Source organism: Macaca thibetana, chromosome 1, assembly GCF_024542745.1.
Source record: "Macaca thibetana thibetana isolate TM-01 chromosome 1, ASM2454274v1, whole genome shotgun sequence".
Taxonomy (NCBI): Eukaryota; Metazoa; Chordata; class Mammalia; order Primates; family Cercopithecidae; genus Macaca; species Macaca thibetana.
This window is the reverse complement of record NC_065578.1, coordinates 93,691,063-93,932,735: the sequence shown is the minus strand read 5'-3', so window position 1 is coordinate 93,932,735 and position 241,673 is coordinate 93,691,063. Positions and strand designations below refer to the sequence as shown.

The 241,673-nt window shown below is 39.8% G+C and overlaps 3 protein-coding genes and 1 long non-coding RNA gene across 12 annotated transcripts; 2 read left to right on the top strand and 2 right to left on the bottom strand.

Annotated features, from left to right (window-relative positions):
• Positions 1–989: 989 nt before the first annotated feature.
• Positions 990–13,523, top strand: F3 (coagulation factor III, tissue factor). 2 transcript variants are annotated; one of them, XM_050778280.1, is made up of 6 exons: positions 990–1,310; positions 2,478–2,589; positions 6,655–6,854; positions 9,597–9,775; positions 10,383–10,545; positions 12,234–13,523. In XM_050778280.1, exons 1-6 carry the CDS (start codon positions 1,211–1,213, stop codon positions 12,368–12,370), a joined length of 891 nt encoding a protein of 296 aa, XP_050634237.1. In that variant the 5' UTR covers positions 990–1,210; the 3' UTR covers positions 12,371–13,523. The 2 variants fall into 2 exon arrangements, with proteins under 2 accessions (XP_050634237.1, XP_050634245.1); XM_050778288.1 differs by lacking the exon at positions 10,383–10,545 and having other exon boundaries at positions 12,234–12,359.
• Positions 13,524–24,206: 10,683 nt separating this feature from the next.
• ABCD3 (ATP binding cassette subfamily D member 3) lies at positions 24,207–158,408 on the bottom strand. Of its 8 annotated transcripts, XM_050778133.1 has the most exons (25): positions 124,455–124,551; positions 97,998–98,149; positions 91,788–93,768; positions 77,563–77,599; positions 71,314–71,412; positions 67,864–67,952; positions 62,118–62,187; positions 60,711–60,808; positions 60,214–60,337; positions 57,626–57,682; positions 55,372–55,514; positions 52,745–52,814; positions 49,677–49,746; positions 49,496–49,593; positions 49,304–49,395; positions 47,463–47,554; positions 47,304–47,376; positions 46,035–46,098; positions 38,851–38,928; positions 38,680–38,745; positions 38,495–38,584; positions 37,914–38,033; positions 30,679–30,783; positions 27,700–27,756; positions 24,207–25,838 (listed from the first exon to the last, which is right to left on the bottom strand). In XM_050778133.1, the coding sequence occupies exons 3-25, from the start codon at positions 91,859–91,861 to the stop codon at positions 25,761–25,763; spliced, it is 1,944 nt and encodes a 647-aa protein (XP_050634090.1). In that variant the 5' UTR covers positions 91,862–93,768; positions 97,998–98,149; positions 124,455–124,551; the 3' UTR covers positions 24,207–25,760. The 8 variants fall into 8 exon arrangements, with proteins under 8 accessions (XP_050634090.1, XP_050634079.1, XP_050634097.1 ...); XM_050778122.1 differs by lacking the exon at positions 124,455–124,551 and having other exon boundaries at positions 97,998–102,235; XM_050778140.1 differs by lacking the exons at positions 91,788–93,768; positions 97,998–98,149; positions 124,455–124,551 and adding an exon at positions 158,335–158,408.
• On the top strand, positions 33,589–184,785 carry LOC126947599 (protein FAM136A-like). Its single transcript, XM_050778398.1, has 2 exons — positions 33,589–33,592; positions 184,282–184,785. Exon 2 carries the CDS (start codon positions 184,313–184,315, stop codon positions 184,727–184,729), a length of 417 nt encoding a protein of 138 aa, XP_050634355.1. The 5' UTR covers positions 33,589–33,592; positions 184,282–184,312; the 3' UTR covers positions 184,730–184,785.
• Positions 184,786–211,436: 26,651 nt separating this feature from the next.
• LOC126943861 (uncharacterized) lies at positions 211,437–216,255 on the bottom strand. Its single transcript, XR_007721875.1, has 3 exons — positions 216,008–216,255; positions 212,837–212,937; positions 211,437–211,730 (listed from the first exon to the last, which is right to left on the bottom strand). It is a non-coding gene; the product is annotated as an uncharacterized LOC126943861 (long non-coding RNA).
• Positions 216,256–241,673: the final 25,418 nt, after the last annotated feature.

Here is a 241,673-nt window from a genome sequence, read left to right as displayed (position 1 = left end):
TAAAAACGACAGGAGATCCTTTGACAGGATGGCTTAAAATGCCACTCAATAGAATAAGAGTTGTTCTCATGCCTGGCAACTTTACAGCAAAGCCCAGAAGGAGAAGCCAGAAAATAATTTAGAAAAACCAAAGCTTAAAACCAGTGACACACAAGTCTGGTTACATTTTTCAATTTCATTTTTGGTTTCTCTGCATTTGGGTGGAAGTCAGTCCCACAGATGTCTTCTTCAATGTGAGAACCATCCTCTCTGGAACCACAGAGCTGCAGATGTCACGCTGGAATTCTCCCAGAGGCAAACTGCCAGATGTGAGGCTGCTCTTCCTCAGTCACTATCTCTGGTCGTACCGGGCGGTGCCTGGGTCAACTGACGCTCAGACCTGTGAGCCGAGCAGGTCACATCGTGGCTGACTCCGGCATTCGCACCGCCTTTCTCCTGTGCGACCCGCTAAGGGCCCCGCGAGGTGGGCAGGCCAGGTATTCTTGACCCTCGTGGGGTAGAAGAAGCCATCGTGGCTGGGAGAGCGCCCTGCTCACCGCCACACGTTTACTTCGCTGCAGGTCCCAAGCCTCAGCCCCAGGTGGGCAAAGCGCCCGGGAAATGCCCTCCGCTACCCGAGCGGAGCCCAGAGCCCGTGCTTTCTATTAAAGGTTGTAGATGCCGCCGCTCCCACTTTATCACCAAATGGAAGGGAAGAATCCTTCCAAGGCGCCCTCCCTTTCCTGCCATAGACCTGCAGCCCACCTAAGCTGCACGTCGGAGTCGCGGGCCTGGGTGAATCCGGGGGCCTTGGGGGACCCGGGCCCCCGCCGCACCTAGACCCGCCTGCGTCCCCCAGGGCAGCTCCGCGCTCGGCAGTGCGGTTGAATCACTGGGGTGAGTCACCCCTTGCAGGGTCCCGGAGTTTCCTACCGGGAGGAGGCGGGGCAGGGGTGTGGACTCGCCGGGGGCCGCCCACCGCGACGGCGAGTGACCCAGGCCGGGGGCGGGGAGTCAGGAGGAGCGGCGGGGGCGGGCGCCGGGGGCGGGCAGAGGCGCGGGAAAGCTGGCTGCCGGCCCTTTATAGCGCGCGGGGCACCGGCTCGCCAAGACTCCGGGCTCCCGGCACCCCCTCGCACTCCCTCTGGCCGGCCCAGGGCGCCTGCAGCCCAACCTCCCCAGCCTCCGGGACGCCACGGAACCCGCTCGATATCGCGGTCAACTCGTAGACATGGAGACCCCTGCCTGGCCCCGGGTCCCGCGCCCCGAGACCGCAGTCGCTCGGACGCTCCTGCTCGGCTGGGTCTTCGCCCAGGTGGCCGGCGCTTCAGGTGAGTGGCACTGGCCCCTGGAAGCCCGGGGCGCGCCACACGCAGGAGGGAGGAGACAGTCCCGGCTGGCAGCGGGCTCGTCCTGGTTCCCTGGGGCGCCCATGTTGCCCCCCGCGCCTATGGGACTCGGCTGCGTTCACCCTGCCGGGCTTGAATGAACCCAGTCCCTTGGGCGCCGGCGGGAGTTGCAGGGAGGGAGTTGGCGCCCCAGACCCCGCTGCCCCTTCTGCTAGAGAGTTTTGCTCTGGGTGTCCAAGTAATTGGACTGTTGTTGCATAAGCGGACTTTTGGCTCCCGCTTTAACTCTGGGGAAAGGGCTTCCCAGTGATTCGCGACCTTCAATATAATAGAACTTGGGCTTGCGTCTGCACGTGTTGGCGTGCAGAGGTTTGGATATTATCTTTCATTATATGTGCATCTTCCCTTAATAAAGAGCGTCCCTGGTCTTTTCCTGGCCATCTTTGTTCTAGATTTGGGTAGAGGCAATCCAAACGGGCTGGACTGCTGCTTAGATTGGAGCAGGTACAACGTTGTGCATGCCCCGTATTTCTACGCGGTGTTCGGTACGGCGTGCAGACTGGGACCTGCTGCGTACTGGCAAAGCACACCTTCATAATAAATTATCCTGATCCAATATAGCCGACGGTGTGACAGACCACACGAACATGGGTCTCCTTGGAAGTTTCAAGATAGAGACATTTCAGATAAAAATGGAAAAAGTGAAGTTTGACTTTTTTCATTTGTATGCAGTCCTAACTCTTGTCACACGTGTGGGATTTGCCTTTTTTCCATAACTTACTGAAAACCCTTCCTGGCGGGCTGAAGCTGACTCTTCCTGAGCTGAGTCCTGGACGGGCACACTGATGGCTCTGGGCTCTTCCTGGTCAAGTTATAACAAGGCTTTGCCCATGAATAATTTCCAACGAAAATGTCAAGATCCTTGCCGGTGTCCTGGGATTACAAGGTGAATCTTGTCATGAAGAAATTCTAGGTCTAGAAAAAATTTGAAGATTCTTTTTCTCTTGATAATTCACTAATGAAGCTTTTGTTGCTGAAAAATAAAAAGTGAGGTTTATGGTGATGTCAGGTGGGAAGGTGTTTTATACATCAACACAGTCGAATGCTGAGAAATGCATGTAATAACAGCTGTTTCTCTGTTGCTTAAAGGCACTACAAATACTGTGGCAGCATATAATTTAACTTGGAAATCAACTAATTTCAAGACAATTTTGGAGTGGGAACCCAAACCCATCAATCAAGTCTACACTGTTCAAATAAGGTAAGCTAGGTACAAAAAAAGAAAATTAAGCGTTTTGATGTTTCTACTCTCCTATGCTGAACATTCATGTTCTTAAAGCTGATTATTGGAAGAAATTATTTAACAGATGACAAAGAAGAAGGGATTCGTGGCAATTCGCTGGCCGGTGTCATACTCTATTAGGCCTGCAACATTTCCAGACCTTAAACTGATAGAATATTTTAATTGTTTTAATTGTTTCTGGAAATGATGGGAGAGTTCCTAAGTGAAGTATGAACTGTGGAGAGGTGAACCTTCTTGAGTAGGCACTGAAGTGTGCTTTGGGTCATGATAGATTAGTTGATCTCATCTAAACATTGATGTCTTTTTCTGTTGCTGTCTAGACTGTGAACCATGTCTAACACCTTAGGGAAGAGGTGGGGAGGAATACCAATGTATGCATTGCCCTTAAGCAGTGTTTGATTCATTCATCTCTGGACTCCATGAATCGAAATTTGGTAGTATACATGATCTTAGTGGAGGAGGCCAAATGTGTGACTCACGGAGCCTGGCAGAGCAGAAATACTCCGCTGTCTGTACCCTCTGGGTCTGGGGTGGCTCTGCTTCTTGGTGCCTCAACTCTGATTGGCAGCTGTCCCCAGGAGCCGATAATTTAGCATATTCAATCTAAAGGTTATGTCTTCCTTGATGGTTTTCACCATATTCTTGGCAAGTTTTTGGTTTTTGAAATGTTCTAGGAGGCTTGGTAGAGATCTTATGAAATAGAGAATAGCTGTTGTGGAAATTATTTTAATGCTAATTATGTAAAGTACAAAAGTAGCACCAGCTAAAACGAAAGGTATTTTGTTGTTCTGTTTTGTTTTAGCTTGTGCCAGGCTTTTTACAGCATTAGGAATGCAACTTCTAGATACGATGGATATTTTAAGTGAATGTTCTTGTTTTTCAAAATGAACTTCATGACAGCAGTTGCCAAACCAGCAGGGAGAACTTGCCTGCATATGTGCATGCATGTGTGGATATGTGTGGGGGCGCGGAGAGAAAGATGAAGGAATTTCATAACCTGAAATAATGATTACAGTTCTGGTCAAACTTGTCAATTCAGATTTCACCAATTGAGAATTAGTAATTAATTTCTCTGATACAGGCCTGAAGTTTACCTTGGTAAACACTTTCCTTCTACATGGTAAAAATTAGATTTTGAGAGGAATGCTTACCTCCTAAATATATTCAATCTAATATTTGAGGGACATGTGGGAATATATTTATGATTCACCTGCTTTTTAAACATAAGCCTTTGTTAACTGTAAGTTCTTGAACTTTATAAGGCTGCTGTTATTTAAGTGAGCACAGCTCCTGTTCTGCAAACATCAGAGCGCAGGGCTACAGCTTGGGGGATGCCAGCCGACTCAGGGTGGTCCTGTGGACTGGACAATCCCTTGCTGCTGTGCTGGAGGGCCTGGGAGCTTTTCATCAGCCTGCGCCTGAAGTGTGCACTCTTCTTACCCACCCCAGGAATAAATGAGATTCCTGGTTAAAAAGGACCAGAGCAGTCATTTTTACAGATGAGGAAACTGTTGCTCTGGAAAGTGAGGGATTTATTCATGACTACACTGATGGTAAGTGCCCATGTCAGGTCTGGAACCAAGGTCTACCCAGTATCCACACACCCCTTGGGTGGCTCTGCTACAGTCTGATGGGAGGCCGCAAAGCAGGAGGAAGAAGGAAAGCCTTGCCCACTGAATCTCCTCAGTGGGGCTTCCTCCCTGCCTGTTTTCCCTCCCTACAGTTAGCATCTTAAGCAGCTGCCCCTCTTCCCTCCCCACTGCTCTCACTACTGCAGCCTGGCTCCAGCCACCGGACACTACTGCTGTGCAGAAGCCCCTACTTTGAGCTCCAACTGCATTTTTCACCTTTGCTAACAGTTTTCAGTGGTGGTTGGGAAATGTTATTGGCTTAAGCCTTAGCACAAACCATCACCTGTGATATTCATTCCATAGAAATGTTCTGAATTCTAAAGCTGAATTTACAAAGCTTCTGAAAAACAACCTGCAACCAAATTAGTGACTGAATTTTTTAGTCAACTCAGAATTCCAAATCAGAGGGTTTTGCAATGCCTGGAAGAACCTTGGAGGCTTTTAAAGTGTTAATGCTATTAATGGCATTAAGAGGGATTTTCTACAGAACTGTCCCTTCATTACCTGTTTACACAGTTACTACTTACCATGGTACTGTGTAAATCCTTGTGCTAAATTTTGCTGTAGAGTATGTGGTCCCTGCTGTGAGCTGGAAGGAACCAAATACTGTATCTGTATGGTACATAGAAAGCCCTAGGAGACTTTCTCCTGTTATCTGAACAACTATTTGCTGTAGTGATAAAAAGGAAACAGCGTAGTCTCATTTGCTTTTTGAAATGGAAATGATATAATAAAACACATTTTGGTCATTCTGGAACAAAATAGCCTCTCTCCTTTTATCACATAAAATTAAATAAATAGAAACCAAAATATTTCAATATCAATCTTAGTTTGTGCACTTTAGGATAAAGAATGTGTTTACCCAAATCCTTTTGGCCTGGTTACTTAGTTCAGATTTTGAAAGAAAATATATTTATGGCTTTTATGTGTGAATTTAGACAATGGAATTCACATGATGCCTTGTTTTCCTCAAGATTATGTATTAATTCAACCTGTAAATACAAACCATCTAATAGTCAGCGAGACCCTACAGCCCTGTTGCTTGACAGAGCACACAAGGGCACGCACCCCTCGTACCAGGCCGACTGTGTTCATATTAACAGCATCATGGAGGAACTCATGCTGGGGGACAGGGGAGGGAGATGTAAATGCTCAGCAGGGAGATCTGGAGATTCCTGGAGCAGGTGGAGTTGGGACCTGGCCTTGAACGATGGGTCTGCCTCTGGTAGTCAGGAATGCCAAAGGGAAGAGCAGCATAACTGTCACTTTCCATGGGACAGAAGTGTGTGAATCAAGTTGCAGTGACACTTCACCTATTTATTATTTTGGTCATTTAGAAGAATTTCATTTTAGAAGTCCTTTAAATCATTTACCCTTCAATGACGTCTCGCAAAAGAATGATCTGTCTTTAGTTTTTTAGTTTCAGACTTTGTTAGACAGATACTACCTGTACTGTCATTCTGTAATCTTGGTTGGGATGGATTCGCATCTTGCAAAAGCAGGGGAGGCATGTAGTATAATGGGGCAAACAGACCCAGCTCTGCCACTGGTTAGGTATGTGACCTTCTGCAAGTTGCTTAGTGTCTGTGAGCTTCAATGTCCTCACGGATAAGAAAGATCCAATACCTTCTTGGAAGGATTATATCAAATGAAGTAACATGAGTAAACGGTCCAGTAGAGTACCTGGCATATAGTGGAGTCAATGAATGATTAATAATAGCATTAATAGTGGTCATGAGAGAATATATGTATAACATGTTATTATGTAGACTATTTTACATAGAATATAGAATGTGATATAACAAACAATGTAATATGATATAATAAGTAGACTATAGTAAACAACCTCACTTTGTCTCAGTTGCCTCCTCTTGATGGAAAACTGCTCTTTCTGCCCTGTAACCGTGACAGAGCATCTACATTCTAAGAAAGATATTTAACAAAATGGTTAAGAGTACAGATCCACGAGTCAAATAGCTATCTGGTTCAAAGTCCAGCTGTGTGATTTTGAGCTAGTCACCCAATCTCACTTTGTCTCAGTTGCCTCATTTGTAAAAACAGGGCAAATTACAGAGCCATCCCCTGGGTTGCTCTGAGGACTCAAACATGCATCCCAAGTGCTCAGTGTTGCTAGGTATGATGACTCACACCTGTAAATTCAGCACTTTGGGGGGCCAAAACAGAAGGATCAGCCTGGGCAACATAGCAAGACCCCATCTCTACAAAACAATGTTTTAAAAAAAGCAAAGTGCTTGCACAGTAACTGCATCATTAGTGTTGATCGTAGGGCTCCTGATGTTAGCACAGAATGCCACAGCCAGGAAGCAGTCTATCTTATTGAGTGCAAATTGTAATGTTCCATTTATTTTTCTTCCTTCTTTTCTTTCTTTAGTACTAAGTCAGGGGATTGGAAAAGCAAATGCTTTTACACAGCAGACACAGAGTGTGACCTCACTGACGAGATTGTGAAGGATGTGAAGCAGACGTACTTGGCACGGGTCTTCTCCTACCCGGCAGGGCATGTGGAGAGCACAGGTTCTACGGAGGAGCCTCCATATGAGAACTCCCCAGAGTTCACACCTTACCTGGAGAGTAAGTCGCTTGGGCTGTACCACTGTTCATTCTTGTTATAAACGTCTGAATATTCTTGTGATCTGATACCTTTAGGGGCTACTAAATTAAAAATATTTACTATTTTTTTCTCGGAAACTGGTATGTAACACAGCCCTCTTCACACATTCCAGATGTGGCAGGAGGTTCACAGAATAAGAACTTTGGAGCTGATGACAGTGTCATCAAGTAACTTTCTCCCCGAGTCTGTCCCCAGACTCTGTTACTGTCCTCAGTAACCACCTGAATGTGTGTTGGGAGAGGGCAGGCCAGGGAAGGGGGTAGGGATAGGAAATCCACCAAGGCCGGGGTTTTAGCTTTTCCCTATATGTATCATATATCCTGATTTTTCTGTCCCATTATCATACCAAAAATCCCAGTTGAGGATTTTTCCCAAATGGTCATAAATCGATGAGGAAAGTCCATGGCTTCCCTCTGAGCCCATCATTAGCCTAATCATGCTGACCTTTTCCAATCACTTGGCCGTGATTTGAGTTCCATGGTGTGCCAGCACCTGCCCAGCCATCGGCCTGTCACCCTCGTTCTGCTTTTGGGAAGGTGGACTACTTTCCTCCTCAGCCTTTGCCCCTGTAAGCTGGCCCTAGGAGCCAGTAAGAGAATGAAGAGAATTCCTGTCAGGTAGGAGATTTAAATTCTTTTGCCGCAACTGTGGCTCTGATCTAGGCATTTCAGATAAACGCGTGTAGCACATTGAGTAGAGTGACATGAGCTTCTCTTGTAGGGCCAGCTGGTTAGAATGAAGGTGTTGTGTTAGTGTTAGGCCCAGCGAGAGAGAACAGTTTCTCAAGGTAGGAAAGGTGGAGAAGGGGGGGGACAGACAACCAACCAGCCATCCTCCTCTGCTATCTACTTTGAGGGTTGAAATAGAGGGCCTGACCCTAGGTGAATGTGGCTGCCTTCCCAGAGCCCCCATTTGCAAAACCCTCCAGACCCCTGGGTGCTTCTGCCTGTGTCTCTTGTGGCACCAGGCAAGAATGTAGCGGCGTCAGCAGTCCCTCTGGTGACTGCGGCATGGTTGACATTCATTTCCCGCCTAGTTAATGGCATCCTCATGATTCTCTTTTATATTAATAGTTCTTGAGTTTTTTGTAAGCTACTTCAAATCCTTTGTTGGTGCAAGATAGAAAATATTTTATATGTTTGTTTTGCATGTGCACATGCATATTTGGCCTGTGAATTGATGTTTGTTTTCCTGTCATTTAACCAAAGCATATGAGATAATTGAGCCATTGTAGAGACCCAGTGGTTAAATTGGCTTCTCGAGGTACCAAGGACATTTCCTGGGCTTTCTCATAGCCCTACATTTTTTTGGACCTAAAATGTTATAGTTTATGCTACCACCCTGTTCAATATAGTAGCCACTAGCCACATGTGGCTGTTGACCACTTGAAATAATGGCTAATGCTGTAAGTATAAAGTATACACTGGAACTTAAGAAGTATAGAATATCTCAAAAATTTTTAATATTGATTACATGTTAAAATGATTATATTCCAGATATATGCAGTTGACTCAAGCAATGCATGGCTGAGAGGCACCGACTCCCTGTGCAGTTGAAAATCCGAGTATAACTTTTAACTCTCCAAAAACTTAACTACTGATAGCCTGTGTATTAGTTGACCGTTGACTGGAGCCTTACCAATAAGACAAACAGTCAATTAACACATATTTCATATGTTACGTGCATTATATCCTGTATTCTTACAATAAAGTAAGCTAGAGGAAAGAAAATGTTATTAAGAAAATTATAAGGAAGAGAGGCTGGGCATGGTAGCTCACGCCTGTAATCTCAGCACTTTGGGATGCTAAGACGGGTGGATTACTTGAGGTCAGGAGTTCAAGACCAGCCTGGCCAACATGGTAGAACCCCATCTCTACTAAAAATACAAAAATTAGCTGGGCATGGTTGTGGGTGCCTGTAATCCCAGTTACTCGGGAGGCTGAGGCAGGAGAATCATTTCAACCCAGGTGGAGGAGGTTGCAATGAACTGAGATTGTGCCACTGCACTCCAGCCTGGGTGACAGAACGAGACTCTGTCAAAAAAAAAAAAAAAAAAAGGAAGGAAGGAAGAAAGAGAGAGAGAGAGAGAAAGAAAGAAAAAAGAAAGAAAGAAAAGACGATTATAAGGAAGACAAAATATATTCACTATTAATTAAGCAGAAGTGGATCATCATAAAGGTGTTCATCCTCGTCATCTTCATGTTGAGTAGGCTGAGGATGAGGAGGAGGACAAGGAAGAGAAGGAAGAGGAGGAAGAGGAGGAAGAGGAGGGGCCATGGCAGGAGAAGAGGTGGAGGAGGTAGAAGGAGGCAGGCACACTTGGTGTAACTTTTATTGAAAAAAATTTGCGTATAAGTGGATCCACAGAGTTCAAACCCATGTTGTTCAGGGGTCAACTGTCCTTGGTTAACTAAAATGTATTATGAAAATTAATTTCACCTGTTCCTTTTTACTTTTTCTAATGTGACTACCAGAAAATTTAAAATGATATCTGAGGCTCCATTGTCTTCCCCTTGGACAGCACTGCCACAAAATGTCTCAGGATTCAGCTCCGGGCTGCCATGCCTGCTTCTCTCAGGCAGCTGGTTCTATGTAGATGTTTTATATGAGAGATAATTAAGTTGTCAATTATGAAAATGAAACAGGATTTGACTTTGTACATAATTCTTTGGTTCTAACCAAGCTCATTTCCTTTGTGTCAGCAAACCTTGGACAGCCAACAATTCAGAGTTTTGAACAAGTGGGAACAAAAGTGAATGTGACAGTACAAGATGAATGGACTTTAGTTAGAAGGAACGACACTTTCCTAAGCCTCCGGGATGTTTTTGGCAAGGACTTAATTTATACACTCTATTATTGGAAATCTTCAAGTTCGGGAAAGGTGAGCATTTTTTAATTTGTTTTTATGACCTGTTTTAAATTGTGGATACTTGGGTTTTACAGCCCATTTCTTCCCCAATTCAAAAAAAGCAGAACAGGGTTGTTGAGAAGGTGGTGGAGTAGAAGGGGGAGCACCCACTGTGGGGAGGGGTGGACAACAGGCCTGGTCTTACCTGTGACTCTCCATTACCTTGTGACTCTGGGCAGGGCCCCCGCAGAGTCCCAGGTTCCTCAGCCAACCGCTGGATCCGGCCATCTCTAAAGGTCCCCCACACTCACATTTCTCCCTCTATTGAGGATCCCGGGCACAAAATGTGTTTTTGGTTCAATGCATAATACTCCCTTCCTTTTTCTTTTACTGCAGATATCTTCTAAAGGGGCTAAATAGGGCTCAATATACCTAAATTGGATCTTCTCAGTCTTGGAAAAGGCATTATTAGCAGTGATCAAGGGAAACTGATTAGCGAAGTCACTTCTAATCCTTCACGTGTCAGCTATGTTCATGTACACTTTGCTTAGAACCTAGGTTTTTACTTCTGCAGTGACTTAAGGAAGGGGAAAGAATTGACTCTGAGCCCAGATGAATTAAGAACTCTATCTTTTTACAGAAAACAGCCAAAACAAACACTAATGAGTTTTTGATTGATGTGGATAAAGGAGAAAACTACTGTTTCAGTGTTCAAGCAGTGATTCCCTCCCGAAGAACAGCTAACCGGAAGAGTACAGACAGCCCCGTCGAGTGTATGGGCCATGAGAAAGGGGAATCCAGAGGTGAGTGGCTCTGCTTGCGTGGGAGTGTGGGTGCCTTCTGGAGGAGTAGCTCCACCCTCAGGGCTGGGATGTACTTCCTTGGTTAAATATTCAGGAAGACAAACTGCCTGGAGGTTTTTTTGTTGTTGCTTGTTTTGGTTTTGATTTTGCTCTTGGTACTCTTAAGATTTTGGACATTTAGAAATGCTTCTGTGTTGTTTGAGCCCTTGTGTTAGCAAGGGTTTTCTTGAGCACCTACCATGTGCTAAGCCCTCTGCTGAGCCCTGGATACACAAACTATGTTTAGGACTTAGCATCAAGTCACAGATTTCCCTGGGCATTTTTTCATGCTTAAATTCTAATTCTGGGGTGGCTTCTGGACCAGCTGCAGCAGGACCCGGTAGACATTTGTGAGTACCCTCTGTTGCCACAGAGGCTATAGAGTCTAACCCATAAAGGGAAGGGATTGAGTATATCAGATATACCCGCATGCATGTGTGCATATGGCTGACACGTGTGTATCCACGCGTGTGCAGATGTTGGGAGCTCAGGCACATTGTGCGGGGAACGGTCCCTAACCGGAAGTGCTGTGGGCATTCAGACGTACAGGAAGCTGCAAGACTGTGCATCTCGCTCCATGCCTTACGAGGAAAGTATTCTGAGTACTTTCAGTGAAGAAAAGAGTCAGGGGATATAAACGATGGCTTATGCAGGGTGTGGTCGCTCACACCTGTAGTCCCAGCACTTTGGGAGGCCCAGGCTGGCAAATCTCTTGAGGTCAGGAGTTTGGGACCAGCCTGGCCAACATGATAAAACTCCAGCTCTATTAAAAATACATAAAGTAGCTGGGCATGGTTGCACGTGTCTGTAGTTCCAGCTACTCAGGAAGTTGAGGCAGGAGAATTGCTTGAATCTAGGAGGCGGAGGCTGAAGTGAGCTGAGATTGCATCACTGCACTCCAGTCTGGGTGACAGAGCAAGACTCCATCTCAAAAAAAAAAAAAAAGAAAAGAAATGATGGCCTAGCTCCAGGTGAAGATGATATTTGAACATTTTAAAACACTTTAAATAAACTGTTCTCTCCTGTTTATTGCCACTGATGGGAGAGGTTTCTCTTTGCCTCTGGTCCTGCTTCCCTCTGGGCCATCCTACCCACAGCCTTCAGTCATTGTCCTAAAGCCTGGCTCTAATTCCAGTGCCTCTCCTTTTGTGCACACACACACTTGTCTGCTTCCTCGGCCCTTCTCTATCTTGGAGAGGCATTTCAAATGCCCCTTCCAGCAGGAAGCCTTCCTACTGCACCAACTAGTTACTATCTCTTCTTCACCTGAATCCTGGTAGCACTTTGGATATCCCACTTTGCACTTAGGGTTCACCTTCTACTATAATCATTGCCATCAATCTCAGCATCATTTTTAGGCACTTCTTTCCAGCCGTTGTTCTTACCTCCAACTACATATCTTTTCTGGACTGCACATTATTCAATTTATTAAATACCCATTAAATGTGTTTAGCCATTGTCAATTACTCTGAAACGTTCAGGGTTTGACAAATTCTTTCCTAATCTAAGTGTGGTGGAAAGAGTGAAAGAAAGAAATTTCAAATTGCACAAAAATAGGATGGTGTAATTTGGGGTTATGCCCTCAATTTTGCCCACTGATAAATGGGATTTGAGCTCACCAAGTTGACTAGATGCCCTTTATTTTTCAGAAATATTCTATATCATTGGAGCTGTGGTATTTGTGGTCATCATCCTTGTCATCATCCTGGCTATATCTCTACACAAGTGTAAAAAGGCAAGAGTGGGGCGGAGCTGGAAGGAGAACTCCCCACTGAATGTTGCATAAAGGAAGCACCGTTGGAGCTACTGCAAATGCTGTATTGCACTGTGACCGAGAACTTTTAAGAGAATAGAATACATGGAAACACAAATGAGTATTTCGGAGCATGAAGACCCTGGAGTTCAAAAAAAGCTCTTGATATGACCTATTACTACCATTAGCATTCTGGTTTTGACATCAGCATTAGTCACTTTGAAATGTAACGAATGGTACTACAACCAATTCCAAGTTTTAATTTTAACACTATGGCACCTTTTGCACATAACATGCTTTAGATTATATATTCCGCACTCAAGGAGTAACCAGGTCATCCAAGCAAAAACAAATGAGAAAATGCCTTAAAAAATCCTGGGTGGACTTTTGAAAAGCTTTTTTTTTTTTTGCTTTTTTTTTTTTTTTTTTGAGATAGAGTCTCGCTCTGTTGCCCAGGCTGGAGTGCAGTGACATGATCTCGACTCACTGCACCCTCCATCTCTTGGGTTCAAGCAATTCTCTGCCTCAGTCTCCCGAGTAACTGGGATTACAGGCACCCGCCACCACGCCCGGCTAATTTTTGTATTTTTAGTAGAGATGGGGTTTCACCATCTTGACCAGGCTGGTCTTGAATTCCTGACCTCAGGTGATCCACCCACCTCGGCCTCCCAAAGTGCTAGGATTACAGGCGTGAACCACTGTGCCCAGCCAAAAAGCTTTTGAGAGGCTGACTTCAATCCATGTAGGAAAGTAAAATGGAAATTGGGTGAATTTCTAGGACTTTTCTAACATATGTCTGTAATATAGTGTTTAGGTTCTTTTTTTTTTCAGGAATACATTTGGAAATTCAAAACAATTGGCAGACTTTGTATGAATGTGTTAAGTGCGGGAGACGTCGGTATTCTGGGCACCTTCCTATATGCTTTACAGTCTGCACTTTAACTGACTGAAGTGGCGTTAAACATTTGAGAGCTAACTCTATTTTTATAAGACTACTATACAAACTACAGAGTTTATGATTTAAGGTACTCAAAGCTTCTATGGTTGACATTGTATGTATAATTTTTTAAAGGGTTTTCTATATGGGGATTTTTCTATTTATATAGGTAATATTGTTCTATTTGTATATATTGAGATAATTTATTTAATATACTTTTATATAAATAAAGGTGACTGGGAATTGTTACTTATTCGATCTTCCATTTATTATTTATGTATGGCTTGGTGTTTGTATTAGCTCTACTATAGTAAATGACTAAAATTGTCAGTGGCTTATAACAACGTATCTTTTTCACTTACAATACATTTTGGTGACTGTAGGCTGACTGCACCTCTTCTCAATGTCTTCTCATTGTAGGATGCAAACCAATGGAGAAGCCCCTAATTAGGTCAGGGCAGAGGGAAAAACAAAAAACTGGTAGAAACCAGCAACCACAGCTTCAAGCTTTAAGCCCATCTCCTACTCTTCTGCTCTGTACGGGCCCATTGTCACTTCTGTTCACATGCTGCTGCCCCAAGCAAGTGACCAAGCCTGACAATACTTTGCCTACTGGAGTCACCACAAGGCACATGACAGGGGGCAGGGATGTGGTCTTACAGGGAAGGGAAAAGATAATGCTCTCTACTGCAGACTTGGAGAGATTTCTTTCCATTGGCAGTAGTTTGACTAATTGGAGATGAGAAAAAAAGAAACATTCTTGGGATGATTGTAGTGAAAGAAAATTAGGTAAAAGGACAATATAGGATAGAGAGAGATACAAGTGGAATGAGATCTCTAGAGTCAATTAAAAGCAAGCTAGATCGAGAGCTTTTGGAGGGCAGGGACTGGGCCTAGCTCATGGTTTATAGCTTTTGAGGGTGACTGCACAGTGGACTCAGTCAGTCATGGCTGAATTGAGTTGACTTTATTATCTCTAGAATGTAGTTATCCATTCAAATGCAAAACAGCCTTATTCTCTGAACTGTAGTAAAAGAGGATTCTAACTAGAGATGAAAAAGGTTCTTGGCACCTACTGGGCCACAAAACTACTTTTGCTTCCCACTGTGGAAGGGGGCACTGTTACCATCTAGGAAAAACAACCAGATGGCACGCCTACTCAGAAGTGGTTCCGCAAAGAAATTGAACAAGCATTCAGATGAGCAGCCTCAGCTCACTACCTAGCTAGTAATAAATTTTAAGTCCATTTTGTTCCTTTGCACCAAAGAAATTGAACATTGTCCATAAAATTCCAAGCATGAACTGTTTTATGTAACACCACATCCTAAGGAAGAATGCCTGAAACAAACCTTTGATATCCTCATAAAAATGATAGCCATTTTGGAGAAATTATGGAAAACAGACCAGTGGTTGGTTTATTTGGTTGGTTTTGTTTGTTATTACTTTTTTTTTTTTTTTTTTTTTTTTTTTGCCATCAACGCAGATGCTGGATAGGCTGAATCTTGCACTGTTGTAGTGTTTTGTTATACCAGAGAAAAGGGATGTGTTTGCAGCAGAGTCAACAAAAGAGAAACTGGCATGGGGGCACATCCTCAAGGAAGGGTGCTTCAACCATTATCTCGAATTCCTGTTCACATGGGTCTACCTGGAACAAAGAGCTTAGTGCATTACATGAGGAGGCAAAACAAGCTACAGCAGAAGGTGCCTATCCAGATATTTCCCTGCCAGGATTAATTATAGCATTATGTAATTTCTTGGCTTCATTATCTAAGGAATTTGAATTATTCCACTAAGGAAAATACTGGCAGGTTGAAAACAGGTCTGGGTACTAATGAGGAATCTGGCTGATCACAAGGAAGGGATTCATTATAGATGGGAATGAGGCTGAATTGCAATAATCAGAAAGCTTCCACACAGCAAATGTTAACCACTCCCTACTTTGCCACATCCCTCCGCATTGCTGAGACCTACCAGCCGCTACTAAAAATCAGCACTGTGATTGACACTGGAGCAGAAACCATACTACAGACTGTTGGCTGCTATCCAGAAACTGCTGCCCTCCAGTGGACCAAATTATACTTCATTACTTGACCAGTAATGTACCCCATAGAGCTAATTGTTAGTAAACCAAACTATCACCCATTCTTTGTTTTGTTTTGATTTTGTTGTTTTGTTTTGTGAGACAGAGTCTGGCTTTGTCGCCAGGCTGGAGTGCAGTGGTGAGATCTCGGCTCACTGCAGCCTCTCCCTCCCAGGTTCAAGCGATTCTTGTTCCTCAGCCTCCTGAGTTGCTGGGATTACAGGTGTCAGCCACCACGCCTGGCTAATTTTTGTATTTTTAGTAGAGATAGGGTTTTGTCATGTTGGCCAGGTTGGTCTCGAACTCCTGACTTCAAGTGATTCACCCACCTTGGCCTCCCAAAGTGCTGAGATTATAGGCGTGAGCCACCGTGCCCAGCCCTTTCATGCATTCTAAAGATATTTTTCCAATGTTAAATTATTAACTGAATTTGGTTTACATATAAGAAACTAATACTCATGAAATCCAAACACATTTTAGCTTAGTTACAGCTTATGGCTTATAATCTAAGGAACTGTCCCTTAAACAATTATCTCTATTCATCAAATGGTGAATAAACTCATTCCCAAATGCTCTTTTAATCTGTTCTATGATATGTGTATTTAATTGTGTGATTTACCTCCAATAGTTGCTTGGAAGGTTGATTACTGTTATGACATCGTCTGACTTTCGTTCAGATACTTAGAATGAATGCTTATGCTCTCCTTTCCCACAGCCCTTGCTTTTCAACTGTGATCTAGGTGATTTCAGCTTCGCCAGTCAGCACATTCCTTCTTCATGGCTGCAAAAATTGGTTTAGAGGTAGGCATGTGACCTAACCAAGCCTAAGAAGAGTGTATATCAAGGCTTTCTCTGGGAATGGCAGGATGCTCTTTCTTGATGAACATAATGAAGAGACGTAGCCACAAGAGCTGCTGGCAGCCGTCTTGAGACCACAAAGGGAGCCAGCTTTACGTGGAGCTGACATATTGGAGAGCAGTGCAGAGCAATGGTAAAAAGTGAAGTCTTTGCTTTTCATTCATTTGGCAAGACCTTCGAATTTCACATTTGTTTCACATGTGTTTGTAATCACTCTTTGAGACATGTTATAGAGGACTGCTTAAAAAAAAAAAGAAAAAAGAAGTGAAGTCTTTGGTGACAGCACCAAGCTGCTAGATCAAGCCTTGCTCAAAGTCCAACCCATGGACTTCTCACTGGACATCACCTGACTAATTATTTAAGCGAGCTGAGTCAGTTTTTCTGTACCTTGCAGTCAAAAGCACCCTACCATGCTGTATAAGCACTGACCATCGAATATAAACAGAAAGAGAAGGTGCCTAGAATGTGAATTTATAGTGTAAAATAACATTTCATTTTCATGCCTTTTCAGTTATTTAATGACTGCCCCCTAAAATTATCCCTTCATTCCAGCCGTATAAATTCTCCCGTATTATTTGATCATTCCTAGCAGAAGGTAAACATCCTGTATTATTTTCTATCTTATAAAAAACAAATTTCCTTTGATCCCTGGAACCCCTCATCTGGATTTTCTCCTTAACTTCCTATTCCCTCTTGGACACCATCTTCTTTCCAACTTCTAAATATTGGATTATCTTAGTGCTTGAACTAAGATAATTAGTTCTCATTCATGCTCTCATTCTCTATCAATAATCACTCTCTAGGTAATATATTCAAGTCCATGGCTCTATTATCAAGCTCTATCATGCCAGATGCCCATAATATCTAGATGCTGATGACTCCCAAATACATGTCACAGCTCCCAACCTCTTTTCCGAACTCCAGAGCTGCACTGTTGATCCAAATACTTACACAAACTCTCTCCTTGGATAGCTAACAGGCATCTTAATCTCAATACATGCAAAGAGAATCTTTAATTTCTCCCAAACTCAAAACTTGTTTCTCCCCCAGTCCTTCCCATTTTAAGAAACAGCCACCATTGTCTCAGGCCAAAACTTCTTGGTGTTATCGTTGACTTCTCTTTCTTCTCCCATGCCACATTCAATCCATCAGCTAAGCCTGCTATCTCTACCTTTAAAATACACCCCATTTCCAAAGGCCACCTCCTCTGCTCTTTCTCTACTTCAAGCCACTCTCCTCTCTCACTGGATGACCGCAATAGCCTTCCAACTGGTCTCCTGTTCCCACAGTTACTCCCCTACAGTCTATTTTCCTCGCAACATCTAAGTAACCCTTTTACAAATGATAAATTATGTTTTAATGGGTATTGCTGTCAGCTCTCTATGCTCATAGGATTCTATGAGCAATTTTATAATGTGTCAGTTTGGCTAATCTGGAACTACGTTTCCCAGAGTCACGGTCCCTGTATGGTTCTAGATTATAGTTAACCAAAAGAGATATTTTCACAAGATTTGTACAGGAGAAGTGAAGCAGCAGCCATTTGGTCATCATGGTTAGAGGTGGCGAGAGACAAATGCAGGGACCCTTCCAGATTCTAGCTTACCGTGGCTCTCCCTGACTCTGTGACTAGCTGTTTCTAACTCACTTCTCATTCTGCTGACCAGTAGGGATCCCAGGCCCCGCACTGGATCTAGAGCAATCTTCCACCAGCTCTCCTTCACCAGCTCTCTCTCTCTCTCTGGGAGTCCAAGGAGGAAATGACCATATTCTTCTGTGGGGATCCACAAAGGCTTCAAAGAAGAGTTGGATGTGAATGAAGGAATGATCCTTCCTTCTACAGTCCCGCTGGCTTCCAGAGAAGAGCACCCAATGGGAGCATGAGGACCAAAAGGCTGCTCAGCGCCGGCCAGTGCACGCACCAGGAGCCTCCTGTCGAGCCCTTCACCGTTTAGCGCAACTTCCTACTCCAGAGCCACGAGACTTCATGACTTCCCATACACGAGGCCCCATAGTGGTACAAAGAGAAGTACAGAGTCCACGGGCACAGTAGCAGTATTTTTCTTCATTTCTCTAACACGTGATTTTTAAATTTAGGCTTCCTTTCCACCAGATGACAGAAACTATCCAAAGCTATTTGGTGACTCCCTCTGGATTACCTACCTTTCCACTGGAGTTGTGTTCAAGTGCACATCCCGTCACCACTGTAACTGCCCTCTAGATCCCTCCACTTCCCCTCTAACCTCTCCCTTCAGCTTGGGAAGTCTTTTTCAAGTCTGAGAGTGGCAGGCTGGGGCGGGGAAGCCTCTGTCCTACTCGTTGCCATGTTCTCTTTTAAATCTGTGGTCTATGCACTAGTCCTGCTGTTCACACTGTCCTGAACCGCAGGAGACTCCACTTTTCTCTGCTTTCAGCTGCCATATCCCTTCCAGAGACAGTGATCACAGAACTGCTGAGCTAACTAAATTGGAAAAAGGGTCAAGGATCAAGACAGACCTGGGAAAAAAACATAGATGGATTTTTTTTTTTTTTTTTTTTTTTTTTGAGACAGAGTCCCACTCTGTTGCCGAGACAGGAGTGCAGTGGAGGGATCTTGGCTCAGTGCAACCTCCGCCTCCCAGGTTCAAGCGATTCCCTGCCTCAGCCTCCTGAGTAGCTGGGACTACAGGCACATGCCACCGTGCTCGGCTTTTTGGTAAAACAAACAAACAAAAAAAATGGGTTTCACCATGTTGGCCAGGCCGGTCTTGAACTCCTGACCTCAAATGATCCGCCAGCCTCGGCCTCCCAAAGTGCTGGAATTACGGGTGTGAACCACTAAGCATGGCCATAGATGGATATTTCAAAGGACACCATTTCACCATTCCAACTAATGAAAGGATTTAAAAATCATTCACATTAAAGTGTCAATGATTCATAATATTTTATCAACAGTCACATTCTTAAAATGAAAAAAAAAAAAGTAAGAGAGTAAAGGTAGAATTTTACTCATCAGCTGTTGTGAGGGGATTTGGTGGGAAGGTGGAGGAATCTTTTTTCTCCTAAATCCAGACACATGCTGGTTTGCCATTCTGTAGCAGACCCCTGTGCCTTTCTGACATGCCCCTCATCCTGCTACACTTTGCTCCATGCCTGGGAGCCCAATTTTCCATATTTATTTTTAATATTCTTTTTTTAAGCCACACTATTTCCTTTTAAAGAAAAGCTATCTGCATGGTGGCAAAGATTAAATCTTGTGTGCATATCTGATTCTCTGAAGAAATTTTGTTCATTTTCTTGAATGCATCCAAACCATTGCTTTATTCCATTTAGTTTAATCCGATGGTTCTCAAAGCAGCATTTGTGTCACCTGAGAACTTGGTAGCACTGTAAATTATTGACCTTGACTGGAGACTTACCGAATTAGCAATCAATGTTTTAACAAGAAGCCCTTCAAGTGATTCTAATGCCCAATGAAGTTTGAGAACCACTGGCTTGACCTATTAATGACTGCAATCAGCAATATGTGTTTACTGTTTACTGCAGAGAGGCTGGAAATAGCCACAGACCCAAATGGTGCTTCCCAGGCCTTGGAGAAATCAGAATGCAACCTGCTCTGAAGCCAAAACAAATTAAGAATACATAGAGCATAGACAAGATTCTCCATCTGTAGACTGCACACTCCCTATAAAGTTTGTTATATATGAGCCTGTTAGGATTTTTCCAGTTGCAAGGAACAAAAACTCAAGACATTTAAGCAAAAATGGGAGACCTATTTTTTCAGGTGAGCTCATTGGTCTAAGATCTTTAGCCCCTTTTCGCTTAAATCCTATGATTATACATTATTAAAGTATCAACAATTAATACTTTAAAATAACTGCATTTCTGGGTGAAATGAAAATTAATAATCCAGCAATTTTGAAACCGAGAAGCTGAAATTCATCTTGAATATATACAATTTAACAAATCTTAAAAATAGGGATCTAAAGGAGTTTTAAGAAAACATTTTTTGACATGACAATCTTCATCCAGCCTGATTTTCAAAAACCAACCAAAAAACTATGCTCCATTTGCAAAGCAATTTGTCTTCTCCAAGCATATTTCAGGCTGGAGAATAAGAGATGTAACAGACACTCAGAGGGGCAGGAAATGCTTTTTCCCTTGCATATATTAACGTCATTTGGGACGGGAAGCGTCCTTTACAACTACGATTGTGGCGCCATCTTGAGTTCCTGAGAAGGATAGACGACTGAAATGTTCACAGACTGGATTATAAAAGAACTGAAGGAATTGTAAATAAAATCCAAAAGACCCGTAAGTGATTAAGAATGAAGGAACATGAAACGGAATCCTGAATAAATGAACCCAAAAAATACTCTGCAGATTTCTGCAACTCTGTGATGGCCTCTCTAGTTCATAGCCAGAGCTCCCACCCCAGATCCTGCTACTTCAGCTGTGGTCTGGGACAACAGCTTTAGCGTCACTTGAAAACTAGTTAAAAATCGAGATTCTTGGGCCCAATCCCAGAGCTAATGAATGATGATCTGCATTTTCCAGGTAGTTTTTGTGCACACTGAAGTCTAGGAAACTGCTCTCTATGCCTTCCTTCACAAAGAGGGTAGCGGAGGTGGGATGGAAAAGGGAGACAGGCACCCCACCAATGGATAGAACTGCACAGTCTTGAGAAGATGAAATGTATTAAACTTAAATATCAGCAAGTTATGAATCCAAGCCATAAGAAAAGGCAGAGTCGTGATCATATTAAAAATACTACACATTTTTCAAAGACAATACTTTGAGGACCTCTGTCTTAATCCACAGCTTACTAAAGACCAAACGCTTTCTTGCCTTGATTCCACTGATCATGCTCCTTGCTTCTACCAACTCAGCAAGACTGTAATGTTTCCTGGATCTCACCAAGGAGCTTTCCTCTTCCTGGATTCCCACTGCATTCTCCCCACTTCCTTATTATACTCTTCTAACTCTTACTATTGTACAAAACGGTTGTCCACCCATTGTAGCCCCTTTTCTGGATTGTCATTTCCTTGGCAAGAACCATACTTATGCATTTGAATTCACTCGTTTGTTCAGTAATTTATTCTAGTACTAAGCACCTACTACATGCCTGACACTATGGATTTGATTAAAATATGAAACATATAATCCCAACTTTTGTGGAGCTTATGTATTTGTAGAGTTGAAATGTCAATTGCAATAGAACATAAATATTATGTTAGGTAAAGTAGGGTGTTTTGGGGAACTTACCTGGAGCCACCTAACTTCGGTCTGGAAGGGTTACCTACAATCTCAGCTGAAGGACACAGAGTTAACCAGGCAAGGTGGGGGGAAGTACAAAGTGTTCCAGGAAGAGGGCATGCCAGCATCATTAAAACATAATCTTGGTCATAGATAATGCCAAAAATAAATGTGTTTGACAAAATTTGGAGTTTTGTATTGCCTCAAGCATTCCAGTCAGTCACTTGGCAAACTGGCTATTTAGAGTTGCACCAGTTATCTTTTTAAGAGAGAGAGATGGCTTTCAAAGTATTGCCTATAACTATTTTTGTTTAGAATAACTGCTACTTTTGGAAAGCATTTTCAAACCCAGACCCCAGAGCTTGCTATTCCACTCTAAGAACTAGCAAAAAGAGCTTTACCTGAGTTAACAGAAATTTCAAAGAAATTAAACATCATGGAATTAAACTTGGAAGCTGAACCCTCTGTTAAGTCAGGAATGGTAAGTAACACTCTAAAAATTGGGGTTGTCTATTTTCCCTTATTATGTCAGTTTCTATGATTGAGCCTATGCTATTAGGGATATACAAATTAAGAAATGTTACACTGTTTGACTGACCTTTATCATTATGAAGTGTCCCTCTTTATTTCCAGAAATACTCACTGTCCTAAAGTCTAATTTGTCTGATATTAGAATATTTATCTAATAAAAGATTCATATCCAGAATATAGAATATCTGGAATAATAGAATATTATTTGAAAGAGGGCCCAGAGACTAAATAGGCACCTTAAAAAAAAGAGGACATCTAGATAGCCAATAAACATTAAATGAGTTCAACCTCATTAGTCATCAGGGAAATGCAAAATGAAACCACAATGATGGCTGAACATACATTAAGTAAAAATTAAAATTTTTTAAAAAGACTTGGGAATATCAAGTCTTTGCAAGGACTAGGAAGACCAGAATTCTTCCACACTTATGGTGGCAGTGTAAAAACTGAACAACTTTGGCAGTGCCAAAGCTGAACACATTCCATTCCATAAATGCACACACATGTGCACCCAAAGACATGCATAAGAATATTTCTAGGAAGTGTTCCTAACAGGTCCAAACAGAAAACAACACAATGCCCATCAATGGGAAGAGGAAAAAATAGCCTATTCACATACAGATGCTGCTGGTCTTACAATGGAGGTGCATCCCAATAAACTCACAGTAAGTCAAAAATACGTTAAGTCAAAAAATGCATTTGACATCCAGGTAAACCCATTATAAAGCTGAAAACTTCTAAACTGAACCCTCTGTTAAGTCAGGGATGGTCTGCAATTAACCATTACACAGCAATAAAAGTGAAGGAACTATTTTGACACTTACCATGGATCAATCAGCCTCACAATACTGAGGGAAAGAAGTCATACACAAAAGGGTATCTAATATATATAAAGTCCAAAAACAGGCAAAACCAATTTATGTGATAGAAGTCAGGAGCTAATAATTGGAAGAGAACAAGAAGGAGCCTTTAGTGCTATAACAATGTTCTATTTCATTTGGTGTTTGGGTGTGGTTACGAATGTGTACGCTTTCTTAAAAATTCAGAGCCTAAATTTGTCGTTTTTGTACATATACTACAATAATATGTTTACACATTTAAAAAATGATTTAACTATATGAGGGGATGTGGCAGAAAAAAAGGTGGTAGGGAATGTCTAAAATTGATAAACCAAGAAATAGCTATGAAGGCATATTGTTTAAAAAAATGAGATGCAATTACACCAACTAGAAGAGTTTAAAATCATTGTTCCTAAGGTTTGAAGGGGATTGCTTTTCAGTTGTTTTGGCACTTTCTTAAAGTGACATGCATATGCTATGTATATGGAAATGGTCAGAACATTCCAATTCTTCACAAAGGAAAAATCACTAACGTAGGTTTAAAAAAAAAGAGACAGCTTCCTGCAGCTAACAATGTCAAAGTCCATCTGTTAGAAGAAAATTCATCCTGCTTCTCAGCACAAATTATGATTTTAAACACCAAGTTTAAAAGTTAAAACTTTACATAAGGTAATGACAGATGCTATCGTATCACCGGTTTTAAGCCAAATGTTAATCAGTCAGAAAGGGGGGAAAGAGACAAATGCTAGATATATTTTATTCTATTAATGCAAAACAAACTACCATCGCTGTTTCATACTTCTCATTACATAAAAACTTGTTATGAGAACACAGTGATATGTCTTGGTATGCAGCATGGTGCTCATGGATGAAAGTTCTTATTCTTTGCTTTATTCTTCGGATTAAACTACCATTTCCCAGTGTAGTTTCTGGAAGGTGTTCATAGGAATTACGTAGAAAAAGATGTTCCGTGGTCAATCACGTTTTGGAACCAATGGATTTCTTTATTGTGGGTCTTCTAAGAACCACCATTACATAATGTGATTCTCCAGAAGGATCTTCCTCTGTGCCTCAAATGGTAAGGCACTATAATATTTGTTACATAAAAAAGAAAAGAATTAAGAAAAAAAGCCCAAATTGTTGTTTTGATGGCAAGAATCATAACAAAAGCAATTATAAGGCAGCTAGGAGAATACTTCTACGAGTAGGTTTAAGGTAATCCAGAAATCTGAAAATCTGAAACTTCCCCATGCCTTAAAATATTTTCCAAGACGAATAGTATCTTTTAAAGTCTCCTGGATGTTTGGTAGCATTTGTCAGGTACACAGATTTTACTGAACTTTTCTAACAGAGAAATTCATTCAATTAAAAACCACACTTGACAAAACTTTAAAAAAGAGACACTGTGCTAAAAGCATTTTCTGAATTTATTTTTGTGTTTTTCAAGTCAAGACTAAACTATGTATGTTTTCAAGTCAAGAGGCTGAATTATAAATGAACTTCTCAGTATTTAGATACCAGAATAAAAAGAACAAGCAAAAGTTGTATAGGATATCTGAGTTTTGTTTTCTTTTTTTTTTTTTTTAAATCTGTACAGAAAATAAGTATACAAGTTTGCTAAACAGAAGTGGTAAAAACTGAATGTTATGTATTATGGAATTCAGTACATCAGTTTACTTCGGTAGCCAGTGATTGTTATAGTTAATTCTGCAAAAAAACAAAACCAGTTATGCAGAAACAAGAGTATAAAATGCCCCTTTCAGTAGCTCAGTTTGAGAAACTGATTTCATATCTAGCTTATTGATTATACTCAGTTTCAGTTCTCCCTGGGTAAATAATACATAAAGTCATTAATGATGTTTTGATGAACTGAAATCATCTTCTCTTAGGATCGTTCAACATAATAACCCAAATATTAAAAAGTTATTCAAGATTCACAGAGATAAAACAGTGCGTCGGAAACATAATTCACCCATGTATATATAATAATTTTAGAACATACTTTTTAAACATAAAATCACAAAGACAGTGATAGCATTGCACACTCAGTGCATTACTTCATGTAGTGCCTTCCTATGGCTCATCTGGAGTTTAATACCAAATAACCACCACACTTCTAATAAATGGGCTTCTAACACACACAAATTTGTCTAATTCTTTAAAAAATCTAAAATTCCCATAAGACCTTGAGCCTGGCATGTTAAGGACTTTGTGTTTTAATATCCCAAACATTGGGAAGATTAGTGTGATACATGGTAACCCCTCCTTGTAAGCAAGACTGCACATATACTTTAAACAACTCAATACTGCAGACTGAGAGGGGTACATTTATCATTTAGTTAAGGAAAATCAAAATGGCTTTCCTGGAGTTAAATGCACCCAAGACACACACAAGGAATGAGTATTACTGTGGCAGCTAAAGAAATCTGCCACTGTGTAATAAATGCTGTTATGCAATGATGTTATACATTTAAATAATACATTATGATTTGTTTCCAACTACCATGGGGCACAGGAAAATGAAACTGAAGACTACCTGGCTGGAACAGGACAAATGATAACCTGGTTTTAAATAGGGTTCTTCATTGAAGGAAAAGATAGAGCCATAAAAGTCCAATTAGCTGACTTCAAATGGTTTACATCCCAGGATGAATCAGGTTACAGTGATTGAAGCCCAATTTAATTTAGGCAGGTTTTTAACCACAAGAATAAGGACATTCTTAGTACATATTAATAATTAAACCAACATATACACAATTAGCAATATCCTATATAATACTAAATGTTTTAACAACTTGTTCTCCATTATTCTATATCTAGTTAATTTGTTGCTTTGTTTTTTTTTTTAAAAAAAACCAAGCTCAACTTTATTTTACAATGTACTTTGCATTTCTAAGTGTATTCTGTAATTATTTCATTGAAGCAGGTATAGTTCTCCAGATTTCTCTAAGAGCCAAACTCAACTGTATCTTCTGTTATCTGTTTGAATTCATAGTTGCCTCTGCCATCCATATGCAGGTAGTACTATGGGAAAGAAGGGGGAAAAAAGTCAGTAACTAAGTGAATACAGTACTGTCCTTTATGAAAAGTAAAATACAGACTTCCTCATTATTTTAAGGGAGCTAAATCTATAAGCATCCCACAAATTAGAATGCTTCCTTAACTCCATGACCAAGAATCTCAGCTACCAGTAGGTTAAACTGTGCTAAATGCAGGACTGTTCCACATGTCAGTCAGTATTGCTTCCTGTAGCCTGATTTCCTAATCAGCTCGGAATCTCTAGCTTAAGGCTTTTTATTTGTTTTTAATTTAGTAGAGGGGAAAAAGAGCTATAAAAAGTGCCTATATATCCTAACCTCTGAAGACACAACAGCAGTTACAAAGCCTTCTGTTTTTATTTAGTGGCTTATTTGCAGAAAGCTTTCTGAGTTTCCATTTTCTGTACTACTATTTCTTAGCTATCCTGGCCCCTCTCATTCTAGTTGTGTTCCCCTCCTTCACATGATCACTGGCCTGATGATTATTTTGCTACTTGTCTATACCTCCAAAAGAAGAGGAAAGTGAAACCCAGATGCTCTCAATTCCTCTCAATGTCCTATGGCTATAACATTTATGAACTTCTGAGAAAACACAAAGGCTTGGCTATATTTTAAAGCGCTTTCATTTCTAGTTATTCAATTTCTTGTTCAGCTCATGAAAAACTGACAAATTATAATATGCAATAAAATAATAAAAGCTATCTTTAAAAGTCATACAGTTATATACAATTTCATTGAATTTTATTAAGTACTTTCATATAGGCTACCTGTCTAATTTTCATGGTAAGCTAAGAGATAGGCAGGTAAGGATCAATAACTTCATTATACAAAGGAAGTAACTGAGGCTAGAAACACTGGTGCCTGAACCCAGGCTCTCCAACTTCAAATCCTATGCTCTTCATTTTATCACTTGTAGACTATCATCTACATCCTAAAGCTCTTGAAGGTAAAGACTGTAATTAATCTGCATCCCTTATGACACTTAGCTCAGTATCTGGCAAAAAAAAAAAAAGGGTCCTTAATCAGGTTATGTGTTTTGTGTAGCAAGATACCCTTACCATTATTCCAATTTTTCTCAAACCCTTGCTTTTACCTAAAATTTCTATATCATTTAGGAAGAAAAAAAGGAAAAAGGAAGGAAAGAAGAGAAGAAAGGAAAGAGGGAAGGGGGAAAGACAGAAAGGAAAGAAGAAAAGAAAGGAAGAAAGGAAGGGAGGGAGGGAGGAGGAAAGAAAATAAAGAGAATTAAACTGGGTTTACTTCCAGGTTTTGAGCATTTTACATTAAGAGTTGAAAAGAACCGCCATAGTGAGAATGGCACTACTGAAGCAACAGAACAAGTAACACACGTGCACCAATGTAAGCCTCACTTGAATATCTTTGTAAATTATAGTCACTACCTAATGAATCCTATTTACTACAGTGCATTGATAAACATAGCTGACATTACTCAATCTTCCCCCTTGTAGTCCTGACCTCTATTAAAAATGCCCCTAAATTTTTTGCCATCTAATTCTTCTTAAGACTTTTTCTCCTCTGTCACTTCTGGATAAGAAAAGTTTACTTCGCCATATTTGTGATAAGACTATGCAAAGTTTAGTCAGTTACTATTAACAGATAAGAGTCACTTGTAAAACTGGAGAAAAAATGTTACACCATTGCTTTCAAAACCGACAACTACAATATTTAAGAAAATCCTATTTTATAAAACAAATAAAACCGCCTTTTCTCCTTAAGACATATGTTTAAGGGAATACAAACCATAAAATTGAAAACCATATTCACCAGAATTCTTATTTTAAAGAAAATAAAATTTCGCTGTACCATTCAATGAAAGAAATACAAACCTCATGATGTTTCCAAAGAGATTTCCTATGAGACACAGTGAAGAGAGTGATGCCAACCTAATACAAAGAAAATGATTTAGGTCTAATCAATAACAGAGTCACAAATTAAACTAGTCCATGTACTTTAAGCTGTTAAGAGGACTGTCTTCAGTGATTAAAGTTAAAAAGCAGTGTCAATGAGAAAAAAATTACAACTGATGCCAAATGTTTATAGCAATGGAAAACACTGGCCATCAACCACATAATAAAAACTACCAGGTACTGGCATTAAGTGTATTATTCTGTTTTGGGCAAAAAACATATCTCCTAGCATGTCTCCTATTTTATTGTGAAAAATATATGAGAGGAATATGAGAAGGATAAAAATAGCCAAAGGTCAAAATCAGGAAAAATTAAATCAGTATAGCATTGTTGACAGTCAACTTGCTTCTCAAATACAGGGTCATAATCCCCTACCATAAACTATTGTTTTGGAATGTGTCTTGGAATTCAGATTTTGAAAATGTATTATTTAACACCCCCAGAGAGTTCTGAGGCAGAATTTTGTAATTAAACACATAAATGTTTCAGCAGCAACACATATGGACACTGATATTAAGTGAGACAAATAGAGTTTAAATATCTTTTGTTAGCTTAGGCAAAGTTTTACCCAGTGAACTTGCTACAAAATTATGAAAAATGTTTTGAATTTAAGCACTTTCTGGATTTCAGATTGTGAATACGTATTTATAGATCTGTACTTCAGATTTTCAAAAACAAACAAAACAGAACAAAAACATTAATAGATAACAGCTGTAGTTGCTCTAGATCAGTGGTTCTCAACCAAGGCGGGGAGGTTGGTGATATCTGTCCCTTGGGGGGACATTTGGCAATGACTGGAGGCATTTTTATTGTCACAACTGAAAGTACTACTGGCATCTAATGGGTAGAGGCCAAGGATGCTTTCTAAACATCCTCCAGTGCACAGCAACACCCAGCCCTGCCCAACCAGGAATTACCAGTCAAAAGGTCAATAGTGCCAAGACCGAGAAACCCCACTCTGGGTCACTGTTCCTCCAAGTGGATCACTCAAGGCTGGCAAATGCATGCTTAGGGCATCTGGGAAATTTTTACCATGGTTTCTTAATTTCATTTTCATTTTGATGATAATTTTTAAAAGATCATTATAAGTATATTCTGGGTCATTTTTACCATGAGATTGAAGTTCCTAAGTTTGTATTTACACCTCTGATTGCCAAAGTGATAAAACATAAAACTTCAAATGTGTTTGCCTGCACTTTAAAAAGGAACTTAAATTGGTTAGGAATTGCATAATAAAATAAACATATTATCAGTATTAATAAAACATGTATTTCAACCATACCACACTTTTCTGATTTTTCAAAGCTCATTTCAGGTATTATTTCTCTGTTCATGATTCTACAATAGTTGGATTAGATATCTACTTAATGCACACATTCTTTATATGAGGATATAAAAAATATATGGAGTATATGTCAAAATAAAAAGCAAAATGCAAAATAATAAAATTTGAACCTCAGATTCTATCTTTCCTTAGTTAAATCCCAAACCACTGGTTTAGTTTCATCTAAATGGTATCATAGGTCTCTTTAATGTTGCAAGTTTGAAACTGTATTTGTTTTGTCACTTTATATTAATTTTGTAGCTGTAAAAGAGCTCTAGGCTTAAGGAGTTCACACCTCATTTCATGTTTATACATGTTTAAGTGCTATCACAGTAATTTAAATTATCAATGAGGCCCCATATGAATTTTCTTTTAAATGGAACTGATGTTTTATAGAATTTATACAGTCTTCTGTGGGAATTTCAAGCCTATACCTAGGGCATAAGAGGAAATCACATGGTCAAAATTACCAGCAAAGAGCTGCTATATTATTGAATTAAGTGCAGACTACATGGTTTTATGTATATGAGAATACCATAAACATCTCTAATACCTATGAAATTTGAAAACCAACATGAACAAATGTATAATTATATATTACCAAGGCAAATTCAGAATAGAAAATAAATCATTAACAAGATAAAATCAGTAGTTAAAATCTTTCTACAAAGAATACCAAATTTACTCTTTTATCATCACACCAGTGCTTCTTAAAACTTTAATGTGCATTTGAATCATCTTAGAATTTTGTTAAAATGCAGATTCTGGTTTAGCAGGGCTTAATAGTAGGAATTCATACTATATATACTCAATATGACCTTTATTATTTATTGAGAACTCCCAAAGAACGAATACAAAATGTTAAAAATCCTCATCTACCTCATTTACTTATATAGAAACTATAAAATGGCTAGGATATACTACATTTGTTCCAAAATTTAACCACAGTATAGATGTTGGTAACAATTTCTCAAAGAAAGAAAAAAAAAGAAAGAAAATTGATACTACTGAATAATTACTTAAAGAATGGAACCAATAAAGACAGCCTCAGACTTGGCTACTAAAAGCAGCTTTGGTAAAATAGTGCTTAGGCTAGAAAATAAAACGAATAAATTAAAAATTGCCAAATAATTATTGTTGAGTCTTATTCATTTAAAAAAAACCCTAATTTTAGATAAAGTTAATGGAATAAATTAAGAAAAGCGCAATTTATTAACTCTGAGTATAAGTAATGAGGTAAAGGGGAATAGATTTAAATATGTTGTTTTATATCTCATTAATATATTAATACTACTAATGCTAATATATTAATGAGATATAAAACAACATATTTAATATTAATGCGATATAAACATATTTAAATCTATTTCTATATATAAAGAGATTATATACAGAATTGTATTTATAATTATTTTTCTTTTACTCATATGTTTTAAATCTTTATTAAAACAAGAAATCTTTGGGTAGAAATTGTGTTACTTTTTGACTTGGAATCTTCTCTTTGGACAGATTTGGACACAGTTTACACTAGGAAAGAGGCCATGGCTTCTCAAACTGAGCACCTGCACACTTACCTTTCGACAATGACTGTAAATGTAGCCTTCCACGTCGACACTAACTGCACTTGTGCATTCGTCCAAAATGGCAAACTGGGGTTTATGATAAAATAATCTTGCCATCTGAAGCATAAAAAAAAATTTTTTGTGTAAAACACAGGCAGAGACCTAAAATTAATAAGCCGAAACAAACTTAAGTTAAATATGCATTTGCAGTCTTATAAATCAAAAGTATAAAAATTATTCTAATTCAAAATATCTACTTCCCAGAAATAGAAACAATATAAACATAACTGTTTTCACTGTCATCCTGAACAAAGGGAAAAATGTACTTCATGGGAAATATTAATTGCTCAGAGTAAAACACAAAACTTAAGACTGATGAGAGAGGGAGTTTCAAACTAGTATTAAAGAAAGCTCACTAAACAAATAAGATTACAGAATACATATTTTAACCAAATCTCAGAATTCAGACTAGATGACTCTGATGCAAAAAGGTCTCTATTTTAAATATTTTATTGCTTAAGTAATGGTACCAATTACTATTCTCACCAATAATTTTTTATTGTACCTGTTTTATATCCCCATTGTCAGTTCTGGTTGTGCTCATTTTTTTAAGCCTTTGCTAATTTTATAAATGAAAATTAATATCAAAAGTATAGCATACATTTCTTTGACTATCAGGAATGATGAACATTTTCCCACATTTTTGTTCCCATGTATTTTCTGGGGACTGTTTATTCTGATCTTTTGTGTAACAGATATTCCAATTTTTGTCATCTGCCCCCTGAAAAGATCTCCATGTTTAAGACCAGTGGGGCAGTCTTCTATCCTTAATTTATCTTCTCTGCAACATTCTCCTTAGAAGACCACTCCATCCTTCTTGAGAAAGTGATAGTGAAACCATGCACGTAAGTTTCCTCCTACTTCTGAGGATCCTTTTTCAGTTTCTTTTCTAGCACTTTCTCCTCCACTTGACCATTAAATACAGGAGCTCCTTAGGGCTAATTTCTAGATCTCCTTCTCTTTTTCCTGTATTCTATCTCTCAGTGATCTCATCCAATCTTCTGATTTCAAATAGTATTTACATTCTATAAACTTGCAATATGCATCTCTCACTCATACTTCTCTATTTCCAGATATATAAAAATTTCGGCCAGGCACAGTGGCTCATGCCTATAATCCCAGGACTTTGTGAGGCTGTGGCAGGAGCATTGCTAGAGATCAGGAGTTTGAAACCAGTCCAGGCAACACAGGGAAACCACATCTACACTTAAAAAAAAAAAAAAAAAAAAATTAGCCAAGCATGATGGTGTTCACCTGTGGTTCCAACTACTCAGGAGGCTAAGACAGGAGGGCTTGAGCCCAGTAGGTCAAGGCTGTAGTGAGCTATGATCAGGCCACTGCACTCCAGCATGGCTGAAACAGCAAGATGCTATCTCAAAAAACAAAAATTTAAAATTTGACACATTTAAAAAATTAAAAATAAAAATTCCTATTCGAGTTTTTACTTGGGTATCTCACAAGACTCTCAAATGTTAAAAGTCTAAAACTCAAATGTAATTTCTAGATTTTCCCTCTAAAATCCATTCCCTTCCCTAATCTTGAACACTTCAGCAAATAAACTATCAAACAGTTGTTCCAGCTAGAAAGCCAGGAGTCCTCCCTGGTCTGGTCCTTCCCTTTTCCTCTTCCCTTTCACTCTCCCACCACTATTTTTAGAATGAACTAAAAAGTCCATTCAAGTAAGAAATGTGAAGTTTCAAGTTCACTCCCTTTTCCTCATCTCCACAAACATGCCCTTAGCCCAGAGCACACTCATCTCCTGTCTGGATAGACTACAAGTAAGCTCCTACCACTTCTGCTGCTCCTCTCCAGTCCACTCTCCATATAACCAGAGAACATCTTTCACACATGTCAATCAGGGAACTTCACTCTCTGGCTTAAAACCTTTCAACAACTTCCCATTTCACTTAAAATTCAAACTCCTTACCATGGTCTACAAGACCTGCACGATCTTATTCCTATTTACTCTAACCTCAACATTCTAGCCAACACCACCTCCTCTCAACTGCTAGGAACAAGGTGCCTTATGCCTTAGAGGCTTAAGCACACGTCATTCTTTTCGTATGTCTTAAATGCCTTACTCTGCTCCTTAGAGCTTTCAAATTTCTGCTTATAATGTCATATTCTCAGGCAATCCTACCCTCATCCCTAACCACAATCCAAGTGGGTCCTTTCTGTAACACCTCTGAAGCACTTCATATATTGTGAATTGTATATTTGTCTTTGTCTACCTGCCTAAGCTATAAGATTTACAAAAGCTGGGGCAGAACATGGTGGTTCATGCCTATAATCCCAGCACTTTGCGGGGCTGAGGAGGGCAGATCACTTGAGGCTAGGAGTTTGAGACTAGCCTGGCCAACATGGTGAAACCTTGTATCTACTAAAAATACAAAAATTAGCCAGTCATGGTGGCGCATGCCTATAGTCCCAGCTACCTGGAAGGCTGAGGAACAAGAATCGCTTGTACCTGAGAGGTGGAGGTTGCAGTGAGCCAAGCTTGTGCAACTGCACTCCAGCCTGGGTAACACTCAGCCTGGGTGAGACTCTGTCTCAAAAAAAAAAAAAAAAAAAAAATGCAGAAAAGCAGAGACTGTTTTAATCACTACTACATACTGAATACTTATATATGGGTAGCATTCAAATATCTAATAAATGAATGACTAAAATAGCTTTCCACCTATTTGCATGAGGTGAGGAAGGGGAGGCAGCAAGTATAGACTATGAAGAAGTTCAACTGTGCAGAAAATGAAAGGTACAGACCACAGGGAAGCTTTGGCTAAGGCTGAGTTTGCTTTTTAGATCAAAGAGACCTGAAAAATGTCTTTCTGCAAGAGAAGGACTAGAAGAGGTTAAATGTAGGTGGGGGCTGAGGGAGGGGACATAACTGAAGGAAAAGGATGTGATAAAGTCAGAAGACAGAGGGTCTATAAACATAGATGGAGATATTAGCCTTTCTCAAGAAAGATGACATATCTTCCACAGACAGTGGAAGTAGGAAGGTCAGGACAGAGCAGCACACACTTAATTAAGAGGAATGGTTATCTGAGGGCATTCCACCAATGTCTCTCCTCTCTGCTCCCAAAAGACTCTGTGCATACCTCCCTCCTCACACTTAGTGCATGACATGGACATTTTCTCATCACGTGTCTCTCTCTCCCACTATGTTGTCAACTACTTAATGCCACAATACAAGAAAGTTGTAAAGCAGGAGTGTCCAATTTTTTGGTTTCCCTGGGCCACATTAGAAGAATTGTCTTGGGTCACCCATAAAATACACTAACACTAACGATATCTGATGAGCTTAAAAAAAAAAATCACGGCTGGGTGCAGTGGCTCATGAGGTCTGGAGATCGAGACCATCCTGGCTAACACAGTGAAACCCTGTCTCTACTAAAAATACAAAAAATACAAAAAAATTAGCCGGGCGTGGTGGCGGGTGCCTGTAGTCCCAGCTACTCGGGCGGCTGAGGTAGGAGAATGGCGTGAACCCGGGAGGCGGAGCTTGCAGTGAGCCAAGATCACGCCACTGCACTCCAGCCTGGGCAACAGAGCAAGACTCCGCTTCAAAAAAAAAAAAAAAAAAATTCACGCCCACAAAAAATTCTCATAATATTTTAAGAAAGTTTATGAATTTGTGTTAGCCTGCATTCAAAGCTGTCCTGGGCTGCATGCATCCGTGAGCTGCAGGTTGGGCAAGTTTGTTGTAAAGTGAATAAGCATATGCACACTGGAGCCATACTGCTTGCCTTAAGCCTGACAAAGCCCCCACCATCAGCTTTAACATTTACTAGCTGTCTTTGCTTGGCCAGTTACTGAACTGTACAGAAGTGCAATCTCCTCTGTAAAATGGGGCATTTCGGCCAGGCGCAGTGGCTCACACGTAAAATCCCAGCACATTGGGAGGTCGAGGCAGGCGGATCATTTGAAGTCAGGAGCTTGAGACCAGCCTGGCCAACATGGTGAAACCCCGTCTCTACTAAAAAAAAATACAAAAATTAGCCAGGTGTGGTGGTGCTTGCCTGTAATCCCAGCTACTTGGGAGGCTGAGGCAGGAGAATCTCTTGAACCTGGGAGGCGGAGGTTATGGTGAGCTGAGATCGTGCCACTGTACTCCAGCCTGGGTGACAGAATGAGACTCTGTCTCAAAGAAAAAAAACAAAAACAAAACAGGAGGGGTGGCATTCCCAGTTCTTACCTCACAGGACTGCTGTGACGATGAAATGAGATCACCTGTGTAAGGTGCCTGACATACTGTCTGTCATCTATTCAGCACTCAATAAAAATTAGCTGTCATTGAACTGAAATAATAGCCTATCTTCTTTGAGAAGTAGAAGGCAAGTTATTCTGCCAAGTGCGGTGGGTTAAGTAATGGTGTAGAAAACCCAAAATTGGTAGTTTTAAAATGATTGTCATGAAAAATGAGAGGAGGATAAAAATAAGTAAAATGATTGCTAAGCCATGCTGTGAGCCCATCTGATGTTTTTTAGCTGTGCTCAGAAGAGTGGTTAGAGAAGTGCCAAGGCAAAGAACTGCCAAGGCAAATAATTGGGTTGGGATTTAGGTAATAGGATGACACAAAAAGTGGGAAAGGAAGTTAAGGGGAAGGGATGAACTGTTCATTCCTTAAGAAATATATCTTATCTCCTATAGGCCATGCCCTGGATTATGAAGTCTGTACTGGACAGTAAAGAAGGCAGAGACAGAAAAGGACTGATCAGTTGTAAGAAAAGGGAAGGATCAATATTCTAGAGATCTCAGGGAATTTGAGAAAGGGGCATAGTCGCTTATGGTTAAAAAAAAAAGATTTACAAAAATGGATTTAAAAAAACACTGAAAATTTTATAACAGTGGTATCTCTGGTAAAGGGGTTTGGCCCAATTTATACTTAAATAAATATTCCACTTTTCTATCATATATACTTTTTCATAATTCAAAATAAGAAAACTCATTAGAAATTCATAAGAAAACTCATAAGAAAATTCATAAGAAACTCATAAGAAAACTCATAATTCAAAATTAGAAAACTCAAAATAAGAAAACTAAATAGAAGAGCAAGAAAAAATGGAGTGGAAAAGGTAACTTTTGGTCAGAAACACAAGATACCCCAAATTGTGACATTAGCTGGAGCAACCCTGGCTGACTCACTGTTCTAAGTGGCTAGGCCTTTTAGGTCTGTTCTTCCTAAAAATTATAATACCTATATCCCCCCCAACTTTCTACTTTGGTAATTTTCAATCCTACCAAAAAACTGAAAGGACAGTAAAATGAACACACATATACACTCTTGACCTAATTTCACCAATGTTAATATTTGTAGCGTTAGCCTTCTCCTTTCCCCACTCTGAAACAAAACAACAGGCTCTCTTTCACACATCACATTCAATTCTCCAGACATTGGCTTACACAGAACACACCCTGCCAATGGCTTAGCCATGCTCCAATTATATATGCAGCAGTGTCACAGGTGACCTTTCCCCATCTCCCAAACACTTGTGTTGGATCATCTGTTTTTTGTTTTTTTTGTTGTTTTTTTTTTCCTTTTGAGATGGAGTCTTGCTGTGTTGCCCAGGCTAGACTGCAGTGGCGTGATCTCAGCTCACTGCAACCTATGTCTCCTGGGTTGAAGCGATTCTCCTGCCTCAGCCCCCCACTGCTCTGGGCACGCCTTTGAATTCCTAATCTTCAAATAAAAATTATCCCCTCTGTATTTTTATACCACACACACAGAGTTCCTTGGTTTAAGTACATTCATTATTCATTCTCTCAGTTTCCATCGTATTCATTTCTGAACCATATGCTTCCATTTTCTCTGAAGACATAGCACAGAAATTTAAAGTTGTTTTGCAGTTCTTGATTTGCAGTTATTTCTACAGTCATCTTCTAAATTGACTCTAGAAATGCCTAATCATTTCAAATTTTCACTTCTTCAGCCTAATTTCCATTTTGAATATAGCTATTATCTCTCCCATTTATGATTCATTCTTCACACTAGATTCATCTCACATCACAGCACTAGCCAGGCAAATCACACTATTAAGTTAATATTAACCTCATGTAGAGTGGGTATGATTTTGGGAAAAATAAGCTGCAAAATCAGGGACTTGGAGGTAACAAAAAGGTGGAATATAACCTGAATATAATGGGTCAGAAATTCTGCCATAAGCCAATTTCTTTCGCTTTCTTTCCTTAGCTATAGTTTTCTCTAATCTCCACGAGGCTAATACTCTGCAGCGGGAGAGGAGAATCTCTTGCTTGGATCTATTCAAACTATGGAATATATCGTTAAAAAAATGACTCTTCATGAAGTTGCCCCCTTGACAAGGTAGCCAAACTACCGCTTTTAAAATTTTTATTTATTTATTTATTTTTAGAGAGAGGATGTCCCTCTATTGCCCAGCCTGGAGTGCCATGGTGTGTGATCACAGCCCACTGCAGCCTCAAACTCCTGGACTCAAGCAATCTTTCCACATCCCAGTAGCTAGGACTATAGGCATGTGCCACTACACCCAGAAAATTTTAAAATTTTTTTGTAGAGAAAGGGTCTTGCTATGTTGCCCAGGCTGGTCTCATTCTTCTGTGTAGTGTTTAGTGCATATTTTTGGTTTGGGACAAGTTTAGTCATCCTAACAATTAAAGTAGTTTCTTTCAAATGCTTGTTTATATTAGGAAAACTTAAAAATTCTAAGTAACTTTAAGTAGTGGATACCGAACCTTGAAACAAAACACACATATAGTAGAGGAAAAGGGCAAGAACAGAATAAAGAAATCTTATTGGATCATTTCTAATACCTTCAGCTATTTCAGAAAGAAAAGTCTGAGTGAGACAAAAGAGATGTCTATAGGGAAGAGACATGAGAAGAAATTTCATAACCCAGCCAGGATTACCTTATATCCCAGGACTAATGAGTTACAGAGTTTCTCTGAACTTTTAGAAAAATGGATTACTGGTATATAGTTGGATCTGCAGCTTTTCCTTTCATAGGTACTGGCAGGATTATTTATGAATTTTTCAGAATTCCAAATTTACATGCAAGTTAAAGATTTTCAAGCACTTTTATGATAATTTAAACTAATCCATACTGAAACAGCTGCTGAATAAAAAAATATAAGATGAAACTTTGTATCCTGATTAATCAAAATGCTGGAACCAGTTGCATTCTTGTGCAATTTCTTCAGAGTATACTTACTGCCATTCTTTGCTTTTCTCCACCACTCAGTACATCCATCCAATCCTGAACGCTGTCCCAGCCTCCTTCACGTTCAAGGATATGACCCAACTGGACGTTGTCTAAGTATTCCTTCAGTACCTTTCAGCAAAATGATTAAAGGGAAATCAAACTTAATATAAGCCAACATTCTAAATCTTGGTTTATTTTTTAAACTGGAATCACTGTAATTCTATTATCTGTACCACTTAAAAGATACATTTCAAAAAAGAATGTGGCACAAGGTAGCCCTGAATCTTTCAACTCCTATCTACACTAAACTTGACAAAATATGTCTAGTAGCTTAAAAAGAATAACACTATTGTACATAATAAAAGGATGATGGCAATGAGAAAACAAACAATAGTGCAAAGGTTAAGATTAACCTCTTTTTAAGCCAAGGGATTATCATCTTACCTCAGCTTAGAAAATCATAATTAATGGCTTTGGAAGGCATTACAGATTAAGATAAACTACCTGGCATTTAAAATACTTAATTGATTAAAATAAACAATCTGAAATGGAGTATTTTCAGTGGATCTAGGATATAAACGTTTCCTTACTAAGTCAGATATTCCCTTCCTTTTCTGATCTTCTCGTCCATCTGGATATATCACTTGGTCTCGAAGTGTTCCAAGGGTCATGTAAGGTCTCTGACAGTAGTAGAGCAAAAGTCATTAGAAGAAACATTAAAAAATAAATAAACAAAAGGATCTTTAAATCAAAGATAACTCAAGCTAGGTCTTACTTGAGGAACATAAAATAACTTTCCTCTCTCGGGTTTAGTTAGACGTCCTCCAAAAAGAGGCCATAACTATTAAAAAAAGAGAGAAGGGAGAAGAACAATTGTAAAATTTGCAAAGTGGTAGACAGTATGGCAAAATAAGACTGCAAAATTTTGAGGCCAACTTGTACTTACTTCACCAAGAACACGGAAAAGAGAACTCTTTCCGCAGCCATTAGGACCACAAATTAGAACATTAGCCCCAGATTGAACCTGAAAAAAAAATCAGTCTGTGAAGTAATTAAATCAAATTAACATATACTCAGTGAACATTTCCTTAGACTCAAGTATTAATAGCTCCTGGCTAATTATAAGCCTTCTATTTGTCTGTAAATGTAGCATTAGGTAGAGCAGTAAAGAGGTATTGTAAAGGAACCTTTTACTTTGTTTACTTCCAATTCTTACCATTACTTTTTTTTTCACTTAAAAAATTATTATTGCTGGGTACGGTGGCTCACAGGAGGATCGCTTGAAACTGGGAGTTTGAGACTAACCTGGGAGATGAAGTGAGACCCTCATCTCCACAAAAAATAAAAATAAAAAATTAGGCCGGTGTGGTGATGCACACCTGTAGTCCCAGCTACTCGGGAGGCTGAGGTGGGAGGATTGCTTGAGTCCAGCAGTTCAAGGATGCAGTGAGCTATGATGTCACCTAGGCTGACAGAACAAGACCACATCTATATACATGTATGTATAAATAAATAAATAAATTGACTGATATCAACTTAAGATAGAAGAACTAAAGTTTAAAAAACCGAGAATTCTTGAAAACAATAAATACATGTGTATATACAGTCTCTCTTAAAAAAATGAAAACATACTCTATGGACTGTTCTACAACTTGCTTTTACTATTTAACAATATATCACAGACATTCTTCCAGGTCAGCATATTCAGATTCCCCTATTCCTTTCCTTTAATGCCTCAAGCATCTTCCTATAGGGGGAACCCGCCCCTGATAATTCAATGTTATTTCACGTAGGTTCTTTTCTATTTCCCTAAGTGTTGGCCAGTCTGAGAAATAAAGGGAAAGAGTACAAAAGAGAGAAATTTTAAAGCTGGGTATCTGGGGGAGACATCACATGTCGGCAGGTTCCATGATGCCCCCCAAGCCACAAAACCAGCAAGTTTTTATTAGTGATTTTCAAAAGGGGAGGGAGTGTATGACTAGGGTGTGGCTCACAGAGATCACATGCTTCACAAGGTAATAAAGTATCACAAGGCAAATGGAGGCAGGGCGAGATCACAGGAGCTGGGCAAAATTAAAATTGCTAATGAAGTTTCAGCACAAATTGTCATTGATAACATCTTATCAGGAGACAGGGTTTGAGAGCAGATGACCGGTCTGACCAAAATTTATTAGGCAGGAATTTCCTCATCCTAATAAGCCTGGGAGCACTATGGGAGACCAGGGCTTATTTCATCCCTTATCTACAACCGTAAAAGACAGACATTCCCAGAGCAGCCATTTCAGAGACCTCCCCCTAGGAACGCATTCTCTTTCTCAGGGCTGTTCCTTGCTGAGAAAAAGAATTCAGCGACATTTCTCCTACTCGCTTTCGAAAGAAGAGAAATATGACTCTGTTCCGCCCGGCACTCAGGCAGCCTGACCTAATGGTTATCTCCCTTGTTCCCTGAACATCATGGTTATCCCGTTGTTTTTTCAAGGTGCCCAGATTTCATATTGTTTAAACAATTTGTGCAGTTAACGCAATCATTACAGGGTCCTGTGGCGACATATATTCTCAGTTTACAAAGATGATGGGGTTGAGATTAAAGACAGGTATAGGAAATCACAAGAGTATTGATTGGGGAAGTGATAAATGTCCATGAAATCTTCACAATTTATGTTCTTCTGCCATGGCTTTAGCCGATCCCTCCGTTTGAGGTCCCTGACTTCCCACAACATCTTCCATAGTAAGGATATACTATAACTTATTTAAACACTCCCCTTTGGCTAAATATTTAGGTCTGCATTTTGTTTTGCTCCTCTAGATAATACTGCAATGAGTGTACAAGTCAGCAAGTAAACTTATGCAATAGTAAGTAATGTTTCTGTAGATTCCATTCTTAGAAATTATAACTGTTTTATCAAAATATATGTACACTATAAATATTTACAAGTGGCACTAAATTATTCTGCAACAACATAAATGAGAAAATATAGAGTGGTTAAGTTCTAGGCTTATGATCTTATAAGTATCTGATCAACTCTGTAAAGAATCAGAAAATCTTAGCTATAATTCTAGCTTACAACATAAACACCAACGCAACACAACAGGAAAGAAAATATCAGAGAGATATATGAGTTACCCTAGCTGGTAACCTGCCTTTAACAAATCTGTTAAATTGGTGAGCCTTCTGTTCCTATTATTTAATTCAATGAATATTTATTGAATGCTCTCTGTCAGGCTGTGTTCTAGGCAAGTAGGCCACATTCGTGACCAAAAGAGACAAAAAACAAAAACAAAAAACCAAAAACCTCTACCTTTACTGGTTTACATTCTAGTGGCAAGAGACATACAATAAAGAATACACATAACATACAAGTTAAATAGTGTATGAAAAAATAAGTAGTTTGGAGGAAAAAACAGATAAAGGGAACTTGGAAGCGGGTGAGGGAAGTTGCATTTTTAACGTGGTCAGAGTAGACTTTATTGAAAATGACAACTGAGTGAAACTTTGAAAGAAGGGGTGAATTAGGATTTAACTAAAAGAAGACTGTTCTAGTCCCCACCTTTACCCATAAAAAGCTGGTACAGCCTGGCCAACATGGTAAAACCCTGTCTCTACTAAAAATACAAAAATTAGCCGGATGCAGTGGCATGTGCCTGTAATCCCAGCTACTAAGGAGGCTGAGGCATGAGAACTGCTTGAACCTGGGAGGCAGAGGTTGCAGTGAGCCAAGATCACGCCACTGTGCTCCAGCCTGGGTGACAGAGCAAGGCTCCATCTCAAAACAAGACAAAACAAAAAAAATGCTGGTACAAAGGCACTGAAGCAGGAACGTAGCTATCCTATTAAAAAAAAAAAAAAGAAAAAACAAAGCAGAAACAAGACTGATTTTACTGAGGAACGAACAGGAAAGAATACTAGTAGGAAATGAGATCGGAGAGGTATCAGGTAGGAGTAGGGTAGTGGCAGGCATTGAAAGGACATTGGCTTTTACTGTGACAAAACACAGAGCCATCAGCATTGTTCACAACAGCCGAAAGGTGGAAGCAAGGAAGCAACCCAAGGGGATGGATGGATACACAAAATGTGCCCCCGCCCCCCGCCACACACACAATGAAATGGCATTCAACCTTTAAAATGAATGAAACTCTGACACATGCTACAATATAGATGAACTTTGAGAACATTATGCTAAATGAAATAAACCAGCCACAAAAGGGCAAATGCTGTATGACTTCACTTATATGTGATCCCTAGAGCAGTCAAATTCATAGAGACAGAAAGAATGAGAGGTTACCAGGGGTTCAGGAGAGGAAGGAAGGAGAGTTATTGTTTAATGAGTACAGGGTTTCTATTTGGGATGATGGAAAAGTTCTGGAAATGGATAGTGGTGGTGGCTACATAACACTGTAAATGAACTTACTGCCACTGAATCACACACTTAGAAACGGATAAAAAGCCAAATTTTATGTTTATTTTTACATTTTAAAAACTTCTTAAAAAAGAATGAAGCAGCCTGACACATAGTTGATCTAAAAGAAAATAACAATTTACACACATCATTGTTAGAGTTGTTCTAAGTGACTTTTCCAAATGAATAAACATTTTTTCTGATAATTAAAGAATCATTTTGATAGACTTCTTTTTAAATAACATAATTTCCTTATCATATAAAATTGAATATACTGAATGTTCCTCATAAAGCAAGGTTATCATATAAAATAATCATACTCTACTGTTACAGCAATGCCCTTAGAAGGTCCTAAAGTTCAGTGAGCTGTAATTAAATGGTTCCCTGCTACTACGCTTTATTTCAGTAATGTTGGCCATATATACATTCTCCCCTCCCAACTGCTCTTTGTGGTTTACAATGGTATCAATATTCCCGCCTCCAATAATACCCTTCCACATTATTGTTGCAATATGCCAGGAACCCCAAAAGCAGATTTGTAATGATGTATATAAATAATAACCAGACTTACTGAAATCCTGAGTTATTCTTTTATGCTCAAAATCAAGCCTGGCTAGCCTACTCAGCATTCACTTTTCTTTATTCCATGGCTTTTGGCGGTGTTGAACAAAACTTCCAATTATGATGTCAGCCATGATAAGCCAGGGATAATTTGTCTGTATTACAAGTTTATTAAGTACATATTTTTTGTGGGGTTAAATTAAGACTAAAAGCCAACAGTAACATTTACTGAAAATTATGTTCTTGACAGCATTATATTATTGAGACTCTCAGAATGCTTTACTGGATCAACCAATGCTTTGAACCACCATATTTTTACCAATAAAAATATACCCCCAAATAATACTCCTTGATAAATCCTACCTTCTATAAATTTATCATAACAAATCAAAAATTCTACACATAAATTTAAGTAAAAGAAAAATTATATAAAAATATGGTGTTTATGAAGACTGATTAGTTTCTTTAAACACTGTTAAGTACGCCTTACTGAAAAGGTAAAAATCTTAATAAGTTACAAAGTGCTTGTTTTTTGGAGACAGGGTCTCAGTCTGTAGCTCCGACTGGAGTACAGTGGTGCAATCTCTGCTCACTGTGCAACCTCTGCCTCCCTGGCACAAGCGATCCTCCCACCTCAGTCGCCTGCGTAACCAGGACCAAAGGTGTGCACCACCACACCTGGCTATTTTTTTTTGTATTTTTCAGAGACGGGGTTTTGCCATGTTGCCCAGGCTGGTCTCAAACTCCTGAGTTCAAGCAATCCGCCCATCTCAGACAAAGTACTATTTTAATCCCCACATGGTAACCTGCAAGCTGTTACCTCTTAGGTTCTCTCCAGTCTACATACCTCCCAGAATAATATCTAGACAGATAAATATGGCTGTATTGGGGAATTTCTAATGGAAAATGGTATAAAATCTCTTATTCCAAAGAAGTGTTTATTATTTGGTTACAAATGTAACCCAAAAGGCAAATGAATCATAAAGTAGGAAACATTTATTTGAGAGGCCAAGTCTCAGTTTTATTATGCCTCTTTCCAAGAGGGAAAGTAATCTTTATTTTCAAGTAAGCCAGATGAGTAGAAAATAATTAGAGGTTGCAAAGAACTGAAGAATATTTGTTGACTATAGAAAGGCTATGCTAAGAAAAACAATAAAAAGACATAATGAATGTGAGAAACCCAAGTCTACTTTAGAATACTTTAAGTCAGAAAGAGGTAAGAATTCGTAACAGTGAACCAAAAAGAGAGGAGTCAGAGAAACAGTTGCCAAGGGAGGAGAAAACAAGAATCACAGGATAGACACCAGGAAGTATGGAGCATGGTTATGAAGTAAAACACTCCAACAAGTAAGGACATAAGTGAGGACTTGAGACTTTCCAAATGAAATCCAAAAAACAGAAAAAATTAAGGACATTTTTAAGACTATAGAAATGAAATTATAGAAATGACAGAAGTCTATTAAAGCCAAACATAAGGGTTTTAAAAGAAAAGACTTTGAACTAAAAAAGAAAGTGACAGCTTTAGTGTGGTAACATCATGACAAAAGGTTATTATGGACCATAATCATGATCGATCTATTCTGTGTATCCCAACGCCCTTTCTCATTGTGCCTCAGTCATGTGTGTCCCTATATTGTTGGTATATTTTATTTCTGCATAGACAGAAGTGAGAGTAAGTAGGAGAAAGGGCCAAGAGGCATCCTTCAACGAAGTCTCACGTCCTTTTTATCCTTGGACAGTGGCAATAAAGGGGCTACTGGAAATGAAGCCTGGCTACCTACTTTGCCAAAGGAACATTCAAGTGACTGAAGTACCTGGAGCTACGTAAGAAAACACTTCTGCAATATGTGGAGCCAGTCGATATTTATCAACTACATTTACATTTTCTGTACTTCATCATGTATTTCCTGGCTTTGGAATAAATATGATAATAATAGACTACTCTTTGTTGAATAAGTTCAAAGTACTTTGCATAACTAACAATTTTCATTTTTATAATTCATTGAAAAGAAAGTAGACATGTGCTTAATACAAATTACTAAGAGCAGAAAACTGAACACTTCCTTAAGACTGTAACAAATTAAAAACAAGTCCAATAATCATACTCTTTATTTTATAAACTATCAGACAATATTCCTTCAAAGACAGCAGTAGGAAAAAAAATCCCCACATAAAACACAAACTACAGATGGCCATGCACATAAGCATGTGGAGAGGAATTCCAGAGCTGTGTTGTCCAATACCATAGCCACTACTCACATGTGGCTATTTAATTTTAAATCATATTAATTAAATTAAAATTTAAATTCAGTTTTGCAGCTGTACTAGTAACATTTCACATGCTCAGTATCTACACATGGCTATTTTACTGGATAGTGAAAGTATAGAGCATTTCCATCATCGCAGAAAGTTCTACGGGAAAGTGTTGTTCTAGAGAAATGGTGTCTAGAATGGGGAAGATAGCCTATGTGATAGGAATTTGTTACTAATTATGAAGATTTCTGGATCTGAACCAGTCATAAAGCCACAACATAGAGAAAACCTAAATAGTAACCCTTAAATCTGCCAGTCTTACAAAATCATACAAAAACATTCAACTTTTGTCTTTTCTTTTTAATTTGGTCTGCCATATCCCATTTCATTAGCATAGTAGATTGAATCAACATCAGTATTTATTTGGCATGGGATTTTACTTGTTTTAGGTGAGTGTCTATTTGTAGCACTACTGTGCGACTCTTCCCCTGTTTTCATCAGTAATAAAACAGTCTGTATTTTGTTTTTATAGGTACAAATCATCCTGTACAGTCACAATAATACCAACCACATCATAAGTTTCTTTTTAATGTAAAGAGACTAAAATTATATTTGTGTTTAAATATTCATTTTACACTGGAGACTCCAATTTACTATATTTTCTATGGCTTTCTTGACATAAACTTCATTTACAAAAAGTTTTTTGGTAGTAGTATTTGAAATTTTGAAGTCCTGTCAATTAAGAAAAATAGATTTCTAAGTGTTTCAAAGACTTACTTTTTAAAGCAATTCTGTGGATTCAGAGACTAAGTCGAGCCTTAAAGTTAATTTAAATATTCAGGTAACCTTTTTTCAGTTCACATTTTAAAGATGATTTAAGCTTCTCCGTCTCAAAAAATAAATAAATAAATAAACTTACTTCAAAATTAAGGTCACGGATCAAAATATCTCCATTTGGCGTTGCTAAAGGAACATGATCAAACCTATAGAGGAAATTCAAAAAAAGAGAACTACTGTAAAGTATATAAGGAACTAATACAACTCAATACCAAAAATACAAATAATCTGATTAAAAAATGGGCAAAGGGCTTAAACACTTCTTAAAAGAAAAAATTCAGATGGCCAACAGGCATACGAAAAGGTGCTCAACATCTCTAGTCATCAGGAAAATGCAAATCAAAACCACAATGAGATGTCACCTCTCACCTGTTAGGATGACTATTATCAAACAGACAAATGGTAAGTGTTGGCAAAGATATGCAGAAAGGAAACCTTGTATGTTGTTGGTGGGACTACAAATAGTACAGTTATTATGGAAAACAGTATGGATGTTCCTCAAAAAATTAAAAGTAGGACTACTGTATGACCTAGCAATCCCACTTCTGGGTACATTTGCAAAGGAAATAAAATCAGTATCTCAAAAAGAATCTTCCTCCCATGTCCACTCCAGCATTACTCACGATAGTCTGTATATGAAAACTACCTAAATGTCCTTCAGCTGATGAGAGGATAAAGAAAATATAGTGTATATAGTGTGTATATATTCACACACACACAAAATACATACAATAGAATATTACTCCACCTTTAAAAAAGAAGGAAACCGGACCATTTTCAACATAGATGGATCTGGAGGACATTACGTTAAGCAAAATAAGCAAGACACAAAAAGAGAAACACTATATGATCTTACTTGTATGTGGAATTTAAAATAGTCAAACTCATAGAAGTAGAGAGTAGGATGGTGGTTGCCGGGGGGTAGGGAGAGAGGAAATGGGGTTAATATCGGTCAAACGGCACAACATTTCAGTGATGCCAGATGAATAAATCCTGTAGATACACTGTACAGGGACAATAGTAGAAAATACTACATTGTATACCTGAAATTTGCTAAGACACATCTAAATTAAATTCTCACCAAACACACACAAAAATGGTAACTGTAGAGGTGACAGGTAAATTAATTAGCCTAAATGTAATCATTTCACAACGTATACAGATATCAAAGCATCAAGTTGTATACTTTAAATATTAATATACGCAATTTTTATGTCAATGATACCTCAAAGCTGTTTTTCAAAAAAGCAGAAATAATTTTAAACACTAAGCAATTGTAAGCTGAAAAAGAAAGACTACTATGAAGTTTAACAAACATTTATGGTGCTAAAGAACCTTTTTCTGTACGTACTTTATAATGTTATCTGCAATAATGATTTCTCCAGCACCAGGTATCAAGGGAATGACTTGTACTCCTTCAATACCTTAAATGGAAAATAGGTATTAAAGCATCATATTACGTCAGCAAACACTTAAAATTGTGACCTTAAACTGTGACACTCATATTTACCCTTTTCCTGTTGCGAGACCATTGTGCGCTCATATTTGCCATGATTTAAATCCTTCAGTACTTGCATTAATTCTGTAATCCGAGCAGTAAAACTAAAATTTTAGAAAAGGAAACCATAATCAAAACTCCAGACTACTGTCACATCTTTTATTTTACACAAACTTAAGTTCCTAAAATTATAATCTAGTATAAATGAAGTAACCTAACAGTCTCATCAACATAAAGTATTAATGATAGCATGCATGCTTTATTATGTTTCAGTAGGAAAGCAGGAATATAGGGATGAAGAAAGAGGTTTCCATAGGATCCCCAACTCAACAGATACTTCATTAATAGCCAAGTCAAGACAGTTATTTGCTGAGAATTTTCAGGAGGTTTCTCTTGTATACTACAAAAGGACCACTACACTAGTATATTCCTTAGACCCAGGAAGTATGGACTCTGAGCTCTTGTTGAAGCGGCCTATAAAGCCATGTATAAAGTTGGTCTTTCTATCCAAGGAAGGCATTCATTAAATGTATGCTGAATGCATGCTGCCTTCCTGCAAATGGAAGAATCTGAAAGATTCCCTCTTTCTTACTCTCAAGAGGGGAAAGATGAAGAGTTCTTATTATTAGATAGAAATCACTGTGGCAGTAGAGAAAAATCAAAACTAACAACGAAAGGTTGGAGATAATAAAAATGACCATAATCGCCAAAGAGAAAGTATTCTGCATCGAAGAAGAAAACAGGATTTTTCTCTGAATAACAAGCAGAAACCTCCTAAAGCAAACTTTGGGAGGTGATGAATGCTTATGATCTTGATGGTTTCACAGGTGTATAACTTATCCCCATGTTCATCAAATTGTATACATTAAATAGGAACAGTTTCTTATATGTCAATCATACCTCAACAAAGTGGAGAAAAGAGAAAGAAAGGAAGGCAGGGAGAGGGAGGGAGGGAGGGAAGAGAAAAACATACACACCTACAGAGGAAGAGAAAGAGAAAGAGAGAGAGAGAGAGAAAGGAAACATCCTTAAGAAACAGAAAAAGAACCTTATATACCATGAACTGTCAAGCCATAAGAAAAGTTAACAAGTAGGAAGAATGTTAGTATTCTCATGAAAGAGACTCTACTCATAGTAGTTAACAACTTCTATATTGCCATGAAGACCTTAACTGCCACAGGAGCTAAGAAGGAGGAAAAAGAGAAATACGAAGATGGATCACAGGCCTAGGAAAGCTATTAAGTCATCAAACTTCTTCAGGTGACCTAAAATTTATGGTGTTTTTTATACCATACCATGCCCTTTATATTGGAGATTGAAATACTGAAATATTAATATTTTACATTCTATGGTCTAAAGATAATTTCACTACCAGACAATATGACTACATTCACAAGCACACCTACAGATACAAGTTAACTTCTCATATTTTTTTCCCATTAAAGTCAACTTCATTTCTATTCATCGGTTTTTGCTAGGTTGCCGGTATCAAAGATCTACGAAAAAATGGTATGGTAGAGGACAAGAAAATTTAAATGAGAAAATTCTATTCATTAACTTAGTTTTCTGTGAATTAAGACTGCCATGATTCAATATTTCCCAACTTAGCAAATACCAGTGTCCATGGAGCAAACAACTTGACAGCCTCTAATCTACTGTAATGTGCAAACCAGTTGTCTTAAAGAAACATGAAAAGTTCACCATCAGAAAAATTTTCCTTAATTTTCTATCAAAAACCACCTTCTTGGGGTAGGAAATGTTATCCCTTACCTTAACTTCAGCTAGTACAATCATTCAGGATAGCATATTTTTAAAAATTATTTTCTGCAACTGCTCATTATTACTAATCTTACCCAGCCAATCTAGTCATTTCACGCCCAGCCAAAACGATTCGACCCAGAGCTTGAGACATTCGCAAAAGCATTCTTCCACTTTGGTAGTAATCCTTAAATAGAAATAAGTATTAGTTTTTACTTATAGTTCTAGGACTAAAAATTTGGCTTTATTTTTACTGTTACAGTTTCATTGTGTTATCATCACTTTACCTCTAGAAGTTCCGAATGTGTACTCTTGAGATGTCGAGGATGAGACAAATCTAAGAAAGGGCGACTGACAACTAAGTAACCAACCACAGTGGCAAGGTCTGAAACCAAACAGGTTAAGATTTAAAACAGTAACAGTATTTCACCTTTTCCACAAATCTCATCTCTTTCAAAATATACTTACATTTGGCAATAATGTTATCAATGAAGCCCATTGAAAAACGAAACAAAATGAAATTATGTAGGTGCTCCACCTGGCAGAAAACAAAAACAAAAAAACATATTTTTTTCTATGTATAAAAACTTGAATCACTATGAGGATAAAACAAACTGCATTGTTCATTTATTCAACAAATATTTACTGAATGCCCATGATTTCTGTTTATATTGTACATCACACCACCGAGCACAATGGTCATCACAGAGTGGGTGCCAAACAAACACTTCATGAAACCTTTTTTATGCAAACAGCATGGAAATTACATAAACAATTTTAACAACGCTGTTTCTCTTGCATGAAAAAGAACAATGCTATTGTAGTCACCATGCTTTTGGATACATATATCCCAAAAGAGAACAACGACGAAAGCAAAAAGAACAGAGAGATATTAACTAGTTTGAGTGAAACACTAGCTGTCCAGATTGGCACTCAATGCTTTGCTTTCAGTGGAGACACATGGTCTGTGCTTTATCTAAGAATTGTATTACACCCAGTCTGAACTGAGTGTTAATGTAAATCAGTGCCACATAGCCTCAGTTTTAGCTTTAACATAAGCATGCATTGCCTCAAAACTACAAGTCTAAAACTGCTTTTTATTCTGGGGTTGTTGCATTCTCAAACTGTCCATCTACCAGATTACTCAAGGTCCTGCATGATCTGGCACTGAGTTCTATTTTTAAGGTCATATGCTTCTACTTTGCTCCTCCTCACCAAGCTCTAGAAATAATGGTTTCTCAAACATGTACCTTTTTAAGGCTTTCTTCTTGCTCTTCCCACTGCCAGGAATACATTCGTCTAAGATATTTACATTTTGTGACTCCTTCACCTTCATGTAGATTTCTGACTAAATGTCACCTCCTCAAGAAAGACCTTGGCCATTCCAGCTAAAGTAGCTGGGCAATAGCCCCCTTCATATCTATACCTTTATCCTGCTTCATTTTTGGCCACAGAATTCATTACTACCTGAAATTATACAGAACATCTAGTTGTTTATTTACTGTCTCCTCCACTAAAATGTGGCTTCCTGAGTACAGGGTAGCTTGTTAACAACTTGGTATCTTCTGCAACTAGACAATGTCTGGAACATTTATTCAATGGCTACCACGTGTCAGACACTGTACTCAAGCTGGAGATACAATGAATAGAACATAGAATGTCCCTGAATTCATGGAGTTTATATTCTAATGAAAGAGGGTAGCTAGTAAACAAGATAATTAGAGACTGTAATATAGTCATCCCTCGGTATCCAAAGGGGATTGGTTCCAGAACCTTTCTGGATGCCAAAATCCATGGATGCTCAAGTCCCTAAGGAAAAATGGCATAGTATTTGCATATACCTGAGCATGACATCCCGTACACTTTACTTATTTATTTTTTGAGACAGAGTTTCACTCTGTCGCCAAGGCTGGAGTGCAGTGGTGCCATCTCGGCTCACTGCACCCTTCGCCCCCTGGGTTCAAGTGATTCTCCTGCCTCAGCCTCCCAAGTAGCTGGGATTACAGGCGCCTGCCACAACACCTGGCTAATTTTTGTATTTTTAGTAGAGATGGGGTTTTGTCATGTTCGTCAGGCTGGTCTCGAACACCTGACCTCGAGTGATCTGCCCGCCTCAGCTTCCCAAAGTGCTGGGACTACAGGAGTGAGCCACCATGCCTGGCTCATCCCAAACACTTTAAGTCATCTCTAAATTACTTACAATACTTAATACAATATAAACAGCTGTTATACTAATGCCTGTATTGTTCAGAGAATAATGACAAGAAAAAATATGTGTATATAACTACAGACACAATTTCTTTTTCTGAATATTTTCAATCTGCGCGTGGTTGAATCCATGGATTTGGAATCCACAGATGCAGAGGGTTTTATATATATATATATATTTTTTTTTTTTTAAGGAAAGATGATGATTAAAACAGGAAGGAACTTTTGGAGGTTATTTCAAATAGGCTGATCAGAGAAGACAAATCTTCAATAAGGTGTTAACATTTGGGCTGAAAATCTAAAGGATGAGAATAAGCAAGCCAGGTGGAGAGCAAGCTGGTGAACTGCAGGCCCCTGAAAAATTACCTTAAATGTATTCTACCAGTGAGCACTCTAAAAGTTCTGCCATGTTAAATACTGATGAGGCAAAAATTCAATTTCTGAAATAATTTAAAATGACAATTTATTTAACCTCTTTAACTCATCTAAAATATACACTTAATTTCACAAACTTCAGACTTCCACTAAAATGTAAGCTCCTTAAAGGCAAGATTTTATCCATCATGTCCACCACCATCATCCTTAGCACCTGGAGTAAGCACAGGCAACTAGATGGCATTCAATATCTTCTGAATAAATAATGGAATAAAAGTACTTGAATTCAAATTTTCCAAGTGGCAATCAAAAAATGAAGTACAGCTTTCACAAGAAACAATGCTTTAATTCTTTAAAACAAAAAGCCAGCAAACTCCAACCCGCAGTCCAAATCTAGCCTGCTACTTGTTTTTGTAAGTAAAGTTTTATTAGAACATAGCCACACTCACTCATTTATGTATTATATATAGCTACTCTGGAGTAGCGGAGCTGAATAGTTGCAACAGACTGTGTGGTATGAAAAGCCTAAAATATACACATACTATCTTGCCCTTTACGGAAAAAGTTTGCTGACCCCTGCTTTACATAATAATCTTCATTGTATTTTCATGAATGCTACAGGAACAAATTCTTTCCGTGGGAATCACTAAATTTATCACTAAATAAGGCTCCTAAGCAACCTCTGTAAAAATACACTTAATATTATTTTAATAAATCTATGCAATTTTATAAATGGGCACTTGAATATACTGATATGATAGTTTTTAGTCTTGCATTTTTTATTAAAAATGCAGTATAAAATCCTTTATAGCTATTTTTCAAAATATCTTTAAGATACGTATACATACGTGTGTGTGTGCGGGGGGGGGGGGGCGTGTATCGGTCATAGGCAAAAAAACACACACAAAAAAACCATTTCCATAAACACATGAACTTCAAGTGTGTTTCCTTACCAGTTTTCGGAAGACTGAGTGGACTGTCTGTTTTTCTCTTTTATTCCCATTGTAAAAGGCAATTTCTTCACTGTTAAAGAAAATAATTTAGCAATTAATTTTAATGTTACCTATACTTGAAAAATAATTGAAATACAGTATATGATGGCTGAATGTTTGTATTTAAATGGACATTTTGTGACTAAGAGCTTATCTGGTGCATCTCAAACCACAGTCTATACTTGAGATTCTGTTCCTAGCTCAGCTGATCGGAGCACAGGAATACACCCTTGACTGAATCATATGCTGGACTGCAACCTATGCCATAGGTATCCTGGCTACAAAAGACATACTGCACTAATTCTCGGAAATTTGAAATTAGAGAAAGAAGTTGCTGTGATGTACAGAAAGGCAGGGCTGGGACCGACATTGCAGACTTCAAGTTATAGTATAGGCCCAAACAAGGAGATGAAAAAGCGACAGCTAGAAAAAGATGGATAGTGATGCCTTGACATACAGCCTTTTAAAGACAGAAAAGCAGGCTAAGTCCCACCGGCTTCAAAGTGCCAGCTCCCAGGAGGAAACCCTGGAAAAACCCCATCATATCCTCACAACAATTCCACTTTTCCTGAGCAACTGTGCATGGGTCCACAAGGGCCACAGGGATCATGACTAGAAAAAAAGGGTATTTTATAGATGAAGAAAAGTTCAGTGTAGTTAAGTAAATTTGTAAAGGTCGCAGAGCCAGCAGGTCAGGGAGTTGAAATTGTAACTTCTATCTGACCCTAACATTTATAGTCTTTCTACTACACAGGCAAGATGTAAGCTTTCCCAGCAAAGTACCTCTTATGGCAGAGGTAAATATTCATAGAGAAGTCTAGAAGGCAAGGTTGAAATATTTCTTTAAAGTCTCTTTTTTCCCCTAAACAATTTATGTTTTATATTTCTATTTTGAAATGGACCTGTGTTTTTCATAAAAACAAGGTACCACCTACCTCAACCTCTTCAAGTAAAATTAATTTCCCATAAAATATGACACATTTGTCATGTGTTTCATGGTTTCCTTGACAAAATGACACAGAGCCTCAGAGTATAAGAAGCCTACAGTTCTATACCTCTAATTACTTTTTAAAAAAACTTCCTTCTACCTCCTCTCTACACCTAAGCCTATGGAAGAAGATGAGGTGAGGATTCTCCTCCTGAACTGAGTCATTTTAGCCTTAATGAAAAATCTGAAAGGATAAAACATCCTGGAATATTGATGGCTGCCCATCCAACATCTATTCTCTTCATTGTCCTTCTTCCTAAAATAATCCCAACTTTCTTAAAGTTATCTATTATTTTCCATGTACCCTAATGCTTTAGGAATGCCTCAACCCCATTTATAGGGTCCCACTGGTCTAAGCCAATCACTTTGCTGTGATTGCTTTAGGCATGGTCAAGTGATAATTCCAGCCAATCAGATATGAGGGAAAGTCAGCTGTGGGACTCTTGGGAAAGGTTTCTTTGCTCTCATAAAGATACACCAGGAGAGATGGCCCCTTTTTGTTTCTGGAGCTTTCTGCAGGGGAGAGAAGCTAGTGAAATCTGTAACTGCTATCGCCATCTTGTGGTCACAAGAAGAACTAGCCCGAGGAATGGGGCAGCATACAAAGCAGGGCAGAGCCAGGAGACACCAGAGAGCCAGAGCCCTGATAATGCCAGCCTGGAACTGCCCTGTCTTAAGCGTTCTCATGTGAAGCAGTGAGTGTTCTTATTACTGGAGACATGAGTCATGCTTTCTGTTTCTTTCAGTAAAAGGTATCTTTCATTTACTTGGCAAATCACCTCTTAACTCTATTCCACTGCCTCCCTAGAGCAAAAAACCCTATTTAAAACTTGTACTATTTTAGCAATCCAAGGAAATAAAGGAAGAGGGAACTGTCATTTGTAAATGCCTACAGAGTAGAATATTAAATACATATTAAAACTCTCAAAATGACTTAACATTGACAGATCAATATATGAGAACATTTATTAAGCATTTGCTCCATATAGAAAACTGAGCTGGAACCTTTATATATATTACCAAATTTAATCCTCATTGCAACCCTATATTATCTACCTATTATAAACAAAAGTGAAACTATGAATAATTCACTAAAATCAAATACATGTAATTGATAAGCGGAAGAAGTAGATTTTGAAACTAGTATGGCTAGCTCCGAAGTCCACACTTTCTCTTCCTTACATTTAAAAAACTGTAGAAAATAGGTAGAGGCACATGCAGTGACAGTGAATCATTGAGCATTATGAAAAGTCAAAATAAAAATATTTGTGGAAAAACAGACAAAATTTTCTTGGAACAGGTATTGTGAGTTGAAATTTTAATTGTAAACTGATTATGTCTAAAGTAAAATTAACAGAAAATTCATCAACAGACGGTATGAACATGTGAATCAAGAATACTACATAGTTAATAAGAAAGAGAGTTCAAAATATTCATGATCACTACTTTATAAAACTAGTCTCTTTCATAATGTATATTTTCAATACAATATGCACATTATTACAGTAACAGTGTTACTAGACATTTTGGAGTCAATTTAAATGACATCAATATCCATGGAAATGAATTTTTAGCAAGTCTTTAATGCATTTGTCTTTACCTGTTTGTGATGAGCCGAGAATTAACGTATCTATATTCTCCTTCATACTTTTGCTCAGTTATTGTCATCCTACCAATGGGTCTTCTAAGTCGAGTTAGGAATAGCCCAGAAACAACCAAGTAGGCCATCATGCTTGCTGGGCCCTATTATTATCGGGAGAGAAAGATACAGAAAGTTCTGGGATATAATAATAAATTCACTTAGATACAAACGTACAATTTTTATAATTAACCTCAATGACTGAAAGAAATTGCTCTACTGGGTAATTTTTTCCCCTTGTTTTTTTTCTGAAAAAGTACACAGTAGCCTCTACACTTTTACCACTCATGAGCTTTTCCTCTCACCACTGTAGCTTATCCCTCAGCTCTCCTACATTTTGCTTACCTAAAAACTCCTAATTGCAGTTCTCACTTTTCCTGTTATCTAACACTCTTCTGTTGGAATTCTTCTTGATAATCTCTTAAGATTCCACAATAATTCTTGGACCTCTTTTTCTTGCCTTCTCTTTTAATATTAATATTCCCTCAAATTCCTTCCTTAGTTCTCTTCTCATCTCAAATCTATACCCCTGGACCTATAACTCTTATGAACCCAAGATATAAGTACTACACATCTTTACCTTAATACTGTGCAGATGCCTCAAGTTCAGCTCCCCCCTGAACGAGCTCTGTCTTTCCCTGCTTGTACATCTTGCTTCCAGCTGCTGTACTATGTATTAATAACTTTGTAGGTGACCTTATCACCCATTGACCATCCCAAGAGAAAAGCTTCAAGCATACATTTCCAAGTTCATCATAGGCACTTCCCTCATTCTCCTATATACACTATACTCTGCCATACTAAAATAAATGTTTCCTGAACTGTTTCCATTTAGTGAGATTGTTCTTATGTTTAGCAAGCATGACATAATCTAATGGATGTCTACTTACCTCCCCAAAGCAGCTCAGATACCACCTCCAGTTCTTCCTGGCACTAAATACTTTATTGAAACTTCTATTACTAAACTTTATCATGCTGCATTATAACTGTTTGACTATCTACCTGTTTTACCACATTGTAATTCCTCTTCAGCAGGAACTGTGTCTTACTTATTTTTTTATTCCTACTATCTAGCACAATATATGTGCTAGTATGTATTCAAGATTAAAAAAAAAATTAAATCTGATCAATTCAATGCATTTCAACAACTACTACAAATGTGAACCAAAAAGATAACTAAAACAGTTTCTGCCTTTAAGAAATGCAGAATCAGATAACAGGTAGACATGGAGACATATTTAAGTATCACAAAAATGTAGCTAAGTACCATAAAAATATGACTGCAAGGAGACAAGAAGGATTTGGCCTATTCACTTGCTTACAGTAAAACAAAATATAAGAATAATAAAACCTGGATCACACGATAGCAAAGAATTAGGAAGATAAACAGAAAAATTCAAAAAACCAAACAAAGCAAAACCAAAACCCTGCTTTCCCAGTGTTTTGGAAAGCAACAAAAACCAGTACGGAAATAATTTATTAATCAACTGAAATGCATATACACACACACACACACATATATAAAACAACCATATTATTATATGGTTGCATTATAAACATATAACAATAACGTTACATATTAAATGACTAAAGTTACATTTCAATAAGATAACTCAAAGAAAACTTAAAAGTGATTCTTGCCATCACAAATATCAGACTTGGATAATAAGGCTCATGGGATAGCCAACCATTTATATTATAAAATAGTCTTGGAACTGTTATACCCACTCTAAATGTATCGTTACTTTAACATTAGAATTTCATATTAATATGGACGTCTCCATATCTCTTTTTAGACATCACTTTGAAACAATAAGTATAAGTATATTCATGGTTTAAATACTTCTGTTTTATCATTTTTTTTTTAAAGAAGCAGGTCTCGCTTTTTGTCCAGGCTTGTCTCGAACTCCTGGATTCAAGCGATCCTCCCATCTCAGCCTCCCAAAGTGCTGGGATTACAGACGTGAGCCACCACCCCTGGCCAATATATTTGTCTGGTTTTTAATGCCACAAAATTGAAAATTAAGAAGAAAAATTAGTACTTCTAAAATCTCGAGTAAAGTATTATTTTATAACTGGACTTTGTTAGGTAAATCATGTGAAAATACATTCTTTGAGATATACAAAAATTCTTACAGGCCATCAAGCTATTCACAATATGTATTTCAAATATTGTATTGTATCAATTTAAAAGGTGAAATAAAAGAAGACTCACCTGAGCTCCAATTGCACTCGTTAACTTAAAGATATACAAAACTATGTCTAAAAATGGCTGTAAAATAAATATTAGAATACACAAATTAAAACTAAAGCACTAGAATGATAGCTAATACAACATGTTAACTACAAAATGTTATTAAACATTTAATACATAATTATCAACATGTAGAGTTCCCACTATGTATAATGTATTGTGATAGTAACTAGATCAAAGAATACATGAAAGATAACAGTTTTCCTCTCAAGAAACTTAAAATGGGAACAGCTTACACAATGTCTACTGACCATCAAGTAGGAAAAACATTTATCACTTTCCATCAACTAAGATACCTCTACTGTGATAATTAACCACCAGTAACTCAGTAATGTGTCAATATAATGTAAAGATACTAAATGACCTGAGATGTAACCCCAAATCTGCTACCAGCTTGTTTCTACATATCTTCACCTGTAAAGTGAGAAGCTTTTCCTGTTCCAATATTGTTTGATTCTATTACATTATCACTTCTATGGCAAAATAATCAAGTAAGTCATTGAATCTAATTTTGAAATATAAAAGTCAAGTCTTTAGAACCAAAATAATACATTAATGTACTGCTCTTCACACACAGAGACAACTCAACTAATGCACCATCAGTTGCATTAGTTAGAAATGTTTTTCAAGAAACCCAAATTGTGTTCATTCACTTTAAGTCAACAGCCACTGCTCGTGCCTCCACTTTTTTTTTTTAAGACAGGGTCTGGCTCTGTCACCCAGCCTGAAGATCTTGGCTCACTGCAGCCTCTGAAGTCGCTGGGAGTAAAGGCGCACAGTACCATGCCTGGCTAATTTTTGTATTTTTTGTAGATGGGGTTTCACCCTGTTGCCCAGGATAGTCTTGAACTCCTGAGCTGAAGCAATCTGCCCACCCTGGCCTCCCAAAGTATTGTGATTACAGGGATGAGCCACTGTGCTGGGCCAACAGCCAGCACTTTCTAATCCACATTATTAGGACAGATGGCTTGGTTTGTTAACTGGCTTGTTTCAACATTCAACATCTACCTTTCCCTTTCCTTTTTTTTTTTTTTTTTTTTTTTTTTTGCCTTATAAATTATCAAGAAGCTAGAGATACTTATAAAATTCAAGAATTGTTAAAACTTATAACAAAAATAATGACTCATAATTTAAGTTGGAGGTCAATTAGATGTTTAAAACATCTAATTTACACAGTGGTGCACAGCCCTACTACAATTAATTTAACATTCTTCTCTATTCCAGATGTGACAAAACCTGAGAGTTGCTCAAGTACCAAGATTTAAAGAATACATAATAATGTCTATAAAATTATATGGAAAGTTGAAATATATACACCCCCCATTCCCACCATGCATGCGTACACACACATACACACACACATACAGAGAGAGAGAGAGAGAGAGAGAGAGAAAGAGAGAGAGAGAGAGAGAACAAACTTTCAAATATTGTAATGGGAACAGAAGAGAAAGCTGAATTACTGAACTATTTGTAATTGTCAGAGTTCCTGAGTTTGGGATCAGTTAGCAAAGGCTTCTGGAGAGCTAAATAAATAACAAAGTTGGGCTGGAAGTGAAAAGCACTGGGCCTGGGCATGAGGAGAGCAGCTCTTGTGGATATATCTCTCTAAGAATTGCCTTCCCTCCATCAACCTGGTTGAAGCTAGGACATTCCTATTCTTACAATGTGACCCAGTCCTTTTTATAGTTTTGGTTTTCTTTTGTCTCAAAACTGTGTATCTAGGTCAACTGTGACCAGAGGCAAAGATACTATCATTGGTCCAGTATGGGACAAGCTCCTACCCAACACCAAGGGAAGTCACATGAGTTAGAGTGGGAACTGAAGCATCTCAGATGAAGAGGGGAGGGGATGCTGGGCAGACTATTTTATAGGTGCCTACTACATATCATAGTCAATGCAAGAGGTAATGGCATAGAGAGTTTAATAAGAAGACTACAGCGAAAGCTGTAAGGGTGGTGAGATAACATGACTAAGACAAGAACTGGAGAAATCAGCGAGAAGAAAGAAAACTGGTTAAGGCCTATCAGAGTCAGGAGCTTTGGCAATATTCTGAGGAGAATGGGAAAAACAGTAATTAGAAAACTGAAATATACTTGCATCTTGTGAAATGTTTTGACTACTACTTACTAATGATCTATTAGAATTAAAGATACTGAAGCAGAGAAATGGGCAGAAAGGAAGTCCTAGTCTAGTGTTCTAAGTGTGGAATTAGAAACATAAATTGACAGCCAATCTCTAACAATGGCCAGACACACGCAGGTCAAAAGATAAGAATTCAAATTTCTGCTGTTTTAATGGAATCAACTTGCAAAATTCTTAGAAAATCCTTATAAGACAGTAAATTATCAGTTCTTTGCCAAAGTACCTCACAAAAATAATAGAAAAAATTAAAATAATTAAAACTATTACAACAACTCCAATTTTCTTACAAAAGCATTAAATATTTACATGCTGCTGTTCTGTCCATAAAATCAATTCTATATAAATTTGCTTAGATTCAAAATTCAACAAATTAAACAAATAATCTTTTAAAAAGTAGAGAAACTTACCTTACTAAGATTTGAATACAGATCGACTACACTGTTACAAAATTTTTCTACATCTTGTGTAAGCAGCTGGTCTGGATTAGCTATTCTGTTGTCCAGATTTCCCATTTTATAATATGTGAAAGATCTAAAATAGCAAGAAGAAAAGTAATTTTAAAACAAGTGACTTTAAAGATAAAACGACAACCAAAAAAAATCACATTACACCGCCTAGCTCAAATACATAGAAACAAAAAAGTTTGGAGCCAGAAGAGATCCTATCGATTGCCCTGATTTTAGAGAGGAGGACACAAGTCCAGAAAATGATGACTTGTCAATTAATGGAAAAGCCAGGACTAGATTCCAAATAACTGAGAGGTTGTTCCCAATATGCTTCTGTAGCTAAGAGCGGTTTTCTTAGAAAACATACAACAAATAAGAAAAACCGCTATATTGATCAGCTTCACAAATAGTACTCTTGTATTTAAATATTTTTAATATAAAAATAGGTTATCACTTACTGAAGATACTCCTCATAGAGGTATTTAGTGAGCCTTACTCGGAAGCACAGTTTAAGCTCATTTAACCCGTACTTCAAGAAGTTATTAACCAGAGAGATCTAAAACAAACAAACAAATATTATTGGTTTTGCTTTTCATTTCTGCTTACTAAACTATAATTTATTTCTCCATTATTTCCTGTGTCCCAAATCCTATAATTTTTATAATTGAATCCAAATTATATAATTCAGTTCTGTTTTACTTTACTGCATTTAGCTAAATCAAATGTACCTGGTTTGAATTATTCTATGTTAAACTTTACATGGAATATGTTAATATCACTAATTATGAGACGTATCTTGCCTTTTTTTTTTTTTTTTGGTAAATGGGCAAAACGTCAAATCTATCCCCTTTCTAGCCAATGTAAAGACTTGCTTTTAGGAGTTCAGACATTTATGTTTATATTTTCTGTTTCCTACTATCAGCACCACAACCCTAGACAATGGAAATCTATATACACTGTATTTGCATTTGTTTAAAAAAAAAAAAAAAACTACAGGTTTTACACCAACTGATGCTATTTTCCAGATTATATCTAGAGCCATCTTTACTAACATTTTCTATTGTTACATTAAAAATTTTCTCAAGTGGTCTTTGCTGAATCTTAATCTTTCATATCTGTGTTGCTTATTCCAATTGTTTATTTTAAAAAGTCTAAAAGCTATGTATCCCCATCTTCCAGCTTTATTAAACAAGAATTTCTGGCAATTTCAACGTAACTGGATTTTACAGCCAAGCTTCTCATTTTTACCCACAAATTTAGAACATTAAGTTCTTAGTGCCAAGAAAATTAAAATGAGAAACAAACTAAGAAAATCACTTATATTTTAGAATAAACAATTTATCTGTAAAAAATTCAGACCATAAATTCCAATTTAACTTGAAGGAGATTAGTAGTACAAGTTACGATACTAGTTTATGGCCTAAAGTAACCAGGATGATTTGCACTCCCCTCTCTAAATGCCCCCCAACTCCCCAAGTTGCCCCCCGCCCACATCCGTTTTGCAATGACTGGAAACATTTCTGGTTGTTACAACTAAGGGTGCTGCTGCTATCTAATGGGATGCTGCTAAACACCGAAGAAAACCTGGACTGAAGGTTAAAAAAATGCCAAAAAACCCCTCACCCACATACATATGTATATGAATATATATACACATTATAAATGAAGTTAAACCAAACATAATCCCCTTTTTATCTAGTATGAAGGTTTACATTGAAAATTATACTATAAATTACAAACCTAAACTGAAAATAGGAATACAGTATCATAAATCTTTAAAGAATTTAATAAGTAAAACCCTTAAAGATTTTTAAAAGATGCAAATTTCCCCTGTGTTAAAAAGATTTTTAATGAATTAAACTTACAAGAGGCATGGCAGCGATGAAGTTCAATAAGTATCTCTTGAAATCTTTCCTGCTACGACCAATGATACCACTGCAAACCACCACATGCAATGCATTAGTTGCAAAAGAAGCAAAATCTAACACTAGGAAAACTTCTGTAAAGCTCTAAAATTACTCTAGGAAACTTCTATTAAATCAAAACAATCAATAAAAAAGACGCTAAAAAACACTTTTTTGCAAAAACATGTTTGCAACTTTAAAACGTCATCATTTTGAACTTGCTGGAACCTCATCCTGCAAAAGGTGAAATTAAACAGAATGATAACTAATTATTTCTTAGTAAAAATGGCTGCTTTAAAAAAAGGCCTAAGTGGCTACAAAACAAATTTAGCGAGCAAAACAATTAACAACTTTATAGTCCCAGGAATGTATTATGAATAAACAAAGTACTATTTGTTTGTTTTAAAATATTTAACAATCGGATTCTCATTTGTGTGAACTAATGGCAGGGAGACAGACTAATGGGGATCAGCAAAGGGTCAAGAGTAAATATTTTAGGCTTTGTGCACCCTAAGGGCTCTGCTGCAACTACTCAATTCTGCCACAGTAAAAAAAAAAAAAAAAAAAAAGCAGTCAAGAAGAAGTGTGGCTGTATTCTAATAAAACTTTACCAAAGCATATGGCAGGTAGTGAGATTTGACCTGTGGGTCCTAGTTTGCCAAGACTGGCACTAACGCATAGATCAGAGCCCAGAATGGATCTATAGAAGCTTCATGTTCCTCAACACACTTCAACTAGACTAGCTCCTCTTTTGCCTATTGTTAATCTGTTTTACGTATTTTTCTGCTTTTAAAATATACATTAAAAATTTTTTAAAAGGGTTTTAATTAAAAATTTGAACAGAGCATTATTATATAAGTAAAGGATCTTTGAGTAAGATATGTGTATGACCTAATACAAAGATAGAATCTATTTGATCACAGAACTCTTAGTTCAAATAATACTTAGTAATATTCCCAAATTTCATAAAATATATTTGTATAAAACATTTGAGAAACACTAGACTAATCGGTTTAAACCTAGCTGCCCATGTACACACAAAAGTAACTAGTATATGACTAGAGACCTTCTCAAAGCTTTTAATGTATAGTATGTGCATTTTAACTCTCTGTGAGGGGTTTGTAGCATGAAGCATTTCCTCTATCATAGCCAAGATTCCACAGAACATACTTTGGGAAATGTTCCTTTAGACTGATTGAAAGAAATTAATACTCCAATTTTTATGTAGCCCCTAAAAAGCAAAACAGTTAAAAAAAAAAAGGCTAACTACAAGAAAGTTAAATAGAACCACACAAAAATGTTGTTTATAGCAATAAGAATATTAGAGACATTAAGCAATCAAGACAGTACAAAAGGTTCAGAGAATTTATGTTAAAATTGTTTGAACCAAACCTTACATAAAACCAAAGTGCTTTAGTGCTGCCCAAGCTGTGAAACATACAAGAACATGCCATCATTCAGCAATGGTTTACCATTGGAGTAGCAGCTATAAATTTAAAAAGTGGTTTCTTGAATAAAGTCTTATTTCTGCTTATTATTCCACTGCAAAAAAAATAATTAACAAAAACAATTTTACAACAGCCCTAATCACTGCAACTTCCAAATGTTTAAGAAACTTTATAAAAGAGAGTTTGGTAATTTTTAAATTCTGCTTGTAGCCAAATGGGTGAAAATAAAACATATTTTTATGATTAGATAAAGCAGCAACAGGGTACAAAGAATTTTCCTCCATGTCACGGAATTAGTATAGTTTCTACCCTAAAGAGGGTGTCTTTCCTATTAAGATTTTCCATACTCCAAAGTCACCATCAACAAGTAAGTTTAAAATATGAAAAGAATATTAAATGAAGTACATTAAGGACCATAATAAGTCTCCTTAAGGCTGTCTTTAGCAGAAATACATGAATCTAGACTTACTTTAGAAAAGGCAAAAAGGGAAAATAAATAAATAAATTTGCACTGTAGCTTAAATACTGAGATGGAGATATATGTTAACTTTTCAAACAAAATTATCCTGTACGAATGTACAATATTTTAAAACTTCTTTTTTTGAGATAAGGTCCAAATGTTAAAGAATTTCATACACAGCAGAGGCTCAAAACTATTTAGGAGAAAGTTAACAACTTTAAAATGAGTGTTTTACAATTGGTGAGTGTGGGTTAAGAATATAAGGAAGTTCCTTATGCTAATCCTTTTTTTTTTTTTTTTTTTTTTTTTCAGAGAGGATATTCCTAAGCTGAGGCGATCCTTCTGCTAAGCCTCCTGTGTAGTTGTGCCTGTGTAGTAGTAAGTATGTGCCATCACAGTCAGCTAACTTTTTTATTTTTTGTAAAGACGAAGTCTCACTGTGTGGCCCAGGCTGGTCTTGAACTCTTGGTCTCAAGTGATCCTCTTGACTCAGCTTCCCAAAGTGTTGGGATTACAGGCATGAGCCACTATACCCAGCCCCTTATTCTATTTTTACAACTTTTCCGTAAGTGTAAAGTATACCAAAATAATGGTTTTTAAAAACTTGTTCAGAAACTCATAAAAAAAACGAAAAGCAATTTTTAAAAATCTCATAATTAAATTTTAAAACTGAGTACTACACACACGTGCACATGATTAGGCTCCCCTACAAACACCCTTCAAGGGAGACCAATTAAGCTCTCAACTCCAGCTTCTAGTAAGTGTTTAAGGCACTTCATTTTAAATATGAATTCATAGCCAAGAGTCATAGAATGCTTGAGGAAAGCCTCTAATGTGAATGACAACAGAATAACAAACAAAGGCACCATGAAAGAAACAAAAAATGCAGGGAGCTAAAAACACATTAAAAATTAAATGGCTTCAGAGGTGAAAAAATATTGCATCCTTAAAAGAATGACTGCTATAAAAATGAACATCCATATAAAAGATAACTCTTGGAAATAAAATTATAACAAATAAAAATTCACTGGATAATAAAGAAATTTCCTAGAAAATAAAATAAAATGGCAGAGATAAAAATAGAAGAGAAATTATAAGATAATCAGATCATCAGTCCAGAGGCTCCAACACTCAGCTAATAAGAATTCCAGAAAAATTGGAGAGGAATAATTTCTTTTTAAACACAAGAAAATTTCTCAAATGAAGAATGAGTTTCTAGATGGAAAAAGAGTTCACCTAGTGCCCAGCACAAAAAATTCATACCAATGTTCAGTGAAATTTTCAAACATCCAGTAACACAACATCAACAATTTTTTTAAAAAGACCAAGGGGGAGATTGAGGGAGAAACAAATCTCCAGCTACAGCTAAGCAATCAGAATGGCAAGAGGCCTCAATACCCACCCTGGAGCTGCACAACAGAATCTACCAGATACTTCAAAAAGGTTTGATTAATTGAATCAGAATATCTAGTGGTAGGGCCCAGACATTCATAGTTCTTAAAATTCTCCAGATGATTCCAATCATTCTGTAGCCAAGGTTGAGACCCCGAACATAGTGATGCTCTCAAAATTCTGAAGAAAAGTGAATTCCAACTTGGAAGGCACCAACATAGCTAAATTATCAATCAAGTATGAGACTAGAAGAAATTTTCAGATCTACAAGGTCTCAAAAATTTATCTCCCTTCACCTTTACTCAGAAAAAGAGTGCATCTGCCAAACCGAGAAAGTATACTGAGGAAGAGAAAAAAAAAAAAAATCCAGAAACAGGTTATTTAATTCAGGATACAAAGATGAAAGAAATTCCCAGAATAATGATAAAAGCAAGTTCAAACATGATTGCTATTCGGTGCACCTAATATGCAACCAATCCTGATTAAAGCAAGAAGACCCGGCACTTTGGGAGGGTGAGGTGGGCGGATCACGAGGTCAGGAGATTGAGACCATCCTGGCTAACACTGTGAAACCCTGTCTCTACTAAAAATACAAAAAATTAGCCAGGCATGGTGGTGGGCACCTGTAGTCCCAGCTACTCTGAAGGCTGAGGCAGAAGAATGGCATGAACCCAGGAGGCAGAGGTTGCAGTGAGCTGAGAGTGTGCCACTGCACTCCAGCCTGGACAACAGAGCGAGATTCCATCTCAAAAAAAAAAAAAAAAGGCAAAACACAGGAAACTACAAAACATATAGGGCAGGGGTGGAAATAGAAAGATGAAGTTGATAGATTAGTTGGTGTCTGACCATATTACAATACTGAGAAGATTTCACAGTATTGTCAAAAAGCTCAAGCTGAATTAGGGGGAAGTAGGTTTAAAAATAATAATAATGTGCACAAATAACTGTCAATTTGTAAACACCAGGAAAAACAAAAATTTGTATGGAAAAGCAACTACCAAAGTATGCCATGTGGTTCAGCTGTAAGCAATAGTCAAAATTATGTAAACAATAAATTGTGATTTAATAAAAAATTATATAATTTTTATTATATATATAAAACATTGAGAAGATGAGCATGGAGGGAGTGTAAAAGGGCTAATTCTCACCTTCCAAAGTAGGAGATGAACACTTACACTTTTGAAACTAAGAAATCTATAAACAGTAATACAAGTATGCAATATGGAAACGCAGACACAAAATAAATGAAACAGTGAAAAGAATAGAAGATGACTGGCTCCAGGTAATGACAGTTAGGAGTGAGAGGAACCAAGGAACTGATGTGTTTTGTCATTAAGTCCTGCAGGACATTTGACATTAAGCTATGTTCATGTATTACTTTTAAAGCTATGTTCATATATTACTTTGATTAAAATTAAAAGGCACAGGACTGACCACAGTTTTCAGGGAGACTTGGGTGGAATGTGAGGGCCTACATAATTTACCCCTATTCAGAGGTATGTACTTTAAGGGCTTTAATCCTGTACATACAAGATTCTTTACTGTCCTAGAGAAATGAGTCAGAGAGCATGGTCATAAAGCATTCTTCCTCTTCCTACAAATCTTTAGGAAGCAGATCGATAATCTAACAGAAAAAAACCTTTATTCCAAAATGTTGGGGCATTTAACAATTTTAAGTACTGTCATTCAAAAAGTTATTTTAGATTAAATACTTTTAAGGAATTCTCTGACAAAATATTGCATATCAGGAAATAAAATTCCTAGTAAAATTTTTTACTCTGACATTCTAATTGGTATTATGAAAAATAAATTATTTATTAATGGATAAATGGTAAATTGTTATAACCCAAGATATCCCAACTGACATTTTTTATGTTTTTACATTCAAAATCAGCAATTTGCAGTGATTAATAATATGTAGAAACACTATAATGAAAAAATATAAAAACCACTAACACCAGATGCGGAAAGAAATGTCTAAGAACTGTTTTCCCTTCTAATAAACACAATCAATGTGATTCTTTGAAATGCTTTGAAATTTTCCTCCAAATTATCTAATTAATTTCAGAAATCCAACTTGGTGGATTTTTAGAATTCCCATTACAGCACTTATTATACTGCATTTTAATTTTCTGTCTACCTGTCTCTAACTCTTGATAAACTGTCAGCTCAGCAAGGCTTGGTACAGTTTCTCCTAGTAGCTGGCATATAGACCCTTATCACAGTACAGCACATTGCCTGGCACATGGGAAACACTAAGTATTTTTTAAGTAAATGAACAAACACATAATTTGACTTGAGTGTCTTTTACCTAATTTAGAATCTATTTCTTGCTTATAAAGATAATGCTTAAATATGAGACAATTAGCATTGCATACATATAGGAGGAAGGTGAATGAAAAAGTACCTTTCAATTAGTGTTCCATTTTGAATCATCCAAACATCGCAATACGTTCGAGACACCAGCATAACAGCAATAAGTACCAAGTAACCTGTCTAAAATAAACCAGGTATAGTAAATTAACTAAATGCATTTTAGAAAGTTCAAAGAAATATTACCTTGGTAACAATTTTTGGTTTCCAAATCTAAAGCTTTATGTAAGGTTTAATACAGTTGGCTGACATTTTTTCTATGAGCAATTTTAAATATAGTTAAAAGAGAACTCAAGAATATTACGTAAATGAAAAAGGCCTCATAGATTCATTTAATCTTTCTCATTCAGAATTCAAAAGTGATTTCAAGGCAGGTCAAAGGACTTGCCTTCATATACCTAGTCAAGGACAGAAGCTAGGAATATAACTTAGATTACCCAGATTATAGTGTACTGTTATTTTCTTATATTTTTAACATACAATTTTAACAAAGAAAAAAGACAGTAACTGTAAATATACAGCTAACTAACCAAAACTGAAGCCTACAATTTTGCCTAGGTAGAATAAATTTGGTTTAATTTGTTAGAAAAACTTATAATAGTGTCCATGCCCTCATAGGGCTTTCAATTTAGTTATGAAGGGAAGAATTATACTTTAAAAGTAGCAGACAAATTTAGGCAAACATATTTGTATCACTTCATGTCCTAAGCTGTGGGATGGGAAGGTTTGGGGTGCCAAAAGACAGTTATGGCATTAGAAATACGATAAATAGTAAAACAAAAAAGAGAATGAGGATTAAGGGTAAAAAAGATGAAGGATTTAATGGGAGAAAAAAGGGATTAAAATCACATGAACTATGGTACTGTACTGAGTTTATACACATAAAATTATTGCAAGCTTCTCAGTAGAACAAAAAGTGATGTTAAAAAGTGACGTTTAAAGAATATTACTTAAGCAATGCTGTGCAAGACAGATTACAAAGCAGGGAAAGTCAAGACACTGGGTAGGAATCAGTTATCTTTCTGTGAGATGAGAATCCTGCCACCCCAACCCCAAGTACATACATTTAAAGCTGATCTTAAATTTTCTAAATTGGAAGAATAAGACAGTGACATAGAAGCCAAAGTAAGGGAAGAAGGCCTGCAGAGGGTGGGAGGCTGGCCAAATTAGCCCCTTCTACCTCCCTTACTAATTCCCAGGGATTCATCCAATATCTCCAATTTGTTTTACATTCATTGAACTCCTGCAATAGTTGAAATGAACATTAAGCTGTTAACTGATTGGAAGGTAATATACGAATCTTTCCAGAAAAGCTTGTATTTTAAATAAGGATTCTTCAAAGGCAGGAGAGTTGTAGAAATGAGAGAAAACAATTAGTTATGCCTGAAGAGTCATTGGAAATATTCACAAAAAAGATAATAAGCATTAATCAATTTTTTAAAACATATTTATTTCTGTTGTGGGGACGGACAGAATGTCACAGACATGATGTTGTAAACAAATGAAAGGTTGAGGACATAGGGCCAGATCATAAAACAATAATCTCCTAAGCAGATGATATTAAAAGGAAGGCCAAAGTCAGGTTGTAATTTACCCTATAAGAAAAAGGAAGTCACGGCCGGGCGCGGTGGTTCAAGCCTGTAATCCTAGCACTTTGGGAGGCTGAGATGGGCGGATCACGAGGTTAGGAGATCGAGACCATCCTGGCTAACATGGTGAAACCCCGTCTCTACTAAAAATACAAAAACTTAGCCGGGCACGGTGGCGGGTGCCTCTAGTCCCAGCTACTCGGGAGGCTGAGGCAGGAGAATGGTGTGAACCCAGGAGGCGGAGCTTGCAGTGAGCCGAGATCCAGTCACTCCACTCCAGCCTGGGCGACAGAGCAAGACTCCGTCTCAAAAAAAAAAAAAAAGAAAGAAAGAAAAAAGAAGTCACATGTTTTAATCAGGATTTTAAGAAAGAATACAAATTGGAAAAGGAAAAGAAGCAAAAAGACTAATTAAGATATAATAATCCAGGTAAGATATAGTGAGAACGATAAGAATGTAAAGGGAGAGAATAATTTATGAGAAACTTTAAGATACTTAGAAAGAACATTTATAATATAAGGGAAGGAGCAGATCTTAAAAGTGTGTGATCTCATTTTTAAGTTAAAATATATGCTTGCACACAAGATGACTATATATCAAAATGAGTAAGAGGCTGATAGGTGCCAAAAAAAAAAATCTAGCTGCATTTTCTAATTTTCTTCAAGCACCATGTATTACCTCTGTCTAATTAGGAAAAAACAAGTGCCATTACTTTTTTAAAAAAGAATTTCTCAAGGGCAGAACGGACATGATGCCAAGGTTAAGGGAAGAGCAAATCCAGCATGATGAAGAAATGGACGTTGTCTTTGGGAACTACAATGCTTTTTTAACAGTTAAGTATAGGAAAAATTAGCAGATCCCAGTGGTCAAAAAGGGTGACAAGGGGAAGAGGAAGAGTTGAAGGTAATGATATTTCTAGTTACAGAATGAGAGAATGCTGAGGAAGATGGAGAACACAGCATTATTTTAATAATCATTAAAAATGTTTATCAAATAATGAAGATAATCTTGATAAAAGAGCAAAGGAACGAATTATAAAACTAATCATACAATCAGCTCACTTCCTGAAATACCTGATGAATCCAGGTATCATTTTGGTTATCTTAAAAATATTTAATCAAATACATTCCACACTAATGTGACTTGTTAACATCTCAATGTAATAAAAAGGTTTGTCTTTTGACATTTAATCCAGTTTTTATTGACAGTATTTAATTATAACAAAGCAATACCATTTGAGGTAGCTGCACGGCAATACCCTAGTATTTCACATAAAATGAAATAATATTTCATAAACAAGAGAAAACTACTTAAAAACTGGCACTGAACAAGGGTTTTTGTATGGCAGGGATGATTTAAAGACAAAAATTTAGTAGTCTTCTTTACCTACAGAGAAAACATTTGACCTATAGTATAACCAAAGAGTTATGATTTTATTGCTCTAATCTTATGTAACCTTGAAAGTTGAACACCTAATAATATAATTTGGGTATCTGTCTCCACCCAAATCTCATGTTGAAATGTAATCCCTAGTGTTGGAGGTGGGGCCTGGTAGGAGGTGTTTGGGTCATGGAGGCAGATCCCTCATGGCATGGCACTGTCCTCCAGATAGTGAGTGAGTTCTCATGTATCTGGTTGTTTAAAAGTACGTGGCACCTCCTCGGCCCTTTGCTCCCTCTCTCGCCATGTGAGACACTGGCTTCCCCATTCAGCTTCAGCTGTGATCACCAGCTTCCCAAGGCCTCCCCGGAAGTGGAGGAGATGCTGCGCCATGCTTGTACAGCCAGCAGAAGCATAAGCCAATTAAATCTCTTTTCTTTACAAATTACCCAGACTCAGGTATTTTATTCAAGAATGGTCCAATATACTTAAGATTATAATTTCATAAGACTTACCTCTTTACAAAATGTTCTAGGGACCATGATTTTCAGAATCTGTGCGAGCCTTGAGAAAAACACCTTGTCCACCACAGCTCGCTCCTTTTTCCCCTCTTTCTGCATTAAAAACAAGAAGCCCTTTTAAGATCGCTACAACAAATGTATCATAAAATTAAAGAACCATGTTTCATCTAAGTCAATATAAACAGTTATCAAGATAAATACTGAATTTACAAGGCCCAGACTTGCATACTTACACTGCTCCTCATATTCAAACATGTTTTTGAGAAAATAATGTTATCTAAAAACTGAATAAGGAAGTGAGTTCTGGAACCACATAATTATCTGGATGAAGAAAACTGCAAGCAGAAGAAATAGCAACTGCAAAATACCAAGGTGAATGCCTGCAACGTGCTTGAGGAAGAACAAAATGGCCAACCTGGCTGCAGCTGTGAGGAAGGTACCATCACAGAGGATGAGGTCAGAGAGACAGCTGAAAAAAAGGCCAAGGGCTTACTGAGTTTTGTATTAGCCACTTCCTGATTAACACCATATTTAAAAAAAAAAAAAAAAAAAATCCTGAACAGAATTTTCCCTGATACCAAATATAGGAAATTTTTGGATTCCTAGATTTACCATTTAACATTTCCAATATACAGTCTGTCAATTCACTCTCTCTTCCTCATAAAATTCAAAGACAGACAAGGTTCTTTCACTCATGCAGCTCACATTCTAGCGGGAGAAACACAGACAAAAAATAAACCAATAAATAAATTATCACGGATGGACCAGGCAGGGTCATGAGGAAAAAAAAAAGAACAGTTTACACAGGATGGTCTGAAAAGCCTCTTGACATTTAAGCTTAGACACAAAGAAAGAAAAGCCATGTGATTATTTAAAGTGGGTACGAGGGTGGAGGGAGTGAAGCACAAGGAACACCAAGCACAAAAATACGTGTTGGAAATAAAATAGGTGTGCACATTTCACAGCAAGATGGCGGTATTGCTACAGCAAAGGGAACAAGAATGAGAGAAGTTTAAAAGGTAGGCAGGGCTTATAAAGGACAGAGGCTTGAAGCCACAGTAAGGACTGAGAGCTTACTGTTAGTGTAGAGGGATTTAAAAGAAGATAATCTTACCTCTCTCAAGAGTTTTTTCATTTTCACTAGCTCCATGAAAATGGAAGTACTAAACCATTTGCAAAGATAAGGAAACAAGTGACGAGACATTACTCTTGAACTGTTCGGGAGAATAGACAGGGGAAACTTCTTGGAAAAGGCAAGATACTCCAGAAAAACCCCAATTCCCTGACTGTTTCCCCACCTCCATAATCACAGCTCACTTATCTGGCTAACTCCTGAAAACAAATACCTGTTTCTATTTGTAGAGTACCTCTATTAGCTAGATATAATGTAAATGTGCTTTGATTAAATAAATATCTCACTAGATGAGCCTTAAGTGAACTGTTTGGGTACCGAATTAGAATAATAATAACTACCAACTATATGTCAGACACTGTGCTAAGGCTTTATAGACATTATCCTAATAAACAGGCACTGAGTGCAGTGTAGAACTATAGGCCACAAAAGGAAGTCTGAAGGCATTGTGTTCATAGGATTAGACTAGAAAGACTACAATAGGAGGAACTGGAGAAGAATCAGCCTAACCTGCAACTGCTGGAACAGAGACTCAGCATTTCAAGTCTTTCAGATAAAGTTGAAAACTTCATCCTACTGACTTGCAGGCTCAGTCTGCTTAATTCATACATGCATGCATTCATTCACTCAACAAACAACTACTTGATCCAAACCCTATTCCAAATGATATGGACACAACAGCAAACAAAACAGAGAAATAAGCCCTACTCACAGTCCATTTAGTTGAACTAGCGTATTCTCCTCAAGCTAAACCTTACACATTCAACCTAATCTCTGTTTGTGTTTTCCCCAAACCCGGAAAACATAGGAAGAAACGAGTAAAGAGAAGGCCATACATATTAACTACCTTCAAAAAAAAAGAAGTTAAACTATTTGTTCTTCCTCCTGTCACCATCACCTCTCCCTCCTCACTTCAGCTTGCCTTACCTGTAGCCAACACTCTTCTCCATTCCTAGCTCGAACTTTTAAGTGGCACAATCCTGAGGTGAAACGGACATCTGAGTTAAACAGAAGACCACCTGTTTCTAGCTACTCTAAAGAAATGATCTAGGACAAACAATGACGAAGGTTAGAAAAAAAGAGTTACAAGAGAGTAAAGTTGAAACACTTTAAAATATTAGTTGCTAACTGGTATAAAATTCCTCATTTTCTTCCATTCCTGTTGTCACTTTCCCTATCCTTAAACTGACTGAAAGCTGAGGGATTTTCATTACATTTCAATCCATGAAGGGAACTAACTATATTCTCCCAAATTATCACTGTTTTCTGCAAAGGACCACCTGGACGGGGAGGTTGGCTCAGAAGGGCTGAATTCAAAGAGATGTCAGGAATAGGAGAGTATCCTGATCACAGCAAAACTCTACCTGAAACCAATCTAAATAAGAGTAACTATAGAGGCAGTATATTTCATAACATTACTAGCCTTTCCTAAGATTCCATTTTAAATTCACAATGAACTTTTCCCACTTCTAAACTTTCCAGTAATTTTTTTAAATACAAAAAGAGACCACTTTTCCCACTTCTAAACTTCCCAATAATTTTTTTAAATACAAAAAAAAGACCACTGTGGTGATATAAGTTTAACATGAACATTATAGAAAAAGCAAACAAATCATTAAAAGCTATTTGAGAAGTCAAAGTAATAACGTAACAAAGGAAAAAAGAAAACCTAAAATTCAAAAGGTAACAAGGTCAAAGTACAATGAGAAGTTCCTATTGATATGTCAATCACCTTAGGTGAGACTGACTGAAAAAGAAGTTTGAAATAGCAGTAAAATAAGAGGCCATGTAGTGCTGACACAGTATAAGTATTCCTGTATATTGTAGGGAAAAATGAAAACTGGTACAACTATTATATATCATTTATCAAAATGTAAAATGTACACTGACTGTAAAATGTAAAATAACCTAGTAAATTTACTTTCAGGAATTTACCCTACAAACATACCTGCACATATGCTTAGCCACACAAATGAAAACATCATACTCTGTTTATAATACCATAAAATGAAAAATAACCTAAATGTATACCAATATTACATAAATCATAGAAAAATTATTCAATGAAAACTCTATAACAACTGTAAAAAAGAAAGCAGCTCACATACATAGAAACAGAATATGCAAGAGCAGGTCTACAGCTTTAAACATGGAGTGATCTAAAAAACAGTATGCTGGAAAAAATTAGAATGATGCATGCAATTCATTTTACACATGAATTTATGAAACTTTTAAATATGTAAAGTAATTCTCCCTATATTGTTTATGGATACACACACATGCCAAAATACAAAAATATGCATGGGAATGCTAAATACTGAACCCAGCACAGTACTTATCTTTATACATTTTGAATTTCATTATACTGTTCTCTTTCTAATTAAATCCTTTTGTCTCCTTAAAATTTATGTCTTATGAAAATTGCCTCTCCCCACCCTATCCCCATCACAAAGGATATACAAAATTTCTATGAAGAAAATAGGTTAAATTGCTTTCCTCAAAAGTAACATATTCACTGTAGAAAAATTAGAAAATTCTGATAAGCAAAAATAAGAAAACTAAACCTACTGTCTTTGTTACATATCCTACTAGATTTCATTTTAGCACACGTGTGCACTTCCTATAAATTTAACAAATGTGGTATCAGTGTGCATCTTGTGTCCTTTTTATTGCCAATCACTTAATATAACCTAAATTTATCTTGCTCACACTATGCAACCAGCAAATAAGTATATGCTAAAACAGTATTGTACAGAAAAATAAGAAAAAAATGAGTAAAATGAATCAAGCTGTCCTAGAACTTGCAGATCTCCGATATGCAAATAACACATATGACTAAGTTCAGATAACTAAGATTTGATTGCTCAGATATAACTTAGATATGAGAGATCGTGGAGCTGCAGATATCAGAGAAGTGAACATAAGCACATCTTACCACATTTTTCAAAGACTGGGAAGGAAATATTATGGAAACTAAAGAATGACAATCTTGATGTCAATCACCAGGATATTCAGAGAACAGACACTGACATGGAGAGTTGGGGAAGACTTAAGAGACACTAATCACTAGAAGCCAGCATGAGTTTACTAAAAGTACATCATGTTAAACTGTTCCAATTTTCTTCTTTGTTAAGGATACCATACTAGCATACTAGCTGATATGTAGAATGTAAGCTCCATGAGGATGGAAACTTATTTTTATAACTGTCATATACCCAGAGCCAAGAACAATGCCAGGCATATATGAGGAGCTCAATAAATATTTACTGAAAGATTGACTTACTAAGTGAATTAATAAATTAATAAAGGAATTAGATGTTTCTTATAAAATTATTGTAGCCTTAATGGAGAAATAAGAACCAGATTTTGCTATAACTGGACGTAGTCACAGCTGAATAACCAGAAACAAAGATTAAGAGATATCACAGAGCAATCTCCTTGGTCCTTACATAGTCCATACTATCAGCAATTCTGTGAAAGGAAGGAAAGGCAAATTAAATTTGTAGATAATTCTTCTACTTAACATGCCAGATGTGAGAATTGCACTAAAAATTAGACTAATGGTATAGATAGTAGGTTAAACCCAATCAGCTGACATTTACAGCAATAAATTAATGTTTATCTAAAACAAATCAACTGAGTTAACATATGACCCAGCAATTCCACTCCTAGATATAGAAATAAAAACACATCTCTACATAAAAACTTGTGCACAAATTTTCATAGCAGCATTATTATTATTCATAATAGCCAAAAAATAGAAACAATCTAAATGTCCACCAACTGATGAACTGATAAACATAATGTGGTATATGCATACAAAGAACACTATTCAGCAATAAAAAGGAATGCAATACTGATACAGCAACAATATGATGAACCTTGAAAACATTGTGCTAAGTGAAAGAAGCTAGGTATAAAAAGCCACATATTATATGATTTCATTTATTTGAAATGTCCAGACAGGTAAGTCAACAGAGACAGAAACAGATTTGTGGTTGCCAGGGATTGGGGGAAGAGGGTAATAAGGAATGACTGCTAATGGGTATAGGATTTTTTTTGGAGAGATGAAAATTTCCTAAAATTAGGTAATGGTGATAGCCACACAACTCTGTGACTATACTAACTACTCATTTATACACTTAAATGGATAAATTTTATGGTATATAATTATAACTCAATAAAGCTATCATGAATATAACATGTAGAGATGTAGAGCTGTTTGTCAGAAATACACCTGAAGTTTATAATTTACCATAAAAAGTTCACTTAGTGTAAAAAATAGTAATAGTTAAAGAAATAAAAGCAATTTTAGGATGAAATTTAGCAATACTGTATTCATATCAAGAAATGTAATCATGCTGATATATTCCACGCTAGTCAGGCCACAACTGGAAAACTACATTCCATTCTAAGCACAATGCCTAAGGAAACTCTTATAGGTTCAGAGGAATGTATACAGAACTGAAAAAGGATCAGAACCCATGTCACATTAGACATATTAGAAGGAATCAAGATTGCTTAGCACAGGGAAAGAAAGACTCATAAGATACAACTATCTTCAAATATATGTGGGTCTACTAGAGAAAACAGAGCCAGACAAGGTGGCTCACACCTACAGTCCTAGCTACTTCGGAGGCTGAGGTAGGAGGATCCTTAGAGCTCAGGAGGTCAAGGTTACAGTGAACTATAATCATGACACTGCACTCCAGCCTGGATGACAGAATGAGACCTGGTTGGTAAAAAGAAAATTTTAAAGAAAAGAGAAGAAAAAGAAAAAAGAGGGACGGGGAAGGGAGGGGGGAGGGAAAGAGTGGGGGGACAAGATATATCTCGATACAAAAGATATAACAGAGTCACTGCTAAGAAGCTAGAAGGGGGGAAATTAATATCATCATGGGCTAGAACTAATGCAGTTATGGCTGCCTCCTAAGGTAACACTTTCCTGTCAGGAGTCCTATTTCAGACAGCATTCCTGTAATGTGTAGAAGACTGGAGGGATTTTTAAGTTCCCTACTAATTATAAAATTTTATCCTAAATCAGAGCCATATAACAAAATAAATGAAATAAATACATGAAATCCCAAAAAGAAGATGATTTAAAATGTTACCTCATTGTTCTGTAATGGTGGTTTTCCACTTTTCTTACTGCAGAGGAAAAAAAGAGAGAGCTTTACTTTATGTGAAAAGCGTTATCATTAAAATGATTTTAAGATGTCAAATATACCAAATTATTTAAAAGCGTTTCTTCTTTTTCATATCATAGTGAGATAGAACATATTAAATAATAATAGTCCGGCTGACTCTTACTAAGCATTATTTACAAAAAGTGCTTAATACATTTTAACTATCACTATTATATAACATTCTGTTTGGTAATTTTTAGGCGCGTGTGTGTGTAAATACAAACATAAATGCAAGTCTACTTCTTCATCCTCGAATCACAGCTTGGCCATGTAAACCGCTATGGCCAATGGGACATCAACAAACTGACAGAAACAGAGGCTTGGAAGATGTGCATTGCTCCCTCTTACTGCTGGGAATCTTTCCCCAACCACGTGAGCAATCCCAGGCTAGTCTTATAAAGGATGATAGAATATGTGTCATTCCCATATTACAAATGAGGAAAGTGGCCTGGAGAGAGTAAGCAGTATACCCAAGGTTCATATTCTGACTACTAGTCTAGCCTACCTCTCAAAACAATATGATTAGCTGGGCATTGGTCCTTTCCATAACGCACTACCATGGCACCCTATGCTTCTACATAACATTGATAACATTTTAAATTTCTTGTTTGATGTATATTCCCTTCCACTAAACTAGCTCCATGCTATCAGGAGCTACTGCAGGCTGGTTTCTCTGAAGCTGAGGTAATATGGTGTCTGAGGTACAAATGTTCACTAGGGATAAACACCTGTGAATGGAAGGCAGAGAAACCAGGTTTGGACAGAACTCAAACTGATGCAAGCCCAACATAACTTCAGCCAACCATATAGGAAGTTCTAAAGCAAGCACTGTCCATCAGAGTACTCTGTGACGGGCTGAAACAGTCAGGCCTTTTTTACCTCTGCCTTGCTCAGTCTGCAAATGCATGCTGCCCCAGGAAGTCTGTGACATGAGGAGAGGGGAGTGTCTCTAGACCTGAGCCAGACTCTAAGGTGGGGGACAAGGGTGGGGAAAGAGGGGGCTGTCAGGATCTCACATTTCTCACAGCTGGGCAGTAAACCCTTCTTTAAAGGGGAATCTGAGTCTACTACAGGGGTCATACATTATTCAACCCTCTATGTTCAACATCCTATTTGAACCCTGATGATCTGCAGAATGCACATCTTCAGTAATAAGATACCAGGTCACCAAACAAGACTAGAAAGCCAAACTTAACTACAGTAGATGTTTTATTTTAAAAAGCACTTAAGTTATTATTATTTCTAACTTCAGTTGTATTATAGGATTACTTACCTGTTTAAAATCTTTTATGAATTGTAAAACAGTTATACAAAATGCATTTTAGCACGACAAAAGAAACAATGCAGTGAAGAGATACACTATGGGAGAAAATATTTGCAACCATACACCTGATTAGGGGTTAATATCCAAAACATATAAGGAACTCAAACAACTCAACAGCAAGACAACAATCCAATTTTAAAAAACGAGGAAAGAACCTGAATAGACATTTCTCAAAAGACATATAAATGGCCAGCTAGTATGTGAAAAATGCTCAACATCACTATCATCAGAAAAATGCAAATCAAAACCACAATGAGCTAACACTCATACTTCTTAGGATGACTACTATCAAAAAGATAAAAGATAACTGTTGGCAAGGACGTGGAGAAAAGAGAACACTTGTACATTGTTGGTTGAGAAGAATATAAATTAGTACAACCATTATGGAAAACAGTATGGAGGTTCCTCAAAAAAATTAAACATAACTACCATATGATCCAGCAATCTCACTTCTGGGTATAGATCCTAAGGAAATGAAATCAGTATCTCAAAGAGGTATCTGCACTCTCATGTTCCCTGCAGCATCATTCATAACAGTAAAAGATATGGAATCAACCCAAGTGTCCATCAAGAGAGGAATGGATAAAGAATTTGTGGTATATAAATACAATGGAATAAATTCAGCCTTTAAAAAAAAGGAGCTGAGTGCGGCAGCTCAGGCCTGTAATCCTAGCACTTTGGGAGCCCGAGGCAGGAAGACTGCCTGAGCTCAGGAGTTCAAGATCAGCCTGGGCAACACGGTGAAACCCTGTCTCTACTAAAATGCAAAAAAATAGCTGGGTGTGGAGGCATGCACCTGTAGTCCCAGCTACTTGGGAGGCTGAGGCAGGAGAACTGGCTTGAACCGGAAGGCGAAGGTTGCAGTGAGCCGAGATTGCGCCACTGCACTCCAGCCTAGGTGACAGAGCAAGACTCTGTCTCTAAAAAAAAGAGGAAATTCTGTCATTTGCTACAACATGGATGAACCTGGGGGACATTAAACTAAATAAGCCAGGCCCAAAAAGACAAATTCTGCATGATCTCACTTACATGTGGAATCTAAAAAAGTCAAACTCATAGAAGCAGAGAGTAGAATGGTGGTTGCCAGGGGCTCAGGGGTTGGGGGAAATGGGGAAAAGTTGGTCAAAAGGCACAAAGTTCAGTCACGCAAGATGAGTAAGTTCTGGAGATCTAATGTACAGGATGGTAAATATAGCTTGATAATAGTAATCAATTCACAATGTATATGTATGTATATCAACATAAAAATAAAAAAAAATTCAATAAAAATGCCACACTGCTTACCACTAATAAATGTTATAAGTTGATATTTAGAGATAAGTGGAGATTCATGCAGTGCGATGCTCACAAAAATACATATACACATGTACACACACACCTACCAGTGAGTCACATGGTCAGTCAGCTCTCCCATCACTTCATCACTTTTGTCTCTCCAAGTTTCCATGAAACACTTTGTTCAGAGGGAACCATGACATCTTATAAAGCTTCAATTGGCCTGAACACATAATCTACATATAAGTCCCATTTTCTTTAATCAGTCTGTGACAATTAAAATATCTTGGCCAGGTGCAGTGGCTCACACCTGTAATCCCAGCACTTTGGGAGGCTGAGGCAGGAGGATCACTTGTCGGGAGTTTGAAACCAGCCTGACCAACATGGTGAAACCCCGTCTCTAATAAAAATACAAAATTAGCCGGGTGTGGTGGTGCATGCCTGTAATCCCAGCTACTCGGGAGGCTGAGGCAGAAGAATCACTTGAACCCAGGAGGCGGAGGTTGCGGTAAGCCAAGATCGTGCCATTGCACTCCAGCCTGGGCAACAAGAGCAAAACTCGGTCTCAGAAAAAAAGAAAAAAAAAAATGCCTTTATAAGTTTCTTAAAAGCTTCTTTATGAGATTTGTTTCTCAGGAAGTTCTATGAAAATACCTTTCACCTGTAATTATCACTATAAAAGAAATTTTTAATGGCAAAATAATTCAGCATGAGTACAGAAGTTGAAGTTGATTTTCTTGATTTTACATTAATACACATTAGCCTGATCTACATTCCAATACAGCAGGTTTATCAGACATGCGGGCTCCAGATGATCACTTAGCAAGTGTTTAAACACAATACTGGCACCAAAATCCATGTAGCATGATAGTCATTCAGACAACCCAGAATACGCTTATATTAATTTATTTTTAATTTATCATCAAAATGAAAACAAAATTGGTTCTATAAAGAAAGTTCTAGGCCGGGTGTAGTGGCTCACACCTGTAATCCCAGCACTTTTGGGAGGCCGAGGCTAGCGGATCACTTGAGGTCAGGAGTTCGAGACCAGCCTGGCCAACATGGCAAAACCCTGTCTCTACTAAAAATAAAAAAATTAGCCGGGCATGGTGGTGTACATCTGCAATCCCAGTTACTCGGAAGGCTGAGGAAGAAGAATGGCTTGAACCCTGGAGGCGGAGGTTGCAGTGGGCCAAGATCACGCCACTGCACTCCAGCTAGGGTGACAGACCAAGACTTCATCTTAAAAAAAAAAAGGAAGAAAGTTCTATAAGGATTTAGACCCTGAAGAACTCATCTTTAGACCTATTATCTCTAGATCATAGAGATACTATTCTAGACCACCTCAAACCACAAAATCAACTATCTACCCTTTCTCTGACCCCCTCCCTCAAAATCTCTAGCTTCCTCCTCTTTCTTGAGCTCCTGACTTGAATATCTGATTTTTAATAAGGTATCTGTACCTGGATTTAATGCAAACATGTCTATATCTGAACTCACCTTTCCACCCCAAATCTATTCTTCCATTATTCCATACTGAACATACGCCCTAAATCAGTGAACACACCTTTATCTACCAGCTACCCAAACTACAAAGCTGTGAGTTATTCTCAGATATTTATTTTCCCTTTCTCATACACTTCATTTCCAATCTCTCTCTATGCTCTTCTTTCCATTTCTACTGCTATGATTTCAATTCGGGCCATCAAAATTTCTCATGTGAACTATTACAATATTCTCACTTGTTTTCTGAGTTCCTTATCATTCGTTTCTGTCCTCTTTCAATTTATTTCCATAACCACATCAAATATGTGCATATGTATATACATACTGAATATATATACACAAGTACATATACATATGCGCAGCCATACATATATGTATAGACCACATACATCTATATAAAATATATATCCTGTGGCATTCACCTAGAGCAATGTTCAGAACCTTATTTATTTCAATAAAAAATGAAAAAAAAAAGTTAATAACATAAGCATCCAACCAAAAGTTTACAAAGAACAAAAAAAAGCAGAAGAAATTTAAAACCACCCAAGCAGAATCTAATGAGTTAGAAAACAAAATACTAATACATTAAAATTCAAGAGTTAATTCTTTGGAAAATAAATCATGAGACAATCTAATTTTAAAAGGAGTACAAAAACACAAAAAATAAAAAAAAATGAGCATGAACATAGATAAAATTTGAAGGAAAAAAAAGGTAAAAGACTTCTTATCTCAACCCTATGTAAAGAATTTTGAAAGCCTGAATGAAATGGGTAGTTTTCTAGAAAAATATAATTTTCCAGACCTAGCAGAAAGAAAACTAAACAGACTGAAAAACTGAAATTATAAAGTTGTCTGAGAGCTGCCTACCTCCTACCCTTCCATTCCCCCAAAAAAGAACCAAACCCAAACAATTTACTGGGGAATGCTAACAAAACCCCCAGTGGACGGATAATTCCAGTGCTTTAATTGTTTTAGGACACAGATAAAAGAAGTTTCCACATTATTTTTGCTGCAAGTAAAACACTGACAATCAAACTTGAGCAGGTTCACACCTGCACTTTGGAAGGCTGAGCACTTTGGAAGTCCAGGCGGGTGGATCCCAGCGCTTTGGAAGGCCGAGGCAGGTGGATCACTTGAGGGCAGGAGTTCAAGAACAGCCTGGCCAACATGGTGAAACCCTGTCTCTATTAAAAATACAAAACTTAGCTGGGCGTGCTGGCGCATGCCTGTAGTCCCAGCTACTTGGGAGGCTGAGGCATGAGAATCACTTGAACCTGGGAAGTGGAGGTTGCAGTGAGCTGAGATTCTGCCACTGCACTCCAGCTAGGGCAACACAGCAAGGCTCTGTCTCCAAAAACAAACAAACAAACAAAAAAAACCACTGACACCAAAATCTAACAAAAATTAAATGAAGAAAACTACAAACTATTCCCACTTAAACCAACAGATTTTTTTTTTTAAATTTCAGACCATGAGAATGTATTGCCTATTCAAAAACTAAATAAATACCTTATAATTAAAATTTAAACATAAACATGCACATAATGACTTTCAGAATAAAATCCAAATTCCATAAAATAGTACTCAAAGAACTTCACAATCTGGCTCCTGCCTTCTTTTCAGGTTCATCTCCTGCCACTAGGCACAAACACTCTGTGCTCAAGTTACCTTCATCTATCAGCTTAAACTACGAGAACCTGCAATTATTTGACCATTTCTCACTTACAAAATGGCAACTGCACATGCTTCAACCTAATACTGTGCTCACTCTTACCCCACTATTTCCTCACATACTATTTCTTCTGCTTTAAAGGACTCTTCATCAATCAACCTATTTGATTACTACTTCTCTTTACAATTCAGCACATATCTTCTTGGAATGGAGTGGCCATGTATATTAAGTTTGCCCAGAATGGTCCGTGTTTACACCTGTTGTCCTGATATAATAATTAATTACACTCTTTCAGTCTCAAAACTGTACCAGTTAGGATAATAAATTACATGGTGACCTTGTCTAAGAAACCTTCCTGTCCATTCTCTACTCTCACACAGTGTGTATTAGGTACACCCTCTGTGTTCCCTAGGCAATCTGTACATCATACCTCTCCCCTCATCAGCTTCTTGAGAGCAGAGGCCATGTCTTCCTCATCTCTACTCAGGCCTAAGACTATGTCTGATACACGGTAGGTACTTCTATCTTGTTTTGCCTTCTAAACTTTGTTTCACTTAGTATGTTAGTAAATTTCCTTTCACAAATATTTTTTAAAGGAAGATTTTTAGTTGAGTCAGGCCAAGACTTCTGGATTTTATCAACAAAGCAAAAAGATCTAAGTGACCAGATATGAAACTGGGAAACCTGCCAGGGCCAAGGCAGTAAACCAACCGGACCAAGTTAACCACAGAGCAGCTGCCTATGACAAGCAATCTTAGGAGTAGAAGGATACACATCCTCACAACACCCGCTGGGTAAGACAATTGTTTTAAGGTACCATTTCAAAATAAATGCTCAGATGTTCAGCTACATTTGAATCCACTTCTTTTAAAAAACAACAAAAAAGGTAATTGCCATATCTCTATTACTTCTAGTACATAGAATATTTCTAAATAACTTGATTATTTTATCTAATTTTGAATATAATCACAACTTCACACTAAAAGACCCCTAGTTGGGCACATATTACTTTCACTGACAGCTTAAGTGTTTAAAAAGACACCACACGTTGATTCAGTACTGAAAATGCTCAAAAGTAGTTAAAGCCATGTCATAGGCTGATTATGTTAAATGTTGATGTTTTTGATCTACTAGAATTACAGACTAAGAAGCACTATCACAGTGAAAAAAAGGGAAACAGAAGATAGGAAGCCAATGAATATGCAGAATATAGAGTGAAGATAAGAAAGGTTAGAAATGGGCAGAAGTAGGCAGGAATGAATTATACAGGGCCTTTACTCTAACTTAAGATTTAGCCGAATATAAAGAAAATTGCCTTTTACTTTAAGAAACACTAATTTAGAATAATTAAGGAAATAGAATTGCAAAATGAAAATATGAAAGTGGAAACTCTACAAACTTATCAACACCCTACTACAAACCACAAGCTCTCCAGGTATACCATAAGTGACTTAAAGATTAACAGGTAAAGTATTTGCCCTCAAGGATTTCATAATCCAGCTAGAGAAAAATACAGATAAGCAACTATCATATCAGACAAAGTTAAGTATTATGGTCTAAACAAGGTGCTATGAAAGGCAAGAGCAACTAATGTTAACCCAAGGGGGAGAAAAAGTGAAAATTTTACTCCAGAAATGATGTGGAATCTAAACTTAGACTTAAAAAATAGATAGGATATAGGGTGAGATGATTAAAAGAATGATATTATGTTCTACCATAAGGGAACCCGATAAGCAAAAGAACTGATTTCTTAAGAGAGCAGGGTATATTAGAAGAAAGGAAAACAGTCTTTTCTAGTATGATATACAAAGAACGTACACGTTTCAGAAAGAGACGAAATCTCTTCAAATCCTGGTAATAGTTCAAAGTATACCTCCTAGAGAGAGTTCCTGGACTAGAATCCCAATTTGACTGTGTGCTAGCTGTGTGACTTTTGGCAAATTATGTAATCTCTCTGTACCTTAGTTCTCTCATTTGAAAAATGGAGGTAACAACACCATTAGCAAAAACATGTAAAGTCCTTATAATACAGCCTGGCATAAAGATTCAAAAAATCTTAGTGATTAATATTACACCATTTACCGGCTGTGTGACTGAAGAAAGATGTATCCTCATCTGTAATGGTGAGGACAATAATATTTACCTGTTAACTTTTGCCCTCAGTGATTAGAATGTATTAGGCACCCAAGGATTATCCCAAGATCAGAGATGATGAATGCCTGAACAAAGGCAGTGGGTATGAGAGTGGAAGAAAGAAGCATGAAAATTACTAGAAATGACAAGAAAGGGAATAAATAAGAGTTGGGAACTAACTGCATATGGAAATGAGAGAGAGAGAAGACCACAAACTTAAAGTCAGAGGAAGTATTAGCAGCCATCAACTCCAAACTGGTATCTCAAAAGGCAAAGTATTTTTCTCCAAGTCTCAAACGCAGTTTGCACCCTGGATGACTGGAGGACAGTGATTTCACTGACTACAATAAATAACAGTAAAATAAGCATTCAGAGAAACAGTAATTGGATTCATTGTAAACATGTTGATTTCACATCCCAGTAAGCTAAGTATATGGAAATGTTCAGAAGACAATTTTTAAAAATGCTTAGATTTGAAGTTCATGAGCAGAGATGTTGATTTGCAAGACATTAACATGACAATGATTTGGAAATACAGTGCTATAAATCCTTTGGGAAACCAATATAAAATCTGAAACATTGAGTGTTGTTTTTGTTTATTAAGATGCTATACTAAAAAATTTAGACTGTGTTCTCAAGAAACTTGGTTTAAGTCGTTCCCTGACTGACAATGCTCCTAGGTAAAGAAGCAGACTTTGCTCTTAAAAGGAAAGTATGTTTATTACAAACCTCAAAATTATTCTGACAAGTAATTTTAAATAAAATGTCCAGACCGTAATAAAAAATAATCCAAGCACTAAGGAAATTAGACTCCATAACCAAGGACTAGCAGAAATTGTAGAAAACAAAAACAAACCCAAAATTTCAGTTGGCATTTCCAGACTCATCCTAAAAAACAACGTAGACTGTATTTTTGTAAATACACACAGAAAAAATTTTAAGGTAACTACCAAGAAGTAGGTACCAAGAAGTAGATATCTACCAAGAAGATACCTACCAAAAAGTAACACTGATCTGAGAAAACCAAATGGAATTTCAAAAAATAAAATATACAATTGAAATTAAATATATAATCAATAGGTTTAAGAGATTTCACACAGCTAAGAAAAAGTTACACTACAACAAATGCACATAAATTGGGAGAAAAGTCAATGAAGGCAGTGTTCTAAAGCATTTTTACTATCTGGGAGGATGATAAAGTATTACTGATTAGGGGGGCGGAGCAAGATGGCCGAATACGAACAGCTCCAGTCTCGAGCTCCCAGCGCGAGCGACACAGAAGACAGGTGATTTCTGCATTATCAACTGAGGAACGCAGCTCATCGCCAGCAACGGATCAAAGCTGGACGGAGAATGACTTTGACGAGATGAGAGAAGAAGGCTTCAGTCCATCAAACTTCTCAGAGCTAAAGGAGGAATTACGTACCCAGCGCAAAGAAACTAAAAATCTTGAAAAAAGAGTGGAAGAATTGATAACCAGAATAATTAATGCAGAGAAGGCCATAAACGAACGGACAGAGATGAAAACCATGACACGAGAAATACGTGACAAATGCACAAGCTTCAGTAACCGACTCGATCAACTGGAAGAAAGAGTATCAGCAATTGAGGATCAAATGAATGAAATGAAGCGAGAAGAGAAACCAAAAGAAAAAAGAAGAAAAAGAAATGAACAAAGCCTGCAAGAAGTATGGGATTATGTAAAAAGACCAAATCTACGTCTGATTGGGGTGCCTGAAAGTGAGGGGGAAAATGGAACCAAGTTGGAAAACACTCTTCAGGATATCATCCAGGAGAACTTCCCCAACCTAGTAGGCCAGGCCAACATTCAAATCCAGGAAATACAGAGAACGCCACAAAGATACTCCTCGAGAAGAGCAACTCCAAGACACATAATTGCCAGATTCACCAAAGTTGAAATGAAGGAAAAAATCTTAAGGGCAGCCAGAGAGAAAGGTCGGGTTACCCACAAAGGGAAGCCCATCAGACTAACAGTGGATCTCTCAGCAGAAACTCTACAAGCCAGAAGAGAGTGGGGGCCAATATTCAACATTCTTAAAGAAAAGAATTTTAAACCCAGAATTTCATATCCAGCCAAACTAAGTTTCATAAGTGAAGGAGAAATAAAATCCTTTACAGATAAGCAAATGCTTAGAGATTTTGTCACCACTAGGCCTGCCTTACAAGAGACCCTGAAGGAAGCACTAAACATGGAAAGGAACAACCGGTACCAGCCATTGCAAAAACATGCCAAAATGTAAAGACCATCGAGGCTAGGAAGAAACTGCATCAACTAACGAGCAAAATAACCAGTTAATATCATAATGGCAGGATCAAGTTCACACATAACAATATTAACCTTAAATGTAAATGGACTAAATGCTCCAATTAAAAGACACAGACTGGCAAACTGGATAAAGAGTCAAGACCCATCAGTCTGCTGTATTCAGAAGACCCATCTCACATGCAGAGACACACATAGGCTCAAAATAAAGGGATGGAGGAAGATCTACCAAGCAAATGGAGAACAAAAAAAAGCAGGGGTTGCAATACTAGTCTCTGATAAAACAGACTTTAAACCATCAAAGATCAAAAGAGACAAAGAAGGCCATTACATAATGGTAAAGGGATCAATTCAACAGGAAGAGCTAACTATCCTAAATATATATGCACCCAATACAGGAGCACCCAGATTCATAAAGCAAGTCCTTAGACACTTACAAAGAGACTTAGACTCCCATACAATAATAATAGGAGACTTCAACACCCCACTGTCAACATTAGACAGATCAACGAGATAGAAAGTTAACAAGGATATCCAGGAATTGAACTCATCTCTGCAGCAAGCAGACCTAATAGACATCTACAGAACTCTCCACCCCAAATCAACAGAATATACATTCTTCTCAGCAGCACATCACACTTATTCCAAAATTGACCACATAATTGGAAGTAAAGCACTCCTCAGCAAATGTACAAGAACAGAAATTATAACAAACAGTCTCTCAGACCACAGTGCAATCAAACTAGAACTCAGGACTAAGAAACTCAATCAAAACCGCTCAACTACATGGAAACTGAATAACCTGCTCCTGAATGACTACTGGGAACACAACGAAATGAAGGCAGAAATAAAGATGTTCTTTGAACCCAATGAGAACAAAGATACAACATACCAGAATCTCTGGGACACATTTAAAGCAGTGTGTAGAGGGAAATTTATAGCACTAAATGCCCACAAGAGAAAGCAGGAAAGATCTAAAATTGACACTCTAACATCACAATTAAAAGAACTAGAGAAGCAAGAGCAAACACATTCAAAAGCTAGCAGAAGGCAAGAAATAACTAAGATCACAGCAGAACTGAAGGAGATAGAGACACAAAAAACCCTCCAAAAAATCAATGAATCCAGGAGTTGGTTTTTTGAAAAGATCAACAAAATTGATAGACCGCTAGCAAGACTAATAAAGAAGAAAAGAGAGAAGAATCAAATAGACACAATAAAAAATGATAAAGGGGATATCACCACCGACCTCACAGAAATACAAACTACCATCAGAGAATACTATAAACACCTCTACGCAAATAAACTAGAAAATCTAGAAGAAATGGATAATTTCCTGGACACTTACACTCTCCCAAGACTAAACCAGGAAGAAGCTGAATCCCTGAATAGACCAATAGCAGGCTCTGACATTGAGGCAATAATTAATAGCCTATCAACCAAAAAAAGTCCAGGACCAGACGGATTCACAGCTGAATTCTACCAGAGGTACAAGGAGGAGCTGGTACCATTCCTTCTGAAACTATTCCAATCAACAGAAAAAGAGGGAATCCTCCCTAACTCATTTTATGAGGCCAACATCATCCTGATACCAAAGCCTGGCAGACACACAACAAAAAAAGAGAATTTTAGACCAATATCCCTGATGAACATCGATGCAAAAATCCTCAATAAAATACTGGCAAACCGCATCCAGCAGCATATCAAAAAGCTTATCCACCATGATCAAGTTGGCTTCATCCCTGGGATGCAAGGCTGGTTCAACATACGCAAATCAATAAACATAATCCAGCATATAAACAGAACCAAAGACAAAAACCACATGAGTATCTCAATAGATGCTGAAAAGGCCTTTGACAAAATTCAACAGCCCTTCATGCTAAAAACTCTCAATAAATTCGGTATTGATGGAATGTATCTCAAAATCATAAGAGCTATTTATGACAAACCCACAGCCAATATCATACTGAATGGGCAAAAACTGGAAGCATTCCCTCTGAAAACTGGCACAAGACAGGGATGCCTTCTCTCACCACTCCTATTCAACATAGTGTTGGAAGTTCTGGCTAGGGCAATCAAGCAAGAGAAAGAAATCAAGGGTATTCAGTTAGGAAAAGAAGAAGTCAAATTGTCCCTGTTTGCAGATGACATGATTGTATATTTAGAAAACCCCATTGTCTCAGCCCAAAATCTCCTTAAGCTGATAAGCAACTTCAGCAAAGTCTCAGGATACAAAATTAATGTGCAAAAATCACAAGCATTCTTATACACCAGTAACAGACAAACAGAGAGCCAAATCAGGAATGAACTTCCATTCACAATTGCTACAAAGAGAATAAAATACCTAGGAATCCAACTTACAAGGGATGTAAAGGACCTCTTCAAGGAGAACTACAAACCACTGCTCAGTGAAATAAAAGAGGACATAAACAAATGGAAGAACATACCATGCTCATGGATAGGAAGAATCAATATCGTGAAAATGGCCATACTACCCAAGGTAATTTATAGATTCAATGACATCCCCATCAAGCTACCAATGAGTTTCTTCACAGAATTGGAAAAAACTGCTTTAAAGTTCATATGGAACCAAAAAAGAGCCCACATCTCCAAGACAATCCTAAGTCAAAAGAACAAAGCTGGAGGCATCACACTACCTGACTTCAAACTATACTACAAGGCTACAGTAACCAAAATAGCATGGTACTGGTACCAAAACAGAGATATAGACCAATGGAACAGAACAGAGTCCTCAGAAATAATACCACACATCTACAGCCATCTGATCTTTGATAAACCTGAGAAAAACAAGAAATGGGGAAAGGATTCCCTATTTAATAAATGGTGCTGGGATAATTGGCTAGCCATAAGTAGAAAGCTGAAACTGGATCCTTTCCTTACTCCTTATACGAAAATTAATTCAAGATGGATTAGAGACTTAATTAGACCTAATACCATAGAAATCCTAGAAGAAAACCTAGGTAATATCATTCAGGACATAGGCATGGGCAAGGACTTCATGTCTAAAACACCAAAAGCAACGGCAACAAAAGCCAAAATTGACAAATGGGATCTAATTAAATTAAAGAGCTTCTGCACAGCAAAAGAAACTACCATCAGAGTGAACAGGCAACCTACAGAATGGGAGAAAATTTTTGCAATCTATTCATCAAAGGGCTAATATCCAGAACCTACAAAGAACTCAAACAAATTTACAAGAAAAAAACAAACAACCCCATCAAAAAGTGGGCAAAGGATATGAATAGACATTTCTCAAAAGAGGACATTCATACAGCCAACAGACACATGAAAAAATGCTGATCATCACTGGCCATCAGAGAAATGCAAATCAAAACCACAATGAGATACCATCTCACACCAGTTAGAATGGCAATCATTAAAAAGTCAGGAAACAACAGGTGCTGGAGAGGATGTGGAGAAATAGGAACACTTTTACACAGTTGGTGAGATTGTAAACTAGTTCAACCATTATGGAAAACAGTATGGCGATTCCTCAAGGATCTAGAACCAGAAGTACCATATGACCCAGCCATCCCATTACTGGGTATATACCCAAAGGATTATAAATTATGCTGCTATAAAGACACATGCACACGTATGTTTATTGCGGCACTATTCACAATAGCAAAGACTTGGAATCAACCCAAATGTCCATCAGTGACAGACTGGATTAAGAAAATGTGGCACATATACACCATGGAATACTATGCAGCCATAAAAAAGGATGAGTTTGTGTCTTTGTAGGGACATGGATGTAGCTGGAAACCATCATTCTCAGCAAACTATCGCAAGAACTGAAAACCAAACACCACATGTTCTCACTCATAGGTGGGAACTGAACAATGAGATCACTTGGACTCGGGAAGGGGAACATCACACACCAGGGCCTATCATGGGGAGGTGGGAGGGGGGAGGGATTGCATTGGGAGTTATACCTGATGTAAATGACGAGTTGATGGGTGCTGACGAGTTGATGGGTGCAGCACACCAACATGGCACAAGTATACATATGTAACAAACCTGCACGTTATGCACATGTACCCTAAAACTTAAAGTATAATTTAAAAAAAGAAGAAGAAAAAAAAAAAGTATTACTGATTAATGTTCAGACTTGAAAAAAAGTGAAACCCATGTTAAAAATTCTAGGGTAAGTTGTAAAAGAAAAAAGAGAGAGAACAACTAATAGGAAACTACTAGAAGGGGTAAAAATTGCTGAGATTAGCTCAGTCGTGGAGACCCTAACCCAGTGGCGCTAGAGGAATTAAAGACACACACACAGAAATACAGAGTGTGGAATGGGAAATCAGGGGTCTCACAGCCTTCAGAGCTGACAGCCCCAAACAGAGATTTACCCACATATTTATTGACAGCAAGCCAGTGATAAGCATTTTTCCACAGATTATAAATTAACTAAAAGCATTTCTTACAGGAAATAAAGGGACGGGCCAAAACAAAGAGATGGGCTCTGGCTAGTTATCTGCAGCAGGAGCATGTTCTTAAGGCACAGATTGCTCATGCTATTGTTTGTGGTTTAAGAATGCCTTAAGCGGTTTTCCGCCCTGGGTGGGCCAGGTGTTCCTTGCCCTCATTCTGGTAAACCCACAACCTTCAGCATGGGCATCATGGCCATCACGAACATGTTACAGTGCTGCAGAGATTTTGTTTATGGCCAGTTTTGGGGCCAGTTTATGGCCAGATATCGGCAGGGGCGGGGGGAGGAGGCTGTTCCCAACATGTCCCCCTTATTTGTTTTGCAAAGTGATAAAAGCAAAGGCAGCTTTGTCATGGTGAGCTACTCCTTGCAGGAGTCCAGATCAGCATCTGCAGACTATACAAAGACAAACAACACAGATTAAAAGCACAGTCATGGTTGAAATCACAGAGCTTCCAAGTGTTTTTATCCATTTTAATGGGTTACTAGCTGCTAATCTGCCTGCAGCTCCTTCAAGCACTCCAGTTCCTAGCATTAAGGTCAGGTGTGCCTGGGATGCTTTAAATATTTGTTCTTTTAATTTTGCAATATCCAAAGACAAGTTTGTAGAGTGTCCTTCTAGATGCTTTTTTATTCCTTGCCAAATTTTCATCTTATTCAGAGCCATTAATAGTTTCCACAAATCCTTATGTTTAGCTCCTACAGTGGGCCATATCATTTGAGGTTGAGGTGCCACTATACTGCCATGTTTCCAGATAATAGGAACCCTTGCCGTACTTCTTACAATTTCTACCATCTGACCGTTTTGTTCAGACCAGCTGAACATAGTGTGGCTGTGGCACACAGACTGAGAGGTGCAATTTAAGCTAAACATCCCCTTAGGGGACCAATCAATAATGATTCCATAGGAATCACTGCACAGCACCTCTGCCTGTTCTGCAATGCAATCTTCCTAAACAAGTACGTTCATTTTTTCTGGCCAGGTTCAATTTTGTTCACAAATAGGTTTTTGAGGGTGGTATGCCTCAATTATAGGAGCAGATTCATTATGGTAAATACTGAGATCAGAAAGTATGTGTAACTGTGCCATAGAGCGATTACCTCCTGGCATTACTGCCAGCCAAGATTGATAAATATGCCCAATAAGTATAATTGTTCTCTGTGTCAGCCCTTGTTGAAGGAATACTCACAGCAATGGTGATCACCACTATCATAGCTACCATTAAATAACTCATTGTGACTGGTTGTCCTGCTTTCCTCAGGTTTTCTTCTGCCATCTGTGACAGCTTCTTGATCTGTCCCCAAGTAGATGGCCATGTTTGACGGGTGCTGCTCATGACAGTTGGGGTCCTCCTCAGCATCAGTCTCAACATGGCTGCAACTGGGGGGTCCTTGGGATCCTCCCGGAACCTCTTCCTCAGCATCTGGCTCATGATAAGGTTTCAAGTGTCTTGATGGTATCTGAATTGGCTGTTCATTCGGTCCTGGAGAAACACAAGCATAACCTCTACCCCAAGTTATTATTTTACCTATTTCCCAACTTTTTGTTATCAGATCTCTCCACCAAACCAGTTGTTCTGCTTCTGTCTTTGCAGTTGATTTCTGCAGCTGCTGTTCAGCTGCTCATAGCACCTAGCCTTTAGGCAGACTAAAAAAATTTAAAGTTAATAATGCTAGATTCAATTTTATATGGGTTGTCCCACAGTCCCTGTTTACCGCCTCCTCTGCTTTTGCAACTGCTGTTTCTGGGAGAGATTCATTCTTTTCACTATGGCTTGTCCTTGAGAATTATATGGGATACCAGTGATGTGTTTAATATTCCATATAGAGAAAAATGTAGCTAGAGCTTGGCTAGTATAGCCTGGTGCATTATCTGTTTTAATAGAAGCTGGAATGCCCATCACCGCAAAACACTGCAAAAGGTGACGTTTAACATGGGCAGAAAAAATCGTAACTGAGCATTTTCAATTAATGGTGTGGAATGAACCACATATGAAGAATCAAAAATCCCATTAATAGGCATATTAAAAGCAGTCAATATCTCAATTACAGCTATAAGCTCCGCTTTCTGAGCTGAAGTATAAGGCATCTGGAAAACTTTGCCTTTTGATCCAGAATAAGAAGCTTTACCATTACTAGACCCATCTGTAAAAACATTCTCAGCACCTTCAATTGGTTTAAATTTAGTTATTCTGGGGAGGATCCAATTAGTTCATTTCAAAAATTGAAATGGTTTCATTTTAGGAAAATGATCATCAAGAATACACACACAGTCAGCTAAATGGGTTTGCCAAGTAAGACTATTTATAAAAGCTTGCTGTATTTGTGCCTTCGTGAGAGGGATGATAATTTTTCCAGGATCATATCCATGTAATTTAACAATCCAAGTTCTCCCATTTCCTATCATAGTAGTGATTTGATCCAAATAAGGAGTTCGAGTCCATGAATTAGCATGTGGAAGAAAAAGCCACTCTACTAAGTCCTGCTCTTGGACAGTAACACCAGTAGGTGAATGCTGAGTTGGAAATACTAGCAAATCTAGAGTCTTCTCTGGATCTATTCTATTTATTTGAGTTTTATGGACTTGCTTTTCGATTAGCTGCAGCTCTGCCTCAGCCTCTTTTGTTAATTGCCGAGGGCTAGTGAGACTAGGATCTCCTCTAAGGATAGAAAATAGATTACTCACGGCATAGGTAGGAATGCCTAGAGCAGGTCGTATCCAATTAACGTCCCCTAGTAATTTTTGCAAGTCATTTAATGTTTTCAATTGATCCCTACATATGGCTACTTTCTGTGGCACAATGGCAATGTCATTTACTAAGGTTCCCAAGTAGGAGTAAGGAGTAGTAGTCTGAATTTTGTCAGGAGCATAATGAAACCAGCGCCAGAAACTGAATTTTGCAAGTGATCATAACATTGGAGTAATACTTCTCAAGTAGGGGCGGCACAAAGTATATTGTCCATATAATGACTGTCACACTGTGAAAATTTTTTACCAGTAGGTTCAATTGCTTGCCCTACATAAGTCTGGCAAATTGTTGGACTGTTTAACATGTCTTGTGGCAACACTTTCCAACGAAAACGCTTAGCAGGCTGCAGGTTGTTTATTGCAGGAATTGTAAATGCAAACCGTTCACAGTCCTGCTCAGCTAAGGGGAGAGTAAAGAAACAGTCTTTTAAATCTATGACTATTAAAGCTCAATTTTTTGGAATCATAGCAGGAGAAGGCAATCCTGGCTGCAATGCTCCCCTAGGTTATATAACTGAATTAATGGCTCTTAAATCAGTCAACATTCTCCATTTACCTGATTTTTTTCCTTAATTATGAAAACTGGAGAATTCCAAGGGGAAAATGTTGGAGTTATGTGTCCTTTTTCTAACTGTTCATTAATGAAGTCCTCTAAAGCTTCCAGTTTCTTTTGACTTAGTTGCCATTGTTCTATCCAAATTGGCTTATCTATTAACCATTTTAAAGGTATACATTCTGGAGACTTAACAATGGCTGCCATCAAAAATGATATCCTAAACCTTCATAGGAACTTTGTCTTTCCACTTAAAGAGGTTCCTTCAAATCTTGCAAATTTTTCCTAGTCCCATACCAGGGACATACTTGATTTCATCCATCAGACATTGACTGTGAGGGCTGTATAACTGCTCTGGAATTAGAACTTGTGCTCCCCATTGTTGTAATAAATCTCTTCCCCATAGATTTACAGGTACAGAAGTTATAATTGGTTGAATAGTCCCAGGTTGTCCATCGGGCCCTTCACAATGCAAAATATCACTACTTTGATATACTCCAAGGGCTTCACCAACTCCAACTATGTTAAATTGAGCGGGCTGAATTGGCCACACAGACGGCCAGTGCTGTAGAGAAATGATTGAAATGTCTGCTCCTATACCTACCAAACCTTTAAATTTCTTTCCCTGAATAGCTATTTCACAGGTAGGACATTTATTAGTAATTGTTTCACTCAATAAGCTGCTTTGCCTTGTTTATTTGTGCTTCCAAATCCTCCTGTTCGTTTAATTTCACTTGTCCCCATTTCCACATATGGCACAATCAGGAGCTGTGCTACACGTTCTCCTGGCTCTGCTTTCCAGGAAACAGAAGTAGATATAACAATTTGAATTTCCCCATTGTAATCTGAATCAATGACTCCTGTATGTATTTGTACTCCTTTTAAATTTAAACTAGACCTTCCTAGAAGTAATCCTATCGTCCATGCTGACAAGGGTCCACAGACTCCTGTTGGGACCTTTTGCGGGGGTTCCCGAGGCAGAAGGCTCACAGCTTTTGTGCAGCATAAATCTACTGCGGCACTACCGGCTGTGGCAAGGGACAGACATTGTACAAGGGTGAGGGAATGGTTGAGCCAGAAATGCCCCCATTTGGAATGGGGCCCGCGACGGGCCCTCATGGCATTTCCCAAAATCGTGTTCCCATCTTTATCAAACTTAGAGTGACACTGATTAGCCCAATGTTTTCCTTTTTTACATTTTGTACATATTTCAGGCTTAGCAATTTTCTTTTCTCCCCTATCTGGTGGCCTGACTCGCTGGTTTTTTCTACATTCTTTTTTAGTCTGACCATGCTTCCCACAGTTAAAACAAGCTCCAGGAAACAGAGTATTTCCTTTACCCACTCTCAGTCCTGCCATTTCCCGGGCTAGCAGAGTAGCCTTATGCAGATTACCTCCAATACCGTCACAGGCCTTGATATAATCAACTAAATGTGATTTCCCTCTAATAGGTCGCAGAGCAGACTGGCACTCGGGATTAGCATTGCCGAAAGCTAAAAATCACAACACTATATCCTGAGCAGCTGAATCTGCAATCACCTTTTTGAGACTCCTGTAACCGAGCTATAAAATCCATGTATGGTTCTTTTGGTCTCTGTTTTACAGCACTAAAGGGTATTGTTCTCCACCTGAAGTGATTTTTTTCCCAATAAGCTGCTCTATGGCATCATTCTGCATAACCACTTGTGCATCTAAACCAGACCAGCCGCCGACCCCCAGAAGTTGGTCTACAGTTATATTAATTTGAGGTTGGGCCTGGGTGTTGCGAGCAGCCTGAATGGAAGCTTCATTTGCCCACCAAGTTTTAAATTGTAATAAATGAGCAGGAGTTAGACAAGCTCGAGTAAGAGCGTCCCAGTCAGTAGGAATCATCCAACTGGAAACAGCAACATTCTTTAACAGTCCCATTACAAAAGGAGAACCTGGTCCATATAGATTACTAGCTTGTTTAAATTCTTTGAGTAATTTAAAAGGAAAAAGCTCAAATGTAGCTAGAATATTTCCCTGTTGATCTGAGGCGTGTATTCTAACAGGCAACTGCCAAGCCTCTAAATCACCCTCTCCTCTAGCTTGCTGAATTCCTGCCTGAATGGAACCGAGAGCAGTCGGCTCGAGGCGCTGCTCGAACAGTCACTGGGGCAACTACTTTTCGCACAGTGTCCTCTGGAAAAGAAAGATCTGGAGGGTAAGGCCACTCTTTTTCTTCAAAATAAGGAGGGGGTGCAGAAAGGTAGGAATGAACCTCTTCCTCCTTTGCCGCTTTAGCTTTAGCTGGCAAACAGACCTGCTCTGTTACTTCGTTATACTCTCCTTCCTCCTCCTCATCAGTGTGAAAAGGTTCCAAGGTGGAACAAACCAGAGCCCACACTTGTCCCAATGTTACCCTGATGCTTCTGAGCTCCCATTCTTACCACGGGATTGCTTAAGAGTACTCGGATGTCCTCCAGCTTAGTTCCACGTTCTCTAACTGTTGCTCAGTGACCCTTCAACCTGGGTTCGAGCCCCATGTATGGGCGCCACTTGCCGAGATCAGCTCAGTCGTGGAGACCCAAACCCAGCAGCACTAGAGGAATTAAAGACACACACAGAGAAATATAGGGTGTGGAGTGGGAAATCAGGGGTCTCACAGCCTTCAGAGCTGAGCCCCAATAAGAGATTTACTCACACATTTATTGACAGCAAGCCAGTGATAAGCATTGTTTCTATAGATTATAGATTAACTAAAAGCATTTTTTACAGGAAATAAAGGGATGGGCCAAAAAAAGGGATGGGTCTGGCTAGTTATCTGCAGCAGGAACATGTCCTTAAGGCACAGATGGCTCATGCTATTGTTTGGGGTTTAAGAATGCCTTAAGCAGTTTTCTGCCCTGGGTGGGCCAGGTATTCCTTGCCCTCATTCCGGTAAACCCACAACCTTCAACATGGGCATCATGGCCATCACGAACATGTCATAGTACTGCAGAGATTTTGTTTATGGCCAGTTTTGGGACCGGTTTATGGCCAGATTTGGGGGCCTGTTCCCAACAAAAAATGAAATAATGGAAAAAAGAAATCAATAGTCTTACAAGTGAACCTAGACAAAACCAGCAGAGGAACTGCCCAGCCACCCACAGAATTGAAGGTAAAAGATAATCGTTGAGAACACTGAACTTTGGGGTGGTAAAAAGTCCTGGGTCAAAGAAATCAGAAAATATTTAGAAATGAATAATATATGTAACAACAGACTTACCAAATTTAAAGGTTTATATAACGAAAAACCTGCAGACTCCAACTAAAGCAGTGTTCACAAAGAACTTTATAACCTTAAATGCATATATTAAAAAAGAAGGTTCAGCATGTTATCCAGTGTCTAAAATAATTTAAAATAAATGAAAATGGTCAGGTGCAGTGGCTTACACCTGTAATCACAGCACTTTAGAAGGCCAAGGCAGGAGAACTGCTTGAGTCCAGTAGTTTGAGACCAGTCTGGGTAACATAGTGGACTCCTTTTTTTTTTCTTTTTTTTTTTTTGAGATGGAGTCTCACTCTGCCACCCAGGCTGGAGCACAGTGGCATGATCTTGGCTCACTGCAACCTCCGCCTCCCAGGTTCAAGCAATTCTCCTGCCTCAGCCTCCCAAGTAGCTCAGACTACAGGTGCGCACCACCACGCCCAGCTAATTTTTGTATTTTTAGTAGAGACAAGGTTTCACCACGTTGGCCAGAATAGTTTTGATTTCTTGAGCTCACGGTCTGCCCGCCTTGGCCTCCCAAAGTGCTGGGATTACAGGTGTGAGCCTCCGCGCCCAGCCGAAAAATATAAAAATACAGATAGAAGCAAAAAATAATGAAATAAAAAGAAAGAAAGAAGTGTAGTATAGAGAGAAAACTACACTAAAAGTTTGATTTTTGGAAAAATTAACACATTTTATAAGCTCAAGGCAAGACTGATCCAAAAAAAAGAGGGCAATATAACCAATATTAGAAAGTGATCTATATATCAGAAGCAATCTCCACCAAAATCCCAACATGCTAATTCTCAAATTTCTATACAAATAGAATACAGAACCCAGAAATAAAGCCACATACCTACAACCAACTGATCTTCTACAAAGTCGACAAAAATATGCACTGGGGAAAGGACACCCCATTCAATAAACAGTGCTGGGAAAATTAGATAGCCATATGCAGAAGAACGAAACTGGACCCCTACCTCTCACCACATACAAAAATTAACGCAAGATGGATTAATGACCTTACCATAAGACCTAAAACTTCACAAATACCAGAAGCTGATAAGCACATTTCATAACTTGTTTATAAAACAAGAGAAAACTCTTCTAGACATTGGCCTAGGCAAAGAATTTAAAACCAAGTCTCAAAACCAAGCACAACAAAAACAAAAACAGACAAATGAGACTTAAACTAAAAAGCTGCTACATAGCAAAAGACAATCTACAGAATGGCAAAAAAATATTTGCAAACTATGCATCCAATAAAAGGCTAATATCCAGAATATACAAGGAACTCAGCTCAACAAGAAAATACAAGTAACCCTATTAAACAGTGAGTAAAGAACATGAACAGACATTTTTCAAAAGAAGACATACAAGGAGCCAAAAACATGAAAAAATGTTCAACATCACTAATCATCAGAGAAATGCAAACTAAAACCACAATGAGATACCATCTTATATGGACAGAACTGGAGGCCATTATCCCATGAAATAACTTCAAGAAAGTCAAATATCAAATGTTCTCACTTATAAGTGGGAGCTTAACGATGTGTACACATAGACATACAGAGTGGAATAACAAACACTGCAGATTACAAAAGGTGGGAGGATGGCGGGGTGAGGGTTGAAAAATTACCTATTGGATAGAAACGTTCACTATTCTGGTGATGGGTACACCAAAAGGCCAGACTTCACTACTATGTAATATATGCATATAAGAAATCTGCACTTAGACCTCCTAAATACATGTAAACCTTTTTTAATGTAAAGACCATTTTAAAAATTATATACAATACCAATGCAAGAGTTGATAACTAAAGCATATTTCGTAACTTGTTTATAAGATTCACTACACTCATAAAATTGGTGCCTCCACAACAACTAGAAAATAGTGTTCCATAAGAATATGGAAGTTCTTTAGAAAAAAGGCCGAAGAGCCACATAAGTCATCTTACAGAGGGAATTCTGGGAAAATGGCTTATAGCAATTGCACAGTATTTTTAAAATAAACTTTTAATTCTGATATGATCGCAAACATACCAAAAATCTGCTAGAATAATACACAGAATTCTCTAAGCCTTCCATCTAGATTTCCCAATTAATGTTCTACCAAATCTGCTTTATTCTTCTTTTCTCTATATATACACACACATGCATTTTTTCCTGAGCCATCTGAGATTAAGTTACTTCTAAATACTTCAGTGTTTATATTCTAAAAAGACTTTCTCTTACATAACTACAGTACAATTATCAAAATCATGAAATTAACATGGATAGAATACTAAAACCAATCAGACCTTATTCCAATTTCTCTGATTATCCCAAAAATATCCTCTTACCCTGTTCAATCACCCCTTCCTTTTGACCTTGTTCTTATTCATACCCTCTAAGTGACCAGTTTCATAATTTCCTTATTTATCCATCTTGTTTCTTTTTGTACAAAATGAGCAAATCACATCTTTATTTCATTTTCCCTTCTTTCTTACATAAAAGATAGCATACATAGTCTTTTGTACTTTTCACTTAATGTTTCCTAGAAATCACTTTCTATCAGTCCGTAGAAAACATCTTTATTTTTCTTCACAGCTCTATAACACTCCATTGTGTGTAAGTACCATAGTTTACTCAACCACCTCTTATGTATGGGCATTTAGGTTGTCTCCAATAGTTTGTAACAACAAGCAATGCTCCAATAAATAATCTCACACATCTGTATTTGCACACTTTCAGAGCTGTATCCTCAGTGGGACTGCTGAATCAATACACAAATGCATACGCAGTTTTGTTAGCTATAGTCAAACTCCCCTCCACAAAGGCTGTACCTCTGCATTACCACCAGGATTGTAAGAGAGTTCCAGTTTCTTTACAGCCCCACCAATAAAGTATATTGTTACATTTTAAGTTTTTGCCAATGTAATATGTGAAACAGTATCTTAGTATAGATTAAATTTGCATTTCTCTTATTTTAAGTGAGGTAATCACATGTTTAAGAATCATTTATATATTTATTAGCCCTTTATCTGTGATATATATTACAGACATGTTCTATAAGTTTGTCATTTGTCTTTTGTTATGGTGGGTTTTTACCACACAGAAGCTTTTTAATTTTATATAGTCAAATGTGTCAATATTTTCTTTTGTTGCACCTGGATTTTTGAGTCACACAAAAGCTTTCCCTACACCCAGGTTACAGAGGAATCTACCCATGTTTTTCTTCGGCGCTTGTATACTTTAATGGATTTATCCTTACATATGGTATGAGATGCAGATCTCATTTTATCGCGTTTCCAATGGCTAACCAATTATCCTACTGGCATTTATTTAAAATTCTATCTTCATTCTAGTGATTTGAGATGAATGGGATTATTTTGAAGTTCCCTGAACCCATCCTCCAACTCCCAAGAAAAAAACCTGACTGAGCAACTAGGATAGTGAAACCCAAAACCCATGGACAATACATACAGAAAACTAGAAAATTAGACGACAAAGTATTTCTACAAATTCCAAAATATGAATAGGAGGTAACAACCTACCAACAGCTACAAGACCTGAAAGGTAGCAGAGTGAAGTAATAGGGTATCTTATGCACCTGGGGAAGATCCCTACATCACTACAAGAACTCACTGGAAAGCTTAAAGCACCAATGTGAGAGCAGCAGCTGAAACTGGGAGGTGTTCCACACAGTCCAACAAACAGCACTATAAGCAAGCGCAAGGAGTTCAAGGTAAGGTCTATTGGGGGTGGAGCAGCCTGGACCCTTGAAGACTCAACATTAACCAGTTAAAGCTCCCTTTCAGAACAGAGCCTCCTGTGAAGAGAAACTGCAGGGAATAGACCATAATGTGAGACCACAGGAACAAAGTGAAAGAAAGAAACAGCCTAGAGATCTCCGATAGTAAACAGTATTTTCAAACACTTCATGAAAACAAGGGAAGAGGGTGCTGTAGAGCATAAATTAGAAAAGTTATCCTAACTCAAACTTGCTCTTCTAAAAGCTGAAAAAACTAATTTCAGACAACAAAAGAAAAGCAAACAATGGAATAGTGTCAAAGTTAAATCTTTTACAACATTGTAAGAAAAAATACAAGAATAAAAATAACATTCCTACAGACAATGAAAGCATGTGAGAAACACATTCCTACAAGATATAAAAACTGTAAACTATGATATCAAAATAATCCAGAAGAAATTAAGAAGCAATGCTAGCCAGGCACAGTGGTGTGTGCCTGTAATCCCAGCTATTTGGGAGGCTTGAGGCTAGAGAATCACTTGAGGCCAGGACTTCAAGGCTGCAGGGAGCTATGATTGCCCCTGTGAATAGCCACTGCATTCCAACCGGGAGAACACAGTGAGAGCTTGTCTCTAAAAGAAGTACAAGAAGCCAATGCTAGACACACACTCACAGCATAAAACAATATTTTTTAAACTTACAAATGTAGTAACAAAATAATTAGAAATTTAGAAAGAAAAATAATTTCAAAATTGAATATGAAACCATAAAAAATACAAGAGCAAATAAACACAACAGATAAAACATGAAAATATACAAATTATATACAAATATAAAATTTCATACATTCAAACAAAACAGAATTTTTTTTTTTTTTTTTTTTTGAGACGAGTCTCGCTCTGTCGCCCAGACTGGAGTGCAGTGGCACAACCTCAGCTCACTGCAAGCTCCACCTCCTGGGTTCTCACTCTGTTGCCCAGGCTGGAGTGCAGTGGTGCAATCAGTTCACTGCAACCTCTGCCTCCCACATTCTCCTGTATCAGCCTCCTGAGCAGCTGAGATCACGTGCACATGCCACCACACCTGGCTAATTTTTGTATTTTTAGTAGAGACAGGGTTTCACCATGTTGGCCAGGCTGGTCCCAAACTCCTGACTTCAACTGATCTGCCCACCTCAGCCTCCCAAAGTGATGGGATTGCAGGTATGAGCCACTGTGCCCAACCTAGAATTTTTTTTAAATGTGGGGGAAAAAAAAAATCCTTTGGATACCCAAAAGACCAAGTCATTTAAAAGGGAAAGCAAATGAATGAGATTAGCTACAGACTTTGTTAACAACCTTCAATGTCAGAAAACGATAGAGTAACACATTTAAGATATTCAAGAAGAGAAAACGTGAACCTAGGATTTTACATCCAGACAAAACTTCAAGTACAAAGGTCACAGACAAACTGTTTGCAACATGAAAGAATTCGGGGAGCTCTTCCTGAGGAATTTACTATAGAACAAGCTCCGGACAAGGAGAATGACTATAAAGCCAGTGACCTAACAAGAGGTAGTGAGCATTCAGTATGTATTTACTTGCAGAAGTAGGACTAAATGAGAGTTAAAAGGGAAAGAATACATAGTACTGTACCCTCAGAGACACTCTGCATTCAGTTCCAGACCACTGCAATAAAGCTACTATGGCAATAAAGTGGGTCACGTGTACATTTTGGTTTCCCAGTGCACATAAAAGTTATGTTTACACCATACTGTAGTCTATCAAGTATCCAATGGCATTATGTCTAAAAAACAATCAATGGACATATCTTGGTTTTTAAAATACTTTATTGCTAAAAAATGTTCATCCTTTTGCTGGTTGAGGGTCTTGCCTCCATGTTAACGGCTGCTGAACGAACAGGGCGGTGGTTGCTGAAGGCTAGGGTGGCTGTGGCAACGTATAAGACAGCATTGATGTTTGCCATAGTGACTGACTCCTCCTTTCACAAAGAGTTCTCTGTGCCATACTATGCTGTTTGATGGCATTTTACACAACAGAACTTTCGAAATTGGAGTCAATCAATCCCCTCAAATCTTGTCACATCAACCAAGTTTACGTAATATTGTAAATCCTTTGTTGTCATTTAACAATGTTCGCATCATCTTCACCAAGAGTAGATTCTATCTGAAGAAATCACTTTCTTTGCTCATGAACAAGAGGCAACTCTTCATCCTTTCAAGTTTGCTTTTTTTTTGAGACAGAGTCTTGCTCTGTTGCCATGCTACAGTGCAATGGTGTGATCTCGGCTCACTGCAACCTCCACCTCCCAGGTTCAAGGGATTCCCCAGTCTCAGCCTCCTGAGTAGCTGGGACTACAGGCGCACGCCACCACGCCCAGCTAATTTTCTGTATTTTAGTAGAGATGGGGCTTCACCATGTTGGCCAGGATCGTTTCGATCTCCTGACCTCATGATCTGCCCACCTCGGCCTCCCAAAGTGCTGGGATTACAGGCGTGAGCCACCGCACCCGGCCATCCTTTCAAGTTTTATTATGAGATTGAAGCAATTCTGTTGTATCTTCAGATTCCACTTCTAGTTCTCTTGCTATTTCTATCACATCAGTTACTTCCTCCACTGAAATCCTGAACCCCAATCCCATTAATGTGGATATTTTGACCTTCTTCTATGAATCACAAATGTTCTTAATGGCACCTAGAATACTGAATCCTTTCCAGAAGGTTTTCTATTTATTTAACCCAGATCCATCACAGGGATAACTATCTATGGAAACTACAGCCTTCCAAAATGTATTTCTTAAATAATAGGCTTTGAAAGTCAAAATTACTCCTTAATCCATGGGCTACAGAAAGGATGCTGTATTAGCAGTCATGAAAACAACACTAATCTCCTTGTACATCTCCACTAGAGCTCTTGGGTGACCAGGTGCACTGACAATGAGCAGTAACATTTTGAAAGGAATCTTTTTTCAGAGCAGTAGGTCCCAACAGTGGTATTAAAATATTCAATAAACGATGCTGCAAACAGATGTGCTGCTATCCAGGTTTTGTTGTTCCATTTACATGTGGGCAGAGTAAATTTAGAATTCCTAAGGGCCCTAGGATCTTCACTATGGTAAATGAGTATTGGCTTCAACTTAAAACTGCTTGCTGCTTTATCCCCTAACAAAAGAGTCAGACTGTTCTTTGAAGCAAGGCATTGACTTCTCTTCTCTAGCTATGAAAGTCCTAGGTGGCATCTTCTTCTGATAGATAGCTGTTTTGTCTACACTGAAAACCTGTTGTTTAGTGTAGCCCACCTTTATCAATTATCTTAGCTAGATCTTCTGGATAACTTGTTGCAGCTTCTACATCAGTACTTGCTGTTTCACCTTGCAATTTTATATTACAGAGATGGCTGCTTTCCTTAAACCTCATGAACCAACCTCTGCTAATCTCAAACTTTTCTTCTACAGCTTCCTCACCTTTCTCAGTCTTCACAGAACTGAAAAGAGTTAGGGTCTTGCTCTGGATTAGGTTTTAGCTTAAGGGAATGTTGCAGCTAGTTTGATCTTCTATCCAGACCACTCAAACTTTCTCCCTATCAGCAATAAGGCTGTTTCTTAGCATTCTTGTGTTTACTGAAGGAGCAGTTTTCCTTCAAGAACTTTTCCTTTGCATTCACAACTTGGCTAACTGGCACAAGAAACCTAGCTTTTGAATTTCATGGCACCACAAAACAATTACAATAGTAACAACAAAGATGCCCAATCACAGATCACCATAACAGATACGGTAATAAAAAAGTTCGAAATATCACGAGAATTACCATAATATGATACAGAGATATGAAGTGAGCACATGCTGTTGGAAAAATGGCTTCAATAGACTTGCTCAATGCAGGGTTGCCACAAACTTTCAATTTGTAAAAAACACATTACCTCCAAAGCACAAAAAAGTAAAGCACAATAAAATGAAGCATGCCTGTGTCAATATGCTCTGACAACACAGACACAGTACAACCCAAAAATAAAGAAGAATGTAAAGAGCATATGTGAAAAAAAATTAACTATTTTCACTAATCATATTAACAGTAGAAATATTTGTATTACTATTTGGAGAACACTGAGTTTGTAAAGTGGGACAATGCAACTGAATATTTCCATGATACTCTAATCTGACCATCAACTATGTCTTTGAGAATCAGGATTATCAGTATGGGATACAAGGAGATACAGATGTAAATAGAAGATGATAATTTTAAAAATCGTGAAACCTTGTGTATGGATTGGAAGTGTCAGTATGCATATCCTGGCTCTGTCCGTAAGAAAAGCCTAGAAACGGCCGGGCGCGGTGGCTCAAGCCTGTAATCCCAGCACTTTGGGAGGCCGAGACGGGCGGATCACGAGGCCAGGAGATCGAGAGACGATCCCGGCTAACATGGTGAAACCCCGTCTCTACTAAAAAATACAAAAAAACTAGCCGAGCGAGGTGGCGGGCGCCTGTAGTCCCAGCTACTCGGGAGGCTGAGGCAGGAGAACGGCGTAAACCCGGGAGGCGGAGCTTGCAGTGAGCTGAGATCCGGCCACTGCACTCCAGGCTGGGTGACAGAGCAAGACTCCGTCTCAAAAAAAAAAAAAAAAAAAAAAAAGAAAAGCCTAGAAACAATGGCCAACCTAGTAGCAATAAGTATCCCTAAATTCCAGTTGTGATCTTGAAATACCACTTCCCAACAAAAGGAAGCAACCTCTTCTTATGAAAAAAATTTGATTCTAGATTTGGGTCAGGAAATGTCTAAGAGGAATCCAGAACTTCTTAATACAGACAGCATGGAAGCTATCAAAGATCACTAAAGCCATGTCAAAAGCACTAAGGAGCCAGCTTAAAGAGGCTCCCATTGGTCCAAGATGGGACAATTGAGCAAAAATAAGGACAACAGCTGTAATGAAAGCACAAATAATTAAATCAAAAGGTTCATAATGACAAGAAGAATTCACTGGTCACTTTCAGAAAATAACAAGAAATTAACATATTATTTTGAAAATTGGTAAATAAAGAAGCTAATATCCAACTTTTCCTAATTGAACTGCACCACTAGGTACAACTACTAACCAGATAGCAGAAAAGAAAAGGTTTCTTTCTGTGGAAGCATTCTACCTTATAAGTGAAGAAATAACAGAATTCACATATCACCATATTGCAAGCTTTAATAAATTCACTGATCTAGGTGTCGAGCATCAGTGGCTGCTAAAAATCACAAAAAGAGAGAAAATTAGACACTATAACTCTCTTTTTTTCAAGACAGGATCTTGTTCTATTGCCCAGACTAGAGTGCATGGTGCCATCGCGGTTCACTGCAGCCTCAATCCCACCTTAGTCGCTGGAACTGCAGGCATGTGCCACCACACCTGCCTAATTTTTTTTACTTTTTATAGAGACAGGGTCTTGCTATGTTGCCCAGACTGGTCTCAAACTCCTGGGCTCAAGTTATCCTCCTGCCTTGGCCTCCCGAAGTGCTGGGATTACAGGTAAGAGCCATCATGCCTGGCGTTATATATCTCCTGATGGTGAATATACCACACTAACTCCTAGGAGGTGGAAAAAAAACAAAAACACAAAGCAAAACCTAAATTTGATCAAGGTTTTAGATTCAACTACCAATTTACGGGAAATACAAAGGATGAAGAAAAATTATGCAATCAGCATAATCCAGACTACGGAATCTGTACAGGTCAAAATAACTGGCTGCTTCAGGGAATAAACTGTAAGAAAGAAAGGGAAAAGGAAGGTGGCAGGGGGATATGTAGGTTAAGAGACTTAGATTAAAAAAAAACACAAACACAACTAAATTGTAGTTTTCAGGAATGCACATTTGGGTGATGAAATTATAGGAAACACAAAGATGTGATTATACAGAAGTCAGGATAGCAATTACTTTTGTTATATGGAGCTGAAAAATTCCTATCACCTAGTGACACCATAACTGACATCATACCACAGTACAACACATTACTCACATATATGTGGTGATGAAACTACTGCTGCACTGCCAGTCACATAAAACAATTAGGTACAGTACATAATGCTTCATAATAATAATAAATGACTATGTTACTAGTTTATGTATTTACTATACTATACTTTTATCGTTAGAGTGTACTCCTACTTAAGTAAAAAAAAAAAGTTAACTGTAAAACAGCCTCAAGTAGATCCTTCAAAAGATATTCCAGAAGAAGGTACTGCTATCATATGAATGACAGCGCCACACATTTTATTGTCCCTGAAGACCTTCCAGTGGGACAATATGTGGAAGGGGGAGACAGTGATTTTTTTTTAATTAAGATTTTTTAAAATAAATTGCATGTAGCCTAAGTGTACAGTGTTTACAAAGTCTACAGTCGTGTGCAATAATACACTAGGCCTTCACATTCACTCATAACTCACTCAATGATTCACCCAGAGCAACTTCCAGTCCTGCAAGCTCCATTCATGGTAAGTACACCTTATACAGGTATACTGTTTTTGATCTTTTATACCATATTTTTACTGTACCTTTTCTATGTTAAGACACGTTTAAAGGCTGGGAGTAGTGGCTCATACCCGTAATCCCAGCACTTTGGGAGGCCAAAGTGGGTGGATCATTTGAGGCCAGGAGTTTGAGGCCAGCCTGGCCAACATTGCAAAACCCCATTTTCAACTAGAAAAAAAAAAAAATTATCAGGATGTGGTGGCCCACGCCTGTAGTCCCAGCTACAGGGGAGGCTCAGGCAGGAGAAACACTTGCGCCTGGCAGGCGGAGGCTGCAGTGAGCCAAGACTGTGCCATTGCACTAAAGCCTAGGCAACACAGCCAGACCCTGTCTAAAAAAAAGACATGTTTAGAAAAAAAAAAAAAAAAAAAAAGACCATTGTGTTACAACTGCCTATAGTATTCAATACAGTAACATGCTGTACAGGTTTGTAGCCTAGGAGCAATACGCTGTACCATATACCATACAGCTTGGGTGTGTATATAGCATCTAGGTTTGTATTAAGTGCACTCTGTGATATTCATACAACAATAAAATTGCCTAACTGGGCTGGGCGTGGTGGCTCACGCCTGTAATCCCAGCATTTTGGGAGGCCAAGGCAGGTGGATCACCTGAGGTCAGGAATTTGAGACCCACCTGACCAAAATGGAGAAATCCTGTCTCTACTAAAAATACAAAATTAGCCAGGCATGGTGGCGCATGCCTATAATCCCAGCTACTCGGGAGGCTGAGGCAGGAGAATCGCTTGAACCCGCGAGGTGGAGGATGCAGTGAGCTGAGATTGCACCACTGCATTCCAGGCTGGCCAACAAGAGTGAAACTCTGTCTAGAAAAAAAAAAAAAGAAAAAAAAATTGCCTAACAATGCATTTCTCAGAACATATCTCCATTGTTAAGCAATGCATGACTTAATATAGTAAACAGAATTTTAATAATGAACTTCACTTTGTAATTTAATATAAAACCTTTCTTAACTCCTGAATGATTCTTGAGTTCTTTGAATCTAAATTCATTTGAAAGACTTTGATTTAAATGTTTTATTCTGCCTTTTACCTTCCACATGGTTAATTCGAACTTAAGGCCTCTCATAAGTAGATACCATTTTTACTTTTCTGATTCCTCACCTGTAAAATGAAGACAATAGAAAGAATTATTTCAAAAGATTGTTGTTAGGAATAAATGTAAAACACTTAGAACAATGTCTAAAATATGGTAAGTGTTCAATAAATACTTTATTTATAGTAATATCTCCAGCTTCGTGTCCTTGCAGTTCCTTCTCAAATGTAATTCCATTAACTCCATGTCTTTGTGCAAGCTGTTTTCCCTACCTGGAATGCCTTTGATCCCTTAGCAAAACACTATATATTTCTTAAGATCAGGCTCAAATGTGAAACCCTCCCAGGTAACAACCAGAAGAATGAAACTGTATTCCTACCACAGGTCTAGTCATAGTTGTACAAATTTTCTATGCATTTGTAGTAATAGTGCCACAAGACTGGAGTTAGAAATAACGTTTATTTAATTTGGTATCTCAAAGCCTAGCCTACTGACATAGAGCACTCAACAGAATATACTGGATAAATGGTATTATTTCCTCATTCGTGTTTCCTCTAGTGGGGGAAGAGAGAATAGATATTTTCTTGAACCAGTCATAAAATACATACAGAAATGTATTCATCCAGCAACAGTTAAATTAGAAATTATATGATACTGAAGAAATGGATCACCTCATTTATTCTGTCCTATGCTTGCTTCCTCCACCCCACTTCTTTACTAAACAACGTATCTTGGGCATTGTTGATGGGGGGGAAAAGTCACATGAGTCCTGCAGTTGATAATACCTTAAATCTAATTTCCTGATGCAACATAACTGTATTCATAGGTAAATAAAGAACTATATTTTAGTCCAGGCATGGTGGTTCGCGCCTATAACTTCCTAACACTTTGGGATCCTATCTCTATAAAAAATTAAAATATTAGCCAGGCACGGTGGCGCACACCTATAGTTCCAGCTACTCAGGAGGCTGAGGTGGGAGGATCACTTGAGCCCAGGAGGTCAAGGCTGCAGTGAGGCATGATGGCACCATGTACTCCACCATGGGCCACAGAGCGAGCCTGTCTCAAAAAGCAACAACAAACCATATTTTAAATAAAATATTACCAGGGATGAACTAGAAATTTGGTGTAAAATGTTAAGATACGACATTCTCTCTTTCAATAGTCTACGAGTTTCTCAACAGCAAAACTCTTGTCTAATTTACTTTTTAGCTTAACATCTGAAAACCCAGCATCTGGTACATAGCAAGCACTTGACTTTGACTTGGTGGCATGATCTTTGGGTTGTTCTTTTTTTGAGTAGTTCATTGATTTCCACCTGCCTATCTCAGGCCAAGCTACTTTCTCCAGCCCTCATTCTGGAAAGAGGAAAAAAATCTGATTTTATCTCAAATTCTTCTTTTTTGCATTTTTCTTAGCCACACCTCCAAGATAAACTGAAGAATGGCAACAACAATGAATTTTTAGTCAGAAGTTTGAGTTTCATGCAACCTGATATGCAGTATTTTTATAGGCAAGATAAAAGTATGCACAGTAAAAAGGAAATACACATTCAAATTTCAGAGAAGTTAAAATGTGAAAAGAGATGCTAAAATGTAAAAAAAGTGCATCTTAGATTCAATAAAATATGACACTAATGATAAACACTAGAAAAAGTGTTTTCTCCCTGCCTTCTTCTAGTTATTCAAATTTCCATAGTGTATATTTAACTTTGATAATGCAAAAAATGTTTAATTTTTAAAATTAAAGTTGCATTTAATTTTAAAACAGCTTTTTAGGTGTAGGCCTACCCACTATTAACAAACATTTACAGAATTGTTGTTCTTATCCTCTGAGACACTATGTGTTAGTCTGTTTTCACCCTGCTGATAAAGACATACCCGAGCCTGGGCAATTTAAAAAAGAGGTTTAATTAGACTCACAGTTCCACGTGGCTGGGGAGGCTTCACAATCACAGCAGAAGGCAAGGCAAGTCATACTTTATGTGGATGGTGGCAGACAAAAAGAGCTTGCGCAGGGGAACTCCTCTTTATAAAACCATCAGGTCGCACGGAACTTATTCACTATCACTAGAATAGCACAGGAAAGACCTGCCCCCATGATTCAAATACCTCCCACCTACCCCTCCTACAACACTGGGAATTCAAGATGAGATTTAGGTGGGGACACAGCCAAACCATATCATTCCAACCTGGCCCCTCCCAAGTCTCATGTCCTCACATTTCAAAACCAATCATGCCTTCCCAACAGTCCCCCAAAGTCTTAATTCATTTCAGCATTAACTCAAAAGTCCACAGTCCAAAGTCTCATCCGAGACCTGCCCATTAGCCTGCAAAATCAAAAGCAAGTTAGTTGCTTCCTACATATAATGGGGGTACAGGCATTGGGTAAATACAGCCATTCCAAATGGAAGAAATTGGCCAAAACAAAGGGGCTATAAGTTCAGAATCTGGCAGGGCCGTCAAATCTTAAAGTACTAAAATGATCTCCTTTGACTCCATGTCTCACATACAGGTCACACTGATGCAAGAGCTAGGTTCCCATAGTCTTGGACAGCTCTGCCCCTATGGCTTTGCTGGGTACAGCCTCCCTCCTGGCTGCTTTCACAGGTTGGCGTTGAATGTTTAGTTTTCCCAGGCACAGTGCAAGCCGCTGGTGGAGCTACCCTTTTGGAGTCTGGAAGACAGAGGCCCTCTTCTCATGGCTCCACTAGGTGGTGCCCCAGCAGGGATTCTGTGTGGGGGCTCCAACCTCACTTTCCCTTCCACACTGCCCCAGCAGAGGTTCTCCATGCGGGCCCCACCCCTGCAGCAAACTTCTGCATGGGCATCCAGCCATTTTCACACATCCTCTGAAATCTAGGCAGAGGTTCCCAAACCCAATTCTTGACTTCTGTGCACTTGCAGGCTCAACACCACGTGGAAGCTGCCAAGGCTTGGGGCTTACACCCTCTGAAGCCATGGCCTGAGCTGTACCTTGGCCCCTTTTAGTCACAGCTGGAGGAGCTGGGATGCAGGGGACCAAGTCCCTAGACTGCACACAGCAGAGGGACCCTGGGACCAGCCCACGAAACCAATTTTTCCTCCTAAACATCCAGGTCTGTGATGGGAGGGGCTGCCACAAAGGTTCTCTGACATGCCCTGGAGACATTTTCCCCATTGTCTTGGTGATTAACATTTGGCTCCTCATTACTTATGCAAATTTCTGCAGCTGGCTTGAATTTCCTCTCAGAAAATGGGTTATTCTTTTCTATCCTATTGTCAGGCTGCAAATTTTCTGAACTTACATGCTCTGCTTCCCTTATAAAACTGAATGCCTTTAACAGCACCCAAGCCACCTCTTGAATGCTTTGCTGCTTAGAAATTTCTTCCGCCAGACACCCTAAATCATCTCTCTCAAGTTCAAATTCCACAAATCTCTAAGACAGGGGCAAAATGCTGACAGTCTCTTTGCTAAAACATAACAAGAGTCACCTTTGCTCCAGTTCCCAACAAGTTTCTCATCTCCATCTGAGATTACCTCAGCCTGGACCTTATTGTTCATATCACTATCAGCATTTTTGTCAAAGCCATTCAGCAAGTCTCTAGGGAGTTCCAAATTTTCCCATATTTTCCTGTCTTCTGAGCCCTCCAAACTGTTCCAACCTCTGCCTATTACCCAGTTCCAAAGTCGCTTCCACATTTTCAGGCATCTTTTCAGCAACGCCCCACTCTACTTGTACCAATTTTCCATATTAGTCTGTTTTCATGCTGCTGATAAAGACATACCCAAGACTGGGCAATTTACAAAAGAAAGAGGTTTAACTGGACTCACAGTTCCATGTGGCTGGGGAGGTCTCACAATGCTGGTGAAAGGCAAAGAGAAGCAAGTCACATCTTATGTGGATGGCGGCAGGCAAAAAGAGCTTGTACAGGAGAACTCCTCTTTATAAAACCATTAGCTCTCATAAGACTGATTCACTATCACGAGAACAGCATGGGAAAGACCTGCCCCCATGATTCAGTTACCTCCCACCAGTCCCTTCCACAAGGGACCATATCATACTACGTCTCATGTTGCTTACTTCATACATTTAAGAAACTGTATAAATATTTTTAAAATAGTGACATGCAATGATACATTACATATATATATCACATATATGATATCAACATAACATGCTGACTACATTATTATTTACCTAGAGCAGTTGCCTCATTCTACATAGTGCTTTTTAATGCCAATAGATGTATTAATAAAGTATTAAAGTCAAAATAATTTCTGCATAGAGTAAATCATACAATCCACTTTTATGTCATAATAGTACCATTATAGTGGTGAGATGGCTACATCTATTTACAAATATCAAACTAGCTGACTATGCTTTGATGAGCTTTATTTTCAATTTTATACTTTATTAACTTAACTGCATTCACTCAGGCCTGCTAATCTAGCAAACCGATAAGAAAGGTGTGTTTAAAAACGAAAACACTTTTCCATTTCTCAATCTTGTGGCAAAAAAAAAAAAAACACAAAAAATAAACAAAACACCTTTCAGCATACTCCTTCTATTTTACCTAAGAAGGCTTCAAACCATCTTAATATTTATAATAGTTCCCATTGCATCACATAAATAGCAGTTATCCAAAGAATTTTATTCTTAAGTTTATAGAAGGCTATATTCTTGACAGAGATGCCTAAAACAAAAGTGACTTACCCTTAAAAAGAATATGATGAAAGCCATGTTTTAAGCAAGGGCCTGATGCCTAATTTTATGTAGAAATAATACAAATGCCATTTCAAACAACAGTTACATAAAAATCTTTCGAAAAGAAATAACAGGGCCAAGCACAGTGGCTCATGCCTGTAATCCTGAAACTTTTGAGAGAACAAGGCGGCAGATCGCTTGGAGGCTAGAAACTTGAGACTAGCCTGGTCAACACAGTGAAATACCATTTCCCATAAAATTGTATTTCATTTAGCATATATAATTCCAAAGAAAATGCAGGAAGATCCTATCTTTTTCCTTCATAATTCAAGTTCATATTACATTGAAACAGATTAGAAGGTGATGATATTCATCAGGTCATGGATGAGTGTGATGCTGATCCTGGGAAAAAAATGACAACTTACTTATCTAAATGGGCAGTATGGCATGGGTACTTAGAAAGAAGTGGTAAATTTTAGGAGCAAATATGAATTCACCAAAAAATTATGTCAGACTAAGGTCATTCTTTTCTTTGAAAGGGATCATGAACTTTTTGTAAATTTTGTTCACTATGCTACAAGGCATTTGATGATAAACAAAATCAGAGTTTCTGCCCTTTCCATGTAAGAGACCAAGGCCACATACAGTTCTAACGTCTATCTTCACACCTCTATGACCAGGAAAGAAAGCCCCTTCCCCACACCAGCTCCAGCAGAAATATCCCAAAAGAGGATTCTGGCCCAGTATGGATCAGGTTATGGATATTGTCAGAAAGCCAGGTCTACTATCAGAAGGAAATGTGTGAAAAGGTGCTGGTAAGTTAAAGATGAGAGCCAATACAATAACCAAAGGGTATTAATTAATAGAAAGATTATAGTGGTGTAAACATACTGTTCTATACTCAGTCCTGCCCAATCAGTTTTTTAAGTTTCTTAGGAAAACATACAGCAGGAATAGTAATTAATTGTGCTGATCAAAAAGTTTCAGAGGGAAGAAGTAATGTGTCCAACCAAAAATAAGTATAAAGACCTGCACCCAGGTTTAAAAAAAAAAAAAATCAGGCTGGCCGCGGTGGCTCACACCTGTAATCCCAGCACTTTGGGAGGTCAAGGCGGGCAGATCACCTGAGGTCAGGAGTTCAAGACCAGCCAACATGGTAAAACCCCATTTCTACTAAAAATACAATAAAATTAGCTGGGTGTGGTAGCAGTTGCCTGTAATCCCAGCTACTCGGGAGGCTGAGGCAAGAGAATCACTTGAACCCGGGAGTCAGAGGTTGCAGTAAGCCAAATTTGCACCACTGCACTCCAGCCTGGGTGACAGAGAGGGACTCCATCTCAAAAAAAAAAATCAAACACATCAAGATGAGGAGGGGGAAAGAAACATTGTGTAAGCTAAATACAAGTGAAAAATATCTGAGTCATAAAAATGAACGTAACTTCATGCTATTTTAATGAAAGCTTAACATCTTAGGATCTTTAATGAAAGCTTAGGACAAGGCAGGTCACAGTTCTTTTCTAGTGTGTCAGTGAGAAGACACTTTGAATGCTGGATTCCATTTAGCACTGCCTCTTTAAAAGGTGGAGAAATAAAGACTGTCATATTCAGGAAGCAGTAACTGAAAAAATAGAGAAACCTAAAAACCATGTCACATAAAACTAACTTGAGATACTTTCCAACTCTGAAAGTAAATGATTCTATCAATTGAAAAAGGCTTCTTTCGGGAGATTGTCATGGGTATATCTGAGGAAATTAGGAAGGCTCGGGAGGTTTTAAGAAGCTAACAATGGTATGTTTTGTTGTCCTTTTAGTTTTCTCTTAGCAAGCATAGGAATGAGAGCTACCTTTTATTTACTGAACACTGGGTAAGATATTTTCTCCATTAATCCTCACTTAACTGCTGAGTGAGTGAGTAAATACTACTATCTCTGTTCTACTGAGGTTCAGAAAGGTTAAGTAAATTGACCAAGGTCACAGATCTGGCAAATGGCTAACTGAAAAATTGAACCCGTATCTGACTCTAAAGACTATTCTTTAACACTATGCCAAACTGCCTCCATAATAAACATCAAGTTGCTGCATATAAAAATGTTCATTTTTGCAAATTATAAAATACATGCAAATTAAAATAATCTTTCAAGACTATTTTGCATCTGTAAAGTAGAAAAAAATTTAAATATCCCCTAATCATGAGTAGGTAATTAAGTTAGCATTCATTCATAGTATTGCAAATTGGCACAACTCATGAAAAGTAATACATCAACCTGTGTAGTTTAAGAATACCCATGGTTTCCACAAACACTAAGGAAATTCATAAGCCTCCATTCATTAATCCTATTTCTGGCAACTTATTCCCAGGAAGTTATTCGGCAGAGATGAATATGTTCACTTGCAAAAATACACAGTATAATCCATAAAAATTCCAGAGGCAGTCTAGATGCTCAAGAGCTAACAGTAAAATACACTAAGATATAGCCACACAGAGGAATATTTATATATTTCTTTAAAAGTATAGTTATGAAGGTCATGTATAGGGAAATATAGGAAAGAGGTATGCTTTAAATGAAAATAGCAAAACATGTACATTATAACTATGTAAAAAATGCACATACAGAATAAAAGGAAATAAAAATAAAACAATTATGTGTATTATGGTTATAACATTATGAATGATTTTTAATTTTCTTAAATTGTCTTTAATGTTTACACTCTATTAACTGTCAAAAGCAGGTGATGATAATGATAGCATTTTTTTAAGTTTCTGAGACTTGCTTTACCTGTACATATAGGGGGTATAAGTGGTCCAGCTCCTAAAGAGCTCATAAATACACTAAAGATAACATTTACATTTGTAGCAAAAAGAATTTGTTATTTAAAACGATAGTAACCACAGCCCCCAAGAAATGAGCATCTCATTTGTTGTTGTACAGTCAAACAAGTATGAGTGTCTACTATATATGTCAGTCACGGTTCTAGTCACTGGGGCTATAACTGTGAACAAAACAGACAAAAATTCTTGCCCTTGTGGAACTTACATGCTAGCAGTATGTATATACTGCAAACATATACAAAAGACAAGATAAATATGTAAAATATATAGCATATTTTATAGTGATAAGTACTAAGGAGAAAAGTAAAGCCAGGAAGGTAGACAGGATGTTATTTTAAATTGAGTGGCAGGGGCCAGGCACAGTGGCTCCTGCCTGTAAGCCCAGCACTTTAGGAGGCTGAGGTGGGAGAATCACTTGAGCCCAGGAATTCTAGACCAGCCTGGGCAACAAAATGTGACCTTGTCTCTACAAAAAATAATATTAGCCAGGTGTGGTGGCGTGGGGCTGTAGTCCTAGCTACTTGGGAGGCTGAGGTAGGAGGACTGTTTGAGCCTAGGAGGCAAAGGCTGCAATGAGCCAAGATCGTGCCATTGCACTCCAGCATGGGTGACGGAGTGAGACCCCGTCTCTAAATAAATAAATAAATAAAAATAAATTGAATGGCAATAGAAGGTCTCACTAAAAAGATGTCTGAGAAAAGACTGAAAGAGCACAGAGAGTAAGCAATGTAAGTATCTGAGGAAAGAGCACTTCAGGCAGGGGAAACAGCAAGTACAAAAGCCTTGAAATAGAATGCCTACCCAAGGATGCCAATGTGCCAATAACAGGTACACACAATTAATTAAACAACCTGTACTCAGTTCCCCCTAGCAGACCACAGATAGCTCCACAGTCCTCAGAACATTGCTCTGGGCCTGATCTGCCTCAGTTGGGTTCAGTACACAGCTACTTTGGCTGGCAAATTCTTCAGTGCTTTTTGTTTCCATCCAAGGTTGCTTAAGCATCTCTTTTCTATTTTGAGGATCCAAACCGGGCCAGCCCATATAACATCTACTCATGGGTCACTGTAAGGGTCTCAAGCAGCCCTAACCCCTCACATGACTCATGCTTGTACTGTGCAAAACACCCAGTGCGCCTGTGAAACTGAGAAAAGTGAAGCCAGCCCCTTCTAGAGCTTGATTGGAATGGGGGCAGATTTAGGGAAGGAAAGCTGAATTTTGAAGTTTGCAGGAAAGTTGTAGAGGAGTTAGCAGTAAGGTAGTGCAGGGAGTAAGAAGCTACAGATATAAGGACACCCAATGGGTAAAGAAAGGCCCAGCAGCAGGCCACAGGGCTGAGACTCAGGACAAAAAAAAGTCAAGAAATTTCCAGTGTGGGAATGTCCAAGAAACTTCTAAATAAAAGCATTTAAGTTGTTCACTATTCTGGGATATAATCCCTACCACTCCTCCCAAATTTTCAATAAAGCCCTATTATAAATATCTGCTTTGTGACTGATTCTTTAGAGAAATCAAGGCAGACACCAAAGAGACAGGCTCAAGAGACAAGATATAAGTACCTTCTCAAATAGAGCAGAAAATGCTCCAAAGGAAGTGAAGTAAGGTGTCACTAAGAGAAACACAAGTTCCCTGAAATTCCTCAGAAATATTTAGGAGAGGAAACTGTGTTCCCACCATTTACAGATGGGGGCTTTTAAAAGCAGGAAAATCACCCCATAAGCAGGTGGATTTTGGTATACCTAGCTAGATTATACCCAGTCAAGCAATGAATAGGTAAAATAATAAAGGGATTTAAATGCATGCTTCAGAAATTTTAAAAGAGGTGATCATCATTTAGATCATCTAGAGTAGCTAAATAACACTTCATGGATGCCTTCAAGGATGACAAGAGTAGGAGAACAGGGATATCACAGAAAGATATTCCAGGTATGAGTAACAGCATGAATAAAGCTCCAAAGCCAAAAATGAGTGTGGCCTGTTCAAAGAACAGTGTAGAAACTGGCCTATTTGGAACAGAGAGTACCCGTTGGCAGGCAATGGCATATAAGATTAGCCAGGTAAAATGAGACCAGATTGAGGGAGGCTCTGAAATCCAAGATGAGAAATCTGAACTTTATTTGACAAGCACTGATAAGCAGCGAAAGAAACTGCTTTGTTCTGTTCTGCTTTTTGAAGATAATAAAATACTGTGGCTATACAGACAGGTAGCATTCCCTGTCTTCTAAAATTGGCCCACTGATTTCCCACTCCCCAGGTCAGGTTATATATGCTCAGGTACACATTACTTCTGAAAAAAGAATGTTTCTGTTCATGTTGGTACTAGGCATCTCCAACTGCCTGTCAATTACCCTTAAAAGTTCAACTATCTTATGTCATTTATCCTCTCCATAAACACTGTTTAACCCATGACATAGCCAAACTAGGGAATTAAAGATGACTCAGTTCATGCCCTTAAGAAACTTAGGATCTGATGTAGGCAAAAGCCAAGAAAACAAACTAATACAATACAGAGTGGTAAGTGCCAAAGTAAGGGATTCCTAGAGCAGTAGTCTCCAACCTTTTTGGCACCAGGGACCAGTTTTGCAGAAGACAATTTTTCCACAAATTGGAGTTGGGGTGGGGGATGGTTTCAGAATGAAACTGTTCCACCTCAGATCATCAGGCATTAGATTCTCATAAGAAGTGTGCAACCTAGATCCCTCACCATGTGCAGTTCAAAACAGGTTCACGCTCCTAAGAGAATCTAACCCCGCTGCTGATCTGACAGGAGGCGGAGCTCAGGTGGTAATGCTCGCTTGCACAGGCAGTGTGGCTGGGTCCTAACAGGCCACCAACCTGTACCAGTCCACAGCCCGGGCGTTAGGGACCCATGGCCTACAGTATCATAAAAGCAGAGGACACTTACATCAGTTTGGAGATCAGAAAAAGATAGAAAACACCTAAGACAAAGTGTTGACTGAGTCTTGAAGAAAAAGAAGTATCAGCTGGGCAAGGTGGCTCACGCCTGTAATCTGCCCACCACTGAGGTGGGCAGACTGCTTGAACTCAGGAGTTCCAGACTAGCCCAGGAAACATGGTGAAAATCTGTCTCTACAAAAAATACAAAAAAATTAGCCAGGCGTGGTGGCAGGCACCTGTGGTCCCAGCTATTATACTTTGGAGGCTGAGATGGGAGGACTGCTTCAGCCCAGCAGGCAGAGATCGCAGTGGGCAGTGACCACTCCAGCCAGAGCGAAAGAGACAGACCCTGTCTCAAATATATAAATAAATAAATATCAGAACACGAGGAGACATAGTGGGGATGACAGTGATTGCAATCGGACTGCAAAGGCTAGGCAGAGACTGTCATACTTAGAGACTACAAGTTAATTCCTTATGGCTGGATGAGTGGGAAAAGTAGGCAAGGACCATACCATGAATACAGAAAGTTTGTATTTTAGAGTAGATGAATGATTTTAATGAAGGAATATTACGATCATATCTGAGCTTCTTAAAAAGAGCTCCAGTGCCAGTGGAAGATGGATTGAAAGGGCACCACAAAGTTTCTTCCTATCATAAATGCAACAAAAATCTGATAAAGGATGCTGTAACAGTCACTTTATTCCAGTTATCCACTCCTACCCTCTTTCTAGGCTTAACGCACATCCTTCATGAAGCCTTCCCCAACCCTTTCCAAACACATTAATCTTGTCTTTCTCAGAACTTCTAACACACGTCTACTTGTACATTTCTTTCTCCTATCAGTGTTTAAGTTTCTCTTCCCTAACAAGAAGGTAAGCTCCCTGAGAAAACAAGTCATATATTTCTGTAATACACACACACACACACACACACACACACACATACACACACATCTTACAGCTCCCAGCATAGTAATATAACATTCTGAAATAGACACTTCCTTTAAATAGCCCTCTTTATCCATGAGTAAAAAGATTCTGCTTTCCCCATAAATAATAAAATAAAATGTAAGATTAGGCAAACGAAGGTGAAAAGTTAGCAGAGCAGTGGTGGGATCAGGAGTGAATACCAGGTGATCAGGAATGAATACAAGGGAACTTTCTGGGGAGAAGGAAATGTTCTAATTTGTCATAGGGATGTGTTACAGTGTATTCATTTGTCTAAAAAAATGTATAACTAAGATTTGTACATTTCAATGTATATAAATTTTATCTAAAAAAATATAAAAATAAGGGGTCAGAGGCAGGTTGATATAGATGAAACAGGAATATAGAATGTTGCTGGTACCCCTTGGGTAAAGTGTATTGGGCAATCCTTGTATTATCCTATTTACTTTTTATACGTGTGAAATTTTCCACAATAAAAGGTCAGAAACACACACACATATGAGATTTAACTAAGTGAAAAAAATTACATCAACGAAAATTAAAAATAATGCAGAACATTTAATTACTCATTCTCCTAATGTTTGGAACAATGTTACACTGTAACTTTTAAAGTGATTTTTACTAGCTCTATTATCTGTCCAATTTTAAGGAAATACATATTCTAAAACCAACCTACTATTAACAACATAGACAAAAGAAGGCCAAGTAGCCACAGTTTCCTTAATTAAGCATCAGATATTAAAATTAATTAGTTCTGTTGCCAAAGGTATTCAAAAGGCCAGTCAAATATAAAGTTAGAATCCTCTAATCTTCAAACTGTGATACCAAAGGTGGTGCCTGAAAGATATTCATAAGATTCTGGAAGTATAATATCTACAAAAATACACTCAATACCATTTTTAATGGTTTCAAAATAGTTCAATCATTTCATCTCAACAATTTAAACTTCACAATTCTCTGCTCAGAATCTGCAATCTCCTCCAACAAAATAATGTGTAAAATAGAGGTTTTCCCCACTCATCCCAATGCAAAAGACTAATAATAATCTTTTGTTCAGTACATCTCCTGCTAAATAATTTAATCCCCACAAAAGCTCATAACATTTCTCAAAAAAAAAAAAAAAAAGGTTTTTTTAGGCATTTTACAATGGCAAATGAGCAGCTAAAATTATTTAATAAGACAAATTCTATTATATTATTTTACTTCTATCACTACTGTTTCCCATTAGATTATGTTCAAAATTTCCCTTACCAATTATCTACGGTCTTATAAACTGGTTTGTAGTTAGGTGGACTGTGACTGGATGGGGGATGAGAATTTCTGGGGCGCTAATAATGTTCTGTTTCTTGATCTGGGTGCTGATTACACGGGTGTGTTCTACTTGTAAAAATTCTTCAAGCTCTACACTTATGTGTACTATATGTATGTGACATGTATGTGATACTATATCACATATACATATAAATGCGATACTTCAGTAAAGAAGTTTCTTTTTAAAAAATTATAAAAGTAATCCAGAACTGGCAGGGCCGTCCTCGAGTCCCCTCCTACATAGTAAAACACTTGTTCTATGCCCTGAAACACTTCTTTGCAAAAACAGAATTCAACTTAAAGGACCTAACATCTTCTTTCTACCGGCATGTTCCCAGGTAACAGGTAACTTCTATTTGCAACTGGGAGTTTATACAAACCAACAGAAAAACTTGCTTTATATTTTCCCAAATTAATCCTTTTAAAATCAAACTGAATAGAAGAAAAATGAGTAAGCGCTGTATTGCCCAGCCTATGCTGCAAATCATTTTCAACTCTGTTAAATGGATTTAGGAAGGAAAAGAAAGATCATCACTTCAGACTCTAGTAAGATAAAAACAGAAGGCGGCTAGAAAGAACTTAATGGAAAGGGTACTATAAACTAGAAGTCTACTTGTCAGTGTTTTAGTGCAAATTTTACTACTAATTAGATATTGTAGGCAAATCAAACCTGGGAGGAAACAGTACCTGCTCAGAGGAATGAATAAAATTAAATTCATGAAAGTAGTATGTCAAGATTTAATACGAAATATTCAATGACTGGCAAGAACGCTTGGGAAGTAGCCTTTTCTCATTCACTTGTCCAGCAAATAAAAATTGTATGTATGTGACATACATACCTGTATGTCACAACCATAATTCAGCTCTCTTTTTTCCTTTCTCTGATCTGATAGCCTCCCAAAGTTAAATCTACGTAATGAAATTCTCTCGCGGTGGAAGCAGTGGAGTGTCATTAAAAAGGAGCTTGATCCTCACCTAAAGCACACTCTCACCTTTCACCTACAGAGCCCTCTAAGTCCGACAGACCCGATCCAGCCTTTCCGGGATGAAATGCCAGGGCGTTCACCGACCAAAGGGTTCACCGACTCCAAGGGGTCACCACTTTAGATGGCAATCTTGCCAAGTGGACCGGGAATAGTTTCACAGGAGCCACCCTCGCGACTTTCAACAGCAGTTACTCTGGAATCGAGCCAAACCTCGTCCAAGTGACTTAAACACCAGCCTCCAGCCTGGCGAATCCAATCCCCATCCTCAATCACACATCCACGTCCCCAAAACAAATCCTTCACGGTCTGTCTGGAGATGAGATGGCAAAACCAGAACACACCCAGAAAGTTGACACAGAAGGGGGTGATGTCGGGAATGGGGTGGGGGACACACCGTGTCCCCCTCCCACCCCCAACTGGAGGCTGCTGTCTGGGGGCTGGTTGGACGCCGGTTCGCCCGCGGGCGCAGAATTCGCACTCCCGGGGTGGAGCGAGGTCGCCGGACAGGCCGGCTGGGATCGATGCTGTCGCGGCGGGGACTCGCGGACACCCTGACATTGGAGCCCCATGGCAGTCGCGGTCGGCCCTCTCTCCGCCTCACCCCGTCGGGCAAAGGGACCGGTCCGCCGGGCGGGGAGAGAGACCGCGCGGGGAGCGACCGCTCGGGCCCGGGAAGGCGGCTCGGCTACGGGCCTTCTTACCCGTGCAGGCCGAGGGCGCGGCGCCGCTTGTGGAGCAGGCAGAGTAGCAGGAACGCGGCACCAGCTAGCGAGGAGTTTCGCGCCGTCAAGTACTTGCTGAAGGCCGCCATGGCACTGCCGGTACGAGACAGCCGGCGGAGGGGACGCGGCGGCGGATACCTTAGCGCAGGAAGCGCGGGGGAGACTGGGAGGAGAGCAGAGGGCGGGGCCGGCCGCGCAGGACCGCCCCCTGGCGCGCGCCGCCGCGCCGCCCGCGCTCTGGAGCCCACTTTGTACTTCGGCTCGGCGGGAGCGCGCCTGGCAGCCTCCGAGGGCGGAACAATTCCCGGGACGCGCTCTGCGCACGCGCGGACCCCCTCAGGGTCTCCGGAAACGCGGCGCGGAGGCGCTGTTGCTACTCAGCCCTGCGAGGCGTCAGTGCTGCCCCTCCCTCACCCCTACTCTCCCACCCTTCGCGCGCACACCCCGGCTTTCACAAGAACTGGATGAGCGGGCCCGGCCTGCACCGAGGACCTAGTGGGCCCTGCCTCTCCACTCCCGCGGTGATGGACCGTTACCACCCTCTTAAAGGAGCCCAGGAAGGAGGCGGGCGGCCCCGTCACACAGCGTGTAGGGAAAACACAGCACAGCGATTTTTAGGACGAAGCCAAACAATCGGAACTCCGCAGTGTAGGAGATGTGAGGAGAATGAAACAGATCAAAGAGCTTTTTCCAAGCCAGTGTTTTCCAAACCGCGGGTTATAATCTCTAGTGCATTGTGAAATCGGTTTGGTAGATCGGGATCATCACCCTAAAATTGAGAATAGAGCAAAATAGAAAAGTTTCACAGTACATCACGTAGTAAAGGATTTGTTTGGAGAAATTTTGATTTCAGTGTTTTACACGTATGTATTGCCAGCGGCGATGTAAAATGTATTTATGCAGATCCGGTAAGAAAAAAAGTTTGAGAAACACTGTTCTTTGCAAAGGGACATTCAGAAGTAACAATCGTGCGTTGTATTAATGCTGGCCTCACTCCCAGAATCAGAAGGGCTTTGCAGATTACAACATTCTTCTCCTGTCTGGCCCAATGATACAGGAATTGTTATCCCCAGCATTGAGCCTAGCATATATACAGTAACAGTGAATCGCTGTTTTCAGCCGAGGAAACTGGAGGAAAAAAAGCAAGTGTGTCCGAAAATAAGCTCATAAAACCTCGCGTAATGCACATACATATTAAAGTAGCCTACAAAGTGGTGGTGCTGTGCCCTAGGTGTTTTCTCAATGTAAATGAGCCGTTGCCTAATACAGGTTAAAAGGATCACAAAGACGAGGTACAATAATGGCAGGCGTGTAGAGGTGCTCAACAGTGAATTCTAAACTATGCAAAAGTGAAGCTCCTACTAATTCACTATTTGTCAGGTGAACATTTTCATTACCTGGAGGGGCCAAGGGTCTTGGCCCTCTGAAAGTTCACTGAAAATCACTGACATGAGGCAGATTAATAGAAGAAAACGTGTATACATGGGAGCGTTCAGAATGGAGACCCAAAGATACGTGGAAAATTGTCCATTTTTGTGTTTAGATTCAACAAAGTATGAACAGCTATGTAGAAATGTGATTGGACAAAAACGGTATAATCCAATGCTAATAGACTGAGTGGGGACACCCAGCAAGGCCGGTCCAGATTCTTCTTGCCCTTCTGAGCACCATTCCTTCCTTCTTGGTATGGGGCAGGAATGGAATGGAGCTCTTACGGCCTACAGTCAAACAAGGCAGGTCAGATCATTTCTTTATGGCCAGATGTTACAGAAAAAGGTGGAGGGAAAATTAGCAAAATATGTTTAGACTTTTATGGCAGGCTTTAGGGGATAGAGGTTCCGGTTTCTACGTCTTGCCTTGAGGAATAGGGATCCTAATATTTATGGCTAGCCTGGGGAAATAGGGGACTGAGAGACAGGAGTGCCCCCGTAGGGCAGAGAAGAACTTTTGCTACTGAGGCCTTCTTTTTGGAGTATTGTGTTGTGAGTCCCAACGACCTCACATAATTTACGTAATTGGGTACGCCTGGCACAGATAACACAAAGATGAACAGATCATGGAGATCATATTCTCCAGAGGCTGTTAGAGAAGAAAAACATGTAAAAAAAAATCAAGTATAAATGTGGTAAGTACTATATTAGAGATATGAACAAGGTGCTATGGGAACACAAACACAAAAATATTTAGTTTTGTCTAAAGCTTTCAATTAAGGCTCAAGGCTTGACAAAGATGATTCTGTAGCTAAATTCTAAAGGACCAAAGGAGTCACTCAGGAGGACAAAAGAGGAAATTACTAATTCAGTAATAAATTGCAAAGTGCTAGAAAAGAGTTGGGAACCTTATGAGAAAGTAACGGTATCATCTTAGAGTTGGTAACAATGAAGGAAGTATAAGCAAGATTAGTCTAAAACAGTCTAGAAAATAGATTTCAAAACATTCAGAGGAAAGATAGAAATGACCCATTGACAAAACATTCTAAAATGTGCCCTTGTTCAAGAAGCATGGGAGATGGTAAAAAATTACATGAGTTATTTGAGCTCAAATAATTTTAGCTATTGATAAAGCCCAACTGACAAAAATCACCAGGACCAAATCTGTAACCCAATAAGTTTATTAATTTGCTACAGCAAAAGACAGTATACAGCAGAGGAATTGTGGCCATGTCTCAAAAGAAAAAAAAAAAAGGAAGAAATAAGGAGTCATTATAGTATTTAGAGAAGAGAGGAGTTTAGGTAAAATCTAAATAAAGCAGTGCTTGATAGGCTTAAAGCAGATCAGATCTGTGTGTAATATCAAAACTGGACTGAGAAGCAGATTCAAGATTCTGGTTCTTAGAAACATACATTTAAGGTTAATGTAGAATATTGTTTCTGAAAATCTCTTGTCTGAACGTCTGCACTGGAAATTGAGACTGCTTCTGTAAGCCAAAGTGACTCAAAGAGTTCAAATCTGCCAAGCAAAAAAGGGATGTTCTGTTCTCACTGGTAGAATCTCAGAACAACAAACTTTCTAACAGGATTTCAAAGAACAAAATTCCTCGGCACTATGTCCTTTGATAATTAACAATGCAATTTTGCAAGTTCACACTTCATAATATTAAATAAGAAAAACAGAAAATGTGATTTTATGGGCTCTGATTTCTAAAGAAGTTGAGCTATTGAGAACAGGGAGGCAGGGCATAGGAAGTTAGTGAATCTAGAAAGCCTCTGGAAGAAATGTTGCGTTAGCCAGCCTCCAAGATTGTCCCTGGTGATCATGGTGTCCTAATATTGATGCCCTCGTGGAATTTCCCTCACATCAGAGCTGAGTTTTGTGATCAAAAGAGTATAATGAAGGTGATGCTATGTGACTTCAAAGGCCAGATTATAAAAGGCACTGTGGCTTCTGCGTTGGTCTCTTGGATTGGTTGCTCTTGGAGAAGCCAGCTGTCACAGAGAGCACTCAAAGTGCCCTGGAGAGGAATTGAGGCCTCCCACCAGGAGCCAGACCAGCTTGCCAGCCATGGAAGTGGGCCATCTTAGAAGCAGATCCTTCATCCTCAGTCAAGCCTTCAGATGACTGTAACCTCATGAGTAATCTCAAGCCAGATAGCTCAGCCAAGATGCTGCTATATTCCTGACTCATAGAAACTGTGGAAGGTAATGTGTTTATTGTATTAAGTCACTAAATTTGGGGGTAATTTATTATGCAGCCAGTGTGATTTGAACCAAACCTTGAAAAACGGATGGAAAAAAGAGGGTTCAGAAGAAGATACAAGAGGAGCAAAGATGCAGAGACCAAAGCAGATTGAGGAATGTGATTAAGTCTGATGCGGATGGAGGCTGAGGGAGGCACGTGAAATGAGAGAAAAGTTTGAAACGTTTAACTGAAGTCAATTTATGAAGGGTCTGAAACACCAAGCTAACCAGGTAGGATTTTTATTCTGCAGATAGAAAGGAGTATTGCAGGTTTGGGGAGAGGGTAGTGACTTCAGAATTTATTTAAGAAAGATCATGCTAGTGGCAGTGTGTAGAGTGGGTTGAAGGAGGAACCATCAAGCCGAGGGACCAGTTTGGACACATGAAATAGTCTAGGTAAAAGGTAATGATCACCTGAGTCAGGGCAGCACAGATCACATAGGAAGAAAAGGACTTTGTGAATTCACATAAAATGGGAATAGGTGAAATAATTAATTCATGGGAAGAAAACGTTTACATTGATTCTGATATTGCCTGACTGAGTGTCTAAGAGGATGATACTATTTACCCAAGATCAGAGACACGAAAATGGTACATGCTTATCAGGAAAGGTAATGAGATGCAAACAAATTCCTTACTAGTTTCTCATCACCAAGATAAACTGCAATAGCCTTAGCATCTCACACAAACCCAGTGATGATACAAGCTCTGCCTACCTCTCTAACTCCTATCTTGGCACTCCTCCCCTCCTACAGATATATTCTACCCCTACCCCAGGAGATAGATGCCTGCTATTCACTTCTGTAGTCTTCTCTTGAATATCCTATTCCTTCTACCTGAATCCCTTCCTACCCTAACATCCTCACGTTCAACTCAGTTTATCCTTTAAAACGAAGCGTTCATGGTCTCCTACTCTGAACAGTCATCTCTGAACAGTCCCCCCTAACCCCTTCACCCCATTGCCAAGTTAATTATTATCTTCTTTGTACTACTACTGTTTCATATATAATTCTATTAATATGTAGTAGGGTGTCTTGGGAGGCAGATCTTAAATTTTTTTAGAGAACTGCCAATCATTTCTCTGGGAAGGTAAATACTTCAAGTAACTGAGAACAAATCATCTTTGCTTAGAAAATAGTCACTTGAAAAGCCCCTTTTACTGGTTAGAAATGGAAGGAGAATAGGTACCCAACTGTACCAAGGAAAGGACATCCTGACAAGGCTGTTTCTTCAAATAGCCCTAGTTAGCCCAAGCTGGCATTGGGGAAGTTTGCACAAGAGAGCCTCCTGGGAGGAAAGAGATTGAGATCTCAACCTCTTCCTTTTTGAGGTTCACCATTGCTAGACTTTCTGATAGACTCAGATAGTCCTGTCTTAGTAGCTCAGGGTCCCAAAGAGGAACTCTTCAGAAGGAATGGAAAATCTAGGCCTGATGGCCACAGGGAGAGCTGGTTCTTGCACAGTACATGGCTAAGCCTTGAAGGCCATCCCAATTCAGTTACCTAGGAACTACCCATGTTTTTTGAGAACGATGTCCAAGCATAGGGAAAGCTTGGGAGTCGAAGCTTTCAGCTGCTCTGCAACTTATGCAGCCAGGATATCAAGGTGTGGGGCCAAAAGTGACTTTACTTTAAAAGTTAATCCACCATGTAACTTCTGACTAATCCCGAGTCCAGGAATGCCTTCAAAATGTCTAGTTGACATACCACTCTTTATGTAAGAACAACTATTCATTATAAGTTTCCCCCAAAACAAATACTGATACTGTTGCAAAAATCACAGACCACGACACCCATGGCCATTTACATATTCCTTCCAGAGCACATATACTTTCCCCAAGATATTAAGCCCTGGATCTGGAAAGTTGCAATGCAGAGATCTACCTGTACTATCGACCTGTGGCCGCCAGACCACACTTCTCTTTGTAAACTCCCCCAAATAAATCACCTTATGCTGATAAACTGGATTTGTCTGCCTCCTTCTTCAGTTTGTTGGCTCCTTTGACATGTGGGGGTCACTTTGCCTATACCGCCCTTTCCCAGAACAGCAGGGGAGCAAAAAGACTTGGGACTGAGGAGAGCCAACTTGCAATGCCAACACCGGCTAATGGCTAAAGGTTTTTGGTAGCCTCAAACCTCCTCGACAGACTACTTGGAAGCTTCAGTTCACTCTTTTGTCTGGAAACAAGTCTAACTTCTTTGGGCTGGATAGCTCCAACAGTTTTTAGTAAATTAAGTGAGAGAGGCAACCTCAAAATTTCCTAATAAAGATCTCCTAATAAGGACCCAAACTGGACAACTAATTGGAAAAATAAATACCATGTGATTTTTACCCCAAACTGTTGAATTAGGTCATAACAATTAAAAATACATATGCCACACAATTGTACTTTTTGTTTCTTTGGGGTAGGTATATCCCTGGGCCCTGATACAGTGTGGGTACATAGCAAGTGTTCGGAAAATATGTGTTGGCCTGAAGAAATTGATGTTGAGGTGCTAAGAGGAATGCCCGTGGATGCCTCAAAGGTAACCAGAAAATTAAATTCTAGTGCTGAGGAGAAAGATCACTGCTAAATATTTATTCAACGGAAAATATTAATTAACAGCTTACCACGTGCCAGGAACTAGGGCCAGTGATAAGGAAAACAGAATAGTCCTTGCCTGGAACAACCTAAAAGGGAAACAGACATTAATCAAATAAATAAATTCCAAATATGATGAGTTTCAAATAAAGATTTAAAATATATATATGTAGATATAGAGGTCTTCCATATACAAAATAGATGGAGTCTTAGAAATGAATAAAAATTTTAAAAAGAATAATGGGCAGGTGAGAAGTGGGATATAATCCTCCAAAACGTCTACATTGGAGGAATGCAGGAAGGAAAAGAAGCTAGAAGAAGAGTGAGAACAATAAAAGAGATAACATGGCATCTGGGCGCAGTGGCTCAGGCCTGTAATCCCAGCACTTTGGGAGGCCGAGGCAGGTGGATCACTTGAGGCCAGGAGTTCAAGACCAGCTTGGTCAACATAGCAAAACCCTGTCTCCGGTAAAACTACAAAAATTATCTGGGCGTGGTGACCTGCACCTGTAATCCCAGCTACTTGGGAGGCAAGGCAGGAGAAGCTTGATGAACCAAGACTGCGCCACCGTGCGCCAGCCTGGGTGACAGAGCAAGACTCCATCTCAAATAATAATAATAATAATAATAATAATAATACTGGGACCCAGAGGCATGTGGATCACAGACTCAGGATAAAAGGAGTTTTCAGGAGGGTATAGGAATGTTAATTGAGACTGCCAGTATTAGAGATGAATTCCTTAGTGAAGCCTCTTCTGTGCTCCCTTTTCCTCCCAGCTGTGTCCGCATCGCATCCTGCTGAGGCTTCTGCCAGAGCTCCCATAGTGTTCATTTAAACTGCAGTAACCATCATAAGGGAAAGAGGCAAATCTTATTTTTCTTTAATCCTACATAATCTGAAAAAAAAAATTGAACACACACCTTGTACTCCAAATAAAATAAAAAGGATAAATTCAAAATTGCTCAAAGAATGAATTTTTTAAAAGGAAAAAAAGATACCATAAAAATACTAGAAGAGAAGATAGAAGAATTTTTTATGATATATTTATCTTATAATCTTGGCATGGGGAAGACCTTTCTAGGTATTAAAATCCAGAGGCCATAGAAAAAATAAATAAATAAATTTCACGACTTAAATACATTTTTTTCATGGTTACAAACAACCTATAAACAGGGTAGAAAGAAAACTGTAAGGGAAAACTGCACTTATTTTTATAGATAAGTGGTTAACTTTTCTAAAAGTACCTTAAAATTAGTAGGAAAAAGGCCAAAAGCTAAATTTTAAAAATGAGCAGAGAATATGATACAGCTTACACAATAAAAAAATTAAAATGGCTCTTAAGCATATGAAAAGATTATTCTCATCATAGAGATATAAAATAAAACTACACTAAAAATCAATTTTTATCTGCCAGATTGGCAAAGACCCCAAAGTTTGGTACCACTGTAATTTTTGATTACTAGTTCTGAGACGCAGGTAAATAAATATGAACTCCAGAAGAACAACTGGGCAATAGCTTTAAAATAGTTACAAATGCATGTACCTTCTGGCCTAGAATTCCACTTCAGGGAATTGACTCTGCAGATGTATTCTCACATAAGTGAAATGTCATAGTATAATGCATCTTTGTAAGAGCAAAGAATTGGGAACTTTTCTAAATGTCCATCAGTGGAGGTCTGGATAAACAAATATAATGGAATATTATACACTCATTAAAAGAATGAAGCAATTTTATATGAACTGATATGATTTTCAAATATAATATTAAGCAGAAAAAAGCCAGTTGCAGAAGAATATGCAAAGTTTATCACCATTTGTAAAAGGAGCTAGTGGGGGAAAGTAATATATACTTATTTGCTTATAGATGCATAAAATATCTTTGGAAAAATACTCATGACATGGATAATGTTACTTGACTGCAAGAAGGATAACTAAGTGAGTAGCGGTAAGGGGTGGGAAGACTTCACTGAATAAATTTGTACCTTTTAAGTGTTTAACCATGTTAATATATTACCTGTTACATCAAAAAACTTTTTTTAATGAGGTGACATTCACATAACTAAATGAGCTATTTTAAAGTGAACAGTTTGGCAGTATTCAGTACATTTACAATGTGGGGCAACTCCCACTCCTACCTAGTTTTAAAACACTTTCATCATGAACAAGAAAACCCTGTACCCATTAAGCAGTCACTCCCCTTCTTACTCTCCCCGTAGTCCCTGGCAGCCATCAATCAGCTTTCATCTCTATGGATTTACCTATTCTGGATATTTCACATAAGTAGAATTATACAATATGTGTCCTTTTGTGTCTGGCTTCTTTCATTTAGCGTAAAGTTTTCGAGGTTAATCTATGTTATAGCGTTTATTAGTACTATACTTCATTCCTTTGTATGGATGAATAATTTCATTGTATGGAAACATCACATTTTATATCTGTTCATCAGTTGATGCACATTTAGGTTGTTTCTACCTTTTGGTTATTTGAATAATTCTACAATGAACATGAAGGTACATGTATTGGGGGGTATATAACTAGGAGCAGAATTGCTAGGTCATATGGTAATTCTGTGTTTAACTTTTTAGTTTAAACTTTAAAAATTTTATGTTTAACTTTTTGAGGAACTGCCAAACTCTTCCACAGCAGCTCAACCATTTTACCTTCTACCAGCAATGAATAAAGGTTCTAATATCTCCACATCCTTGCCAACACTTGTTATTTTTCATTTATTACTATTATTATAGGCATCCTAATTGGTGTAAAGTGAAGTGGTGTCTCATTGTGGTTTTGCTTTTCACTTCCCTAATGACTAATTATTTTGAGCATTTTTTTCATGTGCTTATTGACCATTTGTATATCTTTGGAGAAATGTCTATTCAATTCTTTTGCCCTTTTATAGAGTTGATTTTTTGTTGTTGAGTTGTAAAAATTCTGTATATATTCTAGATACTAAACCCTTATCAGATATATAATTTGCAAGTATTTTCTCCCATTCCGTAGTTTGTCTTTTTGCTGTCTTAATAGTGTCCTTTAATATTAAAAAGTTTTACGTTTTGATAGAGTCCAGTTTATCTATTTGTTTCTTATGCTTTTGGTGTCATACCTGGAAATCTATTGCCAAATCCAGGATCATGAAGATGTATCCCCTAGGTTTTCTTCTTAGAGTTTTGTAGTTTTACCTCTTTCATTTAAGTCTTTGATCCCTTTTGTATCAATTTTTGCATATGGTGTGAGGTAAGTGCCCAATGTCACTCTTTGGCATGTGGATATCCAGCTGTCCCAACAACGTTTGTTGAACCAATTACATTTGAAAATGAAATTTAAATATGAAACAAAAAACCCAGTCTTCTCAGGCTTTTCCACTTTAAGAATTATGTCAAAGTTCTGGGGTCTCATACGTCTCTAGGGCATTATGGAGACCGTTCCATTTATTAATCATCTGTCTCCACTAGCTGTGACCGAAGTGTCATTGCCCCAGCCTTCATGGTTCCTTCTACGTCATGAAAGGGGTATGAAGTTTTGGGGTGAGGCTGAGATCTTCAGACTTATGCATTCAGCTGACCTGTGCACCATTCAGCTAAAGAACCCCTCTCTCCTCCAGCCTCTGTCAGGCTCTTTTTAGTTTTCGTGAACCTCAGTTTCAGTTTAAGCTTTGATAATCAAAAGTCAGGAAGCCACCTACCAACCCCAATGAAGGCGAAAAGAAGCACAGGCCTTTCTCTGAATGGGAAAAGACAAGGGGAGAATTTTAGAGAGAAAATATAAAACCGATATTTCAAGAAATTATCCTGCTACTTGCAGATTGAGAGCCAACCTAAAAGGAATTCAAAAGTAAATAAAACAGTCCTACTCTCTTGAAATGAATAATCTACATACCAAAATAATAATAACCAAACGGGTCACTGTAATAAAAATTGTGCTGGATATATAATCAAAGTACTAAGGAAATCTGTAAGAGAGTGAAACTTCCGAGCTAGGGAGTTGCAAGGAGGCAAGTTTCTGGTAACACGCATTTACTTTTATATTTATATTAATTTTGGTTCTCTTGTCCACTGTGTGCCACACTTGCATGCTCAGTTCCATTCATTTGTAAAATTTTGCAGTTATAAAGCAAATTGTAGCCACTATACAGTGTTGTCCTATTCAGCAACTCAGTGCTCAGCCATCCATCTGTATATGGAGTCCATCTGTATATCCAATCAACCAGACACAGCTTCTAGAGCTTGATAAAGCTTAGTTTGACTGGTTATTAATTGCAGTAGCACCGTTCCCATTTTAGGACCAAAGTATTGCCTTGAACCCAGCTGTGACTGGATACTTTGCTGAGCCTTATCAAGTCTCCTTCTCAGAAATAGAACTTTGCATAATACCATGCCCAGGCTGAGATGCTGCTCCCCACTGTCCTCGTGTCTTAACTGGCCACTATCTGATTCTGGATTCTGTACCACTATGTGCTACCCACCAGAGTGGAAAATTGCCAAAATCTGATGTGTCAGAAACACCACAATGATGCCAGAAAGTTCTAAAATAAAAAGCTATGAAAAACCAATGGAGTCTTTATTATTTCTGTTTGTATAATTTTTAAAAGTTGTAGTAAGTAAAGTTTCACCAATATAACTATATGGTAATGATACATTTCAGGATCAGAAAAATGTAAATTGGGTTATAATACAATGTGGGTCTAAATTAATTCATACTATATTGTCTCAATTGCCTATGTTATAAAATGTATCAATGATCTATCAGTGATCAATCTTATTAGGGAGAAAAGACTGAAAAAAAACCAGTTAAAAAAAAAGATGACTTTTTATTTTAATTTTTAACTTTTTGGGTATATAGTAGGTGTATATATTTATGGGTTACGTGAGATGTTTTGATATAAGCATGTAATTCATAATAATCACTTCAGGGTAAATGTGGTATTCATCATCGCAAGCATTTATCCTTTGTGTTACAAACAATCCAGTTGTACCCTTTTAGTTATTTTCAAATGCACAATTAAATTATTTTTGACTATAATCACCCTGTTGTGCTAGCAAATACTAGATCTTGTTCATTCTTTCTATTTTTTTATACTCATTAACCTTTTCCACTTCCTCCCCTCCTACCACCCCCCAGATGATATACGATTCAGTGTAAAAAGGACCATAGGCAAAAATGCCTTAGAAGTTATAAAAAGGAACAGATTGATAAGGGTAGAATTAGTATAAGGAAAAGAAATAGCATTGGAGTGTATAACAACATGAATGTGGTAGCCTACTTTATCAGGGTCTTGTTGCAGTTTAACATAGGAGAAAATCTTGTGTTCTCTGCCTGATTCCAGGCTTAAGTTCCTCCATCCTTGTCTTTCATTGCAATCAAAACTCCTTTTATAATACACAAATATGATCATGTCAGTCTCTCATCTAAAATTCTTCAGCTACTCTCCATCACATTAAGAATAAAATCCAAACTTCTTAGCATGAGAGTATGCTTTTCTTGGTGTGGTCCTAGCCTAGCTCTTCTGCTTATCCAGCCATATGGATAATTTATCATCTCCATATGTCAGGCTCTGCCCATTCTTTGCATTCTGATTTTTTTGTTTGTTTGTTTTTTGAGATGGAGTCTTGCTCTGTCACCCAGGCTGGAGTGCAGTGGCGCAATCTTGGCTTACTGCAACCTCTGCCTCCCAAGTTCAAGCAATTCTCCTGCCTCAGCCTCCCTAGTAGCTGGGATTACAGGCACCTGCCACTATGCCCAGCTAATTTTTTTTTTTTTTTGTATTTTTTTTAGTAGAGATGGGGTTTCACCATGTTGGCCAAGCTGGTCTCAAACTCCTGACCTCAAGTGATCCCCCCACCTTGGCCTCCCAAAGTGCTGGAATGACAGGCATGAGCCACCGCAGCAGCCTTGCATTCTGATTCTAATAACCTAATCTCTGACTCTGATCCTGGTGTATATTGTCTTTCAAGACTTGGCTCAGTGAATGCTTTCTGTTATGTTTTCTCTAACTTTCTCTACCCTCAAGTCAAAATAAAATCTTCTTTGCTCATCTATAATAGAAATGACAGCTCTGTATTGTACTGGTTTATTTACTTAACTTCTGCATCTCTTAGAGAGTGAGTTCCTTCAGGAAAAGGTCTGTAAGTTTTTTCTGCAAAGGGCCAAGTAATAAATATTTCAGGCTTCATGGGCCAGAGAACCTCAGCCACCACTATTTGGTTCTGCCATTGTATCATGAAAACAACCAAAGATGACAGTGTAAATGAATTGGCATTGCTGTTTTCCAATAACACTTTATTTATGGACTCTGAAATTCAAATTCCCAATAGTTTTCATATGTCATGAAATATTATTTTTTTGTTTGTTGTTTTATTGACCATTTAAAAATGTAAAAGCCATTCTTAGCTTACAGGCCACACAAAAACAGAAGGTAGGCCAGATTTGGTCCACAGGCTATAGTTAGCTGACCATCATCGCTTTAGGAGCAGGAATGAAATGATTGTAAATTGACTACCAAAAACAAACTCAGGATCCAGAGTTCCTCAGTTTTCAGTCTAGCCTGGTGTTCCTGATGAGCTGGATAATATTCACATACACAAATCACAACCAGTTATAAGATATAATGGTTGAGAAAGCCCCATTTATAATAGAAACAAAAATATAAAATGTTTATAAAAACATAAAATAAACTTACAAAAAATGTTCAAAATCTATATGAAGAAAATTATAAAACATTCCTGAAACACAGAAAAGTAGACTTGAGCAAATAGAAAGACACCCCGTGTACTTGGTAATCCCAGTACTTTGGGAGGCCGAGGCGGGCGGATCACCTGAGGTCAGGAGTTCGAGACCAGCCTGACCAACATGGAGTAACCCCGTCTCTACTAAAAATACAAAATTAGCCGGGAGTGGTGGTGTGATTCCAGCTACTCGGGAGGCTGAGGCAGGAGAAACCCTTGAACCTGAGAGGCGGAGGTTTCAGTGAGCTGAGATCAGGCCATTGCACTCTAACCTGGGCAACGAGAACAAAACTCCATCTCAAAAACAAAAACAAAAACAAAACGATGTTAAAATATCATCAGTATGTCAGTTCTCCCTAAGCTAATTTATAAGCTTAATGCAATTTTAGGGGAAAAAAATCCTATGAGGGTTTTGTTTTGTTTTTTTTGTTTTATGAAGGCAGACAAGTTCATCCTAAAGTTTATAGGTGAAAATAAACATCAAAGAGCAACCGAAAAGGAAGGGTATAGCCCCACTGGATAGTGAAACATACTATAACCTTTTGCCTGGAATCACCATCTTCCAGTCATTCACCAAGATGATGAACACAAAGGGAAAGAGGAGAGGCACCCAATACATGTTCTTCAGGCTTTTTAGAAAACACAGCATTGCTCCTTTGGCTACACACATGCAAATGCAAATCTATCAGAAAAGTGATAGCATAAACATCAATGAAATGGGCACTTGTTCAAAAAGGAATGTGGCACAAATGTTACCATGCCATAACCGGAAATCTACGATGTTCTCAGGAAGTTGTTGACATTGTTGTAAACCAACAAGTTAAGGGCAAGATTCTTATCAAGAGAATCAGTGTGCATACTGAGCACATTATGTACTCTAAGAGCTGAGATAGCTTGCTGAAACGCAAGAAGGAAAATGATCAGAAAAAGAAGGAAGCCAAAGAGAAAGGTATCTGGATTCAACTGAAGCACCAGTCTGTTCCACCCGGAGAAACTTTGTGAGAAAAACTGGAAAAGAACCTGAGCTGCTGGAACCTATTCCCTATGAATTCATGGCACAGTAAGTGTAAAACAACAACAACCACCACAACAAAAACCCACTGGACTGTAAAAAACAAAACAAAACAAAATACTATAAAGACTTCATCATTAAAACAGTGTGGAACTAGTACATGAATAGACAGATCAACAGAATGGAAAATCTAGAAATGAAGTCAAGTGCATATAAAAATTTACTATATAATAAAGGTAATATCCCTTCTCACTCAGGCAAATATAATTGCTTATTTGTTTTTTTTTTTTAAAGAAATGGTGTTGAGATCGCTGCATAACCATTAGAAAAAAAGTTAAATTCCTTCCTCAGACCATACACAGGAATAAACTCCACCTGGATCAGAGATATAAATGTGGAAAATAAAATTACACAAGTACAACAAGAAAGCATGGGTAAATACCTCTGCAACCTAGATATCAGAAAAGCTTTTCTATTACTAAAAATTCAAATGCACTAAAAGAAAAAATGGATAAACATAATTATTAAAGATGTCTAAACTTTGGCGTGCCAAAAAGCATAAGCAAAGTCAAAAGGCAAATGACAAACTAGAAGAAAACATTTGCAGCCTACACTGCAAATTTAAAAATCAGCATCTCTAACTTATAAAGAACTTATAAAACTTAAGGAAAAAGATCAAAACTCCTACAGAAAAATAGGCAAGTGACAAGAACAGAAAATTTACAAAAAGAGATACAAAAGCTGGTCTTTAAACACGTTGGAAGATGTTCAACTTCGCTCCTAATAAAGAAATGCAAAATAAACTATACTAAAGTCAGTTTCCTACCCACAACATTAGCAAAAAAATTCAAAAGCTTAATAATGGCTGGGCGCAGTGGCTCACACCTATAATCCAAGCACTTTGGGAGGCCAAGGCAGGCGGATCACCTGAGGTGGGGCGTTCAAAACCAGCCTGACCAACATGGAGAAACCCCATCTCTACTAAAAATACAAAATTAGCCAGGCATGCATGCCTGTAATCCCGGCTCTGGAGGATGAGGCAGGAGAATTGCTTCAACCCAGGAGGCAGAGGTTGTAATGAGCCAAGACTGGGCCATTGCACTCCAGCCTGGGCGACAAGAGCAAAACTCTGTCTCAAAAAAAAAAAAAAAAAAAAAAAAAAAAAAAAAAAAAAAAAAAGCTTGATAATGTTACTATGTGGCAAGGTATGGAGAAAACAAATACCCTCATGCATTGCTGGTAGGAATGAAAAGCAATTGAGGGGAATTTGGCAACACAGATTCAAATATAAAACTATACAGGCAATTACCCTAGAGTGCTACCTTTTGGAATTTACATATACTAGGAAGTAGATACACACCCAAAACTACAAAAATGCAATATGCACAAGACTATTTTGAAATAGCATAACATTGAGCACAAACCAACTCTTCAAGTATAGTACACTGATTAATCTTTGGTATATACACACAATGAGTTCTATGCAGCTACACAAAATATAATAGGGAAGGTTTCTTTTCTTTTCTTTTTGTTTGTTTTTTTCTTTCTTTCTGTCTTTTTTTTTTTTTTTTTTTTTTTTTTTGAGACAGGTCTCGCTCTGTCACCCAGGCTGCAGTGCAGTGGTGCAATATCGGCTCATTGCAACCTCCACCTCATAATAGGGAAGATTTCTAGGAACTGAAATGAAATAATTTCCAGGAGGTACAATTAAGTTTTTTTAAAAAAGCAAAAGAGCTTATGAAGGATGCTAACTTTAACATATGAAAGAAGGGAAAATAAAGATATATACATATATTTATTTAACTTTGTGAAAAGAAACACTAGATGAAAAATCAGGTAACGGTGAAATTTGTGACCTACAAGGGGTTGAGGAAATAGAGTGGAAGGGACATAAAAGAGTAACATTTCTCTGAGACTATCATTTTACATAAGCTTGACTCTTGGAAGCATGTTTACATTCTACATATTCAGAAATTAAATTCAATGGATAAGAATAAGAAGAAAAAAATGAAAAACTGAAAGCAAACCACAACAAATGAAACTGATTTTATTTCAAATTAATACCATAGCCACACTGGAGAGAAAAAAGAAAAGAAGAGAGCCAAAGATGGAAGAGAGGAAATAAGGAAGGAATCCATGTAGCTTATGGACATAATATTTGACTGTACATCCTCAGTTTTGTGCAAGGTTGTGGATAAGGAAGAATTACACATGAATCCTGAACTCATTATAGTAGACTTGTTTATCCAAGTATTATGGGCAAAGTAATTCTTAAACTGTTTTAGAATTTTATTTTGGATTGATCAAATGAGCAAATGTATTGATGTTGTTGGGATCTAGAGTTATCACTGAAGAAGAAGGGACAAAAAAAATATGGAGTAGGAGAAGACCTAAAAGAACCCTGAGGGGGGTCGATTGCACCTGGAAACCTCAGATGTGATTGTATAATTTGTAAAATATGTATGTGGTATGTGTATGTGTGTGTATGTGATAAGTATGCATGTATATGTACTTACAGGTATACATTTGTATACATGTGTATATACATTTACTTATTTCTCTGTTCTGTCCATTGAAAAGACCAAGAAACAAAGAAAGTCTGGTAACAATGATCATACCTCATACCTAGATCTTGGTCTTTTAACACCACTTACCACTAAAAGGAACCAGGGTTCCTCAAAGAAATGGCTAATTCCAGGGATGCAGCAGGGTAGGTATAAGACGAATATTCAGTTACATCAGAAAATAAAAAAGTTGATTAAAAAATCATGAGGGCATGTCACAGGAACACAGGAGTCATCTTGAAAGGGCTCCCTCCTGACCAAACCTGAGATAATTTGTACACCAAAATAAGTCCAGCAACAAATTATAAGCCATTGAAGAAATAGAAATTAATGAGTTCATATCTACAATAAACAAACAGACAAATAAGTAATAGTGGAGAAAAGAGGTCTCTTGATTACAGGTGAATGCAAGGTCCAACTGGTAAGGAAGGAGTGCAAGTTGGAAAATTATTATTTTGTGACAATCATAGTGGAAATTGAATCAGGCACGACTCATCAATGGGTGATAAAGCTAGGAGGAAATTTTGATGAGGAACAGGTTATTTTCATAATCTTAAATGATCTGCTGACAGACAACTGCTTATTAGTTACAATAAAGAAAACATGGTCATTTTACAATGAATAAATTGGACAAAATCTTGACTGGTCAATGCAAATTAACATCACCAATGTAGGAAAGATGGATATCTCATGACTCTCGACATCTATGCAAGATTCCAGCCTAGAATGCATAATATGAATCTCATCACGAGGAAACATCACAACAACCTAAGATGAGGATCATTTTGTTTAGAAAGGGAGGAAGTACTATATTCTTAAAAAAAATCAATGTCATGAAAGGCAAAGAAAGGATATGGAAATGTTCCAGATTAAAGGAGGCTAAAGAAGTGACAATTAAAAGTAATAGCAGACCCTAAACGGGGTTTTATTTTTCCCTCAACGAGCATGAAGGGAGTAGAGGACATTGTTGAGGACATTATTGGGTCAATAACCAACAAAATTGGAATACTATTGGTAGGTTAGAGTTTTATACCAATGTTACATTTGCTGAAATTGCTAACTATACTGTGATTATATTAGAGAACATTCATATTCTAAGGATATATACACTCAACTTCTTAGGATTAAAGAGGCTTCAAATGGCCCTGAGGAAAAACACACACATATATAAAAAGAGCACACACATAAATGATAAAGCAAAGGTTAAATATTTATAATTGGCAAATCTGAATAAAGGGCACATGAGTGTTTGTACCATTGTAAGCTTTGTAACTTTTGATAAATTAGAAATTATTTCAAAACAAAAATATTTCTTTAAAAAATAGAAAATTTAAAGACGTATTAAAGAATACCCATAACAGCCTTATTCATAACATCCTAAAACTGGAAACACAGTCAGTATCCATCAACAAAAGCATGGGTAAACAGGTTGTGGTATATCCAGACAATGAAACCTTACTCAGCAAGTAAGTGAGTTGCTGAAAAGTACAGCAACATGAATGAATCTTACAAAAACTGAGTGAAAGAAGACAGATAAGCAGACACACACTACTTGATTGAATGAATACAAAGTGCAAGAATAGGCAGAATCAATGTATGATAAAAGAAAGTGGTTGCATGTGGGAGTGGGGTAAAATCCCCTAGAAGGTGGCAGGAAGGAAATTCCTTGGGTGACAAAAATGTTCTATATTTTCTTTGGGGTGGTGGTTTTATGGGTGTTTACAAATGTCAAAACTCATCAAACTGAATACTTAAGACCTGTGCCTTTTATAGCATGTAAATCATAACCCCAATGAAATGAATGAATGAATAAATGAATGAGCAAACAAGCTAATCATTTTTAAAAAGGAAAGATCTTAAAGATAAATTCAGATGGATAGAGTTGCATCTACTTAAATATCGTTGGAATTTGTTCCAGTGTTAAGATCATTTACTTGTAAACTTACGTCCTGAGAAGGACCGGAAGTATCTAAAAATATGAAAGAAAAAATATCTTAAGAAGACCTAAGGTATCTGAAAAATGGAAGGAAAATAATTTATCTCAAATGTCTCTCAAGCAACCTTTAGAATAGTTAAGAATGCCCTGTGGGATTTGCAGTTAATTTCAAAACACAACTAACCAGTATGTAACTCAGAAAGATGCCTATGTTGTTATACTTGAAAGATTTCTAGATTTTGCTGATTGGAGATTTTGCTTCATATATATAAGAAGTGGCACATTCCTGTAGGATTGGGGCATGTTTGGGCACCATTCCGTATTGGGAATGTTGTCCTGGTCTGCCCACACTGGGCACCAGGGCTACGACTATACATGCTAGCAGGTTCAACCAGGCTTGGGTATCTCTCTTAAACAGTATATGAAATAATTCATTTTACTCAAGCAATAAAATGATTAGTTCATGTCCTTAATCCGTTTTCTGCTGCTTATAACAGTATACCTGAAACTGGGTAATTTATAAGAAACATAATTTATTTCTTACATTCTGGAGGCTGGGAATTCTAAAGTCAAAGGAAGACATCTAGTGAGAGCTTTCTCGCTGGTGGGGACTCCGAAGAGTCCCGAGGTAGCACAGGGTATCACATAGCAAGAGGACTGAGCATACTCATGTGCTAGCTCAGGTCTCTCTTCCTCTTCTTATAAAGCCACCAGTTCCCTTCCCCTGATAACCCATTAACACATTAATCCATGAATCCATGAACAGATTAATCATTCAAGAGAGCAGTGCCCTCATGATCGATCCAATCACCTTTAAAGGCTCTACTTCTCAATACTACCACACTAGGAATTAAGTTTCAACCTGAGTTTTGGAAGGGACATTCAAATCATAGCAGCTCAGAAACATGAAACTGCACAGTGGTAATAATGTAAGTTTAAATATCTGTGCCGTATTTCAAGGATTCTCAGCTACCATCACACTATAGTTTGACAGTGAGCTGCAGCTCCTCTTTCTCTAGGTGCTGGTGAATCCTTCAGCGGGGAGGCACGAGGGTGGTGTCATCCCCCAATCCTGTGGCAGCTCCACCTCTTATGTCAGGCTGATACTGTTGTTCTCCTGTTCTCTTTTGCCTCAGAGTGCCACACTGGTCTAGAGAGGAGGGTGCTTCCTGTCACCACAGCTAATATACAAATTCCAGAGGTTCTCATTCTCTTCAGTTCCTCAAAGTTCAATTTCAAAGACACATATTTTACTGATGACTTTTCTTTTTTTTTTCTTTTTTTTTTTGAGACAGAGTCTCACTCTTGCTTAGGTTGGAGTGCAGTGGCGTGATCTCGGCTCACTACAACCTCCGCTTCCTGGATTCAAGCAATTCTCCTGCCTCAGCCTCCCGAGTAGCTGAGGTTGCAGGCACCTGCCACCACACTGGACTCATTTTTGCGTTGTTAGTAGAGACGGGGTTTCTACTATGTTGGCCAGGCTGGTCTTGAACTCCTGACCTCAGGTGATCTGCCCGCCTTGTCCTCTCAAAGTTCTGTGGTTACAGGCATCAGCCACCACGCCCAGCCTCAGTGACTTTTTTATTGTTCTGGATGTTGTGCGTCTATTTACAACTGATGAAATCTTTGCAAAACAAGAACTTCCATGAGAAAATCTTTGAGACAGGGTCTTGCTCTGTAGCCAAAGCTGGAGTGTAGTGGCACCCAGGAAACTCCCACTCCTGGGCTCAAGTGATCCAACCACCTCAGCCTCCAGATGCTATGACCTTCTGTCTGCAAGTTTCTCTACAAATCCTTACTAAATCACTGCTGCAGCCAGAGTGGGAAGGTTTTATTTCACAGCTCTCCATGTCATAACGTGGAAAGTAAGTATTATCTGGGTGGAGTCCTCCCCTAGATATACAAATGCCTTTCCCCTCTAACTCAGCACTGCAGCATCTGAAGTCAAAAGTGATATGTGTTTGTTTTTTGTTTTGTTTTGTTTTTACACATTATCCATGCCACACCCAGCCATAGTTGGGTTGCAGATTGATCTGAGCACGCGCTCTTGAACAAAAACACCAGGAAGTAGAAAGAACAATGGGCTTGGAGTCATGAGTCTGAGTTCCACCTCAAGCTTTCTCATAAATGACTGTGTAATTTTAATCTTTGGCTCTCAACTTCCTCATGTGTGAAATAAAAGGGTCAATACTGGTTACCTCTGGGAATGGGGATTGGAATCATTGGCTACTGAGAGATTTCCAATTTAGAGGTTCAAGACTGGGCTGGACAAGGACTTACAATGGAGATAGTAGACAAAGCCCTTACATACTCACACATGCAAACACCACTGAGGGAGAGTCGTTTTTCAGATTACACAGTTCTCTACCGTTAACCAAAAATGTGGGTGCATTACTTTTATACATTTAAAAAATTCTAAAGAGTTATAAAATATAACACTTTTGAACAAGTTGACTGCTAATCTCCTTTCTGGTTTGAAAATGTTATTGTAAGGTGTTGGGCAGGGTGAAGGAATTCACTCCAAGGGGCTGTAGAAGGGAGTTTTAGGGTGATGGTACTGTTCTGCATGATACCATGGTGGTGAGCACATGACTTTGTGCATTTTGTAAAACCTATCGAACTGCGTGCTACTACATATAAGTACAACTACATACTACCAACGAGTGAAATTTACTATATCCAGGATTTTTTTTTTTTTTTTTTTTTTTTGAGACAGAGTCTCACTCTGTCACTCTGTCGCCAGGCTGGAGTGCAGTGGCGCGATCTCGGCTCACTGCAACCTTGGCCTCCCGGGTTCAAACAATTCTCCTGCCTCAGCCTCCTGAGGAGCTGGAATAACAGGTGCCCGCCACTACGCCCAGCTAATTTTTTTGCATTTTTAGTAGAGACAGGGTTTTACCATATTGGCCAGGCTGGTCTCCAACTCCTGACCTCATGATTTGACCTCCTCAGCCTCCCAAAGGGATGGGATTACATGTGTGAGCCACTGCGCCCGGCCTATATCTAAGTTTTAAAAAATATATCAGGCTACCAGGAATCCCAAGATAGAATGCGGACTATGACAAATAAATGTAACTATATACCACAACCGCATGGGGTGGGGGTGGAGCTGACCTAAGTAATTTTGGAGAACAGTGTTTTTACTGAAAACTGTTAGACTACAGTCGAAAAGAACTGAATAAAATCAGTGTATTCTCCTTACGTTTCAGACAAGAATACAGGTTAGCAATTCTGATTCTGGTTCAGAATCACAGGTTCATGATTCTGATATTATTTTATAGGTATAGTAGGGTTGAACACAGAAGTAAATAAATTGTAGATAATGGAAGTCATGTTTCCCACTGTCAGAAAAAAGAAGTTACAAATCAGCAGAAGAAGAATGGCTAGAATGAACCCTGTGGTGCTAGAATAGGGTCAAAGATAGCAGTAGGAACTCATGTTGATTGATTGATAGATGATGTAGAAATAAAAAGAACTTTCATTTACCATACCTGGAACAATTTTGAAACAAACTTAGTAATGATAGTATTGGATTATAACCCAAAGAATAAAATAAAAATTCACTAGTCTACACTGATAAAAAATTATGATTGAATAAATAAATAGGGCAAAGAAAAAAACTCTTTCTCACAGAAAAATTCCAGCATTCCAAAGAATAAATGTAGATGGAATGAGTGCAATAATAAAAAAAAAATTTGAACATTTCAGTAATAATTATTGTGGTTAAGACTCAGGGATGAATGCTAAAATTACTGGGCGAAATTTTAAAGAGAAACAGAATAGTAGCATAGCCTCAAAGTATCTTCCCCAAAATATATATCAAATGCTGTGGTAATTTTGATGTCCAAAAATTCTTTGATATTCCTCCCTCCATGCAGTGTAATTTATTTACCGAGCCCTTGAGTGTTAATTGAAGTTAGTAACTTGTTTCTAATGAATAGAATATGGAAGGAAAAAATAGTAATTTTATAGTAGAGAAACCTGGCATGCACCACCTTAGCCAAGTGATCAAGGTTAAAAACACCAGGAATAAATTGATGAGCACATGTTGATATCATGTGTCCTTGATATGATGCAATGAGACCAGTACTTCATCTCCATGGCATTCCCCACAAAAGTCCATAACTCCAGTCTAATCATCAAGAAACATCAGATCTCAAATCAAGGGATATTCTACAAAATACCTGACCAGTACTCTTCAAAAGTGTCAAGTTCATGAACAACAAGGAAAGACTGAGAAACCATCACAGATTGGAGGAGGCTGAGGAGTCACAGTGGCTGAGTGCAATGTGGGATCCCACTGGATCCTGGAGCAGAAAAAGAGCATACGTGGAAAAGCTGGGGAAATTGAAATGAAGTCTGTGGCTAGTTAGTAGTGCTGTACCAATGTTGATTTCTTGGGTTTGATAAACGTGCCATACTTAGATACAATGGTAACATTAGGGGAAGCTGGATGAAAGGTATACAAGGATTCTCTTTACTATCTGCAACTTGTCTATATATTAATAGCTAAAATTGTTTCAAAATAGCAAGTTTATAAAAAGGTTATGATAAAATGTCTTCAGTGCCACAATAAAAAAAAAAGTGTCTAATCAAGAGCTTTATTTTTGCATCCTGAAATAGGTAAGAAACTAGCATAAGTAGACAAATCCTAAAAAAAAAATTTAAATATAAAGAAATATAGATGAATACACACTTTTTTCTTGAAATACAACATCACAGGCCTATCAGCAAAACCTGGGAAAATAGCCTGCAAATCACATGAGACTAGAACTAATTACTTTGCCATTTAGCTTGCTTTTCATATCTTTAAATGAACCTCCAGAGATCATGTGGTTCCAGGCCAGGGAACCATTTCATTCCCATCCAGGCCCATGGGCTCAAAGGAAAACATTAACATTAGTACAAAGTAACTCAATATGATTTCAGGTATTTTTCAGAGGTAGAAATGTTTAATGTTATATTTATGTGACTATAAAATTAAGAAGAATTTATGTAAAATTGTTCTATAAACACACACACACACACGCGCGCGCACACACACACACACACACACTTCCATTCACATTAGGAACAGTTTGTGGAACGAGAGGCAGACGAGAGGAAAGGAGATGAAGAGGAGCTTCCTATATCACTGCGTGGGCACTGACTTGATGGTGACCCCTGCAGGGGGTCCTAGAAAATAAGGTTGGATGAAGTGTTTGCTGGAAGCTCCTGAGAGTAACGGTAGTCTGAGTCCTAGTGAATGATGAATGCTAAAGTTCAGTAAGTGAGGTTTTGTTGTCAGGTCCAAGAGGCAAAAGGGGAAAAATGAATGATAATCCCAGCTTCTGTTTATAGTGATGTATCTCACTTTGTTCTCACAATAGCCCTATGAGATAGACACTATTCTTATCCCCTTTAATAACTGGGGAAACTGAAGCTAAGAGACATTAAGGAACTTGCCCAAGCTCACACAGCTAGTAATTGAGGAAACAGGATTGGAATCTAGGGTTCTATTGGAATCTATTGCTTGAGTTCTTAACCACAGTACAGAGTCTAAAGTTGAGCAGACACAACAACCAAGAAGGAAAGGATAGACAGAAATAATGTGAGAGAGTTTAGCATTTGCTTCAAAAACCTGAGATCCATTTTCAATGCTGCTAGGACTGGTTTCCAGGTTTAAAGATTGGAGGAAACAAAGAAAGAGCCATGGAGACAAAAACATGAAAGTGTTTCTCTCTGTCTGTCTCTCTGTCTCTCTGTCTGTGTGTGTGTCTCTCTCTCTCTTTCTGTCTCTCTGTCTGTGTGTCTCTTTGTCTCTCTCTCACACACACACGCGCACACACACACACACTCACACTGTAGTCTCATAGAGGAAATGGAAATGGAATCACTACAGGTAACCACTTACACCTGCAGAATTAATTTTAATGGCAAAAACAGCAATTACTTTTGCACCAACTATTTTTATTTGCTCTTTCAGATCCATTTGCCATCTCTTTGGCCCTCTGCACTGTGTCCCAAGATCCTGACCTTTATCAATAGCATTAACCAAGTCTGCAGTTGGGTTCGGCCAATGGGAAGCACTGGTAAGAGACTGGAAAATTGGAGGACAGAAACAAGCTGATGGACTTATTCCCCTGATTGTCTCCTCGACTGGTGATAATTTATGCATTCCTATGCCAAAGGCCACGGTTCCTGCTGGGAAGTCCTCTTCCACTACTACAGCTCTCACTGGTCTCAGTAATCTCTCCCTCTCCTGGCTTTTCCAGTTTAGAAATGGTAATGGCCTCCTGCTGTTGCTAGCCCCGTGGAATTCCACCATCTCTTCTAGTTTTGCTATATCTTGTCACATGTCTGTGAACAGCACTTTCATTAATTGCCTCCTTTCATGGTTCTCTTTCCTGCCAGGCTCTTGACTGATAAAGCAATTAAAAAGGGAGTAGGATGGCTCTAGGAAACAGAACATATGGATAACCCTCTTGCTAGGGGGAATATTGAGACAAACATTAACCAGACTATGGAATGGAATGCCGAAGAAAAGCAAGGTTCAGGGGGATACCCAAGGCATTTAGTGGCTAAGGTAATAGTAAGCACAAAGATTGCATGGCCTGGGATGTCTCATCACACTGGAGAGCATACAGACACAAGGCATTGGTGGGAAATCAGAAAGTGTCTATCGCATTTTTAAAAGAGTCTCTTAGGTCCTATAGATACAAGACAGACATGCTTGAAAATTAAACACAGAGCCTGATTGGAAACACTGCAGAGTTGAAGGGTCCTTTTGATCTTCAGTCTAACACTCTCCGAATGGAACTATTTTGGCTGGAATGCAGTGTCGATAAAACGCACAACAGTTTAGGTCTCTTGTAGTAAGTTACAACATCGATAGGAAAGGAGTAGGAACCTAAGACACGTGGTGGAGACATTTGAGCAAAAGAGGTGGGGCTGAGAACTTTGAATCCTCATGTCCCCTGAACATTCCTTGTCAGCACAAGCATTTTCTTCTCTGCTCTCTGAGGGAACCAGACTCCCCCTTAATAAAAATCTGCCAATGGCTACATTTTCCCATTTAACTTGTCCATTGGGCTGGTGGCAAAAGCCAAACTGGCCTTGGAATATGAATGTGGATTTTTTCAAGCTTAAGTAGGTGATGATGTCATTTGCAGTCTGGCACCTGGTGTGCAGATACTGACATGGAAAATGCTTTTTCTCCATTTCTATTAGCAAAGGTAATCAGAAACAGTTTACTTTTACAAGGCACACCATCATTGTTTTATTTCAAGGCTATGTCAACTATCTATTCTGTCATAATAGAATCCAGAGGATGATAATATTACTGTCTCACAGATTATCATACCGGTCCATTACGTTGGTGACATTACGCTAATGGTGCCTGGTGAGCAGTAAGAAACAAGCACTCTAAGTTGCCTTTGTCAATTACATGTATGCTAAAGAATAGATGAAAAATTCTGACAGAGTTTAAAGGTCTGAAACACCAGTGAAGTTTCTGTGGGTCCAGTGGTAGAGGCATATTAAAATAACTGCTCCAAAAGTTAAAAACAAGTTGTTATACCTGGCATCTTCCACCACAAAGAAAACTCTTTGCATTTCAGAGGCCACCTACACCATATTTGAGCATCCTTCTCTGACCCTGTAAGCAAGTGACACACAAGTCATTCAGTTTTGAGTGGTGTCCAGAGCAAGAAAAGGCTCTGCATCAGGTTCAGGCTGCAGGGCTAATTGCCCTGCCACATTGGCCTTATAACTTTATAGGATCAATTGTATTGGAAAGATCTCTGTCAGATATAAATGCTATAATAGGTCTCCTGGTTGATTAAAATAATGCCAACCTGGATATACCCTTCTTTCTGAAACTTAAACTATTTTTACTGAATATATATATTCAACTGAATTTGACTTTGTGTGTGTGTGTCTTCAATTGCAATCTTCTTTCTTTCTTCTCTGCTCTTTCTTTTTTTGAGATGGAGTCTCACTCTGTTGCCCGGGCTGGAGTGCAGTGGCGTGATCTCAGCTCACTGCAACCTCCACCTCTCAGCAGGTTCAAGTGATTCTCAGGTTCAAGTGAGTCTTCTGCCTCAGCCTCCCAGGTAGCTGAGATTACAGGCATGCACCACCACACCTAGCTAATTTTTGTATTTTTAGTAGAGACAGGGTTTCACCATGTTGACCAGGCTGGTCTTGAACTTCTGACTTCAGGTGATTCACTTGCCTCAGCCTCCCAAAGTGCTGGGATTACAGGGGTGAGCTACCATGCCCAGCCCACAGTCTTCTTTCAATCTCTTTTGGATCTTCCTCCTTCTCCCTCTCTCTGTCTTTCCCCCTTTCTCCTCCTCTTTCTCTTCCACTTTACTCTTTCTCTTTCTGAATAAGTATGTATTGAATATATATTATGTGTCAGAGATTGTGCTAAGCATGCTATTCTTTGAGTTCTTTAGTCGAGGACTTACAACCATCTACAATAAGACTTTTCTTTCTTTCTTTTGTTTTTTGTTTTTGTTTTTGTTTTTGTTTTGTTTTGTTTTGTTTTGTTTTAGATGGAGTCTCGCTTTGTCACCAGGCTGGAGTACAGTGGTGTGATCTTGAGTCACTGCAATCTCTGCCTCCCGGGTTCAAATGATTCTCCTGCCTCAGCCTCCCAAGTAGCTGGGATTACAGATGCGCACCACCACAACCAGCTAAGTTTTATATTTTGAGTAGAGATGGGGTTTTACCATGTTAACCAGGATAGTCTCCATCTCTTGACCTCATGATCTGCCCATCTCAGCCTCCCAAAGTGTTGGGATTACAGGCATGAGCCACCATGCCCAGCCTACAATAAGACTTTTCTAGACAGACTCTTTTCTTTAAAAAAAAGGTCACAAATCTCTCTATAAAGACCCATATTTTCTCTGTTTTCAGATTTTAGGAGAAGGCACAGTTGTTTTCATCACTTTGATTTAAAAAATGGTCCTCTTCTGAGAGAACTACCCTCTTCCATTGAACTCTCATCACTGGGAAAGATGTATTTATGGAACAGGAACAGAGGGAAAGTACAATGACATGCCCTCCGGTGACCAATGGGATGGCAGATGTCAACATCAGATTCCCCTTATCACAAGCACTCATTTTAAGGTAAGATGGATAGAATGCTTCAAAAAGTAAAGCAAAATGTCTAACAGGATAGACTAGGGCTGTGCTGCAGTAATAAACAACTTCAAAATCTCACCGATCTAACACAACACACATAATTTCTTGCTCTTGTCATATGTTTTTTGTTGACCTACTGTGGGCACCATTCTGCATGATCCTCACACAAGGACTCAGGCTGATGGAGCTTCATCTACAGCTTTTCAGGTCACTGTGGCAGAAGGGAAATCCATGGCGGATAGTGCCTTGGCTTTTAAAGGCTTCCATGGGAACGAAAACATGTCATTTCCACATGCATCCTATTGGTTAAAGCCATGTTGAGTTTAAGAGGGAGAACAAGAATTCTATTATATGCTTCAGAGGAGAAACAGAAATGTTGTTAAATAGCACTAATTACCACTGAGGCAGGAGAATAGGGTCTGAAGGCAAAGAACCTAAGGCCAAGTCACACTGACTTCCTAGAACTAAATCTAAAGAAAAAACCCCAACTTCCCATGCTCAAGTAACAAAAGGACCAAAGGCCACTTTGCAACCCCTCCTTCCCCCACCGTTTTCTGTGTGGCAGATGAAAAATTGAAAGTACTTCTGATTGGTCCCCTCCCACAACCAATCAGGCTGGTTGTGAGCCAAGTCTTCATTTGCATAGCACTATAACTTTGTAACTTCACTTCAACCTCTGATTGGTCTCTTTCTGCAACCAATCAGATGTTTGCACAGGACGTAAATTTGTAACTTTTTTTGAGGAAAGGGTCCAAAGATTCAAGGAGGTAAAAATATTAGAGTGAATGTATTATGTGTGATCAGAGAAACTGGTACTTGACAATGTTTCCTAGGGGGACCCAGAGGACACCTCTTTCATGAAAGCAATGAGGAGTGCAGTGCTAAGGAACACTTATTATTTGAGAAGTTTTATGATAACTGTCTTACATAGGCTGGGGTTGACAGGAGAAGATATTGCTGTGGAATTGAGATTCCTAGTATCAAAGGGATGACAGGACCTGGAATGGAAGAGGCCAAACGACAGCCCTGTTAGAGTGATGTGGACTTAGCTGTTATGACAGCTACTACAAGGCTAGGGTAGGATTCAGTATGCCTTGACCCTGAAGAATCTGCAGCAATGCTTGACAAGTCAGAGCATTCTGACGAGGGCGACAGAGAGTCAACCAAAGTGTTACTTACTTTTACTAAGTTGGTGCAAAAGTGATTGCATTAAAAATAATGGCCAAAAAACAGCAATCACTTTTGCACCAACCTACTATAATAGAAGGAATACATCAAGAGCTGGTGAACAGAAACGTTTACCAGTTTTCACTTCAGAAAAGCAGAGTTCCTCACCCAGTTTCCAGATAAGTTATTTCACAGACCTGGAGCCCACTCATTGAACAAGAGATGGGTCCCCTTAGGAAGGATTTTGCAATACTACTGCAAGGATATATGATAAACATTCCCCGAAAGGATCTAAGACTATTTATCAGCATCACTGTGAACCTGCAAAAAGAAAATCCTCAGACTTTCCAAGAACTGTTGTATATGAGGAACATGGCTCTGTGTTGATTCTGAATCAAAGGACCTGAAATATCTTTATTATCCTCCAGTTAGAATGGGGGCATAGAGAAGCCAAGTGATAAATGCAGCTTTAGCTAAAGTATTTCTCATAATGGGTTTAGTGGATCTGTTAGATCTAACCCTTGGCTATTTCTCTGGTTTCTGAATATGCTGTTGGGGTATGGATAGTTACTAACTGGCAGAACCTTCATATTTTTCTCCAACCTACAGAGTAAGAGCCATCATGGTAAGACACTTGCAACTGTCTTTCTCCTGAGCCAAGTTAATATGTCTGAGTTATCATACATATGGGAGGACTTGCAGAGATTAGCAACACCATTCAACACTTCAAAAGTGCAGGAGTGGACTGGGTACCATGGCTCATGCCTGTAATCCCAGCACTTTGCGATGCCAGGCCGAGTGGATCACCTGAGGCCAGGAGTTCAAGACCAGCCTGTCCAACATGGTGAAACCCTGTCTCTACTAAAAGTACAAAAATTAGCTGGACGTGGCAGCGTGCGCCTATAATCCCAGATACTCAAGAGGCCAAGGCAGGAGAATTGCTTGAACCCAGGGGTGGAGGTTGCAGTGAGCCCAGCTCATGCCACCGTACTCCAGCCTGAGTGACAGAGCGAGAGTCTGTCTCACAAAATAAATAAATAAATAAATAAATAAATAAATATAAAAAAGTGCAGGAGCATTGATATACATTATATTCTCAACCAATTACCCATGTGACCCCTACAGGAACTCTATGGACCATGGTAATGAGGGTGAATTTAACCAAGTGGTGGCTTAAATCAGGTCTGCCACATCAGATATGGTGTCTTCTAGAAGAGAACAAGACTGCTTTTGGCACTTGGTATGCGGCTATTGATCTGGTGAGTTTGTTCTTTCTTAATTTCCATCAGTAAGGACCAAAGGAGTTCATTTATACATAGAAAGAATGGCAGTACGTATTCGCCATTTTACCCCAGGTTTTCATTAACACTCTTGTTCTCTGTCACAATATAGTCTGCAGAGATCTTGGCTATCTTGACATTCTACAGACTATAACTGTGATCTATCATATTAATAATATCATGCTAATTGGACCTGATGCACAGGAAGTAGCAAATATTCTAGAGGCTTTAGAAAGACATATGCATGAAATCTAAAATGGCTGGTCTAGGAGGAAGATGATATCAGTGATGGCCTCCAGACTAGCTGCAGCCATAAGGACTTTAGCAGTGAAGGGAGTGGAATTTATTAGAACACCTTTTATGCATTGCTGAGACCAGCTCAGTCACAGAGACCATAACCCAGCGGTGCTACAAGAATTAAAGACACTCACAGAAATATAGTGTGTGGAGTGGCAAATCAGGGGACTCACAGCCTTCAGAGCTGAGAGACCCGAACAGAGATTTACCCACATATTTACTGACAGCAAGCCAGTGATAAACATTGTTTCTATAGATTACAGAGTAACTAAAAGTATTCTTTATGGGAAACAAAGGGATGGGCTGAAACAAAGGGATGGGTCTGGCTAGTTATCTGCAGCAGGAACATATCCTTAAGGCACCGATCACTCATGCTATTGTTTGTGGTTCAGGAACACCTTTAAGTGGTTTTCTGCCCCGGGGGGGCCAGGTGTTCCTTACCCTCACTCCGGTACACCCACAACCTTCAGCGTGGGCATCATGGCCATCATGAACATGTCACAGAGCTGCAGAGATTTTGTTTATGGCTAGTTTGGGTGCCAGTTTATGGCCAGATGTGGGGGCCTGTTCCCAACAATGCATGACTTTATATCCTCTCCAGCCTCTTAGGCATCACTGCAGTAACCAGTTTTGGACAGGCTTCAAATAGTTTTGCACAGAAATAATCTGATAGTATTTTACCTCAGCCTACCACGTTCTATAACTGTTGCTTCCTGCCCTGGAGATTCTTTAATAATGAAGTGTGTGATACCGGTAGGAAGTCACTTGCCACCACGAGCCAAATGGAAATGCAAGGTAGTTACACTAATGGTGTAAAGCCTGCCCAATATGATTGGAAGCCAGTGGAGAAATGCTTTTCTCTCTCTTCACTCAGATGGGCAATTTTAAGATGCATCTCATAAGCTAGATCCTCAGAAGGTCTTGGCAGGATTGAGCAACAGTTGTCCATAAAGGCTGCCAAATCAATAATGCATCATGAAATTGTTTTTTGTTTTCCCTTCCATATTTTACTCCTCCAGACTTTCACTCCTCCTTCTTAGAATACTTCTTAAATAAACTACCTGAATGCAAGACTGGCTTTTGGAAGACTCAGGCTAAGATGATTCTTCATTGTCATTGTCTGTGTCACTCCACTTGTTCGGGGGAATTCTATCTTCTATGGCCATGTGATCTGAATGGGAACTGCTATATTCTTAGACACCTTTATCTCCTTGGCCACAGTAGTTGGTCAAGGGATGAATATGGGACACAAGATGGGGCAAGTAGGGGGCTTCTCCAGATTTTCTCTATTTGGAGCTACTGGGAAAAATAGCCTTCCTTTCTAGTTACAGAATTGTAAGCATGTAGGTTTTTAGCCACTTGTAGCATATTGTCCACAACTTGAAGAAATTAGTCTGAGAGAATAGAGCTGACATCAGAAAAAATTGGAGGGAAGGTACAAAGTGATAATCCAGAATGGCCTGCATCAATCATTCATTATCTAGCTACATATACCCTTTACGGTCATACAGCAATATATCTGTGTGTAGGTGGCAATAAGTTTCTCTTCTTGTAGACGTTAGTTTAACTGAATTTCTTTCACTTGTAATTCAAAGGTGTTCATAGGTAAGAATTCCTTCATGGGAATTATGTTTTATTTGTAAATAAATTTCGTGCCTGTCCCTTGCTTCCATGAAATAATTTTACTTGTACTTGGTAACTATAAGTAAATTTTACTTGAAAAGTATAGCCATGTCTGAAAAACATAAATAAGAAACATACAGAGTTGAAAAGCAGTGTGGGCTTTGATATCAAACAGACCTACCCCTTCTAAATTATGTGACCCTTGAGCAACTGACTTAACCTACCTGAGCCTTCACTCCCTCATTTTTATCGTAAGTGCTCAGGGCAGGACAATAGAAAGCATCTTGGGTATTTCAAGCAGGAAGAGATTTAGTACAAAGAATCAGATTCTTTAAAAATTATTTGCCCAGGAGGAATAAAAGTCTGGGAGGCCATCATTCACCATCACATTATAATGCTGCTGCTGTTATTCAAATATCAGAAAACTTCAGAGACCCTTGTCAAACTCAGAGCGGAAGATTGCGTAACATTGACAATGTTTACTTAACATCTTTCACCCATGCAGAATAAAAGTTGCTATTTTCCTCACACAACTATGTTTTATGAATGCCTGATCCTATATTTGAATTTTTTTCTTCTGTTAAGTACCACAATGGGTTTGGTTTTACTAAGGTAAACCCAAAAGTGAGTTTGTGAAACAGTTCAAGAAATGGAATTGTTCTTCATAATAGAAGAGTTTGGAGTTCTTCAGACCATCAAGAAGGGAAGGGGTAAGGATGAGGAGGAAAATGGGAGAAATATGGAGAGAGGAGAGAGCAAGGTTGTTAGTAGCCTGGTGCCATGTGGGATGCAGCAGGGAGCTCCAAGAGCTTATAGAAATAGAAATGGTTACCTGTTAGTGTCTTTTAAAAAAATGCCACATGGTACATCTAGTTCTAGATCCTTGAGGAATCGCCATACTGTTTTCCATAATGGTTGAACTAGTTTACAATCCCACCAACAGTGTAAAAGTGTTCCTATTTCTCCACATCCTCTCTAGCACCTGTTGTTTCCTGACTTTTTAATGATTGCCATTCTAACTGGTGTGAGATGGTATCTCATTGTGGTTTTGATTTGCATTTATCTGATGACCAGTGATGATGAGCATTTTTTCATGTGTCTATTGGCTGTATGAATGTCTTCTTTTGAGAAATGTCTGTTCATATCCTTTGCCCACTTTTTGATGGGGTTGTTTGTTTTTTTCTTGTAAATTTGTTTGAGTTCTTTGTAGGTTCTGGATATTAGCCCTTTGTCTGATGAATAGATTGCAAAAATTTTCTCCCATTCTGTAGGTTGCCTGTTCACTCTTATGGTAGTTTCTTTTGCTGTGCAGAAGCTCTTTAGTTTAATGAGATCCCATTTGTCAATTTTGGCTTTTGTTGCCGTTGCTTTTGGTGTTTTAGACATGAAGTCTTTGCCCATGCCTATGTCCTGAATGGTACTACCTAGGTTTTCTTCTAGGGTTTTTATGGTATTAGGTCTAAACCCATTACTAGGTATATACCCAAAGGATTATAAATCATGCTGCTATAAAGACACATGCACACGTATGTTTTTTGCGGCACTATTCACAATAGCAAAGACTTGGAATCAACCCAAATGTCCATCAGTGACAGACTGGATTAAGAAAATGTGGCACATATACACCATGGAATACTATGCAGCCATAAAAAAGGATGAGTTTGTGTCCTTTGTAGGGACATGGATGCAGCTGGAAACCATCATTCTTAGCAAACTATCACAAGAACAGAAAACCAAACACCGCATGTTCTCACTCATAGGTGGGAACTGAACAATGAGATCACTTGGACTCGGGAAGGGGAACATCACACACCGGGGCCTATCATGGGGAGGGGGGAGGGGGGAGGGATTGCATTGGGAGTTATACCTGATGTAAATGACGAGTTGATGGGTGCTGACGAGTTGATGGGTGCAGCACACCAACATGGCACAAGTATACATATGTAACAAACCTGCATGTTATGCACATGTACCCTAGAACTTAAAGTATAATAATAATAATAAATAAATTTTTTTAAAAAAAGAATAAAGTGTTGGGAAAATAAAAAACAAACAATCAAACAACAAACAACAACAACAAAAAAATTGCCACAGTTAAGGCACCATCACTGCTTCTAGTTTCCACCAAACCAACAGTAAGTAATGATGGTATGGACTATTTCAAACTACTCAAGTCCTGTTGTTAAATACAGGCTCAGAAAAGTGAAGTGGCCCACTCGAGGTGTCAGAGTGGCAAATGGCAGAGTCAGAACACACACCCAGGCACTTGGCAATAACGCTAGGGAAGGTGTCCGACTTTCCATAAATTGTGAAATAAAGGTTCAAGCATATTTAGCAGGAAAAGCTTCACATAGAAAAGATGTTCCAAAATACAGAACCAAAGCTAAATAATTTCTGTGAGCACATCTACTGAAAAGAAAATGTTAACAAATCAAGGAGCAGTTAAACTTCTTATAGCAGCTCAAAATAATCATCATAGTCTCTCATAGATACAATTCTAAAAATTAAATAGAATAAAAGAAATGCTACTCATTGAAAATCTTAATAGAACCAGTAAATTTTTATTTTATTTTATCATTATTTTCTTTTGAGATGGAGTCTTACTCTGTCACCCAGGCTGGAGTGCAGTAGCTCAATCTAAGCTCACTGCAACCTCCGCCTCTTCAGTTCAAGCAATCTTCCTGCCTCAGCCTTCTGACCAGGGAGCTTTTTAGTCGTCAAATACTCGATTGACTGCTTAGAAAGTTCAAATTGTTATATTTATAATTCTCATATTGACTGCAAAGGATTCAGAAAGTATAAAAAGTTATTACACTAATCCTATAGCATTTTGACTGCCTTTTGCCAAATTTATTGTATATATTGACTTGTGATATTGTTATGTATGTACCTGTATTTTTTTTTTTTTTTTTTTTTTTGAGACGAAGTCTCGCTCTGTCGCCCAGGCCGGAGTGTGGTGGCGCGATCTCAGCTCACTGCAAGGTCCGCCTCCCGGGTTTACACCCTTCTCCTGCCTCAGCTTCCCGAGTAGCTGGGACTACAGGTGCCCGCCACCTCGCCCGGCTAGTTTTTTGTATTTTTTTAGTAGAGATGGGGTTTCACCGTGTTAGTCAGGATGGTCTCGATCTCCTGACCTCGTGATCCACCCATCTCGGCCTCCCAAAGTGCTGGGATTACAGGCTTGAGCCACCACGCCCGGCCTATGTACTTGTATTTTCCCTTCCACTGGATTAAAGTTCAGCTTTGCATTTCTGCAAACTGCCTTGTAAATAATAAGAAGTAAATATATGCCAAATTAAATTGATAGTCTAGCGGTACTAATAATGTGTAATGGAAGAGATTAAAACCCAAGTTATCTTAGTAATTTGACACTTGCTTTGAAAAGTGTAGGAATGTGTATTATTTCTATTATGAAATTAAAATATAATTTAGGAAGCCCTGAATTGATATCACACCTTTCTTCCAAGGAGTCTGTTGCTCATCATGGCCTTGGAGGGCCATGATAGTTTAAGAAATAGATGGTCATTGCCAAGCCCACCACCCTTCTACCCACCCATGGCCCAGAGAGAGGAGTTCTCAGTTCTTCATCTTGCTTTGAAGGGAAATGTGGCTTTTGCAGCTCTGTGGAATTTCTTTTTTTCTTTAAAACTTACATATAAAACATATTTAGAGAGAGAGAGAAGAAAGAAAGAAAGAAAGAAAGAAAGAAAGAAAGAAAGAAAGAAAGAAAGAAAGAAAGAAGAAAGAAAGAAAGAAGGAAGGAAGGAAGGAAGGAAGGAAGGAAGGAAGGAAGGAAGGAAGGAAGGAAGGAAGGAAGAAAGAAAGAAAGAAAGAAAGAAAGAAAGAAAGAAAGAAAGAAAGAAAGAAAGAAAAGAGAGAGAGAAAGAAAGAAAGAAAGAAAGAGAGAAATAGATTCTAAAAGTAATCTGTTCACTTCCAAAAATTTGGAAACTATAGTATGTATCAGGTATGAAGAAGGAAGTGAATATAACCTCTATAAACTAACTTTCTAGTCTTTTTTTCTTGAGCATTTTTTTCATGGTTAAGATTACACACTGAACATTCTACTTGGTAACCTGCTATATATAGACATATATCTATATGCATTTCCCCACCATGTATAAGAATTGAAGGCAGTCCTTAGTGACACAGATAAACATCTAAAGTTGGGTTAGGGTGACAGTTCCCAAACTATGGGTAATGATTAAGCTCAGATTCATAAGTTAGACATAGGAGCTTTTAAACGTAAAGTTCTTTGGAAGATTAGCTACACATATTTTCCGTGGACAGGAAAATGGAACTCATCTGTGTTTGAGGCCATGGCTGACACATGCAGAGTACTTCTGTACCACCAGGTGCATGACAGCCAGAGAAATGGCAACAGGTGGCAGGGAGTGGGTGTCAGTGGCTCCTGGTCAGGTGGTAAGTGCTTTGTGCAACAGCATGGGTACAGTCCTCTGGCCTCTTTCTTCTTAACTGCTCCACAGCAATTATGTTCTCTTGACACGTTTGCTCTTCCTCTTTTTTTTCTCACCTTGCTCTCTCTCTCTCTTTGCTTTGTATTCTGGAGTTGCCTCACATGCTGTGAAATCAAAGGTCTCCTTCCAGGCCACAAGTGTGTTTTATTTGCTGAGGACACTTTCTAGACTTCCTGGAATGCCAGTTCCAAGAGAATCTCATTTGTTCCCCAACACTCACCTCTCGGGATGGCCACTTGCCCCTTCCGTCGGCTAAGTGAATGCGCCATTCTTCACTCTGGAACAAGTCTGCCTGAGATGTTTCAGAGAGAGCAAGATTTAATCTGCCCAGATCTGGTTCCTGCTACAGGAAAAACTCAGTTCTCAGGGATTCATCTGTGCAGCTGCCACTCTACTTCCTGTTCCTGGCTGCTATCAAAGTCATTCACAACAGACATTGTTTTTTTAAAAAAACTGGTTTAGCCTTTGAGCAATGTATCTGCTCCTCATGTGTGTGCTTTAGGGCTGGGTAGGCCAGTAATTCTTCTTCTCTCCATCTCTTAGGGACTTTGGAGAAAGGCCCGGCCTTTTTGCTCTAACTATACTTAGCATTGCCCCCGCTGCAGGCTCTGAGCCGCCATTCACACCTAAGAGTAGTTGTCCGCATTGAGTGGAAACTCCCTCTGAGTTAAGAAAGCTTCTTCTCTCCCTCTGCGACGGCTTTTAGAATGTTCCTGGTACATCTGACACGGCTGGGTCTAGGAAGCACATTAAGTCCCACATCCACCCGAGTAGTTAGGGTCTCAAGACATTATCCTTTGTTGCAGAAACATCCACAGTAGTGCAGAGATTAGCATCCACTACAAGCGAAAGGCTGGTTTCAGAAACTGTCTCTCTGAGTGATGAAGTTAAGGTGGTAGTGTTGCTTAGGATAAAAAATGGTTATATTAACTACCCTTTATTGAGCCTCTAGGATGAGTCTAATTATTTCATTTTAATCATTACAGTAACTATGTGAAAATAGGTATTATTGATCCTAGTCAGAACTGAATAGAAGCTAAGATAGACTGAGTGACTTCTCCAAAGGTACACAGCTAGTAAACGGCAAAACTGGAATTTAAACTCAGGTCTGCTTGACTTCAGATCCTAGCTCAGAGGCACCATGCTAACAGCCTCCCACAGAGTAAACACCGAGATAAACTCCACTGGAGTAACAGCATGGGTCACATCGTTATGAAACAGGCCATTTGGAATTTGCTCTAAGCAGTCAATGATTTACAGAGTCCAACTACATGCAAAGTACACTGTCAGGTCAGTGAAGGACAAGGCAAATTATGATGAGATCCTTGCCCTGACATTAAAGAGATGACATCAGACTGAATGCCGAGTGAAAATGCAAGTGTTAAAGAGCAACATCAGTAAGCAAGAGATACCACAGGTAACTCATACAGACAACTTACTATGTATCAGATGCTGTTTGAAGCACTTTTTTTAACTCTATTTTTCGATGTAGTAAAAAATACTAGATAACTTATCATCGTTTAAGTGTACATTTCAGCAGAATTAAATACATTCGCATCGTTTTGTAATCATGACCACTATTCATCTCCTGAACTTTTTTGATCATCCCACACTGAAACTCTGTACCCATTAAACCATGACTCCCAATGTCCCCTTTCCCTGAACCTCTCCTGACCACTATTCTGCTTTCTGTTGCTATGTATTTGACTATTCCAGACTCATCACGTAAGTAGAATCACACAATATTTGTCCTTTTGTGTCTGGCTTATTTCACATAGCATAGTGTCTTCAAGTTTCATACACGTTGTAGCACGAATCCAAATTTCATTCTTTTTTAGGAAGGAATTTCCTTTTAAAGAAGGAATTCATCAATGGATAAGGAGATAAATAAAATGTCAAAAATTATATAAACATATGTAAACAAAATGTCATATATGCATTCAACTTTTTAATCATTTATCCTTTGATGGACCTTTGAGTTGTTCTAAACATCTTTATAAGAATTAACTTAGGCCAGGCACAGTGCCTCACACCTCTGATGCCAGCACTTTGGGAGGCCAAGGGGGGCAGATCACGAGGTCAAGAGATCAAGACCATCCTGGCCAACACGGTGAAACTCCGTCTCTCCTAAAAATACAAAAATTAGCTGGGCGTGGGTGGCACGTGCCTGTAGTCCCAGCTACTCAGGAGGCTGAGGCAGGAGAATCGCTTGAACCCAGGAGGCGGAAGTCGAAGTGAGCCGAGATCGCACCACTGCACTCCAGCCTGAGCAACAGAGTGAGACTCTGTCTCAAAAAAAAAAAAAAAAAAAAAAAGGAATTAACTTAACCTGTGAGATGACTGTCATCATTTTCAGATGAAGGAACTGAGGCTGAGCTATACCAAAGAACTGGTCTAATAAGTGGTGAGTTTGAATCCAGAGGCCTCCATAAAGAGCCTGAAGTCTTAACCATTATGCTCTGCTCTCCATATATATACATACATATATATATATATATATATATGGAGAGAGAGAGAGAGATGGAGTCTCACTCTGTCGCTAAGGCTGGAGTGCAATGGCGCAATCTCAGCTCACTGGAATCTCCGACTCCCGGGTTCCAGCAATTCTCCTGCCTCAGCCTCCCAAGTAGTTGGGATTACAGGCACCTACCACCACGCCCGGTTAATTTTTGTATTTTTACTAGAGACAGGGTTTCTTCATGTTGGCCAGGCTGGTCTTGAACTCCTGACCTCATGATCCGCCTGCCTCGGCCTCCAAAAATGCTGGGATTACAGGCGTGAGCCACCGTGCCTGGCCCATCCCTATATTTTTTAAGTGACAGGTATAGATTACTAAACCTGTATGTTGTAAGGATGAGGAAATCCCAGCAGGTCGAATTGAGATAGGAGCTCTTCATGGAGGCTGTGGCCCTGCATCTTAAGAGACATCAAAGATTTAAACAGACAATGGGCTGCAAGAGCCATGGCGTGAAGGGTGGGGCAGGACTTGTCTGAGAGGAAGGTTATGTAAGGGCCTGCAGGACCAGCCATTTCCCAAAGAGAGACCACATGCCAAGCAAAACACCTACTTAAAAAGGAAAGCAAGCAGCTGCCCAACCACCTCCCTACAGACTGCTTGGCAGGAAACAACCTTGTCAAGACTGCTTCCTCAAAATTAGCCACCAGGTACAGTGGATTAAAAGGGTTTTGAAAACTCAATACATATTTTCCCTGAGACCTGTCTATATATTGAACTTTATAATCAAATGACATTTTAAGTGCACTAGAAGGACTGGGAAACATGTCATTTATTTTTAAGTAGCACAGCCTACAGACAGTCCCTGTTTCCTTACTTTATATTTCACTGAATTATGCATCAACATCATATAATCACAATCCATCTTTTCACTCTTTTATCTCCTCAGTAATTCTTTCTGCTGAGGTCGGAGTGGGTGAAGACAACAAGAGCAGTTAAGAATTTGCCTAGAACCACTAGTATTCAAATGGTAGCACTTTGAGGCTTTAGGACTGTCAACTGCTTAAAAGCAAAACCTCTGCCTCCTTTATCTCTGTCTCCCTCTGAGCCTAGCAGAAAGTAGCTGCCCAGTGCTTTGAAAAATATGGTCTCCTGAATGGCATGTGCAAACCAAAAAATATCTGAGACAGGTCTCAATCAATTTTTTTTTTTTTTTTTTTTTTTTGAGATGAAGTCTGACTCTGTTGCCCAAGCTGGAATGCAATGGCACGATCTCGGCTCACTGAAACCTCTGCCTCCCATGTTCAAGCAATTCTCCCTGCCTCAGCCTCCTGAGTAGCTGGGATTATAGGTGCACACCACCATGCCTGGCTAATTTTTGTATTTTTAGTAGAGACAGGGTTTCGCCATGTTGGCCAGGCTGGTCTCAAACTCCTGACCTCAGGTGATCTGCCCGCCTTGGCCTCGCAAACTGCTTGGATTACAGGCGTGAGCCACTGCACCCAGCCAGGTCTCAATCAGTTTAGAGTTTATTTTGCCAAGGTTAAGGACACACACCTGGTAGACAGGTCTGTGTCTTTCTCCAAAGATGATTTTGAGGGCTTCAATATTTAAAGGAGAAAGAGCAGATATTGCAGAAAGAGGAATACATTTTTAAAAGGTGTGGGTAGATAAGAGACAAACGGTTACATTCTTGTGAGTCTTTGATCAGGTCTTCACATGTGAGGGAGTAGAGGAATAGTCACTTATGCATTCATTGAGCTCAGTGAATCTGCATTTTTACATAAGATAAAATAAGCATAGGGCAAGAGGGAGCAATCAGACATGCATTTGTCCCAGGTGAGCAGAGGGATGATCTTGAGTTCTGTCCTTTGACCTTACCTGTGAAGATAAACTATCAATCTACATCATCAGGGTGAAATTTGACAGAACTGTTTTAGAGTAAAGATCTTGGGGTCCACAAGGAATTTCCTAGTAGGGGCAAACTGTGAGGGAGGTATGTAGCTTTTATCGTTGAATGAGAAGCAGATTTGTGTGAAGCAGTTCCCATCTTGACTTTTCCCTTTGGCTTAGTGATTTTGGGGTCCCCAGATTTATTTTCCATTCACACATGAAATCAAAAGACAAGGACTTCTTGGAATGAAGAAGCAGCAAGTCCCTAGTTTGGACTTGGCCACCTGATCGTGTGGTAACAAGCAAAGGCCCTTAATTCCACTATCCAGAACTTTCTTCTTCAATACAAATATTGTCTAGTTTAAACTCATTTCCTAAAGAATATTACATAAATAAGAAAGCGAAAAAGTCATGAGGAGGCCAGGCACGGTGGCTCACACGTGTAATCCTAGCACTTTGGGGTGGTGAGGCAGGTGGATCACCTGAGGCCAGGAGCTAGAGACCAGCCTGGCCAACATGGTGAAACCTCATATCTACTAAAATTACCAAATTAGCTGGGCTTGGTGGCACATGCCTATCATCCCAGCTACCTGGGAGGCTGAGGCACAAGAATCATTTGAACCTGGAAGACAGAGGTTTCTATAAGTCAATATTGTGCCACTGCACTCCAGGCTGGGTGACAGAGCAAGACTGTCTCAAAAAACAACAAAAAAAGTCATGAGGATAGCACATGGTATTAATACATACATGTTTGTATTAAAACCATTTATTGTGTTATCATAAAAAGGAAGTAAAGCTAACCCTTCAAAAAATGGTCACATCTTTAGGATTACACCTTTTTCAATGTGGGTGAAAATATTCTTACGAGGAAGTAGGGAAGTTAATATGGAAAAGGCTATCTATAACATTTAATAATGACAATACATGACAGATTTTTAAATTAGTTTTTGTTTTTTAAATTATGAGTTAAGTAAATCAATTCACATTTAATAACTCAATTTTTAATAGCCCTATAAAGAACATTGGAGTTGACTTCATTTCAAGGTAGTCATGATGGTAAGTGACACTGGAGAACTTGGAGACTTCTACCAGAAGACATGCATTTCAGGGACTTCGGCCAGACTGAGAGGTGTCCGGTGAGTGACGATTTGCCCAGAGATGCAAGCGCTTGCCCTTTATACTTGCAGTGCCTTTCCTTCCCAGTACCTGACACAGTGTCGGCTGGTCAACCCACAGAACAAAGTTCATGCCTTTATTTTAGCTAAACCTCTCTTTACATTCGGTACACTAAAACAGACACATGCACAAACATAAAAGCTACAAAATAAAGGAAGCAAAAACTGATAGAATCGAAAGGAGAAATAGAAAAATCTATTGGAGTGGAGAAATGAACACCATTCTCTCAACAAATTGACAGAACAAATAGAAAGTCATCAAGGATATAGAATTCAACACCATCCACCAGCCAGAACTAATAGACATTTTAACACTCCATTTAACAGAAGAATACATATTTTTTTTCCAAGTATCCATGGCACATTTACTGAGATAGTCTATATCCTGACCCATAAAACAAACCTAAACAAATTAAAAACAATTGAAAACACATAAAGTATGTTCTCCAAAAACAATGGAGTAAAGCTAGAAATGAAAAACATAAAATTAAGAAGAAAATCTCCAAACACTTAGAAACTAAACAACATACGTCTGTGTAATTCATGAGTCAAAGAAGAAATCACATGCACAAACATAAAAACTACAAAATATGGAAAACAAAAACTGACAGAACTGAATGGAGAAACAGACAAATGTATTACAGTGGAAACATTAACACCATAAATAAATAAACACGTTCATAGAACTGAATAAAAATGAGAGTACAACATATCAAAATTTGTAGTACAGAGGTAAGTAAGTACTCAGAAGAAAAAGTTTGTTTTTCCTAATACATGTATCAAATGCATATATTAGAAAAAGGGAGAAGTCTCAAATCAATAATCTAAACTTCTACCTCGAGAACCTAGAAAGAAAATAGAAAAATAAATCCGAAGCAAACAGAAGAAAAGAAATAATAAAGGGCAGAAATCAATAAAATTGAAAACAGAAAAGCAATAGAGAAAAATCAATGAAACAAAAATACTGTTTCTTTTTTTTTTTTTTTTTTTTTGAGACGGAGTCTTGCTCTGTCACCCAGGCTGGAGTGCAGTGGCCGGATCTCAGCTCACTGCAAGCTCCGCCTCCCGGGTTTACGCCGTTCTCCTGCCTCAGCCTCCCGAGTAGCTGGGACTACAGGCGCCCGCCACCTCGCCTGGCTAGTTTTTTTGTATTTTTTAGTAGAGACGGGGTTTCACCGTGTTAGCCGGGATCGTCTCTCAATCTCCTGGCCTCGTGATCCGCCCATCTCGGCCTCCCAAAGTGCTGGGATTACAGGCTTGAGCCACCGCGCCCGGCCAAAAATACTGTTTCTTTAAGAAGATCAATAAAATAGGCAATTCTCTAGCAAGACTGATGAGAAAAGGCACAAATTACAACCCATATTAAGAATGAAACAGGAGATCCGTTACATATTCTACAGACATCAAAGGTAGTGAGAGGTGAAGCCAGCTGGACTTCCCGGGTGGAGTGGGGACTTGGAGAATTTTTCTGTCTAGTTGGTGGATTGTAAACACACCAATCAGTGCTGTGTGTCTAGCTAAAGGATTGTAAATGCACCAATCAGCACTCTATAAAATGGGTCAATCAGCACTCTGTAAAATGGACCAATCAGTGCTCTGTAAAATGGACCAATCCGCATGACGTGGGTGGAGACAAATAAAGGAATAAAAACTGGCCACCCCAGCCAGCAGCGGCAACCCGCTTGGGTCCCCTTCCATGCTGTGGAAGCTTTGTTCTTTCACTCTTCACAATAAATCTTGCTGCTGCTCGCTCTTTGGGTCCATGCCACCTTTAAGAGCTGTAACACTCACTGCAAAGGCCCGCAGCTTCATTCTTGAAGTCAGTGAGATCAAGAACCCAGAAGGAACCAACTCCGGACACATCTTGGTGACCCAAATGGTACTATTGCCAAGTGGTGAGTAGCATCGGACCTCTTTCGCTTGCTATTCTGTCCTGTTTTTCCCTAGAATTTGGGGGCTAAACACCGGCACTTGTCAGCCAGTTAAAAGTGACTAGTGCGGCCACTGGACTAAAGATACGGGTGTCAGGCTTTCTGGGAAAGGGCTTTCTTGACTCTTGGGAGTGTTGGTTTGCCTGGAACCAGCTTCTGCTTTTCCTGTACTTCTAGGCTGAACTGAGGGTCGACAGAGGAAAGCCATTCAACTCCGGGGTCCCGACAAAAAGTTGGTTGACCCTGTAACCATAAGCGGAACTCTCAAAGTCAGGTCACCCCAGTGAGACTTGCCCATCTATCCTATCTATCCTGACCCTTGCCTCCTGGGTCCTAATGCCTGTCAGACAAACTTCCTCTCGCCTCTCTTCTCCAAGGCTAGTCCCACTTCTGAAAACCACTCCCTGTCTCTGGTGCTTTTCTAGTTTCTCCTATAAGAACGATTTCTAGTATAAATTTCAGGAATCTGCTCCCTTCGTTAGGCACCCAGGCTCACCAGTCAGAAAGACATAATATTTGCCCAAAACCCTGTCTGGGGGGTTTCTATCTGGAATTTTAGGATCCCTCCTCAGACTAGCAGGCCTAACAAAAGCTATTCCTGAAGGTAGGATATGGGGAGGCTCAGAAATTATATCCTTCCTATTCATGTGAGAAGTGAGGACAAAAGGCGTCACTCTTCCAACCCTGGAGATTCCTTCCCTCCCTCAGGGTGTGGCCCTCCACTTCATTTTTGGGGCATAACATCTTTATAGGACAGGAGTAAGGTCTCAGTACTAACAGGAGAACACTTAGGACTCTAACAGGTTTTCGAGAATGTGTTGGTAAGGGTCACTAAATCCGACCTTCCTCAGTCCTCTTTGGGGTCTAAGAGGAAAAGTAATGCTTCTGCTGCTGCGTCGGTGAGCGCAACTATTCCGATCGGCAGGGTCCAGGGACTGTTGTGGGTTCTTGGGCAAGAGGGGGATCTGCTGCTGCGTCGCTGAGCACAACTATCCCCTCAGCAGGGTCTAAGGACCGTTCGGGTTCTTGGGCAGGAGGAGTTTCTGCTGCTGCGTGGGTGACCGCAACTATTCCGATCAGCAGGGTCCAGGGACCATTGCAGTTTCTTGGGTGGGGTGAGGGAAAACAAACAAACCAAAACTGTGCGTGGTTTTTTCTTTCAGATGGGAAACACTCAAGCATCAACAGGCTCACCCTTGAAATGCATCCTAAGCCATTGGGACAAATTTGATCCCCAAACCCTGAAAAAGAAGCAACTTTTTTTTTTCTGCACTACAGCCTGCCCCGATATTCTCTCTATTCTAGGGGAAAATGGCCACCTGAGGGAAGTATAAATTACAATACTGTCCTGAAGCTTGACCTTTTCTGTAAGAGGGAAGGCAAATGGAGTGAAACACCTTATGTCCAAGCTTTCTTTTCAATGAAGGAGAATCCATAACTATGCAAAGCTTTCGATTTACATCCCATAGGAGGACCTCTCAGCTTACCCCCATATCCTAGCCACCCTATAGCTCCCCTTGCTACTATTGATAAGCCTCCTCTAATCTCCCCCACCCAGAAAGAAACAAGCAAAGAAATCTCTAAAGGACCACAAAAACCCCCAGGCTATCAGTTATGTCCCCTTCAAGCTGTAGGGGGAGGGGAATTTGGCCCAACCTGGTTACATGTCCCCTTCTCCCTCTCTGTTTTAAAGGCAGATCAAGGCAGACCTGGGGAGGTTTTCGGATGATCCTGATAGGTATACAGATGTCCTACAGAGTCTAGGGCAAACCTTCGATCTCACTTGGAGAGATGTCATGCTATTGTTAGATCAAACCCTGGCCTTTAATGAAAAGAATGTGGATTTAGCTGTAGCCAGAGAGTTTGGAGATACCTGGTGTCTTAGTCAAGTAAATGATAGAATGACAGTCGAAGAAAGGGGCGAATTCCCTACCGGTCAGCAAGCTGTCCCCAGTATGGATCCCCACTGGGACCTCGACTCTGATCATGGGGACTAGAGTCACGAACATCTATTGACCATGTTCTAGAAGGACTAAGGAGAATTAGGAAAAAGCCCATGAATTATTCAATGATGTCCACCATAAGTCAGGGAAAGGAAGAAAATTCTTCTGCCTTCCTTGAGCGGCTACAGGAGGCCTTAAGAAAATATACTCCCCTGTTACCTGACTCACTCGAGGGTCAATTGATCCTAAAAGATAAGTTTATTACCCAATCAGCCACAGATATCAGGAGAAACCTCCAAAAGTGAGCCCTGGGCCCTGAACAAAATCTGGAGGCATTATTATACCTGGCAACCTCGGTGTTCTATAACAGGGACCAAGAGGAACAGGCCGAAAAGGAAAAACGAGATCAGAGAAAGGCTGCAGCCTTAGTCATGGCCCTCAGACAAACAAACCTTGGTGGTTCAAAGAGGACAGAAAATGGAGCAGGCCAATCACCTGGTAGGGCTTGTTATCACTGTGGTTTGCAAGGACACTTTAAAAAAGATTGTCCAACAAGAAACAAGCTGCCCACTTGCCCATGTCCACTATGCCGAGGTAATCACTGTAAGGCACACTGCCCCAGAGGGCAAAGGTTCTCTGGGCCAGAAGCCCCCAACCAGATAATCCAGCAATAGGACTGAGGGTGCCCAGGGCAAGCGCCAGCTCATGTCATCACCCTCACTGAGCTCTGGGTACATTTAACCATTGAGGGTCAGGAAATTGACTTCCTCCTGAACACTGGCACGGCTTTCTCAATGTTAATCTCCTGTCCCGGACAGCTGTCCTCAAGGTCTGTTACCATCAGAGGAATTCTGGGACAGCCTCCTCAGTTGTAATTGGGAGACTTTGCTCTTTTCACATGCCTTTCTTGTTATGCCTGAAAGTCCCACACCCTTATTAGGAAGGGATATATTAACCAAAGCTGGAGCTGTTATCTACATGAATATGGGGGAACAAGTTACCCATTTGTTGTCCCTTGCTTAAGGAGGGAATCAACCCTGAAGTCTGGGCATTGGAAGGACAATTCAGAAGGGCAAAAAATGTCCACCCGGTCCAAATCAGGCTAAAAGACCCCACCACTTTTCATTACCAAAGGCAATATCCCTTAAAGCCTGAAGCTCATAAAGGATTGCAGGATATTGTTAGACATTTAAAAGCTCAAGGCTTAGTAAGAAAATGCAGTAGTCCCTGCAACACCCCAATTCTAGGAGTATAAAAACTGAACGGTCAGTGGAGACTAGTGCAAGATCTTAGACTCATCAATGAGGCAGTACTTCCTCTGTACTCAGCTCTACCCAACCCCTATACCCTGCTCTCTTAAGTACCAGAGGAAGCAGAATGGTTCACTGTTCTGGACCTTAAGGATGCCTTCTTCTGTATTCCCCTGCACTCTGACTCCCAGTTTCTCTTTGCCTTTGAGGATCCCACAGACCACACATCCCAACTTACATGGATGGTCTTGCCCCAAGGGTTTAGGGATATCCCTCATCTGTTTGGTCAGGCACTGGCCCAAGATGTAGACTACTTCTCAAGTCCAGGCACTCTAGTCCTTCAGTATGTGTATGATTTACTTTTGGCTACCAGTTTGGGCGCCTCATGCCAGCAGGCTACTCTAGATGTCTTGAACTTTCTAGCTAATCAAGGGTACAAGGCATCTAAATTGAAGGCCCAACTCTGCCTACAACAAGTCAAATATCTAGGCCTAATCTTAGCCAGAGGAACCAGGGCCCTCGGCAAGGAAGGAATACAGCCTATACTGGTTTATCCTCGCCCTAAGACATTAAAACAGTTGCAGGGATCCCTTGGAATCATCGGCTTTTGCCGAGTATGAATCCCTGGATACAGCGAGATAGCCAGGCCCCGCTATACTCTAATCAAGGAGACCCAGAGGGCAAGTACTCATCTAGTAGAATGGGAACCAGAGGCAGAAACAGCCTTCAAAACCTTAAAGCAGGCCCTAGTACAAGCTCTAGCCTTAAGCCTTCCCACAGGACAAAACTTCTCTTTATACATCACAGAGAGAGCAGGAATAGCTCTTGGAGTCCTTACTCAGACTTGTGGGATACCCCCACAACCAGTGGCATACCTAAGTAAGGAAATTGATATAATAGCAAAAGGCTGGCCTCACTGTTTATGAGTAGTTGTGGTGGTGGCTGTATTAGTATCAGAGGCTATCAAAATAATACAAGGAAAAGATTTCACTGTCTGGACTACTCATGATGTAAATGGCATACTAAGTGCCAAAGGAAGTTTATGGCTATCAGACAACTGCCTGCTCAGATACCAGGCACTACTTCTTGATGGACCAGTGCTTCAAATATGCACGTGTGTGGCCCTCAACCCTGCCACTTTTCTCCCAGATGATGGAGAACTAGTCGAGCATGACTGCCAACAAATTTTAGTCCAGACTTATGCCACCTGAGAGGCTCTCTTAGAAGTCCCCTTAGCTAATCCTGACCTTAACCTATATACTGATGGAAGTTCATTTGTGGAGAATGAGATATGAAAGGCAGGTTATGCCATAGTTAGTGATGTAACAGTACTTGAAAGTAAGCCTCTTCCCCCAGGGACCAGCGCCCAGTTAGCAGAACTAGTGGCACTTACCCAAGCCTTAGAACTGGGAAAGGGAAAAAGAATAAATATGTATACAGAGAGCAGATATGCTTATCTACTCCTACATGCCCATGTTGCAATATGGAAAGAAAGGCAATTCCTAACCTCTGGGGGAACCCCCATTAAATATCACAAGGACACCATGGAGTTACTGTGTGCAGTGCAAAAACCCAAGGAGGTGGTAGTCTTACACTGCTGAAGCCATCAAAAGGGGAAGGAGAGGGGAGAACAACAGCATAAGTGGCTGGCAGAGGCAGAGAAAGACAAATAGAAAGAAAGAGAGAGAAAGAGGAAGAGACAATGATGGAGCCAGAGGGAAAGTCAGAGAGAGAGAAAGAGAGAGACAGAGAAGGAAAGACAGAAAAAGAGAGAGATAGAAGTAGTAAAGAAAAAACAGTGTACCCTATTCCTTTAAAAGCCAGGGTAAATTTCTGTCTACCCAGCCAAAGCATAGTCTTCTTATGTGGAACTTCAACCTATATCTGCCTCCCCACCAACTGGACAGGCACCTGCACCTTAGTTTTCCTAAGTCCCAACATTAATATTGCCCCAGGAAATCAGACCCTATCAGTGCCCCTCAAAGCTCTAGTGCATCAGTGCAGGGCCATACAACTAATACCCCTACTTATAGGTTAGGAATGGCCACTGCTACAGGAACCAGAATAGCAGGTTTGTCCACTTCAGTATCCTACTACCACACACTCTCAAAGGATTTCTCAGACAGTTTGCAAGAAATAACGAAATCTATCCTCACCCTACAATCCCAAATAGACTCTTTGGCAGCAGAGACTCTCCAAAACTGCCAAGGCCTAGGCCTCCTCATTGCTGAAAAATGAGGACTCTGTACCTTCTTAGGGGAAGAATGTTGTTTTTACACTAAGCAGGCAGAGATAGTACGAGATGCCCCCCGGCATTTACAGGAAAAGGCTTCTGAAATCAGACAACGCCTTTGAAACTCTTATACCAGCCTCTGAAGTTGGGTGACGTGGCTTCTCCCCTTTCTAGGTCCCGTGACAGACATCTTGCTATTACTCGCCTTTGGGCCCTGTATTTTTAACCTCCTTGTCAAACTTGTTTCCTCTAGGATCGAGACCATCAAACTACAGATGGTCTTACAAATGGAACCCCAAATGAGCTCAACTAACAACTTATACTGAGGACCCCTGTACTGACCTGCTGTCCCTTTGACTGGCCTAAAAAGTTCCCCTCTGGAGGACACTACAACTGCAGAGCCCTTTCTTTGCCCCTATCCAGCAGGAAGTAGCTAGAGCAGTCATCGCTCAATTCCCAACAGCAGTTGGGGTGTCCTGTTTAGAGGGGGGATTGAGAGGTGAAGCCAGCTGAACTTCCTGGGTTGAGTGAGGACTTGGACAACTTTTCTGTCTAGCTAGAGGACTGTAAATGCACCAATCAGCACTCTGAGTCTAGCTAAAGGATTGTAAATGTACCAATCAGCACTCTGTAAAAACACATCAATCAGTGCTCTGTGTCTAGCTAAAGGATTGTAAATGCACCAGTCGGCACTCTGTAAAATGGACCAATCAGCACTCTGTAAAATGGACCAATCAGCAGGACGTGGGTAGGGACAAATAAGGGAATAAAAGGTGGCCACCTTAGCCAGCAGCAGCAACCTGCTCAGGTCCCCTTCCATGCTGGGAAGCTTTGTTCTTTTGCTCTTCACAATAAATCTTGCTGCTGCTCACTCTTCGTGTCCATGCCACCTTTAAGAGCTATAACACTCACCATGAAGGTCTGCGGCTTTATTCTTGAAGTCAGCGAGACCAAGCACCCACCAGAAGGAACCAACTCTGGATGCAGTAGTATTCTCTGATTATTTAAAAGTCTATACGCATATTAACAAGTCTACATATGTAAATTTGACAAATTAGATGAAATGGACCAATTCCTCAGAAAATACAAACTACCACAAATTACTTATATGAAATCGATAATTCAGATTTGTAACTATGAAGGAAATTGAATTTGTAATCTTAAAACTCCTAAAAATGAAATCTCCACATCCAGATGGTTTCACTGGAGAACTTTACCAAACATTTAAAAAAAGAATTAACACCAATTCTATACAATCTTTTCCAGAAAATAGAAGAGGCATGAATATTTCCCAATTCATTTTAGGAGGTTAGTATTGTCTTACTACCAAAACCAGGTGAAGACGGTGCAAAAAGAAAACTAAAGATCAATATCCCTCATGATATAAACACAAAAATCCTTAACAAAGTATTAGCAAATTGAATTCAGCATATAATTATATTCTCTGACCAAGAGAGATTTATACCAGGGTTGCAAGGCTGATGCAGTTTTTGAAAATCAATCAGTGTAATTCATCCCATTAACAGGCTAAAAATGAAGAGCCACATGCATATCAATCGATGCAGAAAAAACATTTGACAAAATCAGCAGCCATTCATCATAAAAACTCAGAAAAATAAGACTAGAAGATAATTTCCCTAGCATGACAAAGAGCATCTACAAAAAAAAAAACCCTACAGCTAACGTTATACTTGGTAAAACATGAAGCTTTTCTCCTAAGATCAGAAATAAGGCAAATATGCCCACCTTCACCAATCTTACTCAAAATAGTGGCAAAAGTTAATAAGAAATAAGGCAAGGAAAGAAAATTTAAAAGCATTCAAATAAGGAAGACATAAATAAAACTATTTCTGTTTTTAAATTACATGATTGTCTACATAGAAAGTGAAAAGTAATCAACAAAAATACTCCAAGAAATAAACGAGTTCAGCAAGTTTGCAGGATACAAAATAAATACACAAAAATCAACTGTATTTTTATATACTAGCAATAAACACAGGGACACAGAAATGAAAAATACTTGTACTATTTATAAATTGCTCAATAAAAATGAACTACTTAAGGTATAAATTTAACAAAACATAAACAAGATCCTTTATGTTCCCAAAACTAAACAATGTTAATAAAAAATATCAAAGAAGATCTAAAGAAATGGCAAAACAGATCTGTTTCAGCCCCTCTGAGCCAGAGGGCTCTTGCACAGTTCCTGGACTTCACCAGGCCTGAGTGCATGCCCTTGGCTTTGTTTATAAACATTTGGAGGTATTTTTGAGGCAATTTGATGTAGTTCCATGGTTTTCAACTCACAAGTCCCTGAAGTCCCTGTTAAAAATGCACATTCTTCCAAGATTGCTGAATAGGAACAGCTCCAGTCTTCAGGTCCCAGGGTGATCAACATAGAAGACAGGTGATTTCTGCATTGCCAACTGAGGTACCAGGTTCATCTCACTGCGACTGGTTGGACAGTGGGCAAGCCAAAGCAGAGCAGCGCATCGCCTCACCCGGGATGTGCAAGGGGTCAGGGGATTTCCTTTTCCTATCCAAGGGAAGCCGTGATGACAGATGGTACCTGGAAAATTGGACACTTCCGCCCAAATACTGAGCTTTTCCAAGGGTCTTAGCAAACGGCACACCAGGAGATTATATCCTGTGCCTGGCTTCGTGGGTCGCATGCCCACCGAGCCTTGCTCACTGCTACTGCAGCAGTCTGAGATCAACCTGTGAGGCAGCAGCCTGGCAGGGGGAGGGGCGTCCATCATTGCTGAGACTTGAGTAGGTAAACAAAGCAGCCCAGGAAGCTCAAACTGGGTGGAATCCACTGCAGCTCAACCAGGCCTGCTGCCTCTGTAGGCTCCACCTCTGGGGCAGGGCATAGCTGAATAAAAGGCAGTAGAAACTTCTGCAGACTTAAACATCCCTGTCTGACAGCTCTGAAGAGAGCAGTGGTTCTCCCACCGCAGTGTTTGAGCTTGGAGAATGGACAGACAGCCTCCTCAAGTGGGTCCCTGACCCCATGTAGCCTAACTGGGAGCCAACTCCCAGTAGGGGCCGACTGACACCTCATACAGGTGGGTGCCCCTCTGGGATGAAGCTTCCAGAGGAAAGATCTGGCAGCAATATTTGCTGTTCTGCAATATTTGCTGTTCTGCAGTCTCTCCTGGTGATACCCAGGAAAACAGGGTCTGCGGTGGACCTCCAGCAAACTCCAACAGACCTGCAGCTGAGGGACCTGACTGTTAGAAGAAAAACTAACAAGCAGAAAGGAATAGCATCAACATCAACCAAAAGGACATCCACATCAAAACCCGATCTGTAGGTCACCAACATCAAACACCAAAAGTAGATAAAACCACAAAGATGGGGAGAAACCAGAGCAGGAAAGCTGAAAATTCTAAAAACCAGAGCGCCTCTTCTCCTCCAAAGGATTGCAGCTCCTCTCCAGCAACAGAACAAAGCTGCATGGAGAAAGACTTTGGTGAGCTGACAGAAGAAGGCTTCAGAAGGTCAGTAATAACAAACTCCTCCGAGCTAAAGGAGGATGTTCAAACCCATTGAAAGGAAGCTAAAAATCTTGAAAAAAGATTAGATGAATGGCTAACTAGAATTAGCAATGTAGAGAAGACCTTAAATGACCTGATGGAGCTGAAAACTATGGCACAAGAACTGCACGACAGATGCACAAGTTTCAATAGCCAATTCGATCAAGTGGAAGAAAGGGTATCAATGATTGAAGATCAAATCAATGAAATAAAGCAAGAAGAGAAGTTTAGAGAAAAACGAGTAAAAAGAAATGAACAAAACCTCCAAGAAATATGGGACTATGTGAAAAGACCAAATCCACGTTTGACTGGTGTACCTGAAAGTGACGGGGAGAATGTAACCAAGCTGGAAAACACTCTTCAGGATATTATCCAGGAGAACTTCCCCAACCTAGCAAGGCAAGCCAATATTCAAATTCAGGAAGTACAGAGAACACCACAAAGATACTCCTCAAGAAGAGCAACCCCAAAACACGTAATTGTCAGATTCAACAAGGTTGAAATGAAGGAAAAAATGTTAAGGGCAGCCAGAGAGAAAGGTCGGGTTACCCACAAAGGGAAGCCCATCAGACTAACAGTGGATCTCTCTGCAGAAACTCTACAAGCCAGAAGAAGTGGGGGCCAATATTCAACATTCTTACAGAGAAGAATTTTAAACCCAGAATTTCATATCCAGCCAAACTAAGTTTCATAAGTGAAGGAGAAAAAAAATCCTTTACAGACAAGCAAATGCTGAGAGATTTTATGACCACCAGGCCTGCCTTACAAGAGCTCCTGAAAGAAGCACTAAACATGGAAAGGAACAACCAGTACCAGCTATTGAAAAAACATGCCAACTTGTAAAGACCATCGATGCTAGGAAGAAACTGCACCAACTAACAGGCAAAATAACCAGCTAACATCATAATGACAGGATCAAATTCACACATAACAATATTAACCTTAAATGTAAATGGGCTATATGCCCCAATTAAAACACACAGACTGGTAAATTGGATGAAGAGTCAAGACCTATCAGTGTGTTGTATTCAGGAAAACCATCTCACGTGCAGAGATACACATAGGCTCAAAATAAAGGGATGGAGGAAGATCTACCAAGCAAGTGGAAAGCCCAAAAAAAGCAGGGGTTACAATCCTATTCTCTGATAAAACAGACCTTAAACCAACAAAGTTCAAAAGAGACAAAGAAGGCCATTACATAATGGTAAAGGGATCAATTCAGCAAGAAGAGCTAACTATCCTAAATATACATGCACCCAATACAGGAGCACCGAGATTCATAAAGCAAGTCCTTAGAGACCTAAAAAGAGACTTAGACTCCCACACAATAATTATGGGAGACTTTAACACTCCACTGTAAACATTAGACAGATCAACGAGACAGAAGGTTAACAAGTATATCCAGGACTTGAACTCAGCTCTGCACCAAGCAGACCTAATAGACATCTACAGAACTCTCTGCCCCAAATCAACAGAATATACATTCTGTTGTACAGAATATACATACTCAGGATTAAGAAAGTCACTCAAAACCGCACAACTACATGGAAACTGAACAACCTGCTCCTGAATGACTACTGGGCAAATAACAGAATGAAGGCAAAAATAAAGATGGTCTTTGAAACCAATGAGAACAAAGACACAACGTACCAGAATCTCCAGGACACATTTAAAGCAACGTGTAGAGGGAAATTTATAGCACTAAATGCCCCAAGAGAAAGCAGGAAAGATCTAAAATTGACACCTAACATCACAATTAAAACAACTAGAGAAGCAAGAGCAAACAAATTCAAAAGCTAGGAGAAGGCAAGAAATAACCAAGATCAGAGCAGAACTGAAGAAGACAGAGACACAAAAAAACCCTTAAAAAAATCAATGAATCTGGGAGCTGGTTTTTTGAAAAGCTCAACAAAATTGATAGACCACTAGCAAGACTAATAAAGAAGAAAAGAGAGAAGAATCAAATAGACACAATAAGAAATGATAAAGGGGATAGGGCCGGGCGCGGTAGCTCAAGCCTGTAATCCCAGCACTTTGGGAGGCCGAGACGGGCGGATCACGAAGTCAGGAGATCGAGACCATCCTGGCTAACACAGTGAAACCCCGTCTCTACTAAAAAATACAAAAAAAAAACTAGCCGGGCGAGGTGGCGGGCGCCTGTAGTCCCGGCTACTCGGGAGGCTGAGGCAGAAGAATGGCGGGAACCCGGGAGGCGGAGCTTGCAGTGAGCTGAGATCCGGCCACAGCACTCCAGCCTGGGTGACAGAGCGAGACTCCGTCTCAAAAAAAAAAAAAAAAAAAAAAAAAAAAAATGATAAAGGGGATATCATCACCGATCCCACGTAAATACAAATTACCATCAGATAATACTACAAACATCTCTATGCAAATAAACTAGAAAATCTAGAAGAAATGGATAAATTCCTGGACACATACACCCTCCCAAGACTAAACCAGGAAAAAGGTGAATCCTTGAATAGATCAATAATAGGCTCTGAAATTGAGGCAATAATTAATAGCCTACCAACCAAAAAATGTTCAGGACCAGATGGATTCATAGCCAAATTCTACCAGACGTACAAAGAGGAGCTGATACCATTCCTTCTAAAACTATTGCAATCAATAGAAAAAGAGGGAATCCTCTCTGACTCATTTTATGAGGCCAACATCATCCTGATACCAAAGTCTGGCAGAGACACAACAAAAAAAGAGAACTTTGGACCAATATCCTAGATGAACATTGATGCGAAAATCCTCAGTAAAATAGTGGCAAACCAAATCCAGCAACACATCAAAAAGCTTATCCAGCACTATTAAGTTGGCTTTATCCGTGAGATGCAAGGCTGGTTCAACATACCACAAATCAGTAAACATAATCCATCACATAAACAGAACCAATGACAAAAACCATATGATTATCTCAATAGGTGCATAAAAGGCCTTCAACAAAATTCAACAGCCCTTCATGCTAAAAACTCTCAATTAATTCGGTATTGATGGAACATATCTCAAAATAATAAGAGCTACTTATGTCAAACCCACAGCCAATATCATACTGAATGGGCAAAAACTGGAAGCATTCCCTTTGAAAACTGGCACAAGACAGGGATGCCCTCTCTCACCAATCCTATTCAACATAGTGTTGGAAGTTCTGGCCAGGGCAATCAGGCAGGAAAAAGAAATAAAGGGCATTCAATTAGGAAAAGAAGAAGTCAAAATGTCCCTGTTTGCAGATGACATGATTGTATATTTAGAAAACCCCGTCGTCTCAGCCCAAAATCTCCTTAAGCTGATAAGCAACTTCAGCAAAGTCTCAGGATAGAAAATCAATGTGCAAAAATCACAAGCATTCTTACACACCAATAACAAACAGAAAGCTAAATCATGAGTGAACTCCCATTCACAGTGGCTACAAAGAAAATAAAATACCTAGGAATCCAACTTACGAGGGATGTGAAGGACCTCTTCAAGGAGGACTACAAACCACTGCTCAACGAAATAAAAGAGGACATAAACAAGTGGAAGAACATTCCATGCTCATGGATAGGAAGAATCAATATAGTGAAAATGGCCACACGGCCCAAGGTAATTTATAGATTCAATGCCATCCCCATCAAGCAATCAATGACTTTCTTCACAAAGTTGGAAATAACTACTTTAAAGTTCATATGGAACCAGAAAAGAACCTGCATTGCCAAGACAATCCTAAGCAAAAAGAACAAAGCTGGAGGCATCACGCTACCTGATTTCAAACTATACTACAAGTCTACAGTAACCAAAACAGCATGGTACTGGTACAAAAACAGAGATATAGACCAATGGAACAGAACAGAGGACTCAGAAATAACACCACACATCTACAACCATCTGATCTTTGACAAACGTGACAAAAACAAGAAATGGGGAAAGCATTCCCTATTTAATAAATGGTGCTGGGAAAACTGGCTAGCCATACGTAGAAAGCTGAAACTCGATCCCTTCCTTACACTTTATACAAAAATTAATTCAAGATGGGTTAAAGACTTAAATGTTAGACCTAAAACCATAAAAACCCTAGAAGAAAACCTAGGCAATATCATTCAGGACATAGGTATAGACAAGGACTTCATGACTAAAACACCAAAAGCAATGGCAATAAAAGTCAAAATAGACAAATGGGATCTAATTAAACTAAAGAGCTTCTGCATAGCAAAAGAAATGACCATCAGAGTTAACAGGCAACCTACAGAATGGGAGAAAATTTTTGCAATCTACCCATCCGACAAAAGGCTAATATCTGGAATCTACAAAGAACTTAAACAAATTTACAAGAAGCAAATAAACAAGCCCATCAAAAAGTGGGCAAAGGATATGAACAGACACTTCTCAAAAGAAGACATTTATGCAGCCAACAAATACATGAAAAAATGCTCATCATCACTGGTCATCAAAGAAATGCAAATCAAAACCACAATGAGATACCATCTCACACCAGTTAGAATGGCGATCATTAAAAAGTCAGGAAACAACAGGTGCTGGAGAGGATATGGAGAAATAGGAACGCTTTTACACTGTTGGTGGGACTGTAAACTAGTTCAACCATTGTGGAAGACAGTGTGGTGATTCCTCAAGGATCTGGAACTAGAAATACCATTTGACCCAGCCATCCCATTACTGGGTATATACCCAAAGGATTATAAATCATGCTACTCTAAAGACACGTGCACACGTATGTTTACTGCAGCACTATTCACAATAGCAAAGCCTTGGAACCAGCCCAAATGTCTATCAATGATAGACTGGATAAAGAAAATGTGGCACATACATACCATGGAATACTATGCAGCCATAAAAAAGGATGAATTCAAGTTCTTTGCAGGGACATGGATGCAGTTGGAAACCATCATTCTGAGCAAACTATCACAAGGACAGAAAACCAAACACCACATGTTCTCATTAATATGTGGGAATTGAACAATGAGAACACTTGGACACAGGGCAGGGAACATTACACCCCGGGGCCTGTCATGGGGTGAGGGGCTGGGGGAAGGATAGCATTAGGAGTAATACCTAATGTAAATGACAAGTTAATGGGTGCAGCAAAACAACATGGTACATGTATACCTATGTAACAAACTTGCGCGTTGTTCACATGTACCCTGGAACTTAAAGTATTTTAAAAAGAAGAGCAATGGCAAAACATAGTGTGTTCATGGATTGGTAGACAACTTAATAAAGATATTGATTTTCCCTATATTAATATACAAGTGTAATGTAATTCCTATCATGGTAAGATGTTTTTGTTGATAGATGTTTTGTTGATAGAGGCAAGGTTATCCTAAAATGTGTATAGAAAGGTAAAGAAAGTTGCATAGCTAAAATTACTTTGAAAAAGAAAAATAAAGTGAAAGGGCTGGGCGCAGTGGCTCATGCCTATAAACCCAACACTTTGGGAGGCCAAGGTGGGTGGATCACAAGGTCAGGCGTTCAAGACCAGCCTGGCCAACATAGTGAAACCCTGTCTCTACTAAAAATACAAAAAATTAGTCACACATGGTGGTGGGTGCCTGTAATCCCAGCTACTCGGGAGGCTGAGGCAGCTTGAACCAGGAAGGCGAAGGTTGCAGTGAGCCGAGATCGGGCCACTGCACTCCAGCCTAGGCAACAGTGAGAGACTCTGTCTCAAAACCTAACTAAATAAATAAATAAATAAAGTGAAAAGATTCAGTTTACCTGATTTCAAGACTTAGTATAGAGCTAGAGTAATCAAACCTGTATTGTATTGGTAGAGAGACAGACACATAGATTAAGGAAACAGGATAGAGAACTCAGAAATACCCCCACAAAATAAGCCCAACTGGTTTTTGACAGATGTACAAAAGCAATTCAATGGAGGAAAGATAGCCTTTCAATAAATGGGGCTGGAGCAACTGGATAGACATACATAGGCAGGAAAAACAAAACCACACCTTGTCCTACATACCACATTGTATACAAAAATTAACTCAAAATGGATCATTAACTTACCATGTATAAAATTATACAACTTATAGAAAAAAAGCAAGAGGAAAATTTTGGAGTTTAGAGCCGGGCAAAGAGTTCTCAGACTTGACACTAAAAAGACAATCATAAAAGAAAAAACTGATACGTTGGACTTTATCAAAATTATAAACTTTTGATCTGCAAAAATATCACATTAAGAGGAAAGACAAGCTACATAGTGAGAGAAAGTATATGCAAATCAGATATCTGAAAAAGCACTAATATATAGAATATGTAAAGAAAAAACTCAACAGTGAAAAAAAAACCAATTCAATTAGAAGATGGGAAAAATACATGAAAAGACATTTCACCAAAGAAGATACACAGATGGAAATAAACACATGAAAATATTTTCAACATTATTAGCCATTAGGAAAATGTAAATTTAGACAACAATGAGGTACTACTACATACCTATCAAAATGGCTAATATAAAAAATAGTGACAAGACCAAGTGCTAGCAAGGATGCAGAGAAACTTAATTACTCATACATTGCTGGTGGTGATGTAAAATGGTACAGTCACTTCGGAAAACAGTTTGGCAATGTTTTAAAATATGAATCATGCAATTATCATACAACCCACCAGTTGCACTACTGGGCATTTATCCAAGAAAAATAAAAACTTACATTCCCATAAAAGCCTATTCAAAAATATTAGTAGCAGCTATATTTGCAGTAACCTCAAACTAAAAGCAATCCAGATATCTTTCAAAGGGTGAATGTTGAACAAATTGTGGTACATCAATACCATGAAACACTACTCAGCCATGAAAAAGATTGAACTATTTATACACTCAACAACCTGGATGAATCTCTAGAGAATTATGCTGAGTGAAAAAATATAATCCTAAAAGGGGGGGCGGGCCCGTACGCCGATTCTATATGGGCGCCGGCGCGGAGCGCCGCGGGGCAGCGCAGGGTAGCCATGGCGGAGCTGCAGCAGCTGCGGGTGCAGGAGGCGGTGGACTCCATGGTGAAGAGTCTGGAAAGAGAGAACATCCGGAAGATGCAGGGTCTCATGTTCCGATGCAGCGCCAGCTGTTGTGAGGACAGCCAGGCCTCCATGAAGCAGGTGCACCAGTGCATCGAGCGCTGCCATGTGCCTCTGGCTCAAGCCCAGGCTTTGGTCACCAGTGAGTTGGAGAAGTTCCAGGACCGCCTGGCCCGGTGCACCATGCATTGCAACGACAAAGCCAAAGATTCAGTAGATGCTGGGAGTAAGGAGCTTCAGGTGAAGCAGCAGCTGGACAGTTGTGTGACCAAGTGTGTGGATGACCACATGCACCTCATCCCAACTATGACCAAGAAGATGAAGGAGGCTCTCTTATCCATTGGGAAATAAAAGTCTTTGCCAGTGGCCATCGGGGCTGAGGGCAATAATATATTTTTTATAAGGAATTGGGATTTTAGTCTTTTAAGCAAGGTTTACAAATGAAGAAATGAAGGATGGCCACAAGTGTAAGGCATATGTCACTTGCCTCTGGACACTGGTTATTTTATGTTTCAGTCCTAAAAAAAATGAAATGGAAAAAAGTGGTGCTAAATCGGGTCAGAGATTACAAGAGTTTTAGAGCTTATTATTTCCTGTGGCCAGCGCTTGTCCTGGCAATAAGGCTCTCCCCTGTAACAAGCCAGAGCCTTCCAAGGTACCAGACTCTTCTTACTGCACAGGTAGTAACAGGCTGGCAGGTTAGAGTTGGTGGAGTCTGAGAAGAAATATTTTCTCTTTTTGCCAACATCCTGTTTACCAGAAGTGTCACCATACCATTTTCCATAACTGAAACAAAATCAATGAGTCACTAACTTAGAAGGGAAAGAAAGTTTTCTGGGTCTTTGTTTTGTAGGTTTTGGGTAATTTATACAAGGACATACAAGTTGATCTTAAGATGTGGAATTGGGAGGGAGACTAGTTTGGATAAGAACTTTGAAAGGTTCCTTGTGGATCCCCATTTCTGGTCATCAAGATGTGGATGTATGTTTCTTAAAGTTATTACATGCTGCATCTTTCAGCCATGGAGACACCATGCAGAAACATGCAAAGACAGGACAATGATGACACACTAATTATGGGAAGCAGAATTACTGGCTGATGGCCCCTGAGGCTGTGTATAGCAAAATGACAGGACAATCCTGCAGTAACACTTTTCCCTTGAAGAGAAGGGGGTTTTGATTGTGATATATACTAGTATCTAGGAATGAACAGTAAAAGAGGAGCAGTTGGCTACTTTTTATTATAACAGAGTAATGAAGTACTGGATTTGGAAAAACCTGGTTTTATTAGAACAGATGGAATGAAAGCCTAAACCTAACATTGCCTACTTAGCCCCCTGAATTAACAGAGCCCAATTGAGACAAACCCCTGACAATAGGAATTCAAGGGAGAAAAAGTAAGCCACTTGGGCTAGGATGAGCTGACTCCCTTAGAGCAAAGGAGAGGCAGCCCCCATTACCAAATACCATTTTTGTCTGGGGCTTGTGCAGCTGGCAGTGTTCCTGCCCTGGCGTGGCAACTTACTGTTTTGATAGCAATCGTTGTATTTTCACCAACTTATTACTTGAAATTATAGCCTGTCCATTTGCTGTTTCTAGCTGTGACATATTTTCTTAGTGGTTTGGTTTTAAAAATAAATAAGGTTTAATTTTCTCCCCAAAAAAAAAAAAAAAAAAAAAATATATATAATCCTAAAAGGTTACATTCTTTATAATTCCATTTGTATAAATTATTGAAATAGCAAAATTATAAAAATGGAGATTGGTGTTTGCTAGAGACTGGAAAGAAGAGGGTGTGGTGATAATAGAATATGAAGGATCCTTATGATGATGGAACTATCCTGTATTTTGACTCTAGTGATGGATACAGGAAACTACATGTCGGATAAAATTGCACAGAACAAAACTTGTATACATGCACACACACAAATGAATACAAGTCAAATTGGGGACCTCAATAATATTGGTGCACTGTATCACTGTAAATATCCAGGTTGATACTGTATTACAGTTTTGAAAGATGTCAACATTGGGGGAACTGCATAAAGGATACAGGATCTCTTTGTATTATTTCTTACAACTCTGTCGTCTAAAATTATCTCAAAGTAAACAATTTAATCAAGAAAGTAATAACTTATGATGGGGATGTCAACCAAAGCACCATGCTGCATGCTTACTGAAACTGCTTATTGTTCAAACACGTGCCTTTAGGAAGGGAAACAGACTTAGGCAGTCCACCTACTATTATCATAATTTGTTGTATTTTTTAATTAAATTTTTATTTTAGGATAAATAACAATCTTATGGGACCACTGTTGCATATGTGGTTCATCACTGACCAAAACGTCATTATACAGCTGAGATGGTCTGGCTGTGTTCCCACCCAAGTCTCACTTGCATTGTAGTTCCCATAATCCCCATATTTGTTGCGAGGGACCCAGTGGGAGGTAACTGAATCATGGGGGTGGTTACCTGCTGTTCTCCTGATAGTGAGTTCTCATGAGATCTAATGGTTTTATAAGGGGCTTTTCCTCCTCTTCGCTCTGCACTTCTTCTTGCTGCCACCATGTGAGAAGGACGTGTTTGCTTCCCCTTCCGCCATGATTGTAAGTTTCCTGAGGCCTCCCCAGCCCTGCAGAACTGTGAGTTTATTAAACCTTTTTCATTTAGAAACTACCCAGTTTTGGCTGGGTGCGGTGGCTCACACCTGTAATCCCAGCACTTTGGGAGGCCAAGGCGGGTGGATTACCTGAGGTCAGGAGTTTGAGACCAGCCTGGCCAACATGGTGAAACCCTGTCTCTACTAAAAATACAAAAAATAGTCAGGCGTGGTGGCACACTCCTGTAATCCCAGCAAGTCGGGAGGCTGAGGCAGGAGAATTGCTTGAGCTCGGGAGATGGAGGTTGCAGTGAGCCAAGATCACGCCACTGCACTCCAGCCTGGCCAACAGAGCAAGACTCTGTCTCAAAAAAACAAAAACAAAAGCAACAAAAAAACTACCCAGTTTTGGGTATGTCCTTATAGCAGAGTGAGAACAAACTCATACAGAAGTGAATGACTGTATTAAAAGTAGTACAGCACAAAACCCGCATACTTTCTAATGAAAAGTATATTTATAAATTGGGCTTTTTCATAATATATTATTTTCACCTTAAATATATGTATCATGGTGCTCAATAACAATTTCTCCTACTTTTGCATTTCAGAATATAAGTGTTTCTAAGCTTTTAAACTATTGGAGATCATGAGAAGAACCTTATAAAATCCTACTTAACATTTACCAAAACTGTTCTAGGTGGATCCATAGGAAGGCAAGAGCATCAGGGTTCAGGCCTGACTCTGCTCTTCTCGGGCTGGTGATGTCCTAGAATGTGGATTTGCCTGTAATTCGAAAATGTTGCACTCTTAACGCCACAACACTCAGAGCACTGGAGAGGTGAATACTGATTGCCCTTGGCTCTGAGGGCATGGGATCATGCTCTCCGAAAGAACTAAGAAAACTGCGTGGTAACCTGTGTCAGCAAGGCCTCAGGTCAACAGTGGATAAACATCTGCTGTGGGATCATGCAGGTCTCACTCCGTGTTGAGGGTATAGTGGGACAACTGTGTGAAGCCTCAGGTGGAAATCAGCCTGATCCACCCTTTACAACCTTGAAAGCGCCTGGATTCTCAGACTTTTCAACAAGAGAGATAATCCTTGGAGGAAAATACTGAGCTTCCTGCTTATTCAGCGGATGAGTGCTTAGGCAATTTCTTGGAAAAAATAAAATGATGTGAGCGTATTTTCACTTTGAGTTTATGAGGCTAGTTATACTCAGGAAATGTTCAAGATACAGTTCTATCTATCTATACCTATCTGTCTATTTACATCTATCTATCTATCTATCTATCTATCTATCTATCTATCTATCTATCCATCCATCCATCCATCCCTCTATCCATCCATCCCTCTATCTATCTGTCTATCTATTTATCTATCTATCTATCTATCTATCTATCTATCTATCTATCTATCTGTCTATCTATCTATCTATCTTCCTACCTACTGTATCTATCTATTTTCCTACCTACTGTTTGCCTATTTACTAAGAAAAATTTAACAATGAACTCTAAGTACTGGCATTACAGGCAATTTTCACATGGTTATAAGAACGGATGCTCAATAAATATCTGTTGAATGAATAAGTGAATGACATTTCTTCTGTGTGCTTTATGTTTGATTCTAAACTCCATGAAAACAGAGACTATGTCTATTTTTGTTTGATACTGCATTCCTAGAGGCTACTTATAACAGGATCTCAAAAATATGTATTGTTTGAATGAAGAATATTTTTTAAATTTTTTAACAGTAAATGTATTAGTTTTAAAATCAGAAAAAATACTATTATACAGCCATCCCTTGGTATCTGTGGCGGCTTGGTTCCAGGGCCCCCTGCAGAAACCAAAAATCTAAGAATGTTCTTTATATAAAATGATGTTGTATTTGCATATGACCTACACACATCCTCCCATATACTTTAAATGATTTCCGGATTATTTGTAGGACCTAATACAATGCCTACATATCACTTTACTCTCATGGTTTCAACCCAATGCTCAGCATGCTGCAGATTCAAGTTTAGCCTTTTGGAACTTTCTGGACATTTTTTTCAGAATATTTTTAATCCTCGGTTGGTTGAATCTATGGATGTGGAAATCACCACTATAAAGGCTGTACTGCACTATAGTATATCAGATACTACACCATACAAAAAATAATTGTAAGAATAACTAAAAATGTTTATCTATAAATTGAGGATTGGTATTTCCAAAAGATAAATACATCACCCTGACCATCTCCTTAGTATTGAACTATTCCATCAAGAAACCAAGAGGACTGTCAGGGAGCAGAGCATTCTACCAGAACACATAAGCCATTCATAATTGGAGCTCCTCCAGCAATCTTCCCATCCCTATTATCACTTTTCTCTATCTTTTATTTTTGTCTGGAGAAAATAATATTTAAATTTTAAAAATATAAAATAAAACATTTATTCTAGAGTGCACACGAAGAAAAATCCCAATCCTCTGAGCATTCTCTTCTTTACCTATTCACATAAAAACAAGACGTCTCAAGCCTCTGACCTTTATCTTCAAAGCCCAGTGTGAGTTGAAAAAGAGACATTATACTTTTTTGCACTCTAGATTCAAATGTTTGAACTGTCTGCTTCATTTTAGTTGTTTAAAAGGAAGCTTCAGGTGTTTATAATACAAAAGATTTGAGGAGAAAAAACCCAAGTCCTCCATGTTTAGACGTAAGGAGATCCTATCACACTTTAGATCCTTTACCACGTTAGAGTTTCTCAAATGTGAAGTCTTCCTCTCTCCCCGTCATTCAAGACAACACACCTTCTTGTTCAGATAAATCTAGAAATGCGTTATTTAACATTATTTCTCTTCTTGAGCCTTATGAAGTGACTTCAAACAGATTACTGTCAAAAGAATGCTGCCTCAGGATTAAGCAACAGTACCTGCCTGACTTAATCAAATAGAGCTACCCACTGATAACCTCTGCCTCAGATTTAGAATCCCTTTCACCTGTCCCCTAGATTATTTGATTATTTGTTAAATCATTCTGAAAATTTGCCTAATAGTTCATTGGGAATAGTGGTAGGTGTGGAAGATGGGAGGGCTGGCAGGGAAGGTGAGTTGCTAAAGTGTTCCTATACAAAGTCCAGATCCTCTTTGAATCACAGACTAGGAAGAATGTGATCAACAGCCTAAAACTCTCAATGAGGAGGGGAGAACGGACTTCTCAGGACAAAGGGCAGGAGGAGCAGAGGTGAACTGATTGATCTTGTCTGGTAATTATGTTCCTTCCAACTCCCATGTTATACAACGAAGGGGGAAACAGTGCTGATTATCAAGGGAAGAATATATACAGCTGTGCTAGGTTCAGGAGTTTCCTATGACAACATAAGCTTTGATAAATGTATGTGTGGGGGGGTGTGTCTATCTATTTGTCTATTATTGATCTTCCTATCTACCGTCTGCCTACTTATCAAAATGTAGCAATGAACTCTAAGTTTTACATATATATATAATATATACATATATATCACATAGTTCCCGAGACAGGCTTGAGGAGCACTTGTCTATTTCCTCAATGGCAACAGGACTAATATAAAAGCTCCTAGTTGCTGCCAGTCAGTTCTTAGGGTCTCTCCTGAAAGGCAGGATTTGGCTCACACAATAGATGTCATTTGAATAGGGTGACCATGTCAAGGTGCTTAAAGTACACAGAATATGAAATAAGAACTCACGTTTAACTTTTGGCTGCCTTTCTAGGTATTCAAATGGGAAATGAAATTAGATATTAATGTCTGGACTCCTGGTCCCTGCAGGTGGGCATGGGAGAGTGAAGCTTGCCTGAAGCAATAGATTTGGAGGCTAAGGAGGTCCAAAGCCTAAGTCTTGGTTGAGGCAGCCTTGAGAAGCAACGTGTAGTTAGTACCAGCTGCAATGCTTTAGGTTGCAAGTGTCAGCCCGGTGCAAAGTGATAGAGGAGTGGTTAAGTCTGTGGGTTTTGAGCCAGCTCTAGATTCAATCCTAGCTTTATCACTTAAACTAGCTGTGTGACCTGGCAAAATATTTAAACTCTTTGTATCTTAGTTTTCTTATGTGCAAAGTGAGGAAAATAGTGAACTTGATAGGTTTGTTATAAGCTGTAAATACATGGATTTATTTAAGGTCCTAGAAGAGTGCCCAAAACTTAGCTCAGTGTATGTAAACAAGTAATAGAATTCTCTACCCAAACTGACCCGAACATTTAGAAAATGTATTACATATTTCTCTTAACAGGAAGCCCAGAGGCAGAGTGGGCACCACGGTTGATTGACTGAGCAGGATGACATTGTCGCCACCTCTCCATTCTGCCATCCTAATGGGGGTTCGTTTTCAAGCTGATAGCAAGATGGCTACAGAAGCTCCTAACATCACATCATGAGATAGGATGTGTTTCCTTCTGTGGCTTTCTTTTAAAAGAAAAAGGTAAGTCTGGGCACAGTGTCTCATGCCTGTAATCACTCATGCCTGTAATCAGCACTCATGCCTGTAATCAGCACTTTGGGAGGCTGAGGCAAGAGGATCACTTGAGCCCAGTAGTTCGAGACCAACCTGGGCAACAGAGGGAGACCTCATCTCTACAAAAAGATTAAAAAATTAGCCAGGCATGGTAATGCATACCTGTGGCCCCAGCTACTTGGGAGGCTGACGCTGGAGGGTCACTTGAGCCTGGGAGGTAGAGGCTGCAGTGAGTCATGATGGCACCACTGTACTCCAGCCTGGGTTTCCTCCTTAGACTTTTAAATCTTTATTGGCCAGAATTAGTCTTTTGGCAAAGGGAGTGAGTTTCCCTTAGACCGATCAATTTCACCTCTGAAGCTGGGGGTGGGATCAGCTTCCTCTCACTGCTTGGAAATAAGCGAATGTCTGAATGATGTTGCAGTTCCATCAACAACCATCCTGAAAGGGGTGGGAAAATGGTAGAGAATGAATACTGAGTAGCCAACCAATAATGACCACTACAACTATTGTAGACAAAGACTAAGAACTGAGAGAGGATGACACAAGACAGTACAAGAGGCAGAGCCTGGAAAGACCCATTGAGGTAATTTCCTGTTTAAAGAGCCTATCCATGGCCATCATGCTTGCAATTCCAGCACTTTGGAAAGCCAAGATGGGAGAATCCCTTGAGTCCACAAGTTTGAGGCTGCACTGAGCTATGATTGCACCACTGCATTCCAGCCTGGGCAACAGAGGGGGAGACCGTGTCTCAAAAACAAAAATCATAATGAGCCTGGCCAAGCCCACTGATGGGGAGAGAGTTGTGGAGGACAGCAAATACCACCCTAGTCCCTCATTAATCTTTCTTTTGTGGTTGGAAAGGAATACGATTATGCTAAATTCACTTGGTGGAAAACTTTAACCCACTAGGAGCATTATGAATAAGATGGAATGATGTCAAGAGCTGTGAAGTGTCTGAGATTTTACCCTACTTGCAATCTAACGAGTTAGCTTGTCATAGCTTCACAGATACTGGCAGAAGACTCGAGACTCCTGGGTCAGAGTCAAAGGCCTTATTACTCACAGTAATAACAGTAGCCAAAGTATGAGGATTTGTGCTGGTTTGCCAAGCCCCAATTCCCACAGGGTAATGCAAAAAGAGCCAGGTGTTATATGATGGATTACATCACAGAGGAGAAACCCTAAGCTCCAAGAATCCAGATATTTTTACAATGGGGGCCGGGCTCAGTGGCTCATGCCTATAATGCCAGCATTTTGGGAGGTCAAGGCAGGTGGATCCCTTGAGGCCAGGAGTTCTAGACCAGTCTGGGCAATATGGCAAAACCCTGTCTCTGCTAAAATACAAAAATTAGCCAGGTGTAGTGGCAGGTGTCTGTAATCCCAGCTGCTCAGAAGGTTGAGGTATGAGAATCGCTTGAACCCAGGAGTCAGAGGTTACAGTGAGCCAAGATCGTGCCACCGCACTCCAGCCTGGGCAACAGAGCGAGACCCTGTCTCAAAAACAAACAGACAAACAAAAAAAACCCAAATATTTTACAATGAAATATAAGCCTGTCTACTCTTTTTCCCAGAAGCAAACATTATCTTTATTACACTGAACTGATTATTAAACTTGTCTATCTATACTCCCTGGGTTCTGTCAAAATTTCCCATGAATATGCCACTCCATTGGCCACTCTGATTAATCTGAACAATAGAGGCTAAGAGCAAATCTGTTCCATTTGTCTCATATAGCATTTAATTAAGCTATTATCAAGAGGACTCAAATCAGCAGAATGAGGCCAACCTACAAGATTGACCTTCACCATGCTGCCCAGGGTGCCAGACCGAGGCAGCTGGACAAATCCAATGAATCATCAGGGTCTGCTTTAGAGAGTCACGTGGCTTTCTCCGTAAGTTTTTGTACTAGTCTTTCCACTTGGCCTGAGACATTAATCTAGGAACATCAATATGTATCAGTGACTGCATAGGCTCTGTCTTGGACCTCAAAATGGAAATCTAGGGCAATTATATTCATAACAACCCTGGCTACTTGAGGTCAACCCAAATGCCTTCCAGGAAGGAGGCAGTAGTGTTGATCACTTAAACTAAAGTCAGGCACTAATTTATACCATGTTTTTAAACTGACTCCTGACATATGGATAATTATATACTGGGAACACATACATAACAAGGGATACAGTTATCCCTCTGGGAATCTCTCCCACATAGCCAAAAGTAGCCCTTTTTTGGGAGAGATATGTGTAGTTCAGAGGGCTATGTGATCTACTGGTGGTGCTTCTTTAAACATTTGAAGATTTCTTATGACCATTGCTAAGTTGTAAGTCAATGTGTTTTCAGAAGGCAGAGAGGTTAATGCCTGAGTTCTATTCAAAAAAGTGCAGTCCCAAGGGTATACATCATGTCCATGAAAAAAAAAGTGTTGTTTATAATTGTTGGGGGGTCTCTAGTGGAACCTACATCATCTAGGTGAGAGGCTGACATGCCTCCAACATGACTTTTTGGCCAGTTGGTAAACTTTAAAATTTCCAGTTTAGTTTAAATGAATGAGTTTAGTCTTTGTTTTTAGAAAGACTGCCTGAGGGCAACCGGTCCAACCTGTCCTGTTTTTCCGTACCACCACCTGGGTGGCCTTTTTCCACCAGAGAAAATGACGGAGTGACAATTATGAGAAGGGGCTAGGAAAGACATCTGGAGGTGTTAGCAGATGTTTTTGTGGGAGGTACGGGAGCTGGGGCCATCCGCTGTTGTTTCTGATAGACTTCTCAGTAAGTTTAGAGGAAGTGGCAGTCAAATCACGATCGGAACCATCTGGCAGAGGATTGCAGACCCAGCAGGCAGTTCCATTCAAGGACCTTCCGACAGTTTGGAAAAGCCTCGTCAGAGTTTTCCTTCATGAGGAAGGCTCCAGAGGTGGTTCTGGAAAACAAACATCATCCGAATCCCCCTCTCTTTTGTGTCTCTCAGGGTCTGAGGCACTCCTGTCTCAGGTGCTGTTGATCGTTTTGCCCTGCTTCCAAACTGGTGCATCCAATTCTAGTAGGTGCAATTCACCGTTTCTCAATTGTCCCCTAATCACACCCAGACCTTTGTTCAGAAGGTTGGACATTTTTATAGAAGTTATAGAGGCCCATTATAGCCCCCACATTGGCCTGTGTGAGCCACTCACTGTAGGGGGATTTGGTGAGCATGTGCTCATCCAAGTGGCAATTATCATTGTAATCCAAGTCAATCCAAATAGAGAATACAGACAGCTGAACCAGAACTAAGCTGAACTCTCCCGGCCACCAGACTGGCGTGGGGTTGCTGTTCGGGAAAAGAACGATGCATCATGGCCAGGAATGGTCAGGGAAAAATCTCACATTTTCAAAATACATCTACACAGCCGTCCACTCCTTTTGTCCTGGTTATTATCCAAAAAGCCACCAAGAGGAGATGATCTCTCTCTGGGGACAGCTGCCTTCATTAACCAAACTGCCTAACTAAAGTGAACCAAGAGAAGGTGAGGGAAGTAGAGTCAGATATCTTTCTGATTCCTCAATTTTTGAAGAGGCCATTCCACTGCTAAACAATACCGAATACCTGTGGATGGTAAGGGGTTTGGAAGGTCCATTGAATATCTGTACCGTCAGTAGCAGAGGCCAGGGTAGAGAGGGAGGGAGGGACCAGAGGGCAAAAGGGGAAAGAGACTCTCCAGCAGTGAGGCTTTTCATTTACTTTCAGTTTAGATAACATGGTGGCTGCTCATGGCTCAACCAAATGAAGTCACAATGCTTTTGGCCAGGCCAGTGCCTTCTATTGGGCAGCAAGGTCCTCATGTCTAACACCTTCTATTTCAGCCTGGGGACCTTTTGACTTAGAGTCACAGCCACACTGTTATCTGCCTAGTGTCACCAAGTTTATGTCACTTTGCACTCTTGGGCTTGACTCACACAGGGAGCCTGCAACTCTTCAATTCCAACTCATAACTGGCAAAAAAAAATAGAGAACCATTTCATGCCTACCTGATCATAACATTTGGTCAACATGTTCACTACTGATTACCAGAGACTCCCCACAAAAAGGTTTTATTGACCTCTGAGGCCCTCATCATTCCTCTTTCACTTATCAGTCTACATCCTATAGTAGTCACTAACACTGTCAAGAACTGTGAACATTTTGCTGTACTTATAATCTAAGTTATCCTGCCACAGTTTCACAGATGCTGGCAGAAGACACAAGACTCCTAGGTCATAGACAAACAACGTTATTGCTCACAGCAATAGCAGTAGTTAGATACTGGCATTTGTACCAGTGCCCTAAGCCCTAATTGGCACAGATCAATGCAAGCAGAGCCAGATGATACCTGCACATGTAGTGGATTGTGTTGTAAGAGAGAAACCCCGAGCTTAGGAAACCATAAACCTTTTATAATGGACAGCAGGTAAACACGCACCTTTGTTCCAGGGGAAGACACTCTCTATCTTCCAAAGTAGTTTGCTATACAAATATCCTTAAAAAGATAGTTCATAACAAAAGTGTCAGTCATCGTGCTTGTAAGATGTGCAGAAATATAAGAGACCCAAGGAGATTAGTCTTTTAATAATGAATTTTAGCAACTACTTCTCTGAGTCACACCATTCCTCATAAGTCTCTTGTGAATCACAGTCTACTTTCCATTCTTGTTCTTCATAGATGGAAGATGCAATATTGGTAGAGGAAACAAAGCCAGCAATAGGGGTAATTGATAGGGGACTTTAACAGAGAGAGGCAGCAGGTATTAGAAGATTTATTAGTTAAAAGGTTTTTTTGGTTGCAAATGGCAGAGATCTACTGTGGTTAAAGTAAATAACAATAAAATTTATCACAGAACTATAGAATAGCACAGAGAAATAAAGAAAAAGTTGGACAATTTGGTCTTTAGGAGAACAGGAACCAGAGCAGATCCAGAAATCTAGATTGAGGAACTAATAAACAGTCTCTGGGTAACCCTGTTAAGATGATCCTAATGTCATTTACTCTTGTGTCACACTGCTCAAGATTCAAATTCTCACAGGACAGCATCTGATTGGCCACACTTGGGCCACATGCCCAGTGACAGATGAGAAAGAATCAAAGAGAATGCCTCTGAAAGACCAGGCTAGGTCACATGCTCTGTGTGTAGGGGTTAGGGGTTGGAGCAAGATACTGGAGTTTTTTCCTATTTCAGAACCATAAGGTAAAATAAGGAAGGAGCATATAATAGCCATTAATAATAATAATGGCTATTATTTTTTAGTTACAGCCATTAATGGCTCTAAAGAATGCCATTAATGGCTATTACTAAAAAGTCAAGCCAGGCACGGTGGCTCACGCCTGTAATCCCAGCACTTTGGGAGACTGAGGCGGGTGGATCACCTGAGGTCGGGAGTTCAAGACCATCCTGACCAACATGGAGAAACCCTGTCTCTACTAAAAATACACAATTAGCTGGGTGTGGTGGTGCCTGCCTGTAATCCCAGCTACTCAGGAGGCTGATGCAGGAGAATCACTTGAACCCGGAGGCAGAGGTTGCAGTGAGCCGAGATTGCACCATTGCACTGTAGCCTGGGCAACGGGAGCACAACCCTATCTCAAAAACAAACAAACAAAAAAAAGTCAAGAAGTAACAGATGCTGGCAAGGTTGCAGAGAAAAAGGAATGCTCACATACACTGCTGGTAGGAATATAAATTACTATAACCATTGTTGAAAGCAGTTTGGTGATTTCTCAAAGAACTTAAAACAGAACTACCATTTGACCTAGAAATCCCATTATTAAATATATACCCAAATATGTTAGGCCATTCTTGCATTGCTAGAAAGAAATAGCTGAGACTGGGTAATTTATAAAGAAAAGAGCTTAATTGGCTTACTGTTCTGAAGGCTTTACAGGAAGCATGATGCTGGCATCTGCCCAGCCTCTGGTGAGGCCTTGGGAACTTTCAGTCATGGTGGAAGGTGAAGTGGGAGCAGGCACTTCACATAGCAGAAGCAGGAGCAAGAGAGAAACAGCGGGGGGTGGAAGGTACCACACACTTTTAAATGACCACATTTTGTGAGAACTCAACTATCACAGAGATAGCACCCAGCCATGAGGGACCTGCCGCTGTGATCCGAACATCTCTCACCAGGCCCTGCCTCCAGCACTGGGGATTACAATTCAACATGAGATTTGGGTGGGGACAAATATACAAACTATACCATCAAAGAAATGTAGATCTTTCTGCCATAAAGACACATGTACATGTATGTTCATCACAGCACTATCTATAGTAGCAAAGACATGAAATTAACCTAAATGCTCATCAAAAGTAGACTAGATTTTAAAAACCTGTGGTCCATATACAGTACTCCATGGAGTACTATGCAGGCATAAAAAGAATGAGATGATATCCTTTAAAGAAACATGGATGGAGCTAGAGGCTATTATCCTAAGCAAACTAATGCAGGAACAGAAAACTAAATATCACATTTTCTTATAAGAGGAAGCTAAACATTGACTACATATGAACTGAAAGCAGTGAACAATAGACTCTAGGGCCTACATGAAGGTGGAACATGGGAGGAGGGTGAGGATCAAAAACCTCCTATCGGGTATTCTGCTTATTACTTGGATGATGAAATAATCTGTACACTAAACCCCACAACACGCAACTTACCTATACAACAAACCTGCACATGTGCCTCCTGAACCTAAAATAAAAGTTAAAAAGAAAAGAATGCCATTAACAGTAGAAGGGGGTGAGAGTGGTATTGGGCAGAGAAAAACAACAGATGTCCTCTGTGGTCACCACTCCTACACTATCCTTCCTCCCAGTCTGGGATTTCGTATCTTGATTTGAGCACATCTGTAGGAGAAAGGAAACTAAAGGCATTGTTAGTGAACATTTATGGGAACAACAGCCCAGACCAGAGTGAGTAGTGTCCTCTGGCCACCAGAGGACAGGGAATGCAGGGAGACAGAAAATGGCTGGGCAGAGTCCTTGGACATTAATCACTGGGTGCTCAAGGCCACCTGGGGCCACTGGAAGGTACAACTGAAGCCTGAGGCTGAGAAGTCTCATTAAATACCACCAGCCTCTCACCAGAGACCATGGAGAAAATCTGCAAGGTGACCAGGTTTGCCATTTGGGGCCTGTGGCCCATGCGTCAGGAATAGGCAAGAAGCTAACTGTCCTTCCTCTCACCCAGGGCCACTCAGGGGAAACAAGCACGGTCTAGAATATCAAGCTCACAGCACAGGTTGGGAGACGGGATTAAGAGTGAGGTGTGTCAACAAAATTCTGAAACCAGATACCAGCCAAGGACTCCTAAAGGCAAGCTGCCTGTAGTAGAGTCTGAAGATCTATTCTGAGGCACCAAAACCAGAGAAGGGAGTCCTTTGTAGAGGAAGGAAAAGAAAAAAGTTGATTTTGAATACATGATAACTCCAAACATATAATGATTTTTTTTTTCTTACTTTGTCACCAGGCTAGAGTGCAGTGGTGTGATCTTGGCTCACTGCAACCTCCATCTCCCGGGTTCAAGTGATTCTCCTGCCTTAGCCTCCCAAGTAGCTGGGATTACAGGCGCCTGCCACCACCCCAGGCTGATTTTTGTGTATTTTTAGTAGAGACGGGGTTTCACCATATTGGCCAGGCTGGCCTCGAACTCCTGACCTCATGATCCACCCGCCTCAGCCTCCCAAAGTGCTGGGATTAGAAGCGTGAGCCACCATACCTGGCCATGATCTTTTTTTCCTGTGCAAGAATAAGAGCATCAGGTATGCAGGCAAGTGATATGACTATATATTTTATATTGAATTATATGACACTATATATAATAAATTATATTATGTTAAATATAATACGGTATGTTATATGAAACTCCTGTTGGCCCACCTTGGATCTCCATGCAACTGCCATGGAAGTTATGTAGAAAGTAAGGCACAAAAGGAGAACATCTTTGCTGTTCCACGGTGTTCACGGAGCCTGTCAACATAGGTTCTCAGTCACAGTGCTCCCCACATAGGGCGTGGCTCACAGAATAAAATCTGAGAACTGTGAACAGGAAAATCTGAGATCTGGAAATCATCTGCAGACCATGGTTCAAGACATTAAGCTGTCATAAGAAAACACGTAGGGCTGGTCTGTAGGCCCTTATTCATAACTGTATGTAGCCAGCGTTTGTACCTCATCCTTGTGTAAGAGTGAGATCTACCTTCTTGACAACCTGGCATTTAATCCAGGCTGGTTTAAAAAAAAAAAAAAAAAAACTTAGTAACCAAATCAAATGTCCATTTTCTGGGAAATGGGTAAACAAACTATGGTCCATCCGTACAATGAAATACCACTTAGCGATTAAAAAAAACAAACTACGGATTCACACAACAGCATGGATGAATTATGTTCAGTGAAATAGGCCAGACAGAAAGAACTACACACTTTATGATTACATTTATATGAAATTCTAGAAAAAGCAGAATTACAGTGACAAAAGGTAGATTGGTGTTTGCCAGGGATGGAGAAAGTGTTAACTGCTAAGTGGCACAGGGCAACTTTTGAGCGTAATGAATATTTTCTATGTTTTGATTATTTGGTGACTTTTTATTGTGGTAAAATATATATGTAGCATAAAATTTGCCATTTTAACCATGAAGTGTACAGTTCAGTTACATTAATGACATTTATAATGTTGTGCAACCGCTATTTCCATAACTCTTTCATCACCCCAAACAGCAGCTCTGTGCCCATTAAGTAATAACTCCCCATTCCCTCTTCCCCCACGTGATTTTTATTGGATGTAAATTAAACCTTAATAAAGCTGATTCTACAAAGTGTACTGTCTCTCTCCAGTCCCTGTGATAAATGTCCTCCTCCTAGGTGAGGTCATTTTTTTTTTTTTTTTTTTTTTTTTTTTTGAGACGGAGTCTTGCTCTTTCACCCAGGCTGGAGTGCAGTGGCCGGATCTCAGCTCACTGCAAGCTCCTCCCCTCGGGTTCACGCCATTCTCCTGCCTCAGCCTCCCGAGTAGCTGGGACTACAGGCACCCGCCACTTTGCCCGGCTAGTTTTTTTTTTGTATTTTTTAGTAGAGACGGGGTTTCACCGTGTTAGCCATGATGGTCTCGATCTCCTGACCTCGTGATCCGCCCGTCTCGGCCTCCCAAAGTGCTGGGATTACAGGCTTGAGCCACCACGCCCGGCCAAGTGAGGTCATTTTTATAGCCTTTTATGCAGCAACACCCTCTGGACTTTCCTCTGTTCTCTGGACCTGAGTGCCCACGTCGCTGGCAGTCCCGCCCTTCCCAGAGCGTCCACAGATTCTACACACTCGCGGTGTCCCCAGCTTGTTTGAGGACTTATTCTTTGGCCCTTGCTCTGACAGCAAGCATCCTTTCCTGCTCTCCAGCTAATCATCTCTCAGTCTTTTCACCCAGCCCCACCTACCAACGTCTGTCTTTGGCAACATATACCCAACACACACACACACACACACACACACACACACACACACACACACACACACACACCACACCCCATATCTCTTCAGTTAGTCTTTTTACCCAGGTAGACTTTTTACCCAGCCCCACCTACCAACGTCTGTCTTTGGCAACATATACACAACACACACACACACACACACACATACCATAATGACAGCTTCTCCCTTCAACAGTGTGACATGGCCTGTTTCGTGTCTTTTCCACTTCCAGGCCCCTAATCCTCTTACCTTTAGCATTTTTCCCTCCCTCACAAGTCAGCTAAGTCCAACCTGGATTTCTTACTTGTATTCTTAAACAGTACAGACTGACTTCAAGGCCAGGTAAAGAGAAAGACATTGAGTTTTCTTTTAAAAGACAGGAATCCTCCTTATGTCAACCTTTCTATGACACTCTACTAATCATGGACTTCCAAGGACATGGAGCTGGCATCTTCCCAGTGTCCTGTCCGACTGATGTCCAGCAGTGGCCTCAGAGCTGACTTGTTGGTCCTGTTGTCCTTTCGGGTGAGAAAGTAAAATGCACCTCTTCCTTTTGGCTCCCCTTCTCCTCCTTCTCCAAAAGATACGTAACCAATCCTTTCTCTCTCATTTCTCCCCACACTAAGGGCAAGGGTGGTCCTAAGTTAAAAACGGCATCCCGGCCTGGCGTGGTGGCTCACACCTGTAATCCCAGCACTTTGGGAGGCCAAGGTGGGCGGATCACCTGAGGTCAGGTATTTGAGACCAGCCTGGTCAACATGGCAAAACCTCATCTCTACTAAAAATACAAAAATTAGCCAGGCGAGGTGGCGTGCACTTGTAATCCCAGCTATCGGGAGTCTGAGGCAGGAGAATCGCTTGAACCTGGGAGATAGAGGCTGCAGTGAGCCAAGATAGAGCCATTGTGCTCCAGCCTGGGCAACAGAACGAGACCCCAACTCAAAACAAAACAAAACAAAACAAAAAAATGGCATCCCATCTTTTCACAGGAGGTGCTAGAAAGCTGCTGCAGGGTAGCTCAGACAGTGGTCATGTGGGTTGGGTCCATTTCTCATTTTGTGAGGCCTGAGGGGACACAGTCTGAAAGCATGAGGTTAGGGAAAGATATTAACACACTCAGTAATAGAAACACGAAGCTGGAGGTCTGCAGCTTATGTGGGTCAGGATACTTCAAAGGGGGCTGGACCAAGGCTGCCCACTCTGGCCTCCTCCATAGTGTTTGAAGTATTGAACCCTCTCCCCACACAGCTCCGGGGAACTTGCAAAGGCAACTGTTAACTCCATCAGCGTGTGCAGGAAGAGCTCCTCTTCCCCTTCAATATCCCAAGGAAGAGGTACTGCTGCGGTTAGGGAAGTAATCTTGGAATAAGACTGACCCTTGTGGACAAGTAGCAGAGTTTCCTTGAGAGTTGGGTTAGAGGAAGGTTGGAAGAAAGATCTAAGGACAGAGAGTCATGTTAGTGACCATGGCACACCCATGAAGAACTTCTTATGAAGTAATTTAACTTCCTGAGTGCCTTCTGGAAAAATCACATTTAACCCTCAGTTTTAGTCCTCTTCCCCCACCATCCTATGTTATAATTCCCTTCAATTCAATGGCAATTCACCCTCTCCCTACTCCCTCAAAATGAGTGATGGTATTACGGAAAATGAAGGGAGCATATAATAAACAAAGTGTGGTTTCCTCCAGACTCAGCTCAACTGCCTGGTTGAAGGGCCCTCTGCAGGGAGGGGATTACACCTAGGAACTGCAGGTAGGTAGCAGCCATGAGGTAACCAGAGCTCCACAGCAGAGGGGATAGAGGGAAGACGCACATGAAATTGAAGAGCAGCTCCCAGTAGGCATCTCTGGAACACAAGATGAATCTTTCCAAATGCTTAGAGAGAAATGTAAACTTTTATGGAGGGGAAGCTGATATTTGGGCCATGAGTGGATCAGATCTCGAATTTCACTCCTCTCCAAAGAGAAGGGAGCGAGGAGTTGCCATGTATTTTTCAAACTCTAGGTCACATTTGAGTGACCTTGAGTCTTGAGGTCTGTTCACTCAAGACTCCATTCTTGAGTCTTGAGTGAACAGACCTCACTCAAGTAAGCCTATACAAAAGCCACATTAAAACAAAACTAGAAAGCAACAAGCTGAGGGAGATGTTCCCATGATGAACAAAGGGTGGTGCCCTAATGTGGAGAGGAGAGTATCTACAATTCAGTTAGAAAAGCCAACATAACAAAAAAGTAAAAATGATAGTATATGCCCAAGGATAAACCAAAGAGAGTTTATTTACAAAAAAACTATTTATCTAATTGTGATTTTGTGAAACTACGTAAGATAGTGCAGTTACCTGACAGCTCCAGCTAGCAGCCCCAGTTATCACTTCTTGATCTGAAAAGATAAGAGGAGGGAAAGGTTACAGGAGCTCAGAGGGAGAGCAGGTCTGGTCAGAAGATCATTGAGCTTTGTTCTAAAGATACAGCCTGTCAGAGGCAACCTCACAGGGAGGCACCTAATGAAATAAATACTTTGAACTGAATCCCTTCCTACCTCCAATCTCCTGCCAGGCTTTCCACTGGCTAAGCCCAGCTGGGAGCCCAAGGGCACAGGTGCCATGCTGATGAATCCCAGACAGGTCCCACTTGTAGGGCAAGAGCAAGATGGAAAATGGAGAGAGTGGGCCGGGCGCGGTGGCTCAAGCCTGTAATCCCAGCACTTTGGGAGGCCGAGACGGGCGGATCACGAGGTCGGGAGATCGAGACCATCCTGGCTAACACGGTGAAACCCCGTCTCTACTAAAAAAAATACAAAAAACTAGCCGGGCGAGGTGGCGGGCGCCTGTAGTCCCAGCTACTCGGGAGGCTGAGGCAGGAGAATGGCGTGAACCCGGGAGGCGGAGCTTGCAGTGAGCTGAGATCCGGCCACTGCACTCCAGCCTGGGCGACAGAGCGAGACTCTGTCTCAAAAAAAAAAAAAAAAAAAAAAAAAAAGAAAATGGAGAGAGTGAATGTGAAGTGGCAAACAGGATATTCAGCACAGGAGGAAAGAATTTGAGTATGCAATTCACAGAGGAAAAGATACCCTTGGGCTTACTGGTCACTTGAGACTAGCTCAATCTCACCAGTCAGGAAAGCTCAGATTCTGAAGTCAGACTGCCTGAGTCTGTCTGTTCTACTCTTAGTTATCATGTAATCTTATCAAGTCTTGTTTTCATCCGTTGTAAAATGGGAGTAATGATAGTATCTACATCATAGGGTTATTGCAATGATCAAGCGGAGAAAGGCATGTAAAGCCCTGGGGCAGTGCTTGGCATGGAGCAAGCAATCAATACATGATATCTATTTTTTTTTATTTCAAATTGGTAAATGATAAAGATCTGTAGTACTTGTTATGGGCAAGGTTATAGGGCATGAGGCAGTCTCAGAAACTTTTAATGGGAGTGTAACAGGTATGTAGTCTTTCGGTGGGGGGGGGAATAATTTGACTGTACTTGGTTATAATTCAAAATAGGAGTAAACAATTCCATGTCTAATAATTTATCTTACACAATTACCTTCAGGAATACACAAAAAATACATGCACAAAGATGTTTAATGCTAGATTACAATTTGGAAATAACCTACATTGACATAATGAAACTCTGTATACCAATTTGTGTTGGCTATCTGTTGCTGTGTACAAATTATCCCTGAAACTTGATGGCTTAAAAACGGCAAAAATTTATTATCTCACAGTTTATGTGGGTCAGGAATCCCTGCACGACTTCGCTAGGTACCTCTGGCTCAAGGTCTCTCATGAGGTTGCGGTTCTACTGTTGATCAGGGCTTTGATCTCCTCTGAAAACTTGATGGGGGAGTGGAAGGGGAAGATACAGACACACATATGTGTATTTTATTCCTGCATTGTTCTCCCCATATGGTTTGGGTGGGCATGGGCATCCTCTCTTCCCATTGGAGTGGTAAGGTCTATGTTAAGTGTTTGGACTTTGGAACAGAAGGGACCAGAAGAGGCCCTCTGTCTTGCCTTGATCCTAGCCCATTCAGGCTAGTCTAACTTAGGTAAGGAGCTCTTCTTTTTTTTGAAAGGAAATGTAGTATTTGAAGCTGATGCTTGAGCCAATTGCATGATTTGCCTTGCCTTGCTTCGTTCTCTGTGAATATATTTCCCCCTGGTACCTTAGGAGAAGGGGTTGGCAGCCAAAATAGAGTTAAGACAATCAAGTATTCCAGCAGTTCCCAGCTAAATCTGTATCTCTACCTGTCACACCCTGCAAACACATGAAACTACATTTGTCATGAAGACGTTATCATGGCCCTTTTGAGTCTTCTCTCCTTGAGGTCAAACACTCCCCATTTCTTATCATTTTCCCTCAAATAAGGTAGGTTTGCTATCCCTAATGATTTTGCTCACTCTCTAAAGTATGCGTATGATGAGTGAATTCATTCATTCAATAATGAATGAATATTCTAACTTGTGAATGTCCTTCTTCAAACATTACCAGGGCCTGGTGGCACTTTAAGAGCAGTGTACCAGTTAGCATGCTTGAAACGACACAAAAAAGAAAAACTAACCTCAAGCTGATTTAAACAATATAGGAATCATTCGTTCACAAAACACGGAGCCCAGAAGCTGTAGAGATCCAGCAGAATTTGGAGAGTTTGACACTGTGGTAAAGGTTCTGGATCTCTATTTCTATGATACTGTTGGCTCAGTTTTGACCTAATTTTCAAGCTGGGGTTTTTCCTCTTAGCAAAGTACCTGCAGCTATACTATTCTTACCAGGCTCACTTATGCCCACCCAGAGACCAGAAAGCTTCCCATTCCCACAACCACCAAGCCAAAGGAGCTTTAGCTGGACTGGACTGACATAGGCCACCTTCCCAGTCCTGAACCAACCACCCCCTGTGCTGTTCAACTTGGGCTTGGGGAGGTGCATATCCTGGAGCCAGGACTGCTACTAAGAGGATAGGACTTCCAGGCCTTCACATTCCCCCTGTCCCACTCTTTCCCAGCACCCAGAAGTGGGAAAACCTCACCCAAACCTCCTAGCTGGGAATATCAATTCTGTTAGGGGGAGCAGAAAGGGGACTTGATTCTTCCGCCATTTATTCAGCCAGTGTTCAGTGAGGACTGAGTGCATGCCAGACACTCTCCGGTGCCCTGGAAAGACAGCAGAGAACAAAATGGACAAAGGCCCTGCTCTCATGGAGGAGAGACAGAAAGAAAACAGACAGAAATGAATCAGGTAGGGTAAGAACTACCGGGAACCATGAGGGTGCTATTCTATGAGGGTTGACGAGGAGACTTCTCAGGAAAGGTGACATTTGAGAAATGCTTTGGAGAAAATAGAGAGGGAACCATGCAGGTGAGAGGACGAAGAATGAGGGCTGGGGGACTAGGTAAGCACAAAGAGCCTGAGATGGGAGTGTCCTTGCAGTATCTAAGGAACAACAAGGTGTGGGGTGAAGGGAGGGTGAGAAAGGGGTGAGGGCTGGGCGTTTGGGGCCGGGCAGGCCATGGCAAGAATGGTGAGAATGAGAGCAAGGGAGGAAATCAACCTGGTCTTCCATGGACAGGGGCCTGGCTTTTCAGCTGTGGCTACACTTGGCGGCTATGCCACTGCCACCCCCACCCCACTGCTTCCTTGCCACAGAGCTTACATCCCATGCAAGGCTGAAAATACCACTTAGTTGCCCTGCAGTTGGGCATGAGGAAGTGACTTGCAATCCATGTCACATAGCTTCTCTTCAGGCAGTTTGCAAAGAGGACAGACGGTGGCCAAGAGCAGTCAGGAGGCCCTTGCCAGATTCTAGGACAGATGCCGGTTGTGTCTGATTAGTGATAATAGCCATAGGACAAGAGATGAGGGTGGGCTGAGACAGAGAGGACAGAGATGAAGCAGAAATGAGAGAGGGATGAGGAAGGGCAGAGCCTGGAGCAAAAGCCATGGCGTGGTTACAAAAATGAGTTTCCTGATGTGGTGGCCCTGCCTGTCATAGCGAGAGGGAGAGAGCTCCTGTTTTGGGGGAACACCAGAAGGCAAGAATGGAAAGGAACCAGACCCAATCACAGCTCTGGTCGTGGCATACACTATTTGTTCTGCCGAGGGTACCCTTTGCCTGGTAAACACCTGTTTTTCCCTGGACTCCTCTCTGTACTGGACTGCAGGTGGGCTCCTTAGGGACCAGCTTAATGCTTTTTGTATCCCTGGCTCTTAACATAAATATGTATATAAATATTAGTTTATATTAATATAAATAGGTGACTATCAAATGAGTGCTGAATGAAATACTGATAATGAAAAAAAGGAACAGGTAAAAAATGGTAACGAAAAGGGGTGAAATTGTGAAATATTTAAATTAGGATATTGAGACATTCGTAAGTATTGGTGGAAGAGATGAGGCTGTACTTGGAAACTCTTAGAAGATTCTGTATGTGGAAGGAGGATATTTAAATCTTTGAGCTAATACCAAATATGAGGAGGAATTGTAACTATTAACCAAGAAGAGCCCATGAAGAAGGGTTCAGAGAAAACTAAGTGAGATTATATATTAAGTTCAAAGTCTGAGCCCACAGATAACCTGAAGGTCAAGAAATCATGAGAGTAAGTCTGTCAAATGTTCTGAAAACATAGCACATTCTGTGATGTGATCATACAATGCAATCGTGAAAATCTTAAACACTCAAAATCTGTTTTTCCAGAGGAATCAACATAAGGGCTGCATGCTTAGCCTGCATGACGTATAACATGGTAGTTTCATGGTACTTTTCTAGGAAATGATCTTTCAGCTAGGCCAACGGCAATGTTTCATGGTTCTAATTCTTCTTTCTCTGCCTTAGGACAACTTGGGGAAATTAACATTACACCATATAATGCTACTTTAATTTTTACCTTTTCTCAACTATCTCATAGTGTGTTCCATCTCAACCTAGGAGAATCTGGGGCCTCTCCTTTGCCCCGTCCCCAGCCATCTGGCAATGTCTGGAGACATTTTTGTTTGTGATGACTGGAGGGGTGCTACCGGCATTGACTGGATAGACACCAGGGGTGCTGCTGAACACCCTGCAATGCACAGGACAACCGCCCACAACACAGAACTCTCAAGGCCAAAATGTCAATAGTGCCAATGTTGAGAAAGCCTGCAGTTTCTCCTAAATGCACAGCACAGATATTGTGGCAACTGCCTGGCTGGCCAGCTTTAAGATTTTGTGGTTTTAACAAATGTAAAAAAATGGAAAAGATTTTCTTTTTTTTCTTTTCTTTTCTTTTTTTTTTTTTTTCTGAGATGGAGTCTCGCTCTGTTACAAGACTGGAGTGCAGTGGTATGATCTTGCCTCACTGCAACCTCTGCCTCCTGGGTTCAAGCAATTCTCCTGCCTCAGCCTCCCAAGTAGCTAGGACTACAGGTGCATGCCACCACGCCTGGCTGATTTTTGTATTTTTAGTAGAGATGAGGTTTCACCATGTTGGCCAGGGTGGTCTTGATCTCTTGACCTTGTGATCTGCCCACCTTGGCCTTCCAAAGTGCTAGGATTACAAGTGTGAGCCAATGCGCCCAGCCAAAAAATGGGAAGGATTTTCTCTGTTTCCATTTTAGAGGTTAAAATGAGATGTTATCAATATCTCTTACATTGTACTTCAAATTGTATCACACCTAAAGTCCACTTCCAATGAGAGGTTTTTCAGGTGCTTTTTTCAGGACTCACACCACTGTTTACCAAGTGCTTAGATGACATTGCTAAAGGGCTATGAGAATAGTGAAGGTTAAAAGCAGGTGGCAATAGACACTAAAATCCTGCCCAAAGTCACAGTCGTGGGTAGCATGAAGCAGGGGTGTGTTGGGGCTCAGAAATCAATACCTCAAAATGAAGGCCTCGGAAGCACCGTAGAAGCAAAACCTTTTCCTGCCCTTCCGCCCTGTCAGTGCGAGCCCCTGCGCGAGCCATAGAAACTAGGATCCCTCTGCCCCCAAGGCAGGCCATAGAAACCAGAACCTTTTCTCCCCAAAGCTAGTCATAAAACTGAAAACTACTACTTTAATTTTCCCTCCACTTTTCTGTATAAAAACAGGCTATGAATAAACTATCTGACCCACCTTGTTTGACTATGGGTCATGTGACCCCCCATTCCAGACAGGGTCCTGCCCCATACCCGGAAGGAAGGAATGCTGCCCAAGAGGCCAAGAAGAATCCAGACAGACAGGCTTTGCTGGGCATCCCCGTTCAGTCTATTAGCATTGGATCACACTCTTTTCGTCTCCATGGCTGTCCATACTGTGCTGTGCCTAAGCACAAAAGCGGACAGTTTCCCTGCATCTCTGAGTCTTCATTCCGAAGGCGCCCGTGTAGACATGTTACATAGATGTGTACGCCTTTTCTCCAGTTAACCTGCTTTTTGCCAGTTGGCTTTTTCGGAGAACCTTCAGGGAAACGAGGGGAAAGCTCTCCCTCCGCTCCTGCAGTGGCTGGCCATCAGTCCCAGCTTCACCTGCCCGCTCTGCCACTGGCCAAGTCACTGGCCCTTGGCAGTTCCCTCTCCGTGCTTCAGTTTTCTCTTCGGGAAATGAGGATTGTGGTAGAGGGCTCACCTCTTTGTGGTGCGAATGCACATGTGACAAAATTAGAGCAGCACCTAGTGTGTAGAGAGCTTAGTTACCAAGAGCGTGGGCATTTTCATGTACGAACCAAGGTGCTGCTGCTGTGAGGAAATAGCATAAACATAATTTATGTTTTCTTTGGCTGGCCAGCTTTAACTTTTTGTGGGTTTTTGTTTCGTTTTGTTTCGTTTTTGAGACAGAGTCTTGCCCTGTTGCCCAGGCTGGAGTGCAGTGGCACCACAATCTCGGCTCACAGCAACCTCTGCCTCCCAGGTTCAAGCGATTCTCCTGCCTCAGCCTCCTAAGTAACAGGTGCGTGCCAAGGAGCCTGGCTAATATTTTGTATCTTTAGTAGAGACGGGGTTTCACCATGTTGGCCAGACTGGTCTCGAACCCCTGACCTCGTGATCCACCCGCCTCAGCCTCCCACCTTGATTTCCATTTTTGATGCTACAATGAGACTTTATTGTTATTTCTCATATTACACTTTATATTTGTAAACTAATAAAGCAAATTACATATATTTGCTTTGTAATTTGCTTTATTAACTTACAAGCAAAATTACTGAAAGTTATTTTTATTAATAGCCGTGATTTTTCAAGGAATCACTAATAGCTATGACAGCAGGAAGAGCAATTCCTGGGACCAGAGGCATTATTACGTATTTGTTGTTTCTCCCAGTTCTGTAACATACCACAAGAGGGCACCAAAAGATTCCTTTTGAACACAAGCGCCAGGCTGAAAGTTTTGTTCTGTAAGCGGTACCAAAATAGTCACAAGATGGTGCTAATAGATTCCTTTTGAAAACCTAAGTGGGCAGTCTCGGTTTGGTTATTTAAATTATATAAAAACTAATACTGCAGTTATCACTTTAATTAGAACAATACAATTCATGAGGTCAAGGGCAAACTTTTCGATTCAAACGTAGACCAAATAGTCTGCTCTAGATCTAATCATAGGAAAGGTCTTGAAGTGAAAGTTTCTGTCTCTATTAATCAAAGTTTTAACAAAAAATGTATTTTTAACAATCATACTTAACAGGTGGCGAGTTAGCAGCCCTATTTCACAGGAAGGATGGGGCTCTTGGAATCTGCTCTAAAGAACCTCTACCTTGAGGACTGTCTCAGCGGGGAGCTGCCTTGGGGAGTTCCGGGTTCTTTTCATTACAAGTTTACTCCTCAGCAAATTAGAGACTTGCTGGAAGAAAAGTAACAGGGCATCTCTAGAGTCCTGGATTTTGTTCAAAGAAGAGCACGAAACATGATTTTAGACAACAAAAATAAAAGAGCAGGACTCTGTCGTGACTTTCCCTCTGAGCCTGAACTTACCTTCCCATGGGGTGGGATGGCCCCCAGCAAGTGGAGAAGAATGAGGCTGAAGGACACATTCAAAGCAGAATGTGTACATAACTTTTAAGAATATGATACAACGGCCTCAAGAACAGGAACTTGGGGTCATACAGATGTCCTAACAGGAGGAATCAAATAGTGGCAGCTCCTTCAAATCTGTTGGTTCCTCTACTATTTCACTTTCTCCTTTTTGTATTTATGTAAAGAATGAGAATGAAAGACTTGAGAATGATCATGCAATAATGAAGTAAGGAAAAGCCCTGAAGTCAGGAATGAAGGAATCCCACTTTTGTTATGTCAAAATTGCCAGAAGCCTAGACTAGAAGCATGAGGGAGAGGAGAAAAGAAGCTAAGAGGGAGAAGGAGGTGATCAGGATTGAAAAACCACTCTAATCAGCAAGGTCTTAGCGCCCTCCCACTCGAAACTCATAGATTCTCAAAATAACCCTACCAATTTGGTGCTTTCACCTTCACTTGACAGAAAGGGAAACTGAGAAGGTAAGTCACGCAACTAGTAAGGGGTGGAACCAGGAGTCAACCCAGATAGCTAAGAAACGCCAAGTATGTGGAATTTTAATAAAAGCTGACAACGAATCATCCAGAACCTTTCATATTTACTCTGTGTCAGTTGTTGTCGGAGGAACATACAGAAAACAGGTAATTTGCTCTTCATTGCTGTGACTGAGGGACAATGACAGCAGAGGATACAGATAGGACTGTAGTCTCTTCCCAGGGGAGGGAGTCTGGCTCCTCTCTGGAGGGCCCAGGATGCTGGGTGGTTTCCAGTGGAGGATGGAAGAAGCGACTTCCATGCTCCCGGCTGCGGCCTGCCCAGCAGACACTGCCTGGCTCCCTCAAGGTGGTAGTTTGCCTCTGTTGCTTATCGATGTGCTATAAAAAGAAAAGTGCTTGTAAACAACTCGAGTGCATGAACAACTTAATTAAAATCATTAAAGTAATAGCTTGTGAAAAAAAGTAGTAAAACTAATTATTATAAAGTAGCTGTGTGGGAGGATGAAAATTGCTGACATTCTTTAGTTCTAAACTGCTCTATCTGGCACAGAAAACACAAGACAGTTTAACCATATCCTCAGAAGGGATCTGAGGTTCCCCTCTCCCAGCTTAGATTTTAATTCTCCTGTTTCTCAGTTTTTAATTTCCTCCTTGGCAACAACCACATGCGAATGACCCTCCAGTGGTTCTCATTATGACTTGTCCCTTCTAGTCAAACATCTGACTTTTTTTTTTTTTAGAGGGAGTCTTGCTCTGTCACCCAGGCTGGAGTGCAGTGGGATGATCTCAACTCACTGCAACCTCCGCCTCCCGGGTTCAAGCAATTCTCCTGTCTCAGCCTCCCAAGTAGCTGGGATTATAGGTGCACCCCACCAAGTCCAGCTAATTTTTGTATTTTTAGTAGAGACAAGGTTTCACCATATTGATTAAGCTGGTCTCGAACTCCTGACCTCAGGTGATCCGCCCACCTTGGCCTCCCAAAGTCCTGGAATTGCAGGCATGAGGCACTGCGCTCAGCTGCATCTGACTTTTTTTTTTTAACTCAAATAATTACAAAAGTTTGGAATCTGAGAAGCTCAGTGCTGAAGGAACCTGAAAACCTGCTGGTAAAATTACCTGTAGGATGCATGGCTCCCTTTGCAAATGTTCCCAGAGTGTTCCCACTTGATGGTTATCCAGCCTTTGCTGGAGGGAGCCCTTTCAGTGAGGAGGAAGTGACCGCTGTGGTAGCTCCGGCTGCTGTCGAGTGCCTTTTTGTTTTAAGTTACACTCAGTCCTTTTAGTGCCCCAGTATTCCTCGTTCTCTGCTTCAAGGCCATAGAGAATAGGAAAACTGCCCCTTCCAAATATTTGAAGGAAGAGCGACGTCAGCTTATGCCTTCCCAGTGTCTAATTCAAGCGCCAAACCAGCCAGGTGTTCCACGCACAGGAGCACAGCTCCAGCTGAAAGGCCCCACAGTTTGCCTAGGCCCAGCCATGTTTACCTGAGATGGGCAGATGCAGCCCGGCTGAGAGCAGGATCAGAGTCTGCTGAGAAGAGCCACAGTCGGAGCTAAGGGAAAATCAGTGAACATCAAGCCCAGACCTAGAATAGGGAACAGAAGGACATCAGACTTGCTAGCTCAGAGCGTCAAAAGTAGAGAGAAACAGAAAGAAGCGTCCAGAAAGGCAGTTCAGAACTAAGACCGTGAACGGTCAATTTGTACAGGAGCTCGCCTCTCCGGAGTGAGTCACGCACATCTCATGGCCATGCAGGGTGATAGCCGCAGTCAGACAGACACCTGGTAGTTCTCCAAGCATTCATTGTGTGACAGGCTTTTGCTACTCCCCTTATTAGCCATTCTATCATCTTTCAGATCATCTCATAGAATAACTGGTCATTAGTAGGTGGAACCCATCTGACACTTTTGGGTGATGGACTGAGAGGTGCTTAAAAATGTATGTCAGAACACACAGCAGACTTTCTTTGCTCAGGAAAAATCACTTTAGTGAACCGTCTTAATTATGTAAACATAATTTGATATAGGATGGGAGTTAGATCAAATTACAACACTGCACAGCCAATAACTTAAAACCAAATACGGGACATCCCTGTGTTTAAAAGTCAACTGGTCACTCTTAACCACTTGTCAGCTCTCTTTGCAGAGTTCCCTGACAACATTTCCACTTCATTTCACCGCCCTGAGCTCCTCTTTCTCACTTCCCTTCTGGCTTTCAGCCTTCAATTCTTTTTTTTTTTTTTTTTTTTTTTTTTTTTAGGTTCAGAGGTACGAGTGCAGGCTTGTTATACAGGTAAACTCATGTCATGGGGGTTTGGTGTACGGATTATTTTGTCACCCAGGTACTAAGCCTAGTACCCAATAATAATTTTTTTTTTTTTTTTGAAACGGAGTCTCGCTCTGTCGCCAGGCTGGAGTGCAGTGACATGATCTTGGCTCACTGCAACTTCTGCCTCCCAGGTTTAAGTGATTCTCCTGCCTCAGCCTCCTGAATAGCTGAGACTACAGGCGCGTGCTGCCATGCTCAGCTAATTTTTGTATTTTTAGTAGAGACAGGGTTTCACCATGTTGGCCAGGATGGTCTCAATCTCTCGACCTCGTGATCCGCCCACCTTGGCCTCCCAAAGGTGCTGGGATTACAGGCGTGAGCCACAGCACCCAGCCAGCTTTCAATTCTTGATACTTTTCATGTACAAATTAAGTTAGCTTTGGAGATTTCATCTTTCATATCCAAGTTCTTTTGCTAAACAAAAGGATAGTCCTCTCTATGAACAATTCTATTTCCATCTTTAAAATTAATGTTTTTAGGCCTATTACATAAATTTTCTGTACTACTTGTGTAGAATTTTAGAATCTTAGTGCTAAAAGTAAAATTAGTGCGAGAGATACTAATTGATAACTGAGTCTATTTGTGTTTTTGCCAAAGAGTGAAAAGACGCGTGTCCTCTAAGATCCTTCTCATAACTATCACTTCATGTATGATTTCAGCTCAATATAATTCGACAGTATTTATGGAGTCCCATTTAGTCCTAGACACGATACTAAGTCACTTTGGGAGATTGCAAAGAGCAATAAAATTAGCTTCTGCTGCTAAGAAAAGGATATCATTTACCCAGAGAAAAGACAGGACAAAATGCAGATGAGAGTGGAGATGGAGAGAGATGATTAGATAGTTTTAAACATGTTTCAGTAGCACTCAATACATATTTTTGAATGGAAGAATAAATGAATGAAAAGGCAATGGTGTGAGAATTTCAAAAGGCAATTGGAAATTCCAACCTCAGAAGGATAGTCAAGGAATGACCTGCAGAGATATGATAAATAATGGCCAGGTGTGCTGGCTTTTGCCTGTAATTCTAACACTTTGAAAGTCAAAGGCAGGAGGGTCAGTTGAGGCTAGGAGTTCAGGACCAGCCTGGGCAACATAGTGAAACCCTGTCTCTACAGAAAAATAAATAAACTAGCCAGTCATGGTGGTGTGTGTTTGTAGTTCCAGCTACTTGGGATGCTGAGGGTAGAGAATCATTTGAACCCAGGAGGTCAAGTCTGCAGTGAACCTTGATCAGGCCACTGCACTGTAGCCTGGGCAAAAATGATAAATCATGGGCTTGAAGGTTTACATGAGGTTGTTCAGTACAGTGTGAGAAACTGAACCAGCCAAGTCTAGAATCCCTGGAGATACTTACAGGAACAGCCTGAGCAAAGAAAAAGACTACACAGGAACCATCAGGAAAGAGAAAACAATCCATCAATAGAGGTAAACACAGAATCACAAGAAACTAGAATAGAATAAGATGGAGAAAAACTTTCTTCTTTGGTGGCCATCAAACCAGCTGCTTCAGCAGAGGAAGGGGGAGTAGAAATCAGAGACAGGGTAGTTTTATTTATGCAGGGAAGGAAAGAAGTGGGTGGTGTTGGCTCTGCACATTGGAGGAAGAAATGCACAGAGCCAGAGAAGACTTGAGCAGGGCTAGAGGCTGACAGGAAGGAGTTACTGCAGCTGGGAGAGAGGAATGGGCTTACTGATGGAGCACCAACCTGCTGGAGATCAACCGTCAACTGCTGAATCCATAACAGTTGGGTTCTCTGTTGCCGGAGAGGTTTTAGCCTTGGAAAGGAATGGGGCATTGTGTTCTCAGAAACAGTAGAGGGGGCTAAGAAGAGTGTGTTTTGAGGGGAGAACAGGGAAATTGAGAGTGAAACTGTCCTTCCCACCATCTGTTAGAGTGAGAGAGAGCCAGGTAGGGCTGTTGTCCTTGGAGAGTGTAAAAGTTTTGAAAAGGCAGCAGAAAGTCAAAAGAGATGACCCCAAGGAAGTGAGGAAGGCAGGTGTTCTCACCTAGACTGACTACCATTCATTCACAGCAATAGCTAATATTGGAGTTCTTATTTTTTCTAGGTGCTTGAACACAGAACATCTCACCTAACTCTTAGCACAATCCTTAAGTTAAGTTTATTAAAATTCCAGTTTTGAGATGAAGAGACCAAAGTACAGAGAGGTTGAGGTGGGAGTGGGGTTGGAGATTATACCACTATGGAGCTGGGCTTCAAAGCAGGTTGTCTCACTCCAAAGCCCATGCTCAAATCCGTCTCCTACTCTAGGCTACCTAATCTTCCCCATCACTTCTTATTATATTATGCTCTTATTATACTTACTGTATTATGCTCGCTCAGCCCTGTTCATGATTCCTCAACCCTATTTCCCACTCCTGGCTATGGGCCTTCTCAGGGGCTCTTCTTGTATCAGAAACATCCTGCCTGCCCAGCAAACCATTCACTCCAAAACCTCTTCTAGGATTTCTCCATAGGTACTATTTCTGTGATGACTTATTTGTTTAAATAAATCTGAGATCGAGATTCTCTTGCTCATGCATACAATGCATTGCAATCATACAATGCTTGTGTGACAGATGCCACTAGCTTTCTGGTCATTGGATGCCTACGCTTATGGATACTTTTGCATCTACACTGATGTCAGCACCTCCGGGGGAAAAGGATTGTTTAATCCAACTCTTCCTTATCGGTCTGTATTCTATGATGTTAGTTAATAAATGCCGTTGGCAGACTATGATGCTGTTGCTAACAGATGTCCATTTATTCATCTTCTCTATAAACTCTAGTATAGTGGCCAAATTCAAAAGCCTAAAAACTTCTATAAGAATTTTATTCAAGAGGTCACTTTTCCTAAAATTTGACTGTTTTGTCTGCTGAACTCATATATTTCTAGGTATTTGGTAATTCCACCTTGGTTGCTTTATCTATACTTTATATACTTCAATTGCTCCTGAGTTGCAAAGCTAGCATTTCTCTGCTTCCTCCCTAGTCCATTTTTTTTTGAAAGGTACTAGATTTACTTGGCTCTGATTTCCCCAGGTATCTTTATGATTCCTAGGAGCCATCCAAATGCTGCATGAAGGCAGTATTAATCACTGCAGCTTTTTCTTCCCACGCAGGAGTTGTCTTTTCTTGAGTTATCTTAATTTATTGGAAGGGAATTCCTCATTGCTCTTAATTTATCACTCTCTGACACTGTTTCCATTTCTGGTACATTTTACTGGCGTCATGAAGGCAAGACCAAAAAATTAAACTAAATTAAAATAAACCCGAGTTTAATGTTTCAAGTTCCTAGATGTTCCTCCTTACCCACAATCACTTTAAGATATTTAAAGAATCTTGTATCATTGAGGTGTTTTCTAAGGCTGTCCTTCCATCACTGTTTACTTTACTTTTTTTTTTTTTCAGTTCACTGGTAAAGCCTCTTAGTATTGTTTCAAATGCCCCCACCCTTCTCTTCTTTTTAAGTGTGCTGGTTTTATAAACCAGGAACCTTCTGTTTTCCCATGGTGACATTCAATCATCGTCTTCTGTGTGATGCTTCTTCATTTATTAGTCTGAGCAGTTAATTCATTTCCTGGACACAGGATTTATAACACTCTTTAATTTGCCTCATTATCCATTTTGTTCGCTCAATCAACCCTTTGTAATAGTATCATGTTTTTCTAATCCTACTTAGCATCTTCATTCCACTTCATTCTACGTAATCAACTCTCACTCTTCTTTTGAATGACTTAGCTGCTGTGGTCTTGTTTGCCTTTCTCTCCATGATTTTAGCATCTTGGTTGATTAAAGAAGAACCTCCTCTTAGCTTTCCGCCTATTGATTTTTAGGACTGAAGTAAAAGACAATTTAATTCTGGGCTCACAGCACATCATCTCTTGTGCCCATAATCATGCATGACAAACTCATCGACTTAAAATAAGCAGATTCTTGTTTTCATAAAACAATCATACGTTTTTTCTATCCTTTCCTACTAGTTATAGGGCATTTCATCCCCTTAGGTCATCTCGATAGTCATCAAAATTATTTTTAAACACCTTTTCATGTTTTCCTTTAAAACATTTCATTTTCATGAACACTTTCTTCTTGGTCTTAAAACATCTGCATTTGCTGATTATTTGTGTTTTATGTGTTTCTTCTTATGTTTCTGATGGAAATATTTTGCTAATCTATAGAAGCTTAAACTTCTTCTTTTTTTCTTTTGGATGGGGGTATCTTTTTCTAAACTAATGATGCAGTCATTCTTATCTGGAATTCATCATATTCGTGGCATAATCTCAAAGACCTTCATGAATAAAGAGAGCTGCCTTGGAGTTAGACACTCCGAGGCATGAAGGGGTTAAATTATGAGCACAGCGACGGCGACCTAACAATAAGGCGGTGATGGAACCCGGAGAAGCCAGCGTTCTTAAGTCACTTCTCCCTTCCCTCTCGCCCCGCCCCCGCCAGTTCATCTCTTTTGTTGCCGGCTAGCTTCCTCTGATTGTAATTCATTCTGTATTCCTTCCTGCCCCTCTGTCTTGGCTAATTGTTCTTTCCCACACTACGGGGTTTTAATTTCCTCAAGTTATCGCCTTATCACCGGAGTTTACACTTCCTCAGCTCTTTGGGGCCTGTCTGCCGCTCACTACTGACTGGCCCCACCGCTCAGTTTCCACTGTACCTTAGTTTGCCGATCGCTGAAGTGGGACTGTTATTTCTCCCACTTCTCCCAAGGCGGCTGGATCAGAGTCCAGTCATTTTAGGACGGTTTTGCCAGTTAAGAACTATGTCTGAGCTCTGTGGTGATTTTCATGGACTTTCCAATGAGTTCCACTAGCAAAGCTGGAAGCTCCAACGATATGCCATCATTCTCTTCCCCAGATCACTACATTCCCCCAAACAGCCTTTTGGTTCTGTTTACCCTTATTTTTAACTTTGAAAGGAAATCTAGCAATAAAAATTCTATTTTGCTCTGAGTGGTACATTCACTGACAAGCAATTTTCTCCATGCTTTAAAAATTGGAGTGACATTTTGAGCAAACTCACTGTCTCAGAAAATGTCTTCACGACATGGTGCTGACTTAGGAATCCCATCAAATGCACAGACTCATCAATTTTCTTTACATTAGTTTCAGAGGAGAATCTTAATTTTCTAAAACTACAATCCATGCCTTCTAAAAATCTCTTGTCATTATCACATTGTGAGGTGAGGGAATTCGATATTAAATATATACCACTTTGCATTAATTCCAGGGTGTAAAGAGTTAAAGGGAACACACAAACCCAGGGTTACTGTTTTGTTTCATTTTGCTCTTACAGGATGGATCCTTCCTTTTCCTCTTAGTGCCTGGGGCTGGGGAATGAAGTGTCCTCTGCCTGAGGAGGTGGAGTGGAGGCCTTGGTTTTAAGACCAGGGTTCTGATTACACCTGACAGGGCCGAAACTTGATGCCTGCAGAGCTTACGCGTATCTTATCTTCTTCCACCAGCCAGGATCACAGCAGGAATGTAACAGAAGTTGTCACCGATTCAGTTTGTATACGCTTAGTATGTAAACAAAAAAGCAAAAACAAAATTCTTTTTTGTTCTCCTCGAAATTAGCTCCAGGGTGAGTTCTTTCCATCTGTTAAAAAATATTGGTCAACCCCGAGAGTTTTGTTCTCAAGGCTAAATCTTAATGCTCCTGCAGAGAGTCTCATAGTTGAAGAATAATCACATTTAATAAAAAGTCTGCCTCAGAGAAAGATTCACAGGACCTGAGCCATGGCAGTGATTTTGTGGTATTTGGATTCGTGTCTATAAAAATATTTGTACACCAGATGGTGGATTGTTCAACGCATTCATCCCAAACCAAAAGATTTTTTTTTTTAACTCACACACACCAAACACTGTGGAGGTTGTGGGGGGTCATTAATTTTTGTCCCAGTCATGCTGCATGAGTAATGGTAAAGGCAACAGCTAAAACAATAAGATTACTGTGTTGAATTCTTAATGCATTGTCAGGTATAAAGACTTCAAGTAGTGCTAAAAGTATTTTCTCCCTCTGAACAACACATACCTTACGTACAACTCACTTTGACAGTTTACCAAGTGTACATATTTTCTAAAGCAAAATCATCCTGCTGATGGAGGAGGCTATATGGGGTGACCTACACAAGACTGGATTGGGAAGCATCCAAATCAAACATGAAGCCAACAGCCTAGGGCCCCAGTGATTCATCCAACATGACTTTTTCTCTGCAGGTTGATTTCATTTTTAACAGTCAATTCTCAACTAACTACTCTAATGGGTGGGGAGGTATACATGACAAAATCAAAACAGGATAACAGAAAACTAACTATGCAGTGTCTAATGTTGGTGGGAGGGTTGTCATCTATGCCCCACACCATGGCCACTCCATGGATCTTGGGTGTTCATTTGTTGTTATGTTACAGCAAACGTGGACTATTTCCTGAAGGAAATCTGGTCCCTCCCCGTGGGTACACTGTAGTCTGCCTCCTTGAGGACGTAGGTCTATACAAGTACCTGGCTGGTTAGGAACCTTCACTTTCACAAGTGGATGCCAAGTTCTTAGGTGGAGATCCGCATCTAATCAGAAGTATAGAGTTTCAGCTTTTGGGTACCTGCCAGACAATTTATCCTTGACTTCTCTGCTGCTTAATTCATATGGAAGTTTGATTGGAGAAAACAACATTTAGGGAGAGATGCAGGCCATCTTTTCTTTTCTTTTCTTTTTTCTTTTCTTTTCTTTTCCTTCCTTCCTTCCTTCTTTCTTTTCTTTCTTCTTTCTCCCTTCCCTTCCCTTCCTTTTCCTTTCCTTTTTCTTTTCTTTCTTTCTTTCTTTTTTTTTTTTGAGATGGAATCTCGCTCTGTCTCCCAGGCTAGAGTGCAGTGGCGGTGATCACAGGTCACTGCAGCCTTGACCTCTTGGGTTCAAGCAATCCTCCCGCCTCAGCCTCCTGAGTAGTTGAGACTGCAGGCATAAGCCACCACGCCCAGCTAATTTTTACATTTTTTATAGAGAGAGGGTCTCCCTATGTTGCCCAGGCGGGTTTTAAATTCCCAAGTTCAAGCAAGCCTCCCACCTTGGCCTCCCAAAGTGCTAGCATTACAAATGTAAGCCACCACACTTGGTCTTCTTTTAGGTAGTTTAGATATTTTAAACTTTATCTGTGGATCAAGTCAGATAATAAGAGAACTTCATTTCTGAACTGCATTATGTCATTACCTCGGATAACTGAATTTTAAAGGACTTCACTTTGTCGTTAGGCCCTAAGTTGAAGGCTCCTTCAGTGATACCATAAGAAACGGCTATTGGAAACTCATCTGCTTTAAGTGTCATTCATGACATCAGTGTCCCTTTTGAGGCCATATGTAAGAAACATCTTCAGGTCTTAAGGCTCCTGAGCCCCTGATATGTATGCTATAAAACATCATGAATTCTGTAACTGGTCTGTTTTCTTCATTGCTCAGAGCCAAATTTGTGATCCCCCTCCAGAAACTACCCGAGTCTTTATGGTTGGAATTTCTCTGTCTTGAGTGGTTTTATTTCTTGTTTCACTTTACTGCGCTGCTTGCATTTTCCTCTTTGCTCTAATTAATTTATTTTGTTTCAATCATATTGCATGATTTTTATGTTACCTAAAATGCATGTCAAATGAGGTGGCAATTTGAAATCGTTAAATCATCCTTATGGCATTTCCTGAGCAAATAGCAATAAAAATATACCTTTGGAGTGTCAGGGAGGAAAAATTTCTCACCCATCTCTAGGTTCATGGCTGAGGCATTTGTAACAAAAGACAGATTAACAGAAGAAAAGCATATAAATTTATTTTGTATGTAAGTTTTATATGGCATAGCTTCAAAAATGAAGATCCAAAGAGACAGAGAAACCTGTGGGTTTTATGCTAAGTTTGATGAATAAGTGGAGGATTGTGGAGATGATTAGACAAAAGCTGTATGATCTAATGCTAATAAACTGGGGGGAACTTAGCAAGGCTTGTTTGTTCAGATTCTTCTCTATGTCTCTGTGTCTTCAAAGATGGGGTGTTTCTTCTCCCTGGCTACAGGGTGGGCACCTCTGGAAAGAACGTTTTATGACCAGCTTCTAAGAGAAGGGCAAGGGGAAGGTGAGAGCCACCTTCCTGCCTCTAGGGTTTTCTGAAGTGCCAGCGTGCCATATTTTGGGGTAGTGTGTCCTAAGCCTTCCCTACAAGGGGATACTCCCAAAAGTATAAATAATTTGGGGAAAACTTTAGGATGTTTTAATTATCCCAGGTAATTGGGAATTTGATATACAATAACACCTTAATGAACAAACCCTCAGGACAAATCTAGTTTTAATTAATTTGACTGAGTTGCAGAATAAATTGAAGGACATGCTGATCTCAGACAGGAAGGCACCGTCACTGCTGGAAAATGTTCCTTGAAAAGGGCCCGTCTGGGCCAAGGACTGAAACCAAGGCCTGCTTCATCTGAAAAAGTGAAGGAGGGAGGGAATTCATTCCCCCTAACACAATTTAATGCTTCACCCCACCTTTAAAAAATCTTGTTTATAGTATTATGATGCTTAAATTTAAGTAAGCCGTAACATAATCCTTCTATCCATCCTTGATGATGGAGCTTATTTATGAAGATAAAGTCTACCAAATACATTCAACAATGTGCCCAGCACTGGGGATAAATCAATGAGTCAGAATCCCTGTCCTCAACACCTGCTTTGAGCCCTTTTCTTTGTTCATTCATTCAAACAGTATTTGTTAAGTATCTGAAGGGAGGGCTATAACTGTGGGAGGGCATCTAAGTTACAATGGATGAGGGGCAGCAAAAAAAAAAAAGCCCACCTGAGGAGGTGGCATTTAGATTGAAGTCATAAGGATGAGGAGTTGGCCAAGAGACAGGGAAGGAAAATACAGTCCTGAGGAAGAAACAATGTGTGTGAAGCCCGGAGGTGGGGAGGAGACCCTGGGGGCGGCTGGAGATCCTTGTGGGAGGGTCATGGGGTGAGAGGGTGCTGGGTGAGGTCATGATACCAAAGGCATTTCCTCTTCTCCCACATGGTCTCATGGCCACACCTTTCACCTCCTCTAAGCCTTTGCTCCACCCACCTTCTCAAAGAGGCCCTGTCCCTCCCATCTCAATTGCAACACCCCTTGCTCCAATTAGTTTCCATTGCATCTATCACCTTCTAACACAGAAATAGTATGTTATTGATTCATTATGTTTCTTGTTCGTCTCCCCCACCTCACTCCTACCTCCCTCTAGGCTTCGTGGAGGCAGAAAGTTTTGTCTGCTTTGTTTACTGACCTATCCCCAACATCTAGAACAGGGCCTGGCATTCCGTAGGTCTTCAATCAATAGCTGTTGAATGGAATTGAATTGAAAGTTGATGAATGTTTTAAGCAAGGATGTGGCCTTATCTTATTTAAATTTTTTGAAGGTAACTCGAGATCCTGAGCGAAGACAATGTTTTAAATCCAAAAGACACTTTTCTGAATTGCTCTGTATCAACTCTGGAATCTAAAACCAAGGTTTGGCTAGCCAGATGTTAAGCTTCTGCCCAACCTTTCCTTCCAAGTTACCGAGTAGAGAGAGGGAAAGGCACAATATGGTTATTGTGGAGGCTTTAGGCACAGGGGTGAGAGCCCCAGAGAGAATGCCCCCCCACCCTATGCAGTCAGGTCAAGCCAGAAGCGCGGACTGTGTGCATGCCTACCAGCAAAGCCCAAAACAACTAGGATCAATTAAATGGCAGGTGCAGAAGTGTGTTTGTGTCTGGATTCTCCTCCTTGTTGGGGCTTGCTACTGCCTTGAGGAAAAAACTGTTGACTCTTCATATCAGGTTTAAACAATTTTTATTTTTAGGCTTCACTCAAACGTAAAGCAATTTGTACTGGATAACTCATTTTAAAGAAGTCTGTTGAGAGAAATTGCCTCAGGATGGGGCGCTCAGATCCCATTAAGAGGAGATTTACTGGTTAGCACAGGCTTAGAAAAGGTTGATTCATTCATTCAACAAATATTTATTGAACATTTTCTATGTGCTTGCTGGAGAGTTAAGCATGCAGTCCTTTTATAGATTCCTTATAAAGCTTACCTTCCAGTTGAAGAAATAACATATGTGCACAGGAAGTTAAATAGAGAGGCAACAATGCAAAATGTACCCCAGGGCAGCAAGTGATTAAATGCGAAACAGGTGGTGGAGACCAGAAGCACTGTAGACTCTCTCCCAAATGCCAGTCTGAATAGTTTTCAGTACCTCCGACAGTCATACAATTTTTTTAAAATGATTTTTTTCCTAAATCTAAGTGAATTACATTTAAAGAACTAACTGTTATCCTGATATTATGCCTTTCATGCTTTTTGATTAGTAAATGTCTTTTCTAAAATAAGATATTGTGATGGTGGTAGTTGTTTTTTAAGTTCTTATTTGGCAGAGTAAAAAATTGACAATCAGATGTTGTATTTTATTATTATTTTTATTTTTTATTTATTTATTTTTTTGAGACAGAGTTTTGCTCTTGTTGCCCAGGCTGGAGTGCAATGGCAAAATCTCAGCTCACTGCAACCTCCGTCTCCCGGGATCAAGTGATTCTCCTGCCTCAGCCTCCTGAGTAGCTGGGATTACAGGTGCCCGCCACCACACCCAGCTAATTTTGTATTTTTTGTAGAGACAAGGTTTCTCCATGGCGGTCAGGCTGGTCTCGAACTCCCGACCTCAGGTGATTTGCCCGCCTCGGCCTCCCTGTACTTTATTATTTGTTTTACTCGTCCATTTCAACCCCCCTCAAGCTACAAACTGCTGCTCTTGAGGCAAACAGGATTGCAGCCAGGAGGGACTCGTGGACTGGCATGGTAAACCGGGTGGGTTTTTCATGCTCAGAATGGAGGCAGATAGACATCCTAGATTAAGTAAGTCACAGCACATTTTTGTGGAGTTGAATTTAATCAGATTTTATGTGTAGCAAAGCCACGGATGTGACAATGGGGACAGTGGGTGGGAGTTGGTGAAGAGCACCCCCTGCAAAGGGCATGCACAGATGATTCCTGAGAAATCAGGTTGAAATTTGGGGAAGATCGTGGAAAGCCTTGAATATCCAAGTAAGGACATAGACTTTGGAGATATGGACAGAATTTTATTTTATTTTTTCAGTTTTTTCCTTGAATTCTGAAATATTCCCTGATGGTCAGCATTTTAATGAACAGTTTTAAAGCAGACCAGTGATATGAAAAAATAGTATTTTTTTTTTTTGAAACAGAATCTCGCTCTGTTGCCCAGGCTGGAGCGCAATGGCACAATCTTGGCTCACTGCAACCTCTGCCTCCCAGGCTCAAGCGATACTCCTGCCTCAGCCTCCCGAGTAGCAGGGATTACAGGCACCCACCACCACACCCTGCTAACTTTTGTATTTTTAGTAGAGATGGGGTTTCACCATGTTGATCAGGCTGGTCTCGAACTCCTGACCTCAGATAATCCACCCACCTTGGCCTCCCAAAGTACTGGGATTAGAGGCGTGAGCCACCATGCCCAGTCGAAAGAATAGTATTTTTAAAAGATTAAATTCAATGTAAACTACGGACTCTGGAGATAATGATGTGTCAATGTAGGTTCATTGACTGAAACAAATGTACTGATGTAGGATGCTGATAATCGGAGAGGCTGTGTGTGTGTCTAGGGACAGGAGACACACGGGAACTCTTTGTACTTTCTGCTCAATATTGCTGTGAACCTAAAACTCTCAAAAAATAAAACCTATTGTAAAAAGGATTAATCTGGCAGCTGAGTGCAAAATGGATGGGGGGTGGGGCAGATCGAGAATACAAAGTCGCAAGATACAAAATTAGGTACAAGCATCTGTCCTGGAGCTTGAGATTTATTAGCTACATGACAAATCCACCTTTAGCAGGGAGCGACTCTAAAGGCAGGGCACCCAGCCAGGAAGCAATTGTAATGTCCCAGACCCAAAATAAGCAGGGCCTCGACAAAGTATCCGCAAAGAAAATGGAAAACAGAGAATGAGTTTGGACATGAATAGGAAGGAAAACCCATGGTACTTGGTGATTAATGAGGTCTGAGGAAAGCGAAGGGTAGGCAGAGTGACCCCGGGGTTTGACCAGCTGGGTGATAACTGTGCTGCAGTAGAAATAGGGAAATCAAGACAGAAAACTCTGGGCAGTGGGGGAGAGGGACACGAAACTGGGGAGGAGTTGTCATTGGGTTAATGGCAGCGCGTCTCTGAGGAGGTGGGAGTCAGTGAGCAGCATTTCCTAAGTGCCAGGCACAGTGCGTATCCCCAGCATCTGTATGGAAGTCTGGGGTGGGAATGACTTTTTAAAAGGGAGAACCTGAATCTAAAGAAAGCAGCATCCTCAATAGGAAGATATTTTCAGTGCTATGACGTTTTCAGTTCTGTTCTCCTATTGGCCCCAAGAAATCTTAGAGGAATAGAAAACTGTATTATTTGCTCCAAGAGTCAGAATAAAGACAGGAAGCGGTGGTTGCTGGTCACCTTTTCCGGGAGTGGCCCAGAGGATGTTTACAGGAAAGATTCCTTTCTGCCCTTTGACTTGTAGGACTGTCAGACTAGAAATAGGGACTCTAGAGTAGAAGTTGAGCAGATTCAGAGAATAGGTGAAACCAGGGTGGAACTCCCCAAGACACAAAGCACCCTTGCACATCCTTCAAAAAGAAAGAGAAAGAAACTGTGGCAGGGGCGAGGAGAATCTTCCTTAACATAGGAAGACATCTCTGCTCCTTTCTCCTCTTTGGCCTCGCGCTTTTCATTTTCCCCTTTCCCAGACTTCCTTCTATCTCACCAAACAAAAATATGAAGTGAGCATAGGGACAGAATAAAACCTGTAAAATAAATGTTTTCCCCAAATCACAGGTTATTTTTAAAAACCAGCCAATCATGTAATTGTTGCTATTACAGTTACATCAGGTGAAATTATAGTATTTACCAAGACCACACCTAATTTTTTTTTTCTAAGACAGAATCTTGCTCCATTGCCCAGGCTGGAATACAGTGGTGCAATTATAGCTCACTGCAGCCTCAAATTCCTGCACTCAAGAGATCCTCCCACCTCAGCCTCACAACTAGCTGGGTCTCCAGAGATGCACCACCACATCTGGCTAATATTTAACTCTTTCCTAGGAATGAGGTCTTGCCGTATTGCCCAGGCTGGTCTCAAACTACTGGGGTCAAGAGATCCTCCCATCTCGGCCTTCCAAAGTGTTGGGATTACAGGCATGCACCACCACTCCTGGCTACATGCCTAATTTAACATGAGCTAGAGTTAGGTTTGGCCATCCCTAGTGTTCAGGGGAGTTGTAGAGTTAGCCTCAAATGCCAGAGTGCAAGTCCTTGCCCATCACTCCCTCATGGGGTAACCATGGTGGAGCTGCCCAATTTCCTCATCTCAGAAGTGAAGATAATAGCACCTACCTCATAGGGTTGTTGTAAGGATTGCATGAGGAAACCATGGAAAGGAATTTGTAGAGTACATAGGCAGTAAGTACAGGGACAGTTTTGGGTTTCATGGGACTTGAAGACTATACAACTTTGGAAGCCCTCTTTAATAAAAAGAAGATAAATCTTACTTTTACAAGTTTTATATGAATATGTGACTATGTGAGCACATTGCTCAGGTCCTCCCGTCGCCAGCACAGAAGGTCTAGAAAAGGCTTATTAAAGTGAGATGTCCTGAAGCTTAAGCGTCACCAGCTTCAAGTTCAACCCACCTCTGAATAAACACTTCCAATAAATATTAGCCCTTGCTGTTATTTATTTATTTAAAAAATGTTTATGGAGCACTTACTATGTGTCAGGCTGTGAGCTTGCAGCTAGAAGCTGGGAGTGTTGTACATCTGGAAATTCTATGCCCTAGCTAAGGGAAGGTCACTAAATATCAAAGCAAACCAAACTCCTTATCTAAAGAATGTGGTTTGATTTGACAAAACATCTCAAAGCTAATAAATGGCTGCAAAGCACTTCGCAGATCTGTTTAACAGAAACATTGCACCAATGGAATAGATGAGCTATTTGTGGTTATTATTTTATTTTTTCATTTAAAAAACTGTGACAAAATAGATCTAATGTAAAATGTACTGTCAACCATTTTTAAGTGTACAGTTCAATGTTATTAAGTACATTCATATTGTTCTGCAACCATCATTACATTCGTCTCCAGAACTCTTTCTTTTTTTTTTTTTTTTTTTTTGAGACAGGATCTTGCTCTGTCACCTGGGCTGGGAGTGCAGTGGCATGATCTTAGCTCACTGCAGCCTCAAACTCTAGGGCTCAAGCAATCCTCCCAATTTAGCCTCCCTAATAACAGGGACTACAAGCACGTATCAGCACGCCTGGCTAATTTTTGCATTTTTTTTTGGTGCAGATGAGGTCTTGCCATGTTGCCCAGACTGGTCTTAAACTCCTGGGCTAAAACAGTCCGCCCACCTCGGTCTCCCAAAGTGCTGGGATTACAGGCCTGAGTCACCATGCCTGGCCAGAACTCTCTTTATCTGACAAAGCTGAAATTCTGTTCCTGTTAAACAATAACTTCCATTCCTCCCTCCTCCAAGCTCACAGCAAACCACCATTCTGCTTTCTGGCTCTGTGATTTTGACTACTTAGAGTAGACAAATACTCTAAGAATAGTATTTATATCTTAGATCTATAAGTATCCACTCATAGAGTACCTCGTATAAGTGGACTCATACAGAATTTGCCTTTTTGTGATTGGCTTATTTCACTTAGTATAATGTCCCAGAATTCATTTTTGTTGAAGCAAATGTCAGAATTTCCTTCCTTTTTAAGACTGAATCATAGTTCATTGTATGTATATATCACACTTGGCTTATCCATTCATCCACCCGTGAACATTTGGGTTGCTTCCACATTCTAGCTATTGTGAGTAATGCTGTTATGAACATGGGTGTTCAGTAGATGTTATTTTTATGTTGCTTTAGAACACCTATGTCTTTATGATCACTGATTAGAATGTACTTGGATTATCGCTTTCCTCTGCTCACATATAAATTAAATAAAGCAGTCAAATACCCACAAACCAATCATCAAACTTAAGTTTGGAGAAGTCCAATGGGTTCAGGGACCTTTGAACTAAGATTTAGAAGATGTGGCTCCTGGTTATGGTGGCAAGTTATTTCATCTGCTGGGCCTCAGTTTCTTCACCTGTCCTGTGAGTGATTTGGACTAGGGTTTCCTTTCTAGGATGATCAGCTCAACTTGGCTTCCCAAATCAAAGAAAATCCTGTGTCCTTGGAAACCCCTCAATCCCAAGAAAACTAGGATGATTGGTCACCCTACCTTTCAGCAAATACGCAAATCTGACACCAGATTTCAAAGACATGTACTACATTTAAATGAAATCAGGCTGTTTATCTCTTCCCCACCCCCCAGGAAACATCAAAAGGAAATTCAGCAGCCTAGTCAGACTAGGACAAAATTCCAAATGTGTAATTTTTAACAGCCTTTTTGGGAAAGTGCTGATTTTAGATCCTGTTAAGAAGTCATCCCCCACAAATATTCTGGTTAGGGAGGTTTGTATGTTAACGATTAGACAAGAGCTGTTAACATTTCAGCTGAGCAACTTAAAAGATTTCTTACTTTTAATCACTAGTTTGACTTCTCGTGGAACTAACTGTAAAACAGGTAGGATTTTTTTTTCCCCTCAAAGTGCACACTTCTATGTCACAGAGGGAAACCAACAACAATAAACCAACTAAATAAAACTAAGTTTGGCTCTGTCTAATCTACAATTGAAAGGAAAGGTCAGCCTGGAATATGCTGAAACTCCCCTAGTCTTATACAAGAATGTGCTGTTATGCCTGCCTGAAACCCCAAATAAGCCCCCCTTTTCTGGAAAGATGATGATCCAGCCAGATTCCAGCAACCTTCAGCAAACAGGCAGGGCTGGTGTGAATGAAGTCAATGAAGATTCAGGCGGCTGGGTGCGGTGGCTCACGCCTGTAATCCCACAGAGTCAGTGTGGGAGGGTTGATTGAGTCCAGGATTTCAAGATCAACCTGGGCAACATAGTGAGACCTTGTCTCTACAAAAAAAATTAAAAATTAACTGGGTGTGGTGATGTGCGCCTGTAGTCCCAGCTACTTGGGAGGCTGAGTTGAGAAGACAGCTTGAGCCCAGGAGGTCAATGCTGCAGAGAGCTGTGATTGTACCACTAGATCCCAGTCTGGGCAACAGAGCAAGAACCTGTCTCAAAAAAAAAAAAAAAAAAAGACTCAGGAACTGTTAATTTCTAGAAATGAAAAAGTGGCCTGATTTATTTGGACAAAAGCAGCACTTCAGCTTAATTCTTTTGGTTGCATATTTGTAGATTATTTGAGGCTATAAGCCTAGGTCTGTGGGCAGTTACAGTGCATTGCTGATTTGACCGGATCTTGACAGAGGGCCTAAAAACAATCACAGGCCTACGAGTACGACTTTCTCCTTATAAACACAGACATGAAAAGACAATTTCCTATACCAAGTATTATTATTATTATTATTATTATTATTATTTGAGACAGGGCCTTACTCTGTTGCCTAGGTTGAAGTGGAGTGGTGCGATCTCAGTTCACTGCAACCTCCACCTCCTGGGTTCAAGAGATTCTTGTGCCTCAGCCTCCCAAGTAGCTGGGATTACAGGCACGTGCCACCACACCTGGCTAATTTTTGTATTTTCAGTAGAGACAGAGTTTTGCCATGTTGGCCGGGCTGGTCTTGAACTCCTAACCTCAAGGGATCCACCCACCTTGGCCTCCCAAATCACTGGGATTACAGTTGTAAGCCACCATGCCCAGCCCTGTATCAATTATTATCTTCTATAGGCAATGGTTTAGTGACCCCTTTTTATGGTCTATCATAATACAATCTCTATTTATAGATCAGAGTATATTTTATAAAACCTATTTACACGTATATCACCCAAACCTCATACATTAAGATAATGCATGTAAGCTGAGATATTATTCTCCTTGTTTTATAAATGCAGAAATAGAACCCTAGAGAATTTAAGAGTCTTGTCCCCAGACACACAATGGGTAAGTGGCTCAAACCTAGGTCTTCTGAATCAAAATCAGGAGTCTTCACCAAAATGCAAAGCAAAATGCATTGTGCTTTTTAAATATTACTCCTAGCATTTTTGCAATCTTTCTTATGCTATCATCTAAGATAATGATTAAGAGGCATTTAGAGAGAATGTTAAAGTAAAAAACTATTTGGCAACACCCAGGTTTAAAGGACTAGCAAGAGAAAGAGGAGCCAGCAAAGGGGTCTGAGTGGTGGTCAGGGAATGGGTGGAGGACTGGCCAACTCAGTGCTGCCTCTTAAGCGGAGGGAAAGGAGAGAGAAAACTTCATCTGTAAGTGTCATAAATGAGAAAGACCTGTGGGTTCTGTGTTCGGGGAGCTACTGATGACTTCAGGGAGCACGATCCCCCAGAATCATGGAGTCTTGGGTTCCGTTAACCCCAGTACTTATTCGTGGCCTCCCAGATGGTCACTGCTTGCCTAATGCAATGACTCTGAGAGGCGGCTTTCTGAAGCAGCCTTGTGCTTTTGAACATCTTTGACTCCCTGGAAGTTCATTCTTAAACCAAGTGGCTGCTGTGTTTTAAGTGATACTGTTGTAAGTGTTAGGCATCAGAGTAGTAAACAAAGTGTTCAAACTTACTGCCCTCAGACACTTACCTTCCAGTGGGGAGATACATTTTATTTGATTTATTTTATTTTATTATACTTTAAGTTCTAGGGTACATGTGCACAATGTGCAGGTTTGTTACATATGTATACATGTGGCATGTTGGTGTGCTGCACCCATTAACTCATCATTTACATTAGGTATTTCTCCTAATGCCCCCCACCCCACGACAGGCCCCAGTGTGTGATGTTCCCCGCCCTGTATCCAAGTGTTCCCATTGTTCAATCCCCACCTATGAGTGAGAACATGCAGTGTTTGGTTTTCTGTCTTTGTGATAGTTTGCTGAGAATGATGGTTTCCAGCTTTGTCCATGTCCCTGTAAAGGACACGAACTCATCTTTTTTATGGCTGCATAGTATTCCATGGTGTATATGTGCCACATTTTCTTAATCCAGTCTGTCTTGATGGACATTTGGGTTGGTTCCAAGTCTTTGCTATTGTGAATAGTGCTGCAATAAACACCCGTGTACATGTGTCTTTATAGTAGCATGATTTATAATCCTTTGGGTATATACCCAGTGATGGGATGGCTGGGTCAAATGATATTTCTAGTTCTAGATCCTTGAGGAATCGCCACACTGTCTTCCACAATGGTTGAACTAATTTACACTCCCACCAACAGTGTAAAAGCATTCCTATTTCTCCACATCCTTTCCAGCATCTGTTGTTTCCTGACTTTTTAATGATCGCCATTCTAATTGGTGTGAGATGAGGGGAGATACACTTTAAACAATAAGAAGAGTAATATCAAATAGGAACAAGTATTTTGAAGAAAAACAAAGCAGGGGTGATTGTAGGGAGACAGAGGGTCTTGTTTCTTAGTCAGGGAAGTTTTCTCTGAGATGATGCCATTATGGAAGATACCCTAATGAGAGGAAGAAGCAAGCCATGTGGATGGATAACTAGGGGGAAGAGCATCTCGGGTAGAGAGTACAAAGACCTTAGGGCAAGGAGAAGCAGGAGGAGGAGAAAAGGAAGTGAGATTTTCCAGAGCAACTAGAAAAGTGAAGTTGTCATTTACTGAGATGGGAAAGTCTATAGGTTTAGGGGCAAAGCTCAGGAGCTCAAGTTTTGACACATGGGTTTCACACACTCATTAGACATCCAGGAGGATGTGTTGAGAAGGGGATTGAGGTCTGTCTGGGGTTCATGGAGGGGGCCCATACTGGAATTTTAATGTTTATGACTTAGCACATAGCTGGTACATAAAGCCGCAGACCAAATGAGATATGGCTGAAGAAAGAATGAGGTCTGAGGCTGGAGCCCTAGGCACTCTCCCATTCAGAATTCAGGAAGCTGCAGCACCCAGCAAAGGAGATTGAGAAGGGGTAGTCACTGAGGTTGAAGTACCTACAGGGAAGGATGACTCAGAAACTAATGAAGCAAACTTTAAAGAAGAAGGCAGGGCCAGGCAGGACCACGGTGTGGTGGCTCACACCTGTAATCCCAGCACTTTGGGAGGCCGAGGTGGATGGATCCCTCAAGGCCAGGAGTTCGAGAGCAGCCTGGCCAACATGGTGAACCCTGTCTGTACTAAAAATACAAACATTAGCCGAGTGTGGTGGCGCACACGTGTAATCCCAGCTACTTGAGAGGCTGAGGCAGGAGAATCACTTGAACCTGGGAGGCAGAGGTTGCAGTGAGCCGAGATCACATCACTGCACTCCAGCCTGGGCAACAGAGTGAGACTCTGTCTTAAAAAAAAAAAAAAAAAAGAAGGAGGGGGGACATCTCTGCTCTTTTGTCTTAAGTTTGTTGTGAACCTAAAACCACTCAAAAAAAAATAATAATAAATAAATAAATAAATAAATAAATACGAAGAAGAAGGAGGAAGGCAGGACCAGATTTGTATGATGCTACTAGGTCAAGTAAAATGAGAACCAAGAGCTGGTCACTGGATTTGGCAATGTGGAGTTCACTGGTTATTCTGATGATGGAGTTGGGGGATGTGGAAGGAGGGGGAGGAAACCCTGACTGGAATATAGTCCAGAGAAAATGAAGGAAGAGGTGGTGAAGACAGCAAATATAACAACTTTTTCAAGGAATTTTGTCACAATGAGAATCAGAAAAACGAAGCGGCAACTGGAAGAGGATATGTGAGAGAAAGGTGTTGTTTGTTAAGGGTGGGAGATATCACAGTACATTTGCATGTTTATCTGAATATTCCAGTAGAAAGAGAGAAATTGATGCAGAAGAGGGGATGATTGCAAGAGGAAGGTCATTGCATGGGGGAAGAAGAGACACAGGGCCCAGGTGAGGGCTGGCCTTGGAGAAGAGCATAATTACAGAAGGAGCCCTGCATTGTAATAGGAGGGCAGACAGCATATAAGGATACAGATGTGGACATTTAATGGACTTAGTGGTGCATATGTGAAGCTCTCTTATTATGCTTTTATTTTTTTCAGGAAAATAAGAAGCAAGCCCAAGAGTTAAAAGCAAGAGGGCTTGAAAAGAAAGAAGAATCAGTGAAATAATCTCTTGGATGGAAAGAGTGAGTTGACTGAGGAAATCAGCTGGAATTGCCAGGCAGCATGAAGGGTTTGAGATCACTTAAAATTTGATGTTATTGTTGGGTCTTCAAGATTAAACACCAAACTCCAGACACCACTTTGCTCTTACCCCTCAAATGTAGTCTTCTTTAAGACATAATAGCATCACTATTTTATTTGATCTGACAAGCATTTGTGTTGCACCTATCCAAGCCTCTGGTGCAGAGGTGCAGTCAAGGGCACGTTCTCTCCAGGGACAGACTGGTCGGTGGGTAGAGACAAGAGAGAAAGAGAGAGATAGGGAGAGAAGAAAAGGTTGATTGCATTGGGAGTTTTGCCTTCATCCTCCATGAACAGAGGGAAATCAATACTCACTGAAGGCAGCAAGCTCCCTTGAGAAGGAAAGACATTAATAACTGGGAAATGTGGCTTAGATTTGACCTTTCACTTATTGAACAGCAGAATTAGACAGACTTACCCATTCAGACCCAAGCCTTAGTGAACCCTCCCAGACCTCTCCAAAGGAGGCTTCTCTGAAACTAACAGCATGGAGGACATAGGTCAGGAAATGAGTGGCTCCTTGTAGGCGCTTGCTGCCAAGAGGAGAGAGGCAAGGAAGGTGTCCCCATCTGGTGCAGGCTCAGTTCTCCTTCCAAAGCCACCAATCAGGTATGTTATTCCGTCTGGTGAGAGTGCAGTAGAAAAGGGCAAGTGGGAGAGTAGAAGGAAACCAGGAATGTGACACTAGTTCATGTCCCCACATGGAAGAAAACAGCAGGCATGAGGAAGAAAAGTTCCCTCTCATGAATTGAAAGTGAGGTCTTGGACCCTGGAAAGCTGCCCTGTCCCATGCCTGGGCCTTTGAGTCCCCCTCCCCTGCCCCCCTTTATCACTGAAGCAAGCACCAAATAGGTGAGAGAGTGAGAAATTTGAGGGTATAAACATAACATTGATTACTATGTTGGCCTTTGAAATCTGAGCTAACCAACGAGGAAAGTGAGAGAGCAAAAAGGAAGTAGGATTAATCAATTGGAGGCTCAACTGGGGTCAAAGAATGGTTGACTCAGAGGTATTAAAGGTATGGTGCTGGAAAGATCACAGCCTTTCACATATTTGAAAATTACTATGGTGGTCCTCTTGAGTCCTTTTTCTCGGATTAAACATACTCAGTTGCTTTAGTGGTCCTCATAGGGAAATGTTTCCAGTATATTTGTAAAGAGCATGTTTGCTTTCTATTGCGCATGCTCCAGCATGTGCCTTTGAAAGGGTGCACCTGGACACTACTACATGGCTTCATCCAGCTGGGGGTAGGCATGGAGTGCCCATCTTCCCGGGCCATAGACGCCCTCCTTCACCTGGGACAGGAAGCTGAGGATCTCCTTCCTCTTCACTGTTTCCCCGCCCCACGAACTCAGCTTGAGCTCTTTGTCTACTGCAACCCCTGTGTCTGTTTTGCCTGGGTATTGCTGCCAGATGAGGACTCCACCACCCCATAATTAGGCAGTTGTGGCAGTTTTCTGGGGACCTCATAAACACCTATATTAAATAGCAAGGATTGGAGGAGTGATTTATCTGTGGGTCATTTGAACTCTTACTAAAATTCTTAATGACATTTTTATTCATTTCTTGATCATTTAGTGTTAGTCTCAGAAGTTTTTGGTGGTAAAGGGAATGTATCTTTACTCATATCTATTTATTCAGCAACCACAAATGTTTACTGAGAGCCTTCTAAAATGTCAGTACTGGGCTACAGACATGGCCCCTGTGTTCATGAAGTGTGCAGCATAGGATCCAAAAACATCCCTTTGTTTTGTATTTTTGAATAAGGGAGATCTCCATTTACATAGAGATCTAAACTTATCTATAGGAGTTTCTTCTTCTGCCCTCTGGTTGTAACAGAGGAATTGACTCTCATGTCTTCGAAAGCCAGGCTCTTTATTTCTACTTTGGGACCTATTGCCTCTCATTCACTCTTTCTCTCCTGCATCATCCATCCCTCCTTCTCATCTAGATGATTCTCTTTAACGTGTACCTCTGCTCATATTTCTCACCTTTAAAATCCCCTTTCCTTGTCCCACATTCTCCCCTCTAGCTACTGATCTATTCCTTTGTACTTGTTCACCAAAAAAAAAAAAAAAAAAAATCATCTATGCATAATGTGTCTGCAGCTAGAAAAAGCGGGGACATGTTTGGAACAGCTGTGAGTGTTACAGCCGAGGGCTGATAAGCGAAGAAGAGCACTTTCCAGAGTGCAAGGCACTGACATCAAAGCACTCTGCAAATATTTTGATAGGAGGCAGCTGTGTCATAGCAAAGAGGGCCCTGACCTCCCCTTTCAGAGGGCCTCTGCTGAGTCCCTCTCGCTGTTGTGATCCTGATCAAGTTACTTAACTTCTTTGAGCCTCAGTTTCCTCATCTGTCAAATGGAAATAGTTGTGGCTCTCTCATAAGTTTGTTGTGACTATGAAATAGGGATGCTTGAAAGTATGAAACAAATGTTAGGAAGTATTGTACAGCAATAGTCTCCTTTAAAAGAAAATGGTTAACCCCAGTCTGTCTGGGTGCCCCTGCAACAAGAGCCTGAGTCAATGGCTCTCCTGTTGTACACTTGGGAATGTGATCCCAGGGAGCAGGACAGAGGAGGAGGAGGAGGGGAAGGAGGCAGTCCAGTGCAAATTCGGGTCACTAAGTTGCTCAGGGCTGCAGGCAACCTTGACCCACACAACCTCCTGAAGAAACTTATGAAATGTGTCTCAGAACTGTCCACCCTGGGAACAGAAAGGGGCAGCATTTACCGGAAGGTTCCCATTACCATCTATCACGGGTGGTCCACGAGCACTGACTCCCCTCTCTTCAGGGTTACACACACATAAATGCCAAGTGGACACCAGAGAGCCTCAGGGGAGGAAGTGAAAGGTAGAAGGTGCAGAAGGAGATAAGGCCATGTCAGGTTGTACCTTTGAAACGGGCTCCAAATGGGATCCTGCGCAGTGGCTGGACTAAGAAGTGAGACCAGGAGGATTTGAAATGGTGCACAAGATACAACCCCATCCCACAGAAGCAAAAACCAAAAAAATGATGACATGACTTGGCTTGGGTATTTTTAGCAGGGATTATGTGCCATCTCTGTAGAAAAAGAGGGTAGGCCTTACATATTAGTTTTTAACCTGTTTTTCTAGACACTATGTGTTTCTGCAGAATTAAGGAATGGAATCTCAAATGCCTCACCTGTCTTTTTGCATCAAATTGTAATCAGAGCCTGCATGACCTCACTGAAAGAGACCCAGACCAAGATTTTGGGGAAAAACTGCTCAAAGTCTCTGAAGCACGGGGTGGGGAAGGGGGGTAAATTGAGGACCTCACTACTACCATCTTTCCTGCCTACTTTCTAGTGTTTTGGGGGCTTTTGTGGGGAAGGGGAGAGGAGGTTCATAAAATAACATATGAAAAAAATTTTTATAAATGAGGAAGGATTATTATCATTTGGGTATTATTAAGTATTGATGATTAAAGTCTATTTCTCCCCAGGATTGTACCACAATCAAAGTAATTTGAGTTCAGTTGAGTGAAATCAATAAGCCTAGAGCACATACTTTGTGCCAGGCCCTGTGCAATCCATTAAAGATAAAAAGATGCATAAAGAGGAGGGACAGAGAGTAATGTTAATTCTTGGGTACTAGGCATGACTGCTATTACAGGAAGAAAAAGAAGGAGCATCAGTGCTTTGCTAGGCAGAACTGTACAGAAACAAAATTTTGCTTTTTCTTGCATTAAGTCTTGCTTTATAAGGCCTTTCCCATTATGAAGATTATAAATACCCCCTTATATGTCCATTTAGTACTTTTGAAATTTTGTTTTATATTTAATGTATAGCTTTTAAAATCTAACTTTTAAAATTAATGAGTTGTGGACATATAACTTTATTTTTTCAAATGGATAGCCAACTTTTCAACACCATTTGTTAAATATCTTATCCTTTCTCATCCTTTTGAAATGCTACCTTTATCTTATTTTACCCTTACACGTGGTCTTTGGTCTGTGCCATTGATGTATTGTCTCTTCCAGAAGGAATTTAACATTATTTAATTACGGTAGCTCTATAATTTGTTTGATAACTGGTAGGTAAACGTTACTCCCATTTTTCTTTTCTCATTTTATTGATTATTCTCATGTATTTACTTCTCTGGGCAGTGTTTATAATTGCTTTATATTCCATTGTAAAATCCCATTGGAGTTTTGGTCATGATTTGCCCATATTTTCTAGAGGAAATATTATTCAAAGTCACATATTTAGAATAAGATAAAAAGGAAGTGATCAGATGTTTGAAGAGAATGACAATATGAAACCATTGTGGAGAGTGGAAGAGCTAGTCCATCAGATTGTCCTGTAGATGAGGAGGCAACCAAGTATTTACAGTGGCATCAATCTGCAGTTTAGGTGATTTTCATCAATGTTCAGCTACTCAGGAGCAGGCCTAAAGAATGATTTCGTTGGTCTTACACTGGGATTGGGTTTGGCAAGACAAGCATAGCAGAAGGAGAAAGGGGCACACACAAAAAATGAAGGTACTTTTATTTCTTTGTCTTCCTTTCAGTAAAGACAGAATAAAAATAATTGTGTTTTTCTTTCACCAAATAATAATATATATGAATAAATAAAGAGAGGTGTAACATTTTTGTTTTGTTGGGTTTTTTTTGTTTTTTTTTTTTTGGTTGTTGTCATTTTGTTTTGAGACGGAGTCTCGCTCTGTCGCCTTGGCTGGAGTGCAGTGGCTTGATCTCGGCTCACTGCAAGCTCCGCCTCCCGGGTTCACACTATTCTCCTGCCTCAGCCTCCCGAGAAGCTGGGACTACAGGTGCCCACCACCACGCCTGGCTAATTTTTTTGTATTTTTAGTAGAGACGGGGTTTGTTGTTGTTTTAAACATCTTTATATAATGCAAGTGTTAACTAGTGGACAAGAAAGCTAAATTACAACTGAACTTCATATTGTATAAATAATTTATCTTGTGTATATATATATATATATATTTTTTTTTTACCATGTGACACTTGAGATATATTCTTTTGACAGGAGAGCACTTTTGGTGTAAACCCCTATTTTTTGAGTGTGGATATTTTCCCCTAACATTTTCTTTCTTTGGAACTAAGCATTCTCAAATGTGTTCCCAGGGGAATCTGGAAATGTTGGTGCATATCCATTTGGCAGTTTGGAGGTTTGTTAGAGTGTGGGAAAATTCAGAGGTTATTTTCAGGTTATGACATCTGAATATTTCTTTGCAGGTCCAAAATACAGTTTATTTTTAATACTGTAAAGATACCATAGTCTTGATCCTCATTTTGAGAAGAAAATGCTGCCATCTTTAAAGAAATATAGCTTGAAATAAAATCCTGAGTTGCAAAATGAAGACCTAAAATTCAGGTGAAACGTAACAGTCTATTAATGTTTAAAATTGCCTATTGGTTTATTATGTTTTCCCTTACTTAGGCAAGTAAAGTTAAGAACTATTGAAGTTCACGGCCATGAGGGCACATCCATGGATATCATAAAGCAGCCCTTGTACATTTTCTCTCTCTGCGAATCCAGCCTTCGGCAGGGTGATTAACAGCTTCAACCTGGGGAAAGAATGCAGTCTTTCTTCTGGGGCTTCCCAGACCCAAGACCCTCCCCATCCCCATCACAGCTCTCTAAGCCCGACTGCCTTTGAGGTGGGAAAAGACTCAAAGAAATGTACCAATCCCAATGATACTCAGGGCCCGACTACTGTAGGGAAGCAGAAATGATGCCTTGTAAATTGGTTATAAAATGGCCTTGTCCAAAGGCATGTGACTGCTGTTTGCATAGTTCCCGTCAGCCTCAGAAGGTTCTCCATATTTCTTTCAGCCATGGGAAGCCAGTCTCACGCAATTCTAAATGAGTCGTTGTTCCAGTCTAGACTCTCACTGAACCAAAATGTGGTCAGGCAGGGTGATTGCCTTTTTCAACAGTTGCCAGCAACCTCACATTCAACTGCTCTGCTCATGTATCATATGTATGGTTAACCACAACTTATTCTTTGAACTTTGAGGTAAGACAGTGAAAATAAACTTGAACCATCAATGTATTCTTAGCACATACCACCAATTAGAATATTCACATTTCAGATTCTGATTCCTTTTGTCACTTCTACTCCCACTCTCTCCATTCAATCATAAATCCAGTCAATTTTACCTAAAAATGTATCTATTATGTTCATCCCCCCCACCATCTATTGGCACTGCCAAGTTCTTGATTCAAGTCTTCCTCACCTCTCATCAGGTCCACTATAAAAGCCTAATAAATAGTCTTGTTAATCCTTCAAAAATATACAGTTGCTTATAATACCTCTCTGCCTAACAGTTATCTATGGCTCATCTGCCCAAATGGTCTGAATTCCTTCAAGTTCTGGTCCTTACCTGTGTTTCCTGACCCGTCTTCTGTCATTCTCTCATTGGTGCTTTGCGCTCCTACCACATAGAACTGCCTTCACTGCCAGTGCTGTTCTCTCGGCCCAGAGGTGATATTCAACATATTTAAAGAATAGAAACTGACCAATCAGAACAAACCCCATGACCACTCAGGACTGACACGCTAGAGCATCCTGGTGAATATCGGTTGAGGCTGCCATTTCCAGCACTGTGGCTTTAATTCTTTCCCCGGCATGTCTGCAGATCCTTTACATGGTCCACAGAGGACCTTTGAGCAGGGGCTGGGGGTGAGGGAACAGCGTTATTTAGAAAGGTTTAGGGACTTATACATGATTAACATTTTCAGTACCTGTGTAGAGACTGAAGTATTTGCATAGTAGGCACTATTTGCAGAACCTGAAATGACCTCTTCTGTTTTTTGAGATATTCTCAAAATAATCACCGCTTCATCTCTGGTTGCTCTGTAAACACTTTTGCCTGCTTCTGTTTCTCAGAATGTAATCAGCAAGAGACATCTACCTCTCACACAGGCTCACTAGCAGATTGGCTTTTTTAACAGGCTCCATCTTTTTATTTCCATGCTGACTAGGAGTCATTATGTCCTGAACTGCCCTAAAAGTACAAGGAGAAATTCCAGTATCTTTTCTAACAAAAAGAAAATGATACGTGCTTTTCTTCAATCCAAATCATGACGGTTTGAACTAGTCATCATTAATCAGATTTCCTGCATCAGCAATCTTAAGAAATTGTTGTCAAGTTGCTACTCAATGCAAAACACTAACCTGGCATTGAGGGAAATTTAAAGCAGTAATAGGTACAATACCTGCTCTCCACTGCTGTGGAGCTAAGACACGAACAGCTGCAGTAATAACTTTGATTTAAGCAGTACCTTATGTGTTGCTATCAAATAATAAACACTGTAGTAGTGAAGAGGAGAAAATGACCTGTCTCTCTCCCAGTTAGGCGAGGCTTTCTGGAGGAGCTGGGTCTTGAGCTGAGCATCAAAAGATAGGTAAAGGCCAGGTGTGGCGGCTCACGCCTGTTATCCCAGCATTTTGGGAGGCCAAGGCAGGAGGATTTCTTGAGCCCAGGAGTTCAAGACCAGCCTTGGCCACATAGCGCCATCCCATTTATACAAACCAATAAAAAATTAGCCAGATGTGGTAATGCACACCTGTAGTTCCAGACACTCAGGAGGCTGAGGCCAGAGGATAGCTTTAACCCACGATGTGGAGGCTGCAGTGAGCGGTGCTGGCGCCACTGCACTCCATCCAGCCTAGGAGACAGAGTGAGACTTTGTCCTCCCATCCCCCAAAAAAGGTGGGTAGAGTTTCAACAGTGTTGCAG

What these genes read in the sequence shown, in the direction of transcription:
- F3 (XM_050778280.1), top strand. Translation starts at nt 1,211, where the DNA reads ATGGAGACCCCTGCCTGGCCCCGGGTCCCGCGCCCCGAGACCGCAGTC. An exon ending in GTCTACACTGTTCAAATAAG is followed by an intron (nt 2,590 to 6,654) that starts GTAAGCTAGGTA and finishes TTCTTTCTTTAG; the next exon opens with TACTAAGTCAGGGGATTGGA. An exon ending in AATCTTCAAGTTCGGGAAAG is followed by an intron (nt 9,776 to 10,382) that starts GTGAGCATTTTT and finishes ATCTTTTTACAG; the next exon opens with AAAACAGCCAAAACAAACAC.
- ABCD3 (XM_050778102.1), bottom strand. Translation starts at nt 124,564, where the DNA reads ATGGCGGCCTTCAGCAAGTACTTGACGGCGCGAAACTCCTCGCTAGCT. An exon ending in CTAGAACATTTTGTAAAGAG is followed by an intron (nt 67,953 to 71,313) that starts GTAAGTCTTATG and finishes GGTTTATTTTAG; the next exon opens with ACAGGTTACTTGGTACTTAT. An exon ending in GAAATGACTAGATTGGCTGG is followed by an intron (nt 47,555 to 49,303) that starts GTAAGATTAGTA and finishes CTAAAATTTTAG; the next exon opens with TTTTACTGCTCGGATTACAG.
- LOC126947599 (XM_050778398.1), top strand. Translation starts at nt 184,313, where the DNA reads ATGGCGGAGCTGCAGCAGCTGCGGGTGCAGGAGGCGGTGGACTCCATG.